General features: G+C 35.6%; 1 protein-coding gene across 5 annotated transcripts; it reads left to right on the top strand.

The window, feature by feature from the left end:
* Positions 1-111,142: 111,142 nt before the first annotated feature.
* On the top strand, positions 111,143-242,176 carry LOC149577327 (uncharacterized). 5 transcript variants are annotated; one of them, XM_089823465.1, is made up of 10 exons: positions 111,143-111,363; positions 111,522-111,613; positions 170,903-171,106; positions 171,565-171,603; positions 171,736-171,798; positions 186,882-186,995; positions 240,533-240,658; positions 240,801-240,875; positions 241,080-241,232; positions 241,601-242,176. In XM_089823465.1, the coding sequence occupies exons 3-10, from the start codon at positions 170,915-170,917 to the stop codon at positions 241,718-241,720; spliced, it is 882 nt and encodes a 293-aa protein (XP_089679591.1). In that variant the 5' UTR covers positions 111,143-111,363; positions 111,522-111,613; positions 170,903-170,914; the 3' UTR covers positions 241,721-242,176. The 5 variants fall into 5 exon arrangements, with proteins under 5 accessions (XP_089679591.1, XP_089679590.1, XP_089679594.1 ...); XM_089823464.1 differs by having other exon boundaries at positions 111,227-111,363; positions 111,522-111,617; XM_089823468.1 differs by having other exon boundaries at positions 111,271-111,390.
* The last annotated feature ends 46,182 nt before the right edge of the window (positions 242,177-288,358 follow it).

Genomic DNA, 288,358 nt, shown 5'->3' with positions numbered 1-288,358 from the left:
TAAATTTCATTTTACATCCATTTGTCCATCTCCATCCCAATATTAGCTCTATCTTTGGCTTTATTCAGAAATTCCAGAGCTTTATCATCACCCTTTAAATATTGGACACCCTTAGAATCATCAGTCTCTTGAGGCTTTTCCTTAATGTCCTAGGTTTGGGTCTTTGACTCATTATCTATACCAAGATTAGTATCTTCATGAGCACATTTGGCCAGAGAATCAGCAGCGGCCACTAGATCAAAGGAAAGGGTAGTTCTTAGCACGCTCCAAGTCCAGTGTCTGGGTAATCAAGTTGATTAACCCATCTTTGTCATTAGTATTGGTCTCCTTCCTAATTTTTTTATCATGTAAGAAATCCTTATTCACCATCTTTCCACTATCCTCTTTGATGATAACACCCTTGTTCTTAAGACTAGAATTGTTTCTTTTTATTCTTTTACGCTTTAAGGAAGGGATATTATCCATAATTTTACCCTTATTAGAAGAGTGCTTACCTCACTTGCTGACATTACTAGGGGAAGAAAGCAGAGAATCATGGGCCAAGATATAATCCAAGTTGAGAGCGAAATCCTTGTTCTTAGAGGAATAATCATCACTCGCAGTTTGGGCCATGTCATCATCCAAGGGAGCATTGACAACCTCCAAATCTTTGAAGCTCTGATTAGAGTATGTTTCCATCACCAGAGCCCACTTGCTGCTACTTCTATTTTTCATCAAAGAGTCACCAACATTTTCCTTTCTATTGGGTGTGCCTTCCACTTCCCTTTTCTATTTACTGCTAGAAACAAAGTGAGCAGGGGTACTATCTTGAAAAAATGCAGTGATAAGCAGCATGAGATCCTCATGGATGATAGGTCTAGAATCCATATGCTCATGGGATTTAAGCCCAGTTAGGAGAGGATTCACCAAGTAGTAAGGGAAGGAGATTCTTTTCTTATAACAAAAATGATTCGAAAAAACAAAGTGGTATTAATGAACCCTGGAAACCCTACCATCTAGAATGAAATACAACCGCATACAGGTGATAACCTCCTACTAGATGTCCTTAATTTGAGCAAGATCATAGAAGTTACTGACCTTCACTAGTCTTGCATCCTCCTGGTCATTTTTGGGAAAGTTCTTGACTGCCTCTTTCGAAGCTTTTTTCTGCTTTAAAAATCTAGTACCTTCATTCGACAGCCTGGTAACCTCAGCAATGAAATTAGCATTAAGGGTAAACTGTCTACCATAGAGTGTAACCTTGTCACCATCCTAGGCTTTATAGAAACTATCTATCACATGAGATTTGTAACCATGAAGTTTTTCAATGTAACTAGTCACCTTCCCTTTCTTGAGCTAATGCCAAGCTTCCTTCTTATTTTTCAAGTAGTGGTACTTCTCAGGTTCCAACTTTTTTCTCTTCCCCACCCATATTCATAAAAAGAACACCACTTTTCAAAATGTGATTGAAAAGGCTCAGAGAAGAACCCCAAGAAATGATCAGTGTATTACATCTTGAAAACCCAAAAAATACCCACAATATGTGTGAAGTATTGACAAACATGCATGCATGGAAACCATTCTATTTAAAACAATAAATAGAAGCATTGATGATTTGATAAGTAGAGGCTATGAGCATATCAAATTTTGATTTTCCATTCTCCCGGTATGTTTCTTTCATAATTACATTTATCTTTTAGATCGTCATCCATGCTTAGCTGGTCATTCCATGTGACGATGTCATTGCTTTGAACTGTCGGGTTGGTCTTCCAATCAACCAATGTGTTTGTCTCACAACAATTATCAGAAATGAACACTTTCTGATAAAAAAATAGGTCTTCTTTACTTTCGCAAAGAAGGTTAGAAATATTCCATGCATGGTAATGTTTATTATTAAGGATATTGATAATATTTTTTTAGTCCCCTTCCAACTAGAGGCTCCTACAACTAGTGTCCTTAGACAACTTGATCATATAAGACATCCCAACTTTATGGCTAGAAATAATTCCAAGAGGAATAGCCTAAGCCCTAATGATATTGCAATTACAATCCCTTATGACTCCCCCACAACCAGCCTTTCCAGGGTTCCCTTTGGAAGCCCTATCAAAATTTGTTTTAATCCATCCATTGGGAGGAGATAACCAAATAGAATTCTCCCTCAAATTATCCTTTTTAACGTTACAATTTTTACCAGGATGCTCCAAGTTGAGATTTGTTGAGGAGCCAAAATGTGATATAAATTTATCTTTTGTGTTTCTAATAATTCTTTTACTAATAACATTAAACAACTTGTTAATAATGGTATTATTCATATAACATGTCATAATGGGTTATTTTTCACCCATGATTCTTTTACTAACATTTAAGTCTCTATTATCTTGCTCCATAGTTTGTAACATTATCAGCCTATCCTTTGGGGGCTCGTTGTCTTACATAGAGTGATCAACCCTTGTAAGTAGCATAATAGGTCTTATTTATCCTTATCCTTGTCTCCATACATGGAGGGAATGGGTGTTGTATCAAACTCTCTCATCCTCTCTAAGGATCCACTTTTTCCTTAGTTAGGCAACATTTGTCTATTATATGATATTGAATATTACATGGATATGTTGTTTTTAATTAAGGATTCTCTTTCATACAATGGATACACATTCTTCATCATAACATCTTCATTATTTGTAACTAGTTCTCCATGGTAAATAAATGTCTTATCTTGGAGACTAAAAGCGTGTCATTCTTTAAAGAAACTCATTTCCTAACAAAAGAGATGGAGTCAACTCTTCCCTTTGTATTCATCCCATCTTTCTAAAATCCTTCAAAAGGATCCCTTTTACACTCCTTGCATGGTATCTCTTTTCATTCATCCCTTCCTAAGTGGTCTCATAGGAGTTGTGACCTCTTTGTCTTGGATTGGATTTTCCTTGTGGATATTTTCTTGGTTTTAAAAGTTCTTTAACCTTGTTTGTATTTTCCTTAAGATGTCAAAATAGTAGTTATTTTCCATCTTAAGTGGTGAGGTATGCACAGTCTCCTTATTGCATATATATATATTTTCTTTAAGCATGTCAAGTAGAGTACAGTAGCATAACACAAATTTCTAGGGCTGGATCACTCTCCTTTTCACATTTTTTAGGATTGGTTTACTAGCATAATACTATATTCTATACCATTTGACCCATCCTTCCTTTACATGGGTTAACTAGTGTGACACAATTGGATAGATCATTTAGTCCCTAATTTGCATTAATATTTATGACTTGACTAGTACATGTTGGACCATAATCTCTCTTACACTCTCTTTGATGGGCAGATGTAGTAAAATAGAAATTTCTAGACCTCTCTCTCTATGTGTGTGTGTGTGTGTGTGTGTGTGTGTGTGTGTGTGTGTATCATATATTTCCTAATGCAACATAAATTACTAGCCTGTGTCATTCTTGATTATCTTTTTCTCTCCATGATTTTATAAAATAACACACTTTCTTATTTGGATAGATCATGGAGTCCTATCTTATCTTTTATGTGTACTCTTTATATTTTTAGGTGAATTTTGGTGCTCTTGCAATATCTTTATGAGTATGGTACTAGTGTTGGACTATAATCTCTCTTACACTCTCTTTGATGGGTGGAACCAATAAAATAAAAATTGCTAGACCTGTGTGTGTGTGTGTGTGTGTGTGTGTGTGTGTATCATAGATCACCTAATGCAACATAAGTTACTAGCCTATGTCATTCTTGATTATCTTTTCATCTCCTCCATGATTTCATAAAATAACACGTTTTCTTATTTGGATAGATCATGGAGTCTTATCTTATCTTTTATGTGTACTCTTTCTCTTTTTAGGTGAAGTTTGGTGCTCTTGCAATATCTTTATGAGTATGGTACTAGTGCATGAGCTATTTTCTCTAGCAAGGTCTCTTCAACTAGTTGACATGGAATCTTAGTAAGATCTAGGATTTTGCTATTATTTTTTGTATCCTTGCATATGGATTTACAAGTTAATATCCTTAGTTTGGGGGCTTATGTAATTAATTAAACTTAAAAATATCTTATCTCATTGTAGTTTCCCCATAACTCTCTCTCTCTCTCTCTCTCTCTCTCTCTCTCTCTCTCTCTCTCTCTCTCTCTCTCTCTCTCTCTCTCTCTCTCTCTCTCTCTACTTTACTTTGAGCATGAGGATAACCCACACTACCACTAAATGTATCATTTTAAAGAGTAATCACCCTTCTTATGTGCTCATTTTAGCCCCATTTTAGTATGCATGGGTTCCCACATTGGTTTCACATTATTTTAGTGATTCTTGGACCTTTTATTAGTTTAAATTAATATCTAAATTAGTATTATGCACCCCCCTTTATTTAGTAAAATTAATAATACGGGCCCTTCTTTATTAATTTAAATTACATTAATATTAGATCAATTTTCTCAAAACTCAAAGCTAGCCCTTATTTTTAAGAATGGTCCTTTATTTCTCCTCCAATAAAATAGTTTGTTTCATCTCATTGGACTTTTATAAATTTAAATTAATATTTTGTGTCCTCTCTTAAGGGGAGTATTTTTATTTCCTTAGTTCTACATCAAAAACCCCATGAAAATGGGCATGAGGGGAAACCTTTGAGGAGCAGATAGAAGATATATCAAGAGAAGGTGAAGATTGTCATAGAAAAATTACTCGAGTCTAGTTCTATGAAACCCATCGATTCCCATTTCTCTCATCTCTACAAATGATTTATTTCACTTCATGGAATGTAAGGGGTTTGAACAATAGCTCTAGAAAAAGGTGTTAAGTTTTAATTAGTTCTCATTAACCTAAGTTTGTCTTCATTCAAGAAGCTAAATTATCAATAGAGGATATGGAAAGTATAGTTTTTAGGGTTTTTCCACATAGATCTTGTCAATATGGTGAGGCTCATGGTGGTTCTCAGGGAATGACTTCTTATGGGACCAAAGAAAGGTTATCTCTCATTGGTGCATTATAGGTTGATCTCTTATTAGTCCCTGCCTATTTATAGGCAGGGTACTAATGTTTTTTTTTACCCCCCTCCCTATTAATTTTTTACAACAATTACTCTATTTCTAAAGTTATTCTTAAAGTTCAACAAACTTTCTATTTTAAAATTAATTTATGTTGATTTATTACCTTTTTCTAATTGGTCCATTACATTTTTGGTGGGGTTTATTTTATTTTTCCATTTCAAAAAATACAATATTTTCTAACATGCATTAATGAATTCATTAATTGCACTCTATCTTTTACATATTTGTGACAACTTCATTATTAATTACAACTTTATCTTTTGTATATTTGTCACAAGTTCATTATAGTCATAAAATAATTAAAACTTTATCTTTTTAATATTTGTCACAAGTTGATTAGATTTATTAATAAAAAATCATGTTTTTATCTTTCACAACAAAAATAATGTTATATCAATATTAATATCACAATTTTTAGTTTTGAATATAGTATTTAAAAATGTTAATATATTTTATATTATTTTAAAAAATTGGTTTTATATAAATCAATAATTACTAAATTTAATTTTTTATTAAAATATATTATTGCTATTAAGAATTGTATTTCTTTATATATATAAACTTTACTATATATCAATTAAAAAAATTAAAAATAATTAATCTCGAAATTTAACTTATGTAATAAAATTTTTTAAATCTTAAATTTCTTAGTTAAAACTCTATTCATTCAAATCTCGCAATTTTACAATGCATTACATTATGTTGTATATTTTTAGACAATTGGTAGTCGCCACATTATTCTATAAAATTTGAATTTAAAATATTAACTAAAAATCTAAAGTAAATTTGCTAAAATTTATAACTTCTCTTTTCAAAACCATAATTTTAACAAATATTACGTCCAATTTATTTCCCTAGAGGTAGGGACTCCATCTGTCAAAGAGTTCTTGTTTATATGGTAGTCTTTTATTTAGATTCAAGTGAAACTTTTCTTTTTTCCAATGTTTATGCTCCTATGATTCATTTTGGAAAATCACAAATTTGGAACCATATTAGATATTTATTTTCTCTACACCCATTTCTCTCTTTTATTTTGGTTTGAGGCTTCAATTTAGTTTGCAACTTGGAGGAGAAAAGATGAGGTTTGGGTAGGCTACATTTGTAACACCCTGTAAGGGAACCCAAGAGAAATTAACCTAAACATGTTACTATGTTTACTGAAAAAAAAATATCCTTAAAATTTTATAAATTTAAAATTATAATAATACAGAGGCACTACAATGAAATATAATCCATACACATGAATTAAAAAAAAATATTACATTTCTCAAGGGCTCCATAACATCACAAATGTAATAATGTATTATAGAACTAATCAAGTAAAACATCACAAGTATGTATGAATACATAAATACAATTGATACCATCATAGGTATCTACAATGAAATAACATCCATTGCACAATATATAGTGTATTTAATAATAATCCTAGTATGAAATAAAATACAATATATCATAAGCATCACAACTGATACAATGATATGTGATATTGTATGCCACATAAGAGAGATACGAGAAAATCTTCAATAATGATGAACAATAAGGTACAATTGCTACATGGATCACCTAGCATTACTACATGTACATCATAATATAAAATGGTAATATAATCACTACCACCCAACCATGTGGAACCAAAGGTCCACTCCCACTGTGTTGAGGAGATAACATCAAGTCCCACTCAGATATCAGAACACAAAATGATAACATAAACTTGAGTAGGGAATCCTGAAAGCTCTCTACCACATGGGTAATACATATACAACAAAGGGGGCCATACAACTAATGTCAAAGGAAACCTCAAATGCATATGGGGAAGTGTCATTGTATGAGAAAACTCTAGAGTTGTCCTAGCAATCTCTCTAGATATTAATGCCCTAGTAGCTCTATGCGGCATCAATATCCTCTCATATTAACAAGGATACTAACTATGCAAGACCTTAATCAAGAATATTATCTCATTCTTATCCTATTCTATACTAGCACTCAAGGCATAGGCGAGAAACACATTTATATTATTACTTCATTTTAAAATCCCATTTAGTGTATTGTATTATCACTTATTATCTAACTTGCAATGAGTTACCATGGTGTCCACTTTAGGGCCCTGAATCCCATTGCAAGTCACTTCCCCTCTACATGTCTAAATAACCTAATGTAAGTTCTTAAGTCAAAATACATCTCAAAAAATCATAATGATCACATTAAATTCCATTGAAGATATCTTGAATTCATATACTGGTCCTCAAACCAAAAACATCATAAATTCATTCTCAAGTATCCACATTAACATGAATAAATCAACTAGTTTAGTAAGAATGATCAGAATAATATCCACACCATAAATTATCATAATAAAATACACAACACATCATATAAATCACATCCTGGCCCCCTGGTTTACATTTTCTAAAGGTCAAACTAATACCCCCAAGCAAACATGTACTAACACAAAAAAAATAAAGTAACATATCAACATATCATAAAACAACCATTTAAAAAAAGAACATTTTCCTAAATAAGGACTCCTATTGATTTTAAAAGTACATCAAATTTGAGACACATTTTCTCATGTATGTTTATATTGTATGCCTAAAGTTCCATGCATATGTGTATACAAAAATTGTATAATAACTACATGAATAGATATACATATAAATTATGCAACTTAAATCCATATATACATGTATTTACAACTAAATATATTCACTAAATTAATTACTATTAATATTAGTTTATTAATGAACAAATGTTTCAAAATGCATCTTTGTTTATTGTGGGCACTGATAGAAAATAATGGAGTAAAGAAAATCTCCAGTCTTGTTCAGGACTCAAATATCCAACTAAAGTAATTTGCAAAGCTCACCTTTGTCATGCAAGTGATGTATAAAAAGGAAATGACACCATTTACAGATTGAGTTTTAGTTACAAATTCTTCGCTTACTAAATAAGATTCATATTATACATGGATCCTCAATCAAGCTTGCATTAATATAGCTCGATTGTTAAAAGCATGGATCCATTTTTATAGTATTTATAAAATAGTAACATATTCCAATACAATTAGTTCACAAGGAAAAAATTTCTCTCTAAACCGCTAATACATCTCTTCGCCATCTAGCTAAATCCATGAATCCTAGATGTCTCCTCACATCCCACATCAATTATTCTCACCTTACAAAATTGTCCTTCAAACTTAGCACAATAACTAACTAGATGGTGTGGTTAATTTACCTTTGCCTCCTTTATCATCACTTTTAATCTTCATTATAAAATAAGGGGAAGGAAACCCAACTATTATTTAATATTAATATTTATTAACTAAACTTTATTTTAGTTTTTAAAACTAAAAAAAATTAATATAAAAAAGAATGTAAAAGGCAAAGGGGTGGGGGTGGGGGTGGGGGTTTTGTGGGGTCATAGCTCACAACTCCTCGAAAGCCACTTACAACAAGTTGTTGCAGTATGTGCGACAGTGAGTATCATACGTGTGGCTACTGCAAGTTTGCAACATGGGTGGGTGGGGGATGGTGACCCAACACACCACTAATATTTTTGTTTTATTAGTATATTTTTATAAAAATGAAAAATAATTAATTTAATTTTTAACTCACTTAAATAATTGCTTGCACAACTATATCCATAATAATAATTTAATTACCAATTAATATTTATAATATACTAATTATATGCAAAATTAATAATTAATTATTATTATATTAATTTTCATTTAACTTAAAATTTGGAGTTAATATTAAATGAAATTCCATAATTAAACTTTTTGATTAATTAAAACTATTTAAGTATTCAAACTAATTAAATAACCTAATATTTAACATTTTAATATTCCAATAGAATTATAATTAATTCATTATTAAAATGAGTCTTATTTAATTCCTTAGCTATTTAATACCAGAACCTACATCAATTCACATGAAATATGAGCAAGCAAACTAACTAAATCCTAAAATGTAAAAGCATGCTCAAGGGAAGGGTTCACAAATTCATGACACCTTGACAAATTTGGATGGGTAGTCAATTAGACACTTGTCTACTATTTCAAGACAAATGATGGCTTAGGTTGAGATTTAGACTTGGACATTATCTCTAGTCTCTTACCATTGAGATATCGCGATAAGGCACACTCATCTTGGAAATTCAAGGAAATCGATGCTCAATATTTGTAATCCTACAAAAAATATTAGCATGTACATATGCATACATACATATATACATACATACACATGCATATATACATGCACGCGCACACACACACACACATACATATATACATCTATATATATACACACATACTTAGAGACATATATATACATATATTAAAGACAACAGTGAGGATTGATACATCATGTAGATCCCACAAGTCAAGGACTACAACTTTATCCCTTAACCAAATTAGACATGTCAAATAGAAAAGTAAAACATACACATGCTAACCATACACATGCAATTATGGGGTCAATAACTAGTAAGTCCATAAACATACATAACATCATAAGATATAGATTACAATCATAAAAATAACCATAATCATCAGTTAAAAGTACATAATGTATCATGAAAATAATAATAATCGCCAACTGAAAGCACATAATATCTCAACTAACCAATGACTTATGATACATAAATCAAATCATAATGTAATGACATACATCCATATCCTCAAGTATCACTGAAATAACCAACACACACATGAAAAATGGTCTAAAAGAGTTTGGCAATATGAATTGAAATGAAAACTACGGGTGGGCACTACATCCACCCCCAAGAATTAGGCTTACTCCTAGAAGCCTTTAAATAAATAGGGATACAAACCTTGTAATATTTATGCATCCTCCTTTGTCATTGATGAATTATCAATGGGATCCCATTAGACCCTTACATACTCAATTGTGTGAATCCTAAGGATCAAATCTTATTGCTAAAGTTTGCAAATGGACTCCAAAGCTAATTTCACATCCTCTACCTATAATGCATTACAATCAAGAAGACATGTCACATTTTTTGTATGAGTACTGAAACAAGGAAAATATCATGAATATGAGCTAAGATGTGCAGTAATGCAAGATGGTAGGAAACTAGACCTATCCTCTCTAGAATCTCAAATGAGCCAACAAATTGAAGAGCTATCTTTAAACCCTTTTCCATAATGGATCAAACTATTTTACAAATGCATTCTCAAAAAGACCTTATCTCCAACTACAAACTATTTATCAAAACTACGAGAATTTCCCCACTTCTTATGTCTATCTTGAGTTGTGGTTAGATGCTCTCAAACATGCTCAACTTGTTTCTTTATATCTCAAAGCATATCAATACCCAATAGAATATAGTCCTCTAACCTATCCTAGCTTATAGGTATGCAACAATGATGATCATACAATGTCTGAAAATGTGACATATCAATTGAGCTATCATAGCCATTATTACAACTAGACTCAACCAGATACAATAGTCCTCCAAGTAAGACCACCTATCTATGAAAAACATCCTCAACATATTATAAAAAACCTAAGTAACCCACTATATTTGACCATCAATCTTCAGATGATATTCTAAATTGAAATTTAGTTTAGCTCTAAGGTTATGTTGTAAATAACTACAAAACTTAGAACAAAATATATGACATATTTCAAAGATAATCTTGTGTGGAATACCATGTAGTCTCACTATGTCCTACATAAAGACTTTAGCTATTGAAGTTGTTGTATAGAGTGATCTCATAGGAGAAAAGGGTACCACCTTAGTCAACTGATCAATATTGATTGTGATAGCATGATGCCTACAAGGAGTCCTACAAACACACTATGAAATCCATAGAGATGATATCCCATTTTCATGCCTAAATAACATTAGGTTGCAAAAGTTTGTTGGATGTTTGTACTTTTTTTAACCCTCTAATACTCTACATACCTTGCTATAAAATCAACGATGTCACATCTCATACTATACCAATAATCTACTTGTCAAGGATTTGTGTGCATCTTCTAAACACTTGGATGTGTCGAATAAGGTGCATGACAAACCTCAAATAAAACTAATATATGGATTGCATCTTATCATTATACATATTCTAGCTCATATAATGAAAAATAATATCTGACTCCAAACATAACCTAAAAATATTTCCTCCTAAGATATACCTAACTTAATCTCTACAATCACCTCATAGTACCAAGTATTTGCAAGAAGTATCTGGAGTATACTCTATAAATCCACACTAACAATCAAAGTTTATATCTCATATCTCATGCAACTCAAAGTGTTACCTACCATATTTTTCTTACCTTGAGTGTATTTGACCTCAAAGTCATACTCACAAATACATTTCATCCATTGCTTCTGTCTAGCATTCAAATTAGGTTGGGTGAAGAAATACTGGAAACTACAGTGAGCATTATGAAGCTCAAATTGATTTCCCAATAGAAAGCGTATTTACTAGACCACATGAGAAGATGCTACTAACTGAAGATCATGTGTAAGATAATTTAGTTTGTGATCCTTGAGGTTGTTAGATTCATAATAAATCACGTGTCCTTACTACATAAGGACTATCCCAATTCCTTCCAAAGAAACATCTCTACACACCATGCTAAAAACCCTTGTTAAAAAGAGTTTGTTGTCATACATGTTGTAGATCTTGAATTTTATATGAAGGATGTAGGATATCTCCACAATTCCAATAGATCTACCATAACCACGTCATGGAACCATGGATATAAATGTGCATTAATGATGAATACAATGAATTCCACAATTTAGATATCCTCCCTTGATGGCCAATAATAATGCTAGATTTTGAAGAGTAAATGCCCACAAAGAATCCTTCAATGCATGAAGAAGAATTTTCTTGAATGCTTGAACTCCTTGAGCTCTAGAATGTCTTGAGTTCTTGATGATTTGTGAATGTTTATTGTGAACATGAAGCCTACAAGCCTCCTTTTATATAGTTTTCTAGTGGGAAAATAATTAAGGTCAACTTAGGAAGCGAAGAGTTAACTTCAAACTGATTGTTAAGTAAAGAGTTAATTTCAGGATGATTGTTAAGTGGAGAGTTAACTTCAGACCGCTTGTTAAGTGGAGAATTAACTTCAAGCCAACAAGGGAGAGAAATAAATCAATTGGTAAACTCGAGGCCTTTCAAGTCCCAAAACTCACAGTCATCAAGGACAAGGTCAACCTGGGTCAACCTTGACCCAAAAGAATGAGGAAAAGGGCCTTATAAAGGACTAGGTTGACCTAGTCTTGGACCAAGTCAACTAGGGTTGACCTAGACCTAGAGAGTGGATAAAATAGGCCCTAAAAAGGACAAGAAGGATGCACAAATGAAACTAGAAGATATGGTGTAGGATAGAAGAAAAATAACACTGATTAGAAATCCATCCTTGGTTCATGAAGTCAATAAAGGGCAGGTGCTAAAAGGTCTTATAAGGCAAGTGCATCCATTTAAAGATGGTGTAACCTTGATAGTCTCTAGTCTACTTTGAGATTTCTTCCTCTAGGGGTCTTAGATATTTGTCTCTCCTCATTCCAAAATGTTGAGACTCATCCTTCTTAGCTCTATAATGCACAAGTAAATGTTCTAGAATAGCTTGAAGCAATCGCCTAGTGTATGTAAAGCCCCACTTTGGAATCCTTGGAAACAAGGATCAATCAGAGACCAACATTTTTTTTTGTTAAAAGATAGTATTATCCAACGTATAAACATAAATAAAAAAGAAGACTAACACACCACCAAAGATTCCCACTCCAAAAAACTATGAACCAATTATCAATTGCCAACTAAGTGATTAATAAATAGGTTTCATCTAATTACTAAGTTAACAATTCATTCAAGATTTATTTTAAACCTAAAATGAAAATTCCTTTGTCATTAATCATGCAAGTTCATTTTTTGAATTAAAACACAGAGTTGAAAAAGAAGTTGCATCTAGCTACCCTAACGGCTATGGATGTCCAATATGTTATAAATTAGAAAGATGCATCTTCTAAAAGTGTATTTGAATATCTGTATTGCATTTTCCAATCTTTCACTAAGGTTCCCTCTATCTAAGATATGAAGATCTACTACAAAAAAAAGTATGGAAAAACCCCTTTAGGCAAATAACAAAATGCATTTCCTATGATTAAATACACTAAGCCATATGATGAAATAATCTTGTATAATGAAATGCCTAAAGACCATATGATGAAATGTATTCATGTATGATAAAACCCTAAGATCCATAAAATGAAATGCACTTTTGTATGATAAAATATTTTAACATACAAACTAGAAAGATTGTGTTTTGAGGAACAAGTTGGAAATGCAAGGGCAACATGAAATATTCCACATTAGGGAATACAAAAAAACTAGAAAATCAAGGAGACCATTACTCAAACACTTCATGAACATAGAGTGAATTAATAAAAGCATATAGATCATCTATCATTCATAATTGTGTATTCAAATTGACTATCAGTAAAACTATATCAAAAAGTGCAATTGCAATAAATAAGAGGACAAGAGAGATAGAGAAGGTCTAGCAAGGTTTTGCATCTGGACGAGAAGACTCCCTATTCTCTAATCCCCAATAGTGGTATAGGTAGCAATGCCTCCCAATCACATGGATCCCATAGGCCATTGTGTCATGCTCATAGAGATAATGACCTAACCATGGTTACAAAGATAAAAATACCTAAATACTTACATACACACCAAATATTGCTTGACACAAGGACACATATGATCATGAATGCAATGTAGCATTTTGGGTCACTAGTTAGAACACTCTATAGGATAACTATTTAGGGACTCTAGTAGAGTGTAATTACATGGTTCATATTAGCCTAACTTATATAGTGGAATGCCAACTCAATTCCCCTAAGGGGTCTCATATCATGCCCTCGCACCAACTTCTACAGAAGGTTGACTACCATATGGACACACCACCCTCAAACCAATTGTTAGATAACTAAGAGGAGGGTGAATGAGTTATAACCAACTATCCTACAAGCCTTAAAAACACTTTCCACAACCTAATCCAACATCAAAATATAAACTAATATAAACTTTGTAATAAATTGTTAACTTAATATAATGAGTATCAATGTTATCTTCCAACTTATACTGAGCTGCAACAATAAATAGTAAATATGAAATAAACTTGCAACATTACAAGCATTCACATAATTTGACACAAGTATTTAACATGAAAACCCTATAAAAGGAAAAACCACCTAGGAACTAAAAACCCAAAATTTTCACTCTTTGGAAGTGAGCTCTATTAGGAGCCAACCTTGTTAAAGGTTACATACACATTGTTAATATGACCTTGTTAGAGGATTTTCACCAAAGATCATCCAAACCTTGTTTGTGTTGGCTCTTGATTTGACAATGATTTTAACTACATTTTGAGAGTGTAGAGAAAACCTAAGAATTAGCTAAATACCATGACAAACATTCTTCAGCAAGCCAAAAGGATCAACTGAAAAGATGTTACAATCTTCTCCCCTTTGAACTCTGCAAGATTTAGATGGGTATACCTAGGAATTTTTTAGTATTTCCTCTTATAACACTATTCATTGCAAATTCCTTTTTAGAAAATTTTTCCTTGAATTCTTCTAACTTAGAGACTATAGGAAGGATGGAATTCAACTATTATTTCATACCTTAGACATTTTCTCTAAATCAAGCATATGTTATCATTCTAGATCTATAACCAAAATATAAGATCTATTTGATTTTGATTTATGAATTTTATTACTGTGCATTCTCACAAGATCTATCTATTACCAACCTATGATGAGTACTTTATTCATTTGGGCAATTCCATTCACAGAGCTAGAAATTATTCCAATGGATCTACTTCTCTCACTTTGTAAAAGAAAAATCAATACCCATTTCTATATCCTATACTCATAAGATCTCCTTATGATATTTCCAATTCCCTTAAATCATATCAAGCATTTACATAATCATTTTGATTATTAGCAAAACATAAACTAAGGTACGACAATAAATGGATCATAACTGGAGTTCAGAATACTTGTTCTTAAACCTCATAAAATATGAAATAACATGAGAAGAGACAAGATCAAAACTAGACATTCAAAATACTTCTTCCTTTATATTCATTTAACTTGAAAATAATACATTCTTTATGTTGAAACCTAGTAAATATCAACTCAAACATGGATATGCAATTTTTTTTTCACTATAAAACTACATAATAAACTAGATTGATTTTGAGAAAATATAGAGATTCTATTCTCTTCAAAATCCTTAGACCCTCAATCTCAATCTTGGGAATCCTTTTATAGAAAAGGATTTCAAAAGGCTTGAGACTTGGGAGAATAATAGACACATGTCATCCAATAATAGGATACAAAACATATTTTTCACAAGAGACAAAGTGTCATTATCAACAACTTTTACAAAATAGTTAAAAAGGCATACAACTAGTCATTTACATGTTTTGAAGATAGTTTCATATTTTGTCATGTAGGTATATCCATAGTGGAGGAACCACAAAAGTAAGATATCTTATTTGAATAACCACTTCTTTCTCTTTTGGTGATTATTGCCCACATGCATTTCAACTATCCTTTATCTCTGGTGGGATAACAATCTCTTCAACTTTCTTCTGATTTTATTCATCAACCGCTAACTATAGGTTTTCTTCTTTTGTCTTTTCTGATGCGTTTTCTTCAACTGTTGATTCATTATCTTTATCCACATCAGATACAACCTATCTAGTTGGTTTTATAACATCTTTTATTTCAAGAACATTCTCTTTAACATGTTATGGAGAAACCTCTTCAATAGGTTCATAAGTGACCTTTTAGCATCAAACATAATTTTTTTTTATAAAAAATCTTTTCTCTACCATTTTCTCTATAGTCTCAGCAATCAAATCATTATCATCATTGTTGATTATGTTATTCATCTTGTTGCTAATCAAGATATATAAATCTTCATCCCACTCTTCAAAAGTTTTGAAACTGAGATCCTTATTGAAAATAGAAGGAAAAAGGTCAAAATTCTTATTCTTATATTTGGAGAGATAAAATTTTACCTTCCTTTGTATCAATTCTATGCTTATATCAAACTCTACCAAACTCGTGACATAATCACATGTTTTCTCAATTGCATCATCAATGTGGGCTTTGTCTATGATATTTGTACATATAATTACCATGTATTTTTTCTCGATCAATACACTTGTGCAAAGTTTTCTTTATCATATCTTTATTTTCATTGAAGGATTTCTCTATATCCAAGAGCTTTGATATCTCATGATGAAGGAATCTGGTGTCAATTCTTGATGCTAGATGCAAAATAGTACTCCTCACCTTATCCTCATATCTATTCACTGCTTCCAATTGAGCAACTTTTAGTTTACTCTTCTCTTCTTCAATTTCTTCATTTGACAACTCTTCATAATGTAGTGGGGTCCAGGGAAGTTCAATGATTGATCTAGTAGAGGGAGGGGAAGCTGGTGATGATGCAATCATCATCTGAGAAGATTCACCCACTGCCTTCTACTTCCCTTGGTGCTTCTCAAACATTGCAATAATCTTGGCCATTTTACTTATTTTTCTCCCTCTTTCATCATATGCTTCTAGTACCCTTTTATACTTGGTGTTTAAATCAATAAACTTTTGGTTCATGAGAGCTAACTGTTCATTGTCAGTATTTGCCACTCTAAACACCATTAAACTTCACATTTGGCTTCTATCAGAGGCTTCTTGAATCCTTGACTTATCTCTCTTTTGCAACGACCACATTACCAAAGCTTCATGGTCTTCACTATACTTTATTCCTTTGTGAGCCTCCTTGGCCTCTTCTTCAGTTCTGTATTTTGTATCTTTTTCTTTTCTAATGGTATCAAATACCATAACATTGGAAATATCCCAATTAGAGAGAATCAACACACTAGATTCCTTTAACATTTATCTCCCTACTTCTGGAGTAATTAATGTTGGCAGTGGGTCAACATCCCTCATAGAATTTGTGACATGGCTTAACCACCTCATGTGGTTCTATAAGACTATTGGTTGTATCGAGCATTAATAGGTTGATCTTTTGGTGCAATGACAACTCTAGTCTTTCTAACAATTGGTATTAGAGCTTGGTCATAGGTTCGAATCCTATTGGCCATGATGAGTGACACTAGAAGGGGGATTGTTGGAAATGGACCAGTGTCCCTTGCAGGATTCATGACATGGCTTAACTACCTCCTATTGTTATATAAGACTATTTGTTGTATCGGGCATTAACAGGTCGATCTTTTGGTGCAACGACAACTTTGGCCTTTCTAACATTTCTATTGAAGCTTTGCATCAATTCCTCTTTTATTTCTTCTCCTATAATAGAGTCATCTTTCTCAGGTTTCTCTATGTTCATCTTTTTACATTTTGCTTCAAAATTTGATATACTTGATCTCCATAAAAATTTAACAAAAGCCCTTGATTTAACAAAATAATCATAAGAGATAAATTGTTTGCAAGTTTTCTCTATCATAGGGTCCAACTCTTTCCCCTTAAAATCCTCTACTGTAAGATCCCACACTAGCATTATGGGCTATTGTAGTATCCCTTCCCCCAACTCTATAGTTGTTACCAAAACATCATCATGACCTCCCATTTGCTTCAAATGTTTAGCCATTGCTTGTTCATTATCAAAATACATGGGGTTCTAGGAAGGTGAACATTCTTCAACCTTTGATGATGTTCCTTCCTTCAATTTCTGCCTTTTTGCAGAGGGCTTTGCAAGGGGGATCTCAGAGTATTGCCTCTTATAGATTGGGGCTGGATGAATATATGTGTTCCTTACAAAAACATACCCAGCCTTCCTTTGAAGAGTGTATCTTCTTGGGTTAATTTCAAATACATTTGAGAGTCTCTTCATCACCTCATTCTCCTTGTCTAGATATGCATTTATTAAGAAATTCTTCTTTTCATTTAAAACTTGAAAAATCTTAGCAAAATGTGTCATTAGCTTATTCAACTTGTCATCCCATTTCTTTTCATCTCTTAATGGGTCATAATCTTTATCAATAGCATTAATGAAATCCATAATCTTTCTATGCACCCTCCACTTCTCCTTCTTTACTTCTTGCTCTTAAAGGGAGAATTCATTTCTAATGACATCCTTAGGGTAATAGAACTTATATGTATGGTCTTTTGCCTTAGTTTTTAATCTAAACATTTCATAGAAGCCTTCAGGGTCTATGAATCTTGCATGAGATTGTGTCATATTGTATTTCTCTAATAATTTTCCCAAATGCTTCCACCCATCTTTGGTTATGACAAACTGATGTGTTATGGTGAGGCTAGGGCAAATCATTCCACTTGACCTACCTATTAGCTCCTCCTCTTCCTGTCTTCCAATTTTCCATAGAAATTCTACAACACCTACCTTGAGACGAACTTGTAAGGGTAATATATGGGGTTTTCCATGAAAAACATAAATTCTAAAAATCGTGGACATTGGATATGGGATGATATCTCCCCAATTGTGACTCACTTTCAAACCAATAGCATATTCCTTAGTTATGATCAATTCTAACAGGACCTTGGGAATCTGGGGGTTATCTAAAGATAACAATGCCCTCATCTTTGAAGCAAAATATCTATCAAACTTTATAAAGCTAGCATCTATCACTTACCAAGACATATTAGCACTCCACAATTGTACTGGTAACTTCTCCCCTTCATGCTCTTTCTCTATCTTCATCTCTTTCTCAAATACAAACACTCCTTTGAAGAGGCCCATGTAATAAGAAAAGAGTACCACCCAAAGGGCTTATCAACTCTTCCCTCTCTTATCCCAATTAGTCCATTATGAATTTCTTCAGCTAGATATGAGGCAAAATAAAAAATTGAATCCATCCCATATTGCAAAATTTTAACCATCATGTACACTAGTGGAATAGGTATGGAATCATGCTTGTCCATGCCAAAAACTTTACAAAATGACATGTACATAGCTTGAGCTTAGGGATTAAAATACTTTTTCAACATTGGCTCTAGTGTGGATGAGAAAACCAAGGTTAGGTTTTTGACCTTCATAAAATGCTCTTGTAGAGGCCCACTCGTAAGGTAAACCCTTTGAGCTTCATAATTTGATTGCAATTTCTCAAAATCAATTCTTTCATGGAGGGTGGAGTGAGGGTTTAACACAAAAACTTCACTGATTACCTTTGTTGTGACTTTGAAAAGGCTACCTCCAAAATGATTTCTCACTAGACGGAGGACTGGGTCATATCCCTTAGCAATTAGGGTTAACAAGTCAACATCCATGAACACCCCTGAGACAACCAACTTTCCCAAATCAAAGTTCCATACATTACTATGAGGGGAATCATGGTTTCTCTTAGAGAACCAACTCTTGAAATGATCAAAAGCTCTTATAGATGTATGTGCATCCCTGAGCAAATTTTCCTTGTCATATAAACCCTCATCAATTTTTAGCCTAGAGGACTTGGGAATTAATGCTTTACCCTTGTCTGAATCATTTGTTGATGAATTCAACTATTCGAAAAAATCATTATGGACACACATGTCCATATAGTTTACTTTTCCACTAAATTTTTTCTGAGGAAGTATCTTGGAAAATATAAAAACATCACACACAAATGACTTTTCTCAAATTTTCATGTGAAGAATAAACAATTTTAAACATGATGAATGACTTACCCTTCAGCTTTTGATCTATGTGAATTTCCACACAAATGATTATTGGCTTTCTCACAATTTCTTGCAGTGATGAAGGTCTCTTTTCTTTTTACAATTAATCAATAAAACAAACACTTTATCAAATATGCAGTGCAAGCGTCATTTTTAGAATTTATGTCTCTCATACAAATTTGAGATAAATTTGTTGTTTATTTTTTGCATGCAATCGGTGCAAAATATCAAAAAGGGTGGAAATACAATTCGTTGATTCAAAATAATCAAATGATCCTACTTTAATCCACATGTTGAGTCATTGTTTAAGAGATGACGAGACAGTCAAACCAATCAAACAATACCAACTGTAAGCCAACCTGTACCTTGTGGATCCCTGTCTGGCACCTTGAAAGCTCATGGACACGTGTCAATCTGTCACATTATCACTTATAGTAAAAGTCTTGCACCTCCTTTTGGCAAATATGTGATGACCATTGATTTACTTTGATCCAATGGTACCTAAACTTGGGTAAAACAGTGAGACTTTGGGACACATGTTGATCAATCACTTTCTTGCATTTGCTGAAAACCTTGCACTTTAAGGATGTGAGAAAATGAAAACCCTAGATCTTTCCTTAATCTTATGGATAGGGATTTGTGTATTTTTCAGCATGCTTTTCTGTTAGACTAGGCTCCACATGGACACATGTCATTCAGTTGTATTATCACTTTCACTAAAGACTTTACATGTTCATTTTGTGAGAATGCGATGACCTTCAATGTTCCTATATCTGACAGTTAAAAATCGTAGGCCTTTTACTCTGCAATCTGACTCACCATAGACGCATGTCAAACGGTCACATTCTCACTTTTGATAAAATCATCGCACCTTCATTTTGCAAGAACACAAAAAACATCAATCTCATTTCATCTAACGGTTGGAAACAATGTGACAAAATTTAGTTGATTAAAGTATGAATTTTCCCCACAAGACATGTGTCAAATAGTCTCTTTCTCACATTTGATAAGCACCTTGGAACTTCATTATGCGAGCAAGTGACAATCGTAGATATGCTTCAATCCAATGGTTGAAAATGAAGTGACATTTTTCTTGCCTTAGGCTCACCATGGACATGTGTCATGTAATCACATTATCACTTATGGTAAAACCCTCACATCCCCATGATGCAAACAAGTGACATCCATTGATTTGCATCACACCTGACAACTCCAAAGTGAAGTATGTATGTAAAGACTTTTATGATTTGGCTGGCCCCCCAGACATGCATCAAGTTCTCACATTTTTGCAAAAGTTAAGAGCCTTGCATCTCTTCAATGCAACTATCAAACAACCGTAGATTTTTCCATGATTTGACGGTTGGGAATAAGGTAATTATGCAGTTCATTTTGCTCAGCGGGGTAAACACTTAGCAAATAGAAACATGCCATGTGGAGATAATCAGACATTTCAAGATACAAAACTGCCAAAATGCATACATTTTACCAAATAGGAGAAAAGTCATGAAATACAACTTTTAGTAAAATATTTAGTCAGATGAAAAGCCAACCTAGAAGAACAAAGAACTTAAAAGGGGTTTTTAGGGTTTCTTACCTAGGACTTCTTCTAAAATTTTTAAATGGAAACTGAAAGGTTATAACAATATCAAAAAATTTAACCCAAGATCATGATGAAACTTCAAATAAAATGTAACCCTAAAAAACATGACTAACAGTTCATTCTTTGAGACTTCTAAAGAGTGGTCTTCTCTAAAGGACTTACAAAATACTCAAAAGAATGTTACCATATAGGACTTCAAAAGATTGTTAGGTCCATTTGGTTAAGAGATTTTTCTACTACAATGATTAGAGAGTAATGCTGAAACCATCTATTAGGTTTAGCACTGCCTTGCTTGTTTAGATCTTTGTGTTGCTTAATCTTTGTCTTTTGATCTCTTATTGGTTGATTCATGCATCAACTTAACTCTTCCTTTGCTTGATCTTCACAATAGAATTTTGCTCTGTTCTCCTTATTCTTTAACTTCTTTGGCATCAACTTAATCAATGTAATCAGGATCGATCAACAATAATAAACAATTTATTCATCCTTTAAATAGAAAACATTTATCATTCCTCTAGAATATTCTAGGTTTTGTTTCTTAATCATAATCATTATATCTTCATTAGGATCATGTTCATTGAATCTAGATGCTCAAGGAATATACTTTCACCTTGAACTTTGTGTTCCATTTTCAATTGTTAAATCTCCTTCATTAGATCTTCTTTGAATTCCTCCAGTCATTTATCTTATAACCAAAATTAATCCTTATCTTTGAAACTTCTCGAATAATATTTATTTTCATCAAATTTTGGGCTCAAATTAAATATTTTCTTAAATTATTCTTCCTTTTCATGTATAGTTAACATTGCATCTTACTCGACCAACACTAGACTCGGTTAACACTAAAATTGCTTAGTTGATGCTACACTTTCTTCATTTCTTCTTTAGGTGCTTGATGACAACTATAGTAGCTCGGTTAATACTATGTTCCTACATTCACCAAACAAAATATCTTGTTTATACATGATTTTAACACTCAATAAAATCATGTAAAATAATCAAACCAACATTATACTGTTAGAGCCTAACTCATTTAAGCGCCCATTGAATACCATACACCTACATTATCATACTTTCTTCAAATCCTTTTCATCAATCAAATGATATGGAACTCTACTAAATTAGAAAAATGTCTAACCAACTGAGGCTTGACATCAATGACAACATAACAACTGAGATGAATCTTTCACATACATTAATAACATTATCAGTTGGGGATAAAAATATCCCATTGGGAATTAATAGAAACACATAAACACATAAGATATCACATTACATAAAATTAAATTATGAAAAAATGAACATCAAATTCAACTCTCTGACTTCATTCAAGTTCTTTGCAATAGGTTCAACATCAGGCTCTTTAGTTCCACATTTTCTAACCCTTTGGGTGTACTCCTCTATTCAACAACATCTTCAATCAACTATGCAATTACCCCCCCAGGATATCATCTTTAATAGTTCTGACTCTCCCCTTTGACAACAATCTTGTAGCCATTGATTCATAATCATGCTTCCAATCACTCCTAATCACTCACCCTTTGAAAACAATGCCAAAGGTAACTATAAGTTTCAATGAGAAACCTATAAAACCATTTAGTAATTCCTTGTACCTTGCATGTACTTCTTTTATCAACTTCATTACAATCCTTTTTACAAGTTTAGGAAATAATCCCTAAAGAGTGAAATCTTACATCAACTCCACAAAGATATTATGATAATCTATGAATTGATACAAAATGCATCTTCTCCTAGTAAATCTTGGATAGGGGAAGAACCCCTAACTTACCTCTTGGATACTCAAAAGCATCCTTAGGAAAATATTTTGTGAATATATCTGCAATTTTCTCCTTAGACTCACATACTCCAGTCTCACTTGTTTCTCTTAAACTTACTCCCTCAAGTAATGATACTTGATAGATATGTGTTTGGGTTTTGCATGCATCACTGGATTCTTTAATATGTCTATAGTACTTTAGCTGTCACAATAGATGGTAATAGGTTTGGTGACTTCTTCTTGCATACCTTCCAATAGTTTCTTAATCCATACAATATTTGAACAATAAATAGTAGTAGCAACGTACTCAACTTCAGCAAAAGATTGGGCTATACAACTTTGTTTCTTGTTGAATCATGTAATCAGTCTTTCTCCTAAAATGAAATCTCCACCACCAGAAATCTTTGTGTCATCAATATTTCCTACCCAATCAACATCAATATAAACTCAAAGCTCAAAGTCATGTTCTTGTTTGTAGCATAGTTCACAACCTTCTATTCCTTTCAGATATATGAATAACCTCTTAACTGCATCCGTATGTGGCTCCTTAGATTAGATGAAAATCTCACAACTATTCCAACTGCATGTGCAATATCAAGTATGTTGTTTCTAATATATTGCAATGTTTGAATCATTGATCTGTATTGTGTCTCATTCACTTCAGCAGTATTGTCTTCTTTAGATTATTTGCGTCGAGTGACCATAGGTGTTCCAACTGGCCTTGACTCATCCATACCAAATGTCTTCAATATCTCCTTTGTGTAATTAGATTGGGTCACATATATATCACCTTGTGTTTGATGAACTTATAAGCTAATGAAAATTTTGATCTCACCAAACATAGACATCTCAAATTCTTTGCTCATTTGATCAGCAAATGATTTGCACAATAAATCATTACCACCAAATATTATATCATCAACAAATATCTTAGCTTTTAGAACCTTATTTTTAGCTTCACTTCTCAAGTACAAGTTACTATTTCCACTTCTTCAAACAAATCTAATCTTGATTAGATATCAATTCAACCTTTCATGCCATGCTCTTGGTACTTGCTTCAATCCATACAGTTCTTTGTCAAGTTTGCATACCGTGTGATTTTTAGTTGGCTCCATAAATCCTTTAGGTTATTCAATGTAGACCTCTTCTTCTAGTACTCCATTTAGAAATGTAGACTTAACATTCATTTGATATACTTTGAATCTCTTTTAAGTTGCATAACCTGATAGTGTTTTGACTCCTTCCAATCTAGCAACAAGTGCAAAGGTTTCACTATAATCAATACCTTCTTCTTGGGCATAACCTTTACAAACTAATATGGCTTTATTCCTCACAACTTTACCTTTCTCATTCAATTTGTTCATGAATACCCACTCGATTCCAATTACATTCTTATCTTTGGATCTTGGTACAAGTGTCCATGTATTGTTCTTCTCAAATTGATCTATTTCCTCATTCATAACATTGATCCATTCATTATTCTCAAGTGCAAATTTTACAATTATTGGTTCAAATTCAACAATCAGACATGTATTGTATTTCACCTTACTTATTCTCATAATTCTAGTACTCTTCTCTCCAATTATTTGATCTTGTGAATGATTTCCCCTCACATACTTTGCTAAGACAACTTCAGATCTGTGATCTCCACCATTATCTTCACTCAGTTGGGACTCAACATTTTGCTTGGGTTGTTCTATCTATGGCTCAATTAATGCAGTTTGTTACTTAGTAGCTCTTTTTTGTTTCTCGGTGTACTATTATGATGACTTAGTTTGGTGCTCAGGTACAATAACATATGTATCATCATAGACATACATAAAAATATTGTTGTAATCCTTAGGTTCCTTTTTTCTCTCCTTGTCATTCTTATCTGCAAACTCATCAATTCTAACATTTTCACTTTCAATCATTATGTTAGTCACTTTGTCTAAACATTTGTAAGCCTTTCTCCTAGTATAGTAACCTAGGAATATAACTTTATCATCTTTTGAATCAAACTTCCCATTCCTTTCATCTTTATGAATATAACACCTACTTCAAATATTTTGAAATGACTTACATTCGTTGTATGACCATACTAGAGCTCATATGATGTCTTGTTTGTTCATTTCTTAAACTAAACTTAGTTGTTGGTGTAAACAATGGTACTTCCAACCTCTCTCCAAAATATTTGTGTAACTCCCTTTTCAATCAATAGGGTTCTATCACAATAAAACAATGGATCTATTTCTTCTCTCTATAATCCCATTTTGTTGTGGTGTCCTCGGTGGAGATAGCTATCTCTTCATTCCATGCTCAACACAAAAGTTAGCTCTTAGATCTCATATGTTTTAATTATTTACTGCTTTATTTTTCAACTCTTGACTTAGACCACTTGGACATTTGGAAAGCATAAGATTTCAACTTCAAAACATACTTGACATCATTGTAGAATAATCATAAACAAATAGTATGAAATTTATATCTCCATAGTAACTCTCAACTTTCATAGGTCCACACAAATCGGTATGTACCAACTCCAGAATGTCATTAGATGAATGTGTCTTACTTGAAAAACTAGACTTAGTCATCTTACCGAGTTGACATTGCTTACACATAACATTTTAAGGTTTATACAGGTTCGATAAGCCTCTTACTTTCTTCTTTTTGCTCACTTTGATCATATTCTGAAAATTTACATGACCGTTCTCTTATGCCACAACCATACATCTTCAATTTTAGCAAATAGGCATGTACTAATAGAAGGATATAGGTAAAATAGGTTACCTCTAATTTTCTCTCCAGTACCAATCAAGTTTCCATCATCATCATAGATTTTTACCTTGTTATGAAATTCCAACTTGTGACATGTATTATTCAATTGTACAACACTCAACAAATTGTATTCTAATCCTTCAACCCAATAAGCTTCATTACATCTGATTTTACCAATTAGCATAAATGATCCTCTACCTTTCCCAAGACATGGAACATCATTTCCAAGTTTAACAGTTCCACCTTTATATTCTTCTAACATATTAAACTTACATATGTCACTAGTCATGTGATGTGAACATCCAATGTCAATAATCCATGTATCACTTTTACTAACACGAGAGATATGGTCTTTTTCTTCCTCATACCTTTCCTCTTCCGGGTCTTTTTTCACAACAACATATACCACTTCTTCACTTTCATTCTCATCAACAGTATTTGACTCAATGTGCTCCTCCTTAGCAATATAGCATGGATTCTATCATTTGTCATTATAGTCCTTGTGATCCTTGATCTTTCTATATTGTTTTATCCTTCTTTTCATTCTTTTCTATCATGTTCTTTTTAGGACATCTAGCAGCAATATAATGAACTTCATTGTATTTAAAACATATACGAGGAAGTTTACCTTCAAATCTTCCTTTACCTCTCAATAACATCCTTGCCAATAGTGCTTCAAACTCATCCATCTCATCAACATCTAAATATGAATCACTCTCATCCTTGCTACTCTTTTCCTTCTTTGAACTTCCAATGTTTAGTGATGTCTTAAAAACATTTTCAACCTTAGGCACACTATTTTTAAAGTTACTTAACTCAAACACAATCAATCTACCAACCAAACCATCAAGAGAAAGATCAATACTAGGCATAGCTCTGAATTCCTGAATAGAAGATACTCTTATAACATAAATAAGAAATAATGTTCTCAGAATCATACTCACAACTTCTAATTTATTTTTGATGACTCCAACAACTTTTATGGCACTTGCAACTTTCTTGATTTGGTTGACATATTAAACAATGTTTTATCCTTCCTTCATCTGTATCTCATCATATTTGCCTCTTAGACATTCTTCTTTGGCTCTCAATACATTCTGATATCCACTGTGCACAAGTATCAACTCATCCCACATCTATTTAGCAGTAGCACAATTTTTGACATCATCAAACTAAGCATCATTAGACTATTGTGTTCTTTCTTCGAGTTAATCTCATCAACTATCATAGGAGGGTTAGGAGGGGTGTGAGTTGGTTTTCTAGATAATAAAGTGCATTATCTCCTATCCTAAATAGATAAAGCCTCGTCCTACTTTTCCATGAGGACAAGTTGTCCTTGTTTAGCTTTAGTACATCTCTCTTATACATCTTTAGATATTTAGCTTAAGTCCCTTCAAACTTTTCCTTCAATTACTCATCTTCGATACCAATTGTTAGATAATTAAGAGAGGGCGGGGGTGAATCAACCAATTATCCTACAGGCCTTAAAAACACTTTTTAACAGTTCAAAACACTTTAATCTTTCAAATCATTAACTTGTTAACCTGATCTAATATCAAAATATAAACTGATATAAACTTTGTAATAAACTTTGTAATAAAATGTCAACTTAATATATCAAGTATTAGATTTATCTTCCATTTTATATTGAGTTGTAGCAATAAATAGTAAACATGAAATAAACTTGCAACATTATAAGCATTCACATAGTTTGACACAAGTATTTAACGTGGAAACCCTGTAAAGGGAAAAACCACCTAGGAACTAACAACCCAAAATTTTCACTCTTCTGAAGTGAGCTCTATTAGGAGACAACCTTGTTAAAGGTTACATAGACATTGTTAATGTGACCTTGATAGAGGATTTTCACCAAAGATCATCTTGACCTTGTTCATTCTTTGAAACTTCTAAATAATGGTCTACTCTAGAGGACTTACAAAACACTCAAAAGAATGTTACCATATAGGAATTCAAAAGACTATTAAGTCTACTTGGTTAAGAGGTTTTACTACTACAATGATTAGAGAGTAACAATGAAATGATCTGTTAGGTTTAGTACTATCTTACTTGTTTAGATCTCTGTGTCACTTAATCTCTATCTTCTGATCTCTTACTAGCTGATTCATACACTTCACACATCAACTTAGTACTTCCTTTGCTTGATCTTCACAACATTTTTCTTCTCACTTCTCCTTATTTCTTCAACTTCTTCGGCATTAACTTATCAACATAATTAGATTAATCAACAACAATAAACATTGTGTTCATCCTTTAAATAGAAAACTCTTGTCATTCCTCTAGAATCTTCTAGGGTTTTCTGTTTAATCACAATAATTAGATCTTCATGAGGTTCATGTTCATTGAATCTAGATACTTGGTAAATATACTTCCACCTTAAACTTTGTTTTCCATTTCCAATTATTAAATCTCCTTCATCAAATCTTCTTTGAATTCCTCCAGTCATTGATCTTATAGAAACATTTATCCTTATCTTCAAAACTTCTCAAATAATCTTTATTATCATCAAATGTTGGCATAAGATTACATCTTTTCTTAAAATTTTCTTCTTTTTCATGCTCAGTTAAAATTACATTTGCTTGGTCGATACTGGACTTGGTTAACACTGAAATTGCTCGGTTGACACTACACTTTCTTCATTTCTTCTTCAGGTGCTCAGTGATAACTATAGTAGCTCAGTTAATATTGTGTTCCTTCATTCACTAACCAAATTGCCTTTCTTATACATGATTCCAACACTTAAGAAAATCATGTAAAACAATCACTTATCAACACTTACATCATCATACTTTCTTCAAATCCTCTTCATCAATAAAATGATATGGCACTCTATTGAATTAGCATAATTTCTAATCAACTAAGGCTTGACATTAATGACAACATAACAATTGATATGAATCTTTCACACATATTAACAACATTATTAGTTGGGGCTAACACCATCTCCTCTAGGAAAAGTGACTACCATCTAAAAGGGATGATATCCATAGGGACGATGAAGAATCCTACTACAAATCCAATGAGCCCATCCTCATGTTGATATGATGATCCAATCTCTCACAATGAACAAAATAAGAAATTCTCCAAAGAGGGTTTTGGAGCAATTTTTCAAATTCTCAATTTCAACAAAAGAAGAGTAAGTATAATAACTCACTTTTGCCTAAAATAAGAACTTTATTAAAGTATCTTGTAAATAATAATATTAAATCATTTAATAGATTAATAGTCCCTTTTCCCAAATTAAATAAAACAATTCTAGACATTTGGGATTCAACTACGAAAATTAGCTAGTAAATAAATTTAAATTAATTAATTAATTAAAATCCCCCAACATTCAATTTAATAAATATTTTTTGTGACAACTACATAACCGTAAATGCACAAACATGCTCACTAGTCTAATCACATAATGCATTATTAATCTAGATTTACCGCAATAATTGAAGGATTAACAATGATAACAATATTATGAATATGCTGCCTATACATGACATTGATTACCTTCATGGAACTAGAGAGGACATTGATTTTGGCTCGAATATTTTTTCACAAATTTGGGCACTTGATATTTGAAGATGAACATTGCATCAAATGTAATAAATGGTATGATACCAAGGGGTATATTTTCCCTCTTCCAAATCCCCTTTTCCCAAATTAAATAAAACAATTCTAGACATTTGGGATTCAACTACGAAAATTAGCTAGTAAATAAATTTAAATTAATTAATTAATTAAAATCCCCCAACATTCAATTTAATAAATATTTTTTGTGACAACTACATAACTGTAAATGCACAAACATGCTCACTAGTCTAATCACATAATGCATTATTAATCTAGATTTACCGCAATAATTGAAGGATTAACAATGATAACAATATTATGAATACGCTGACTATACATGACATTGATTACCTTCATGGAACTAGAGAGGACATTGATTTTGGCTCGAATATTTTTTCACAAATTTGGGCACTTGATATTTGAAGATGAACATTGCATCAAATGTAATAAATGGTATGATACCAAGGGGTATATTTTCCCTCTTCCAAATCCCCACTTAGAAAATTTGAATGTTCACTAATTTGTCCACTTTCCATGTCATTAATTATCTCATTCTAGGCATACATATGTGAGGAGAACAATATTAAATAATTATGTTCACAACCTAGCTTTATTGTTACTTGTGGAAACCATCATCCCTTGTGAATGTGTTACAAATTATACATAGAAGAAATATTAAATGTTTTCCCAATTCACCTTAAGTTTTTACAAAAAATTTCAAGTATTTTTGGATCATTTTGTAGGATTCACAAATTAGATATCACCTTAATTCTAAAATTCACCCACTTCATATAATACATTGTAAATATACCCATATGAATAACAACCAAGGGAAAAAAAAACCTAATCCATCCAAGTTTCATCTAAATCCTAGCAATGCTCACATGCTCTAACAAGGTACTTGTAAAAGAAACCATTATAACAATCGCCATGCCAAAAATCCTCACATCTTCCAACACACAGCATATGGAAGAAAATAAACATTCCACGGTGAAGCATACCATATGAGACTAAAACATGCACCAATATTTACATGTGCATAAATTGTCAAATTCAAATGACAAAAAGGCTCTAAGCAATTATGTTACTCATATCACTTAGAATAGAAACCACAAAAAAAGTGAAATTCAATGAAGCTTGTATCTTTAACTAAAGTATACCATCATTAATAGAGCTTCATGCCACCAATATATCAAATTTAATTTTAATCATGTCTCCATATATCTTTATTCTAGTATTAATACAGTATACAATGTAAAATTGACCTTATATACTTGGCCAAATACAAAGTCTACATAAATAGTTGAACAATCATGACAATATGGATAATCCACATATCTCATTACAATTAAATAAGTGATCAACCCACACAAGTGCATATTTTTGTAGATCCTTGTCCAATGAAACATGCAAACTCATTATCACAATTAAAGATATAAAACAAAGATATCACAATAATATGTTGTAATACCACCCTCATCATCAATCTCCACAACTATCCCAAGTTGTTTACACTCAACCATGTCAATACAAGCTTCCATAAATAACAATACCAAAAAAAACTTGTGAATCAAATCATATCATTTCTCCTCACCAACTTGTACTAATATTTTTAAATAAGACCTCTTTCACCATCCTCACATTAAAAGGATGTAAATATCTAACATTGAGATAAAGTGAAATATGGAATAAATATATGTAAACCTCTCGTATTAAAGGTATATCAAACAAAATAATCATTTATAAATAAAGGTAATATTACCAAAGCCACAAAAATATAGGTACCTTTTTTTAATGAGTCCTTATACCTAAAATTATAGCTCAAGATCACAACAAGGAGAACAACAAAATCCCATTAAACTAGACATCTTCAATTTAACAAGTCCTCAAACTTATTATATTCAATATTTGTTATCATGAATACAAGATACAAAATAAAAAATGCATATGATAATTTGGTGTTTAATACCTCTCTAATTATTCACTTATTGACTATTGAAAGAGTGGGAAATTTGATTGTCACGAGAATATAATATTTGACAATTAAAGTTTACTATACAAGAAATTTTGTTTTTCAGTCCGTAATAGATTTACATCCATAACTAGGTGTTGGATCATTATACTTCCTACTAAACTCCTCATTAAATAGTAACCATCTAAAGCCATGATCCCAAAATATTGACAATTCTTGGTGTCACATTTGTTACCCTAGTATCCATTAGCATCCACTAATCAATGCATACCGAATTTGAATGTAACTCTAAAAAATAAACATAATGTGCCAAGATATAAAATCTCTCAAAAGAAAGATCAGCTATGTGTTAAGAATTTTTTTATTTATGTTTCTCTAGCTTAACCTTGTATTGCATGACCGTCTACAAATATAAAACCTTCAATGTTTCTCATTATCCTTAAAACCACAAGCCTTAGGGATCTATGAGCTTTCATTGCTCTATTTTGAAATTGGTAGCTTGTATTGGGTATCAAATCATATAACTTAAGGCTATCCTATCATTAGATGACTCACCCCCTTAACCAACTTGATTGATTGATAATTTCTAGCTTTATTTGCTTATGACTTTGTTTCATTATTGTTCCTATTACCTATAATCAGTTGAAGACCCTTTTTTCATATTCTTACCAACCCTCCTTGTTAAATCTTTTGTTTGACCACTTATTAGTTCCTGCCAGAGGTAAGATACTATTACATCCATTCAATTCACTTTTCTAATTAAAATGGCCAATGAAGTAATAAAATTTAAAAAGTTAAATAAAATTTCAAATGTTTATATCTTTTTTTATTTTCATGATTTTATAATTCACATTTTTCAACAATTCTATTGGCCTATGCTAATTTTGATAGGGATATAAATCAATTTCCCTCAACAAAAATACAAAATATGTCATGTTATGTCATTAATGTCACTTTATGTCATGCATTAATAATTTTATCTTTTTACAATTACCACATGTTAGATTTTTTCACAATATATAAAAAGATGTCATTTCATTAATGACAACTTTATGTCATTCATTAATAACAAATTTATGCTTTTAAAATTCATAACAAATGAGCTCTGAAACTTTTTTTCGCATTTTTCCACTCTCTTGGAGTTTGAATTTTGATGAGTGAGAATGGCTCCCCAGGGACAGACCAAATCCTTGATTCTTGCCTAGATCTGCAACTTGTTCTGACCTCGATTGGGAGTGTCCAGGGGGGAGTAGATTCTAATCATCCTGCTTGTGGGGATCCTTTGGAGTCTACTATGCTTCTTGTGGAGTGTTAGGAGAGAGTATTGAGTCCTAAACTGGCTCAAGGGTGGAAGGATGTGGTCCTTGGAGAAAAGAAGATGCATGACCCACTAGAAATCCCACAGTGATCAGTGGAGAGGAGGGAGTAGAAATTGTTATTCTGGACAATTTGGTTGACAATGTGTCTGCCAACCTAAAATTGTCCCTGATTAGCAGATTTGTGGCCTTCTGCCCATCAATTGAGATGGTTAGGAAGTGGGTAAGTCGGAAGTGGAAATTAAAAGGGACTGTGACTATTTAGGCAATGTTAGGAGGACTCTTTTGCTTCAAATTTATGGCAATGGAAGACATAATAATGGTGCTAGTGGGGTCTTGGTTCTATGGGAAACACAGCCTAACAATGGCTAAATGGCACCCGCTCTGGACCCAAAGAAAGAGTTGTATAGGATGGCTCTGATCTAGATTAGGCTCCTGGGACTCCCCTTAGAGTTTTGGGATGAAATGATCCTTAAGGCAATTGGGAACTCCTTTGGACACTTTGTTGTAGTAGACATGGTTACCCTTCAAAAATCTAGGCTGGTGTTTGCAAGGTTTAGTGTGAATGTTGTGATTGGCGCTCTGACTCCATTGTGCTAATATCTAAGTGGGGTAAGAAGATGCAACCCATTTTCTATGAGAATGCACGACTTTTCTTGCAAAATTATTCTTCATTTGGACATTTTTTTGTTGGTCACAAAAAGAATAATAAGTCTACTAGGAAGGAGGGGCCAATAGGGGATAATGAAGCTCAAGTTGTATCAGTAGATAAGGGGGAGGAAGAGTTGGGAGAGAAGGTGATTGTGGATACTTTACCTAGGGAGGGGATTAAAGAGGAGGTTGTTGTACCTCCCAGTGGAGAGAAGATAGAACTAGCGGAGGCTACTAGGAAGATCCTAGAGTCGAGTGGGTCTTTTGGTGTGTTGGACGAAGGTGAGATAGTGGATATTGATGGTGGGGATTCTTTCCCTTGTCTACAAGGTATCGAGGATCTCCTTAGAACCCCATTGAGAAATATGGTGATTGAGGATGTGTGTGGGGGTTTGGAGGATAAATGCATAGAGAATGTGGAGGATAAAGGGAAAGATTTGGATGTTGTAGAGGTGGCTAGAGTGCTTATTCGGAGTGAAAATGTTCCCCCAACCACTAAGAGGATAGAAAAAACCATTACCTCTTTATCCTTGCTTGAGGAAGAAGAGGGGAAATAGAAAACTTAGAGAAGATAGACCAGAGTTTCAAAGAAACTTAAGGGGGAGAAGGAGCTAAAGTTGGATGTGGGGAAATCTGGGAAACAGAATAGAAGAATGAAGCAGATGGCAAGGGAGGTGGATAGTGGCAGGCAACCAACCCTGGAGTCTATGACCAAGAGTAGAAGATGATTATTCTATCATGGAATATGAGGGGGTTGAATATCCCTAAAAAATAGTTTTCTCTCAAGTAGCAGTTGTCTAACACGAAAGTTGATATCCTCCTGATCCAAGAAGTTAAAATGATAATGTCTAATCTTGAAAGTATTGCTAATTATATTTGGCCAAGGTTAATTTTTGCTACAGTGAAGTGGAAGGAGCATTAGGAGGTGTGGCTACCTTCTAGAACCCAAGTGTTGGTAAGGGAATTTTATACATTGTTCTAAAAATTGTCCTTTTACTGAACATAGGAAAGATAATAAGATCTGGAATGCCATTAATGTGTATGCCTCAAACTCAAGACAAGGAAGAGGCCATCTCTAGGAGGAACTGTTTGTTTTCCTTTCCCATACCAAGAATACTTTCTATATGGGAGATTTTAACTCCCCACTATACCCCTTAGAGAAATCTGGAGGAGTAGTAGATTTTATAGATAGTATGAAGGATAAAGAAAAATGACTTGATGGACATGGAGATGCATGGTGTCAAATTTACTTGGTCAAACAATAGGAAGGGGATTGACCTTATCCAAGTAAAACTTGATAGACTTCTGGTCTCAACTGGTTGGGAGGGTCTGACTTCTTCTTCTCTCATGAGATTACCCAAGATGGTCTCAGATCATGCCCCTATCATTTTTAATTGGAAAGAGGAGATGCAAGGCAACGCAAGACCTTTCAGATATGAAATAATGTGGCAATCTCATCCTGACTTTATTGCTTAGGTGGCAGTGTGGTGGGGAATAAGAGTTGAAGGAGCTGCAATATTTAGACTCTCCGCCAAACTAGATAATATTAGAAGGAATGTTTGACCATAGCAAAAGAAGTACTTTGGTGATATCTTTAAGACAGAGAAGGAGGTAGAAAGGAAGTTAGAAGAGCTCCAAAAAATGATGGGGGAGGGCTTGGCCTCAAAAGACATGATTCTAGAAGAGGAAAATTGTAGGAGGGTGTGGAAAGATACGATGATTAGAGAGGAGACCTTCTAGAAGCGAAGATTGAGGGTTTTATGGCTCAAGCTGGGAGATATAAATACTGCATTTTTTCGTAGATTGGCCTCCATCCACAAAAGGAGAAACACCATAGATGTTGTGAGAGAAGATAATAAAGAAAAGATAACAAAAATGAAAGAGATTGGTAGCTGGGCTAGTACATATTTCAAAAATTCTTATAAGGAGGAGTATAGAACTGTCAATGAGGACGATAGACTATGGTTGATTAACTCCATGCCCACAGTGATTTTAGTGGAGGAGAATGAGGAATTGACACAGTTGACCACTGAGGAGGAAGTTCGTAGAGTTGTTTTCTCTAGAAAAGCCTATAAGTCCTTGGGTCGTGATGGTTTCTCCTCGACCTTTTTCCAACATTTCTGGGAGATGATTAAGACTAATCTGCTCAAGGCCGCACGTGATTTCTTCAAAACTGGGAAGCTTCTAAAGAGACTTAATAAAATGCTTATTGTTATGATCCAAAAAGTCAAGGACCCAAGAGCTCTCTCTAATTTTAGACAGATTAGCCTATGCAACACTACTTATAAGATTTTTTCTAAGATAATGGTGAATAGATTAAAGTCGTTGTTGCACAAATTTATTGGGAAACCCAAAAAGGGTTTGTCCCAAGTCATCAGATCCTTGATGCTACCATAACTACTCATGAGGTACTTTACTCAATGGTGAAGAGTGGTAATATTGGTATGACATTGAAGTTAGATATCTCGAAATCTTGTGATAGGATCAATTGGACTTTTTTGTATGAAATCATGGTGATAATTGTTTTTAGTCAGGGAGTTATAAAATTGGTTAAATCAATGATAGAGGCTATCAATTATTCAGTACTAGTGAATGGATCACCTTGGGGAAACTTTAGTGGGGAGAGAGGTCTAAGATAGGGGGGCCCTATTTCTCCTTATCTGTTAATTGTGGTTGCTAAAGTGTTGAGTAGAGCATTCTTGAGAAACGTGGAAAGAGGGGAGATCAAAGGTATCAAACCTGCTACCTCACTACCGATGGAGGTTATCCAACAGTTTGTGGAAGACACTTTCCTAAGTGGGGACTCCTCAGTAGCGAAAGCAAAAGCTTGGAGATTTGTCCTAGAGATATATGTTGTCAATGTGGGACAAAAAATCAATTTGGATAAAAGTAAGGTATTTTTCTTCAACACTATGCTAGATATCTAGAGGAGGATCATAAATATCATGGGATGCAATACTACCTCACTCTCTGATACATACCTGGGGCTTCCTTTGACTATGAAAGAAGTAAGTAATATTTTTTGGAATACCATTCTAGAAAAAATGAAAAAGAAGTTGATTGGGTGGAAAGGTAAAACCTTGAGTAGTACGGGTAAGCTACAACTTTTGACTTCATATCTTCAAGGAATCCAAATTTACTTCCTCTCCTTGTTCAAAATCACCTAGAGTATGACGGAGAAACTAGAGAAAATTCAAAGGGATTTCCTTTGGTCAAGGGGAGGAGAGAAGAATAGATTAAGCCTGGTGAGTTGGGAAACGGTTTGTAGACCTAAAAATAGAGGAGGTTTAGGAATTAGAAGGATTTATGATTTGAATAATGTTCTTCTTACTAAGGTTGGGTGAAAACTGATGAAGGATGAGGCTAATTGGTGTAAGATTTTAAATGCCAAGTATCTAGGAAATTTGAACTTTACTCATTGCATTTGGAGAAATGACCTCCCATTGGGATCAAGGATTTGGGATAATATACTAAAAAATAAAGTTTACTTAGGGAAGGAGTGAGGTGGTTGGTGGATGATGGCACTCAGGTTAATTTCTAGGAGGATACTTGGCTGGTTGACAAACCTCTGGTCAGATCGAAGTATGGGTTCCTCCAGGACCACCTCTAAGGTGTTCAATTTTATTGGTCCAGCGAGGAAGTGGAAAAAGTTAGAACTACAATAGAACTTCTTAGATGGCGAGCAGTTGGTTGAGGAGCTAAATGAGTAGCTCAAAGGCTGTAGAATCCCAAAAGTGGCTCAAAATGATGACTTTATTTGGAAGGCAACCACAATGACCGATTTAACAGTCAGTTCTACCTATAAATTAATTTTTGAAAAGGAATTAGAGCCTAAATACTGGGGGAAATCTAGTTTAGCCATTTGATCCCAAAAGTCAATATTTTCTGGTGGACCTCCATACATGGGAAGATCCTTACCATTGATAATCTAAGGAAAAGGGCATTCCAATTACCTAATAGATGCTACCTTAGTCAGGGAGCAGAAGAGAATATTCCTCATTTGTTCCTAGAGTGTAACTATGCTATTAACAAATGGGGTAGGTTGTTACAGAAGTTGGAAATGGTTTGGGTGTTTAAAAATGGGATTGATCAATTTGTTGAGAGTTGACAATGCCTATTCACCCACCCCCTCCTAATTCGAATGTGGAAGGTAATCCCCCCCCCCCCCAACAATGTTTGTTGGGGCATTTGGAAGGATAGAAATAAAAGGGCCTTCAGAAATGAAGATAGAAGTGAGGAGATTGTTACAGATATCATATGCAAGCTACTGATGGAAAATATGAAGTGTTGCAAGTGGAGGAAACCAATGACTTCCCCCAATTAGATGGAACAAAGGATTGCAAGAAACTAGAATCTTGAAGAAGGGTTCATGGAGATTGATAATTCCAAGCAACTTGCTAGGAAAAGGATGAGATGGAGACCCCCTAGGGAGAACTAGGTTAAACTTAATTTCGATGGAGCTATGAGGATGGAAGGATCGACTAGAGGGGGTATAGTTAGAGACAGTGAGGGCAAAATGCTTCTGGCCTATGTTGGATACTTGGGGAAAGTCTCAAATAATATTGTGAAAGCAATGGCTCTATTCTGGGCTTTGAAAATGGTAATCAGTGTAGGATGGGAGAATGTGGAGACAGAAGGTGACTCAAGAGTTATAATTGAAACTGTGAAAGGCACCATGAACGAAGGTTGGGCAATCAAAAGGGTCATCAAAGATATCATACATTTATTAATCATCTTGAAAAGATTTGATTTTCACCACATTTTTTGGGAGGGTAATGGAGTGGCAAACAAGATGTCAATGTTAGGACTGAACATGCAAGGTTTGTGGTATTGGAGAGAATTTAGAGTCTTACTGAACTTGGTAATATTTTTAGTGAACAAAGACATTAAATCATGACTAAGTTTAGTTGGGGGGATTCTTTAATTAATACTGGCAACTCGTTGTTGAGTGGGTTGATGAGGCGAGGTCATTATGGACAGATGGCAAGGTATGATGAAAGGGGTACTTAAGATAATAAATTTGCATGCTTTGAAAGGGAAAGGATATTGAAGTATGAAATGGGTGTATTTTTAATGATTTTCTTGTGCATGTCCTCATACTTGGTGCTGAGTAAAAGCTCAACTTTTAAAAGGTTTGGGTTTATTGGGAATGATGGAAAAGACTGGAGTTGGGGCAATGATAGTCGACACGTGACAACTAAGCCAAGATGTGACACTACTATTCATAACAATAAAGGCCTTTATGAATACTTAAAGCCACCCATTTTTTCACCTAAGTTTGGTTGCATTGTTAGTAATTGGCTCTAGTTTTTTTAAAATGAGTGAATTCTAGTGAAAGTTGTTGAGATGGGGGGTGATCTTCTACGCACTGAGCCTTCAATGATTGAGGACAATGCTTGTAAACCGCTGGTTTGGTATATTCTTAAAGAGGGAGGGTTTATCCCATTCATGGAGGTGTTGAATGGATATGATAAAATTTGTTCTTTGCAATTTGTTAACTCATGGGATGATAGAAAAGTTACTGTTAATGGTATCTCATTCCATATTTCTGAGGAGATAATCTCTTTGGCCACAAGACTTGTGATGAAGGGGAGAAAGTGACAAAAGGTGACTAGGGTTGCTGATGAAGCGAGCCTAAATCATGTATTTCTGGAGGGAAAATAACCCATTCTTCATAAGGGAGGGTTTATGAGGGAGAAGCTTCTGAAGCCTTGGAATGAAGTCTGCCTAGTGTTGATTAAGTATTTAATGCTTGAAGGGAGGTATGGTGTTTTATACTATTATCATTTTCCTCTTCTCAACCATTTTCGTCACCGTGATCACATTTCTATTCCATTTTCTTTGTTACATGATTTGGTTGATACGGTAATTGATGTTAAGGAGAAAATGAGAAAGGGGGTAAATAATATTATTCTCCATCAAAGGTTGATGTTCCGCCTATATAAATTCCACCTAGCTTGGTTACCCACCACGATTGTCGAGGTTGATATCCCTACTCTCCCTAACCCCCGCCCCTAATAAATCCTACTTAGAATTACTAAACCTAGATCCCCTACCCCCCAGCCTTCTCCTAGTGGGTCCCCTGTGGAGAGGAAGATTTCCCATTGGTAAAAAAGTGAAGTCGAAGAAAGGTAAAGAGAAAGAGATGGAGGAATCAAAGGATGAGGGAAGAGGTGGTAGGAGGAGGTCTGGGAGAATTGTGAAATCCAATGCAAAAAGAAAGTTGAGGTTTGGGGCCTCGCAGGAGGAGGATTCAGATTCAGAGGAGGTGGTCCGCCCTAAACAAAGAATAAAATAGAAGACTTCAAATTATGGTGGGGGGAATATGGAGGAGGAGGAGGTGGAGGTCTCAGACTCCTCAATGTCTGGCTCGGGAGGTGTGACTAAAGGTGGGAAAGAGACAACTCATGTTTCGGCTTCCATTGTGATGGGGTGCGTGGATGTTACGCTGGACAAGTTCCCTGACATGGTGGAAAGAGCTCTCTCCCCTACTACGATGTCCTCACTTGCTAGGGTTATAACCAAAGACAATGTTATCTCTAATCCACCAGTTTTGCAGGAATTCGCTAAGGATTTGGTGGATTGTAATCAGCGTGGAAAGTAGGAGGTTCCCGAGGAGGCTCAAAAACTAGCTAACAAAGAGTTATGGGAGAGAGTGTATGCCCTAAAGGAAAGGATAAGACTTTTGGCTAAATTCACAATCAAGGTGACACATGCTGCAACTACTACCTTACACCTATTGAAGGATAACTAGGAGGGAGATTTGACCAATGAAGATTCTAGAATGTTGTTCGACTTCCTGGCTGAGGACTGGGCCAACATCCTCCTTAAAGGGAGGGATGAGAAGAAGCCCAATTATGGCCTTTTCCTCTTTGTTTTCTATGTTATTTGTTTACTGGTTTATGAACTCTGTTAGTTTTAAGCCTATTGTGCCTTTGTTTATAAACTTTTAGAGTTTAAGTAGTAATGGTATAGGCAATAGTAGTATGATGTCTGGTAAAACTTTTATTTTGATCCTTTCAGGTGATGTTTTGGGGGTAATTTTGTATGGTGGTTATTTGTTGGTTGTTGACCAGTTTGACTGTTGTAAGGGCCAACCCCCTTATTTTGGCTACTTTTTTATTCAAACACAACTTTATGTTTTTACAATTGAGTTGATTAGATTTTTCAGTCCCTGCCTTATTTATAAGGGAGGGAACTAATGTTCCTCATTCCCACTTCCATTAATTTTGGCAATCAAATTAATTATGAAATTGTAAGGTTTGTGTTGTAATTATTCAATAATTATTTTTCTTGCTGATTTTATAATTTGGTGATTATAGGATGGGGATTTTCCTAGGGTTTAGGGCATTTTTAAATGAAATTAAAAAGTGAAAAAATGCACAGCTGTAGATGCCCACGTATTTAATGTACTTGGTAGACGGACAGCAAAAGGATAACAATGAGTTAAATGCACTTAGTACGACCGTGATAGAGAGAAATTATGTTTCAACTTGCTCTTTTTTCTTTGTTTGAGGGCCTTGTTACTTTTTCGCTTGTTTGAAGAACCCTATATCACCATTTTGCTTCTTTCAACACCTAAATGCCCACATAAATCCTCATTATTCATCTTAGATCTACACTAGCCTAAATTATTATGTCATGGGCATTATTCCTTTTCCAAAATTAAGACGAAAAGCCCTAAAATACAGTTTAGAATGAGTTTCATCAGAATTTTAGTTTTTTCCTAAATGCTTCAGCCACATGAAGTGTTGGTTCTATTTATTTAACTGCTACCAGGCATAAAGATGGTACAAGTATGGTATTTGAACCCCTTCACTCTAATTAGGGCATCACATATTTTTAGGGTTGAGTCTCAATCGACCCCTACAATTGAAGCCAACAGTCACATGAGAAACGACCTAAGAATTTCAGCCATATGTCACTCCAGAAATGATAGAACTATGGGAGAAATGTGGGAAATAATCAATTTTATAACACTTTGTGGGAAATAATAAGTTACAGATGAATTTATAATTAAGAAATATACATTTTTGCCAAGAGCTTAAAAACACTATTGATTGTGTAGTTCTTGTGTTTTTCAATTTTCTTCACAATTCTTCATTTGCGGTTGAAACGTTGATGATTTCTTTAAGAAATGACATAGTCGTCAATAAAAATTTGGTCTACGCTTTATTTCCAAATGGTCATCTCCTTGAAAGAAGAACAGATTAAAAGCGAATTGGTAAACACGTCTACCAATTCCATTCAGCTGCTGTTTCATAATATATATCGGTCTCCTCCTTCCAAAAGCCTGAGCAAGGTTGATTATAGATTACATGGGACTAGCCTGAGTTGTTCCCACTACGGCTGAGGAATATAGGGTTCATTGCTTCCAGATTAAGGTCTATGTCCCCAAGCAGAGCCATGGATTGGTCAAATGAAGTAGTAACATAGAAAATCTTTCAAAATTATTACTAATCTTTCTCTGGACTATGCTACTCATTGTTTGTAATGTAGCTTCCAATTGTTGTGCTAAATCTTTTGTTTCTTATTTTTGATTCTCAGTGTACTGCCAAAGATTGCATTGTTGAGTTCACATTTCTATGCAAGTTTTAGAATCTAGTTATTTTCATCACTCAACTCGACTAGAAAGTGTAATAAATTTCGTGATCAATATTAAGGTTTCTAAACTCTAAATATCTTATCAATAAAATTAATTAAAAATCATTTGAAACGATCATTTGTCATTCACTTTTACAAATTTAATGTTTAAAAAGCTAAATTATCTTCAATGGAAATTTAAATTTGTTATAGGCATAGTTCCACTTTCCGGTAACTATAGTTTTCATTATTCAACAAAGTTTAACTTTCATAATTCTTATTTAGTTAATACAAAATAAATTATATTAGTAATAATGAATAAGTTTTTTTTTTAATATAGATATTTTCAAATTTATATTAAATGGTCATACATAACTTTCTGACTTGATTTATTTTTAGAATTTATTTAAATTTTTACTTGTTAAAAATATTTCATTTTAATGATGCTATTATTGATAGGTTACGTATTGCAACAATAAGATAGTTTTTTAAAGACTTTCTCAAAACAAGCTTAATAGGTTTACTCATTTGTCATGCAAAATTATCACAATCCAACTCACACGTATTATTCAAGACATAAACTCAACAAAAATATTGAAGATGAGAGAATAATTTCAATAGTGGTGCATGTATGACTTATTTAAATAACATTTTTCTAAGAAGCCCCATCTATAGAGTTGTAGTCCAAGTGCTCACAATTTACCCCACTCAAATCATGAAGCCTTATATATTTTTGAAGATCTAAATGCATTGCACTTTTGGTAGGAACTTTGACGCTTTGTGTCACTTGTTACACAACCTTTCCTTTGACCTTGAGTCTTGGTCACTTTGTAATATGTGGGTACAATTTTTTAGCGCTCACAATGGTGTACAAATATGGGCATTTTCTTTTGGTTTTTTACTTCAACAAATTATATCCTTCCATGCAACTTTTTCTTTAGACACATGGGTTCGAGAGCTTTTTATTGATAGAGGACATCAAGTCTTGAGCATCTCTATCATAATAAATGGTATGTATTGCATCATGCTTATGTAATTAGGTAAATATGCTGACCCAGGATAAGGGTGCAAGGGAAAGACATAACCTCATTAGCAAATTTTTTGATGTCGAGTGTCATATTCCAGATTCCCAAGCCTGGCTATTATTTAGCCGATGTAGGAAACCACACATCCATGCCACTTAATGATCCATATAAAAAATGTTTGGATCAGAAAAGTTTTATCCATGAGAGAGAATGCAAATCAAAGAAAATTAACGTAAGGTTTGCTATTATATTCGATATGGTCTTCTATGTGATTACAACAATATGTTGTATTCAAGTGTTGAGTCATCACATAAATCATTTTCTAAAGATTGGTTTGTAATGTGAATTTTTATTTGGAAGTAGACTTTTCTAAAAAATTCTACAAATTATGATTTATAACATTTGCAAGTTTGCCAACCATTGTTGTCGAAAGATGCTATGTTTTTTGCATATGCCTTTTTAAGACCTAACAACGTAATCCTAAATATTGTTACATCAATGTTTATAATTTTGCACAACCAACAACTTTCATATTCCAAATATGCTTCAACCTATGTTTTTTAATTAAAAAGAAGACAAAACAAGGGGGCTAGCCCATACAACAGTCAAACTGGTGAACCACCAGCAGATTACCACCAACCAAAATTACCCCCTACCACTTTTAACACAAAAACATTGTTCAGAATCACAACAAAAAAAGTATCAATAGGCATAACACAACTACTACCTGTACTAGAACTTATAAAACTAAGAAAGCACAAAAACAAAGGCATTCTTGCCTTAAACCCAACAAAGTTCAACAACCAACAAAAAAAAAAAACATAAGAAACTGGGAGGAAAGGGCTCTAAGGTTTCTTGGCATCCTTCCTCCCCAAGAGGATTTTAGCCCAATCTTCCACAAGGAAGATGAACAACATCCTGTAGTCCTCGTTAGTCAAATCACCCTCTTGGTCCTTTAGTAGATGTAATGTGGTAGCAGCAACATGCATCACCTAGACAGTAAATTTAGTTAAGAGACATATTCTTTCCTCCAGAGCATAGATTCTCTCCAACAGTTCATTGCCAACCATCTTTCGGACCTCCTCGGTGACCTCCTGCTTGTCGCAATGGTAGTCATCCACCTACTCCTTAGTGACATCCTACATAATTGAGGGGTTACGTATAACATTATCTTTGGAAGAAACCCTTACAGGAGAGGAAATTGTAATAGGGGAGGGCACTCTGTCCACAGTATCAAGGAACTGATCCTGAGTTAAGTCCACTCATCCCAACCCAATTGTGGCTAAAACATGTGTCATCTCTTCCATCCCTTTAAATCCCATCTCCCAATCTAGACCTTGAAGAATTAGAAACCTCCACTTCCTCCTCCTCCATGTTCCCCTCATCAAAATTTGAAGCCTTCTATTTAATCCTTTGTTTAGGACGACCCATCTCCTCTGAATCTAAATCCTCCTCTTGTGAGGCCCTAGATCTTAGCATTCTTTTAGCATTGGATTTCACAATCCTCGTCAACCTCCTCCTACCACCTCTCCCCTCATCCTCTAGTTCCTTCTTTTTTCCTTTATCTGACTTCCCTTTTTTACTTGAAGGGGTGGGCTTTGACTCAACAGGGGACCCATTGGGCAAAGGTTGTGGGGTAGGGGCTCTGGGGGCTGTGATCCTAAGGAGGACTTGTTGGGGACGGGGGTTGGGGTGAGTAGGGATATCAATCTCAACAATCCTAGGGGGGACCAAAGCAAGGTGGAATTGATAAAGCTGGAACATCAACCCATGATGCAAAATGGTATAATTAACTCCCTCATTTTTTTGTAACATTAGTAACTATATCCACTACATCATGTAACAAAAAGAACATAATGGAAATAAAGTCATGGTGGTGAAAATGGTTTAGGAGAGGGAAATGATAGTAATAATAGACACCATACCTCCCTTCCAAAGTTAGATACATCATCAACATCAAACAAACTTCATTCCATGGCTCATGGGGCTTCTCCCACATAAACCCTCCTCTCTATCGAATAGGATCCTCGCCTTCTAGGAAGAAACGATTCAGACTCGCTTTGTTAGCCACCCTTGTCAATTTTGTTCCATTTCCTTCTCCTCATAGCAAGTCCCATCACCAGAGAGATGACTTCCTCTGAGATATGAAATGAGATGCCATTAATCATGACTCTTCGATCATCCCAAGAATTGACAAACTGCAGGGAACAATTCTCATCATACCCATTCAATGCCTCCATAAATGGGATGAATCATCCCTCCTTCAGCATGTACCACACCAGGGAATTCCTAGCACTTTCCTCTATCATGGAAGGCTCAATTTGCAAAAGATCTCTCCCCATCTCTGCAATTTTCCCTAAAACTCTCTCCTTCTCCCAAACCCAGAGGCAATTACTAAGAATGCAGTCACACTTAGGCACAAAAATAATGGCCCTTAAGAAAACATAAAGGCTTCAACCTATGTTATAGGCACGAGACTATAGTGTTTGAAGTTCAACAGCTCGTGCCTCCCAATTTTTTAATTCTTATTTCTTCATTTCCTCGCTCTTACTTCCTAAGGACTAGAGATGGCCAAATGGTTACAAACTTAGAACCTTTCCTCTTAGACCTCTTTATAAGTAACATGTCCCTAACATGCATATGTCCAACAAACTTAATTCTATTAAGAAATATAAATTTAAACATTTTTGATGGAACAAATTCTACTTTTAAATCTAGAAAGAAAAAGCAAACTCCCAATCTCAACTCATAGCTTGGAAGCTCCTTCATGCAAAAATGTCTATTGGGAATCGACTCAAATTCTTTGGCCCATGCCCTTCTTGTTCATTCTATAGTAATCTTGAATCACTCAAGCATTTCTTTTGGTTATCTGTCACAATAAGCTATTATAGAATGAGTTGTTTGCATCTCTACCTGTCCTTTTTCAATTTCTATGGTATTGTAAACATGCTTTTCTTGTCTCTTCAAATGCTACCAATATGATTTCCAAATCTTGTTGGCTAACTATTATTAAATACATTTGGAAGTTGAAATGTTTGGTAGTACTTTCTCACTCATTTACCCGGGCTCTAGAGATTAAAGTCCAAACCATTTGTTGCATCTTTTTAACTCAAATATCTTGGATTATCATCTCGATAAAGGATCAAGAAACTAATAACAAGGTGCTGGAAAAATATATTGTTTCTAAAATTAACCACAAATTAACAATAAACTAACCATGAGATTGAGTTGAGTTACATCTAATGGAGAACTTGGAAAGCTATTGATCATATTCTACAACACCATTAGAGCAAGATGAAATCTTGTTAAAGTTGGATATAATTCATTAAAATGTAAGATGGAATAGTTTGAATGGTGATTAGTTTCTACAACAACATTATTGTACTTATGAGATTGTTGTTGTAGAGTTGTAAAACTAGTGCTTAAAGAATACAATGAATAACCAAAGCATTCAAAACAAATAGATTTAACTCACACATACGATTGGACGAAAGAGAATTAAAGTAACAAAGTAGCCTAAGAACGTGCAAACCTCTTAAACCAAGCAATCTTCTCTTTGATGCGTAGATGTGTCCAAAAGATGGGATGTGTGCTCAAATGTTGCTCAAGCTTCAATGGAGGATAAGCTCAAAGTATAAGTGTGAATGGTTTTTTTCCCTTATAAGGGTATTTTGATAGTCCTTAGACTCTCAAAATAGCATTATAACATTAGCATAAAAGTTGATGATTTGTGAAGGGAGAGGGTTTCATTTATAGGCCAAGGGGTAGTGAGATGGAGGGTCAGGATGCAAGGAAGGGGAATTGGTTAAGGAGGGCTAGGATGCAAGGAGAAGAGAGCACATGGATTGTGCTTCTTCAAAGCTCTAGCCTTGTGACAAGTGTCACAAGGGGATTGGATAGGGAAGAGGGTCAAGATAGGTGATCAGAGGGAGTTATGAGGGAGGATAAGTGAGGATGAGTGTGGAAAATAGTTGTAAAAGGAATTAAAGGAGCCTTCAAGTCATGTAAGAGCCTTTAAGGCTCTTGGATAAGAATGCAAGAGGGATAGGTTAGAACTTTGACTTTGGTTTGGTTTAAGACCTTAACCCTTGGTTAAAGTTGTGCACATGCATAGGGAAGGGATTAAGCTTAGCTTAGGAGAGCATTAGGGTGCAAGTGGCATGTTAGAGGGATGCAAGTGGGCTAGCACTTATGAGGTAGGTTAACTAGTTGGTTAAGCAAGGTCAACATGGGTCAATGGGTTGGATTTAGCTAATGGTAGGGATTTGGGTATAGTTAGGGGTTGGGAATTGATTTGAAATTGTTTATTAGATCAAGGAGGATTTTTGGGATTAAATTAAATATTTTTATGCATTTATTTAATTTAATATGAGAATAGGGATTTAATTAATAATTCGACTTTGGATTTGTCATTTGGTTTTATCAATTGGGCTATAATTGATTAATTGAATTAATTAACTAGGGGATGAACATAGATTAATTAAATATTAAATACTTAATTAATGATGCCTTAAGAAATGACTAAATACGATTACTTAAGTGATGTAATCAGATTTAGGTGTCCACAGTTGTTTTGTACAACTCTTTTGTAATTACTATTATTTGTAATTTAATTATTTTTGTCTAATAAAAAAAATCATATTCATTTTCTTTTACAAAGTTAATAATGAGATATTTAAAAAAAATTATATTGATGACAATAGATTATGATAGGAGCCTTTTTAATGTGTCACATTGTATTGTTATATTTGAACTAGAGCATGAGTTGTGCATAAATGAGTACACACAAAGATGTGAACAGGATTTTTTTGGTAAACTATAATTTATTTTAAATATTAATTGATTTTTTTCTTTTCTTTTAAGTAACATTTTAGCATTTAAATAATTTAGTTAGAGGAAAGTAGGTCTTTACTTTGAATATAACTTAATATTGAGTATTTACTATTTGAATTTAATAATTAAATTTTTGGTTATATTATTTTTATTTTTAGAGTGGGATGGTCCAATGAAAAAGAGTTGGAAAAATCGAAATAATCCCCCGCTTATGTTTTAAAAAAAGAATAAAGATGCGAGGGACAAGTGTAGATGGATTCCACGCCCTAGTGGTTGGACCAAATTAAATTTTGATGGAGCCTCAAGAGGCAATCTTGGGAGTATTGGAATAGGATGCATCATTAATAATGATTCTCGTAATCGGATCGTTAGAAGGGCCAAATCGATAGGATCTACCACTAATAACCTGGTTGAATTAGAAGCCCTTCAAGAAGGTCTCCAAATTTGCCTAAATCTTAGTATCTCAAAACTTATTATTGAAGGAGATTCATAGATTGTCCTTAATGCCATTAGAAAAAGGGAGACCCCAAACTAGGTTTTAAATTCTAAACTAGAAGAAGTTCTAAAATTACTAGACCTCTTTGAAGATATTCAAATTCTACATATCTTCCGAAAAGGTAACAAAGCAGCGGATCAGTTAGTAAATAAGGTTGCGGACGATGAAAATATCTTAATCTATAACTATAAGTAATTTAACCAGAAATTGAATAATCTTCTTAACCAAAGCTTTTTTTTAGAACCTGTATTTGTCTGTCAGTATGATTTTCATACTCTTCGTATATTACTGGTTACGGCTTAGATTACAACTATTAGTAAAAGTTTCTTAGTTTTATACATTTCTAAATACTAAGAACTACTGATTACCCCTATAAGCCTTTTTCTTGCATATCAGTCAGTTTTTAGGCGTGTCTCAGTTAATCTCTGGTATAAATTGGGTTTTTCAGCTTTTACCCATGTAGAAGGTGGTTTTTCTTTGCTCATTTTAAGATATTCAGGATTTATTTATACTGGTTTTAGGCTTATATGAAATTTCTTGTAGTTATACATGTTTCAAGTTGGTGTTAAGCTATTATTTTCAAATCTATACTTGATGGTTGCAGGACCACCTTAACCTGGCATCTGTGCTAGTATCTATGTATGAATAATCATTATGTCATGTTCTCTTCTCTTAATTCTACTTTTAGATTGATTGGTTAGATAGGTAACTGTGTTTTGTTGGCCACCTAACTCTTGGTTGGTTCAATGTTCAGTGTTAAGAATTATGAAGTTTTCTTTTCTCTCAGTGCTAAGGTTTAGGGTTCTTCTAGTCATGCGTAAGCTAATTTAATCCAGGTGGATTATTGTTAAATTAAGTCTCCTTTGATTCACAGGGCTTAATTATTTAAAGGTCAAATCATTTTCTCACTATGTTATAAGTTATGTCTGAATGTGTATCTTTCAAAGCATTGATCAATAGCTATATAAAGTCATAAGCAACTGGTTGGGTTATCTAATCAATATTTATTCTAGTGGAACACTTTGATGCAAGTTGATTTAGAAGAATATTGTTTCTAACCCCTTCGATTTTAGTTTTAATTTTTCTAACCCAGATGGAAGCAAAAGGTTTGCTATGGTTTTGTTTGGCAATATGGTTTATGACTATTGATACGTGGCAGAGATGATCCAATGGAACATAGTAGAGGCTCAGACCATCACTATCCTTTCAACAACGATTGTCCCTAATAATGTATTTGGATCACTTGGGGGAAATGCAAAATGTAAATTTTGTAAAATATTAATATGTTGATGAGCCCAAGCTCGAGTAGATATTCTAAGTTGTAATCAATAAACTAGGGAATGCCCCTTTAAATTTTGTATAGTAAAGGACTATGTCTAGGGCAAGACTGGAGGTTTTCTTTCCTCGTTCTTTCCTACCAATGCCCGTTTGAATGGAGGACTTGTAATCTCTTTTCTTTAATAAAATATAATTCAAGGCTTTGGTCGTTTATTGATGATAATAATAATAACTTAATATTGAGTATTTATTATTTGAATGTAATAATTAAATTTTTGGTTATATTATTTTTAATTTTAAAGTTTGAAATTAATCAAACAAAAATAATTACTCTTTCAATAGTTACAAAAATCTAATTGTACCATGGTTTTGGATTTTTTAGGTTTTCTAATTAATTAAAATGGATTTTTGAAATATTTATTATATAATAGTAACCATATTTTTTGTTCAACGATTACAAAAAAAAAACTTGTACCATGGTTTTGGATTTTTTTAAGTTTTCTAATTATTTGAAATATTTATTTCACAATATAGCAATAGTATTTTCCAAGTTTAGAATGAACTTTATCCTTTTTTCTAAAAGAAATAACATATATTTGAAAATGTATTAATGTGATAAACCATAATAACTCAAAGTATAATGGTTTGAAAGTGACAAAAAAGTTAATATAAAATTAGTATAAACATAGAAAATTTATTTATTCATATATTAATTAAAGTTTCAAGAGGAAGAAAAAATTCTCAACATATTTATATACATGGTAATATTTTATGGATAATTATTTTATGTTAATATTTAGAATATTTGAATTTCTCATGTTTCTTACTTTTTATGAATAATAATTAAACTTACCCTAAGAAATAATATAAAATTGATATATTGTTGGAGAGAGAGAGAGAGAGAGAGAGAGAGAGAGGGAGGGAAGTAGAAGGAAGTAGAGAAGGAGAAGAAGAACCAAAGGAGGAGGAAGATGAAGATGATGAGGAGGAAGAGTAGAAGAAGGAGAAGGAGAAGAAAAATGAGGAGGAGAAGTAGAAAAAGAAGAATGAGAAGAAGCTAAAGAAGAAGAAAAAAGAGGAGAGTGAGGAGGAGGAGAAGAAGAAAAATATAATGAGGGGGAGATAAAGAAGGAAAAGACCGAGAAGAAAATAGGGAGGGAAGGTAGAAAGGAACAAAAAAAAAAAAAAGTAAAAGAAAAGGTAAAAGAAGAAGATAAGTGAATTTCAAAGAACAAGGTACACATTCTATCGACATAACCATTACATATTTATTACATGCAAGTGCTAGTTCATATGAGAAGGTGTTAATTTTCAACCATCTTTGATGAGATCAATGGCTAGTGTTTTTTACGCTTGCTTGATTAAAGACAACATTTGATCAAATAGTCAATGGCAGGTCATGCTTGCTAACTTATTTCTTCTCGGCAGGTCATGCTTGCTAACATTTGATCAAACTAGAATTATAACTTTACTCTTAATTATGGATGATTTTGTTAGACTAAGAATGGTTTTGACACTTGAGTGCCAACACACTTAACCACTTTCTACATTAAAGCCGAGTACACTATGTATGTCAAACCATAGGTTGTGTCGAGTGAGGAAAACTATCAGGTGCCAAGTGATCTTCAGGTGCTAAGCAGCCTTCAGGTGCCGAGTGAAGATCAAGTGCCGAGTGACTACAGGTTCCGAGTATGATACAAGTGTCAAGCAATATTTAGGTGTCGAGTCATAAACAATGCCAAGCAAGATAGGAACGATACAAGAGCCGACAGAAGGTGTCGAGCATCAAGAAGCAGTAAGTGTCGAGTAACTCAAAATCAGCATATGAGTTTATAACTTCACAAACTCAGATGTAAACCATTTTCAAGGCTGACAAATGATGAATCTCGAAGGATTTAAGTGATAAGATCAAATCATTTAAATTTCCTATGCAATCTACATGTAGCCAATAAGAAAAATGGAGAAGACATGCAACCAATGATAGAAGTATAAGGAATAAGCAGAAACAGAGATTCAATATGGATCGTAGATCCACATCTAACCCTAAGCCTTCAAATGTCTTTATAAGGAAGACTAAGTCTCATTGTATGGAGAGGGAAAAAGATATGGAAGGGAAACTATTTTCAGAGTGAAGTATAAAAAAGACTTAGAGGAAGAGATCAGCAAAAAAAAATTTAGTTAATCAGAACAAAAATAGGGGACACAAACGAATATCAGATCTCAGAGGATCAAGAGCAGAAGAAAGCAGATCAAGTGCCTATATTCAGCAATCAAGGATTGTAAGCTATCAGGTTTATTATACCTAATACTCTTTAGCCATTGTATTAGAAAGGAAATCCTATGATGATAGGTTAGCTCAACAGCTATTTTGTAGATCCTTTAAACAGGTGATAATCCTTTGACAGGGTAGCACTTCATGTAAAGTATTTATAAATCCTTTAACCAGGTCACTATTGATGCAGTCTAAAGCCTTTAAAAGGGTAGGCCTTTAACAGGGTGGACCATCAGAAGTGGTTAAACATTATTGCTGCAGTAATTTTTGTGGGTATCATCCCCACCCCAGTTTTACCTTCCTATTCCTGGAGGGTTTCTGGGTTACCAAAATCTCAAGTGTTATGTGGTGATGCATACTTATTTCTCATGATTGCTTAGTGATTCTATGCATGCATGCTCATTTCAAAGATATTCTATTAAGGATTTAAAATAGGCCAAAAGCTAGTACTTCTGATTCACCCATCGCCCCCCCTCAAAAGCATTATTTCCAATAAGATATTGCAAAAATTGGTATCAGAGCCCTTGTTCTCTCAAGAAGGAACCTAACACCTTGGAGGAAAAGATCTAAAGATGGAAGTTTTCAAACTTGGAAAGATCATTAAGAACCAGGTGATAGATGTGTATCTTGCTCTACAAAAAGTAGAGGAAGCTAGAGTGGAATTAAGAAAATCTTTGAAAAGATGAAAGGAGATAGCCATAGCTGAAAATGATATACACTACAAGGAGATTGATACAACACAAGTGTTTGCTAATGGAGACACTAAAGAATTTGATGCAGCAATAGCAGAACTGATGGAGAGAAACAAAGTTCAAGCAGAAGAGATAAGATCTCTCAAGATGGAACATGAATCACAAGCCATAATGTTATGTGAAATCACTGAACAAAAGAAAAGAGCAGTTGAGAATAGAGTCATGATGGAAGATGACAATAGAAATCTTGCAAACAGACTTGAAGAAAAATGTATTGAATTAACAAGGATGTCAAACATGCAAATGGATACACTTGCCCAAATGATGAACCTTCATCATGAATTCAATATGAAAGATATTGAGATCTCTACTCTGAAGATGCAAAATGAACAAATGGTGAATGAATTGAACAGAGAAAAAGAGGTAGCAGAGAATTTAAACAAGTCAAGCGAAGCCATAAAGTACTTTGAACAGTTGCTAAAATCCCCAAGATCCTCCCATGATACATCAGGACTTGGATACAACAGCACTGAAGTTGGTGAATCATCAAAGAGTGTTGAGCAAAGAAGTGAAAAAGGTAAGGATTCTAAATCCATTTATCATTACTGTAATAAAAAGGGACATACTGCTAATATTTGCAGGAGTAGAAGATTCAATTAGTAAAACACACCCAAAAGCAAGAGTTACTATCACAAATGCAACATGCAAGGACATATGACACAAGATTGTAGATCCAAAGTCCCAAGGACACAAAGATTTAATGGACATTGTCATAATTGCAAGAAATATGGAAATAGGGCATTTGAATGCAAATCAAAGCCTATGTGGACATCAAATCAACCAACAAAAGAGAATGAAGGTCACTACCATTGGGATTATAACACCAGGTACAGTTGTCACTATTGTCAAGAGTATGGACATATACCCCAGAATTGCATAAGAACACATTTCAAGGGTAACTATAAAAGATGGTTGAACCAGACTACTTGCTTCAGTTGCTTGAAAACTGGACATGTCAGCAAAAATTGTTCAACGAAGGCCAAGGCACCCAAGACTGAAGTAAATAAGGGCAAAGAAAAGATTGCTGTGGAATACATAAGAACAAACATGAAGAAGACATGGCAGAAAAAGGATGGATCAAGTACATCCTATGAAAGGGTCACTTCACCCATGAGGTCAAGTGATCACTTCTCATCTAACTAATCACAAGATAAGCCTATAGGGTTGATACATAAGGAAGCATCACACATCAGCCCTAAACCATGAAGAAGCACTACAAAGTATAAATTTGCATAAGACAAGATGCTAAAACTAAACTTGAAAGATGATGCCAAGTTGTCTTTGGATGCCGAGTGAAATTGCTTTGGATGCTGAGTAAGTATAGCTGCCAAGTGGATGCCGAGTTGTAAAACATTTGGAAGTCGAGTGACAGGTGCAGGTACTAAAATGCATTAAATGCAAAGTTTCTTATGTCACTTAAAAGTAAAAATCGATTCATTTTTGAGACATTCAAACGAAGAGCGATTACATTGAACATAACTGAGCAATTTTCAAGCTTGCAACCAGCGATTCAGCATCTACTCAAGCGACCTAAGCATTTCTCTAGGTACTTCTTTCTAGTGCCGAGTTTTACAGTTTGTAAAGTTCGCTTTAATCGTTAAACCCTAGTTCAGATATAAATGGTGTCTAGTTCAAAAATGACCCAAGGGATAGTAAGCCATGAGATTCAACTTGTCAGCAATGAGGTTAAGCAACCTGAGTTTAGACCTATACCAGAAGTTGCATACAAAAAATGATCCCGCTGGTGCCCTATCCGCCATCGCTAAAAAAATTGTTATGGTTTAGGATGTGGGAAAGTGTTATAACTGTAAAATAGGAGCCATAGGAGATTTAGAAATCTTTAATTCCTATGACAAACTCTATGAAAATGGTAGCCTAGAAGATGAGTTTTTTTTATAGAAAAGAAGGGTTTAACCAAAGCCCTAGTTTTCCCAATCGTATTCAAAAATTAGTGGATGCGCATAATACTCAGTAGAATCCACGATGGAGCATTTTGGTTAGAACAAGGACCAATCAAGATTACCAAGAAAATGGTTCATAGGGTTATAGGTTTTCCAACCCTAGATCAGCCAAAGACATTAAGAAGTGAAAAGAAGGAAACAATTGAGAAGAACACAGGAAAAAAGTGGAACAATAGAGGCATGACTATAGAAACCATAACTAATCCCCTTCTAGACTTTGTTGTAAGGATCATATCACATAAGTTTTATCAATCCAGTAGGTTAAATAGTGTACCCTGCATAGTAGTGGATGTGGCATATAAGCTTGTAAAGAAAGACCACACCTATGACCTTGCAGAGCTCTTGTTGCAACAGATCAATGAAAATCTTGGAGCTATTAGAGAGTCCAAGGGAGCACAGTGTAAATTTGGTTCAGTATTGGTTTGTATGTTCTTCTATGCAATGAAGGAATTCCCTTCATTTGGCAAAATTAACTGGAGTCAGAATAGAACCATTGTTGATCAAATTAATGATTTCATTGCACAAATGGGAGATAGCTTTTATGATTAAATGTCTATCTATTTTGAGAATTTCAAAAATGCAATGAAGAAAAGAATGAGAATACCAGTTTCACTGGTAGAAAAGCATGTAAATGACATATGTTTTCTTGTTGATATTGACTATACCTACATTCAAGCAGTCCTTCCTAGAACAAGATGACTTAGACCATTGGGATATGAGCTTGATGTTGACCAAGCTTCTGCAGCCATCACAACATTATTTGCAGAGGAAATGGACAAATCTGCCAAGGCATTTGGAACATTTGACACTGTCAAATCAAGAGTTGTTACAAAACTCAAGACAGCCACTACAGTCAAGAAGAAGGACAAGTTGGTAAAGCAAATAAAGAAGAAATTTGGTGTTGCAGAATCTAGTGCAGCAGGCAAAGCAGAAGAGATTAGTGAAGGAGAAGAAGAAGGTGAGCCAGAACAAGAGCCACTTGAAGAGAAAGATGAGAGTGTCGAGGAAGCAGAAACCAAGAAGGCACCCATCAAAGGTAGAGTCATCAAAAGAAAGACAAAGATACCTCCTGCTTCTCAGCCTTCACCAAAGAAAGCTATCATGCAAACGCACAAGAAGCCAACAACCAGAGCCACAACAAGGGCCCCTACCCAAAAGGTCAAAGAGGAAGACACAAAGAAGAAGAACACAAAGGCATAGGAAGAGTCAAAGAAAAGGAAAAGATATGTGGCCCAACCTGATACTGATGAATAAGATTAGACTGAAAGGGTAAGTCATCCTCCTAAATCTTTAGTTGATATATTATGTGAGAAGATTAGGAATGGAGATTTAAGTGAAATGGAAAAGATTGATTTCAATAAGTTTAGTAGAGAGGAACAAAATAGCATAGAAGAATTAGTCTATGCATTAATGGCACAGTTCAAGTATACACCTCTTGAACTAGATGGACAATTGCCAAAGGAATTGTCTAAAACTATAGAAGACAGATGGCATTTCTATCTAATGATGGAGAAAGAGATGAGGGAATCAACCCTAGCAAACCTATTGCCTGATTTAACAAAGGAATAGGTAACTCAAGCAGTCAAAAAGCATAGTAAAAGGTTTACACCTAAATATAGGGCATTCTCCATCCTGCAAAACAAAATTGAAGAAGTTGTACATAGAACTACAAGAGTTTGGAAAAACTTGTACGAGACAACTGAAGATGTCCTTAAAGAGGTATACAAAGAGGAAGTTGTTGCTAAACCTGAAGAAAGAAGGAAGAGGAGAGAAGAGAAGACAGAAGAAGAGAAAAAGGTTGAAGAAGAGGAAAACAAGAAAGAAAGGAAGGAGGAAGGAAAAGATGAAGAAAAAGGTACTAATGAACAGAAAAGTGTGCAAGACACACAACTTTCACCTCCTAGCCCGCCTCACTCTACTACCACACCTGCAGAGATCATAAAGATAAAGGATGTTGTTGACACCACATGTCAAAACATCAATCCATTAACTGCAGAGGATCTTACTAAGACCCTTGACCAAACAACTCTACAAGCACAATTATGTACAAGTCCTATATTGGTCAGTGTGGATAATCTTCAAAAGTCAGTAGACAAACTCAAATAAGCCAAGGTGTCACCACAAGAACCACCTCAAACCATTCAAACTATTGGGCTTACATTTCTACCACCTCCGTCACCACCAAGATTAGCCACTCAAGCTCAACAGGAGTCTAGTGCAACAACAGAGGTAGTCATAGGGATAATAGTTCAGACAACGAGTACACCTCCAATAGCAGTGACACAAGAAGAAGCCAAGCAAGAAGAAGAGGACAAAGAAGAAACACAAGATAAAGAGGAGTCTGCAATACAAACTTTGGTTGAATTACCAAAAATAGGAACTCCCACCAAACCCAATCATAAGTTGAGTACTGAAACAATGACCCTACATGTCAGTACACCAAGTTCAAGTTCTACTAGGGTAGCCAGGACCATTCATTATGGTATTCCCGAGCTTGATGAAGAAATTAAAATACCCTATTATGATTCAAGCACTCTAAATGAGGAAAAGATGAATGAAATCCAAAGTGCATTGGATAAGAGAAGGAGGCAAGAGGCAATGAGGAAAGACTACAAATACAAGTAGGCAATGAATGAGATAAAAGATATATTCATGGATGCTTTTAATCTTCAACCTCCAAATGCAAGCAGGCCAATACTTGAGCAACTATCTGATATAGTTGACCAAGTGAATAATGAAGACCATGATACTAATGTTAAACTAATGGAATGGTCAGAAAAGAAGTTTGTAGGCAAAGTCAACCAGAAAATAGCTAATAACATAATTTTGGGACAGGTTGACCTAGCCAAGAAATTAGAAAATGTAAAGAGTGTATTAGGGAACATATTTTCCCTTTATAGCAAATTGTGTGATTTTTCTAGGTACACACAAGAAATAAATCCAAAAATTTTGAATCTTGAGAGTAAATTAAAGCTCTCCAGCAAGCAACTACCCTCAAATCCTACACAGAGTGAAAAGCAATTTGCTCAAACACTTCACACTCAAAGGGAATTAGCTGCATTATCAGTAGAAGAGGCCACTATTGAAGAAAAGCTTATGCAAATCCAAGGCTCCATCACTCTTCACTTGGAAGTATTACACAAGGAGAAAATGTGTACAGAAATAGTTCTGAAGAAGGATCCAAACATTTCTACACGCGAAGGACTTGGTGATCTAGCAGCAGAGCTTGCAATCCAACAAAAGTCATTGGATATTGCCTTAAATAACTAGGATGCAGCTCTCCAAATACTCCTTGAGGTAAATAAGAAATTTTTGGCCAAGCATGGCATTACTATTTAGGACCCTTTGACATCCGTATAAAAAAGGGGGAGATAATTTTCTAAGGGGAAGATAATATTGTGAAGATATATTAAAGAGAACATTAGGCATAATGGCACAAGATATCAAAATTTACATGACAAGGCATGACCAACTCAGGGGAAGTTATAATAATTTTTGAGATTAGTGAACGTACTCATAAGATCAGATAAATAATTCTTAGTTAAGTGTTTTTGACACTCATGTCAAAGGGGGAGATTGTTAGGCTAAGAATGGTTTTGACACTTAATGCTTAGTTAAGTGTTTTTGACACTCATGTCAAAGGGGGAGATTGTTAGACTAAGAATGGTTTTGACACTTGAGTGCCGAAATGCTTAACCACTTTCTACATTAAAGTCGAGTACACTATGTATGCCGAGCCACAGGTTGTGCCAAGTTAGGAAAACCATTAGGTGCCGAGTGATCTTTAGGTGCCAAGTAGCCTTCAAGTGCTGAGTGAAGATCAAGCGCCGAGTGACTATAGGTGCCGAGTATGATACAAGTGTCAAGAAATATTTAGGTGCCGAGTCATAAACAATGCCAAGCAAGATAGGAACGATACAAGAGCCGAGTTATAGAAGGTTCCGAGCATCAGGAAGCAGTAAGTACCGAGTAAGTCAGAATCAGCATATGAGTTTGTAACTTCACAAACTAAAATGTAAACCATTTTCAAGGCTGACATATGACGAATCTCGAAGGATTTAAGCAATAAGATCAAATCATTTAAATTTCCTATGCAATCTACATGCAGCCAATAAGAAAAATGGAGAAGGCATGCAACTAATGATAGAAGTATAAGGAATAAGCGAAAACAAAGATTCAATATGGATCGTAGATCCACGTCTAACCCTAAGTCTTCAAATGTCTTTATAAGGAAGACTAAGTCTCATTGTATGGAGAGGGAAGAAGATATGGAAGGGAACTATTTTCAGAGTGAAGTATAAAAAAGACTTAGAGGAAGAGATCAGCAGAAAAATATTCAGTTAATCAGAACAAAAATAGGGGATACAAATGAATATCAGATCTTAGAGGATCAAGAGAAGAAGAAAGCAAATCAAGTGCCTGTATTCAGCAATCAAAGATTGTAAGCTATCAGGTTTATTATACCTAATACTCTTTAGCCATTGTATTAGAAAGGAAATCCTATGATGATAGGTTAGCTTAATAACTATTTTGTAGATCCTTTAAATAGGTGATTAAACCTTTGATAGGGTAGCACTTCATGTAAAGCATTTGTAAATCCTTTAACCAGGTCACTATTGATGCAGTGTAAAGCCTTTAACAGGGCAGGCCTTTAACAGGGCAGACCATCAGAAGTGGTTAAACATTATTGCTGCAATAATTTTTGTGGGTATCATCCACACCCCAGTTTTACCTTCTTATTCCAGGAGGGTTTCTGGGTTACCAAAATCTCAAGTGTTATGTGGTGATGCATACTTATTTCTCACGATTGCTTAATGATTCTATGCATGCATGTTCATTTCAAAGATATGCTATTAAGGATTTAAAATAGGCCAAAAGCTAGTACTTTTGATTCAACCCCCCCTTAGAAGCATTATTTCCAATAAGATATTACAATAGATTTGTGAAGGGGAGAGGGTTCAATTTATAGCTAAGGAGAGGTTGAAATTGATGATCAAGATGAAAAATTGGAAGATTTTTAAGAGTACCCAAGATGCAAGAAAAATGGAGCACATGAATTGTGATTTCTCAAATGCATAGCCTTATGACAAGTTTCACAAGGAGAATGCATGAGATGATTAGGGTTTTGGGGGGAATGTGACCATGTTGGGGGATGGGAAGGGTCTAAATGTGTAATAGGTGGATGAAATGTGTAAGAGCATTTAAGTTTTACAATAATGCATTTTTGTTGGGGAGTGGGATGATGTGACTAGAGTTGACTTGGTTGGGGCTAGGATTTCTTAATCCTCGTATTTATAGTTGTGCAAATTATTAGGGATAGAATAAGTTTCAATTAGAGGGTGATATGGATTCAAGTGGAAATGTTAGGAGAATGCAAGTGGGTCACTTAATTAACTAGCACTTGCACCAAAAGGAGGTACAATGGTTAAGCCAATATTAAAATATATATTTAATAATGTATTGGAGGAAATAAATCAAATATTTTGAAATTCAAAATTTAAAGTGGTAATAATTTAAAATATGCCTTAGTAAAAACATATAAACAACTAATTAATTTTACATTGATTTCACTTGGTTTTGATGATTGACATATGTTCTTTATTGTCATTCACCTTTCCAAGATGATGTGTTGATGATCAGCTCTACGACTGAGAAACTTGCCTTTTTCATGAGGTCAATTAGGCACTACCTTCAAATGCATCACCTCAGATGAAGCTTTAAAGAGAAACCAAGTTTCAGATTCAATACAAGGGCCACTATTTCTTGGAAAATAGTTCCACCAAAAAAGCTGTAAGGTTCCATGTTTTCTCTGTAGTGTGGGTCAACTTACTTTAAGTGTTAAAAATACCCTATATTAGTTAAATAATTATCTTAAGTTATTGGCCATGAGTTAGAATGTTAATGAATTTATACTAGGGTATGTTTCTTGTGTAAAGGCTTAAACATCACAAGCTAAGACTTGATTCCTAGACTAAAAGTGTTAAAGAGTCGAAGTTGACTTGATTTTTGGAAGCTTAATATCTTTGGTAATTGTGTGACATTTAAGGATGGTCATTTTAATGCCTCACCCAGAGATCCTTGGAACACAAGGATAGAACATGCACTAAATAATTATTTTTCTTAAGATAAGTTACTTAACAACAACATAAAGTAACCAAGTGCAAGAATGAAACATCTAAACAAGGTGATAAGAATAGGGAACCTGGCTAAAAACTCACATGTTCACCTACACTAGTGAAAGTCTTACAAAAACTTCCAAAGATCCCCAAGCACTAAACTATAACTTATGAACCAAATATCACACAAATCATGAGAATATACCAAGGGGATGTTCTTTTTAAAGCCCAAAGTAAAAGTTCCTAGCATTGTTAGACATACAAGTCCATTTCCACTAATCATAACATAATTAAGAATTACAAGAAGAGAGCAACAACGATCATGCACAAGATGAGGGCTCAAAGTTACAAGTACTCATCTATGAGACACCATGCTAAAAGATAAATGTTGAATCCTAAAATTGGCTAAGTCTTAATTCTTGAAGCCTTGAAATTTTCTAGAATCTTTATCTTAACTCGGAGAGGTCTAGAACCTATCTCAAATGAATAGTCATATTTATTAAAATATATTTTAAGTAGAAGGAATTAAATATATGCAAACGTATACCAATGAGTTGTGTAAGTTTTTCCAAAATATTTGTGCGAGACTTCATTTCACTACGGGAGGGAGTACATGCTCATAGGAGAGAATGTATGCTCACACGAGACAATATATTCTCACGTGAGTAACTACTCTTCCCATGTGAGAAAAGCTAATAGTGCATCAACAAGGCAAGAAGAAAAAACATAAAAACATGAAACCTCCACACCAAGGAGTACCAAATCCACATAATCTAAGGAATGATCACTCGAGAGCATGAAAGTAGTTCTAAGAACTTGAATGTAGATAAATTACACATTGCAATAACATACATCCATATAATCTACAAAATGATCATAAACAACATCGCAATAAAAAGGAAAGTATACACATGTGATATAACCAACTCAAGTCAACCATGCTTGTTTCCTCCCTACCATAATGGCATCATGAGACCTCACAAGCCCTAACCATACCCTTGAGCATGAATCTCAAATTTCTAGCAAAATAGTTAGAGTTGTCTCATGATATCGTTCTTACCAATAACCATCAATTAACATCATAAGAACAAGTACATCCAACATGCTAATCTACCAATAACATCACTAATCCAAAGTAGTGGTAAGAAAAATTATCTAGCAATATGATACAACATCATGATAAAGAAATGCATCAAGTAACATACTAATCATCATCTAAATATGATATCAAATGAATCCAAAATAAAACATAAATCACTAGAGAACATACTTCAAATACACCAAAGTACGAAGTGAATATCTAGCACCGACCTCAACTCGAAAGTACACCAGTCCCTAGTAGTGGTATAGGTAGCTACACCTCCTAACCATGTGGTACATGTTGTCAATCAGGATTGTGCCTATAGCGAGATGCAAAATCTAGCTATCCTATTGAAACATGGAAACTCTCTTGGGTGGTGGGTTGTCCTAAGATGAGAGATGAATCTCTGGAAGCTAGGTCAGTTCCTAAATAGTGATCACCTAAAACCTAAATTGTATGTGAGAAAAGGGATAAGAAATGAATGAGATAATGGATACTAAACCTAAATGAGGTGATACACCAATGATTTGTATGTAACTTCAATTTTATCAACACCAACTACCCAAGATACAAATGATTCACAATACCCAGACAAGCATGCAACTACAAAAGTGATTCTATGCAAGGACCTGAAATCTTTTGCTTTGAAAGGAAAATGTAGGTTTTACCAATTTTCTGCAAAAAGAATAAGGACACAAACAAAGACCTGTTATTACAAGTATCAAGATTCTAACATGCAATAAGGAATATAGCTTTAATGAAGGACGAACACAACATAAAAGTAAAGAACCCCCAATATTGCAAAAAGAATCAATGAGAAGGAACCGTTGAATCTATATAATCAATGTTGAAAAATCTCTGCTAAAAAGTGCTCTTACAATCAACTTAAATTTTTCAATGTGCAAAAAAATTGAGCTTGAAAGAAGATTCCTCATAATGAGGTGAATGTACAATAAATAGAGCTCAAAACACTAATTTGGATATCAAAAATATGTACAGAAAAAATGAGTCACAATTCATCCAAACTGTGAAGAAACCCCTGAAAACTACTATCAACCACCTGTCCAACTGATAGCCAACTGAAAAATTGCCTCTATCTCCTCAAAAGCATGCACAAAACCATAGGTCAGATTTCAATGTCAAGCTAAAAATATAACATGTCAATATCATCAATAACCATGCAAAAATGCATAAAACAGGCTCCCAAAATAATTTGCATGCAAAACTAGCCTTCATTACTCCATATTTCGCCAAAAATAGTCCCTGAACTCCTTACCCTCGCATTTAGGCATTTAAAAATTGTGATTCCCCTCATAACAACACTTTAAGCTAAAAATAGAGTAATCAACCCTTACTTTTGCCTCCCTTTATAATTTTAATCTTCCTCTTTACAACCTTTGCATTTTAATATTTATTATTTAATTAATTAATTTATAACATATCAACTTAATTAATAATAATTACACTTTATATAATTCAATAAGATTTATAATAATATAGACTTTATAAAACCAAGTCATATGTTATTACTTAAAAGAAAAAAGAAAATTACATCTCCTTAACAAATGCAAAGTTTTGGACCCTAAAATATATCAAAACAAGGTCAATTTTAACAAGGCAAAAAGGTGAAATGTGAAAGTCATTGTTTCATTTTAATTGATGAATGTTTTTGAAGGAGAAGAAGGGTTTGGTAAATCCTAGATGAGTCATGTTGGTTCTACGAGTTTTTCTGCACTTGGATCTTGCTCGGACGTCGTGATTGCTAGTTATTCTTTTAAGCCACGAATTCTCTTGATGCCCAGGGTCTTCTCTTACATGCCATGGGTTTGTGATGACTGATTTGCTTCTCCATTTCATTGTGATTTCATGGATCTGCTTCACTCCAGTTGGACGACTCTTTGTTGATGTCATGAGTCATATGTGTTCATGGGTTCTTTCCTCCATTTCATTGTTGAAACTACTCTAGATGTTGTATGTGTTCTTTGCAGTAGTCATGAGTTCTCTTATCTAACCTTTCACTATTGTAAGCTCTTAAATCTTTATTTTATTGTTTGATACATGAGACATGGTGGTAGATATTTGTGCTATGGCAACTGATACTTGTCGTAACTATTTTATTCTTCATTTCATCACTGTTTTTTCTCCATGTGAGCTCCTTCTTTGTTGTAAGTTTCTTTTATGGGTTCCTGATCTTCTCTATTTAAAATGTCATAACTCCCTTGTTGCGAGACACTTGCTGCTAATGTGATGTCGTGAGTCTGTTGTAATAAAGGATGGGTGTGCTACACAAAGATACATATTCAAATTATCCCTTTCCATTTCATTCGTATCAGGCATATTTGATAGGAGATTTTCACTTGAGGCATTCACTTCTAATCTTTCAATTGCATTAGACTTAGAGGTTGAACCATTATCTTCAGTACCCAGAAGGGGCTCTCTGTGATGATCATCTCTGATTGTAAGAAATGTGAGCTTGAGAGGAATTGGAATTGGTGCTAGAAGGAGCACAAACATTAAGCCCAAAAAATATCTTAGAGATAAAAGTTGTATATAGGGAGAAAAACATCATCTAAAATTGTAGAAGTTAGAAGATAAAATGCTGAAATAATGCTTGTAGCTTGGATAAAAGTGAAGTATCCATGCTTCTCCAAGTCTTTTATTGAAGCTATTGTGCAAGGCCTAATAAAATACATCAAAAAAAGACAAACAACATGAATACCCATGATAAGAAGAAACAAAAGCTTCACAAAATCCTTCTCAATGCCTCCAATGTAAATTTTTGTATATACTGTAGCACTTAGCCCAACATAACCTTTTAAAACACCTGCTAAAGTGCTCCTACTATAGGGAAAATTTCACATATTAGTGATAAGAATAGCAGTATTGAACCATGATGCACTATTTGTGCCAATAACTAATGCTATCCACACCTTCATTTTGTTGTAGCATAACATCTCATTACTTTAGTAATGGCACTTTTGGATTTCACTGCCATGATATTTTTTTAAGTTTTCCTCAATGTATTGTTTGTTTTATATTTTGCATACTTCCTTGGTAGCACTGTGATGGGTTCTGATAAGTATTATGTCTTTTTATTTAAAAATTATGAATGACCCATGCATTAACATGTACAATGCAAGAACATTGTTCCTATTGCTACTACAGTCCCTTGTTTATGGAGTTCTGAAACCTCCTATTTTGCACATTATTCTTGATTGTTATGATCACTAACACCCCAAATTTCATATGCATGGGAACTTATCCATATTCATTTTGCTCATACACTTTTTATCACACAACACCTTTTGTACCTACCCAGTTAGATTTCAACCAAATGTTTTACAACCTAATCTGACACTGTTGTTCCATCTTCTTTCTTTGTATCTTCCATATACCTCGTAGCTTTCACTTTTCAGCACACTTGGGGATTCATTATTGCAACCTGATATTTTCAGCCCTATTATTACTTGCTGTAACAAAAGGTTTCAAGCCTATTCAACTTGTCCCTTTAATGTTTGACTTTTCTAACATTAAAAAACAAAAGGTTTCAAAAACAATATGACTCGTCCCTTTAATGCTTTTGTTCATGATTGTCCTCTTTCTACTTCATGATTTGATTGAAAGGTTTTATACTTGTAATTGGTGTACATCCCTTTAACAATCTCCTCTAATCTTCAGTCAGCTACTTTGGTTCAACTAGAAGGTCTCATACTTGTAACATATGTATGCCCCTTCAACAGTCTCCCAAGATCTTCAGTCATCACCTCTACATGATTCAATTGAAAGGATTCATGAATGTAGCTTATGCATGATCCTTCAACACCCTCAAACTTCATACCTGTATCTGCACATGAAATAAAATTATTAGCATAAAACCTGCTTTGTTTTTAGATATTTCTCTTGCCTTTGCATCTTTTAATGCATTTATCTGAATGATCATGTTGTAAGAACACTAAGTAGTATAGAGATAATTGGAATGGTTCCCATTGCTCAGTTTGTATGAATTGACCCCCTTCTTTACATTTTACAGGGTCATTCAAAGATGAAGATGTAGGCTCAAATATTCTTCAACATTCAGATTAACGACTCTTCCATTCAGGCAATGGAGGCTTTTCCCCTTATTTCTCTGGTACTTTTCTATTTATGCAATATGTTTATTCAGATATTGTATTAGGAGCCTCAATAACTTGTGTAGTATCTAAATGCATTGTATCAAGTACTATCTAAAATTCGAACATTTTGTACCTTATCTCTGAAATATATTTCAATAAAAGTGTACTATTTTGGTACTTGTATTCAATTTGAACAAAAATGATCAATTTTTCTTGTTTATTGATATCTGTACTTCACATTCTACATCCAAACCATTATGTAACATGTATGATCAGCAACTTAAAATACATAGTACAATATATAAGCAAGCTTAACATAGCAATTTAGGAGGTAGGCTAAATTGGTAAGAGTACCCATAGGCCCACACCCACTGTGATCATGGAGATAATGATCCAACTACAACCACATGCCATATAGTCATCCAAGGCTAACACTAATGGAAAACAATACAGAGGACTAAAACCAAGATCACGAGACTTTATGGATCTACTATGTAGGGACTCTAGTGGAGAGTAGATCACTTGCCATTGTGGAGCCCAAGATAAAAATCATGTGTAAACTCTCCCTTGAGAAGCCATTACATTGTGTCCTCAAATAAAGCGTACAAACACCTGCCCTCGAATAGATCGTATAGGTACATACCCTTAGATAAACCGTACATCTATTTCACATTTTATTATCTTAGTTTTATTTCTCATAAATTCATTTAGTTATCACTTATTAGAAACTTCTTTATGTTTACCTTGTCAAGAACATCACTTGGGGTAAGTTAGAGAAAAGGTATCCCAGATGGAAAGTACTAAGAAAAAGACTGGTATTGATAGCCAGGAGGACCAGGATAACATAGAAAGCTTAAATGAAAGGAGAATTAGAAATCTTGAAAACTACAACCACAACCTGGCAAGTCAGATGATTTCTCTCCTGAGTTCAATGAATGACAACATCCAATCCCTAGCTGGTAAACTTAAGGACAGGGGCTTCCTGGTGGAGGAGGGAGGACAGAACAGGGAGAAGGCCAAGGTGGATGATGACAAGGCCACAATTAGTACATTCTCCAGTATGGATCAGGGCATGGACAAGGTCCAAGATCAAATGGCAAAGGAGCAACAAAAGATAGTCGAGGAAACTCAGACTATGCAGGAAATGGAGAAGATTACTGAAGACTAGTTTTCTTGTCTTTTGTATTTTCGTCTTTTTGGCTTTTGGCTTTTGGACTGGCTTTCTATAGTCTGTTTTTGTTTGTTTGTTTTCTGGCCTTTCTGTGGGCCTTTGTTTTGGGTAGGGCCTTTGGGCTTTTTTCAACTGTTGGACCTCTGTTTTGGCTAGGCTTCTTTTGCTTATTATTAGCCTTGTTTATTGTAAAACTTATGGGTTTCAGGATCCCTTAAAACCTGTTTATCTTATCAAAAACATCACTTGGGGTCACGAGGGAAGCCCCTCCACTTGTCTACCCTACACACCCATGCTCATCACACAATGAGTGCCCATAGGCAATACAGTTTCCCAACCTAACCCCTAATGAACATAACTCTACCGATATCAACTAAGAGTTCAAGCCTTGCAAGAACTTAACAATTGCACTCTCACATTGTCATGTGTGGGCACACCAACTATACGAAAATCATAAAAAACAAGGGTTGGATGAGAAACAATAAAAATACCAAGTATAAAGTCACTCAAACAAGCACATAGTGAGGAGTGCGGATTTGACATGAATACCAATGCAAGTAGAATACAACTATGGCTAGATTGGAATCCTCATGGATAATATGAATCCATGACCAACATCGGTGCAAAGAAACACCTAACAAAATTGGGCGGCATATAAATTGAGGCAAAGTCAAAATGCCCAAAATTCAATGTTGACGAAAATCAACAAAATTAAAACCCTTTTTACAATCTGGTATAAAAATCCCAAACGTCAAATAAAATTTGGGTTCAAAGTCTGTATGCAAAAATGACTAGCATAACAGTCTGAAAACCCAAAACCCCAAGTCAAGAGGCAATCAAATGCTCATACGCACCCAACTGGGTAGAGCCAACATATACGAATGGAGGGGAGCACTAGTTCTCTGCCTCCGAGTAAATTATTGCCCAAAATAGACTTAGAAATGAAGTTGAAATATAAAAATGGGAGAGCCCTACCTGGCAGCCAAAAGGGCAAATACAAGAATGCTTGTGATAAAATAATTGCTCCGCTAAAACTGCCAGAAGTCTCAGCAAATCAAGGTCTCCTTGAGTCAGATCCAACGAGATCAACCTCGTGTCAATCCCATGCCTGTAGCTCCCACAACGAGCAAAATAATAATTCCTCCTTAAGAGGATTTGGGATTTTTCTCTCCAAAATCAAGTTTTACAAGTGAGAATTGAGAAAGAACTCACATTTTGGGATATATATTCACTGTAAAAGTGAAATATTAAAATAGGAAAAATAATTGGCTCACTTAATTAAATCTCTTTTTATCCCAAACAAAATTGGGCAATTCCAATTAACTGGAATTCAACTATGACAAAGTTGTTGGTAATTAAAATAATAAAATCCCTCTAAGTCATTAAAAATCATTTAATTAAATAACTTCCATGACCACTATGGATTCCTAAATGCACAGACACACTCACAATTCTAGACACATGTGCATAATGAATCTAGATTTACCAATTACCAGAGGTTTAAAATAATACTAAAGATACATCACTTATATAGGAATAATATTGGCTCAACATGAAAGATCTGATCATTAACTCCATGTGCCATTGTCGGGGATATAAGTCTTGCACAATAAACACACCCAATCAAGTGTAGATGCACAATAATAATAGTGAAATCGCGTAATTTAAGCATTTAATTAATTTCATTTAAATAGTCCATTTTGCATAAATTACTGAAATGAACAAGGTAAATATTTGTAGCACATAATTCCATCAATCTAATATGGATAGCTCATTCTCTAATTAATTAAGCATTCAATAATGGAATTAATAATAATTGTTAAACAACATAAAAAGGCACTTCAACACATAAGTCCACATGGTCAAACACATGAGTAACCATTGCTACAAGAACCTAGTCAAGTGTAGCAGGATAATAGTACATAGTGCAATCTCTACACACATCTCTAGGTAATTACAGAATAACATCATGATACCACATCAATCTAGGTAACCACTAGCACAAACCTCAGTGAAATCGTCAAATACATCATAATCTCATAAATCACCCAAAAGCATAACCGACCAGCTAATGCAACAATATAAATCAAATCACCCCAAGGGTGTAGACCACTCGTGGTCCCAATCATGATCACTCACAAAGAAATTTCATCAAGGTTGTATCCATCAGGATGACTTATAGAAATAAAATGGGAGAGGCAATACAATATTAATGTCCTTGTAACAATATAAAGCCCATGGGTTCATTCAAGTGGATAAGCAAGTTGTTATATGGAAAACATGTTTTGTAATATTTTTGACCATTTTATAGGATACTGGGAAAAAAATCAAGGGCTACATAATCTCTCACTTTATAGATGCTCTTAAGCCCTTCTCACCTAAAGGTTCAAATCTAATACCTAGAGAAAAAGGACAGTTGATGATCATCCATACATTATGGTATGTGCAAGTTTTTAGCTTGCCTTGCTAGAGGTGAAGATAAGAGGAGCTCTGAGGTAGGGTGTGCATGTGGCATTTTATCTAGATCAAAGAACACAAAGGATTATAGAAATCTTGTGCACAATTTCTTTATGAAGTTTACTTTGACATTATTGAGAGATATCAAATTCACTAATCACAAAGCTCTCCCTTCTCTACATGATGCATATGAAAAATCCATTCCATTGGAAGCATGTATGCAAGGGATATTATGAGTTGTGTCAAGGCATTACACTATTATGTAGGTAAAATCATAGTACCCTCAAAAGAAGCTTTGTATTTGTGTTAGTGACCATCTAGTTGTAATTGCAGGATACCTAGAGATAAAATTCATGGATTAACATTAAAGATGAGCGAAAAATATCAATATACTTGGCACGAGCATATTGGTGTTGTAGGTCAGATAATACTATGGAATTATTCACTCTTCATGTTTTCTACAAAATTAGTCCCACTTTGGCTTCTGGGTGCACACACTCATTATGAAGCTAGTGGAATAGATTCCCTTAACAATGTTTTGCACTACACAATTGGGGAAGAAGGTGTCAATATTGATCTCTTATGTGCATATAAATCAATTGATAAAGAAAATGAATATCCTCATCTCATGCTAACAAGTGTAAATTCTTGCTTAGTAGAAATTGGAATTGGCCACCTCTTCCTTCAACATCTCCTCTCCTAAACTAATACAATTATTTCTTCCCAAGCTCTCTATAGAGCCCTAAAAAGGAAGTCTACAAGATTAACTTTTCCATAAATTAGTTTTATGAATATAATGGAGAGCAACTACAACTTGGTGTTCACTTCCAATAGAGGATCAACATTCAAGATCTTAGTGGAATCAAATATATTTGATATCAATAGAAGACTATTGGCCTTGGGAATTAAAATAAAAGAACAATTTTTTGTTAATTTTGTAAAGTTTGTTACTATTAATATGATACAAAAACAAGGTTGGAGTAAAAATATAGAAAGGATTGCATACAATACAAATTTAGCATATAATTGGATTTCTTATATAAATTGATATTACTATATCGTGGATTATTTCTCTTCAATAACTTTTTATCAAAAACCAAAGCTTAAGTTGTTGTACGTAACAATTGCAATGGATTTGATTAACCACCTTCCATGTGAAGTACAATTGGATGTCAAAATCCTTTAAAAAATGACCATATGTTGTATCTTTTCTTACTATTTTTATTATTATTTGTTGATTTGTGAGTTAGCTCAAGTTAAACCATAACACATCTATGTCATTTTCCCATAATAGTCCTTCCCAAGAAAGATACACATCCTTATATTAGCAAGTTAAGGACAACAAAATTTCCTTTGAAGTCAAAGGCACCATTCTACCGAATGGAGAAGAACTTGCAAATATTCAATTTGATGGCATTTCCATCATAATTGAAATGGTAGAAGAGAACATATGTCACCCTATATATTTTACTTTACCTCTAGTAGTGTTTTTTCTTACCTAAGCCTATCATGTTAGGTTAGGAGGAAACACCTGCTAATTGGTGTAATAGAATTTCTTTGCCCTGAGGAGGTCCTACCCATCTAAAATTTTCCAGAAGATACTCTCCTTGTACACCATTAATTATGCCTCAACATGACTATTTACTTAGGCACAATAGTATGCAAACTAAAGTTTATCTACTAGTGAAAGAAAATGACGAACGTATATTTTAAAGATTTTGAAAGACCAATACACTTAGTAATAAAAATTTAATTAATAAATATCAAAAATTTATTCATTCTTGCCAAATAGTCTCTTAGATCTACTAATAATATTGAATGGCTCTCAAATAACCTTCCAAAAATTAAGTTTTTGATGTAGAAAAGAATGAGGCTAGATTGTACACTTGCTTCCTAAGGGATGACAAAATTTATATGGCAAGTTTATTATTTCTCAAAGAAGGGGACTCCTAAAGTTTAAAAGAAAAAGAAAATCATTCTATTGTATTTTGTAAATGATGAAAACAATGCATTGAGGTTGAGTGCTCAATAGGAAACACAAAGTGACCCTATAAATAGAACTATCTAGACACATTTTTTATATGAAATTGTGATGATACACTCTCTTTATATAAGGTCTAAACAAATATTGGATATTATACTCGCTAAAAATCACTCTATAATATGTTTTCATGCTAAATAACTTTTAAAATTAATCGATATACTTATTTGAAAATCAAGATTATATTTATGTATCAATCTTAAAACTAAATATTTATATCTTAGCATTTAATTTTTAAAGATTATTTACTTATATATGTGATATCAGATTACAACAACACTATATTTTTATATCAATTCTAAAACTAAGAGTGTATATATTATTTACATTTAATTTTTAAAAAAAATTGTATAGGTATTAATATGACCTAAATTAAAATATTGAAAAATGAATCATTCAAATTTGAGATCTACCTTTGTAGTTTTAAAGATAAGTTATAGGTTTCTTAAATTTTACACGTCTTTAGGTATTTTATATTTGTTTTAAAATTTATAAGATTATTTAATTTGATCAAATGGTAGGGATTGTAGACACCTAAAAATCCTTTAAAAAATAAAGTATTTTTATTTTCTGAAAAAGTTCCTGATGACATCATCATTAATTAATTAATTAATTAATTTTTATGCCATTAAATCCCTTTATCTTAATTAAAAATATTTAATTAAGGAATCCCTCTCAAAAATGTTTAAATCTTATTTAAACATTATTTCCTTATTTATTAATTATTTAATTAATAAATTGACCAAAAATTCCAAAATAAATAATTTATTTATTTTTTCCCCAAAACTTGGCCAATTTCCTTAAGACCACTAACCTCTTCCAAAATCTTCTAATCCTTCTTTAATTTTGATTAAAGGCTAATCCCATCATTTCCTACCCCTAATCCCAACTCAAAATATTTAATTAAGATTAAATATTAATCCTTATGTTTATTAAAAATATTTTAATAAATATCTCCTCAACCCAAACTCTTGAAATAAATAAAATTTTATTTATTTCCTAAAAACCTTATTTATCCTCATCCTAGGAAGTTCTAGACTCTTCTAGAAAGTCTTCATCCGCATCCAAAGCCTAGACTCTTCTAGAAGATGTCAATCCTTATCTTTGACCCTAATCCTAATCCCCCCTAACCTTGTCACATTCCCTAAACATGGGTTAAGACTTGCTAACCCAAGCCAAAGTCAACAAATATCTCCTCCTTCACCTACCCTCATTAAATGCCATCCACTTGCCCATCTCTAACAAGCTTAATCTAATCTTAACCCAAGCCTAATCCAAGCCTTAATCATTTGCACATTCCTAAGTCAAGCTTAAGACTTTCTTAATCCAACACAAGTCAAAATATCTCAACTCTCTCACAAATATCCCAACCATAAAACTTTATGAAGCCCACAAAGCCATAAATGACTCTTACAAGCCCATTTATTGCTCTTACAAGCCATTATGAGGGTCTTTATGAGCTTTGAACCTCCTTTGTTGACCCCTCAACCCCTCTTGCTCTAACCAATGACCCTCTGACATGTGTCACTTCCTGATTGGCTATAAGAAAGCACAATCCATGTGCTCTCCTCTCATTCAATCTAAACCTTCCATAAACTTTCTCCCATTCTTGCATCCTAGCCCTTGATCCCTCAAGCCCTTTGCCTATTTAAGGAATCCTCTCCCACGCCATTTTAACACAATCACCCATAGTAACAAAGTAATGTCATTTTGATCATGAAGTAAAGCCATAATGTCATTTTTGAGATCAAATTTTTACATCAAAAATTCATCCATCCACATCCAATTTCCAAGAATCCATTGAAGCTAGTTTGAGTACCTTGAGCATACATCCTAAATCAAGAGAACAATCTCATTGAGAGAGCCCCTTAATGGCTCATATTCTCATTTGAGGGCTTCTCTTTGTCTATCTTGAGGTTTATGTTAATTTAGTTAATGTTAATGCTTTTGTTTCATTAAGTTAAGTGTTTACTTGCATACTAAATTAGTGTAAACAGGGACAAGCACATGAATTAAATCATTTTGAATTTACTTTCCTTTCGTCAAATTATTAACATGTATAAATAAATATTTTTAATAAATTTTTTGCTATAGTTTATTTTTGTTACTATAATTTTCAAAATTATAATAATAATCTTTAAAGTTATTTATATTAGCACCATAAATTACTTATATTTTTTGTTTTGATATAAGATGTAAAATATCAAGTTTACTTTTTATGAAGCTGACGACTTGAAACATTATGGAGAGGACCATATACAAACTTTTTAATATATGCAATAAAATATATCGGATCACAACCCTCCACATTTGAGAGAATTTACAATTGTATCATTATAGACTTACAATTTAAATATAAATAAAACATTCGAGTCACTCTAATCTAACATTACCAAATCTACAAATGTCACATTCTCCCTAAAACATGGATGATGAAAGCATGGATCATTTGTGAAGTGTTTTCCATTTCGTGATATCCCCACCTTGAGATAGGGTTAAATAATAAGTAAATATTAGATATTAGATAAAGAATATAATATAGTATAGTATTAAGATGGAATATAAATTATAATATGTTATCATAACAATATAGATACATAAGTATTAACTAGATAACAATATTATTTAGGTAGTTATGTCAACTATCAACACTATAATTAATAAAATTAATAAATATTAATTATATTAGAAATATTAATGGTAATCTTATTTATTAAATATAATATTGGAAATAAAGTGTGTGTGTGTGTGTGTGTGTGTGTGTGTGTGTGTGTGTGTGTGTGTGTGTGTGTGTGTGTGTGTGTGTGTGTGTGTGTGTGTGTGTGTGTGTGTGTGTGTGTGTGTGTGTGTGTGTGTGTGTGTGTGTGTGTGTGTGTATAAAGTTCATTATAACTATATGAAGAGTTGTGACATTGGGATTTATCACAAATATATAAAGGAGATATAAATTTACTTTTTAAAGGGGGATATAGAACATGAATAAAATATTTTAACAAATATATTGGAAAGTATAAACAAGGGACATTACACATTTCTTACACTCCATTAACTATCAAGCAACCATTTGAATGACCTTCCATGAATTTATCTCTGACTTGCGATAAATCCCAATAAGATGTGTGTCTTTGAAAAGCTACCCACTAAAAAATACTACCTTGACTGTAATGCTCACTCCAAATTTCCATGTAAAAATATGCATGAACTATATTGTAGTAATTTATTAGCAGAACAAAACAACTCACCCTCTTGTGCACTCTTAACAAAGCTAAGAAATAACATTTGTATATATTAGTAAAACATTGCCCTCTTGTTGACTAGACATAAAACCCTCAACAAGAATCTACATGAGTTGACCATCAATGGTCAAACTAGACATGAGGAAAAAATACATGTGTACAACTAAATAAGACAATCTCATGTAAATGAACAAAATAATCGACAAGTAGTCCAAGTGCCTCATCTATCAATTTGCGACACCAAGAAACATCCAACCTAAACAAATTTGTGTGCCTCGTCAATAGTTGATTAATCTAGCCAACCACTGACTTTTTTTCAATCATCATTTTAGTAATTGACTTTATTTTTTTGGCATATGGAATTGAAAGTCATCCATAAGTCTTCCCAATTAATATATCCTATCGACTAACTAATCTTAATTAGTTAATTAAATGGGCTTAGTATGGGTGAATGAGTTGTATTGAGTCTGAACTAGGGGGGTTAGTATTGGGTTAGGGATTAGGCTAGGGTTGAAGATTCAATAAAGGAGATTATTTAATCAAAAGGGGGTTGACAATTGAATTAAATAGGTTTGTACAAATATTTAATTTAATAGAGGAAGGGGGATTTAATTAATAATTAGATTATTGGTTATCATGTTGATTTATTAATTGGACTATAGTAAACTAATTATATTTAATTAAATGTTAAATATTTAATTAATAATGCCTTAGAAGAGAGGCGAGAGCTTATAACATAATGCTAACTTTTGAGCCTCTCATCGGCGAGGTCTTGGGTTCAAATCCACTCAAGTTAACATATAATAATAATTAATCTCAATAAATAATAATAATTAATCTAGGCTTCGACCCATCAACTATCAAAAAACAAAATAAAAAATAATACCTTAGAAGAGAACTAAATAATACTACCTCAACTCAAATACTAACAGATAGTTCATGCTAGCAACTTGCATTCATGCCTACATTTACAACTGCAATTTGTCATTGTGATCAAGTTAAGAGTTATATACTAAGGTTATTGCATGACTCTAATCCCTACCCTGCATTTTATTTATTCATTTTTTTAAATCTTTTATTTACAAGTCTTTATTCTTGGGGTTTTCAAATTATTATTTGTCTTTATTCTCTTGTCCATATTTGAAATGTTATAGTTATTTGAAATTATCTTTGGCATTACTCTAAATATAGAGTTCTAAAAACTAATTTCAATTTAGAGTTAAAAAATAGGTAATTAAGATTAGATGATAAAACTCTATCTTTTGTTACAACCCAAATTGCAAAATTTAGTTACAGTGAAACAAGCTTCCACTCTAGGAAAAGGGAAATTTGCTTCTAAGATTTTGAACTAGTTGCTAGGGTCTTCAATTGAGAGGAAGAAAGTTTGATGAGTTAGTATGCTTGATGAACACCTTATTGACTTCCATGCTAGATGTTGGGACCCCATTATTGGAGATGGTGTTAGTAGTTTTAAACTTTGGAGAAGCAATTATAATAAAGAAAACATCATGTGCCAATAAGGAATATCTGGGATTCAAATTTAGCTATTTTAATCGTCCTAATTTAATTGTGAATGTGGAAATAATGGCTGCAATAATTGACAAGTATAATCTAATTACAAAGAAAGTTTTGTCACGTAATGAAAAAAGAAGATGAAGATAATTAAAGAAAGAATTTATGAAACTTTTTGGTTGGAGATTGATAGAGAATGGGGGATATTTGACAAGAACTAGCTACAATTTTAATTTGAAAAGTACAAGGAGTTATTCAAAGACAATATCTCTCTTCATAGGTTGAAACATATGTGAGAAATAGAGAAGGCCTTGAGTCCAAAGGATGTGCCTCTACATCACATTGATTTGTCTATGCTATATATTAAAGATACTGCTTATGATTTGTTTTAATGGTGTAGAGAGGATGCAAAGAGAATTATCCCTAATTAGATTATGTTGATTTTTTTTAGATATACAAGGGACATTTACACATAGGAAATTTGATTATGTTGTTATTTATTTGAGTCAATACGTAAATCTCTAAAGACCATTAGGGAGGTGAATACTTCTAATTGTGGTTGATGATAAGATGGTGACAATTCAAGAATAGACCTAGATAAGGGATAGACATGACAAGGGTTCTTCTTATGTTTTATTTGAACATAAATGTGTGAGGAAATTAATGACCTACTTAAAGGGAGAAGTCCCATGAGAACTATTTGAAAGAGAAAAGAAAATTTTAAGGGCTAAGGATTTGCATCTCAATGCAAATTATTACTATAATTGGGCATCATGGTTCAATTACAAGGACCAGATATAGTCACAAGAGTTTTGGGAAGTACAATACCACAAGAGACATAATAAATAAGTGTACATACTATAATCACTTTCCTTGAGATCATGCAACAATTAGTCTCTACAACATTTGCAGTAAAGGGAGCCCACAAGAAAGGATCATTCTTTTCTTCCCAAGTAATAATTTGTGACCTTTTCTATTTTATAACTAAGAAGGTATTTGTAGCTATCCCAAGAAATATTAATGAGTACCACATGCCTAGGGAATCTTAGAGGTTATATGTTCTCTAAGGTTTCAGAAGGGTATGTGGTCTACCAAAAAGTGGTGATGTGAAAAAAGTGGAGTTTTAAAATGTCTAAAAGCATTTCAAAATCTGCTCTAACTTTTTTCCACCCATCCTGATACCAAGGAAAAAAGGTTAGACCAACCCTAATCGGGTATCCAATCCAGTATCGGGTACCCGATATCATATCGTGTATCTAATTTGAGATCAGATACCAAAAACTTGCGAGTAGAATGTAACGCCCCGCCAAGGGATCCAAAAGAATTAACCTAAAGTTTTACTAAGTTTGCTAAACATTTTTTTTTTTTAAAAGTAAGAATGTATAACATACACATCAAACACATAGTAGTGGAAGCAATAACATGTAATCATCAACAAACATACATAACAGGTTACATTCCTTAAGGATTCCAAGACGTTGAGTCACTTTTAAATTTAATTAATTCTAAGTCTAACAACTACCACATCCATATGAAAGAATAATAATAAAGTCCAATGTCCACAATATACATTGTTCTGAATGCCTCTTGGCAAATTAATTCGGAATGCTCAATCATCCACTGTACATGTCACAGGGTATGAAAGGCTTAAAAGAATATACATATGTAAAAATAGAAATGCATCAGCCTCCTCGAATCCATGATACAAAGTACAGTAAAAATATATGAAACCATTACCATACATGATACATCCATACATCCTTAATGATAAAACATCTATCATAAAATCTAACCATCCATCATAATAATCCAAGAACATAGTGAAGGTAAATGCTAACCAAGAAAGCTCCAGCCACGGCGACTACGGACGGATCTCAATGGTAAGAGTAAAAGAACTACCACCCGACCACGTGGAACCTAAATGGTCCACTCCCACCGCGCTGAGGAGATAGTCTCAAGTCCCAAACAAGGTATCAAAACACAAAACACAAGTACTCTCTAAGTCTGGAAAATCCTAAAAGTATACTAACTCAAAGGTTCCAACATAGATAGACATCTAGACCCAGAGGCACACAAGACACGTAGGAAACCTACTATGCAAGCGGGAAAGTGTCATCACAAAAGTCACGTTGGAAGTTACCCAAGCAATCCCTTAGGAATCTTGAGTCCCCTGTGATCCTGCGGCCACTAGTATCCTCTCGTACTGACGAGGCATACTACGAAATGCAAGGTCGTAACCAAGCGTTCTCTCTACCCCATCCTAGTCTATACTAGCACTCAAGGCATGGGAGAGAACATACAAATATCTTATTAGATTCATTTAAGTCAGTGTTTAGGTGAGATGTTTTCACTTATTAAAACAAACAACTTACAATGAGTCATGCCCAGAGCCACTTCGGGTCTCCCGTCCCTCATTGCAAGCCACTTTCCGACACTACACATAGATAACCTACCCTAGGCTCATGACAGCACAAATAAAATCACCTCAGTCCTATACAAGCGACTGAAGGCATCATAAATATAATCCACAATAATCACATCAGTTCTCCATGAGCAACTGATAAGCATCTAATAATAATCATGATGATCACAACAGGTCTCTATCAGCAACTGAAGGCATCCATGATAAATCACAATATCCAAAGGTTCTCCAACAAGTAACCAAAAAGTATCCCAATAATAAATCACAATACTGATCGAAGACTCCAAAATGGTCAAGTCGCACATGTCACAACATGACATCATCAAGAGCATAGCAATAACACTTCAGTCCCATCAAGGCGACTGGAAAGCAATCCAAGTACAACTGATCGATGACTCAAAAATGGATAAGTTAGGTAACTCAAATACATATACCATCAGCTTCTCACAAGGAAACTGGAAAGCAATAACAACTAGTAAAAACATCCATATCATAGAGCACTCCATTACATTACCATGGTTGGGTTAAGAAAGATCGAGACCAAATCATCATAACATCACATTCACAACCCCGAGCCTCTGGTAACAACCTAAACTAGTCAATACTAGAACAAACCCCAAAACCTCAAAACATAGACAACAAAATAATCTCATAGAAAAACAGAGTCATCACACAGTTGGGTCTGAACGATAATATATTGTTGAGTTAAGGTAAGGTTTATGTTCCAATTTAACACCTATTTCAAGTAACAAAGTTTTCGCAACTACCCCTTACGATTAACCCATTTCTATAATAACTTTCATTAAATCAATAATCTAAATCTACAATTTAATCAAATAATATCTATTAATAATTAACTTTAATTCAACTAATTTTAATTAAGTTAATTATTAAATATTAAACTATATCAATAATATTTAATTAATTATTAATATATATTAATAAAATTTATCAACAATATTAATAATTAATAATTTTAATTCATTATAAATTAACTTTAATAGCATTACTAATCAATTACTAAAAATAAAATACAATTTATTAATAATACTATATTTAACAAATTGTATTAATTATAATCTATTTTTAATAAATTAGAAATTAAAAATCATATTTAAAAAACTAATCCCAAAATTTCTTTTTAAAAAAAAAACTTATTATTAAAAATGTTTTAGGCCCGTTGGCCTGCAGACTGCGGTCTGCCACAGCAAGGTACTGCTGCGTCAGCAGTACCTGCTGCCATAGTAGTACTGCTGTCGCAGCAGTACTTGTTGCGACGCGGTAAACAAAGGAAGGGGGCGGTGGGGGGTGGTGGCCCCGCCTCCCCAAAACAAATAATTAATAATAATTTTTTAAAAAAATAAAATAAAATTTATACTTTAAAATATATTTACTTAAACAATTTTGTTTTTATATGTAAATTTTTTTGCTTAAAGATTAAAATTAATAAATTAAATAAAATTATATATATATATATATATATATATATATATAATTTTTTTAATTTTTTTTTTAAACATTTACAATTGTAATCTAATAGAGAAAATAATTCCAACCCTACGAATTTTCTTTTTAATCTCAAAACTCTCCCCAATCAATTCTCTCTCTACTCCATTTTAATACAATCCTAAATCCCGATTTAATTTTGTTGAAGGATGTTCTTAAACAATTTTTCAATCTAGATTTACAAATGAAAACGAATAGCAAAAGATCCAGAATGAAGAAATGATACGCTCGAGAAGACAAGATTCTTACAATCATGAAGTAGACAGAACATATTAAATTTCTTAAATCATTTAGGGGTCAAAATACCAGACCCTACCTGAACCTGATGCCAATACACAATCCCCAAGAACTGTAAGAGAACTCGCTCCTCTTCAATAACTTTCTTCTGAAAATCTTCCCTAAAATTCGCCTTCTGAAATTTGCTTCCAAAAGTTCTCCCCAAAATTCCTATCTCCCAAAATTCACCGTCCCCAAAATATGAACCCCAAAGTTGTGATAAGGAGTTTTCTCCTCAAATCGGGGCACTAATTGTGCGTTCACCCCAGAGGACTCTTTGCTCAACTGAGTTAACTCTAAAATTAACTTGTATTAATCTTTGCTTTATCTTTTTAATGCATATTAAATGAATCATTAAATAACTTTATTTAATTTTTCCACTTGACTTCTATTTTAATCTATATTACTTTTAAACCCATGCGCACTTTATGAAATTAAAACAACATTATAATTTTCTCTTATTTTATCTTTTTAATTAATTTCTTTTATATTTTCAACTCATGCTCGCATCATGCAATCTTACAACTTTTTAATAATTAATATATTTTCACTTTTTTATTTATTTTAGAAACTTGATTGATAGAATATTTAATTAACTTAAATAACAATAATATTTAACATTTATTTAAAAATGAACTCTAAATACATTATTATTAAATTAAATAAATATTATCACGTTCTAAATTTATCTTTAAACTTTTATCTCCAAATTTAATTCTTTTATTTAATTAATTTCTCAATTAATTAAATATGAAAATGTCATAATAATTTTCCATTAAATTAAATCATTAATTAATCTTTTTAATTAGACTTAATTAATAGAAACACATCAAGAACTCATAAGGCAACATACAAAAACCCATCATAGAAAAACACATACTAAATCAAACAAAAGGGTTATAATCACGAAATTACATCATTTGATGCATTCGGAGGGTACTTAACTCAAATACTTGTCCTAATTATCAATTAGGACAATTGGCTAAAGGGTTTAGGATTTGGACTTAAGAGTTTATCTCCCCTCTCTTACCATTGAGATAATGCGATAGGGTACACTCATCCTGACGATTCAGGGAAGTCGATACCCGGTACTTGCAACCTGCATAAAATCCACGCATGTACAAACACAATATTCTAAGCTAAACAAACAATGGTAGGAAGTGGTGCATCGTGTAGATCCCGACTAGCAGGTGACTACGACTCCCTTCCTTAACCACATCAGAAACACCATACATAAAGAAAACAAACACGCACACCATACACATGCAGTATGGGGTAAGTATCCATAAGAAAGCACATGTGATAATAAACCATCTAACTAATCATTATTGATAACTGAAAACATTGAATAATCATCATACATGCATGAAATATAGAGTACCAAGTAATCTCATCATTTAATAAACTAAGTGTAAAACAACATCTGCTAATCTCTAAAATAATAATACTAATCCTCAAACATAAAATTGGCCTAAAACAGTTTGGCAAGGATGACTGAAATGCGACTTAGGGGCAAGCACTACATAGAAGTTAAAATAAAATAAAATTAGAGAGCAATTAATCATTTTCCATCATTTGGCATTATTTTTTATCCCCATTTCAGGTACTTGATATGAAAATGGGTATACGATTGAGGTAAGCTAAAAAAAATAAAAAATTGATGGTTTTTAATGAATTATATTTAAAATTAGGTTTTATTTGATGGTTTTCAATTAATTATATTTAAATTAGGTTTTTTTAATAGAAATTGTTGATTTGTTTTATTTTAATTAAAAACTTAAAATGTGGTTTTGCAATTTAATAGGTATGGCTGACCTAAATGATATTGACAACACTAAGCCACAAAACAATGTTCCTCGAAACCCTTCACCAAATAATCCATAACCCCCTCAAAACCATCCACCAAACATTCCCCTACCCCCTCAAAACCCTCCTCAAATTGAAGATTTGATAAAAGAAAATCTTATCGAACTGAGGGGTTTTCAAACCACATATAACACTATACCTGCATTGGCTCCCATGTTATTTGCATTAAACACCATAGTGGATAGTATTTAGACACTTACCGATGAACAAAAAGTTGCTCTTCACGAGGATGAGAAAATGCATGCCATGTTTGATGATGGGTTGGACTATGATGAGGTTGCAAACCTAAACATAAGTAAAGATGATATAGTTAACCTTTTTGCGAACCCAAAAATCGATAAAAATATTAGACCGCACAAAGCCCAAATTATCAATTAAACGGTGCATAAATGAGGCTATGTATGTGAACTTTTGGGATTGTTGGTGGATGCTTTTTGACAAACCTCCAAACAAAAATTTAGAGGTGCCATTCTATTTCATTAGAAAATTGTATGTTGAATTTGTGTTGGGCCTCAAGGTGAACTACTAAAGCATGAGGCCCAACATGGGTGTAGGAGGAGGAGCTCCTCAAGATAGACTCTTTGTCGAGCAGAAGAAAGTTGGCACTTTTGTCCCCCCTACTAATGGCTCCCCCCTCTTTTAGTGAAACATCCTGGTATCATTGCAGAGGCTAGCTCTCAGACTATTAGAGCCATCCATAGATTGAGTAACCTATTGATATACTAGGCTAGGTCAATGTTGTCTCCTTGTGTTGATGATGTTGGCACGAGTTCATCATCGACAATCTCATCACATGTTTGTGTGCCCATACTTGCATAATGTGCAAGAATATTTGTCTAGGTCCCATTAGTGATCTTTCTAAGTATCAATTTCTATTTGAGGAGGATCATACAACATACACACCTACAGAGACTACACACCCTGACGTGAGACAGGAGGGGCATGCAAAGCCATGGGATCCTTTTGTGTCGGAAGGTGTATACATTTTTTTGTTGCGACATATGTGATTTAAAGTTAATCTTTATAATAAAATAATTTTATCCCATACTTACTTATACATGTATGTGATCTTCATTCATGATTAGTTGATGACTGAGGAGGAGCTCAGATAGGTTGATGATGTCATGCTCTCGACTATTTCATTTGGCCTTGAGACATCTACGTGGGATCCTTCTATGTTGAAAGGTGTATACATTTTTTTGTTGCGACATATGTGATTTAAAGTTAATCTTTATAATAAAATAATTTTATCCCATACTTACTTATACATGTATGTGATCTTCATTCATGTTTAGTTGATGACTGAGGAGGAGCTCAAATAGGTTGATGATGTCACACTCTCGACTATTTCATTTGGCCTTGAGACATTATGTTGTGTTCTCATTGTTTTTATATTTTATATTGGAACATACATGGTTTCTAATCTTTCCTTTCTCTTGCAGATATCACCTGTCAATGGGGGGCAGAGTGCGGGGGATGAGGCACAACCCATTGACAAGGGAAAGGTAATTAAGTGCTTTTAAAGTGATTAAATATCGACACATTATCGTAAAATGTTTGTGCTAATGAAATTTGATTATATTCTTTATTGTACAAGGCATGGCTATTGGTGATGAGTCTAGGTAGATTCAGCATCACAGACCCTCTGGCATTTCCATTCGCAACGAGAGCCCCATCATATGTATAAGTATCATTTTTTTGTCATTTTCCTTATTTTCATAAAGAAATTCAAAACAAATTTCCATGATATTAACAACTAGGATTTTGTGTCTCATAGGAAACACCTAGTGCGCAGGAGGTTGGACGTTAGAGTTTTGTATCTTTTCTCACATAGCCATTATATGCAAAGGAGGGGTCGATAGAGGTAAGTTTCAGCTTGAATTCTTGATTATATATTATAAATTTAGTATGCTATGAATTATAATGTTATAGTTTAAGTTGTAGATCCATATGACAACCTTACTTGAACATATACATGCCACAATCAATGAGGTTCAAGCATTGTCAAGGACATATGAGAGGACTCCTAACCATCGCAGGAGGTCAACAAGAGAGGTATTTATGATGAAAGTTTAAAACTATAAATCTTCATTAAAAAAAAGGATCATTATGCATTTGAATAATTCAATGTTAGATACATAGAATTATATAAATTTAGTAGTCTAACTTTGGGTTTTCCTTTTTTGTTTATGTAGGAGGCATCTGATCCACCTAGTTCAACAAAGAGGCTACATTTTGATGATCCACCAGAAGCATAGGATAGTATAGTTGTCATAATATGCGTCATGAGACATTTTGAGATGGCATATGCCAAATTGTATATAGAAACATTGATATTATACACATTTTGACGGCATGGTCACCCACATTTTGTAAATGGATCTATGTATTTTCATATATATTTGTGTAATTTGTCTATGGATACATGAACTTTGATATATATTTGTGTAATTTGTCTATGGATACATGTATTTTGACATATATTTGTCATTTATGTGCACAAGGATATACATATTAATTTAGTATAGTATTGTTCAATTTATCGCAGATCGTGTTTATTATTCATGTTTATGGAATATCATTCATTTTGATCATGTTTGTTATATTCAATTCAAATGCAATAATTTGTGAAGAAAATTTTAACAACCTTTATTATCAAATTTTGATGCAATGTTTAATTTGAAATTGTATCATATATGTTTAGTTTGAAATGATCTTTGCAATCCCTTAAGGTGTCTACAATTATCCAAATCCATGGCCAATTTGTTCTTAGGAGCCCATCTTTGGTCTTACGAGATGTTTCAGTATGTATTGTTTACAAACGTTATAGGGGCTTTGTGGTCAAGGTAGGGGTGTCACTAGTTTATTGTAGACCTTGACATGACCTTCCTGTAGCATTCCACATTTCTCTGATAGCCCCCACGAGCTTCAAGTTATGACCCTCAAAAGATCGATCTTCAAATGCACTTAGAGCATCTTAGAGACTCTTTAGTATGGGGCGGTCACAAATGTTGCAGGCTCTCCATGGCTAGAACAAGGGTGTCACTAGGGTTCACCCAACCATCCAAAGCTAATGGCATTGACGATTTGATGCTAATATCAATGGTTTTAAAGTTACATAGTAATACACCAATGAACTAAGACACACTGCAAGTTTTGGCATCGAGCGAGATCATTGTGCCAAATCCAAATGGAATGTGATGTCTCTGAAATGAGATAAGATATTATAGACCTCAATATGAACATCCTTTAGCATTCAATGTTTCACTAATATCCCCCATGAGCTCCTATTTACAACCCTCAGAAGATTGATCTCCAAATGCACTTAGAGCATCTTGGAGACTCTTTGGTACAGAGTAGTCGCAAAAGTTATAGGATCTCTATGGCCAAAAAAAGGGTGTCACTAGGGTTCACCCACCCATCCAGAGCTAATGGAATTGATGATTTGATGCAAAGATCAATAGTTTCAAAGTTGCCTAGTGATGCATTAATGAACTAAGGCACACTGCAAGTTTTGGCATTGAGCGAGATCATTGTGCCAAATCCAAACGGAATGTGATCTCTTTAAAATGAGATAGGTTATTGAAGTCCTCAAAAAAATGATCTTGTAGCATTAAATGTTTCACTAGTAGCCCCCACAAGCTCTAAGTTATGACCCTTGAAAGATCGATCTCCAAATGCACTTAGAGCATCTTGGAGACTCTTCGGTATGGGGTGGCCGCAAATGTTGCAGGCTCTCCACGACCAGAACAAGGGTGTCACTAGGGTTCACCCACCCATCCAGAATAATGGGGCCAACAATTTGATGACAAGATAAGCGGTTTCAAATTTATGCAGTGATGCACCAATGAACTGAGGCACACTACAAGTTTTGGCATCGAGCGAGATCATTATGCCAAATCCAAACGGAATGTGATCTGTCTAAAATGAGATAGGTTATTGTATACCTTGATGTGACCATCTAGTACCATTTGAAGTTTCACCAATATCCCTAATGAGCTCCGAGTTACAACCCTCAAAAGATCAATCCCTAAACACACTTAGAGCATCTCAGCGACTCTTGGGTACAAGGTGGTTGCGAACATTGTAGGCTCTTTGAAGTCGAAAAAAGGGTGTCACTAAGGTTCACCTACCCATTTGAAGCTAATGACACTAATGATTCAATTCCAAGATTAGTGGTTTCAAAGTTACATAATGATGCACCAATGAATTGAGGCACACTGCAAGTTTTGGCATTGAGCGAGATCATTGTGCCAAATCCAAACAGAATGTGATCTCTCCTAAATGAGATAGGTTATTGTAGACCTCAACATCACCATCTTGTATCATTTTATATTTCACTGATATACCCCATGAGCTCTAAGTTACGACCCTTAAAAGATTGATCTCCAAACGCACTTAGAGCATCTTTGAGACTCTTTGGTACGGGGTGGCTACGAACATTGTAGGCTCTTTGTGGATGGAACAAGGTGTCAATAGGGTTCACCTACCCATTTAGAGCTAAGGGTGCTAATGATTCAATGCCAAGATTATCATTTTCAAAGTTACGCAGTGATGCACCAATGAACTGAGGCACACTGCAAGTTTTGACATCGAGCAAGATCGATGTGCCAAATCCAAACAGAATCTGATCTCTCTGGAATAAGATAGGTTATTGTAGACATTGACATGAACATACTATATCATTCAATGTTTCACCAATATCCCCCATGATATTTTAGTTATGATCCTCAGAAGATCGATCTCCAAACGCACTTAGAGCATCTTAGAGACTCTTTGGTACGAGGTGGCTGTGAACATTATAGGCTCTCCACATACAAAACAAGGGTGTCATTGGGGTTCACCCACCCATCTAGAGCTAATGGAATTGATGATTTGATGCCAATATTAGCAATTTCACAGTTATGTAGTGATGCACCAAAGAACTGAGGCACACTACAAGTTTTGGCATCAAGCGAGATCGTTGTGTGAAATCCAAACAAAATGTGATCTCTCTGAAATGAGATAGGCTATTGTAGACCTCAATATCACCATCCTATAGCATTTTATTTTTCACTGATAGCCCCCACAAGTTCTGAGTTATGACCCTCAAAAGATCAATCTCCAAATGCACTTAGAGCATCTTAGAGACTCTCCAATACAGGGTAGCTGCGAACGTTGTAGGCTCTCCACAATTGGAACAGGGGTGTCACTAGGATTACTATTAATTAAAAAGATTATTTTTAAGCTCCCTCACATTTTTAGCATTGGGAACAATGCAAGTTTGGTGTTAGTATTAAGTAAAAACATCATTTTTTAGGTCCCTCCACATTAATTACATTAAGTTAAAACATCCTTGTTGCTTACATTAAACCAAAAAGTTTATATTTGCAATATCTCAAGTGTTTCATCAATATTACATCAATACAAAACTACCAAAAATTGTAGTGTTAAAAATCATAGTATAAAAAATAGAATAGATTTTTCTTCATTTTGCTCCTTATTTAGTTTTTATCTTCATGCACGGCTACTCTTCATGATGTACCTACATTCCAATATCATAAAAAATATCAGTAAATAATTGTATTAAACAAGATAATCATTGGTTCATCGAGTCATTATGACTAAAAGAACATAAGAAGTAAATATACCTAGTCAAGTGTTCTTGTCGGGTCCTCTCTCTGCTTTAGGGTCTCCAATAGGGCTTCATGATAAACATTAGTAATAATAAAAAGTTCCTTTGCTTTTGGTCTTCTTTGATGCTTCAAAAACTTCGCATTTGCTACTATAATATGATGTGAAATATGAGAATTGTTTTGTGCTTCTGATAGTCTTCAAATGCGGGAATTCTATTCCTTTTAGGCATGTATGTCTGCAGCCATGTTCCAACAACAACAACTGAACCAGTAGGATATGTGAATCCATCATCATTTGTAATCAGTTGTGTAAGCTTTTGTTTACCTCTCACACAATGTGCTAACCAATAATCTAATTTATCATCATCCCCTGTGGTGCAACCAATGCAAAGACATGTCCTAGCTGAAGAATATCTGATTGATGGATATGCTCAACTAGACTTTCCATGTCATCATTTCTAATAGAGGGTATGATAGACAATAGAGTAAGATAATGTGGAGCCCATGTTTCCACCCACTCACTTGACTTACAGTGATCCTAATCACATTAAAAACAACTAGGACAAAAGCAAGCTAGCTGTCATTTCCAAATGGTCCATGTACAAGAATTAGAGCTTCAGAATGAATGCATTTTTTTATAAATCTCTAACAGCAGCACAATTTGATCTATCATCTATGGACCCTTCCTCAACCAACAAAAAGAACCTGCATACTGCTGAATCAAGAGTCCCCCCTATGATAATGTTGAACTACACCAATCAACAATGCTACAAGCATCAAGAAGCTCTACTCCTAAAATCTTTAATTGCTCCTTAACTAGAGCTCTCTTTACACATGCCCCTACTCCATCATGTTCCCCTTTCCCATGGCCAGACTCAAAAAAACTTCAAATATGAGGCACCCCCCTCAATGTCTATCCATAGTGTTGGTTAACGATTTGTCTCCCTTGTCTTTTTGGTTTATACCTTGACTCTTGAACTGCTCAATGGCTTATGGAGGACAAAGAAAATTACAACAAAATGGGTCAGTGTAGTAATCTATCAAAGAACCTTGAATTGAAGGGTACAACTCCCTTTTGAATGCAAGATTTGCAATGAATTTTGTTTTTGGATTTGTGGGGTATGCTCTTAACCAGAGAGAAGAAGAGGCAAATACTAGATTGCTCAACACTTTAAACAACCTAGGCAAGTGAAAATGGGGGGAACTCACAACATGCAATCTATTATAACAATAATGCAAGGAATGAAAACATGCATAACCAACTATGACAGTAGGAGAAAAAGAAAAGATGGTAGAATGGGTAATTCCCAGATTACAAATTTAACTGATGTTTTGACAATACCTGGATTGTCTATCTCTCAGCCACTTCATCGACTAATTTTTGGCCTCCTTATGTAACGAACTACACTAAACACATGAACTATGGTGTATAGTAGAAAGAAAAAAGGGAAACTTATGCTAAAGAAAGTAAGGCATACAATCTATTGAATGAAGGGAATAAAACCTAATTCATTAGCATTCATTCAATTTTTGACCAAATCTAGTTTGTTCCAAATACTACATAATAACTAAATGAACACATAATTTAAAATTGGAATTAGAGTCACACACAGTAGTCCCAATTATAGGTGTTCGCCCAAAAGTAATTTTGTTGATCTTATTAACTTCTCAAAAAGTTACATATATAGTCCTTCTCAAAATGGTTGGTTACACTAGATGATTATTTCACAAGGCATCTCTAAATAGAATAAACTAAAAATAGGACAAGCTTGAATCATTCTTCATCATAGAGACAGAAAAAATGTGATGAATGGTTATAAAAAGAAAAAGAAGAGGGAGAATGACAGATGTCTGAAAAAGCATTAGAATATCATGCCTTCTTAGGAGTAATTGCTTTGGCTTTATAATCTTTTATGGCATTAGTTACTTTGTCTAGTTCCTCAACATCTAAACGATGATGTTGTCAGCTTGAACCATCCAATAGTCATGCATCTCAATTAATTCATCAATTCTGGCGACCCTTGACTAGAACTTCTTTGATTCTCTCCTTATGATTAAGTCTATTGCTGAGAGTTCCTAGATCTTTGACATTTGGAAGTTGAGTAGACCAACAACTTCATCCACAAATGCCAAGAACTTTGACTTCATCCTCTCATTATTCACAAGCTTACCATTAGCAGACACAAAGGACTTTGCATGCAATATCTTCAAATATTGAAATAATTTCTCAATGACCTTATACACCAGGTCATGTACATCCTTGAGCTCATTTGCGGACCTCGTAGAGCTCTTTATAACAAAATCCAAGCATTATTTCCAGTGAAACAATGAATCCTTTCTCATATTGAGGATCCCATGGGTAATAGCAACATTGGTCTTCATGTCAATAACTTCTTGAAGTAGGCCCAACTACTCTGTCAATTTGTATGTTGCTTTTTGTATGGTGGTCTAATGATTAGAAGCTGCCTCCCTTAGCTTGTGAGCATCTAACACTAGACTTCCCCAATTTTCAATTAATGGGTGACCTTGAGCCTTCATTTGGTCTACCCATATTCGGCCAACCTGCCTAAATTGCTTCTCTTGTTGTAGTTTTAGGAGTAGATTTTTGTTCTCCTCTACATTTCGGTCAAATTGGCTTGATGAGGTGCTCCCGAGTGCAGACCTAATGTACTCCATCAATTCTATGTTTGAGGCTTTTATGATTTCCTTTTCTACTCTAAGCTCTTCCAACTTATCTCCAATTTTCTTTTTGGTGGACTCCATATGTTCACTATGGAATCATGAATAGGGATACCAATATCCATCGTTCTAATCTAGAAGTTATCTTTGGAAAGCTCATGGAATTTTCCTTCCTTTTGTGGCTCGACAATCTCTACTAGCATGTGGCCAATAGTTGAATCAGTGGCCAATGCAGCAATTATTTTTTACTTCTTCATTTTCTTGGATGGATGAGAAGAGGTGGATTATGTGATCAAGTCCTTCGATGGAGCTACTTCTTCATATCTCCTCTTTTTCCTATCAATGATCTCCTCGAGCCATGACTCGATAGAGAGAACATTGATAGAAAATTGCAAGGCAATAGGATTGAATAGCTTCCTTGGTATTAGGGGAGTTTTCTTGCTCTAGGAAGCAATAGGGAAGGCAACTACCTTAGTCACCGAGAGGACTAAGGTATCCCCTTGCTGAGATGCATCTTGTTCTTGGCCATCCATGGGGTTGGTGTTGCCATCCAAATTGATGACTTGGATAGGGGAAGAGGGCTTGGCCACGAATTTCTCTTGTTCTTTCTCCTTGTCCTTGTCTCCCTCCTTCTCCCCAACTTTTTTGGTGTCTGGAAGAGATCCATCTCCGTAGGTAGGAGTTATTGGTACATTCTTCTCTAGAGGTTAGTCTCCACCTTGACCAATAGATTTTAATGGGCCTGCAAATGTTGAAGTGGTGGCTATGGTGGTGTTTGCTACAATTGATTGGGCAGCTCCAAAAGATACTCCACTCATTGAACCAATGCTCCTGGTCCTCTTCTTCCTCACTCAGGTCCACTCTACCCACTTATTTGTTCTTTTGATTATTCCATGCATTAGGACATCCATGGTGTTTATGACAGGACTTGTAGGTGGGGTAGACAAAATTGGGGTGCCTTTGATATTCTAATAGGATATGGGATGCACGTAGGCTCCATTATATGCAAGGTCATAAATGTCAACATAATCGTTATATAACTTAATCTCATCAATTGTTAGCCATGACCAAAATTTCTCCTGGGTCTATAGGTATTCGTTTAGACACCCGGCCTAGAAGTCCTCGATATCTGAAACATGCTTGTAGGCATATCCCAACTTCAAGTGATCTCTTACAAAGTTGATTGGATCATATTGAGGCCTGAGTACCTCATAGTCCACCAATTTAATCTTGTTTTCAAAGCTCTTCAACAGATTCTGAGCATCGGATCTGGAAGTATAGGAATAGGGTCCAACCACTATGGGGAAATGAATCTTGGTTATTTTCTTCACGTTTGAACATAAGGTGTTCACTTCAAGAATTTGTTGACATAATTCGACTAGAACCACCTTTTCCTTTGGGTACCTGGGCAGTCTCTTTGGAAAACCATCAAAGGCACCTATCCTCAGATATGAGAAGCTCGGATATTGGATGAATGAGCATCTAAACTGGCTAATAGACAAGATTGCTTCAAGTGAGAATCTCCTTTTAGGGCATCCTTGTAATTCCTAACATAACCTCATTGTGAAGGCATCGTTTACTACCACGTACTCTTCAAAAAAAAATTGTAGCAACAAATGTGGGTAGAACTCATATACTTTTATGTGCTCGTCATAGTTATGGATGCTAAGGAGGTTGGGCCATAAGTGGTGAATAGACAAGGCATAAATTAGATAGCAGAACATGTAAAATTGCTTGAATCCTCTGGTTGAATTCATCCATGAGGCAAGCTCATCACAAATGATCTGCACCCAATAAATTTGCATACCTTCAACACATATAGCTTGCACTAGGAAGAAATGGTGCTTGATGATCTCTAAGATCTCCTCTTTTCCTTTGAGTCTGAGTTATAGAGAAAGAATATGTATTATCTCTCTCTTCAAATTTGTGTCAAATAGGGTCTTGTGCATTTTTCTCTCCTTCAAGCGAGGAGTCTAAAACCATGATCTTTGCATGTCTTCCCATCTGAGGGTTTTCTTCTCATTAAAAATAGATGTGAAAGAGCCAAATTCAATATCACAATACTCCTCTCTTACGGGAATGTTGAATGCTGACTATATTAGTGCCTTGTTGATTAAGACGAGGATAGATTGGTCAAGAAACAAAATCTCTATTTGTTTCTCGGTCATATCTCTTGATACATTCCCTCACAAGCTCTGGTGAATGTATTGCCATTGGAAAAATAGTTGCCTCAACCAATCCACTCTCTTTAAGCTTTTGAGTGATTGGGTGAATAGGTTGAGAATTGAGTCTTCTATGAAGATCACCCAAATCGTAGAATTTGTAAGATGTATTTGTTAGCTCCTTCAATTCACTCTCTAGGCCTAGATTTTTTATCATAACCAACATCTTTGATTGTCATGTGCTATGATTTCACAAGATGCAATTCTCAATAAATAGCCATTTTAAAATACTTGGGGAAATCAATTTCTATCAATTCTAATGAAAAATCAATTTCTATAAATAGCCTTTTTTGTTACCTAGGGGCGAAAAATCCCTCTGTCAAGAACATTTCCCAGAATGAAGTAAAGCAGATAACACTCATTCCCTTATCTCAATCTGATGGCTTCAAAGCTAGATCTTGAGCATGCCCCCCACAAAACACTTCTTTTAACATCATGCTTCTAATTTTTGGATGCAAAATGCATTATATTTGGCATGATTCATGGTAACTCTGGAAACATAATAAAACACCTTCGCTTCCATCAGTGCACAACGAAAAACCCATAGACCCGTTCTTCCTTTTGAAAGTAGAATTTACCTCTACAACATGAATGATTTTCTTCCTAGCTTTAATTTTTAGCCTCATGGGTCTTTCCATCATGACCTAAGTGTATACATAGCTTGTTAATCACTGTCATGGCTTCATCCTTCAGATACACACTTGATTAAGTTCACCAAAGATGAAAACTAGTTCAACTGCTCAAAATTTGGAGAACAAAAAGGATGTTGAGGAAAGATAGTAGATAGTTAACCATAGACAACCTACTTCTCATCGGGAAGACATCCAAACATATCCCAACCATACCTAGATCACCTAGACCCCTCGCTCGCTGAAAAAATAGAAAACGTGCATAGAATGATGAGTAAATGTAATGTAAGGATACCTGAAAAATATAAAAAGTGAGTTTCTTGGGAAAGATGAGAAGTAACCTAAAGGATACTTAGAAATCACACTTTGAACATAAACTCACTTAAATACCAATGACTTTAAGCTTTACAAGGGTAGGACTAAAATTGGCAACACATAGAAACGTCATGCTCTTGTAAGAAATCAAAATAATTCTTGAAACAATATTGCACAAACTTGTGAGAGTGAGATCTATCATCACTCATGTAAAAATGGTACTCTCCAATAATCTTACGATTATCTTTCCCACTATTAGGGGCATGTCTATATGTTATGTGGACAAAAATAACAATCTGAATGGAGTTGTAATATTGAGATTGTCTCATTTTAGGGTTGCAATGTGTAGTTCTCTACAAGTCAACAACTAATATAATAGTGCCAATAGGAAATGTCTCCTTACACATTCTAAATTTCCGATCCAACCACCGAAACTTGTGACATGTCTTGAATACTTATAGAAAAGATTTGTCTTGAAATCTAGAATAAAACTAGCCACACTGATTTCTTTTGAAACCAATTCACATCTAGAGCCCTCACCTCCACTGTTCAATGTGTATTTCACCATTTCATATACCTTTTTTTTTACTATTGTCCTCCCAAGATATTTTTCACACCCCTCATGGAAACATGTGTCAAACTTGGATAAGCTACCACATCGTGAACACTTCTCATTTAAGCAAGAATTTCTATTAAAGATACAACCATAAACTCTAGGACATAAATATTGATCTAGTAATTCTCTTGATATTTTCAAAGCCCACTAGCACCATAATTCTCCAACATTTCATTACTATGAAAAGTAGAATGGATGGAGTGTAATAGTTCATGGTGCATAGAAAACTTCACATGATATTTGCAACAACATGTATATCGAATCTTAAGTGGCACACAATAAAATGGCTTCAAGGATTCAAAAGCCCTTTGTGATACATGCAATCTTGGATGACTCTCTCTAAATTATTTGAACAACATAGTTTGACTTACCTCCAAATAATGTTTGGGATGTGACGTGCGATCTCTAATGTCAATTCTCAACTTCAACATGTCTTAAGCATTGGGTAAGACTCTTGAGCTAAAGTACCAAAATTGAGTAATTTCTTGCTTCACATCATCGGTTAGCTTCTTATCAAAATGTGGAAGTCTCCCACCAAAATCCCATGTATCATTTTCAAGAGGATTGTCAATTCTCTCTTGTCTAGTAAGTGCTCTTCTCAAAGTAGTACTATTTAGGTTAAAGTCAATAAAAGTTTGCCTCATATATCTACCCTTTCTCAAATGATGACTTGCCAGAGAGTTTGTAATATCCCTTCGAGCAACTCTCTTATCCTTCTCCCTGCTATTTTTTTTCAATGTTATTGAGAGCACTGAAAATATTCTTCACAATAATGGCATCTCTTTCCATTTTCTTATTTATATGAATCTTCAATTTAGAAAGCATAGGTCTCATCTTTTGCATCTTTAATAGGTGCATAAATAGTTGACATTGCTCCACCATTCTCTTGTTGCCGAAAAACATCTTATATAGTCTGGAAGCCCATAACTGAATGGTTCTTTGTGATTTTTTTCCTTCCAAATTGCTAATAATCATTTCATCAATTTCAATTAGCCATTTTGGTGTTCTAGACCTTTATTTCAGTTATAATTAGGAGATATGTAACGTTCCCATACATTTTCATTTTCAACATGGTCAATCATGGCATTCATATTATGAACTAGTAAATTTTCATTCTCTGAATTTTCAATCCTAGCATTGTCATTATCAATTAGTACATTTTCATTCCCCAACCAAACATATTCATTTTTAAACTCTCTGATTTCACCTTCAATCAATACATCATCAACTTGATTGACATTTAACATACTTTGTCTCTTCCTTCAATGATTTACCCTATGTCTTTCCCTATATGCTACAATGTCTTCATTTGATACCCTCTTTTTATGTTTAGCCTTTTGACGACTACTACTCCGCATTTAGACAACACTAATGGACATCTAATCAAATTTTGCAGCAACCTTTTGAAATAATGTGCCCCAAGAAAAGTTATTTTTGCAAACCTGTGAAAAAAGCCAAAAAAAAAAAAAGTGATTGTCGGGTCTGCAGTAACAAAGAATATTTTGGTAAAAGTTAACCAGTAAACAGATTCAGGTGCCCAAAATTTGGAGGGAAATCAAGTGGGGATTTTGGGTACTATGATATAATATAGTAATGTATTATTATTATTATATAATATAGTATTTATAATCATATATATATATATATATATATATATATAGTTGAGAACAATTATATAAATATATAGAATTTATTTATTATATAATATTATATACATTTATTATATATTATTTTGTAATTGATCATATGGGTTGAATGGGGTCGTAGGCTAACCTACAACCCCCTTGACCCATTTAATCATGATATGGACCCCTACGGACATATGGCAATCGATCATATGGGTTGAAGGGGGTCATAAGCTAACCTACAACCCCCTTTGATCCATTTCATCGCAACATATGTCCCTAGGGGTCCCAGGAACCCCTAGGGACATATTGTAATCCATCTTAAGGGTCGAATGGGTTGTAGGCTAACCTACGACCCCCTTCGACCCATTTCATCTCGACATGTGTCCCTAGGGATTCTAGTAGGACCATATCAAAATCCATCTTAAGGGTTGAATGGGGTCATAGGCTAATCTATGACCCCCTGCGACCCATTTCATCACAACATGTGTCCCTGTGGGTCCTAGTAGGACCATATCGAAATCCATCTTAAGGGTCAAATGGGGTTATAAGCTAACCTACAACCCCCTTCAACCCATTTCATTGTGACATGTGTCCCTAGGGATCCTAGGACCCCTGGGGGCATATGGTAATCAATCATATTAGTCGAATGGGGTCGTAGGCTAACCTACAACCCCCTTCGACCCATTTAGTCCCAACATGTGTCCCTAGGGATCCTAGGACCCCTAGGGACATATCGTAATCCATCTTAAGGGTTGAATGGGGTCGTAGGCTAACCTATGACCCCCTTTGATCCATTTCATTGCGACATATGTCCCTAGGGCTCCTAGGACCCCTAGGGACATATCATAATTAATCATATGGGTCAAAGGGGTTTGTGAGCTAACCTACAACACCCTTGACCCATTTCCTCACGACATGTGTCCTTTGACCCATTTCATCATGACATATGTCCCTAGACATAACATAATTGATCATATGAGTTGAATGGGCTCATAGGCTAACCTATGACCCCCTTCGACCCATTTAACTGTGACATGTACCCCTAGGGGTCCTAAGACCCCCTTCGACCCATATAATTGATTACCATATGTCCCTAGGGGTCCTAAGACCCTTAAGGACATATCTCAATCCATCTTAAGGGTCGAATGAGGTCATAGGCTAACCTATGACCCCCTTTGACCCATTTCATTGCGATATGATAATTGATCATATGGGTCAAAGGGGGTCGTAGGTGACCCATTTATTTGTGACATGTGTCCCTAGGGGTCCTAAGACCCTAAGACCCCTAGGGACATATCGTAATCCATCTTCAGGGTTGAATGAGGTCGTAGGCTAACCTATGACCCCCTTTGACCCATTTAATTGTGACATATGTCCCTAGGGGTCTTAGGACCCCTAGGGACATATGGTAAACAATTATATGGGTTAAAGGGGGTCGTAGGCTAACCTACGAGACCCTTTAACCCATTTCATCATGACATGTGTCCTTGGGGGTCCTAAGACCCCTTAGGACATATGGTAATCAATCATATGGGTCAAAGGGGGTCATAGGCTAACCTGCAGCCCCCTTCAACCTATTTCATCACGACATGTGTCCCTAGGACCCCTAGGGACATATCGTAATCCATCTTGAGGGTTGAATGTGGTCGTAGGCTAACCTATGACCCTCTTTGACCCATTTTTATGACATGTGTCCCTAGACCCTAGGGACATATGGTAATCAATTGTATGGGTCGAATGTGGTCATAGGCTAACCTATGATCCTCTTCGACCCATTTAATCGCGACATATGACCCTTAGGGGCATATGATAATCGATCATATGGATCAAAGGGGGTCGTAGGCTAACCTATGACCCCTTTTGACCCATTTCATCACGATCCCTATCCCTAGGGATCCTAGGACCCTTAGGGACATATTGTAATTAATCATATGGGACAAAGGGGGTCGTAGGCTAACCTACAACCCCCTTTGACCCATTTAATCGTGACATGTGTCCCTAGGGGTCATTTCATAATCCATCTTAAGAGTCAAAGGTGGTCATAGGTTCAACCCATTTCATCACGAAATGTGTCCCTAGAGTTCCTAAGACCCCTAGGGACATATCTTAATCCATCTTAAGGATTGAAGGGGGTTGTAGGTTAGCCTACGATCCCTTCAACCCATTTCATCATGACATGTATCCCTAGGAGACACCCTTCAACCCATTTCATCATGACATGTGTCCCTAGGGGTCTTAGGGACATATCACGATCTATCTTAAGCGTCGAACGGGGTCATAGGCCCTTTGACCCATTTCATCATGACATGTGTCCCTAAGGGTCCTAGGACCCCCAGGGACATATTGTAATCAATCATATGGGTCGAAGGGGGTTGTATTTAATTGCGACATGTGTCCCTAGGGGTCCTACAACCCCTAGGGACATATCGTAATCCATCTTAAGGGTCAAATGGGGTCATAGGCTAACCTATGACCCCCTTTGATCCATTTCATCATGACATGTATCCCTAGGGGTCCTAGGACCCCCAGGGACATATGGTAATCAATCATATGGGTCAAATGGAATCATAGGCAAACATACAACCCCCTTCGACACATTTTATCACGACAAGTGTCCTTAGGGGTCCTAGGACCCCTAAAGACATATGGTAATCGATCATATTGTAATTTAATAAACTATATAATACTATGTTATAATATATATTATAGTAGTATATGTAATAAAATATATTATAATAATAATATTTAGATAATAAAGAATACTATATAATCATATTTAATATCATATGCGATATTATAAAAATAAATTTTATTTTATTTTATTTATCGATAAAAGGCTAAGGCCTATATATATATAACGAGCACTGGTGGGAAAGAACGGGGAAGAAAACCTCTGATATCGCACAAGATTGAAATCATTTATTTAAAAAAAATAAAAGGTGCATGCCCCAGTTGCCTAAACCTAGACTTTTTAATGATATTACAAAGTTTTAGCCCATTCAAAAGCAACCTATCAATCATTTTTTAAGTTTGAGTCTGAGAGTGATACTTGGCTAATTTTACATTTTGGAAGAGATCTGTGGGGAGAACATGATTTTCAAAACAACAAATGATCTTCAAAGTTTGATGAAATTCTGGCATTATTGCTAGAATTTGCCTCTGAGATGTTTGTTTGGGTTTGAGTTGCTTGATGAAAGAAATGTGGATCTTTCCTACAATATCATGTTAGTATCCAATAAAACATACTCAAATATTACCTTCCTGCCTTGGGTAAATGAGACTTCCCTACTTTCTTCCTTCGATTTGCAAAAATAGTACTTGGTTGTTTTCTACCTTATAGACTAATAATGAAAAGATCATTCATTATATATATAACACTACTATAAAGTCACTAGATGGTTTATACACAAGAACTTTGTTAATAGTCTAATTACAAAATAAAATTTAAAACTTTGTCTATTCCCTAACTTCAAAACAAGAGTGTATAGTCTAAGCAGAGATAAACATAGGTCTAAGTTATATCAGTGAGAGACTAACTAATTTCAGCATAGATAAACAAAGAGTTGAGCTAACTAGTTGAAATCTATGATAAGTTCCTCTCTCAAATAACAATAAAATTTATTATAAAATATATAATATATAATATATAATAATAAAATAATAAAATATTAATATTCAAATATCATTGTATTTTAAATGTAAAAACATATTTAAATATGTTTGTAAGCCTTTTGGTTTGAAATGTACAATTGGTTCCCACTATCTCAAATTTAAAAAATTACGTTTTGTTGCCACATTTTGGGTACCTGATTAGGCTTGGTATTTACCAAACCTCTTTGGTCAACTCAAAAAATGTGTTTGAGACATGTTTCCCTAAACATTCAGATTTTGATTGGCCATTTGACAATTTTTTTTCATCCAAATTCAATGAAATGAAAAGGGTTTTTTGAGAGCACTCTCAAGATTCTATTGATATAAATATTGTCAAATTATGAGTTCGATAAGTATTTATTAGTTACTTTCTAATGAAGACGTCTGTAATCTTTTGATTCACATACTGATTGAAAAATAGCTATAACTTTCAAACATTATAACATTTTTGAAATCCAAAAGTTGTGTCAAATTCTATGCTTTGCCTAGTATAAGAAAAAAGAAAGAAAAAATTAATTTTGTAAAGTTTTCAATTAGTTAAGGTGGTCAGACATAGGAGTTTTTTTAATTGTAAAAAAGTTATAGTAGAAAAAATCATATTTAATTATTTATTTGGAATAAAAATACCCAAAAATATGCATCACAACAAAGCATTAGTCTACTTTTTAAATCTATAACTATATTAAAAAATATTATCATTTGATTTTGATTAAGGTGGTCAGACATACACTTACTTTTTATTTTCGCCCTGAAACTTTTTGTAGTACTACATTAAAATCCAAAAAATTTTGACCTATCAAACAATTTTTTTTCCAAATAAGGCCTAGTATTTTGGAAACTACATTCAATTTTCTACAAATTATTTTTTAACAAATTTTTGATATAAAGTACATAATGACTTTAAAATTATGTGTCAAGTTAACATAACCCTGATTTGTTGGTTTTTCATTACCACTTAAGGGCATAGTTTGGTTGACCATTATCCCACACATACCCATAAATAACATATATTCAAGTGTTCTCCCACATAAAAAAAAAATACAATATAAGTTCGGATTAGAAATACAATTTATCATGAAGATGTTTTCAAGAGAAGGGAGAAATGGTACTAGATCCATGTTGAACAACACAAAATATAAAAGGAAGGTAACAATCCCCCTATCCATAAAGTGGCACCTACCATAGAGCTTAAAATAAGAATGTTTTCTACATATTATAAGGATGTTGACATAATTCCCATTCCTTGTAGAATAACTAAAAATCTCAAGAGCCACAAAAAGTATCTATTGAGGTAGAGTTTGAATCTCAACTTCTTCTATAGGATCCCCAATTGGGGTAGCCTCTCCACCACCAAGTCAACTCAATCATCCACACCTAAGTTTGAGCATCTAGTTGTTTCTTTTGTATCCACTTCTAAAACTTTATAGTCATGCTATCAAGGTCCATTCTCCTCCCCCCCCTCGCCACAAGAGCTTTTTATACATCCTCTTCTGAGGTACCTATTGAGGATCCTTCAGCATCAGGATCATAACCCTTAAATACTTTAGAAAAATCATTACCAACTGTGTGTTTGCAAACATTATCTCTCTATAACACATTCCTTATACTTTCTATGAGGTTTTCAATGTCCCAATTCAGCCACTCTTATCTCCTAATGAGATTAAATTCAAAAGACAATGGAGATTAAGAAGTCATTCACAAAGAAAGACCATTTCATTTTTCAAATGAGGAGGAGGTCTTACATATGATATGAGGATAGAGACCTACAATGAATTATTAAATGATGATGAGTTCATCGAGGAAGAAAGATAAATGAAACAATTCATATTTCAACAAAAGGCTAAGAGTTTGGTAAATGAAAAGAGCATTGTGTTTGAAGGTTTGATTGAGGAATAATAGATGAAGGTGAAAGATTAAGTTTTGTGGAAAGACGATGAATAATTTGTAGTTACAACCATAGAGAAAGAAAGACTAATGATTGTAGACAACAAGGTTCACTTTTTATAGGGTTGGGATATATAATCATTCATATCATTCGATAGCTATATGCAAGGAAAAATATGGATCTTTCCTTGAAGTTTTCAAATTAAGAGAAGGCCTGACAGGTTATATGAGGATAAAGTCCTAGAAGGAATTATTAAATGGTGAAGAGTTCATCAAGAAAAAAGAATTCAAACAAATGACACCTCAACAAGAGGCTGAGAGTTTGGTGAAGGAAAAGGGAATTAAGTTTGAATATTTATCTAAGAAATAATAAATGAAGGTTAAAAATGAAGTTATTCAAATATTTGAAGAATAGTTGGGAGTTATAATTCCATGGAAATAACAACATATGATTGTGAATAATGGGGTTCTCTTCTTCAAGAGGTGGGATATATCATCTTCCATTGAGTTTGATATGCATATGAGAAGGAAATATATTGATCTTTCCTTACGATTTTCAAATTAGGAGGAGGTATTACATGTGACATGAGGATAGAGGCCTGCAAGGAATTATTAAATGATGACAAGTTCATCAAGAAAAAATAATTCATACAATTCACACTTCAACATGAGACCTAGAGTTTGGTGAAGGAAAAGGGCATTAACTTTGAATATTTAAATGAAGAATAATAGATGGAGGTAAAAGATGAAGTCAGTCAGAAAGTTGAAGAATAGTTGGCAGGTATAACCCTATAGAAAGAAAGGCAAATGATTTTGGATAATGGGGTTATTCATTTAGATGGGTACGATGCATCATCTTCCATTGAATTTGAATACCATATGACAAGGAAAATGATTGATCTTTCTAATTTGACCCCAAAGCACGAACAATATGTATTTTTTGGGTCTATTTTTTTATTAGGAATTAAATGTTCTTGTTATTTGGTCTTTCCACCTTGTAGTTAAGAAATGATATTTGGTTCCTAAACATGATCAAATTTTATGGGAATGTGCTTTTCAAGAAGTCTTTTAATTTTATTTTTCAATGAGCATCTAGCTTAATGGTGAAAGTAGTTCAAATGACACACAAAGTCACAGTTAGAGAAGTAGAGAAAATGATAGCTTTAGAAGCTGAGAATGAAAATTTAGAATAGTTATAATATGTGTTGGGATTGGATATTGAGGGAGGTTTATCTAAATAATTAATGAAGTTGGCAACTAAAATTACAACATTTAATGTTTAAAATGATAGAGTAAAGCCAAGATTGATGAAGTCTAACAAAGATATTCAAACTGTAGAAATAAAATATGCAATTAATGTTGTTCAAACCCTGGTTGAGACAAGAATAAGCCTACTTACTTGAGTATTTGATCAATTATGGGTATTCATTTATAATTGTTGAACTTCTAGTTCACTTACTTGCAATGGAAAAGGTTCCTCACTTGCTCTCATTGTTGTCTTAATATATTGCTTAGGGGTCTCAAGTTTTACTCAAGAATGTTGCATCCATCCCCACTACAAGAAACAATAAGAAAAAATGAGTGGATTCTAAGTTTTTATCTCAAAAATTTACAATACATCAAGTGTATACAAAGTTCATTAAGGCAAAATTATCATATTTCTATGATTTAACTATATATTTCTATAAATTAACTAGGTATGGGATGCCTTCATTTAGTGCATATGAATAAGAATTGGACACCTTGACAAATATAGTAATGTAAAATATTAAGGTAGTTGAAGATGGATTTTCACAAACATTTGACAACAATGTAGAAGATCTGGTTGCAATGTATCAAGGATGGGCTAGATTTAGTTAGGCAAAGACAAAAATAAGTGACAAAGACTATACTTTGCATCTGCATACATTACAAAAATTCACATAGACTAGTTTAAATGATCTGTGGATGTTTTTATTTATCTAACCCTTTCCTAATATGTGTTGTAACTTTAATTCAAGAGGTAGACATTAGTGTCCCCACCAAATCTTGAAAGTTCAAAATTTTTGAGATCTTAACTCCAAATTAATTTTGGATTAATTTAGTCTTGTTTTTAGACTAATTTCCATCTTACCAAATAATATTTTAATTTTAATTAATTAGATTTGAGGAATAAATACAAGTATTTTGAAGAAAACATAACCAAGAGCTCACTACCTAATTCATGTTTGAACAATATGGGACACATCACTACCTTTTTGTCAACTTGTTCTAGATACATGAGAAAAATATCTTTGAAGATTTATGCTACAACCACTTCCATTTTGGAGAGTAAAGAATGTTAGAAAATTTTCTTAGCATGACAATATCTTATGCTTTTCTTTTAGTGGAGTAGCAGTTACATACTGCCAATAAGAGTATTCTAAAGTACTCAATGCTTGTTTTTATCCCTTGTTATATAAATGGGAATCAGGGGTCTTATTTTGTTTTTTATACTTATCAAATAGGCTAATAGTTAGCGTAGAAAATATACATTTTGTTTGTAAGTTTAGTAGATTGAGTCAAAGCATGTTCTTTGGTTTTGGACGTATATAGTTTTCATGATTCCTTATATTATATGAAAGTTCTTGTAATTATAGGAAAAAGTTATAATAAAATTCAATGATTTGTCATAGTTTCCTCTCATGTGCAAGGGGTTATGGTATGTGTGTGTTGTTTTCCTATGTTAGCAAGTGTATGAGTGGTTCTTGAGCTTTCTAAAGCAGGGATATAATAATTATTGAAACACTTGCACGAGCCTTGATAAGCAGACATATTTATTGCAAAATATACTTTTCACTTTCATAATTGATCAATATGAGATCTTGAGTTAATGTATAATTCTTTTTTTAAATTTAAATTTCATTATTTCTTAATATTATAAGTTCTTATGGCTCTTTATGCCCAAAATAAGGCACTAATATGATATGTTGTCTAAGAACCTTTGAACTTTTGTTTCAAAACTTCTATGCATCTTATCATTTCATGTATTTTTATTTTTCTTCTTCCTTGTTTTAGTGTCTTAGAATTAGAACCTCTTCATTTTTTAGGTCTCCAAAGTTTCCAAATAAAGGATATAGATAAGCTATTGTAGATCTTACATATGTTTGGTTACATAAATTGAAGACTTATCTATTGTGACAATCATCAAATAAATAATTAGGATCAAGAGAGTGTCATATAGGGTTCACCTACCTTGGTTTCACAAAATCTAAAGTGGCGAGGGTTGTAGTGAGTTACTTATCCCTAACTACACCTTGTTATGTTGGTCATTGGTCCAATCTTTGGAGATTGAAATATTGGCTATTTTAGACAAATTTTTGGATCATTAGTTGGAAACATAAAAAACAGGATCAAAACAATATATCATAAATTGATACCTTACTAAGAACTCAAATATCCTCTATGGTAAACCAAGATGATGCCACCTATAAACCACATGAATATAACCATCCATCATCAAATCGAGAATCCACAAGAATTCCAAAACTCTGCTTATGCTATGTAACAATATATCTAGGCATCACAATAATATCTCATTACTTAAGATCCTTTATGTTACTAACACGATAAAATTAGTCAACATAAGGAGTTGTCAATTAAGGAAAGACTCAAAGTACACTCTTTAGACCAAGAGGATATTATTACTTTTTTGGTAGAACCAAGTCAAACTCTCACTGTAATTTGAATGTTAAACCCAAGATATTCACATGACACCAATCACCATTGTGAAATCACTATCCTTATTCTAATCAAAGATGATTCATTGCCCATAAAAATCCTTTAAAAATTTACATATATTCTTGTGTTCCATGCTCCGTAATTCACAAGTACAATAGGGATAATTTGTATAATGTGCAAATTTTCAAGATTAAAGCACCAAGATCAACATTAGACCTAATTTTCCAAACAAGCCTAAATAGGACTAATTGTAGATTAGTATGAATCCTCAAACCTATCATCTAAACATGTATTTGTCTTTATCAAGAACAACCTTAATATAGTCTTGCCACAAATCTATGTACTATATTTCAGTTAACATGTAAACCTACAAACCACATCCATAAATCTTAAATCTACTAAAATATGAATAATTCACATCAATTATGTCACTTATTCAATGAAATAAGCACAAATATACAAACCCAATAGATAAAAACAAGAGAGACAAGTCAAAGGTAGAATGAGATAGTCTAGGAGTTCAAAACATAAAAAGTACATAAATTGTAGAAAGGTTAAAGGAATATTTTATAGTGCTCTTATGTAACCAAGGACTAAAACTATGAATCCAACATAAGAATCCATTCTAGCATGAATGACAAGTGTCTCTACTTTTGACAAGAATGTGACAAGTATGCACCTAATATGAACACCTTGTTAATGAACATGACCATGAGGTAAAGGAACAAAACCACAAAATAAGAAGATGTAAACATATTATTAAATAAGAGCTCCAAGTTATCAAAACACAAACAACTCCATAAAGATCCACAATCATGAGCTTCCAATGCCCAACACATATTAGATTGACAATGTCCATAGCTTCTAATATCACAATTTTACTAAACATAATTAACTCATAACTATCAGCCTATTTCACTTTTTGGAGTTGAATTCAAAGCCTTGACATCTACCACCCTCTATGAACCTTGATATTTAGACTGTGTGGGAAACTATAGTTCTAACTATTGATTGGAGAAAAGACTCCTAAGTGCCCATCACATGCTCTATTACCCTCATTAGTTCCAAAACATACTTAGAAATGGAAAAGAGAAGATTTGCATTCTTGAACTCTATTAGTTGTGACTAAAATCTCTACGAGGAATTTTGACATTTAATAAGGCTTTAAATAATTTAATGGTGTTAAAAAAAAATTAAAACATTTTTACCACGAGACCATGATGTATTTTTTGGTAGAGGAAAGTTATTTTGAAAGTGTTATAGTTTTAAATGAAAGGATTGGTTATGTTTTTTCTTTTTGAAGACCACATTTATGATATTGTGGCTCTCGCAAGTGCAATATTGGCGTTCCCTATAGAGTCATCCTACACTTTCCTCTTTTTTTTCATTTCTCATGTTTTTAAACCTACACCTCATCCACTTTGCTACTTCCAATTCCACTTGGCATCTCCATATTTTTTTAAGATGTACTCACACGTGTAAGTATTGTATTATCCATGGCAAGTTTCCAACTACAATTATGTTGATGTTAATATCACAATAGTGGGTTACACTTTTTTGGACATATCAATTTGTGTTGAAACAAGAAATTTTTTGTTAATTTCTTTTTTGGTTGATTTAAGCCTTGAGAGGCCCCATTTTAAGGAATTAATTAAAAAAGGTTAAATCAAAGCCTCTTAGATACAAAAATATTTGATGTAACCTCTCTATTATTCAATTATACCTGAAATAAAGTCTCCTTCACATCTATTAAAATGGTAAAGCTCTCATGGCTTACATACTCAATTAGAGAGCTCAAATGGAACATTAAAGACAAACCCATTTTCATGACAAAAGTACTTAGAACAAAATTTCTAATGGTTATAGATTTGATAAATTTGATTATATTATGCACATACTTTTTAACATCAATCAAATGTAGGTTTCTTACAAAAAACAAACTCTTGTGCTCAATGTTCATGGAAAAATAGTAAACAAGAGGGAAAAAATCTAAAAAAAACCGTACTCCTCGTATTGAAGTCTTATTTATAACATTTTTTTTTGAGGAGGACAAATACACAACAAGCTACAAGATATAAAAAGAACGTATGTCAAAATTATTATTAAGCCAACTTCAAATGGTAATAAAATATGAAATACCATGGATAAAGTCATAAAACCAATTTCGACCTCTTGATATGGATGTTACAAAACTAAATTTAGAAGATTCACCTTGATATCTATTTTAGAGAAAAAAATATTATGCTCTATGAAAAGAGTGCTAGTCTTTAAAAATGGTGTTTTCAACAATATACCAATTTTTGTGGGAGAAAGAAAAATTGATCAAAATAATTACATAAATACATAAATACAAATATTTAGAATTTACATAGAAAATGTTAAAAGATTATAATTTACTTCATGTTTCGATTGGTAACTATTTAGTAATAATATACGTTTGAAAGTATAAGTTTTTCTTTTCTTTTCAAAATGTACAGTTCAATGTCCACTAGGCAAAAAAGTGTAATCCACTATCATGGTTTTACAATTGTCACACATCCCTAACCTTATGAAACTTGTCACAAGGCTAAGCCTTCAACTGATGTTGCCTCTTATCACGCAATCCCATACCTTCGTACCACTTTACATCTTGACTCTCCATTATTCCATCAAGATTTAATAAATTGGAGCCTCCTCCCTTCATCGACCCATCACTTGTATTCATACCATGATTATATTGAAATTTCCAATATACAATCCTTGTTGTTGGGCTACTATAGAGAGCTATCTATATTCAATCCAACAAAGGAGCACATAAAGTGAATTGGATGTCTTACTTTGGATCAAGCAAGAGGACGAAATTTATATAATTTTTTATGTTTGAATTTTAGTGTTCATGTCTTTAATTGCCTGCATTTCTTCATCTCCATTTTTTTATTGTGTTGCTTTTATCTATATTCTTGTGGGTGGAATATTGATTTTGATTATTTGGCTTAATAGGCTTCTAATGTTGATCATAGTTGGAATGCCATGGAGTGGGGATATCTCTCTAGCCCACAACTCACAATTTCTTTCACTCCACCATGAATCAAGTTGATAGTTTTCTGTCTTGTTCTTTTTGCTCTTTTGTCTTTTTGTTCTCCTTTGAGGTTTTCTAAGGGCAGTTTCATAAAATTCATTTTTGGTTTTTTATTATCTAGGCTCTAAAAATAATTATTGATTGTTTGGAAACACTATTTAATTCTTTTAGTTTCAAGTTTAATACAAATTTATCTATTGTGCCTCGATTAAATAATTACATTCGTTCTTGTTATCAAAATAAACTCAAAATTAAATAATAATTAACTAATTCAAATTCACCTTGATAATATATTTTTTGACAAAAATCATTAATCTTAGCTTGTTTGTACCATAATCAAGTTATATTGAAATTAAGGAAAGCAACTTATGGACTTTGAAGCAAGGACCCCTTTACATCAACTTTAATATGAAATTTGGGTTACTGATTGTTTTAAGGTTTTTGGCATCGTATTTTTCTAGTGGGTTTGTTGTTTGTGGGTCCTATAGGTTTGTTTGGCCTCATATACATTATTAAAGTCTATCATTTCTAACAAGGTGGTGGAAAGGGCCTTAACCAATAGATGTAAAGAGTGTCTATTTTTGCACTATAAAACAAGTGAGAAAACATTTTATTATGACATATGATGCTTCTTGGGAGATTAAGAACAAAATATGTAAATATTTGAAAATTAGTTCTCAATATAGTTTGCTAGGTGAATATGATCTTGAATGTTTCCAAACTATTACATTTAAAAGATAAAGATTAGATAAATGTTTTAGTGTCCATCAAATTAAAACAAAATAAAATAAGGATATTAACTGTTCTATATTGATTCATTCGTAGGTTTCATAAGTTGTTTAATGTGATGATGTAGGGTGCTCCCCTTAATACCACAACACACAAAAGAAACAAAGACACAACACAAATTGAGAGAACAAAATATAGGCTTCTTATTTTTGGTGCATATGCGGAATTACAAAATTACAATATGCAACCCACATAGGTGCCTTCCTTACAATAGTCTGCCAGACAAATATGTGATAATCACCCAAAACTGCCCTAGATAACCTACAAGCCTTCCTTGTATAGGAATTTTTCACCGGCCAGGAAGGTTCTAGACACTAAGCCCTAACCCTTGAGTCTGACCAACCTCATATAATATTATTTTATTACACTTTATTACATATGCTTGCTTAAGATAAATTACAAACTACATTTTCGAATGGGTTCACTTCTAGAGACCATAATTAGCGACTCATTGACCTGCTGGGCTATTATAACCCCATTTTAGAATCCTCAGCTAAAGATCCACAAGGGTTGATCATGCAAGTGCTCATTAGTAAAGGTTTCATTTTGTTTCAAAGCCATTTAGGCCTTCATCGTTGGACTTGAAGTTTGGATAGCTAAAATTCATACTAAAAATCTGCAATAATTGCACTAATATATATGATATGACATTAAATCTCATTTGGTAGGGTGATATGTCCAAGATGAACCCCCACATATGATATTAGAACAATTTGAGCACATAATACCGACTTACTAAAATTAGCAAGCTCCCACAAATAACAACTCTGCATAGGAATAACCCTTATTGGAAACACAAAACTGGAAGTAGAAATATTTTCTAGGTGATGCAAGATTGCCCTTACACCCAGGATGCTCCTACATCATGTGACAAACATTATTAATTCATACTTGTTGAGCTACCCCCAAAAAACTCATAGTATGGAAAAACATTGTTGGCCTTAATTGATCTTAGAGAAAAAACTAGATAGAATAAAACAAACACATGGGCGAAGCAAAATGACAAATAAATGAAAATATAAGACATAATATACAAGAATGTCTAGATAACAATGAAGAAATAAAAAAGTTTGTCAAGGAAAAATTCAGGAATATCATATAGTTAAAAAAAATGGGCATAAAAAAACTACTATATCAAAGAATTTAACCCCACAAAGGACCATGATGAAAAAGCATACACAAAGACAAATAATAAATAGATGGTAAAATGCTTATAACTCAACTTAGGGCGAGGTAGTTAAACAAACATATCAATGATACTTAAGGAAGATTGGAAATAATAGATCAACTCAGGACTAGTTCTCACCATTCAAAATGTGAAACAAACATATAGATGATACCTAAAAAGGATTGAAAAGAAAGAATATATATATTTTTCAATATGAAAGTGATAAAGCTAGATCAACATTTATCACAAAGCAACCAACATACAATGATATCAATACTTTATAATTTGAAGAAACAAAACAAAACAACAATATTTTAAATTCTAAACACCATATTCTAAATTGTGTGCTATTTAAGAAGTTACATAGATTAGGGGGAATGACCCAGTAGTCGCCTAGGCTAACTTCACATGCCTACAATTCCTAATCCGTATGTTGAAATTTGCCGATTTTTTCAGTGAACCTTCGTAGGTGAGTGAAGAGGTTAAAGCTAATATTTCAATTTTCCTGCATCTCTATGTAGAATTCGTATAGTGCAAGGTGGTCTAAAAGTATCATTTTAAAATGTTCACCCAAAACTTGTTATGTTCACCCTCCAATAGCTGCTCACCAAAAAAAACAAAAACTTCTTGCACAAATGAACCAATCAGCAACCAAGAAAGCTAACAAATGATCAACTATTAGTACACTTGTGATTGACTATTAGCTCATGTGCTATCATTTTGGGAACTTCTCGTGAAGGTAATTAGACTTTTTGATGTTGCGGTCATTCCAACATAGGTGGCAACTACGTGTTTTCTTTACTATTAATTTTTTTAACAATAGTTAAAATTCTAAAATCATATTCCCAAGTGCGTACTGTTTAAGAAGTTGGCTGCTTGAACTTCGGGTACGCGATTAAAATTTTTTCTATTCATTCATTCAACGGCAAAATTGCTTTTTACTGATAAACAAAGAATACGTTGAAAAGCCAAAAACTTATGGGAAGCGGCAAAAATTGGGAGAGACATTCTTTAAAATTTTAAGATTTCTCAATCACACATATTTATTTCGGAGGTACAGTTTCACATCGCATGGTTTCAGGTTAAAATTTGCATATATTTTATTTGAATTAGAAAGAATGGAAAACAAGTCTTGTCGATTTGCAGAGGATTTGCTCCTACGTCGCGATAAAGTCGTTTACTCAGTTAAATTTCTGGTGGATATAATTTCAGCTTCGTAATACTTACCTGGAGTTTCTCACTCGTGGGTCGCAATAATTGGAAGTGACGTCGACTATCAAGTTTTCGTTCGGGATTTTAGATTTGTGAGTATGTTTTCATACACTCATTGGAATCCATGCCCTACGAAGTTTTTACATCTCATCTATGATTTATTCGATTACTATGTAGTAAAGCAATTGAACAAAGCCGAGGTCTCTTATTTAGTTCAGTCTAGAATAATATAGAAACTAAATCCTATTAGGTTAAACCCTGAGAATATCGCTTCTGTCCGTCTAGTGCTTTAACAGTGTAAAGTCTAAATTGTCCCCAAATAACAGTGAAACAACTAGGGAAATGCAACGGTTTGCCATTTAGCACTTCAGTTTGAGTGAATGAACTGTGTAAATCCCATCACATATAACTCCGGAAATCCCCGGAAGGACAATCAACATATATAAATCACACGAGCTTTGGAGCTCTTGTTAATGCAGTCTGAAATTAGATTAATCGCAATATCAATTTTAATGAAAAGACAGATCTAGATGGCAAGAGAACTTCATTCTCTCATCCAACAAGAAAGGTTAAAATAAACTCAAGTTGTCAACAATAATGATTGAGAGGATCTTTATGTATTCGAGTTAATCCAACCCGAAAGCGTTTGCCTTGCCTACTCTATGATCTTAAAAGGATCATATCTGAGGTTTTAGCTTCCTTTAGGACCCTTGAAGCCACTTGTTTCCCAAGTATGCTCATATCTTGTCACCAATGTGGAACTTAGCACTACCTTTGCTGATTGTGCCAGCGTTTATACTTGGTCTAAGCCTCTTCAAGTTTCTTTTGTACCTGAACACGTATTTGCTTAACTTTGTCATTGAACTTGTTAGCTTTTTCCTTTACCGAATCTTCATTTTCTAGCTCTTCTCTTGACTTTCTCAAACATACATCAAGAGGGCTAGGTGGCTATTAGCCGAAACAAGCTTTGAATGAGATAAAATTATAGATGTGTGAGTGGTTCTTGTAGAGGATTGTTATCCATGTCAAAGGGTTCCTCAGGATGTCACTGACTATACCCACCAAATAATTGTACTAAGGTTCTATTCACTACCTCTGTTTATCCATCTGTTTGTGGATGGACTGCCATAGACCCCTCATTACGTGAGGCTGCAGTAAAATGTTGAGCTAATGGAAGAAGCTTTAGAATGCGGTGGCAACAAGGTACTTGAATGATAGTTGCCATGCCCCAAAGAAGGATTGTGAGCTTCAGAATTTGAGTGCCACCATTGACAGACAGGAGGCAAAATCAAACAGAAATCAAATTGAGATTGCCTATCTCAATAGGGAGCTCCAAAACCATCCCCCTAAAGCTCCATTATGTTGGGTGGCAATTTTGTAAGTCACTGTGACCACAACTTACAAACTGTGAATATCTGGCAACCGACAATTTATAAGAATCAATTGCAAAATAGTGGTTCCAGCCACATGTAAGACACAGTCTCCCCTACTTCTCAGAGAAGGCAACAAAACACTAAATTACTTATTTTTCATCCTATTCGCTTACTTCAAAATAGATGTTACTATTGCAATGCAATTTTAAAGCACTAGTTTATTTCACTTACAAAGCATCTGTTGGAGCAATAATTCTGATAAACAGAAGAGTAGATGTAAGAATAGTCTTCAGCGTTCCAACATTTTTATGTAACCAAGAAACTCATGAAAGCTCAAAGTCTCTCCTGTTGATGTTATTAATTCTAACTCAACGTTTTAAGTGGTGAGCTCCAGTTTGAACGATGATACCGCAGTCTCCAGTCTTCTTTGCATGTTTAAACTCAAAGACAACTGGGTTAATTTTATCATAATTGCTCCTTCAAACAGTTGAGCACTAGTTTCAGATTCCTAAGTTCATGCATTGATTTGTTAAATAAAGCATGCAATAGTGTGATGATTTTTTATGGAGAATACAATGTAATCAATACATTTTTTTTATTCTTGGTAGCTCTGTATTTCTTCAGTATTTTTTCCCTGCATGTTTGTTTCAATTCCTAACTAGATCTATAGCAAAATCTTACATTTCCATGGTTCCTTATGAGATTTTGATATCAAGAATGAAGTGCATATGCAGCTCAAAGTCTCCAACATGTGTTTCACCCTATATGCACAAACGTGGAAAATGATGCAGCACAGAATCTGCAAGCTATTCCCTTCCTTGAGCATCCTATGTTAATTTCAGATTTGATAAACAACCCAGAGTGTCAAAGATCAAACCTGAAACCAAAACTCTGGATGCAATATGCAACTCAAAGTCTGCAATACTGAGTTCAAATCCCATTTGGAGAAAAATATAAAACTCACAATCAACTCAAGAAAATCTTATCACATTACAATTTGGATTGGCACAAAGTCTCAGAACAACCCTTATCTTTAATTGAAAGCAATTTAGTCACATACAAGCACAAAGTCTTAGAATGCATATACAAGTTTCATTTTCATCTTGCAACATTTGGGGAAGATCTCATAATGTTTTTAAACCAATACTCTGAAACAAAAGACCACAGAAATCTGGAAATGATTAGCAAAAACAAAGACTAAAAACAAGACACAAGTATATACAAAATCAAAAGAAAAACAATCATTCAAACCCTAGGTGTTTTTGTGACGAGAAAATGATATCTTGGCTAAATAGGCAACAAAACTTGATCAAATCCTCTCAATAATCTTATGCATTTTCAGTCCTCCATGATCTGTTGACAAATGGCAGAGTACGCAAACCGAAATGCATAAGAATAGCATTCCAAAGACTTGTTCAAACATCCAAAATGTGGTTTCAGTGTGAGATTGCAAGACAACTTGCAATATTGATAGATGCCTATAGAGAGGTAATGCACTTTGTGATCAGCAAAACAAGCTGCAAATGTTTTAGACTTGCTTGTTATGCCCAAGGACAGGCTTTCTCATCAATGCTGCTATGTGAAAATGTATTGCTCTTGCAAAAAACACTTATATTTGCTCTAGACAAGCCTTTATTTTGACATTGCAAGTGCTAAATTTTTGTTTCTATGTTATGTCCTCGATATCGCTCACCTTCGTTTGACTTGCTTGGAACGAATTAAAATAAAGTCATTTATTATATTTAATATTAATAACTAAGTGTTACTTAATCAATAATTAAGTGGGACTTATTGCCCAATAATGACTTATTAATTTATATGGCCTTTATTACATGTATACTGGCATATTCATTCGGGGAAGAATTATAATTCAAATTTTTGAATAATGTGCCATGACACTTAATGGAAAGATTTTAATTTTTATAAAGTTCATAAGGTGTACAACAAAGGCAAATATTTTATTCCAAACATTTAAAAACTTTGTCATTGCCGTGAGCTTCAGGAGTTGTGGCTTTCACTTTATGCTTTTCAGCTTGTCGCTGAAGCTCAAGAGCTGTTTTGGAAGGAAAGAGTGTAGATACTTGGAGTTTGGGTTTGGAAGGAGTCAACTTCTGCATTTGTTTTTTCTTTGGTTTTGCTAGTGCTCAAATTGCAAGGGTTTTTGCACTCATTGTAGGAGGAATGGTAATTCCTCCTGGTCATCGCACCTTGAATTGGTTGTGATTTGGCCAATGTATTGTGCTTGTAGGAGTCATTTCAGAGCAACATCAAACTAGATTGAAGGATGATTGGAATTGTTAGAAGTTAGCGATACTTCTCAGAGTTATATTGCAGAGAAAGCAAATTTGTTTTATTACAAATCATTGTCTGTTATGGAGGCTGAGTTAATGTATATTGGCTGCTGCTAATCTCATGAGAGGATGGTGTTGAACTTTGAAGTCTGCAATAGTTTGCAATACTGTGACAGGGCTAGTGACCGTATTCCAAAGTCTTATATTACATTTGAAAAGGTGACATTTACATCACATCATTCACGGTTCTAATTGGAAGCTTTACAAGCTGCTACGTTTGTTTCTGGAGAACATCCAATGGTGATTCCAGGAGTTCCAGCTTTTTAATAAATTCGAATTTAGTAGTGTTGCATAAGAGTTATTAAAATACTTCCATCTTGTAATTATCTGCATAAAAGGTTTGTTCATAGATAGAATTGTATTTTTAATTCTTATACAGTGTAAAATTTATTTCAAAAAAAAAAAAATATATATATATCTCAAAGAAATCAATTTTTTCTTTTGCAAAAATCAACAAAAAACTCTAAACACTTTCAAAGACTAGTCAACAAAGCAGTTAGAGCCTGGCAGGGGCTCTTACAATGGTATCAAAGTGGTTTTTTGCCATCTTGCAAGATAGGGCTTGTTCATGCAACTTGTAAGATCTGATCCAAACAAGTTTTATTCACGTAGGAGAACAAAGCTACCTGGATGTGAATTTTAGAGACCCCAAACATCAAAGATGGGTGATAAAAGGCATGGAAGTCCACCTAGGCACTATGTACAGGGATGACGAGAGAGAGGCTAGGGAGTAATTCAGAAACATATTTGCAGCTCAACAATAGTTGGCAGATGGTCAACAATAGGTAGCGGATGTGTGGCAGCAACTCTTTGATACATTTCAGCAGTTGACATTGACCGGGGGGCGTAACAGGGACAAAGTCCGGCATAATAGTTCAGCTAGCTCACACGGTTCACGACCTGAGCACATAGGTACTTTTGACAGGCCACCATGTCCTACCTTCTTGAGACTGGATTCAGATGAGGGCATTGGTGAGGATGAGGCTGCCTCATTTATAAATGATCTTCTTGCTTTACATGCAGAGTGGGATGCTTTACCTCTCAATGTTAAATATCATCTCAACTTTGACAAGTTAATGAGCTAGAGGAGGGAGCACTCTAGAGTGAGATTAGTTGGTAAGCAAAGGGCTAGGAATACTCCCTTGGTTGCAGGACTGATCAATGGGATGACGAGGGATTATGTACGTCATACATACTGTATGGGTACACTACTTGCAGTCTTGGACTGGATTGTTGATGCATATCTTCATTACAAGAGAATTATCATACACAGGAATTGATATTTAGAGGGACACTTTTCAGCTTTAGAGGGAGGTTATCTGACAAAGGGAGATGTATAATTCTTTGCTTGCTTATGTGGCAGTGTAACTACTAAAGATCCCTATTTGGTCAAATTGGAATCAACTATCTTATTGTGGCAATCAAAGCTGTCCCTGCTGAGATTGAGTCTCTGTTGAGAGAGAATCTCAAGCATTCTTATACATGCTGTTAATGTGTTCTTCTTTGTGAAGGAGAAGGCCGACGTGAAATCCTTTGTTAATGAGTTCTTCTGTGCGAGAAGTTCGTGGTGAAATCCCTTGTTCCATCGTCTGCTAGTCGGTATGGCAGATCCATCCTCTGTGAGTAGGCATGGTGGAAATGCATTCTTCTCTGAGATAAGTTTGAGGTGAAACCCTCGTTTCATCCTCTGCGAGTAGGTATGGTGGACCACCCTCTATGACTAGGTATGGTGGAAATGCATTCTTTTTTGGGAGAAGTCTAAGGTGAAAAACCTTGTGCCACTTTTTGCAAGTAGGTATGGTGAACCACTCTCCATGACTTTAATTTTATGCTTCTATAAAGTAACTATTGTGAATAATGTTATGCTGAGATAATGGTGTTTTTCTATGTGATATGAATTATTGACATTGTTGGTTGTAGCTATGTGTGTCTGCCATGCTAAAGATCTCTCTCCTTCGAAGAGGGAGAGTTAAAGATTGTAGTTAGGATAGAGACCTTTATCTTTAATTTTGCTATATGTTGAAACTGGGACAATACCTCTGTATTGTGTCATCAACTAAAGAAGATATTGATGATATTTTTGTAATATTAAGTGAGCACAATGTGGCATTCAACGTGTACCAGGTGTCGCATAATATGAAGAGACATGCGACATGTGAAGGGTCATGCATTTGGAAATATGGAGAGATTTTCTTTTTGAAATTGGGGAGACCTTTGGTTGTGATATGAAGAGTCTCTATATTCAATATATGTGTGTGTGTGCTTTGTGTATATGGAATCGAGTTGAAAGCATTGTACTTGAACTTCTATTATTAATAAGAGAGGTATTGTTCTGATGTGGCTAAGATTTTCCCTTCAAGTTGAAGGGTTTTCCGAGGATAAAGTAGCAGTGTCTTTTGTACCTATTTTGTACTACTATTTTTTATTGTTGTCATCTCTTAGAATATAGCTCCGAGTTAGGCCTACAGTAGCTCGAAATGAGTGAAATTCAAAAAGAAATAAGCCAAAGATGAAATCAAAACAAAAAACAAGCAAAACAATCAAGAAAAATCAATTAAGGACTTGAAGGTTACCAAAAATCGAGTACTTGGAGTTAGGGATGAAAACTCATCTTTGCAAGAAAGACAAAGAAAAACTTGATGGAAACCTTTGAAAATAACATTTGTAGGACATAAAACTAGGACAATTCAAGGGATAATTGATTGCCTTCGTAAAACATCTTTAGGAACATCTAACGTAGAGAATTTCGACTACAAATTCACGAGAAAATAGCGTAGGATTCTCCAATTTTACAAATACAAAATTGAGGACAACACTTGGCTCTAGCTGGGGAACATAACTTGTTTTTTCTTAGAATCGAGGAATGTAGAATCTAGATCTTCAAGGGTCCGTTTGGTTCGTAGAATTGTAGAAATCGAGATTTGTAGAAATCTTGATTTAGCAAAATCAAGGTTTTCCAAATCTTTGTTCCTATTTTTGGCATTTTATTTGAAGCGTTTGTTTCACTCGGAAGATGAGTGTGAAGAGACATTTTTATGCGTAAGCTTGGAGTTGTAGGCAAACTCCAAAAAATAGTCTAGTCTATTGTTTTTACACTCCTCAAAAAATATAACCAGGTTTTGATTTTCAATTGCTACTTGCTAGTAGGAAGTCTGAAAACCTGGTTTTGAGACAAAACTAGAAGTTTGGTATTCTAATTCCATTTTGCCGATTTTGAAACAAACTCAAAATTGCTCAAATCTGGATTTTGAAAAAGCCAATTTCTGTCATCTTCCACGAACCAAACGGACCCTAAGTGCCTTAGTATCCATTGGGCCATAGAGTCCAGCATCAAAGACACAAAACGACAAAAATGATGACCTGATCGACACAAAGAAAACCTAATAAAAACAAAACACAAACTTGTGCAGACACACTTATTGAAAACAAAAGCTTACCTAATTTAAACTAGCCAGCAATGAAAACTTTCAAACGAAACCATTCATCGACTCAACAAAATAGCTCCCTTTTTTCAGAAGCTTGCAATATCTTGCATATTCACAAGCAACTTTGTTAACATGAAATACATATAGCTAGAGCAATGATGCCAATGCTCGATGTAATACCTCTTGGAAGAGATGGAGAAACTCACCTTCTAGAGATGAATCATATGTCCTCCTGCCCCAAAGTAGGATGATGAATTTAAACTGTTCCTGCTGAACTGCGATTGTATATTTAGCCTCTTCCTCAATTGTAAGTTGTAACTATTAGTCAGAAGCTAAATACAAGCTTGTAGATACCTATGAGATGGTATATCTGGTTATTAGTTATCACTAATTACAACCTTTGAACACCAATTATGAATGAATGCAACATGAAGGGTTGTGATTAGTAAAAGGTTGATAATAAATAGCCACGAGTCATGACTCTTGTAATGTGGATTGTGATTGCCACTACAATATTTATAAAGACATTCATAAATCATTGAGGAGGGATCAAATTATAGGCTATAAATATATCTATTGGTTACTGTTCAGAGGGATCTGGATGAGGGGAAAGATGAGCAATTATAAACATATTTGATACTCCTCATGGAAGAGTAAGGAAGTAAATTATTTACAATGCTCACAAGTATGGTGTGACAGCAAAGTGTGCTGTAATTTATGTATGAATCAATTCTGATCTACAGAATTTTATATCTGAATGATAGTAAGTTGAGTAATATATAGATAGATATTCTCGTAATACATGAGATATTAATGTATACATGGTGTATTCCTTAATCACTCACTAACATGATCAAGAGGATAGGTTGTTTTTGTCTGGGAGAGATGGAGTAATACCTTAAAAGGTACGAGGAAACTCCCAAGATGGGGTAAGGGCATATATCACAAATCCTTGAGGGAAATGTCCCAAAATAGGTATGCAAATGTGTTCCACAAACCTTGAGGGAGCCTACTTGTAGGTTGGTTTCCAAGTGCCCATGGATAAGTAATTCCCTATCCTTTTTAAGGTAATTGATGAAGAGAGAAATAAGGAATTAGGGCTAAAGTATGAACTGTGTATCAGTAATCATTTCTTAATCTAATCAAATGTAAATGCATAGTGATGTTTGTAAATTAAAATCATTAATATTTGGCAGCCTCTTAGTAGGGACGTTGCACATTGCCATTTCCAAGCACAACCCTAACCCTGGTTCGGAATTTTAGGGTAAATCAAGTTAAAGTTCCAGTTGGGGACATTATTTTTGCTGCCTTTGTCGGAAGTTTCATAAACACCATTCTTGTCATTGCTGAGCTTTAATTCCGGAGATGCTGGACCTTTCTCCATAATCTGGGATATGATTCTATGTCAAGGCACTTGAGTACCATCTAGAGCTTGTGTGTCACTTCTGAATGCCAACGGAGTCATGGAACCATTTACAGATATTCTATCATTCTTGGACAGAATATTGAAGAGATTTCCTTCAGGTGCTATCGTATGACCAAGACATTGACATTCTTTGCTGCTGTTGAATTCTAAGACTGGTATATTAGGCGCTGCTGTTCAAAAAATAATATTCATTTTTCTGAGCATTATCAATGCCAGTCTCAGATCAGTTCTTACATATAGGTTAGCCCTTTTGTATCACCATTTCTTGCCTTTTGATGATCTTATCATTTGTAAGTGTGCAAATAGATTTCTTCATTATTCAGTCAGAGTCTATGTTCCTTCAATTGCTGAGCAAAAACCCAAAGCAAAAATAATAGCATTCAGATGCAAAACTGAAACCATACCTGCAATGACATAACCACTTAGATACTTTCCTGCACACAAACTGTTTGTTAAAATTATGTTGAAGTACATTGTAGAAATTTGGGTTGAGAATAAATGGAACACTTAGCACTCATTGGATCTAGGTGGTGCTCACAGGGGTGAAGCACCGGGACTTCCTGGGAGGTCACCCATCCCAGTACTACTCCAGCCTGAGCGCGCTTAACTATGGAGTTAAACCCAAAGCTTGCAACCCCATTTGCAAAACCTTCACCAAGTGTTGTGCCTTATGAACCATTCATTAGAAAGCCCTTTAAGCTCATCAATTGATAAGTAGGAGATAATTTCCACAACAAGTCAAATTGTGATGTGAATATCAGGATTTAACTGTGTGATTTTTGATTTTTGTGATTTTTGTGTGAATATGGGTCATCGAGTTTGACTCAAAAATCACACAGTTAAATCTTGATATTCACATCACAATTTGACTTGTTGTGGAAATTATCTCCTACTTATCAATTTGGGTTGAATCGTGTTGGGGTTATTTCAGATACAGAGGGATTTGATGGATGAGATTTTCTTCTAAAAGGATAGGGGGATGAGACCAAAAGGATCTTTTTGGGACACCCAAAAATCTTTTTTTAGGTCTACCTAAAGGGTTAAGATCTTTTTGGAGATATGGATGGATGGTATTAAATGATATTTTTTTTGGAGAAGTGGAATATATGTGATAAATACATACAAAAGTGTTTCTTTGGCCGTGCATTTTAGGGAAATGGATCATATTAGTAAATTAATTGTGCTTGGACTTTTGGAAATAATTTGTTGGATTATTTAATTAACTTTAGTGTACTAATGATATGAGAGGAAAACGGTTGAATTAAATAAATGTAATTATGAGAGGAAAAAGGTGAATAAAATAAATATAATTGATTTATTTAATTTTCTGGAATGTGCATGATTGGTTTAAATAGATTAGTCTTGATTTCTTCAATTTATGTCAGAAGAATGATTAGATCTATTAATTAAATAACTAAAATTATTTAATTAACATTAGGGGATAAATCAAGGAACTAATCAAATAAATAAGATTTAATCAGTTTAAGTATGTTGATGGGAATTGGATTGATGACATCAGAATCATTGAGAGACAATTTTTAGGTATATACAGTCACAAAACTATATTGGTCAACCATAGTGGACAATAAGTGTTCCATGTTGACCTTGCAGATCAAAAAGGTATGACTCTAACTTTTAACATGACTGTAAATTTTATTTACCAGCATTAACACAAACTCTTCAGGTACTGTAGTTCAATTTGCCAGCTTCCAAATTGCACCAAATTCTAAATATGACTGGTAACTTTGAAAGCATTATACAATAGGGAATATATGAAACTAATGCCAGCACTAAAGATGAGTCCCAAATACCTCAATCAAAGAATTTTTGGCATGACCAAGTGAGTCTACAGGTGGCACAGCAGTTGCATTTGTGGCAGCAGCTAGAAGATCAGTTTATGAGTACTTCCTGAAAATCAAATATTATGAAGCAACTATAAGATTATACAAATTTTGTGCATCTGTATTTACATTGGGGTAGTTTCTTTCATAAAGTCTAACAGGTCAAAGTCTATGAAGCACTCATAGATCAGTTTACCAAGATCTAAGAACAAGCAGAAATAAAAGAGTTGACAGGTTTACAATTTAGTACATTGTCAAGTGAAACAAAGCGAGAGACTGCTGAATTCAACATTTGATGTAGATGGCATCTTTATTGCAGTCAGTGTATATTTTGAGACTGGGATGGAATCACCTTAAGCAAAATGCGGCTTATTAACCAAACAATTTGGAGCTCTTGAAGATGGCAATGTTTATTGCTGAAAATGCAATCAATTGTTCCTTATATTTATTCTTGACAGTTGAAATGGGCTCTAACACCTTTCAAACAAATCTTACTCATGTTGCATCAGGACAACACCTTATCAATTTAAACAGCCAAATTGAATAAATAACAAACCAAATTGGCAATATTTATTTTTCTATTGTACTATGTCACTTTAATAACCTTGTTTTTTTTTTCTCGATAATTTGTATGTATTTTATAAATGAAAATTAAAGTCAGTGCATTGTTTTTTATAAAACACCTGGACAGTCCAGTGATTATCTAAAGAAAACATCCATAACCTGGCTAAACATAAGCCAAACATAGAAGTCCCCTACACACCAAATGAAATAATATTCTCTTAGGACAAGATCAGTCCCTTTGACTCTTTTCACCGCCCTTAGTCCAAGAGCAAAGTACCATGTCAAAGAATTCCCTCTTTGCTTTCTTATCTTTCTTCTTTCTAACAGTTTGCCAACCCTCCTCCCACCAAGCTGCCTCAGATTTCCATCCCAACAAATCCTCAGTGGAGAACATCTCTGTGTCAGGTGAGCAACAATCTCGCTGCATCAAAGCATCCTTATTCACCATTTCAACCTCCTTATCTCGTAACCCCACTGGCCTTTTCTTCTCCCTACCCTCCGGTGTACGGCTTCATTTTTCTCTTTTGCTCCTTTGTCCCTTCAGTATTGTGAGTATTAGCGCTCTTAACTGGAGGAGCAACTTGGCCTTCATTGTTAGGTGAACATTGGGACCCATCACCTTTCATAATGTGGGAAAAACTCTATTGCATTTCAGCCTTCTTCTCTACTGTGTAATGTTTGGTTGCTATATCCTTCCACCATGTAGCCATCTTTGTTCCTTTTGGTTTAGCACAATGATCAGCCAGATGCCCTGTTTGAAAACACCGTCTATATCTGAAAGGAAAACCTTCATATTTCAAGGGCTGCAACCAACAACCCTTGGAAGCGTTTATCTTTATCTCTTCAGGGAGCACACTAGGATACATCCATTTCCACCAAAATCTGGGCATACGTTAAGTGCAAGAGATTTGAGGAACCATCATCCACCATAAGAAATCTGCCCAGCAAGTTTTCAATTACTTAAAAACAAAATACAACCAGAAATGTAAGGGAAGATTTGGAAGTCTTACCCAAACCAGAACTTTGTCAAACCTCTCTGTGGCTGGTGAAAATGATGAATGCCAGGGCTTTAACATCAGGGAAAACTTATATTCCCAGCATCGGAAATAGTCACAGATTTTTTTTTCCTATCATGTTCTTTTTCAAACATCACAACAAGAAAGCCCCTAGCAGCAGGGTATATTTGAACATACCCATTCATAATAGGCTTTCACTGTTCTGTAATCCATTTATGGAGATCACTAAAACTGGGCCAGAGTCCCCTGAAACACCCAATTAATCCAATTTTTGAAAAAACTAAAGCATTTTGTATAACTTCCTGTTAAATCTCACCCTCTAGATCTGCAATAATGGACCCAGCAGTTGCTTGTTTGTCAGGACCTTGCTGCTCCTCATTACAAAGTGTAATGTCCCCTTCTCCGTGCTAGACCTTATGGTGCCTTGTTGGTCTATCTTCCCATCGGGGTAGGCTGACAGCACTTATTTTGAGGATGCCAGCCAGTTACAGGAGTCTTTTTGGTTTCGTTGGGGGAGATATTTAAGTGGGAACTTCCTATAGTTAAGTCACTTTATTTTATAAAGTTGATTTATAAAGTTACCTTATCATTTAAATTCACTTTATGACAAAAGCAACTTAAGTGACTAAAAGACGGAATTGGCTTTTATCCCACATTGCCTAGTTGTTTGCATCTTCCCTCACATTGAGGTTATAAAAGCAAAGGAGCTACATTGGGATTTACACCATGAATATAATATTGTTTGAAAATGACAAAAGGTTGCTTAAATGTGATTGGTCACTCTTGACGACGAAACACCTTGAGAGAGTGGAGGAGTTGGACGTAGCCCTAGCAAGTCGTTGGAGATTTTATTCAAAATCAAGTGTGGAGGTTGGAAGCCTTTATCATAGCTAAGAATCAACACTCAGAAGTAAGTATCATACGTATATACCCAAGGAGCAGATTTCTGTTGTTTTCCTAGAGGCTGTAGGTTAAGGTATCAGACAATACAGAGGATGGGAGTTAGAGGGGCCATACCATCCCTCGTGAGCTCTAGATACATCAAATCCAAGTCAGCAAGAAGGTGGTGAATAGTGCCGGGAGTTTCTAATTGGCCACAGGAAGGAGCCAAGACGTTGAAATTGTAGTGTGAGGGAAGCTGGAGTATAAAACTTACACACATCTAGCATTGCAGAAGTGACTGGAGGCAGTGGTAACTGGCAATGTTGGCAACAGACTGGATGGTATTCCGTGTTTGGACTGGTGAACAGTCACACCACCCACGACAACATCAGGATATCAAGCACATGGCAGGAGTAGTAGCAGCTAGCCGCATAGTCTTCCATGTTGCAGATGGGTTACAGTCAACTGTCCACGGCTATGATAGGTGCCAGTATTATCTGTTCTGTATTTTAATTGATATATACATTTCCAGCTTGTTGTTCATGCTAGGAATCGATGTATGAGGCATTCCCAAGTTAATTGATATTACAAACTTGTTTTAGATTGGAAACTTGAAGAAATCGAACCTTTGGCTAAAGGTAGTTTAGAGTATTCTATAATAAATGAGTTCCTTTTAAAGTATTTATATGTGATATCGTTGTGATCTTTGCCATATTGCAAAAAGTTAAAATTGGGACAAAAACCAAGTCATCACGCTCATTTTATACATTCAATTTGATTAGTCCAGACTACTGCTCTACATGGTCTCCCTCGAACCATTGTGAGTGACAGAGATAACAAATTTCTCAGCACCTTTTCGTAGGAACTATTCAAATTGGTAGGTATGGAATTGACACCCAACACTAGTTGCCACCCACAGACGGACGGGTAGATTGAGATAGTAAACAAATGGGTGGAGGGTTATCTCTGGAACTATGTCGGGGGGCAGCAGAGAGCTTGGGTTAAATGGTTATATCTAGGAGAGTACTGCTACAACTCGTCCTACCAAATTTCCATCCGGATGACTCCATTTTTAGCTCTCCATGGCAATGAACCTCTGTCGTTCGTAGATCTGACTTTCAAGGACAGAAGGGCACCACTAGTTGGAGATTGGATACAGGATCAGCAGGACATTCTCAGATCACTTCGGGAGAACATTCTTACAGGCTTAGAATCAACAGAAGATGTATGTTGATCGTTGTAGGATAGAGCAAAGTTTTGAGTCGGGTGATATGGTTTACCTTCGTCTCCAACCTTATAGGCAGAGCTCCTTGAAGAAGAGTGGGTCCGAAAACTTCAACCTAGATTCTATGGTCCCTATCGCATTACTTGGAGGGTTGGAGAGGTTGCTTATGAGCTGGACTTGCTAGATGACAGTAGAATTCATAATGTTTTCCACGTTTCTTGCCTCAAGAAAGTGATTGGTCAGCATGTAGTATCCTTCATTGGATTGCTCCCACTTGATGTGGAAGGGAAGCTAGTATTGGTCCTAGCAGAGGTGATTGAGATCAGAGAAAGGAAGCTGCATAACAGGTCCATCACGGAGTATCTAATTTGCTGGAAGGATTTGCCATATGAAGATGCCACTTGGGAGGGTGAATCAATCTTGTAGCATTCGACACTGAGATTGCTTGAGGGCAAGCAATCTCAGGAAGGGAGGACTATAATGTCTCCTTTGCGCTAGATCTAATGGCGCCTTGTTCGTCTGTCTTCCCATTTGGGTAGGCTAACGACACTTATTTTGAGGATGCTAGCCAGTCACAGGAGTCTTTTTGGTTTTGTTGGAGAAATATTTAAGTGGTAACTTCCTATAGTTAAGTCACTTTATTTTATAAAGTTACCTTATCATTTAAAGTCACTTGATGACAAAAGCAACTTAAGTGAGTAAAAGACGAAATTGATTTTTATCCCACATTGCCTAGTTGTTTGCATCTTCCCTCACATTGAGGTTATAAAAGCAAAGGAGCTACATTGGGATTTACAGCATGAATATAATATTGTTTGAAAAGGACAAAAGGTTGCTTAAATGTGACTGGTCACTCTTGACGACAAAACCTCTTGAGAGAGTGGAGGAGCTGGACGTAGCCCTAGCAAGTCGTTAGAGATTTAATCCAGATTCAAGTGTGGAGATTGGGAGCCTCTATCATAGCTAAGAATTGACACTCAGAAGTAAGTATCATATATATATACCCAAGGAGCAGATTTCTGTTGTTTTCCTAGAAGCCGTAGGTTAAGATATCAGACAATATAGAGGATGGTAGTTAGAGGGACCATACCATCCCTAGTGAGCTCTAGATACATCAAATCCAAGTCAGCAAGAAGGTGGTGAATGGTACCGGGAGTTTCTAATTGGCCACAGGAAGGAGCCAAGACGTTGAAATTGTAGTGTGAGGGAAACTGAAGTATAAGACTTACACACGTCTAGCATTGCAGAAGTGAATGGAGGTAGTGGTAACTGGCAATGTTGGCAACAGACTGGATGGTATTCCGTGTTTGGACTAGTGAACAGTCACACCACCCACGGTAGCATCAGGATATTAGGCACACGGCAAGAGCAGTAGTAGCTAGCCGCATAGTCTTCCATGTTGCGGATGGGTTATAGTCAACCGTCTACGGCTACGATAGGTGCCAGTATTATCTATAAGGCACCATAGATTAAAATTAACGAGAGTTAGTATCTAACTTACGTTTTCCTACTTGACTTATCTGATTAGAATCTACTCACCATCTGCTCCCCTATTTGCGAGGTTGTTTGCTTCTTTATTACCTTCTCTATATATATATGTTTAATAATTGTCCCTTCAAATTTACCTAGTATGATTAACGCATAGTCAATTTTTAAAACATTTAAGAGATTGTTTAGGAATGCGGTTTGCTAGTTTAATTTCTTACATAACCAATAACAACAGTTCTTGGGAAAAGGACACTTTTATAGAAAATGTTTAGAAGTTTCAGATTTTTTTTTGTCTAATGGGCATCTTGATGGTCTTTGGAAACCCATTTTGGTAAACCTGTTTGCTATTAGAATTCTCTTTTGAAGAGCAACCCAAAAGAAAATGCCTGCTTTTGGAAGACATGTCGTATCCCAACATAAGTTAAGAGGAATACCAATCTTATACCAATTTCGAGAATTGATATTCTTTTAACACCCTAATTTGACTTTGTAATTTCCATCCTTTAGAGCTCCCCATATTAGCCCAACTCTCTTATCATTACGATTTACCTGCTTGCTATTTAAGAATTGATTGAAAATAGGCTTTTCCCGAGATGAAAGAGAAGTTTCATGTGTGGATTTCCATTGCCATCTTCCATACTCATTATTGTTAATTTTAATTTTATAGTCACTTACATTTGGACCCCATTGAGTTGAGAGAGTATTTTTGATATTAATTGGCATATTAGCACTATCCGGGGAAGGAAGTCCATGCCACGAATCTTCCCAAAATAAAGCAACCTGCCTTAAACTAATATCCCAAGTTAAATTATTTGTTATTAAAGGATGACATTTCAACATAAAGTTCCAAATTTTGGATCGTTTTGGTGGGTTTATAGTTCTAAACAATGATAAAGGATCATTATTGTTTAAATATTTATGATATAAAATTTGGCCCATTTACTATTATGTTCTTTGAACATTCTTCAAATAAGTTTTGCCCCTAGAGCTTCATTTTGCCAGCTCATATTTTTTATTCCTAACCTTCCAAATTCTTTTGGCTTACAGATATTTTCCCATTTAATTAAAGCTTGTTTTTTCTTTTCTTTTGTGTCTTGCTAGAAGAAATTTTTGAGTTTTGAGTCTAATTTCCTTTTAACACCTTTAGGTAAAGGAAGACATGGCATATGATATGTGGGGATAGCTGTAAGAACTGTTTAATCATAGTCATCCTTTTGGCTTTTGTTAACCACTTTCTTTTCCAACTTCATAATTTTTTATCTACTTTCTCTAGAATCACATCCCACGTTTTTCCTTCTCTAATACCTTTTTCAAGTTGAATGCCAAGATATTTATATGGAAAGGTTCCTTTTCTATATTCCATAATTCTACAAATTTCTCTTTCTACTTCCTCTTTGGTATTAATTAAGAATATCTCTGATTTGTTAGCATTTACTTTTTGGCCTGATGCTTCCCTATAATTATTTATTATTTGCTTAAAATTATGAGCTCTTTCCACGAACTTTCTCCTGGTAAAATAGTATCATCTGCGAATTGTTGATGTGTTACTTTAGGAACTTCGTTTGTTACTATGATTCCTATAATTCTTCTTTCATTTTGAGCCTTTGTTATAGGTACACCGAAAGCCTCTGCCTTAATAATAGATAAAAAAGGCGATATAGGATCCCCTTGTCTGATGCTCCTAGATATACTGAAAAAATCTTTAGGAGTTCCACTAATGAGGAAAGAAATTTTTGGAGTTGAAATACAATTAAATATTAGATTGATCCATTGTCGTGGAAATCCAAATACTTCTTATTTTTTACATAAGAATCTCTAATCTACTTTATCATAGGCTTTTTGAATATGTAATTTTATTAGCATACAAAATTCTTTATTAATTTGCGTCGAGTTTATTAATTCTTGGATAATAATGATACCATTAATAATTGACCTATTAGTGACAAAACTTGTCTATTCCTCAGAGATTAGCTTTGGTAATACTTTTTAAGTCTATTAGCTAAGGCTTTTGAAAGAATTTTATGTATAGTGTTACATAAAGCTATGGATCTACAGTCTCTTGGTTCCATATGGTTTGTTTTCTTTGGGATTAAGGCTAGGAAAGTATTATTAATTTCAGTTCAAAGGGATCTAAAATTCCTAGTTGCCTCAATTGCCTCCCATAGGTCATGTCCCAAAATGTCCCAACATTTTTGAAAGAAAAGAGCCTGAAAACCATCAGGGCCCGAAGATTTATTAGGATTCATTTGAAAGAGGGCTTCTTTAATTTCTTCTTTGGTAAATTTTCTATTTAAGTTTTTACTATGCAATTATTAATTTCCGAATAGATCTTAACATCTTATTCTGAGCTATTAAATTTGATGATTCAAAGTTATTAGAGATATCCATGTAATAATTCACAAAAGTTTTTGCTATCTCATTTGGGTTTTCAATTACCTTTCCTATATTATCCCTGACTTTTATTATTCTATTAAATTTCTTTTATTAATAGTACTATTATGAATTCTTTTATATTTCTATGACCTTCTAACAACCACGTTTCTTTTGATTTTTGTTTCCAAAATATTTCTTCTTTTGCTAGGATATTTTCATGTTTAGCTAGAAGTACTTTTTCTTTGATAAATTTTTCATTATCCATTCCTACCCTAATGATTTCTTTTTTTAAGTTTTTCAATTCTTCATTCTCTAGTTTTTCTTTAAATATGTTATTAAAATGATCTTTATTCCATTTTTTAATTTTTTCTTTTCATGATTTCAATTTGCCTGTAAAACAAAACATCTTTGATCCTTCAAATTTCTCTTCGTGCGACCATTGATATATACTATTAAGAAATTCTTTATCTATAAACCACATTTTTTCACACTTGAATGAATTTCTTGGTGGTTTTTGTGATTCACCTATTTCTAATCTAACGGTATAGTGATCAGATACTGCATTAGGAAGAATTATCGTATTGAAAGGATGATTAAATGATATTAAATTTTCTTTAAATATAAATCTGTCCAATCTTTTTGCTATGTTGCAGAAGCTTGTTCATCTATTTTTCGATGTGAAGACCCTGTTAGATGTAGGAATGTCAATAAGGTTATCTTTTGCGAACCATGCTTTGAAATCTAACATTACCTGGTTGATAATTGTGGATTCACCTGCTTTTTCTCCTTAATCTAGAATTGCATTGAAACCTCCCCCAATGAAAACATTTTCTTGTGGATCTAACTCTAGATAATTACTAATCTCATTCAATATTTCTTTCTTATTCGTTGTTGGTGTTGGCCCATACACATTAACAAGTAGGAATTGAATTTCGCTTTTGAAGCTTTTTACTCTCCCCCTATGGTTCCCAAATAATTCCAATCCCACTTGAGGCCCCTACTAAATAAACTAGTTCTGTTTTCCAAGAACCTAGTTTTCTTCTAAATTTTTTTCCTTCTTCGTCGTTAAGTTTTGATTCTTGAATTAATATTATATCTAATTGAAATATTGTTAATTGCGTTTGAGTAAGCGGTTTTTTTTATGAGCATTTAAGCCCTTAACATTCCATGTTGTTAGCTTCATGGTTCCGTAGGAAAGAACTTCCCCATCCCTACATTCAGAAGATCGGTAATCTTTTTCTGGTTACTAGCCAGACCTATAGCTGCTCTAAGTTCAGCTAAGGATTTTCTTCCTCTTTTTTTACTTTGTTTTCCACATTTTGGATGTTCCAACCCTTGCAAATTTGTTGGGATACCAAGGTTGTCTAGATTTTTACTAGCATTCTGCACACTTGTAGCAATAGACTCATCTTCCTCTTTATTTGAGTATTCTTTATCTAATTGTTTCATAATTTTGTTACTAATTCCTTTATCATCCTTGTCCGAATCTTTGTCTACTATTTTCTTAATTTGATTATTGACTCCATTTATTTGATCTATATCTTGCTAGAATTCTTTTAATTCCTGGATCCTGAACTCTTCCCAGTTTTGGAATTTTCCTGCTTTGATTCTATCTAGATTATCTATGCCCCATTTATCTGGTATTTCTTCTTGATCTATCAATTCAGATTCCCTTGGGAATGTCTCCACCTCAATAGCAATGTATCTACAATCACCTCCTTTCTCTTTGGAAGGTGAATTAGATTTCATTTCCTTTTGATTTACATTATTATACTCTTATAATGCTAATATGTCCAATTGTTTATTTTCCCCTAGTCCTCTTGAGGTGCCTAAGTCTATTTTTTTATCTAATATTGGTTCACTGTTTTCCTTGGTTTTGTTAAATTGTGTATTTCTATATTATCCTATGAATCCTCATCTTCACATTCTTCCTTGTTCATTTCCATGATTCTTTTAACCAGCCATCTTTTTTCTATCATTACTTCTTCAATTTCTTCATCTTCTTCTTCAACGTCAAGATCTAGCTTCGCTTCATCTTGTTTTTCCATATGTTATAATTCCAAAACTGCCTTCTTGTGATAGTTAGAAGAGCTTATTTTAGTTTCCAGATTGATTGATGGAAGTTCTGTCTCTAAGTAAAGCTGTTCTGACTCCTTATCTCCTAGATTTTCTTTTGATAATCCATCAAAAATTGACTCTCTGAACTTTAGATTTTGTGTTTCCTTTGCTTCCCAATCTGCAAGGGCTTCTTTATCAAGTCCTATTGTGTGAAGTTCATTATGTTCTGAATAAGTTGCCTTCTGTTTGCTGTGTACCGACTCAGGAGAATTTGTTGCTTCTTTTGGTATGCTCGGGGATCTTACTTCTTCTCTTAGTTGGAGGGTGCTCTTGTCACACCCAACCTTTATGTGTTGATTTTGACCTTTTAAATATAGGAATCTGAATGAGCTGTTTCTTTGCTCTCAATTACCATCCTTATCCTATTGCCTACTAATCTTGTGCTGTCGTCTTCGTGGCACTCTACGTTATCTGCTGAATTACCTTCATCAAGCTGATTTGCTTCTGCTGCAGAAGTTTCTGGGTTATCCTTATTGTTGGTATGTTTTTACTTTTTTTCCAGTAAGTACCAATAGTGTAATAATTTTCTGATCTCATTTTGAGCCTTATGAATGTCTTGTAGAATGTCGATTATATATTTCATTTAAGTTTCCACTTTTTGAACTATCTTTGCATGTTCCTGATGACATTCTTATTTTAATCTCTACCCTACTTTATGGTTTTTACTTGCATTCATAAAATCATCCACGACTCTCTCCAGTATGTCATTACTTAATTTTTGAATACCTTCTTCTATATTGTTGTTTGTTATCTTTGCTTGTTCTTTTATTTTATCTTTGTCCAGTACAACCAATTTAGTATCTATTCTTGAGTTGTTGTGATAAGTATGCTCATCTATATGTTGGCGTGGAGGTAAGTCTTTTCTTATTTTTCCTTCCTCAATCTCCTGCTCAACTATTTCGTCATCCTGAGCTTCATTGTGTCTGGGTGTTGCTCCGTTATCATTTTCTCTTATCTTCCAAATTTCTCATTATTTCACTATGATTCCTTATATTCACGGGTTCTAATTCTTCAAATCTGTATTTCAAATCAGTAGTTCTTGGTTCAAGTAAACACAGAGTGTCTTGTCTGGCCTCAATCTCTTCTTTTATATAGCTCTGGATATCACTGATCTTTCCGTTATACAAAAAGCAATGAAGTTTATAGATTGAATTATTTGTGATTATTTTTAGATGGTTAGAAGTATTTACTTCTACAGGAACCCTAATCAGAAACTTGACAATTGATATATCTAGAAAAGAATCTTCGATTCCAGGTTTTTCACCAATTAAATTTCCTATTTGGTATAGAATTTTACTTTGTAGCAATTCCATTGAAAAGTTCTCAATTGCAGCCCATTTCAAAACATAATCTTTAGAGAAGGTTTTAATATTCAAATTCGGACGCCAAGGGAAGAAATTCAAACAATGTCCTTCAAAGAAGATTGGTAGACCCTTTAATAGAGAATATCTGATTTCTTTATTGCTACAATTTAAATAAATATAGTTGTTACCAAGATTAGAGATACTTATCTGTTCCCCTAGGGTTTTGATTAGCCATCGTGAGATTCTTCTCATTAAAGAAGGAGGGCTATTCCAGAGGGCATAAATTTCGTGATGTTTGTATTGGATCCAAAATCCATTAGTGAAGGATTGCTTAATATAGCCACAGTTCTTGCTGAATTCCTCTTTTGACTCTTTCCTCCTCCTTTGTAGGCTAATTGTTTATCTTTCGCGGATGATTAGGGGGTTTTCTTAAGACTTTAGGCTTGATTTCAATATTCCTTGGTTCCGACTCCCTGTTTTGTATCCTCTCTTGAAGCCTTGGGTTCCTTTTAAAATTTACAGGTTTTGTATTTCTGATTTCTTTAGACTGACTGGAAGAGGGCTTGAGAAATTTTATTGGGTTATCTTTGTTTCGTTTCCCAATTCTGATCCACCCTTCCTCATCTTTCGATAAACCTTCCTATGAATCCCACCATGGTGGTTTATATGTTCTTGTTTGCAGTTGGGATTTTGTCTGCAACTGTTGCTGGTCTTTATTGTAAATTGTTGGATTGTTAGCCATAATATCAAATTGCTGAAGAAGATTAGCCCATAGTGTGCAGGAAGATTAGTTCTTCCATACTTGGTTTTGATGAAGAAAGCCACTTGACTTGCATATTTAACTTCATTCGTGTGAACACAATCTTGGTTTAATTTATTCACATAGTTCACAAAATTCACATTCTCGGTGCTTTTTCTGTGCAGAGTGCCATTTTATAAATTTTCTTATCTTATTATATGCAAGCGTGGGCATTAGAAAAACAGTCTATAACCTGGGATTCCGTGCTGAAGAATGTTGGGTCATGTGACAGAGTGCTCGTTGCTTGCTCGGGTTGGAGGGGCCGATTTGGAGCTCACAATAAATCCAAGCTTGGTATACAAAAAATTAGATTGGGAGTCAATGCTTTGTTAGATGTTGTGCGTGGAGATCTCAACGCGCCTATGGACTGTGATCAAACTCCACTAATTTGGATTGTCTTTAAACTCCACTTTGAGGCCTGATTTTTGCTCTTCTCAGTAGATCTGTCTTATCTCTTCGTATTCCTTAATCGTTCGCTTGTAGAATGTTGATGGTCTTGTGTGGTTTCGGGTTAGTATACTTGGCAAGAAAAATAAATGCAAAACCCTTGTTGAAGGCTTCAAATGTATTGATGCTTGGTTGATGAATCATATGCAAATGCTATTCAGCCTGTATCCGTTGTTCGCAACTTTCTCTTTCCAGGAAAACTGATTTCGCAAATTATTTTTGATTTCACCATTGATTTTACTTTTGCCTAATTTGTCAATGGTTGCTTCTTTTGACTATTCACTACTAATTCGCTGCTTCTTTGATTATTCACGTGCATAGCTCAAAGCAACATTTTTTTTATGGTTGCATGATTTATCAGAGCTTTCTTGCATACAATAAAAGATGATTTTTACAATGAGGGGGGGCACTTCTTATATAGGAAAAAGGAGTGGAAAAAAGGAGAAAAAGGTTGGAGCAACTCAACCATCTTGACTTAGTAAAAGTAAGAAAGAAGAGTTATTGGACTTCATGTACTGAGGGTTTGTGTAATCAAATTAAATGCAATTGCGATTACATGTAATCTATCTTTTGCATCTACAAAGCTGAAAACCACTTGAAGAAAATGTCAAAGTTGTTGATTTTGAATGAATCAATTGTGTAGATTATCAACAAAGGCCTTATACTTGATGGTGCAATTGTGGATGATCACCGAACCGGGAGTTTTTGTATTTTGCATCATCGGATTCTCTTTGTTGAATTGCCAGTTGTTGTATGAAAACTTGATGTAATCAAGCTTTCCCTTATTCCTCAGTTGTTGTGAATTCTTCTTTGTCAAATTCACACAATCTGGAGTTTCTAACACTTCGAAAACCTTCTCAATGATGTCCAGATGTTAACCCGAAACAACTTTCCCATTAGCATCTTTAACTGATTTTTTTTTCCATTAGATCAAAATGCTTGGCGCATTCATAGATGAGCTCAGGTTACAAGGCTGCCATTGGGAAAGTGGAGACCACATGAATAATTGCTTCTTGAGAATCAAAGCATGTCTTATCGACAAGATGTCTTTGTTCTTTGAAGAAGTTTCGACATATCTTGAAGAGTGCGCCATAACATGAAGATGAAAACATCTTTCAATGAGATTGGATCAATGAAAATTTTGGGATTTGAGTTACAATGACGGATCCATGAGGGATGGGTGTTCAAAGTATGTAATAAATACTTATTAAACACTTTGGAAGGGTGGAAATGTTTAGGAAAACTTGTATTTTGGACAAAAATGGCCAAAATCGGGTTTAAAGTGGTGGACCGCATGTGGGCAAAATGAGGCTTTTGCTTTGGGTGATAAAGAATGCAAGTTGGAAGCCTATGGTATGTGCAAAATGAGAGTTTTGACATTTTAAAATGTGAGTTTTCACCCAAATTGAGTTCTCTAGATGTCATTGCATGTGGTGAAAACTTCTTATTATACATTGTAAAATATGCAATCGGGTGTGGAGAGTGCAATTAGATGTATGGGAAAGTGGAGAACAAGCAAGGTTGCACTGGGACAAGGGTACTTGGGGTACTTTGGGTACCAGTACTTGTACAGGTACAACTATTTTTCAAGATAGGGGATGGGGGTTACTTGGGTATGTCAAACTTCATTTCTAATTATACTTTTATATTTATAGAAAATCTGAAATTATGACAACAGTTTTTTCAAAACAAGAGCAGTGATAAAGTTTGCAAATGTAATGTATTGTTTTCAGCTTAGATTTGCTATATGTTTGTAATAATAATATATGATAAATGTTTAGATGCATAATAGAGAAGGCAAACTTTAAACATGAACAAGAAGATCATTAATCATATGACAATGATATATTGCAAATGATAAACTTCTGACTTGAACAGTGATAAAGTTTATTGTTAATCAATATTGTATCAAAGTTTCAAACTGATTAGGTATTGAATTAAGCTTGATAAACAACAAGCTGATACGCAAACAAAAAACCCCCAAAAAAACATCAGAACTTAATTAAGGTGCTTAGCTATTGTGCTCTCCACTAAGTACCCGGTACTTGGGATACGTGTACCCAGTACTTGGGTACGTGGGTACGTGTACCAGTGGTGTGGGTAGGAGTACCCATGCAACCTTGAAAATAAGTGAGTTTGGAAAATGGATGAAGTGTGGGAGATGGAAACATGGAAATGCACTTGCATTCTTGGGTGAAATTTTTTAACTTTTCTCAAAAACAAACTAAAAACAAGCTACAAACAAGAAAAAAAAACAAAAACAAAAACAAAAACTTATCTCTTTCTTTTGATGTAAACTTGTCAAACTTCAAAACGTCTCTTTACATACAATTTCATTTTTGGAGTTCGAAGGAGTTTGCATTTGCAATGAGAGGATTTCAAACTCATTTAAAGACAAAATGCAAAAGACGGGCTGCATTTGAACAAATAGACAAAAATGAGCCAAAGAAGGCGCTAATATAGCAAAACAAGTAAGAAATGCAGACATGGTTGAATCCTTCTACTTACTTTCAATGAGCCAAAAATTGAGGAAAGAGGAGTTTGGATGAACAAGTCTTCTCCAAAATCAGGTTTTCCAAGTGCAAACGCATGCAACAACTTAGAGCCTTTAACAATTTCAAACTCTGTAAATCGTGATCTCCATGGTCAAATGCATGAGCATTTTTGTTTGTAGATGCTAAAATTGTGATCTCCAAACTCCTTTAAATACAAAACGTTTTTGGAAAATGCATGTTCTTGGGCATTTTTGATAAAGATGTGCCTTAGATATGCAAATGCATGTGCCATTTTTGCATGGAATGGTGAAAAATGTGGTCTCTCAAAGCATTTACACGTCTCCATGAACCAAAATGCCTTTTTGGATGCAAACACATGGGCTGGAAGTGCATATATTTGTCAGTTTTAGTGCGAGACGCACATTTGAGGAACCATTACATGTAACACTCAGCATGTGGATGAAGATATATGCCTTTGAAATGCAAATGCATGGGCCATTTTAGCATATAAGATGCTAATCACAACCCTTGAGACCTCAATTCATATTTAAATAGCATGGAAATAACTTGTTTTAGTGTAAATCGCACCCTTGGAAGCCAAACGCATGAAACAAATGCATAAAAAATGAGTTTGTAGTGCAAATCACACTCTAGAAGGGCATTTGCATGTGACGCCTTGGCTACAAATGCATTTTCTCATGCAAATTAGAGTCTTAGGGTGTAAATGCATGTTTTTTAATTGGCATGCAAAATGAGTTTGAAGTGCAAATTGCACTCTTAAGGAGTCATTACATGTAACACCCAACATGTAAAAGACACTTTTTATGCAAATCACACTGTAAGAAGGGCATTACATATTCAAAGTGACTTGACAATTACATGTTTTAGCTCAATTGTACTCTACAAGGCTATTTGCATGTGCCTTTTTGCATCTAAAAGACATTTCTCGTGCAAATTAGAGCCTAAGTCAATCATTTCCCTTGATGTGCAAAATTGCACTCTCCAAGAGCATTTGCATGTTTTTTTTTGGCCTCAAGTGCAAATCGCACTCTCCAAGTGCATTTGCATTTGTTGAAAATATGCTTTGACTTTACATGCATTTGGGTTTGCAAGACAAAATTGCACTCTATGGATGCATTTGCATATTTTGGTTGTTTGCATTTGCGTGCAAGAACAAAATCACATTTTCTAGATGCATTTGCATATAATATATTTTTGCAAAAAGATATGTTATATAGTTTAACTTTACATATTGTGTAAATATTTATTTAAAAGCAACATTTACTTAGATGTTTTAAATAAAACATTAAAGTAAATTTCAACATTAAATTAGACTATATAGTGAACTATAGTCACTTTAGTGAAAAATAAAAAAGCAACTCAACATGAAATTATAACATAAAGTGCACTATAGTCACTTAAATCACTTAAGTGATAAATCAAAGTGATAAAGTACCTTAAAAACATAACATTAAGTCATTTTAAGTTATATTTTTATTGGCTAGTTAGATGGTTGGTCCATCCGAGGGAGTTACATGGTCGCGACAGTTCGCCTTGCGACCCCTTGGACACTATATGTACACATTATTTTCTTTAATTGGGACATGTTGGGATGGAGTACATTAGTGTACGGTGATCATTTAATGAATATAATATTATTGTTCTCTCTTTCCATTCCTTGTTGAGTACTTCACTTCTTGTATGCAACTAGTCTCTGTTACCCCACGAGGGTAAACATTTGGTGCTGTTGCCGATTTTGAATCTAGGAGCACGATATGAACAATGGCATGCGACGAGTGAAATAAATGGGAATACCTCTCGAGGAGAATGTGAGAACTAACAAAAATGGAATAATTGAGCTATATGAATGCGAGAATGAACTGATGACAAACTTTCATATTTTGTTCCGCACGAGCATTGAAACCTTCGTACAGAGAAACTGTATGTGAAGGGGTTCCAGAGGACACGGTTTGGGACTCACTGAACGTGAGACTCACAGCGAACCGCTTGTTGCACCAATTTCCTTGATTGTTTGCACAAGCATTTCTGGTGCAAACAAGACAACTAGAGGAAATTGAGCAAGAACAACACATGCAGCAAACCCTTCGAAACTTCCTGGAACGCAACTGTTGGGAATTTGAGGAACGTGATGAAAACTAACAGAGCTCTAACCCATGAGCCCTAGGCCATGGGAATGTGAGGAAACTATGAGTGAAAAAGAGCACTAAACTCTGTAACGGTCGCACATTCGACCCATAAATAAAAGTGTTCTTGCTAATTATAATGTTTTTTGAGGATTGATGCCAAATCAGTTGAACAAAAAAAAAAATAGAAATGAACAAAATAATGATGATATTCACGTTGCACAACGAGCTTTGATCCTCGCACGAGTCGAGTGACGACAAAGGCTCAGGCAACTTACTGACGGGTATGACCGTGAGGTCAGGGAGGGTGACCTCGTGGTCGAGGGAGGTGCACTAAACAAAGAGTAGGGTTCACCTAACCGTCTGTGATTGAGAAGTATTGAGGACTTACTCGAAGAGACATGACCAAGGTTGAATTTGGTTGAGGAGACGAGGGAGGAGTTTCTAAACTTGCATACACCACGATTGGGGAACCTGAACAAAAGTAAATAGGGAACCAATGTGGCTCAAGGTGCCGAAGGAGCATGACCACACGGTGATTACTTTGTCCCGGATACACCGTACGAGTGAGTACAGTTTGATAGTTGACCACACCTCTTCTCAGAACCTACCACAACGTAGTGCACATAGGCACAAGTTCGCACACAGAGACAAACTTTGTACGGGGTGCAACAACAACAACTGTTACAGACAACATAACCACTTGTAACAACACAATGTCCGCTAGTTGCGGCAGGTCCGAAAAATAAACTACCCAAGTTTACTGGTGATGGGAAGGAAGATCTTGTCAGACATTGACGTATGTGCGAAACTGTTTGGGTGGAAAATGGGGTTATCGATAAAGACAAATGGGCTCAACAGTTTTGTGCAACTCTACAGGGTGTTGCTATCGACTGTTATTTAGACATGGACAAAACGAAAATAGGTTCATGGGACGAATTCAGGAAAGAATTCCAAGTAGAATTGAAACTGTTTCGAGACAATAATGAGATCGTCACAAAGATCTATAGTGCTAAACAAGGGAAGAAGGAAACTGTCCAAGCCTATAATAGAGGAAGAGATTGTTTGTTGACAGGTTGAACGCATCTTTGAGAAGAAAAATGAGGATTGTACCACCGACGTTGTATAATGGTGTGTATCATAGAGCTATGAATTTGGAAAGCGGAAGCAAAACATTAAAGAAGAAGAAAATTAAGTCATCATCCGAGAGTGATGAATCATGAGATGAGTGCAGTAGTAGCGATGAGGAATCCAACAAAAAGTTGCAAGCATTACAAAAGGTCATGGAACGCATGATGCGGAAGTTCAAAATGATGAAAGGAGGCATAGGGTAGAGCAATGAAGGAGAATTGTGGGTCACAGAGTGCAAAGAAAGTAGACACACAAAAGGAGCGTGTTCGAAAAAGTCATTATGTGACATCTACTAGGTGATGGGTCATTCCACCAAGGACTGCCCGTATAACTTAAAGACGAGAGGGCTACAAGTGCTTTTGACCCAGGAACAACCATCTACCCTCAGGGTAGCCACCACCAACTAGTAAACAAACAATGCGTCATTTGATAGGTTTCGAAATAACCAGTGAGGAGGAAGAGGAGGTAATGAGAACAGAAGTAGGATACAATACGATTCAAAGGGCCGATTGATGACTTAGTGTTAGGCATACAGCTAGTGGGGCCACTTCGTCCGAGACTACGAGAAAAATGACACACTGTAGAAGTTGTGTTGATGGTGTGGTCCTGGAGATCGTGAAGAAGCCAATTGCCTGAAGCCTCGGGTGAATCTACTCAACATTTTAGAGGAAGAAGTATTGGCAGTCACTCGTAATTAGGTGAAACAGACCATGTACCTTGATCGTCGTACAAAGAAGCAGATAGTACAGGAGGCAAAAGAGGAAATAGATAAGGCAATGAAAGCTAGGGGGGATTCACTTGTGGCTACAAGTACCTTCGGACGAACAGAGGCCGAGAATAACATACTAGGGATATTGCAAATGGAGGTTCCAAACAAAATACAAGACCTCCTCCACACCTTACCCTAGTTGAAGACGACATTACTAATTACCTGCACTATACAACCAAATACCAACACCACACGACAACCAACCATTTCAAGAGGATCAGTTGTAGACCCTATGTTACTTGCGTTGAACAATGGACAGTAGCCTACGGTCGTTTAGGGTATCCTCGGGACAATCCTTACCAATACCATAGTTGATGGTGGGTCAAGGTAAGTGTGCTTTCGACGGAGACATGGAAGAAATTGGGGAACCCTACCCTATGGGCCCCCACCTTCAACTTACTCAGTGCAAACTAGCATGGAATCAAACCTCTGGGAACATTTGTGGCTCAGCCAGTAACCATTGGAACCTGACCATTGAAAAAGGATACCATTCTCGGAAGGGGATGGCTAGTAGCAGCAAGGGCAAACCACAATTGGAAGAAAAACACGCTTTCATTGGAGAATGGCAGAAGGATGTTCGTTATCCACCTTTGTACACAAAGTGTGAGTGAGGAGATGACTTCAAAATTTGAATCCGATGTAGAGTTTGGGGGAAGGGACGAGAGAAGAGATCGGGTGGAGCCGAATGATGAAGGCGTGCTGGAACTCGAAAGATGTTCGGAAGATGACTTGGATTCCTTGAACGGACTCTTCCATTGGCAAATGGAAGATTGCGAGTTATTTTCGGGTTGCAATATGCTAGGAGTGGAAGGAATGGATGAAGAAGAGGAGGAGGTGTTTCCGCCAGGGTTCGGGGAGTACAAAGAAGTTCGGGTGGATGAAATTCTTGTTCACAACTTTGACACATTGAGACCAATCAAGTACGAAGAGCCATCCGTACGGGTCACGAATCTCGGGAATGAAGAGAATCCGCACAACATACTGGTTGGCGATGAAGAGAATCCGTACAATATCTTCATGGAGTACAAACATGTGTTTGCGTGGAGTTACAAGGACCTGAAGGGTGTACCACTAGAGTTGTACGTACATCGTATACCCCTAGTACCTAGCACAGTACCTGTGTAGAAGAGATCATACAGGATGAACAAGAATTATGTAGCTAGGGTTGATGAAGAGATCCAACACATGCTGGAGGCAGGAATCATATTAAGAGTTGAGACAAGCGAATGGGTCTCACCCATTGTGATATTGTTAAAAAAGGAGGCGAAGTAGATTAGGATTTGTGTCGATTTTCGTTGCTTGAATGTTGTCACTATAAAGGACCCCTTCCCTATCCTGCTCACGGATACAATACTTGAAGTTGTTGGACACGAAATGTACTCATTTATGGACAAGTTCTCTGGTTATAACTAGATATCAATTGTGGAGGAGGATAAGTTGAATACCACTTTTGTGGTAGAGGATGGCGTTTATGCATATAACAGGTTGCCCTTCGGTTTGTGCAATGTGCCAACAACCTTTCAAAGAATAACTTTTCATATCTTTGATAAAATGTCCATAGGAAACTTTCGCGCATTCTTGGATGATTAGTCCATCTTCAGTGGACAAGACACGCATTTGGCAACACTAGGGGAGTGCATGGAATGGTGTCGTCGAGCCAAGCTAGCGCTGAACTCGAAGAAGTGTAGATTTATGGTACCTCAGGGTAAGTTGTTTGGGCACATTGTATGTAAGACAAGACTCAAAACTGATCGAGACAAGATACACGTGATAGTCAAGATGGAAGTGCCGACCGACGTTAGTGGAGTCAAATCCTTTCTAGGACACACTGGATATTACAGAAGGTTTCATAATGTAATGTCCCCGTTTTGGAGGTAAGTTGATTTAATTAATTTAATTAATTAAGTTGTCCAAAATAATGAATGTCAGTCGACTGGATGGTCCCGACGGTGTTTCTGTAGCCGACGGAATGATTGTCGTCAGTGTTTTGTATTCTATAGCCGACGGAATGATTGTCGTCGGTGTTTTGTATTTTGTAGCCGACGGGTAAATAGTTTGTAGAGAACATAATGTTTGTGGCCGACGGACTCCTTTGGGAAGGTTCGGCGAATAGTATTTATATCCCGTCTGGGATCATTGTAAATCATCAATCATCTACTATTACGAATATTATGAAGCCTAATGTATGTTCTGGCATATGCGAATATAATTCTGCTATTCTGTTCCATTGTCTGTATGCGTTGATTTCTTTACCAGTATGGTAAACATTTGGCGCTGTTGCCTTATGAATCTGGAAGGTGGGAGGAATGAAGATTAATGCCAAATAAGCTTAATAAGGATCAAAATAAGGTCAAGGGAAAAGATGGAATCCGTACTGCGCAAGAGAATTTAATTCTGGCACAGCAAGTCGAACGTCGACGGAGATTTCAAAAGAGTGCCGATGGAAACAGGAGTGCGGAGGAATTGTTGGAGGAGACTCGGTAGCGGGTGGAATTGGTGGAAGAAGCACGGGAGGAGTTCTTGAATTTGTGTTTGCCGAGGGAAGAAAATTCAGACGGAAGAGCATCAATTCGCACGGCTCACAGTGCCGAAAGAGCACGAGCGTGGAGTGACCTCTTCGTTTGGAATAGACTTTCGCGGAAACAACTGCAGAAGATCCTTCTTCTTCACCAAGGTTCGCAGCTGTCGACACCTCCGGTGTGGGAGTGCAGACCGCCGGTGTGGGAGTGCAGACCTCCGGTGTGGGAGTGCAGACCACCGGTGCGGGAGTGTAGACCTCCGGTGTGACAGTACAGACCTCCAGTATTGTGATGGCGGGACCCAAAGAAAAGTTGCCGAAGTTTGAAGGCGATGGTACTACCGATGCCATCCGACATTGTAAGACATGTGAGACAATCTGGCAGGCAAATGGAATCACAAATGCCAACGAATGGGTCAGGCAATTTCCGGCAACCCTACGGGGTGTGGCGATTGATTGGTTTTCGGATACGGATCCACAAAAGCTGAATACCTGGGATAACATTAAAAAGTAGTTCCTGGCGGAATTTAAACTCTTGCGGGATGATAATGAAATTGTAGCGGAGATTTTCAATACCAAACAGGGGAAGCACGAAACTGTTCGCGTCTACGCCAGGAGATTAAAAGACTTAATAAACAAAATGGAAAGTAAGCCGGCGGACGGATTGCAGAAAAGATGGTTCGTGGACGGCCTACAATCGGAATTGCAGAGGAAAATGAAAATTGTGCCACCATCATCATATGTGGACGCGTATAACAGAGCACTGGACCTTGAAAGTGAGCAGAAAACAAAGAAGAAGAAAACTAGCTCCTTTGATTCTGATGACGACGAGCCTGCCGAGGATGATAGCAGTGACGACGAAAGTAGCAGCAAAAAGGTTCGTGCCCTACAAAAGGACATGGTTCGTATGATGAAGGAGTTTAAAAACATGCAGAAGGAGCCAAAAGGCAGTGAACTGTGGTGCACGGAGTGTAAGACCGACGGTCATACTAAAGGATCGTGTCCAAAGAACCAATTTTGTGACATTTGTCAGATCATGGGCCATTCAACAAAAGAGTGCCCTTTTAACATGAAGACAAGAGGATCTCTGCAGGTGTTTCTCACACAGGAGGCCTCCCTGTCGGGTAGTAGTGGAAACACGAATACTGCCGGTTGCTACATCCGGAGAATACAGGAATAATAGCAGAGGGCAAAATAACAACAATACAAATAATAACAATAATAATGGGAGCCGAAGTCGAACTCAGTATGATGTAAATGGACGGTTGATCGTTCAGTGCCGAGCATGTAATTTGTGGGGTCATTTTGCGTAGGATTGTACAGCAGCAAACACATTGAAATTATTATGCAGATGGTGCGGACCCGGCGATCACGAAGATTCCAAGTGTCCAAAGTCTGGAGTAAACTTGATCACTATCGGCACGAATGTAGAGGAGGTTCTAGCAATTACACGGAGGCAAGCGAAGGAAAAGAGAAAAGTGGGGGAAGCGTAGGCGGAAATTGCAAAGGCATCGTCCGTGGGGACATCTCAGTTGAAGGACATCATCGGCACCTTGGCAAGGAACTTCACAGAACAAAACATTGTACGACAGATCTTACAAACGGAGATATCGGTCAAGATAAGTTACCTCCTTCTCACAATGCCCGAATTACGGATGGCCATTCTGAATCATACATCGTTTCTGAAAGCACCGGAGGACACAGGAAGGGATAGTAGGGAAGTGATGACAACAGACCCAATGCTGTTGGCACTCACATTCGGACGGCATCCGACGGTCGTCGAGATGGGGATTTTGGGAAATGTTTTGACAGACACAATTGTCGACGGAGGGTCCGGCGTGAATGTGTTGTCGGAGGATACTTGGAAGAAGTTGGGAAAGCGGACATTGTGACCACCTGCATTTCAGTTGCTCATGGCAGACCAACATGGAATCAAACCGTTGGGAATCTTGAAAGCACAACCGGTAACAATTGGTACGCAACCATTTTTATTGGATTTTGTGGTCATTCCATTAAAAAGAAAAGGATATGATGCTATTTTGGGACGAGATTGGTTGGTCCAAGCAAAAGTAAAACATGATTGGAAACAAAATACCCTATCAATGGAGCGCGGAGGCAAAAGATTCACAATTGACCTGCATACACAAATAGTCAGTGAGGAGGCAACATCATTAGATTTAGAAAGTAACGTCGAAAGTGACGACGAAAGAAAGAGGAGAATGGAACCAGACGAAGGAATATTGAGACTAGATGGAGGATCGAATGACAACGACCTGGACTCGGTGAATGGCCTGTTCCACTGGCAGATAGAAGACCACGAATTGTTTCCGAGTTGCAATATGTTAACGGTCGACGAACGTGACAAAGCACAGGAAAATGAATGTCCAGAGGAATGCAGGGAAGCGACAGAAGGAAAAGCTGCCATACAGTCTGAACACAGAAAAACGAAAGATCCCACTGTCCGGTACATGGTGAATGGATTGCGCGGAAAGAAAAGGTTACACCGCAGCATAAAATTAGTGGAAGGGCACCGACAGCAAGGAAATAATCTAGTTGCGCGATGATCGTAGGCACAGTGGGCGACGGAGGTGGTACAGAACAGATGTAAGGCGTACGACAGTCGGAATGAAATCAAAGTGAAAAAGTTTAAGGCCAGATGGGTTGGACCATATCAGATTCGGAAGGTCAGCGTCAATGGAGCGATCAGATTATCAACTTTGGACGGGTAGAAGGTACCTCTGGCCGTCAACGGATTCAAATTCAAAATATATGGTGCTAGGAAGACTCTGTCGTTGTTGCAGAAGGGGACTCCCTCGTCGTTGCAGAATGGCGACGCCTGGAGGCAAAATTAAGGTGCTGTCTTTTAATTTTATTTTATTTTTGTCAAGAAAAAAAAAAAAATTGAAGCAATTTAAAAAAAGAAAAAAAAGAAGCAGGCCGCGGGAGAGCCCGCGGGGAAGCTGAGGCTGCTGGCGGGCATCTCTCCGTGGGAGAGTCCCACGGGCACATGTCCGAGGGCAACTCTCCGTGGGAGAGCCCCGCGGGCACATGTCCACGGGCAACTCTCTGCGGGAGAGTCCCGAGGCACATGTCCGTGGGCAACTCTCCGCGGGAGAGTCCTGTGGGCACATGTCCGCAGGTAACTCTTCGTCGGAGATGGCTCGCGGGCACTTCTCCGTGGGAGTTTGCCCCGTGGTCGACTACCTGCCGCCTATCTTGTTTGCGGAAGCAACCCGCGAGGTTGTTTTAAAATCATGAAATTTACAGTTTCTTTCAGCGCCACAGACCTTTGGTGTATTTCGATTTTCTTAGCCATCCATAATGACATGGGCTTGGGGAAGGATCAACAACAGTAGGAGTTGCGAAAGTTCTTGGTAAGAATTCCTTCCCACGAAGAGGTGTTGGAGAAATCCGACGTGCAGAGTTCTTCTGTCCACCTATATATGTATAAGCAACAGAAGCTCAAGGTTTTGTGAGGAGCAAGAAAGTGGAAGCAGTAAAAAAAAAAAAAAAAAAACGACAGATTCAAGTTGTTCAGAATGAGTAACAGATGATGCCAAAGGGAAGGGAAAGCAGCAGTGGTTACCAGAAAGAGTTTGGAATTGGCAGAAAATGGCAAAAACAGTGTGTTCCGTGCATTTCTATGTGGGTTATGGAGTGTTAATTTGGTCTTGGCGGCAAGGGGCGCTGCCCCTCGACCTTGCCCTGTACTGCAACAGGGAGTGCACCTGGGGCAGGACCCCACGGGGGCGCTGTCCCTCGACCCTGCCCCTCGACCCTGTCGGGGGCGTTGCCCCCTGGACCCCCAGTCATTGTGGATATTAGTCGTGGGAGTTTGACCAGTTGAGAAGAGTTGAAGTTGTTGCAAGGATGGACTTTTTGTGTACCAGAGGCACTGGGAGTAGGTGTTGGCCGAGAGGCTGTCTTGGTGGATGCGTAGAGAGCTCGGGAGGAGCTAATCATCCAGTTGGAGGCAGTGCAGTGACACTTGGCTCAGGGTACCATGGAATTGAAAACAGAGAAAGCAGAACAGGTGGCTATCAAGGTCAGCTTGAGGAGATAGTATTGTGTTAGCAGAGGCTATAGGCACGAGACGAAGTGAAGTGATGTGACAGAAACAGATTTTTCTTTTTGTAGTCACTTTGATAATGTATTTTGTTTGTTAATTTGTCTCAGATATTTTGTAATTGTCGTCCGGAGACGACTTTTCTTTTTGGGGGGATGGTGTCAGCCGACTGGATGGTCTCGGTGGTGTTTCTATAGCCGACGGGATGATTGTCCTCAATGTTTTGTATTTTGTAGCCGACGGAATGATTGTTGTCGGTGTTTTGTATTTTGTAGCCGACGGGTAAATAGTTTGTAATGAACATAATGTTTGTGGCCGACGGACTCCTCTTGGAAGGTTCGGCGGATAGTATTTATATCCTGTCTGGGATCATTGTAAATCATCAATCATCTACTATTACAAATATTATGAAGCCTAATGTATGTTCTGGCATATGCGAATATAATTCTGCTATTCTGTTCCATTGTCTGTATGCGTTGATTTCTTTACCAGTACGGTAAACAATGAATATTTTATGAGGATGACTAATTAATTATTTTAATTAAATAAATAAGTGGTATTAAGTTAATTATTTATAAAGTTATCAAATAAATAAATATTAAAAGGTAACTTTATATTTAATTAATTTAATAAAGTGACTTAAATAAAATAATATATCATAAAGTCACTTAATAAAAATAAAATAATTTCTAGAAGCTTTTGGATTTTGGGCCAACCTGTTGAGGAAAAAGTATAAATAGACATCATGGGCCTCATTCTCATCATCCAGGAATTGATGATTTTTTGATGTGATTATTTGGTGGAGAAGCCAGCTAGGGTTTCAGCCATTAGAGGATCTTTGGGGATGAAAACCCTCATTGGTTATGCAATTTTGAGGCTGTGAGATACCAGCTGAATTATTGCTGATTGTGGGCTTTACTTGAGAAGTCCAATCTTGTGCTTCACGATGGAGATTATTTGAGTACAATAGTTGATGTATTATTGTATTTGCAATAGCTGATGTATTGTTGCATTTGATGGAGAAGTTACTTTAGCAGCTGATGTATTGCTGATATTGATTATGTTATTGAGCAGGATCATTACAGACTTTCATAATCTGCTGTCATGGAGGTTGATCAGCCTATGTGAGTCTCATGTTTTTGCTCATACCTTTTCGATTGAGGAGGCCAATCATTTTGGGTATTTTTGCATTCAATTCCTATCGTCGAGACAATCGTTTTAGGGGCAAATTGGAAGGCGTTTGGTGCTGCAATTAATTATCTAAACTTTTGCCAGGCAAGAACAGGGGCAGCGACTTGAGTATTTCGATTTGAGCTTGGAAGGTGCCTATCACATTGGATTTTTATTGTTTCTTCATCAACAACATTGGGCGTCATCATTACCAGGTTCTTCTTGCATTCACTAAGTAGTTTGCATTGTCATCATAGGCATTTTAATTGCTGCTATAAGTGAATACTCAGAAAATCAAATTTGGCACTATTGTCAAACAATTGTAAGCTAAGAGTCTTGACCAATTCATAGCATCATTGTAGTAGACATTTTATTGCAAAGAAGGAGATATAAGTTGTTGGTCAACTACTATTGTAATTGAATATGTTATTGCCATTCATGATCAACTTATTAGTTTGCATGCCAATTGTTTGTCAAAATGTCAATTGGCTGTAGGTTCTTTTTTTGGCATAAATAATGTTATAATTATGCATACCAAATGTTTGTTAAAATACCACTTGGCTGTAAGTGCATAAATGTCATCTTAGGTTGCATCCAAAGTGTGTGTCATAATTACTAGTTGCTGTAGCTGCATATTGCAAGTAGTTTCAGTCACATATATGCATTGAATACTGTCGAAATAAGTTGCATATTCATGTTAGGTCATTGTTTATTCAATTTTGAGTCATTTGTAAACATTCTCATTGATGCTAGTTGAAGAAAAGAGTCATTAAAGCAAACTGAAATGTTATATCAGTCATATGACCCTTGTATGTGAAGTGTTTGACGAAATTTTTTGAGCCTTCAATGAGCATTTTAAGGTTAGATTTGAGTAGGGTCATTACACATAAAGAACTTTGCTCAAGTTTCATGCCCCCTCGACAGGTTGACAAGAAAAGGGAAACCTCCTTTAAGGAATTGAAGACAAGATTGCTAGGGGCACCAATTCTAGCAATACCCAAATTGGTATAGAGTTTCACATGCACGTGGGCACTTCTAACTTCTCAATTGGCGTAACACCTGGCCTGGATCATCTTATCTACTTTGCTAGTAGATTGTTGTCAAAGGCAGAGAACTACAACACAATAGAGCAAGAGGCTCTAGGAATGGTGTACACTAGACAAAAGTTTAGACATTATCTATTGGCAACGCCTTTCACATTCTACGTAGACCACCAGGCGTTGATGTACTTAGTAAACAAACCCATCATTCGATTGAGGGTGAGCAGATGGTTGTTGCTACTCCAGGAGTTTACATTCACCATCGTGGTGCGACCAAGGAAGAGCCACGTTATAGCCGATCAACTATCTCGGATCAGGCTGGGGAGTTGTCGTGAGTGGTACAAAAGCATATAGCCATCCTTCTGGAGTGGTACAAAAGCATCGACGAATATCTATCCACTTCACAATTCCTCAGGAAAAGGCCACCAGGCGAACGACGAAAGTTTCGTTGATTAATGGTTTGTTGTATAAAATGGGGCCAAACCAAGTATTGAGAAGATGCGTTGTAGAGGAGGAAGTACAAAGTGTCCTTCGCGAAGCCCATGAAGGCCCAATAGGAGGGCATATGGCACTAGACACGATGGCAAGGAAAGTACTCCTGGCAGGGCTATGGTGGCTTATGCTATACAATGATGCCAGAGAGTGGGTGGTCAGCTATGACACTTGTTAGCGCGAAGGTAAACCCTTGAAATGAGATTTTATGCCGCTCAATTGATCACATGCCCAAGAGTTGTTTGAACAGTGGGGTTTAGATTTAATGGGGCCCTTCAAGCCAAGTAGGGCTTGGAGATGTCATTACGTTGTGGTAGCAATTGAGTATCCAACGAAGTGAGTGGAGGCATGAGCGTTGCCCGATAACTCGGCCATAAGTACGACAAAGATTATTTATGAGCAGATCATCACGCATTATGGCATCTCGATCGAGTTGACTAGTGACAGGGGAGGTCACTTTGTCAATCATGTGATTCGATTGCTTATGACCGAATTAAAAAATTTTCACTTCTTGACGAGCCTGTATTATCCGAGGGCCAATGGCTAAGCGGAGACAACAAACAAAATCCTAGTGTTGGTCATCTTTAAGTCATGCGGGGTAGAGCAAGCCGATTGGGAAAAGAAACTGCAATCAACACTTTGGGCATATTGCACAACGTACAAAGTCACAACAGGACAAACAACATTCCAATTAATGTTTGGGCAAGAAATGGTAGTGCTAACAAAATTTATGGTTCCAAGCCTTCAAATGGCGATTGAAAATAGACTTGGTGATATGGAAAATCTTCGAGAGAGATTGTTGTTACTCAATTTTCACGCATGTTCAAATGGAGCAAAGTATGCATGTTTATCACTTTCAAGTTATACTCAGAATTGCCAAAAAGAAGCATTTTTTATTCATATTGAAATAATATACAATGTCTTTGTATTATTCATCATGATGGTACAATTGATATTTACAAGCGTGAATAAAGATGCTGAAAATAAATCTCTCACAAAAAATGATTGCAAGAGTAGTCCCTTTGGTGATATACATTGCTACTATATAAAAAATTGCATAACATGAAAGAAGAAAATAGAGAAGAGGAAAGGTCAGGGGCACCAGTCATTGCCTATAATGACTGGTAATGCTACATCCATTTGATTCTGCCCATTTGCTGCCTCGCACCGTGTCTTCTCCAAGCTTTCCAACCCTGCGTTCAAAAGAAAGATATGTTAGATCCAATGGATATAAGCAATGCTAGTGTCTCACTTCATCTCAACTTTCATACTCCTATCATGCTACCGAATTCAAAATTTTTCACTTCTTGACGAGCCCATATTAATCGAGGGCCAATGGTCAGGCAAAGACAACAAACAAAATCCTAGTGTCGGTCATCTACAAGTCATGTGGGGTAGAGCAAGCCGATTGGGAAAAGAAACTGCCATCAACACTTTGAGTATACTGCACAACGTACAAAGTCACAACAGGATAAACACCATTCCAATTAATGTTCGGGCAAGAAGCGGTAGTGCCGACAAAATTTATGGTTCCAAGCCTTCGAATGGCGATTGAAAATAGACTTGGCGATATGGAAAATCTTCGAGAGAGATTGTTGTTACTCAATTTTCACGCATGTTCAAATGGAGCAAAGTATGCATGTTTATCGTTTTCAAGTTATACTCAGAATTGCAAAAAAGAAGCATTTTTTATTCATATTGAAATAATGTACAATGTCTTTGTATTATTCATCATGATGGTACAATTGATATTTACAAGCGTGAATAAAGATGCTGAAAATAAATATCTCTCACACAAAATGACCGCAAGAGTAGTCCCTTTGGTGATATACATTGCTACTCTATAAAAAATTGCATAACATGAAAGAAGAAGATAGAGCAGAGGAAAGGTCATGGGCACCAGTCATTGCCTGTAATGACTGCTAACGTTACATCCATTTGATTCCATCCATTCGCTGCCTCGCATCGCGTCTTCTCCAAGCTTTCCAACCTTGTGTTCAAAAGAAAGATATGTTAGATCCAATGGATATAAGCAATGCTGGTGTCTCACTTCATCTCAACTTTCATACTCCTATCATGCTACATATTTTTTCATAAAACAAGAATATCTACCAGCAAAAGGAAAACAATCATGACATATGTTTTACTATTAACATGCTCGTTTCATATGCAACACAATCACTACAAAAAGAGGGATTTAAGGGACATTAATTTATGAAATGTTTTCCTTCCATGACAGAGAAAACATTTATTTCAACTTGTGTTCAAAATCAGAATAAGAAAAATAAAACATTAAAGGGACAAATCAATTTTTGAAACCTTTTGTTTTAGGAAAATGTATGTTTCAGCTGGAGGTATTCAGCAAATACAAGACAGCAGCAAAGATAGATCCCCACAAGAGTGAACACGGTGATGTAAAGTGAAAAAAAAAATACAAGCTACAGCGGATGTATGGCAGAATAGTGCAGATTGAGGAGATAAATAAAGCTATAAAAACATTGACATACTATAAAAAATGCTCATGTGCTATGAATTGAAACTGTTTTTAGCTGTTTACCTGATGGTGTAAATCTTACAAATTTTGAATATGAAAAGTGATGCAACCAAACTTTCAGTAAAGATTACATTAAGATGGTTGATATACAGAATTTTTGAAGTGGAATCTATAGAATCAAATTTTAAATGTTACAAGTTTTAAAGCAAGGGGAACATCAGTAATGAAAGGAAAATCAATAAAAGTTTTAGAACAGCAAGTTGGTTCCATTTAAGACATCAACAAACTGAGTATGAGCATGCTACATGGAGAACAGAGAAACTTTCAGATTCGTAAATGATCAAGAAAATCAAAGATTTTTGTTATATAATCTGCTGTAGCAGCAATCAGATCAACAAAACTATATGCTGAAACTTTTCAAATATTGATAAGACTGGAAGAAACAAATGCATTTGAATCCATGATAAAAAGAAATATTCAGAACTGTCAAAATTTCCAAGGTCAAGATAATTATTACTATAACTGCCAACGAGAAAATATGCCAAAAACCCAGTCATAAGCAGCAAGGAGAAAGATAGAAGTAATGACTCACGGTATGGAGTGATCAGCTGTAGCCAGCAACAACCAGAGCACTAGCAGTCATGCCATAACCATAGAGCTGTGAAAACTCCATGCAATAATGGCTGTATAGCTGGACAAGCTCCCACGAAATGGAGAAGAAAGCAGTCATGACAGGTACAACAGAATGCAGCCATAAAACAAAGAACACAACAACAAGGCATTCGCGTTATGGAGATGGAGAAACCCAGAGCTACAAAATGAACATAAAGAAGCTCAGTCATGGCTTACCCAACAGTCATGGCTCACGGCTATAAGCAGAACCAAATAGCTGATCATCAAATCTCAAACAATCAAAAACCCGGATCTGAAGTAATGAATGGCTCACGGCAAACAACGCAGTAAAGAAATGAGCCACGAAATGGAGATGGAGAGTCACGATATTCACAAGTTGGGCCATACCAGCAGAAAATATCATCCAAATAACAAACCCACGTGTAAATCACCATGACTCACGGCATCAGAGACTTCCATCCAAGACTAGCAAAAGCAAAATGGAGAGTCACGACACTTAATGGAGACAACACTCATGTCAACCAGCCCATCAGAAAATGAATAAAGTAACAGCTCAAATAGCCATGAACCGCAACAACAGACAAAAAAGCCATGAAGCAACGTGAAAGAAGACCCATAAATCTGTAGCCAGCCAGGCATGGTGTCTGAGCAAAGAAACCCAACATAGATATTAGCATAATTTAGAATGGTGTGGCTAGGGTTTTCCCAACTCAAATCTCCCTCTTATTTCCAAGTCTATTGAATGGCAAAAGCAACCATTGTTTTTGGGTTTTATTTTGTCTTCAATAAAATTGCATGATATTTCGGGTCCGCCCATATGAATTTAGAGGAGAATATAATATTTATTAACATAAGTTATATAACTTTGCTCGTTGAGAGTTATATGTTATGTTAATAAATAGTTTTTTCATTTTGTTCTAAATTTGGAATATGAAATTGTTATTATATTAATTGATATATTTTTATCAATTAATTAATAATAATTTTTATTTGAACAAATAATTGATTTATTATTATTTGCATCAGAAATAGGTAATTAATATTAATAAGTTTATAATAATAAACCAATTTGTTAATGTTAAGTGCAATAATAATAAAAAGGAGCTTAAGTCATTGAGCGAGATGTTCAGTTGCTATTTTTGAACTCGCAGATCAAACTTATGACTTTAGTGTCAATTGTGGTGCGGTTTTTGGCATTTTTAGACTCTTCTTGGACTTGTTTACATGCATGTGTGGTCAAGGCACAGTTTGGAGTGTATGTGGCATGTTTTTTGAGCTGTTAGGCTATTTTTATAAACAATTTTCTTTAGATTTTGACCCTCTCTTCCTAATTTTGTGGGAAGGTGGTGTTGTTTCGATATTGTTATATACTCCTCTTGTTTATAGAGAAGGTGTTCAGATTTTGAGAGGAGAGAGATGTGCATGTGATATTTTGTCCTTGGCATCTTTTTCTCGATTTTTTTGAGCTATTATGCAAATATATTGTTATTTGGGCCTTTGATCATAATACAGTTTTTATTGGATTTTTGTTTTTGAGTAAAGGATTTGGTTGTATGCGTTGTGGTGATTGATGTTATTCAGTTGTGTTTTATTGATTAACCTTTTGGGTAATGTCTCGTTTTGCATTTTCCATGTTTGATATGTATTTATCATAGGTTTTGGGTTGTGTTTTCCTTATTGATATATTTGATTGCGATTGATTTCCTTTCGTATATTCATATTTTAACTTTATCTTAAAATATTGATATGAATTAACAGTTCTTTCAAGCTTTGTTTTTGTGATTATCTGTTGAAATTGTTCATTGTGTTACAAGTATAATAGTAATTTGCATATCAATTCTAGTGTATCACCTTAGTTTTCATCATTTATGTCTTTCCATTTTCAAGTTTACATCTTTATCATTTTCCATACAAATTTCACAACTTCATTAGCATGGGTGAGATATCAGATATATCAGATAGGAACCGGCCTAGAATCCAGAGGTTCAATCAGGTCATAGGTTACCCACAACCTCTGGTTGATCCAATGTTTCTCCAAAATCGCTGAGGGTTTCGGCACTTAAAGCAATTAGGGTGCAGATTTTGGAGAGAACAGTTTTTGGCACGCCCGGTGGGACACTTGCCTTAATTTTTATGGAAGTGACTGTTGTTTTTGATTTTAAAACAACAGGGTTTAATTATTGTTTGCTCAAGGAGTTTAAAATCTGCGTATGTGGCGACTCTGTGGGAAAGAAATGTATAGATTAGTGCTGTTAATGAAAAAAGTACAGACTAGAAGCTCAAATACATTTGAATATGTGCAGCTTGAGACACCTAAAAGGTGTGGGAGAACTCTTGCTAGGACAAAACCAGCAAAGACGAATCAACAACCAGCACCAGATACTCAAGTTTATCAAAGGAAAAGTCATGTAGGTTAAAGAAATAATAGGCATTCAACAAGTCCAACTTGTAGAACTGAGCCTTTTAAATCAGAAATTTTAGTTACTTTCACCAATACAACAGCAAACTCAAGTTCCACAACAAATTTGTTTTCAAAACCAGCTATAGTTTCAATACACCAACATTAGATCAGTTATTAGCCACCATTGATGGCATTATCAAGAGCTTTTGCTTTTGTGCCTTTTAATCAAGGGAGTTCTTTAAATCTTCAACAGCATGATGACATCCCTTTGGAAGCCCTAAAAGGGGTACCATATTTCACTGAAGAGGGCCAAACCACAGCTTTTGAGCATGTTAGAGATGTAGCAACGCTCTGCATTGTTCATCATGTGACACAAGAAAATGTAGTAGTCAGATTATTGGCAGCTTCATTCAAAGGAAAAGCGTTGGAATGGTTCAGAAGCTTACTGGTGGCTTCAATAAGCACATGAGATGAATTGGGTGATGCATTCACAAAGTTTTTTGAAGATAAATTTGATCACTTGTCATTGGTAGAGAAGTTGACAATTATAAAAAGGGTTCCACAAGAGCAGATGACTCATTTTAACACAAGTGCTGATTACGCATTATTTCATTATTTAAAGAGTTTGAACAACGATATTTCTGTCATGATTCAATCTATAGGAGGTACTACATTGCCACAATAATTTGCTATATTAGTAAGGGCAGAAAACAACCTTATTCAGGCAAGTAAAATTGCTCCTAGGCCTTCTATGTCTATTTTTCCGAATATATAGCCTAATATGCCTTTGGAAATGCCATCATTCAATCCATTGCTAGCTATTTCCAGCCAAGAAATAGTGGTTGTAGGACCTCCTCAGGAGCTGCAAGAGATTAAACAAAGTCTGCAAAAGATCGAAAGCTTAATGCAAACATTTGGCAATGAATTGGTCAACCTCAAAAAGCAGCAGTTCCAGCCAAGGCGGCCTTTTCAAGCACAAAATTTTGCTGCAAATCAAGGATATCAGCAGCAGAATCAAGGTTATTAGTAGTAGAATCAAGGATTTCAGCAACAAAACCAAGGTCAATCGCAGAATAGGCCAAATATTCAAGGGTATAATGCTGGAAATAGACAAAATATAAATCAGAGGCCATACAGACCTTAAAATCTAGCACCCCTTAATGTTCCAAATCCGGTAAAGGATATAGTACCTATGCAAAACAATATGGCTGCCGAATACGAGTGGTGTTTTCCATGCAATCAGCCCCATAGTCAAGCTACGTGTTCCAATGGTGTAATTAATCAAACTTCGATGGTGCAAAATGCTACGAGTATGCAACATGCACTTGAGGCTGAAATAGAGCAACAACAAGATATACCTCCTGTGGATGCTTCATTCTTAAACTGGCAAGGGGATGAGTTCTTGGTCTAAATGGTGATGATTCTAAGATTGCTGTTTATTCCAGAAATAAAAAGAGAGCTCTTGACAACCAAAATATCAACAATGATAGTAATACAAGTAATGTAGCTGTTGTTGGATCATCTAAGCCAACAAACCAGCAAGTTCCACTAGCAACTCTTCCAAATACTAGTACGGAGCAACAACAAGAAGCACAACCTGCTGTTATAAAATTGCAGCCTAAGGCACATACAACTATTCCTTTTAATTTTGTTGAAAATATGAAGAAAATGAATGTATCTATCAGTATGTGAGATTCTTTGGCGATTCTTGGTCAAGTTGATATTTTGCAATTTGAATTGTCAAAGAGGGGTAGTGTTGGTGAAATTATAGCAAGTGCTGTATTTACAAATAATGATGAAAATAACAACAAACCAGCGATTTCAACTGTCAACCTCCTCCCTTTTATGTGTCATTGATTATAGGTGATAATTTGGTTCATAATTGCATGATTGACAGTGGGGCTACAAGCTTAGTCATGCCTAAAGAGGTAGTAAGTCATGCCTAAAAAGGTAGTAGACCAGCTAGGGCTGAAATATCAACCTTTGAAGAAAGGATTAGTACAGCTAGATGGATCATCTATTTGTACAATAGGTGTCATTAAGGATGCTAGTCTAACTTTACATGCATGTCCAAATTTCTCAATGCCTCAGGATGTTAACGTCATAGATCTTCCGCCATACTTTGCATTATGTTTATTTAGGGATTTCATAGTAAAGATTGGTGGTTACTTTTGATTAGATTGGTCTTCTATGCTCTTTAGGTCAAGATATGGTACTAAAATCACAATCAAGTCTGATATAATGATCTCTATTGGGTTTGATCAGAAATGTTGAATTTTGACTAACGAGAATTTTGTCAAACAATTGTTATGCAAACAAGGATCTTATGCAAAGTACTATTGTCTTACCATTTTACTGTTTGCCAATATAAATGTTGTGAAATATTTATATTAATCACTATAACCGTGACTCCAAGCAAGTGTAATAATGATTTAATCATGACAGTGAACCAACCACAGTATACAATATATTGATGACAAAACTCCAATTACATGTAAAAATGAACCAACATACAATAATTCAAATGTAGATTGGGTAAATATCGTACTGACCCGCTATCAATGGTGAGTGTTGCTATGGGGTCCGACTGAGCTATGAATGCCTGCCCAACGTCCACCTCCAGATACCTAGTCTTCTATGTCATTTGTCACCTGGGACTGCTAAACCCGACTGCAAACATATTCCCCTCTGCACTCTATAGGATTCATTGCAACATGCATATCCTGGCGTATGGGCTTGTGGAATGGTGAGGGTGTCTCCTTCAATGCTGAGTTGCTGCTTCCCGAATCACTGCCAGGGATACTTGACATCCTTGTAGACCCTCCAATCTCTGCATGCTATTCTTGATACTAATCCCATCCTGTCACTGTTGGGGTGAAGGAATTTACGTGTGGGATTCAATATGGAGAGAGACTGAGCTGCCATCCAGTTACTCCTATTTGTCACGTATTTAGCTGTTGTAGCTTGATGCTAGGAAAACGCTGATACAACCTAATTGAATAATGGGAATGGTACTTACGTAGGTGATTTCTCTTTTGCTGTGGGATGATTGACCTATCTGCTTGCTGTCCAAGCACCAGTTTGTTGAATAACAACCAGTACATGCCAATACTAATTTTAGAGGCCCATACTTCCTTCTAACGTGAGCTCTAACTTCTTGTAGCTTATTGTATCAATTCGAATCTTAGTCTTGAAAATGCAATGTGAGAACTAAGTTTTGCATCCAGCCTCACTTTTCCTTTAGGGGTTTCGTCCTTAGGAAATATCCAGTCGCATTTAACCAACCTTTAGGATTTGAGAAAATTACATATATTCATGGTGACAATCCCAATGCAACCGCTTTCTTATATAACGTTGAAGTGAGGGGAGATGCGTACCACTTAGCAATGTGGGATAAAAGACTATTTTGTCTTTTAGTCACTTAAGTCATTTTATCATAAAGTGACTTTCAATAATAAATTACTTAATAAAACAACTTAATAAAGCAATGTGACTTTAACCTTAGCATTTCTTGCTTAAATATCTCCTCTACTGAAACCAAAAGACTTCTGTGACTTGTTGGCATCCTATAACAAATGCCGTTAGCCTATCCGGATGGAAAGATTGACCAACTAGGCGCCAATAGGTCTAGCGCGGAGAAGGGGACATTACATCTGAAAAGTTAGCTAAGGACCATATAGAACCTTATGTCCTTGTTGCCATTAATGCAAATCTGATGTCATTTGATAGTGATGAACTTGATGTAATAGATCCCAAAACATGTCTCAATGGTATTCCAAACATTTTACTTGATGAATAGGCTGCTGAAAATGCTTTTAACAGTCAAAACAATGTTATTCATGACGCTGGTTTTGGTAATTATATGATACTGGATCAAAATTCAGAAATCCCAAATTTGGTCAAGGACACAAATTAGATTAACGAACAACAAAAACAAGAATGGAAGATATATTTTGATGGTTCACGAAGTAAAAATGGTGCTAGTGGAGGTGTGATGCTATTATCACCTCATGATGATAAGTATTTTGCTGCTTTTTGTTTTTCGTTTGCTTGTTCTAACAATGTTGTTGAGTATGAAGGTCTGATTCAAGGCTTGGAATGGGTGAGGAAGCGGAAAATAACGTGCTTACAAGTTTTTGGGGACAACGAGCTCATTGTGAACCAGGTTAGAGGTTTGATTTCTGTCAAAAATGATACCTTAAAGCTGTATAAAAATAGGGTATGGGATATTATCGAAGAATTTGAAGCTTTTAATATAATATCCATACCTAGAGCAAAAAATCAGTTTGCTGATAGACTTGTAGTAGTAGGTGCATAATTCGATATTATTGTGAATATCACAAAAGAGAATGAACAACATCATGTGAAGATAGTAGTTAGACCTTCAATACCGGATAATAATGTAAATTGGTAGGTTTTTGATTCAGATGAGCAGATATTGAATTTCTTATTGCAAGAGGATGTGTTTTTAGTTTCTAATCAAGATAGATTCAATCAGCAATATGGTGATCAGGTTATACAGCTGAAAACAAACAAGTTACCAAAAGGTTTGGTTACCTTAGAAACTATTTTTAATCCGGAAGACCAGGTAAAGAAGGATAAAACCAATTTACTAGTGAAGGAAGAACATTACAAAGAGCTAGAAATTTGTGAAGGGAAACGACTAAAGGTTGGTAAGATAAACTCACAGCAAGAAAAATTGTCTTTTATTGAATTATTTAAGGAATTTAAAGATGTTTTTGCATGGGATTATTCTGAGCTGATATGTTTTGACCCTAAGTTAACCCAACATACTATAGAGCTTGAGCCTAACGCTAAACCCATAAGACAAAAGCAGAGACTTGTGAATCCTAAGCTGGAACCTTTAATGCTGAAAGAGTTGAATAAGCTTTTAGAAGGGGGTATTGTTTTTCCTATTAAGCATACTTCTTGGGTTTCTAATCTAGTTCCCATAAGGAAGAAAAATGGAGAGATATGCTTGTGTATTGATTTTAGGGACTTGAACAGGGCTTCACGGAAAGATAGGCACCTCTTACTCTCTATGGAGCAGATTTTATAGTATGTTTCAGGTTCTAAAAGGTTTTATTTGTTAGATGGATATTTTGGTTACAATCAGATGTTGGTAAAGGACGAGGATCAGTTTAAAACAACATTCACTACAAAATGGGGAACTATGGCTTATAGAAGGATGCCTTTTGGATTATCTAATGCTGGAGCTACGTTTCAGAAAGCTATGGATATGGCTTTTGGAAACTTAATGTATAAGATTGTATTGGTATATTTAGATGATATTACTGTTTTCAGCAAGGAGGATAAAGACCATATTTTTCATCTCAAACAAGTGCTGGAAAGATGCAGAGAATTCGGTATTTCCCTCAATCCTAAAAAATCTGTATTTGCTATTCATGAAGGAAGACTTCTCGGATATATTGTTTCAAAACATGGCACCACTATAGATCCTGAGAGAGTACAAACAATTTTAGAGTTACCATTGCCTAGCGATAAAAAGGGGCTGCAAAGTTTCATTGGTAGGATCAATTTTGTGGGGCATTTCATAACTGATATTGCAAATCTTTTGAAGCCTTTAGCTGCAATGTTAAAGAAAAATATTGTTTTTAGTTGGACCAAAGAAGGGAAATGTTGTTTTGAAGCAATTAAAGAGGCCTTGTCCGCTGCCCCTGCTTTGGTTAATCCAGATTTTACCAAAGATTTTATTTTATATGCTTATGGCGGGTTTGACACCATTTCAACAATGCTGGTACAGAAGAATGTTGAAGGATTTGAGCAACCTATTGCATTTTTCAGCAAAGGTTTTCAAGATTATGAACAAAGGTACAACTTTGTTGAAAAGCACGTTCTTGCTGTTATTAAAAGTTTGAAAAAAGTTTAAACACTTGGTTTCTAACAACAAGATTCATTTAATGGTAGCCCATCTGAGTGTGAAATAATTGTTATTAGGTAGAGATTTAAATGAAAAGAGAGCAGGCTAGATAACTCGTGTCATGGAATATGACGTTGATATTCATATCACAAAACTTGTCAGAGGTAAAGGTTTGTGTGAACAATTGGCTGATGACACCGTTTAGGAGGTAGAAAACAACTCAAATTTGTTGTTGGTTAATAATAATCAAGCTGGAAATGATCAATCAATGTGCTGGTTGACTGAGATGACTCATTATTTCCCTTTGAGGTTGGATAGAGCGAAACATAGGTATTTCAAACTTCTGTCTATTCCTTATGTTTTGGTTGATGATGTTTTGTTCAGGAAAGACTATAGTGGCATGTTATTGCGTTGTATAAATGCTGATCAGACCAACAAGATCTTTTAACAGTTCCATGATGAAGGGGGTCACTTTTTCCCCAAAGACAACAACCTATAAAGTATTAAGGGCAAGATTTTATTGGCTTGATCTGTTCAAAGATGCCCATACTTGGGCAAGAAAATGTCAAAAATGCGCACTATTTGCCGACAAGGAAAGGTTGGCAGCTTTACCTTTGCAACCAATCTTGGTTGATCAGTCGTTTATGAAATGGGGAATTGATTTTGTGGGCCCCATCAATCCAAGTTCTAGTGCAGGTCATAAATGGATTCTTACAACTACTGATTACTTTACATGTTGGACTGAAGCAGTGTTGCTGAGAGAGGCTAATGAATCAGCTGTATTAAATTTTTATGATGATTTAATAACAAGGTTTAGGATTCCTAATTCAATTATTTCTGATAATGCATTAGCTTTTGTGGGAGCTAGAGTGTTTGAATGGGCACTAAAGAAGGGTATATATCTCAATACCTCATCAAATTATTGCCCTCAAGGTAATGGTTTAGCGGAAAGCATGAATAAGAATCTGTTAAGGATCATTAAAAGGACACTAGAGGAATACCAACATGATTGGCATTCAAAGTTAAAATTTGCTTTATGTTTGGATAGGATCACCCCTAAACGAATCATTGGAACATCCCTTTATGTTTTGGTATATGTCAAAGAGGCTAAATTGCCTATTACTACTGAGTTTCCTTGCCTACAACATGCTAATCAGCTGATATTATTTGAAGAACAGGATCCTCTCAAGCTAACGTATGCAAAATTGTTGGAGTTAGAAGAAGAAAGGAGTTAACTGTTACGGAAAATGGAATATCAGCAGTAATAGATGAAGAAGACATTTGATAAAAAGGCAAAGGATCATCATTTTAAGGAAGGAGGTATGGTGCTGAATTGGGATGTCCTCAAAACAAGACCAAGGCAGCATGCTAAATTTGATCATTTTTGGGCAGGCCCTTTTTAGATAATTGAATGCAAAGAACACAATGCGTTTTAGCTTGCGACTCTTGAAGGAGATGTTCTACCAATCTCTGTGAACAAGATACACCTCAAGACTTGCTTTGAGGTATGATCTATCTTTTACTTGTTGTAGGATTAAGTTTCATGCTTTCAATAAATGCATCTGCATATTAGTTTAAGTTTTCCCTAAGTGCTGTCCAAGTGCATGTCAGTTTGTTTTCTTTCCTAGGATATATATATATATATATATATTTTTTTTTTCCCTTAAGTTTTTTAGTTTTGTCAAGTTGCTGGTTTGGGTTGTTTAAATATCATTTCATGCCTACCCACCTCATTCATACATATCAATGCATGGGTTGAATGCATTCACCTAATCAGCAAACACATGCATATGCATATGTCTAGTGTCATAGCCATTTCATGTCATACTGTCAGTCTCATACTCCCATACATGGCTGTCAACCCTAGCCATATGCATATAGATACGTCTACTAATTACTTGCATCCATCTAATTCATACATTGACATGCATGTTGAAGATGGATAACTATGAAAATTTTGACCTCTAAAGTTGATACTTAGGTTTGATCATGCATGTCAATCAGTCCAGAGTTTTTAGGTCTCATTAGACTCATTCGCATACATCCCAAACCCAATCAGCAACTTTAGAAGTCGTGTAAGGTCTGGTCTTGGTCCAAGGAATGCATAAAGTTCAGACTCTCATGCCCAATGGATATTAAAGGCAACTGGTCAAGTGTCTAGCAAGCAAACAATCAACAAAGGTCGCCAAAAATGTTACTCAATTTTCACGCATGATCAAATTGACTAAAGAATGCATGTTTATCAATTCTGGTGTATCACCTTATTTTTCATCATTTATGTCTTTACATTTTCAAGTTTACATCTTTATTGTTTTCCATAGAAATTTCATGACTTCATTAGCATAGGTGAGATATCAAATATATGAGATAGGAACTGGCCTAGAATTCAGAGGTTCAATCAGGTCATAGGTTACCCACAACGTATGGTTGATCCAATGTTTCTCCAAAATAGCTGAGGATTTCAGGATTTAAAGCAATTGGGGTGCAGATTTTGGAGATAACAATTATATAGGTTGAACCAGCTGGAAGAATGAAGGCTAATGGTGCAATGGGCAACAGCGGTAGCACAAACTCATTGTAAAGCGTGGCATGATAAACATTGGAAGCGGACAAGATTTCAGCTTGGACAGTTGGTGCTAAAGTACAATGGGCGTAATGAGATTAAATTTGGGAAGTTCAAGGTGAAATGGTTAGGACCCACAAAATACAAGAAGGTTGCGACAATGGAGCCATTAAGTTGTGGACTTTCGACAGGCAGGATATTGCAGATGCAGTCAACGTTCGAAATTGAAAATTTATCATTAGAGGAACGAGGGTCGTAGAGTTAATACTGGTCGCCTAGACGAAGGGAATAATTAAAAAAAATAAAAAAATAAAAAAGATGTCCCTGCGGAAACAAAGAGTCTGGTAGATACATCCCACGGACAATACCAAAGTCCGCGGAGGGAAGAATGTAACCGCATGGGCAAAGATTATCTTCAGATGTCCCTGCGGAAATAGAAACTACGCACAAAACAAACCCTCGTGGAGACTATAAGAGATCATATAAGGGGACATTGCAACACGACAGGCCGCGAAGAGCAATGGACACCACGGGGAAAAGGGAAAAGGCTGCAGAGAGCAGTGGACACAAGAGGGAAAAGTGAAAAGGCCGCAGAGAATCAGTAGATGCCACGGGGTAAGGAAGAAGGGTTGTGGAGAGCATAGGACTAGTTACGCATAGCACATGTGGAGGACATACACAACACACCGCTGATATGCATAGTAGCCATCTCTGCGAACATAAGCCAAAGCCGCAGGCAATAAAGGAACCACGTGGATAGAAGATACAGCATAAAAGCGCATTGTAGACATATCTGCATGCCAAAGCCCTAAGCCGTAGAACGAATATGCATTACAGACAAGCAGTTCACGGATTCAGAGTCACTACATAAATAAAAAGTGTCCACGGTCATTGATAAAACCAAACAATATAAATTGAACAACTAGCATCCGCTGACACTTACAGTTGGCAACCTGGTAATCTAATCGTTTTTGGCATAAGACCAAAACACGAAGTAGTTAGACGATGCATTCCACAAGCAAATGGAGACAGTGGAAGGATAAGATGAAAGCAAACAGTTCTAGCATGGACAAGACAACAAGAGTCTTGGCTTCAGGCGTTCGTGTTACCTGCCAAGGAGCCACGCCCAGTAGTAAGAAGCAAAAAATTCGTCCCAAGGTGCAACAAGCTTCCCAGAAAGAAGTCATTTCCCACCGCACAGTTTAGTTTGAGGACTTGAACGACATTGAATGTCGGCGATGGTGGCAAGAGACAGTAGACACATAGTCAAGAAGATATTCGTACAAGCTCAGGTGCATTGGGCAATTCAAATGCCCATGTTTTCCATCCTACTTTTTGAGCATGTATTGCGAATCATGATATGACAGGTATAGTTGGAGAAGTTCATTCGAATACAAAAAAACCCTATTATTGTCTCGTTCAAAGCTCATGATTTTACTAGAGTTTTTGGTATTCTAGGACATGGAGGATGCAAGGTGGCGATACAAAATCACAAGCTTCCATAGGAGCAGAAAGAACAGTGAGTTAAACTGGTTGGTCGCGGCCTCACATCTGAGGAATTTGATTTTGTAGTGAAAGGCACAAGGAGTACATGGATGAGACGAGAGTTTGTTAGGGAAGGGCTTTGGCGTTGTATCCTGGATGTCATGAAAAGTTGGCTCTTCGGATATTGCTCTACCGCAAATTGTTTTTATGAACGAAATCATGAACGGAGTAGTGTATGATTGGGTATCCCTCCCGAGAGATCGAATGGAGGAGTTTGAGTTTGCAATACCACACTTTTTACATGCCCCACCATGCCATCAGATTATTTTTGGAGGTTGCACTTCACCAGATCCTTGTCAATGTGTTGGAAGTGCTGCCGAAAGGCAAGATGCCACTGGGCGAGCCTCCCATATTTTATTGGCGACACTGAGATACAAGTGGCATGATGGATAGCCAGAAGAGGGTGATGCAGGAGTTGGGCGCCCTTGGTGACACAGATAGCGGCCAAGAGTATACCACAGAGAGTGGTGGGACTGCTTCGGAGGGAGACAACACTCTGGCTGAGGACGAGGATGACGACACCGATACGCTATCCCCACATAGGTCATTCTTTGCAGCTCTGTTACCGATGCAGTGTCCACACTTGGGACCCACCACTTATCCTACCATTCGGCCAAATGAGAGTATTGATTGTTATGACACTGCCCTCAACGATGATTGAGACCGAAGCAAAGTTGACTGTGCAGGCAATAGTGGAGAGGGAGGTAATCTTCCTAGAGATGATGGTAACAGAGATTGTAGAATTGCCATCCCAGGTAGCCTCCGTTGAGGAGAATCAAATAGCGAAAGTTGCCTAGGATCAGACTGACCCAGATGTAGTGTTTGCAGTTTCAATAGAAGATGTTAGTAGATCACCAGAGCCCCAGGTCAGGCTAGAGGTGATTGGCACAGAGGCTGTCGTCACCATTGCTTCCACCTTGTTGGCCAACCCAGTGAGGATGGCACAGTCGACACACCTAGAGGTAGAGGATGTTTGGGTGATGGACCACACTAGTATGTTTTTGCAACAATAGTTTTGACTCACTCTTGTAGACATTGGGTTCTCCATTCAGTCCCCTAGACGGGAAGAGGTTTTGGCTAGAGTACCACCCATCACAGCACCACAGGAGAGGGGGATTCCACCGTTCGAGGATGCGGCAAGAGATGAGGGGGTTGCATCGGAGGTTGAAGTTGTTGCCACAGGAGGAATGGATATACATACAAATCCATAGGTTGAGCAGGATGACGAGGATGAGGATGGGATAGACTACGGGTCGGACGTTGAGAGAACAATGGCTTACATTAAGTATCTGGAGGATGTGTTGGAGAGAGGTTGGGTACTTGGACAATATGCCATGACCAGAACACAAGAATTGCAGTTAATCCAAGCCTATATAAGGAGGAGTTGCCCGAAATGTTTCCCCTCTTGCTTTTAGGCAAGAGGGTGGCCAGTAGTAGAGACGCCAAAGATGACGGCAGACTGGGCTGCAAAACCGGAGTTGGGATCGAGCAACAACACCATGGAGAAGCTTGCACATGAGGTAGTAGTGGTGTATAAAGACACCTGCTATGCTCCGGTGTGCGGAGGTTGACAGAGTTGCAACTGAAAGGTCCAGAGAGGTATAGGTGAAGGCTTAGGAGGAGTTAGCCAATCAATTGGTTAGCCAACTGGCAGCTTGGGCAGTAGAGTGAGCAATGCTCTTGCAGGATAAGGAAAAGGCCAAAAAGGGGCTAGAGGAGGCTAAAGCATTATGTGCACAGAAGGAAGCATAGGCCATGGAGGCAATACTTTTACTAAAGGATGTTGTGGAGGTCAACACGAGGACATCGAAGGATTTGTGCATTCGCATGGATCAGGTCTACAAGCTGCGCCGGATACTGGACACTCCAGGGATGCAACCTCCCCCTTAGTCTCTGTTTTTGATGTATTTAGCTAGTTGTCCTCAATTTTGTAAGTTGTAAGTCGTCAGGAGATGATCTTTTCTTTTGGGGGGGAATGAAGTTGCCAGGTTATTGGGTAGTTAGATGGTTGGTCCATCCGAGGGAGTTAGACAATTGCGATGGTTTGCCTTGCGACCTCTCAGACACTATATGTATGCATTATTTCCTTTAATTGGGACATGTTGGGATGAAGTACATTTGTGTACGATGATCAATTAATGAATATAATATTATTGTTCCTCTTTCTATTCCCTGTCGAGTACTTTACTTCCTATATGCAACTAGTCTATGTTACCCCACAAGGGTAAACAACAGAGTCCACTTTTTGGGCACTGAAATGGTCATATCTTTGACTAATAAGTCTGATTAAGCCCTAAGATATACCGAATCGAGGGGAAAACCGAAAGCAAGAGATTGATTGTAACAAAAGACTAAAGTAAACTAAACAAGTACTCAAAAATGCAAATGAGGACTTTGTAAGCTTCAAAAATCAAGCATAGGCTAATAAAATGAAAAAAGGAAAAGGACTTGACTAAAGCCTTTAGTAAAAATATTCACCATGCGAATTGGGAACGATTGGTTGATCAATGTTGGCCAATTTAATACCGAATTATCTCAGAGATATGTGAAACTTAGTTGAAATTGGAGGGCAACAAAGGGATAAATGAATTATTTTGTAATTTCATTTTAAGATGTTAAAAACAATAAAAGGAAGTCAAGGGCGCTCATTGTGAATATGCTGTTAATTAATACTGCTATGTTATTGGATTGAATCTAAGAGTAATCCCAGTTTGATTTGAGAGCAGAAACCCTCTTGAGAATTTCAGTTTCCAATTTGTGAGATGATCCCTAGCTAGATTAGGTGTGGTTTCATTCAAGAATCACCATTGTGCAGATTGAATTTTCAGTTTGTTGCTTCCATCCGTGGTGGTTTTTGATGTTTTTAGAGAGGAAATGTTAGAGACTTGTTTTCAGTTTTGTAGAGATTTCTTGAGGCTTTGTGACGATTTTTTATTGGAGTACTTGTTGTGGAAACTTGGGTGATTGAAGAAATACCTTGGCAGGTAGTGCGATTGCACTTTTTCAGGTCCTACTATCTCGGATTGGGTTGCTATTATTGTGGATGATCCTTTTCCTTGGTTGCTGATTGGAACCAATCACCGCTGTCAATGCTAGGTGCAGGCTGTATTGATGTTAGAAAGAGCGGATTGTTATTGGGTCGCACTAGAACTAATGCTATGCTATGCACTGCTGTATGATTTTGGAATCTGTCTTTGAAGCACTAACATTGGGGGTTCAAATATTTTGTTTGAGATTGACTTGACGCCGTGCTAATATAAATGATAATTGGAGGTGGCGAAGTTGATATACAGTGTAATACACTGCTGGTCATGAGCACAACCTGCGATATGTGCTACCATTTCCTTATTTTAGACCTACACTCCTTTTTTCCTAAATCAATTAACATTGGAGTCAATTCTAATGCATCAGTAGAGAGTTTGGGAAGTACACTTTCAGTCATTGGCATTTGGACGTGATTATATGTTGCCATATGTGTTACTTGTGTATGTACATGCATGACAGTTTGATTTGATACTGCAACAACAATAGGTGTAGCAGATTTGCATCAGCTCATAACTGCTCAATCACACAAGGTATAATATTACTGTTATTGATATTATTACTATTATTGATAAGCTTAAGGGGCTTTCTAATGAAAGGTTTATAAGGCACAACACTTGCTGAAGGTTTTGCAAACAGGGTTGCAAGCAGAATGGGTTTAACCATGGAGGCAACCCCATAGTTAAGCATACTCGGACGGATTGGTACTGGATGGGTGACCTCCCTAGAAGTCCCGGGGCTTGACCTCTGTGAGCATCACCTAGATGCAATGAGCGCTAAGTGTTCTATTCATTTTCATGAGATATTGGTTCATGTGAACCAGTACTCATGAAACATGACTCAATGTCAAATGAGTTTTGACTCAAAAAACTACACAGTTGAATTTTGATAGCAGTATCACAATTACTGTTATTTCCACTTTTGGGTGAACTATCTTTAATATTTGGCACAACTTGGGGTCTGTTATTACCAGTTGTTTGAACATTTATATTGTGAAGTGGATGGTTGTACCACCAGTAAGTTCATTTTGATTTTTGTTGGTAGTTACCCCAAAGTGGTATATTGTATTCACACATTATTGGATGAATGGAAAAAGCTTCTTGTTTATTTTCAGTTGTAGGCCATTCCATTTGAAAAGTGGTTGTGCCATTCTTATTCCCATTCAAGTAGTGGATATTTTCTTTTCTGTATTGCATGCATCCCACTGAATATGTGGTTTGGCTGGCCTTCCAGCTGATACCATTCTTTCAGCACTTTTTCTTTGTAATCTGGAACGCTGCTCTCACCTTGCCGTTTATGGGACCTGGGTGATCAGAAAGTTGAAGGGAGTTGTTATACATTTCATTTCCGTTGAAAGCTAACATATTTTGGAAAACGATTGAGGGTGATTTTTACAAAACTTCAGGTTGAGTTCTGAACGGTACAACAAATACAAAATCTGCTTGAAAACAGTATAAAATGTAAATTTAAAACACTCACTGTTGGTTTTTGTTTTTGATAAGATGCTGACTCTCTTTTATCTGAATACCCATGATGAACTAGAATGCAAGAACTCTTTTCTATTTGTCATTATTAAATTCTACTTACAGGGAGCAGTCTGGCGCCTATGCTACAGTGTATGGGTATCTTATCTATTATGTTGATGTAGGGCTTGCACATTGCCTCATCTATTGGATGAGTCTTGTGCCAAACTAGATGTGGTAATTTACTTGATTTCAACGCTCAGTTGCTTCAATTTCAGCTGTCAATATTTGTACGCATTAGCATATATTGTCTCCTGGAGATTTGACTCTGGTCTCTATTTTAAAAGCCTCGATGACTAATGGCTGGCGTGCATCCCATTTTGACATGTTGACATCTATTGCATCACCTTAATCTTTGCGAAATCGGGAAGAGTTATGCAAATTAATAATTCTTTTCCTCAAGCTGAACAACATTTAGCCACAAAAGAATGGTTATTGTTAACACACAAAATTTGATGTTTCCCTCTTTGATAAATCTTTGTGATTCTTCAAATTTATCCTGCACAAATGATGTCATTGATTTCTGTACATTTAAATCATTGGAAAAGAATATTATTGCTGCTGCTCAAGGCATGATCACTATGAGATGGAGGTTAGATGTTCAAATTTGGAGGTAGGTAGGGTTTATACTTTAAAGTAATAGAACATAAATGAAAGAAAGCAGTTTCTTTGTGGATTGCTTGCAAAAGGGTGGTCCAGTCAACCACATTGGTGTCTTGGTTGACAGTAACCCAAAAAATCCTTTAACATTTACCTTAGATAAGAGGCAGGAGTTTTCTCCTATCCAATATACTTTAACTGATGTGAATTGTCCGAGTCACACAACTCTTGTTTCTTGGCAGGCTTTTGAGACGATGTCAGGGAATGTAGATGATGCTTCGTCAATACTTGATACATCAAAGGCAGAACGTTCGGTATGGCTTATGAAATGTCCTCAGGCTGTTGCTCGAGCTTGGAAAGAATATGGTGATGCAGGTCAACCGTTAGCCAAAATAACTGTTTCTGTTGATCCATTAAGAACAAATGATCACCCAGCTGATATAAAGGTTTGCCATTGAATTTCAAATAATATTGTTTTACATTTGCTTAAACATTTTCATTTCTTGCATGTATTTAATGTAGACACTTCTATTCCTCACAAAAATGCAAAGGTGTTTAGAATTTAGGTTCATATTACACCCGTTTCTATAAAAATCTTGATGACATAGTTTTTGTAGTATTCCTATTTATAGAAGTGTTGTTGCAGTTTATGGTCAGTGTCCTGGAATAAGAATAAATAGGTAGTACCTCGAGGAAAATATATTTCCAGGAATCTTCTCCTTACATTTAATATTTTGGAGGTCTTGCCCTTTTTTTGTGGATGATTTTTTTCCTTTTTCTATCAGCAGATTAAAATGTCATCACTGGCTTAAAGAAATTTTTTATTGTGAGAGTGATATAAATTTATATCCCTCTAAACATGTCACAATTTTCTGAATGAGGGTTTCCAATTTTTGTTTTTCAGTTTGTAGATCCAGCAGCACCTGCTTCTGCTAATAAAAAGGTAATACTAATAATTCATTACAAAACAATGTGCAAGTTAATTCTCATCTTCAAACCAATCCGACTACATCTGTATTAGAGGAAAATGCTTATTCAACTTTTAAAAGCCATATCTATCATATTCTGGTTGCAGGCTGAAGTGAATGAGACATCTTCTGCTAACCAAAGGAAGCCAACGCAACGCAATAAATCAGAGGTATGATTCCATTGCAGGAGATATATTTAAAGTGGCCCTGAATTACTTTTTCCATATTTGTGCATAAAATTTGTAGTGTTTTTCTCAACAGATTTTTAATAAGATACTATTGGGGGATGTGTTTCCCACCCAAACCCTGCATGCATGTGTCTTAAATTACCTTTTTCCTCTGGCAATCACCCATTGCCAAGAGTGTTGGAGACGTGTCTCAGAAACTGCCATTTGGAGTTGCTATATGGCTGGGGACATGCATGGTGTCTCTTTACTGTCCAAGGAATGTCCAGATGCTACAAATTTTGTTTTGGGAGAGATTGGTGAGGAAGAGGTGTAGCAGGAATTGGTTGGGCTCTCACTGGAAAATTCAGAATTTGATGTAGAGAGCGACTTTGAGTTAGAGGTCAATTTTGATATTGATAGCCTTGACAAGGCACTGCTCTAAGAGGTCTGGATGTTGACGGTTGTGTATTTTTATATCCATAATCTTATTGCTACGCTTGTTGGTGGACATATTGTCTTTTTAGAGCCTTGGGCCTTTTGTCATAAGGTAAACAATGAATTTGAGTGTTGTATTCCTCCTATAATTGAAACAACAAACATTGAACTTAAACTTGTAAGATTCTCCCTGTTTATAGTTTGTTTTAGCTTTGACATATCCAAAAAAAAACCTCTAGGGTTGCTGTTCTTGAAACATGTTTGACTGCTCGTGCCATGCCCATGGAACATTGGAAATGACAGTTATTTGTCCTAGATTGCTCAGTTTATTGTAAGATAATCACAATCATTGTTCTAGAAAAGGATTAAAAAGAGTTATGTAGTGTGTTCCTTAGCTACAGACAGAATATAACCTTGATGTATTGTTTGTGAACACACATCGATATCTGAAGATTGCCACTATGCATTTTGCACATACACCATTTTATTTGAGAAGCTTTATAACCTGTCATTTGATAGCTTGCCAGGCAAGTTAATTGCCCTATCAATTGAGAGCATTGCCAAATAGTAATCTTTGATGTACATTATGCTTGGCAGCTTCAGCAGTAATGCTTTTGACTCTTTGAATGCTTCCAATTCAGTTTAATGTAGATCATAGTTCGCAAACTCTGCAAGTACTCTTCGAGTTGGTGAGAACTATCTGTTTTTTTGTTTTGTAAGCTTTCACAAGTTTAACTTGAGATTTTTTATAGATATAGGAAGAACATGGGTAACAACACTGACATGGATAAAGCTTTGGGTAAAATACGTTTTTCGTCTGCATTTTCTCTTTCAAGATATTATTTTTTGTAATTGCATTTTGCAAAAAATAATGTTTTTTCGAGAAATTTCAAATTTTTACTACTATCTAAGTTTCAGAGTTTTTAGTTATTTTTTGTCAAGTCAAAAGTTCTGGGCTTGCCAAATACTACCCCAATCCAAGTATGTGAACTATGATGTTGATATTCTAAATGGTTTAGAAGCTATATTGTAATAGAGATTTTGAACCTGGTTAAACAAATTATACCTTTACTATGCAAAGTGACCTTTTGTATGGAACGGGATAAAGGAATATTGTGTGTCTGTGTGAAGAAATCTTTTATGAAAGGGAGATAAAACATTATAATTAGACATTGCTGTAATAGATTATTGTTATGAATGAATACACTGAGAATGCAATTCTATGGAAGATATTATAAACAAGTGATGCAAAGTGTCATAGTTCCTGCTTTAAATGTAGGTAAAGGTAATGGAGATTTGAAGAGGAAAAAAAGATTGAGATGAAAGACATAAAGAGGTGGATAGGGAAATAAAGATACAAATGAAGTTTTAGATTAAGAGATCTACACAGGGATAAATATGGAAAATTATTTAATGCAAATAACTAAAACTAAAATGTACCTTGAAATAAATTTTAATTAAGATTATTATAGAAAGCAATTAATCAAAACATTTTTATCTATATCTAATAATTTTGTTGCATTTAAAAAAGAATTAGTTTATAAAAATATTAAACCCTTGAATTACATAATTATACAATTAAAAAAATCTCTAAAATACCAATTTAACTTATTAATGGAATTTGATTTTAACGCTATTTATAAAAATATATTTTGCTTAAATTAATGACAAATATTCTAATTAAGTACAATTCAAAGTTTAATGAGAGTGAAAATTATATACAACTTTTATTCTCTATGAAAAAAATTCTACTGAAAAATTGCATCACTCCCACTTTAACTCTAGTATCTTATTATTTCTCCAGAGCTCATCAAAATTAATTGCGTGTTTTTAATTAAACTATCAAACTTTGTTGAACTATTTAGAAGTGTGAGATACATTGATGATGGAATATACCTATACCACTTCTTTTTCGTAAGTAAGAGGGTAGACATAATAGAGTTGTATGAAAGTGGACCCAGTGAGGCTACGTGTCTTATTAATGCTATGCATTTTACACACCTGTTTAATATCGGATAGATGGCAGGAAATAGAAGAATTGAAAGTTTAGAAGTAAATGGGGACTTTCTTTATGTGAACGTAGCACATTTTTGTTGACAAAATCAGAGCCTTGTGCCTTCCTTGTTCCAGACACATGACAAATCCAATAGCATTAACCCTTATTATTTTACTTAGAAACAGTGAAAGTTGAGATAAGATTTTGTACATTTGTTTCCAGATGCTTTCAGGTAGAGATGACTCTTTAGAGAAAACCCTGTATGTATTTCTATTCATTACAAAATACTTTTGTACAATGTTTTTTGAAATGTATGATACAGTGCTATGAAAGCTTTTGTGTTGCATTTCTCTTGTTTTAGGTCCTCCAGCATGCTTGTCATTCATACGCACTAAAATTAAATGTGAAGTGCAAATCTTCTAATACCAACATCTAATGAACCCCACAAATTGTTTGAAGTTCGCATACATAGAGTTGAAGAAAATGAACTGCATCACAAGTGGCTGCAATCTCCCCAACAGTGCAACTGGAGGAAAAGAAACAAACTGCAGAGTAATGATGTCAGTATGTTGAAAACAAGGAAGACAGGGTATAAAAATCCCTCTAGATGATACTGCGTTGTTCAAAAACTAAGAGCAGATGACAAACTTCTCTACAAGTTACTGGACTGTCAAACATAATATCAACAAAAGAAGGGACTTATAAATTGGTACGTTGATTTTACCATAATTGTACCGGCATCTGTTATAGCCCTTGATGTTGGTAGCTCCCCTGCTAGAAACCAGTTATGAAAAAGTTTATTGGGCTAAGTCTAATCAATCAAAGGTGGAAAAATATACTTGATTACTACTTTATTGCAGCATCCTTCCCTGGAAAAATGGTAATGAGGTTCTGATGTACAAAATGTGAGATGAGCTTTTTAAGCTTCAATTTATCTTATTTTCTTTGCTCGAGATGGATTAGGAACTTTCTATTTTAAGGTTTACAGCTATGTACTTTTCATTAGTATCGTTAGCTATAGCTAATTGCTAAGTGACACGATAGCAGAAACTGCCCGTATTTAAGAAATCAGATAAAATGTCTTAGGTGTTTAAAAAAGGGTGATTCCAGATACTCTACAAACCATTAAGATAGAGCTTCAATTTTTTTAGGATAAATAAATAAGCATGTAGAAAAGGGCAAAAAGTAAATAAAATAAGAAATTGTTTCAGATTGTATAAACACTGGTTGTCAGTTTGTTGCTTCCAAATAGTACTGTCCAAGAGCTGTATTAAGAAGCTCCGAAGCCATTCCAATAGAAGCTAGAATACCCGGATTTTAAGTCTAATGAAGTCTAGATTGATGCAATTTCAATTACCTATTTAATAATGCAAATGGGCGACTTATCTCACAGACTTGGTGCACAACGGTAGTTAGAAGCACTGGCAGAGACAACCTGGCCAAGAAAAAGAGAAGTGAAACAAAAATAGCAGAGACGAGGGGATTTATTGTAGCATAAAAATGAATCGCGGAGCACAATCAAAATTACCTGCTCCAGTAACCAGTAATTAGCCGAAAATATGGTTTAGCTTGAGACAGTGAAACAAAATGCAGAGACAGAGATAAATGAAAGTAAAAGAATAACAATGGTAACTGCAAAGCTACTCAGCACCTAATGTCAAAAGATATACTGAAACATCTTTTTTAATCCATTTCCATAGATGAGTCCCACACAGAATTGTCTAGTGGGTTTTAGAAACTTTCCACAAATTGCTTTCAGAAATAAGAAACTTCCAGAAATTGCTTTCGAAATCTAGAAACTTCCAGCTTTCGGAAATTAGAAACTTCCAGAAATTGCTATTGGAAAGCAATGTTACAAAGAATTATTTAATTTATTTTTATTGTTATCGCTATAATGTTCATAATTTTGTATTTTTGTCTACCAAAAAATATTTTTCTGCTTGCTATAACGAATGAAAATTAAGAAAAACTGGATTTTAAAATTATAGAAAATAAAAATTAATAAATAGTTCTAATGTTCCTGTTTAATAAAATTTAATAATTGATTCTGATTGGCTGCTTGACCAAGTCAAATTGAAAAATAGGCATCTCAACAAATACATTAGTTTACCTGCCGTAGGCAGGAACTAATAAGGCATTGTACTTGAGAATAGGCATTGGGATCCTTTTGGTTGAGATTGTGAGGTAAGTAGAGGGTATCAAATGTATGTGATGTAGTAGCATTTGCCTTCATAAGCCATCCCGTGTCACTAAACACAATATCAGGGTATGTTTCAAGTAAATATTTTGTTGGAAGGTTTTCTCTGTCAAACTATAATGTCCCCTTTTGTGAGAACTTATGAAATTTGGACAATTAACTTGCAAAATCAATTGCAAGAGACTTCTCTCCACCAAGTCTCAATTACACTATGAAAAATGATCTATGCTACCACATATAAATGTTTAGATTATGCAATTCATAAGATAAGTATGATAATATCATCGCTTTCTCTACTTTGGCAATTGGGTATATGCAAGGTGATTAGGTCTATAGATAGATAGATAGATAATGCTAAGATTATCTTGGTAATATGTATAATCTGCAAATAATAATAACTGGATTGGATATTAGATCACTGCTTTATATGATATAACTTTAGGAATTATGCAATGTTAAGACATTTCAATCTTATTGAAACCCAAACTAAGAAGATAGTGATCAATTCTCTCATACCAGGCATGGGGAGCTTGCTTAGAATCATATAGAGCCTTCTTCAATTTGTGAATGTAAGACTCCTGTCATGTATTACAAAACCTTCTGGTTGCTCAATGTAAACTTCTTCTTCAATCACTCCGCTCAAAAAAAGTGTTTTTACATACATTTAGTAAAGTGTCGAGCCCTTTTGTGCTCCAATAGCGATGATTGTTCTTATGGTAGAGTAGTGAGCAACAGGTGCGAAAGTCTCTATATAGTCTATCCGTTCTTTTTGACAAAAACCTCTAGCAACAAATCTGGCTTTATATTTCTATATACTAACATCAACAACATGTTTAATCTTAAATAACCATTTTGAAGGGACTACATATTTATATTCTGGTCTTGGAACAATATCCCAAACATCATTTTTAATGATTGACTGATATTCTTCCATCATAGTTTTTTTCCAAACTTGCTGATTAGAAGCTTCTTCAACACTGGAAGGTTCAGAGACAATAATATGGCTCATCAATGCTACATAACCTGCATACTTATGAGTCCTTTTACTTTCCTTGAATGTGCCACATGGGGTTGCAAATGGTTCAGCATCTTCCACAATGTTCTTGGCCCACAAAGGCCTCTTCTTGTTAACTGAAAAAATACTGAGACTTGCTGAAGCCACAATAGGATGTATAGGATCGGCTGAGTCATTTAAATTTGAAATCTCCCTTTGAACCTCATGGGGTGAATATGGATCAGCCATTACTGAATCTTGTGGATGCTCATCATTTTCTTTATCACTCTGAATGTTAGACTCATTGGAAATCTTTCAAGCTACACTTTCGTCAAAAGTTACATCCCTACTTAATTCAATCTATTTTTGTCTTGGAATGTAAATCCTTAAAGCTTTTGAAGAATCTCTAGAAGTTATAATGCATATTCTAGGTATAGAATATCTTATAAATTCTTATACAATTGAATTTTAGTAATTAGAAGGCTTCTATCAGCATTGTCACTCTCTATATGTCACTCGTTATTTCCCCTAGACTCTATACCTATCTCTAACCATATGACTCTTTCTCTACCCCCTATCTACCTTTCTCTATCTCACTCTCTCCTCTCTCTCCTAAGATCTCTCTCTCTCTCTCTCTCTCACACACACACACACACACAAATCCCTAACAAGGTACCATCCTCAACCTCGCTTTGGTGTTACTCCCAAACCCCCATCAAATTATAAGTCTAAGCAAGTAATAGGCCAATGTTGAATCATGATCAAAATATATCCTCTGTTGCAAGTCTCTACATGTTCGTAGTGATGGATATATAGCTTCGAGAGATATCTGTCTCCTAATTCGAAATATATAAATAATCTATTCTTTTATTAAAGTCCTCGAAGTGTTCTCAATTTGAAGGGACAAGAAATTGAAGAGTCAAGAGTCAAGACAATGTTTTATTTCATGTTGTAGGGCATGTGTTTCATACCGTGAAGGTATGTGGGGTTCTAAGTAAGAACAGTGTCCTCCTGTGAGTGCATACTTGCCAGAAGAGCAGAGATCGATACTCACTCTCTTGTGTACCTGGCTGCAAACAAAAACATCTGACTTCTCTTATTAAACATATATGTATATAATATTTTTATGCTTGCAAACGATAATGTCCAATGTTTAAATTTAATTTGTGTACATTCATTTTAATAATGTTTATTCCATATTTTTTGTGTATTTTAATCTCTCTTATATTTGAAGAATGATGAGCATTTTTATGTCATTACTTCGTTTAAAATAAAGATGCTATTGTTCTAATAATTAAAATACTTAAGTCATCATTACTAATGATATTTAATAAGATCTAGGTTAAAAGAGGAATTACACCTTGACTTAGCTTGGAGCTGCCAAATTAGGAGAAAACAGTGTGGGTTGGGTGAAGAATTAATTAGTAAACTTGGAGAAGAGATGTACAAGATTCAAATCTGCCAGGGGATCTTAAATTATAGACTACAACAACCTTCTAAAAGAGTCATTGACATCTGTATTTTCTTAGTTCAGTATTCAAGTTATGTATAAAAAAGATTTACTCTTTAATATTGAATGGTTAAAGACTAATGGCCTTATATTGTTTTGATCATTAAGAGGCCGAAGCCAAGATTAATTATTATTGTGTTGATTAATTATTATTATTTATTGAACTCGAGTGAATTCGAACCCAAGAGCTTGCAGATAAGAGGCTCACAATTTACCGTTGTGTTATAGGCTCTTGCCTATAAATACTAGTTGTCTTATTAATTAATGATATACATGGTATTATATGCATGTTTAATGTAGTCTTTCTTTTATGATTTTGGCCAAGTGTGTATTAAACAATATCGTTATATAATGAGAACTATAAAATTATTTATTAAATTGTTAGGTTTTAGACATTAGAGTAGTAGTATTTTATTATTTTGTTAATATTGTAAATCAAATTGGTGCTTTGTTTTGAAAGAGCACAATTCATACTTAATGTGTAGCTATTGAAGATGTTTGGGTATTTTCTGAAGATGTTAGTTGCTAGCTGTGGTGCTATTCAAGGTTGAATCACTGTTTCAGCTTTGCAGATGGAAGCTAGGGCTCATCAATAGAGACTTTGGATATTCCTTTGCATGATTTTTTGGCAAGAATTTAGAGACAATGGGCTTGTGTATGGATTTGATTGCAATCTATGGGTTCTTTCTTTACATTGAGCAAAACATGTCAGTATATTACCTAGTTTGGGTGTGCAAATACTCTACAATGATTCTTCCTTCATATTGGGTTAGAAGTGCAGACGAAGCTTGAGCTATAGATGGAGAGTGCCACACCGTCCTTTGTAGAAGATCAACAAGCTTGTGAAGCTATGCGGTTTCAAAAGCTCCTTGTTTGGTCAAACATTGGAGCCAAGTATAATTTATTGTGATAATCAAAGTTGTGTGAAGCTCTCTATTCTAGTGTGAGAATGTTGCCCTTGCTAAGAGGGAGTACCAGCATCAATTGTTCTTATTATGTGCTAAAATTCATCTTTGTTTGAGACGGAGAAATATGAAGTGAAAGCCCTTGAAGAAATGTTGCCCTTATAATCTGTATTTCTTTGTGAGTGAGAATATGAGGTGAAAGCTCTTGTAGAGTATATTTCCTAGTGAAAGAGAAATATGAGTTGAAAGCCCTTGTAATGCATATTTCTTCGAGATGGTGAAATATGAGATTTAAGCCCTTGAGAGATGTTGCTTTTCATGCATGGGAGTAATCATGGACGTCATGTTGAAATATTCCATGATGACATCACGTTGAGAGATTATGTGATAGGCTCTTATGCATATTCTTCTTTCCACACATGGGAGTCGCCAAGGTGGATGTCATGTTGAGAGAGATTCCATGACATCACGTCGAGTAATTCCGTGATGTGAGCTTGCTTATATGTTTCTTCTCACACATGGGAGTTGCCATGGTGGACGTCATGTTGAGTGATTACATAATGTTATCATGTTGAGAGATTTTGTGATAAAAATATTTTGCACAAATGGGTGTAACCATTGTAGTGTCATGTTGAGAGATTCCATGACATGTATATTTGGAAAGATATCTCTCTAGCAAAGAGGGAGTGTTGGAGATATCGCTTTGAGAGTTATCTTTCTCCCAATTTGAAATATATAAATAATCTATTTTTTGTAGAGGTCATCGAAGAGTCCTCGATTTGAAGGGACAAGGCATTGATGAGTCAAGAGTCAAGACAATGAAGGTTCAAGACAACAAAAGGTCTTCACTCTGTAACGACAAGAAAATGAATGGTCAAGTCAATTTTTTCTTTTCTATAGGAAGTAATTTGCTGATAGATTTTTTGACACTCTTTGTTGAGTGATTGTATAAAATGGATATTTCATTTATTATTTGCAGATCACAGGGATGATGATCATTGCTTCGTTTTTGGCCTAGTTTTGGGCATTTTGCAAATCTGTCCATTTCCCTTTCATTAATAAATAGATTCTTCTGTGGTGGCGTGTTTTCCCCTCAAGTTGGAGGGTTTTCCTAGGATAAATTGCTATGCTTTGAGTTCATTATTTTTTCTTGTATTTATCTTATTTCTGCTCATGAAATGCAACATGTAGTCAAAGCCACAATCAAGGATTATCTTGTTTCATACATTGGACAACTTGTTTATGTTAATTTTTGAATTAGAAATACAATAAATGTGCGACAATCAAAAAGACACCAGAGATTGTTGAGTAACATGAATTGTTTTCAGTAAATGTACTAACATTGCCATTGTAATTGATATCTTCCAAATGTAGATGTAACGTCCCCTTCTCCGCGCTAGGTCTTACTGACACCTTGTTGGTCTATCTTCCCATCTAGATAGGTTAACGACATTGATCATGAGGATGCCAACCAGTCATATGAGTTTATTTGGTTTCGTTGGGGAAATATTTAAGTGGAGGAGCTTTTCTATAGTTAAGTCACTTAATTTTATAAAGTGGATTTATAGAGTTACTTTATGACTTAAAGTCATTTTATAACCAAAGTAACTTAAGTGACTAGAAGACAAAAATGACTTTTATTCCGCATTGCCTAGTTGTTTGTATTTTCCCTCATATCGAGGTTATAAAAGCAATGAGCTCCTTGGAAATTGTCACCATGAAATATACTATTATGCAAATGAAAAGGGTTGCTTAAATGTGATTGGTTACTCTTCAGGACGAAAACCCTCGACATGTTTGAGAAGTTGGACGTAGCCCCAACATCTCATTGAAAGTTGTGCTTAGAATCAGGCAAGAAGTTGGTAAGAGAAATTGGGCTCAGTTGGTTCCATTTTCAGAAGTAAGTCTACTAACATTTCTAAGCATTTGGAAGTCTTGATTATAACTGGAAGGTAATCACATTAGTTGTTTGCACAATACGTTGGACACCAAGGATCGGAGGGCATTCAGTCTGAATCACTAAGACGTAAAGGGAGATCATATCCATTGCTGCTACTGTAGCATTACAGAGTTGTTAATAGAAATCGCAGGGTCAGGAAGGCGGCATTTGGGAGTATACACATTTGTTATATTAATACCCGTTTTGAATCAAAATCTCCATCGACAACAAACAACCCTCTTCCTTCAACGTGGACACGCTAATTTGTTGAGAGAGGCATGTGATAGTGACTGCAGGAGGCATTGACTCTCTGTTAGCTTCCGGCAGTGTAACCGAGCTGTATGTTGATTGGCAACTAATTGCGGAGTGCGATTAGAGGCCTTGACAATGGTATACAGGGACCACGTATTAGCTGAGGGATAGAACACACCCATCTGGGAAGGTCGGGTTAGCTATTGGTGTAAGGGCAGACGGGACATGGGTCATCGAAAAGGAGTCAAGCGGTCAACAGACTTTCTCATGCACAAAATCTAGGATTCACAAGCTAGACACCTACCTGACACTTAAGCCCATGTCGGAGATAGAAGCCATTAGATTTGCCACATTGCATTTGGAGGGAGCAGCCTATGATTGGTGGCATCATAGACTGGTCACCTAGGATCATAGTCTCATTACATCTTACGAGACTTTTATCACCCGTTTTGATAGGAAGGACATTGAGGTCTACTATAGGGATTTGGTGAAGTTGTGATAGGGTGGATCTCTAGATGACTTCGTTGATGAGTTTTAGTGGATCTCGGTGATGGTTCCGGATATGACAAAACAACATAATGTAATGTTGTTCACTGAGGGCTTACAGGATAGATTTAGAGGTTTGGTCAAGATTCTTAAACCAAACATGTTGGATGATGCTATTAAGATCACACATGATCTAGACTCACCTTCTTCGATACTACAACCTCCTAAGAAATCTTATAAGAGGTCTACTTCGTTCCATTTGAACAAAAATCAACATACGACTTGCCCTCCTAGATCGGACTTTGAGATGCGCTGGGTTTGAAAGAGAAAGTTACCGGTTGACGACATACCCGAGTTTGAAGTTAGAGTGGCAGGAGGTAATAGATTGAGGTGCACAGGGAAAGTACTAGGGCTTTCGATTCACTTTAATGACTTTCTTCTAGAGGCAGATTTTTATGTTGTTGATTTGGATGGATTAGACGCCATGCTGGGAAGACAGTGGTTGCAAACTATCGGCAGGTACACAATTGATCATGGTAAGATGCAGCTAGAATTCTTACAGGATGGCTGATAGGTGATTCTCAAGGCCATGCCAGAGAGTGAACCCAGGTTGATTTCAGCTCACAGGATGGAGGCTATTATGAGAGATGATAGCATGGAGTGGGTAGGACATTGCTTCATTTCCTCTAAGGCTTCATTTGGTTGAGGACAACAACTTCATGTAGACATTCAACCGGTGCTTGATAAGCACAAGAGGGTTTTTGAAGACATACCACCAAGTATTCCCCCAGATAGAGGGTTTCAGCATATCATTGAGTTAGAGTAGGGCACCAAACCCATCATTACCACTCCTTAATGTCACCCCAGACACTATAAAGAGGAAATAGAAAAGACGATTAAGGAACTCTTAGACATGGGACACATCAGACCCAGCTCCAGCCCTTTTGCTTCTTCGATAGTTTTGGCGAAGAAGGATTGCACTCTTCGAATGTGTATTGATTACCATGCCCTCAAAAAGAGGACCATTAAGAACAAGTACTCGATTCCCCTCGTTGATGAGTTACTAGATGAATTACATGGGGCAATCTATTTCTCGAAGATAGATCTTAGATCTGGATAACATCAGATATGGGTGCATGAGGAGGATGTGCATAAGACAGCTTTCCGATGCCATTATTGGACACTGAGTTCTTGGTTTTGCCATTTGGGCTCACTAATGCGCCGGCCACATTTCAGTCATGTATGATACATATTTTTAGAAAACAGTTGCGCAAGAGCATGTTGGTATTCGTTGATGACATCCTTGTTTTCAACAGAACTTGGGAGGAGCATTTGCAGCACCTAGATGAGGTACTTAGCATTATGGAGGAGTATTCATTGTTTGCTAAGGAATCAAAGTGTAAGTTCAAATTGATTGAGATTCTTTACCTTGGACATGTGATTGGCGTAGATGGGGTGAAGGTACATCAGGAAAAGATACAAGCGATCCTAGATTTGCCATCTTCGAGGAACATATCAAATTTGAGGGGCTTCCTCAGTCTTTTCTCTTATTACAGGAGGTTTGCTGGAGGTTTCTCTTAGCCATCAGCTCCCCTCACTGATCTCACACGGAAAGGGGCATTCAGGTGGACAAATGATGCAGAGGTGACCTCTGATAAGCTCAAGAAGGTGATGAGCACATGCCTGATTTTGAAACTTTCTGACTTCTCTCGCCCTTTTGTCTTAGAGTGTGATGCTTCAGGGAGCAGAATTGGCGTAGTTATGATACAAGATAGGCATCTGATAGCTTATGAGAGCTGGAAGCTCAATGACAGTGAGAGATTGTACTCCACCTATGACAAGGAAATGCTAGCCATTATGCACGCTTTAGCCAAGTTTTGATAGTACTTGGTGGGTGGCAAATTCACGGTTAAGATTGACCACAACAATTTGCCATATTTCTTAAAACAGAAGGATCTCAATGAAAGGTAGCAAAAGTGGGTCAGCAAGATTTAGGCATATGATTTTGACGTCGAGTATGTTAAGGCTAAGAACAATATAGTTGCCGATGTGCTTTCCAAGAAACCTTCAATAGTCGAGTGTTGTGCTATTTCAAAGATATCGACAGATTGGAAGTCCCAGTTACTGGTTGAGTATTCTAAGAATAGTTAAGAATAGTTAAGCTTGTCAGATCATGGATGGGCAGCTCTAGGGCAATAGGTACAAGGTAATTGATGTGATTGTTTATAAGGATAGGATCTATCTTGTGCCAGAGTCTAAGCTCAAGGAAAAATTATGGAGACTCTTCATGATGCACCATCAGCCGGACACCCAGGTTTTTTCAAAACCTATAGGCAGGTCAGAGAAAGGTTTTCTTGGAAGGGCCTCAAGGACGATGTCCTTCAACATGTTAGAGAATGCCGTACTTGTCAGCAGAACAAGTTGGAGCACGATTTCCCAGCCGAATTATTATAGCCTCTCTCTATTCCAACACAGAAATGGGAGAGTATCTCCATGGATTTCATTGCAGGATTGCGAAGAGTGCAAAACAAAGACACTCCATTTTTGTGGTTGTTGACTATTGACTAAATTTGCACATTTCTACGCTATAGTAGCGGATTGGTCAGCCTCTCAGGTGGCCGAGTTATTTTTTCGTCTACATGGTCTACTTCAGACCATAATGAGTGACAGAGAGTAGAATTCTCAGCATTTTTTGGCAGCAATTATTTAGATTGGCATGTATGGTGTTAACACGTAGCACGAGTTACCACCCACAAACAGATGGGCAGACTGAGATAGTAAACAAATGTGTGGAGGGTTATCTCTGAAACTATGTAGTGGGGCAACAGAGAGCTTGGGTTAAATGGTTATATTTAGGGGAGTATTGCTACAACTCCTACCACATGTCCATTTGGATGACACCATTTCGGGCCCTCTATGGTAGCGAACCTTTATCATTCATAGATCTAGCCTTACAGGACAACAGAGCACCATCAGCTGGAGATTGGATATAGGATCAACAGGACATCCTCCAGTCTCTTTGGGAGAATATCCTACAGGCTCAATATCAACAGAAGATGTATGCTGATCGCCATCAGATAGAGCGGAGTTTTGAGTTGGGCGACATGGTTTACCTTTGTCTCCAACCTTACAGGCAGAGTTCCTTGTAGAAGAGTGGATCCAAGAAACTTCGGCCTAGATTTTATGGTCCCTATCACTTTGTGTTCACGCTCCTTTCTTGTGTGAGTTTTGAGGGTCTTTGCTTTAATGGAATGGACCTCCAATCATAGAAGATACTGCCTTGATCTCTTCTTTTTCCTTTGATGGCACCCGCTCGTTCCATGCCTATCCCTCTTAGTTCTAGGACATACAATGTGATTTGCGTTGGTGGGTTTTCAAGGCTCTTGGGTGTTTTAAAAGAAGCTTTCTCAATCTTGTTTTATAAATGGAAGTTAGTAATAGTCCTGTTTCGTATTTGTGGCTTTGATACCTATTATCACAATATGTTGGCATTTGTGCATAACTTGAAAGCTTCTGTAGTGCTGCTTATTGCCCATGTTGAAGTCTTCATTGTCTCCATGATAATATAAGAGGCTCAATTATGGTATTTGACATATTAGATTTCAAATTAACATCATGACACATCTCAGATGATGTGCAAAGCTGGCCTTCTGTCTGCAATCAGAACTTCCAAAGTTCCAGGGACCTTTCATAAGATATAGAGGGGATATGGTATATGGTTCAAAAGTTTTATAGTCTTCATGCTTAGGATAGCTTAGGTAGATGGAACTGGGAAATTCCAGCAGTCTTATCAGTGCTGTCGGGTCCTTTTGTATTTTGTTGACTTTATCGAGTCAACTATCAAACACCCTATTGGAGCTTTTGAATGAGGATCATAGCAGTCTTATTGTAATTGAATTTCCTATGGTAGGCTGCAGTTAAAAACATGCCAACCTTAAGTTTTTCAAAAAAATTATTGTTGCTCATTATTCCGATTGCAAATTCTAATCATTTGGCATCTGGAAAACCAAACAATCTATAAATTCCATTCAAGAGCTAAATTTCATAAACCCCCAAAACGGTCTCCATGTGAACAACATGCCACAATGATGGCAATTTCTGGCTTTTTAAGTGAAATATGTCATATCTGTTGATATAGGGGTTCCATAAATTGCATATATGAGCAATGAAGTCAGCACTTTGTTTTGTAATTTTCTTCATTGTGTGTTTTGGTAAGAACGTATAGTTGTTAATAATCTAATATAAGTCTGTTGATTTGTTGGAAGTTGAAGCCAATAAATCAAATTAATGCATATTGAATCTTTTGTAACTAGTGTTTTCTCCATTTTTTGACATAAATCATTGTGGTGTGTCAAATTGTTTATGGATGCAGTTTATGATGGAGTTGATGGCCAATGGATCTGTAGGTGCACCGAAGAGCTATTCCTTGAACATGTCTGCTGATATTGTTCCCATGTGTGTTTTGTTAGAGACAAGTCAAGGCAAGGTTTATATCTCATTCTAAAAAATAATTTATTTTCAACTTTATTTGCTAAAGAATTTCTGGTGTTGATATAATTGTAGATAGGAATGGTTTAAAAACTCATTGAAAACTTGGTGGGTCAATTTTGTCTGATTTGGGATGTAACAAAAGTCCATCCTATACAAAATTCAGAAAACTGTAATAAACTTATAGATGACAAGAAAACTGGTGTTAAAAGTATAAGAAATGAATCTAATTCTTGCATAAACTGGAAAATTGTTGGAAATGTTGTTCTCTGTTGGCTGGAGAGTACTTAAAGCAAATTTAGTGAGGATTCACCAATAGCTGGGCAACGTGTTATTGAACAACTAAATGAACTAAGACATTTTTTTAAAGGAAATCCATAGGACATTTGACTGTTAGATAATTGTCACTGGTGTCAAAGCTTGATGCGTGCAAAAAGATATAAAGAAACTTCTGTTAGAAAAAAACATCATGCTGCTAGAAAGAACATGATCTTGTGTTTAAAAGAAATTGTTAGTGTTTGATATTGCTTAAAGAAGGTAAGCATTGCCAAGAAAATGAAGGAAATCAAATCACCTAAATCTGGCAGTCACTTTTCTAAGAAAGCAAGAAAAAAATGTTTCAGGATATGATAAGATAAACCAAATCTGGTTTATGTCATAAAATGGAAAACTGAATTTGTTAAGAAAAAGATTTAATGTGACAGAAAAAGAAAGATTTAATGTGTCATAAAAAGGAAATTCAGTGTGATATAAAAATAAAGATTTTATGTAGATATAAAAGCAGATTTGATAAGTTTTCATGATCAGATTTGGGTGTGCAAGAGATTTTAAAATCTTCTAAGAGCAGCGCCATTTTTAGTAGTTTTGTACTTGAAGAGTTTAATGGATATTTAAGAAATAAAAAGAAAAATTCTGGTTATTTTTAATTTTAAGTGATTTAAAAATCAAAGATAAAGAATATAAAAAAGTTTTGCTCAAGCAGAATACAGAGAATTATTTTGAGGAGAGTATAGAGATATTTTTTCAAGCAAAGTTTATTGTAGGTCAGCGTCTCATACTGAGTCGGTGCTTGTAGTGAATTGGAGGTCACTGTCATGTCCCCTTTTCTAGCTAGTAGGTTTTGTTGCGCTATTAGCCTGTAATGTCCCCACTTTAGCAGTCGACCAAGTGTGTGTGCATTAGCCTAGTTCTACATGGTCCCGAGGGCTAACGAAGGGTTTAAAGGGATCTTAGAGTGTTTTGGCCTAGTCATCTCCAGTTTGGGCCAAAATGGAGTTGATTTACTCAGTGTCACGCATACTTAAGATTTTTAGTAAGTCAACAGGGCACAGGGGAGGCTAGTTTTGGTGATTGAAATTGATACTCTTCGGCGAGAGCTTTTCGACGAGCTATCACTCGTGTTGTTCGGAGTCCGATAGCTAATATATTTTTATGCCTGAAGTATTATTAAAGTAACATTTAATTTAGTTGTAAAATATTAAAGTGTTACTTTAATATTAAATTTTATGGGAATGTGTGCAAATCAAAGGGGGCGCCTAAGGGAGACATAATTGATTGTTTTAATATGTTTTATATTGCACATCTTTTGTCCCACATTGCTCATGTAAGTTGAACCAACCCTTGGAGAAAGAATAAAAGGGAGCATTATTGGCTTCATTCGGCAGGTGGAATATGAGAAGAAAATTGATGTGCGAGTTACAGATTTGTTCTTGGCATTAGAGGACGTCTATCCTCTTTTGTGACATTCTAGACGTCATTCCCTTGGGGTTTGAACTTTGGAATTCATTGCTATCAGCTTCATTAATAGGCAGATTGGGCACATTTCTAGCTACAGGTGGATTGGGTGTTTTCTCATATCATTCTCACTTCTAGTCCGATGCTTATGCCATTGTGAAGGGATGATTTTATGAGGGTCTTGGAAGGCAGATTTTATTGTAGCAGCACTGTAGCACGCCACTATTCATATTACTCTAGCAGCAAGATGGGAAGTCATTACTGGAATATTATGTTATAATGCTGAAGTAGTTAGTGAGTTGAAAAGTCTGCTATGTATTTGATTTTATTAGTTTGAAAATTAATATTATCTCAGCAGTAGTTCAATATTCAATTTGCATATTATTATAAATTCTTTTTTGTTCATGTTATGTGGTTTCAAATCTATGCATAGACATAAAAACAAACAAACATTTTATTTCTGGAGCAATAAGGGGTTTAAACATTTAATGGAGAAATTAAGAGTTGGATGCAAATTATTTGACTAAATTCCTATCAGTAGTTGGTTCAGTTTTTGGTCATTTCTAGGGTGCCAACTACAATGGTATCAGAGCTTTATGTCTTGCCATCATGTGGAGGCCTTACAGGGAATTTGGAATAGTTGGATAGAGGGAAAAGTGTTTGACAAAATGTCAAAATACTAAAATCAGAAATAAAATAGGTTAAGAATGTATATTTGACCATGTGACAGAGGCCATTTACTTTTGCCATACCAGAGCAAGACAACAAAGATTCGGACTCACAGAGCGAGCAATCTAGTTCATACGTGCAGGTGGACATAGAATCCAGTCATATAGACACAGAGGAGATTTTTTTGAACAAGACAGTAGTATGGGTGATCGAAATGACAGGAATACAGGACTAGGCGGAGGTAGGAATGCTGGTCCAGATCAGGAGGTCATGTTCAGATGGTTACTGGGTACGTTAGAGGAGGGCCATCGTATGCAATAGGAGCAGAATAGGTGAATGGATATGATGTTGCAGCTTATGGCTAGACAGATGGGCGTCAATATTAATCCAGGTGATGCAAACAATAATAATGGAGGCCGAGGCAACAACAATGGTCCTGAGAATAACCTTAATGGTAATAATAATGGACATGGCAACAATGGGAATGAGGTTGATAACTTTAGACAAGTTGTACGCCCAACTCGGACAACGAGCTCGAGACCTCTTCTCCCAACCTTTACACCCAGAGATCCAATTCAACCAGTAAACAAACTGCAGATTACCGAGTTACAGGATCAGTTCAAGAGGCATTGGGAGGCTAGTGGACAAGAGTTTCAGGCGGATATTTCCCTCAGAGATTATATGGATGTGAGGATGAGACACATGCCTAGAGAAGGAGGGGGGAATCAAAACTTTGAGTTGAGAAAGAAAGTTGGAAAACTTTCTTTACCTTATTATGATGCGTTAGGGAAGATGATTGCACGAGCTTGGATGCAGAAGGTAGATACATACTTCCAGCTGAATCCTATGCCTAAGGAGGAGGCTATCAAGTATGTGGCTACTCATTTGGATGGCCCAACGCATGAGTGGTGGCTCCATGACATGGTAACCTTGGGGCATAATTAGATCACATCTTACGAGGAGTTCACTGAGAGACTCATAGAGAGATTCGATACCAAAGATCCTGAGTTACAGTTGAAGGAGTTGGCACAGCTCAAGCAGCGGGGATCAGTTGAGACATACATCAGTAAATTTCAGAGGTTAGCTGTGTTGGTTACAGGTATTTCAGAGAGGAGATTAGTAGTGCTATTTATGGATGGACTCTCAGATCCCTTGAGGGGTTGGGTCAAAGGGCATGATGTGACTACATTAGAGGAGGCCACTAAGAAGGCTCGTGACTTAGCACCTTCTTTTAAGAGCAGATTTCAGCCTAGGGATTTACATATGAAGAAGGATAAGGATAAGGACAAAAAACCTTTTTACCAAGATGCATAGCCAAAAGGGGATAATAGGAAGTTGGCTAATGACACCTTGAATGAGTTGAGGAGGAAGAAGTTGTGTTGTCATTGTAGAGAGCCTTGGGACTTATCTCATAAGTGCCCTCTCAAGGTTAAGGCAAATCAAATGTTGTATTTTTCAGCGGAGGAGTCCCAGTCAGAGGGGGAGGATCAACACTCTGATTTGGATGAGGGTAGCACTCCAGAGGAGAATATCATTCCTAAGGATGATAGGTCGTTGGTACGATTGACAGGGGCTCAAAAGACAATCACATTTAGGGTCAAGGGTACTATCCAGGGGTAGAAAGTGATCTCTCTCATTGACACTGGGGCTACACATAACTTCATAGATGCACGATTGGTAGCCACGAGAGGTTTTCAGACTGAGAAACATGTTGGGTTTGGAGTCATGGTAGCTAACGGTGACAAATTATTATGCACTCAGAAGATATCTAATCTTTACATCAGGTTTGGAGATGGCTATGAGTTAGAGGATGGGGTGATGCGCATGTGCATCAATTATAGGGCACTGAATAAGAAAACAATAAAAAACAGGTATCCCATTCCTAGGATTGATGAGTTGCATGGTGTACGCTTCTTCACCAAAATCAATTTACGATCCGGATACCACCAAATCAGGATGAGAGCAGAGGACATCGAGAAGACAACCTTTCGATGTCACTATGGCCACATCGAGTTTATGGTTATGCCATTTGGGCTAACCAATGCACCTGCCACATTTCAAAGCTGTATGAGCAGGTGTTCAAGGGGCAATTGAGGAGATTCGTCTTGATTTTCTTTGATGACATCTTGGTCTTTAACAAGACTTGGGAGGAGCACTTGTAGCATCTAGAGGAGGTGTTACCTATTTTGGATAGAGAGTCATTGTATGCCAAGGAATCGAAATGTGAGTTTGGCATGATCGAGCTCCTTTACCTTGGGCATATCATTAGTGCCGATGGTGTTCGGGTTGATCCTGAAAAGATTAGAGCTATTGTAGATTGGCCTACTCCCACAAACCTCACATAGCTTTAGGGGTTTTTTGGTTTATGTGGTTTTTATAGGAGGTTCGTTAGGGGATTCTCATAGATTGCGGCACCTTTGATAAATCTTACCAAGAAAGGAGCCTTTACATGGACAGAGGCAGCGCATAGATGTTTTGACCACTTCAAACAAGTGATGTCATCTTGTTCGGTTCTAGCTCTACCTGATTTCACGAAGCCATTTGAGCTTCAATGTGATGCTTTAGGAGACATGATAGGAGTAGTATTGATATAGGAGAGACACCCCATTGCATTTGAGAGTAGGAAGCTCTGAGGAGTTGAGAGGAGTTATTCTATCTACGATAGGGAAATGTTGGCCATAATGCATGCATTGACCAAATTTCGATCATTTTTGGTAGGTGGGCATTTTGTAAATAAAACTGATCACAATAGTATTAAATACTTCATGAGCCAGCGTGATCTTAATGACAGGCACTAGAAATGGGTTACTAAATTGCAGGCTTATGACTTTCAGGACAGGGTTTATTTGATCCCTACATCACAGTTTAGAGAGGAGATTTTGAGGGCATTTCATGATGCACCTACAGCTGGGGATCTAGGGGTCTTCAAGACCTATAGGTAGATCTAAGAGTGGTTCTGATGGAGAGGGCTCAAGGATGATGTTCAGAGGTATGTTAGGGAGTGTGCAGTTTGTCAACAGAATAAGGGAGAGCACACGTTTCCTGCAGGTTTACTACAGCCCTGTCTCATTTTGGACAGGAAATGGGAAAGTATTTCTTTGGACTTCATCATTGGTTTACCACGAGTGCAAGGAAGAGATTGTATTTATGTGGTGGTAGACAGATTGACAAAATTTGCTCACTTCTTTGCTATTCCTTCCACTTATACAGCAACTTAGGTGGCAGATTTATTCTTCAGAAAGGTTTTCAGGTTGCATGGGATATCAAGATTTATTGTTAGTGACAGGGATAGCAAGTTCATGAGCGCCTTTTGGTAGGAGTTGTTCAGGTTGTGTGGTTCAGATCTTACACCTAGTATGAGTTACCACCCTCAGACAGATGGGCAGATGAAGATAGTAAATAAATGGGTGGAAGGCTATTTGCAGAACTAAGTGACTGTGCAGCAGAGAGTGTGGGTCAAGTGGTTATACATAGGGGAATATTGTTACAATACCACATATCACATGACCATCAGGATGACTCCATTTATGGCATTGTATGGGTATGAAGCACCCAGTTTCATGGGTTTAGTTTTTGGGGAATAGCCGAGTGCCCAAAGCCAAAGACCTGTTGCAGGATAGTCAAGATATCGTAAGAGCGCTCAAGGAGAACACACAACATGCTCAAAATCAGCAGAAGTTGTATGTTGATCAGCATAGGGTAGAGCGCAGTTTCGAGATAGGAGATATGGTGTATTTGAGGCTACAGCAATATAGGCAGTCATCGCTCAAGACGAGCGGAGCAGAGAAGTTGAAGCCTAAATTTTATGGTCCCTATAGGGTGATTTGCAGATTGGGTGAAGTCACCTATGAGCTTGAGCTTCCAGATGGCAGTCGGGTACATAATGTATTTCATGTGTTGAGGCTTAAGAAAGCCATTGGTCAGAGTGTAGTTCCTTCTATAGATTTACCCCCTTTGGATGAGGAGGGGAAGCTCGTGTTAGTGCCTGAGGCTATTTTGGACCCCTGAGAGAGGAAACTCAGAACCAGGGTAGTGAAGGAGTATTTGGTCAGATGGAAAGACTTGCCGGAAGAGGATGCTACATGGGAGAGTGAGTAGGTTATTTAATAGGATGGACTGAGATTGCTTGAGGACAAGCAATTTCAAGGGGGGCGGACTGTAATGTCCCCACTTTAGCAATCGACCAAGTTTGTTTGCATCAGCCTAGTTCTACATGGTCCCAAAGGCTAACGAAGGGTTTAAAAGGATCTTAGAGTGTTTTGGCCTAGTCATCTCCAGTTTGGGCCAAAACGGAGTTGATTTAGTAAGTTTCAAGCATACTTACTATTTTTAGTAAGTCAACAGGACACAGGGGAGGCTAGTTTTGGTGGTTGAAATTGATACTCCTCGGCGAGAACTTTCCGATGAGCTATCACTTGTTTTGTTTGGAGTCCGATAGCTAATATATTTTTATGCTCGAAGTATTATTAAAGTAACATTTAATTTAGTTGTAAAATATTAAAATGTTACTTTAATATTAAATTTTATGGGAATATGTGCAAATCAAAGGGGGTGCCTAAGGGAGACATAAGTGATTATTTTAATATGTTTTATATTGCACATCTTTTATCCCACATTGCTCATGTGAGTTGAATCGACCCTTGGAAAAAGAATAAAAGGGTGCATTAGTGACTTCATTCGGCAGGTGGAATATGAGAAGAAAATTGATGTGCGAGTTGCATATCCGTTCTTGGCATTAGAGGACGTCTATCCTCTGTTGCGACATTCTAGATGTCATTCCCTTGGGGTTTGGCTTTTGGAATTCATTGCTATGAGCTTCATTAATAGGCAGATTGGGCGCATTTCTAGCTGCAGGCAGATTGGATGTTTGCTCATATCATTCTCATTTCTTGTCCGATGCTTATGCCATTGTGAAAGGATGATTTTACGAGGGTCTTGGACTGATTGAAGGCAGATTTTACTGTAGCAGCACTATTCATATTACTATAGCAGCAAGATGGGAAGTCATTACTGGAATATTATGTTATAATGTTGGAGTAATTAGTGAGTTGAAAAGTCTGCTATTTATTTGATTTTATCAGTTTGAAAATTAATATTATTTCAACAGTAGTTCAATATTCAAATATTCAGTTTGCATATTATTATAAATTCCTTCTTGTTCATGTTATGTGGTTTCAAATCTATGCAAAGATGTAAAAACAAACAAACATTTTATTTTCGGAGCCATAAAGGGGTTTAAACATTTAACGGAGAAATTAAGAGTTGTATGCAAATTATTTGACTAAATTCCTATCAGCAGTTGGTTCAGTTTTTGGGCATTTCTAGGGTGCCCACTACATAGTGTCGTTGGTAGAAATTGTGTATTAGCCGACAGGTCCCTTCGGAAAGGAAATTGTGTATCAGTCGACGGGTCCCTTCGGAAAGGAAATTGTGTATCAGTCGACGGGTCCCTTCGGAAAGGTTCTTGTTATGTAGTCGACGGGTAAATAGTTTGTAGCGACATGTTGTATGTGGCCGACGAACTCTTTCAGGAAAAGTTCGGCAGTATTATTTATATCCCATCTGGGATCATTGTAAATCATCATCTACTATTAATGAGATCATGAAAGCATAATGTAATGTTCTGGCATATGTGAATAATAATAAGAAGAGTTATGCTGTTCGTGTTCATGTTCATTGTCTGTGTGCAATTCTTAATTAACCTATGTAGTAAACATTTGGCGCCGTTGCCCGATGGACTTGGTACGCAGGCAGGCGGATATGAATTAAATGCCAAATCAATTGAACAAGAATAAGAATAAGTTGAAGGAAAAGGATGACATACGCATTGCGTAGGAAAATTTAATTTTGGCTCAGCAGACAGAGCGTCGAAGGAGATTTCAGAAGATTGCCGATGGAAACAAGAGCGCAAAAGGATTGTTGAAGGCGATTCGATTGCGGCTCGTTTTGGTGGAAGAAGCGAGGGAGGAGTTTTTGAACTTGCATACGCAATGGGAAGAGAATCCTGACGGAAGGAGATCGACTCACACGGCTCAAAGTGCCGAAGGAGCACGAGCGTGGAGTGACCTTTTCGTTCGAGATATACTTCTGGAACGAACGGCTTAGGTTGATGAACCCTCTTCACCAAATAGCACGGAAGCCGAAAACAGCGTGGACGCCGAAAACAATGCGGGTGTAGAAAACAGCGCGGGTGTTGGAAATAGCGCGGGTGTGCAGAACAGCGCGGGAGCTTAGAACAGCGCGGGTGCTCAAAACAGCGCGGGAGTGCAAAACAGTGCAAGTACACAACAAAACCCTCAACATACAGTGATAATGGCAGGTCCGAAAGAAAAGTTGCCTAAATTTGATGGTGATGAAGCAGCTGATCCCATTCGACATTGTAAAACATGTGAAACGATCTGGAGGGCAAATGGCATAACAGATACAAATGAATGGATCCGACAATTTTTCGCTACTTTACGGGGTGTTGCGATTGATTGGTTTACTGATACTGATCCACAAAAGTTAAACAGTTGGGATAACATTAAGAAGGAGTTCATCGTAGAATTTCAACTTCTGTGCGATGATAATGAAATTGTAGTGGAGATATTCAATACCAAACAAAAGAAGAATGAAACTGTACGGGTCTTCGTGAGGAGGTTGAAGGACTTAATCAGTAAAATGGAGAATAAGCTGGCAGATGGGCTCCAAAAAAGATGGTTCATTGAAGGCCTTCACCCGAAGCTACGGAAAAAGATGAAGATCGTGCCACCATCGACATATACTGAAGCATACAATCGGGCATTGAACCTCGAAAGTGAACAGAAGACAAAGAAGAAGAAGAAGACCAGCTCATCCGATTCAGATGACGATGAGCCTTCAGGAGAAGATAGCAGCGACTATGAAGGCAGTAGCAAGAAAGTCCGTTCTCTTCAGAAGGACATGCTTCGGATGATGAAAGAGTTCAAAAACATGAACAGGGAGACTAAGGGCAATGACCTATGGTGCACAGAGTGTAAGAAAGAAGGCCATACGAAGGGATCATGCCCGAAAGATCAATTTTGTGAGATTTTCCAGATTATGGGACACTCGGTAAAGGAATGCCCTTTCAATTTGAAAACAAGAACACCGCAGCAAGTGTTCCTGACACAGGAGGCATCCCCGTCAGGAGTGAATGGGAACACCAGTACGGAAGGTGCCACATCGGGCAGATACAAAAACAATCGACACGGTCAAAACAACAACAATAGCAGCAACAACAATACAGGCGAAAGGAGTCGAATTCAGCATGATGCAAATAGTCGGCCGATAGTTCAATGCCGTGCATGCAATCTGTGGGGTCACTTTGCCCGAGAGTGCACAACGGCGAACACACCGAAGTTGCTATACCGATGGTGTGGACCTAGCGATCATGACGATGCTAAGTGCTCGAAGTCTAGAGTAAACTTGATTACTGTCGGGACAGACGAGGAAGAAGTTCTGGCAATCACTCGGAAGCAGGCAAAGCTATACCCTGATCCGACGGAGGAGAAAAAGAGATTGGAGGAAGCACAGGCAGAGATCCAGAGAGCAACGCTGATAGAAACGACACACCTGAAAGACACGTCGAGTACCTTCGTACGAAACTACGCAGAACATAACATTGTACGAAAAATACTGCAAGCCGAGATACTCGTTAGGATAAGTGATTTGTTGCTCACTATGCCTCAGCTTTGATCGGCACTCACAAACATCGTTCCCGCTGCTCAACTACCGGGAGAACATGGAAGGAAGTAGGAAAGTGGAGCAAGTATAGTGGACAAAAAGGAGAAAGAAAGTGGCGCAAGTGTAGAAGATCCGATGCTGTTAGCTCTTTCATCCGGATGCTATCCGACGATTGTTGAAATGGGCATTCTTGGGACTGTGCTAACGGACACGATCGTGGACGAAGTGTCTGGTGTCAATGTGCTGCCAGAGGATACCTGGAAAAAGTTTGGGACAGCCAACATTGTGGCCACCTACCTTCCAGTTGTTAATAGCTGATCAACATGGAATCAAGCCATTGGGAGTACCCACAACACAACCAGTGACGATTGGAACACAACCGTTCCTGTTGGACTTTGTCGTGATCCCACTGAAGCAGAGAGGATATGATGCCATTCTGGGCCGGGGCTGGTTGATACAAGCCAAGGCAAAACACGATTGGAAGAAAAATACTTTATCACTTGAAAGCAAAGGCAACAAGTATGTCATCGATCTACACACTCAGATGGTTGGAGAAGAAGCTCTATCGTTGGATTTTGAAGGAGAAGACGATGAGAGGAGGCAGACTATGGAACCCGATCAGGAGGGAGTCCTACGATTGGAAGGAGATGACGATCTGGATTCAGTAAATGGTCTTTACCACTGGCAGATAGAGGATTACGAGCTCTTTCCAAGTTGTAATATGCTAAAGATCGACGAAGGTAAGAAAGAAGAAGGAAATGAATGTTTGAAGGACCATAGAGAAGCTAAAGGAGGAAATGAATGTCCGAAGGAACACAGAGAAGCCGAAAGAGGAAATGAATGTCCGAAGGAACACAGAGAAGCCGACGGAGGAAATGAATGTCTGAAGGAACATGGAGAAGCCAAAGGAGGAAATGAATGTTCGAAGCAACACAGAGAAGCCGAAGAAAGAAACGCGGATATGACTGAAGCTGAAGGACAGAACATACAGTACAAACCCAAAAGGATAGATTCTACTGTACGACTGTGCAGGAAGAAAGTATTATGTCGAACCACAAATATAGCAGAAAGGTACCAGCAGCAAGGAAGACACATGATACGGTCTGCACAGGCAACAAAGAGGAAGGGTTCAATAAAAGTTGTAGCAGTACAAAGTGAATGTGTTATTGACAGACAGAAGGGGCAGCTGATGGAGTCCATGGTAGCGAACTTCGGGAACAAATTGGGCGATATGGAGATGACATAGAACAGGTGTAGCAGGTTTCAACTCGGACAGTGGAATGAGATCAAACCAGGCAAGTTCAAAGTTAAGTGGGTTGGGCCGTATCAGATTCGGGAAATAGGGGACAATGGAGCAATAGAATTATGGACTTTGGATGGACAGGAAGTGCCTCAGGCGGTGAATGGCTCGAAACTGAAGGTATACCACGGCCAAAAGACTTCTGCATTAGAGAATGGCCTTCGGGCGACCCCTTCGTTGTTGCAAACCAACGATGCCGACGGGCAAAGGGAAAATTAACTTTGCTATTGAAAAAACTATTTAAAAAAGAAAAGAAAAAGAAAAAGTGTGAGAAGTCACCGTACGGATGTCTCAGGTAACCGTACGACTTTCCTAAAGTCATTGTACGGCTTGTAATTGCTCACCATACGAATTTTCTATTGAAGATGCAGTGTACAGATTTTAATAGGCTACCGTACGATGTTTAGCAGGCAGGCTATGTACGGGTTTTATGCAGTCACTGTACGACTTTTGAGTCCCTGTCACCATACGGACTTTTTAGATGTAGTGTAGCTGTACGGATTTCCTAGATGCAGTCAGATAGGCACCGTACGGATTTGGAATTTCTTTGCAAGGCTGCGCACGGATTTGGGAGCCAGTCATTGTATGGATTCCAGGAGCCAGTCACCGTATGGATTTTGGAGGTTGAGTTACTGTACGGCTTTGTTAAAAAGCTTGCCGTACGGATTTTCTCATATATATGTTATTTGCTGTACGGAATTCCGGAGTCTCAATGCGGATTTTTTAAACAACCATCGTACGAATTTTCTGAATTAGCCAATGTACGGATTTTCAGTATAATATGGTGTACGGGTTTGCATAAATGATAAATATGGCGTATGGCTTCTACCTGTTATTGCATTCAGATTTTGAATGGCATTCCAGGTTATTGCATAAGGAATTGGCGTAACATGGCAGAGGGTGGCAGGAGGTTTTCTAAAAAAAAAGAAAAAGTTGACAAATCAAGAATGCTTAGAATGAGTATCAGATGATGCCACAGGGTGGAGGAAGAACCAATGATTGCCAGAAAGAGTGTAGAATCGGCAGAAAATGACATAAATGGTGTGTTCCGTGCAGTTTTGTGTAGGTTTCAGAGTGCTAATTTGGTCTTGGCTGCCGTAGGACCCCGCGAGGGGCGCTGCCCCTCGACCCCCAGTCGTTGTGGATATCAGTTGTGGGAGTCTGACCAGTTGAGAAGACTTAGAGTTGCTGCAGGCATGGAGTGTCTGTGTACCAGAGGCACTAAGAGTAGGTGTTGGCCGTGAGGCTGTCTTGGTGGATGCGTAGAGAGCTCGGGAGGAGCTGATCATCCAGTTGGAGGCAGTGCAGCGACACTTGGTTCAGTGTACTCGGAATTGGAAGGCAGAAAGCGACACAGGTGGCTATCAGGGTCAGATGTCAGATTGGCTAAGGTGACAGTGTTGAAGACCAGTTAGTCAGTCAATGTATTTTGGTTGTTGATTTGTCTCAGAGATTTTGTAATAGTCGTTAGGAGACGACTTTTGTTTTTGGGGGGGATGATGTCGTCGGTATAAATTGTGTATTAGTCGACGGGTCCCTTCGGAAAGGAAATTGTGTATCAGCCGATGGGTCCCTTCGGAAAGGAAATTGTGTATCAGCGGACGGGTCCCTTCGGAAAGGTTCTTGTTATGTGGCCGACGGGTAAATAGTTTGTAGCGACATGTTGTATGTGGCTGACGGACTCCTTTGGGAAAAGTTCGGTAGTAGTATTTATATCCCGTCTGGGATCATTGTAAATCATCATCTACTATTAATGAGATCATGAAAGCGTAATGTAATATTTTGGCATATGTGAATAATAATAAGAAGAGTTATGCTGTTCGTGTTCGTGTTCATTGTCTGTGTGCAATTCTTAATTAACCTATGCGGTAAACACATAGCCCGTTTTGCCTTGATCTCATGGGTAAACCAGGTTTTCTATATGATCAGAGCAACTTTTGGCCTATGCGATTTCAGTTGCGAGCTAATCAAATTTGCTTTGGTGGGGTTACTAGACACTTACTATTTTTAGTAACTGAACAAGCTCAACATTCTTGGCATTGCAGGGTTGGACTAGGAGTGTCTTGTCGAGACCTCTCCGATGAGCTATCACATATGCATATCAGAGTCCGTCCAGTTAGGGATTTTAATGCCTAAAGATTTAGCGGATTTATTATAAAGTGACTTTATAACTTTAAGTTCATGTTGTTAACGTCACTTTATTATCCATGGACGCTTTATTTGGTTAAGTGAGGGAAAAGTATTATTTTAAAAAGGAATTAAAGAAACATAATTGGGAATGCGAAGAGTCACCTGATTGTGCTTAAAAGAGGAAGAGGGAGCTCATTTCAGCAGACTTGGTTTTGTGAGTTGAATTTCACTTTTCTCTCTTGAAGAGTTATTCTCGAAAGCTTCAGCTTTCAGTAGGTGAGAGGACAAAAACCCTCAAGCTTGGGCAGTGGACGAAACCCCATTGTTCGTTGGAGACATGGGTAACTGTTTCACATTGTATTCGAGGTTCATCTTTTTTATGATCTAATATTGTTGTAGTTTAGGTATCTACGATTGGATTTCTGGCTTATTTTACTGAAGAACTTCAATGAAATGTTAATTCCGAAATGTATTTCTGTTGAACATTTAATGCACTAATATTTTGGGACTTCGTTTATCTGGTTGTTATTGGAGTTTTGCTTGTAAAATCTGAAATGCATTGCAATACATATTTGTTTTATTTTTTTGAGATTCATTCAAGGGTTTTGAGAAAATATCCGATTAGGAATATTACAGTGGTATCAAAGCATCAAACTCTCCATCTTGTTGGGTAGATTTAGTGTTTTGCATTTGTGAACAACTAAGCAAGAGTACTGTAAATTCTGAAAAGTCAAGGTTTTTTCTGATAATTTATTTGGGGCTTGATTTAATGTAATTATACTGAAATCAGCAGCATAATTTCTAGGAGCAAGAATTATATATTTTAGTTCATTTGCTGTGATTGGAATCATTGGATATCGGGTTTCAATATTATTTTAGTGGCTTTCATTATTTTCGCTCAACTGATAAATATATTCTGTAATATAACCACATGGGCTTGGCAGAATATAAATTTGCAGAAAAATGTCGCAGGGAATATTAATACCGATGCATGTTGGAATTTATTTAAGACTGTGCATGAGTTTTTTGAATAGTTTGCCTAGGGAATTTATAGTTCCCCATGAATCGCTTCTAAACAAACTTTTATCTTCAGGGTGATTATAAATAATTTGTGTGGTCCACCATTTGTTGTGAGCGCACCATCATATTTGGCTAGACTAAAGTCAGTGTGAACATTATTAGTAAATTTTAGACGAGATACATTTGAAAGGTGTTGAGATTATTATTTTTATTTCGTCAGGTTGCCTTTTTACAAGAATCCAATCCATAGTCTGGGTGGAATTTTTCTTAAGTTCACGATACAATAATTGATGTTATTTATTAAAATTGCTCACGGGAAAATGATTCATAACTATAGTCGTACCAAAATTTTTATTTGGTGTCAAATATGTAAGGTGCGATTACATTTATTTTGGTAGAATGTCATATGAGCATTTCAACCCAAACATTATATTCATAGCTTATAGTGGTGCAAATAATACGATAGTGCTATTGGTGCACAATTCTATGGATTAATAAGCTTTAGATGTTGGGTATATGAACAAGATTTCCATAGTTAAAATCAACTATTTCCACAACAATACTGTAGAAAGAATATAGTTTGTTACGCAATTTGCAGACAAGTTAGTTTCTTTGTGGTGTGAGTATTATTAGCAATGACATTCAATGTCTCAGAGGCGACGTTAATGATTTAGAGAATCTGCGATACCAGTAAACGAGCTTGTTTTTTAATCCAAATGCACACAATACTTATCTAGTGTCCATGATAGAGGAATGTCATTTCGAGTTGGCAGGGATATTAGTTATGGTGGGCAAGTTAGGTGCTGTCTGCTGAGAAAGGAAATCATGACAGTTCTCCATTTGTTTGGAAGAAGCAATTGGCTGCTCCTGTAGTGAAGGTGTTACAGCAGTAATTATTCAAGCCTCCCATTTTTTGTACAAAAGCTGGAGTGTATGGCAGACTGAGATTTTGGGTGATCCAAGGGTTTAGGTTTGCAACAATTTCAATACAGTCAAGGATATCAAATTGGAGTTTTCTAACCATTAATTTAATCAATTTGGGCAGATATTTCTGAAGTATATTGGAAGCCACATCATTTAAGTAATTCTATATCAAACCTGGTCAACAATATAAAGCAAGAAGAAGAAACTAGCAGTGGTTGCAGAGTATTGCCGTGGAATATTTGTGATATCATGGATAGCCTCCAGCATCTAGTCACTTTCGGATTGAGCCAAGGCAGTGATCTTCATTTCTCAGGTGCAAGAATCTATGCATTGTCATTTCATGCCATGTATTTCTGGTTGTTATTAGAAACCATGGTAGTCAAGTTATTGAACTCCTGTAACTGCATGTACAAATTATGTCATAACTTATTCTATATGTGTAAATATCCCAAGACAATGCTCAAATGGTAATCATTCTGATTAGTGCAAGTTTTGTATTCAAACTATCTAATTCATATCGAAACAGTGCCTTGGCATTTACAAATTTGTGCTCAAATATACACAGCAACAATTTGCATAATAGGAAATGGTTATGAATATTATTGTGCGCCTGTTATGTATCATTTGTTTTGAGCTTTAAATATAGTGAGGAGGGGTTTTCTTGGAACTTGCCACATATTGGGGGAGAGACTAGTTGTATCTTGTCACGAGGAAGTTTTACGGTTTGGAATAAGTCAGGAAATGTCTTGTTAAGATATAACACCAGCCAGCCCAGGATTTTCAACCCGATACAAAAACGGAAATGCTCAGCCTATATGATGAGTATAACAAACTTCCTCCACAGCTTCAAAGCGACTTACCATTTATTGATTATATGGACTTTCATCCAAAACTTCAAAACAAGACTGATATGACAAAAAATAAATATTATGAATTGGCCCAGGGTCTCCTTGCGAAAGACTAGTGTAGAAATTTATATGAGGACGATAATCTGCTTACTGGTGGTTTTGAAAAAGAAGAGCGGCCAAGTACCACAAATTCACAACCTTCTCATGATCATGTAGAAGATGTCAAACATGGTACAAATTAATTCGTTGGTAGTATAGTGTTAGAGGTTTCTTGCGGGGCTGCTGACACTAGTGCTCTTGATGGGCATGTTGATAAAATTTGGAGAAGATTGTCCAATCAGCCAATGATAAGGACTCGACATCTTTTCTGAGTATAAAAGACGACATTGATTATATGGATATGTATGTTCAAACGCTTTCTCCCACCTCATATGCATTTGACTTATTTCATACACCTACTAACTCACATTATTTGAAGAGTCAAATGAAAGTAACTAAACATAAGATTATTGCAGCTTTATCATGCTTTGATGACATTTATGGAATGTTTAAAAACACCTTTGAAAGCAACAAATGGAGGGGAGACAAAGGGGAGTTAAAGAGGAATTTCCACAGCTATTAATAATACAAGAAGGGCTGAAAACTATGAAAGCAGATTACGTACACCTTCTTTTAGATCGTGATCATCTCTTTGAGCTTGCACAAATTTGCTTGTAAGCATTGAGAAAGAAATAAGCATAAGTAGATGTATGTACATATGAGCTCATGAATACCAAGGACACCCTCAAGGCTACTTTAGTGGCATTTCATGAAGTAGAAAATCAGATTGTTTAGTTAAATCGGGAATTAGATGTGGCGCGCCCTAATTCAGCCCAACTTACACAGTAGTGTGAGGGCTGATCAGGTTGAGCACGACTCATCCACTTCTAGTGGGCAGATTGTATTTATGAACAACCATTAACAGAGGTTGAGGTTATGCAATGTGACTATATAATGAGGAGTGTTGATCACTTTTCATTTGATCCACATGTGGAGGACTTGATGAGGCAAAGATATGGATTGACTCGGTATCATCTATTGTCCGAGGGTGGTTTGCCATCACTACAAGATGGGATTAGAGGTTGCAAGTATCCAGAGAAGTTGGTGATGGGAGATTACTTATAGGGGCACTAGTTAGTTTTTCACTATAACGATATGTATCTGATTGTACTTATGAACAACCATTAACAGAGGTTGAGGTTATGCAGTTTGAGTATATAATGAGGAGTGTTGATCACTTTTCATTTGATCCACATGTGGAGGACTTGATGAGGCAGAGATATGTATTGACTTAGTTGGTATTATCTGTTGTCGAATGGTGGTTTGCCATCACTACAAGATGGATTAGAGGTTGCAAGTATGCAGAGAAGGTGGTGATGGGAGATTACTTAGAGGGGCACTAGTTAGTTTTTCACTATAGCAATATGTATCTGATTGGGTTTCTTAGATCTATTTCACAAAGGTCTCATGTGGATACAAGTTTACTGGGTGGTTATGGTATTAGTTGCTACCAACTAGATTATGTGTAGAGTTAGCACATTCGTTGGAGTCTTGTAGAGGTTGGATGCAGTTGTGAGATTGCAGATTCCTTTAGTGGTTTGTATCTCCTTACAATCAATGGATGCGAGAGCAGCTTCCTTTGGGACTTGAGTATTGACAGAGTTAGCAGTATAGCTTGGTTGGGTTCCACTGATTGGCTTTACTATCCTGGTATGGTGAAGATGAGGTCAAAGTTGTGCGACAAGATTTTGATGATCTTTTTGGATATGTTTTGATTTTGACGGATTCCTCTTGTATGTGGAATTTAGATGGTGTGGTGTATGTCCTTACACAGTTGAGGGAGGCAAGATAGGTTGTCTTTTTGAGTCGCTCTCTTTTGAGATGTTTATTCTTGCTACTATTGGATTACTCCGCGATTTCCTGCAGGGTGCTATTGTTAATGAGGTAGTTTGGCAGATATTATCCTCTTCATGGGCACAAGTATTACATAAGTTATTTGGTTTTATCGTTGACATCACACAGGTTTTCACTTGCGATCCACGTGGAACTTTTATAGAGATGCTTACAGATTAGGTAATTGGGAGGACTGATTTGTTGCATTCCATTCCGATGGATATTAGTATATTGTTGAGCTCCTGCCACCTCAAAATATCGAAGGTGTGTGCAATTACAACTGGAGTGAGGTACTTAGCTGGGTAGCAAACACTTCCTTTTATTATATTAGCGCATGACATGATGTTCGGATTGAATATACACATGAGATGTTTTGGATGTCAGTTTTTCAGTTGCTTTGTGTTCAGTTTCATGCTTAATTGTTTTACGACTCTAGTGTTAGAGATGTTTACACCAGTGTAGCGCAACAATTGGACATAGTAGGCAGATCTGGGATCCAGACGTTTGGTTTCATCTAACAGATGCATATTGCTTGGGGGCAAGCAATATTTGGGAAGGGAGGACTACCATATCCCCTTTTCTAGCCAGTGAGTTTTGTTGTGCCATTAGCATGTTTTGCCTTGGTCTCTTGGGCAAACCAGGTTTTCTATGTGATCGGAGTAGTTTTTGGCCTAGGCAATTTCAGTTGTGGGCTAATCAGGGTTGCTTCAATGGGGTTTCTAAACACTTGTAACATTTTTGCATTGCAGAGTTGGATTAGGAGCATCTTGTTGAGACCTTTCCAATGAGCTATCACACATGCATATTTGAGTCTGTCCGGTTAGAGATTTTAATGCCTAAAGATTTAACGGATTTATTATAGAGTGACTTTATAACTTAAGTTCATATTGTTAACGTCACTTTATTATCCATGGGCACTTTATTTCCTTAAGTGGGGGAAAAGTATTATTTTAAAAAGGAAATAAAGAAACAGAAATGGGAATGCAAAGAGACACTTGTTTGTGCTTAAAAGAGGAAGAGGGAATTTATTTTAGCAGACTTGGTATTGTGATATGGATTTCACTTTTCTCTCTTGGAGAGTTATTCTTGAAAGCTTAAGCTTTCAATAGGTGAGATGATGAAAACCCTCAAGCTTGGGCAATGGACGAAACCCCATTGTCGGTTGGGGGCATTGCGTAGGTGTTTCACATTGTATTCCAGGTTCATTCTTTTTATGGTCCAATCTTCTTTTAGTTTTTGTATCTATGATTGGATTTCTGTGATATTTTACTAAAGAACTTCAATGAAATGTTAATTCTGAAATGTATTTCTGTTGAAGATTTAATGTAATAATGTTTTGGGACTTCTTTATCTAGTTGTTTATTGGAGTTTTGCTGGTAAAATCTGAAATGCATTGTAATACATATTTGTTTAAAAATTTCTAAGATTCATTCGAGGGTTTTGAGAAAATATCCGGTTAGGGATATTACACTCACATTTGGGAGATAGGTGTCATGTTGTTTGTTGCCTATTGTTTGGAAGAAGATAATAAAAACAATACTTTGCAATGGGTTTTTCCCTTAGTGGTTTTCCATGCAATTTTTGCATTCTTGCATGTTTCGTTTGCTTGATGTTTTTGACGTTATATTTTCCGATTTGAAATAAATATTAAAATGTCCTACTAGAAATGAACCGCACTCTTAGTATTAGCGTGTGCCCTTCAATTATTATCACCACAGTTCCTTTAGAAAAGAGCCTTTAGAAGTGCATAGTGGCCACGACTTTTCCACTATTTGGGCTCCTTTATTTGACGAAGCAAATAATGCTTTCTGGAGGATAATAATGGAGACATATTTAAGTGCGCTTGGACTCCTAACGATCAACAATTGATTGTTACTCAACTCCAGCAATTGATCCAAATGATGCTTCTTCTAAAAAGGTTAGTCATGGTTTTGCTAGGGCCAGGAATGCCATTCTTTATAGGCTATTTGAATCTGAATTTCTCAAAGTAATGCATTGTAAATCTGCAAAAGAGAGGTGTGAAAAATTAAAAATTGTTTACAGAGGAGATGAAAACTTTAAGAAGGCAAAGCTTCAAACTTACAGAGCATAGTTTGAGAGCCTCAAAATGGAAGAAGAAACTATTGCTTGATACCTACTTTCTGTGCATGAGGTATCCAACACTATTAAAGGCCTTGGTGAAGAGATGATGAATCAAAAGTTATTGAAAAAAATTTAAATATCACACCCCTTGTGATTTCATGCAAAGGGTTCAGCAATTGTCATATTCCCATTTTAAGATAGAATTTTAATAATAATTAGATAATACAATGTTATTAAATAAATAATAATAAAGTAATATTAAAACTAATACTAAAATATTAAACTAGGAAATAATAATTATTCAATCTATATTATTAATGAAATAATATTTAGTATGATATTTTAAATAATAAAAAAATAATAAAATTTCAATGAGTAAATAAAGAAATAAAATTAAATAAAAGAGACAATATTGTAGAAAGTATGATAACTTTCTAAATAGAATTTATTATTAAATAATAATAAACACAAATAAGTAAGTAAATAAATAATATAACATAGAATAATATAAATTAACTAAATCTAATAAAAAGTCAAGAGATGTTTAATAAATAGACAGGACTCCTTAAAATTAAGCTATAAAAAGGAGGAGAGTTTATTTTAAAGAGAAGAAAAAAGAGGAGAAGAGAGGAGTTCAAAAAGGAAAAAATGGAAGAGGAAAGTAATATGAAAAAAATAAGGAAGTGACTTTCTAAAAAGGTATCAATGATATTGAAAAGATGTGAACCTTTGAAAGTGTCATAATTATGAATAGTTGTGACTCTTCAAAAATATTTTGATTATAAAGTAATGGGCCTTTTCCAAAGAATTTTAGTTATGAAGTGTTTTGACTTTCCGAAAGGAATATAATTATGAAGTGTTGGGACTTTTCAAAGAATATGTATTATGAAAGGTTGTGACTCTTGGAAAATAAGAAACAAAAAATGTATATTTTGTCCTTTCCTTATAATTAGAAAAAGAAGAATTTTAGAAAGTAAATATAGAGTTCAAATAATCTAGAAGGAATAATTCATTGAAGGGCCAACTAAGGATAGAGCCACATGGACCAAGAAAAGAAATTAAGAAAGGTATGTTTATGGATTATATTTGTTTAATTATATTTATGAATTTATTTATATTAATGAATCATACTTGTGGATAATCTTGTGTTAGCTCATGGGATTAACACCATGAAGATTAATGAGACTCGAAGCATGGAGCATGTGAGATATTAAGATCTCTATTGTCTGCCATGGCCGAGAATCAATGTGCCAGAATATTTAGAGGATGTCAACATATGCATATGTGATTGGCCTTGGATAGAGGATGTTTGTGCAAGAAGAATCTTAAGGGGTGCGCTCTCGAGAAGACGGTGAGGTAACTATGAGCTAGGAAGCTCGATCTGGAGACGTCCTTAAGACTGGGGTTAAATTAGAGGCTAGAATAATATAGTTAGTTTTGTTATTGTTGTGATTCTAACCATTATTTTGCAGGTATTATTTGTCCCAAACTAACCCTAATAGTGGGGACAATACAACATTAGAAGAGATGCAAGATATTAGAAATCTAACTAAAGATGTGTTGCATTATATTTTAACTATATATGATATGAGAACTGTTGGTCAAATATCCAAAAAGGTGGTTGCATTCAATGTTTCACGGGAAAAAAAGAAAAGAAATATGAATCGAGTGAATAGTGATTCAGATAACAAAGAAGCTAACTTCATGAGAAGAATGAAGAAAGGTTTGGGGAAGTACAAAGGGAAGCTACCCTTCAACTGTTTTAATTGTGGAAAGGTGTGACATTTTCCACTCAAATGTCCCGATGCAAAGAAAGAAGGCAACGTGAGTGAAGAAAAATCAAAGTACAATTAAAAAGGTTGTCAAGAGATGAGGAGGAATTTAAAAACATCTAAAATGAGTCTTTATTCTAAAGATTACATGAGTTCATTAGAAGAATGTCATATTATACATCTAATACACAACGCTACAAATGGTGTTCAAAGACTCGTGATGATTTAAATCAATAAAGACATGAGCTGATACAAATTTTGATGTTAATTATCGATAATCTTAACACATAACAACAAGGGGATATAATACAAATTCTGTTGAAAAATTGTCATTGATGTCAAAACTGATGGCAATATTGAAGGTGTTGTTAAATAAATTTGACTAAGTAAAAGGTTTAGTGAAGAATGATGATCATATGATGATAGTTCACATATATAGAACGAGACTAGTGAAAGCTTATGGATATTATGAGGATCAAACTTTCTTATGTTCTTGATAGTAGTAATGAAGCTGAAGATGGAATTCATTTGTCCGACACATACAACGTTTTCTGAAGATGTCAACAACCACATGTATTCAAACGGCATAGAAGTCTGCAATACATGTTGGACGGACTTCATAGGCCTCTGTAACAGACGTGTTTTTGGCAATCATAAGTGGTAATATTAAAGTCTTAGTAAAACAACGATTATATATTGTTCATACAGTCAGCATGAAATACCACATATCTCAGGAATATCATAGACATCTCTGGCACATAACTGATCCAAGAATATGTTTCCAGTCCTAAATCTGAGCCATGTTAAATTGAAGTTTATCAGTATGAAAAGAAAGTGAGTAGGAAGACTCAAAAAGTGGATCGAAAGGCAAAAGGAGTAACGACAAGTTATAGCAACTTCAGGACTATGACAAAGCCCAATAAATCTGAAAGGCCCGATAAGATGGAGGAAGAACTCTTCTATCATTCGCGGCAGGAGAAAGCCATGATAATAAAGCCACCATGACAGATTTTGAAAAAGACAGATATATTATTGAATGGTAAGACTTGATACGTAAACCACACCGATGGAATTAAAAACAAAAGAGTTTCAAGGCAGCGGCACATATAAATGAACAAAAATTGATCATAAATACAGTCAGCAATCAGTTTATAAATACATATTGATTTACTCTAAATAAGGCAAGAACGACGGTGTTGGTAAACATGTGTTCGAGAAACTTCAGATTATGTTCAGGACAGAATGGTGGTTATGTTAATACATTATACTGTGCCCATTAATGAGGAAAACCTGTAGTCTGAGAAGTAAAGAAATGGAAGATAGTCAGAAGAGTCTACGATTATGGCCAGCACTAGATACAAATGAATAAAAACTTCTGCCTTGGCATACAAAACAAATAACAATGGAGCAAGACCGAGGAACAAGGATGAATCGACCAACGACAAGAATCAATCGATGTGAATATTGTTTGATGCAGCAAGTATGATGTCAAGAGTCTACATAAAGCCCGACAGTTTTAATTAAGCCTTGAGTATGCTTTGAAATACATTTAGGCCACGATTTGATGTGTATAGTAAGTACGACTGAGTATCACCGATAAAAGACAATATGGAGCTCACGCGAAAGAAGCAAGCAAACGCTTCGGTGGAATTAGTAAAAATCTATACTGGGAACAGGGTGTAATAAGTTATTAAAAAGGTTACATTTGAATGGATGAAAATTACACATCCAAGTCTTCATGAATTGACGACAAGTTTGATTTAATGATTGCTAAAATGATATAAAGATTATCAGTGATAAAGAGAAACTGCAAACTCCTAATTAAGTTACCAAAGGTCATGACTTTTAATTTTGAAAATTCACATCTTGGAATTTTATATATATATATATATATAGATAGATATATATAGAGTCTAGTTTGTAATAAAAATAAGTCAGCAGAGAATAGAGCAGAAGAAGAATAAATTAAGAAATTTATATTTAGATTTTTAATCTGATATATACATATTTATCAGAGCTAAGAGGTAGAGAGGTATAAAAGAAAATTTAATCCTACAAAGTTGATGGCTGACAGAAAGGGGGAAAGTATATTTTCAGAATTAAGAGCAAATTAAATCCATCACCAGGTTGAGCAAGTAATCAATTAAAAGGTGGAATTTCAGATTTCATATCAGTAGTGGGAATAGGTGCTTCTAGTGGGTTGAAGCCTGCGAACTGTGTGAGTTGTAGCTTCTAGCGGGTTGGTGCTCATAAAATTGAGGTTGGAGCCTCTTGTACAATTTTGTATAAGATCATATACATATATATATGCAATTATTTTGCTGTGGTTTTTTTCCCGCATTGGGTTTTCACATACATCCTTGTGTTATTGTGTTCAATTGCATAATTGTTAATTTCATTACTTGAACTTATTAAAAGTAATTGTTTGGATGCAAAGTTAAATTGGAAAATTTGTTAAAATACTGATTCACTCCCCCCTCAGTATTTTCATGTGCTCTTCGATTTCATGATGCAATTGTTCAACTATTTCACAAGGATATAATATTTTACAATGTAGCAATTGTATTTGTTATGAAGAGGAATGATGAAAGATACATTTCTTGCTGCCAAAAGATGCAACCACTTAACTCTTCAGGGTATATGTTGGGATTCAATACTGTTCCCTGAAGGCCAAAGCAAAATAAAGAAGGAAGACAAAGAGCATCAATAAAATAAATATTTACTTTAGTTCACCCTTATAACTAGCCATCAATATTAATGCATTTATATAAATAAATACATTCAGTTGCATCTATTGTGAGCTACACCTTGTGTATATACAACACTAAGTGTTGCCTGTGTCAATTCAATATTAAAACTTTGGCGCACAACTTAATTTACACTAACATGCTCATATTACATACCGTGATGTGTTTCAAGGTTAAACATGTCATTATTTATAATTATAGTACGATTGATACATTGTTGATTATTTACATATCATATATTTAATATAAGGACATATTGAATTGATAGATTAATATATATTTTTATTTCTAAATATCATAAATTTGTTATGACGAGAAAGTGAGGATTCCCATTCTAGGGAAATGGTGATGAGGTCACTTTCTAAGTACACTCTGTATAGTGATTAAGGAGTCTGATGGGGCCAAAGGGGGACAAGGTGGTTTTTTTTTTGGGCTTAGGAAGGACAAACTTTTGGGACACCCTGTTATGAAGAACCCCTAGAATCTCCATCATGGGAAGTGGACCTTTCTGTATAGTGATTAAGGAGTTTGACGGGGCCAGAGGGGGACAAGGTGCCTTTGGCCTTTGGAAGGATAGACTTTCGAGACACCTTGTTATGAAGAACCCCCGCAATCTCCATCATGGGAAGTGAACCTTTCAACTAGGGAAGACAAGTTTAGGATGGCTAGATGGAGGAAAACATTGATAGTTTCCTACACTAAATAGCCCACATTATATGCACAGTGAGGGCCATGTGAGGCCAAGGAGGAACACAGTATCTAGTCTTGGGCCTAGGGTAGGAGGTTTTGAGTACACCTTATTAAACCCTCCCATCTTATTATGTCTATGGTTGAATCACATTCTAGCAACCTTTTGATCCCACTGACATTCCTTATATGTATTTATTTCTAATTAAAAGACAATGGCACCAGGATTGTAAATGAATACCAACAATATTACAGGATTATAAATTATAAATTACATCATTGAAGAAAACTCTATACATTGTAAACCCTAACCCTAATCTTATGCAATTGTAATGCCCCTCTCCAAAAAAAAGATTTATAAAATAAATGATAATATTAATAATAAATCAAATATAAATAAATAGGCTAATAATGATAAGTCTATTATTAATATGATATATTATTACAATTTAATATCATATTAACGATATATAGCTAAAGAAAAATTAATATAATAGTAACATTATATTATTACATTAATAAATAACCATTAAATAATGAATTTCAATATAACTCCAAAATATATTGTCATATAACACAAATATATTTCTAAGATTGCATATTGAACAAATATTATCAAAACTTTAATAAACATTCTTAATCAACATTAACGATATCATTAAGTAATATTATTTACAGCATTTTTAATCAAAACAATTATTGTTAATCAGTATTAATTAATCCATACAGTATTAATGGATATATAATTAATCATTAAATTTCAATCAATAATATTGATATTATTAATATTATTAGTCATTGTAATAATTATAATAATCAAGTTAATCGATGATGATTGTTAAAAATAATCATTAGTATTAATATGAAAGAAAACATTTGTAGTCCAGCAATACTCTAGCAATGACATATTTGGAGAGGGACAGGAGAATCCAGATAGCATCAGACTCAGAAGTAATAAGTGGTGATCTGTAAAACATAAACTCTATTGGCATTAAATATTTTCTTTTCATTATTTTCGTTCACATTTAGGGATATATAATCATATTAGCAAGGAGGAAAAAATAATATTCACCGGAGATTGCTGGAATAGAGATGGTGATTTAATATTCCTCCATTTCAAGTGAGTATCACAGTTGCATCTAATTCATTACATGAGTAACAAAGGACAAAAATATCAAAAGTAATATTATAAGAGATCAGCATTAACATCAGAAAACAAGAGAAGAAAATCAATGATAAGACAGCCACATCAGTCTTAAAATGTATCAGCTTGGTAGCAGAACAAAAGGAAAAAGCGATCAGAGGAACCATTGTTGACTATTCTAATCTCTGCAAGAATAACAGAGCTCCCAAATACAACATTAGAATAAGGTTGCAAAGTTATATATCTCCATCTAAGACGGTAACACTTATCGCTGTTGTAGCCAAACTCATGCCCAACATTGTAAATAGTTATCTCCATATCTAAGGCATCAATATTATTTTTATAAGCAACAAGTTATTCATTATTGCATAAATAGAACTCCACAAGAGATTGAAACAGTTATAAGATATATATTTATCACATTACAGATCAGATGGAGGACGTAAGAGCCCTGCTGGGTCACTCTGTAGTTATGCTGAAGAATATGTTTTTTTTTCAAATTTTTGCCATTTTTGTTTTCGTTTTTGCAAAATATAGTTTTTGTATTTTCATATATATATATATATATGAAATGCTGAAATGCATATCAAGTAACAATCTCTAACAATGCCAGTATAGAATTAATGACTTGCAACTATAATACTTGCAATTTATTAAACATAGTTCTCAGGACAAACAAAAATTGAACAAGGAACCTTATTGTAGTTGTTGTCCAAGTATATTACAAAAGATCCAATCACTGAACTCCACGACAACCTCTAAATTCCCATCTCACGTTGCTTCCAGTTGCAACGTTACCCCAGCAGGTTCGAATGCAGCCTATAACGTTCAAACACGTTGACCACCCAGAACATATATGCATTTGCAGGTATTGCACGTGAATTTGCAGCCCTGTTATGTGCCTTCTAGTAACACAGACAACAGTATTGAATGCAAGGAATATATGGCGTCCAAACAGTAACTAATCGCAGTCCTGAGAATTCTCGACAGCAGCTATAAAACGGCCTCCAAAGCTACAGCAACTCTTACAGAAATGAAGGCAATGCTTGTCCTCAGAACTTTGATCAATTTGAAGCCAAATTATGGATAATTCGGTCTACAACAGCACCAAATCTCCAATCAGAATAAACATAATTAAAATTCAACAATTCAGAGCACAATTTACAATGTCTTTCAATGGTTCAAAGTGCAAACAAGAAGAGGAATCAGTCCTCACAAACTCTTGATGAAACCTTCAGCCAAAACTCACAAGAAATAAAAAGCAATAGCCAAGAATGAATCGATCATCTCCAAGAGGCATCTTTTATAACACAAAATGAAGTGTCTTCTTCCTCACACTTTTCTATTTAGACGCTTCTTGCACACACTTTCGAATTATAACGTTAAAATGATAAGGTTATTTATTAAGATAGACTTAATAAAAAACTTATAATATGAAGCTCCATTAATTGATCCAACCAGACTCTGATGATTCCAAACACCAGGTGCCTCCACTGCATTGCTAAAAATAGTAATCCCCCAAATTTGACTTACCGTAAATAGCAAGTCCATCAACAGAGACCCTCAAATCAAGCTGTCAGCTCATGAGGGTTGCAATGATGACCACGCCCAACTACTGTAACCTGCTAAAATGGGGACGTTACAGAGGATGGGATGAATCATCATTTACATTACAGAGAATTCCCTTGATTACTAACATGGAGCATCAAACATTTTCCTTATTCTCTTTTCTATCCATATCTACACCACTCAAGTTGAATTAATATGTGCTCAGCATAAGATTACAGATCAGCATCATCATCAATTGTAAAAACCCTTGCCGGTTATAGCTTAAACAAACACCAATTTACTCCACCAACCAGTTGTTTGAGATTTTGTCAAACACTTTGCATGCAAAACCTTTATCTGCTGTTCTTTGTTTCAATTTGTATTGTGTTGAATTCATATGCTGTGGTTTCCTAACAATGTCTGATCCGTAGTAGATTGTATAACATCTTCATGTCCTTGGTACTCCTAAAACCCTCACAGCAGCAGCAGGAACCCAAATTGCAGACTTAGACACCTGATTTATTTTGCAGATGGTAATGACACCTTTCAGCAGTAGTTTCAATTCCCAAGCTGCAAAGCAATGTCCTTTCCACCAAATGCTGAATGTAGATATCTATGTGCAGAATTCAAACCTCTTTGGTGGGAATTAAATTCACCACAAATTCTCAGCTCAATGACTTCTTCGCAGCCACAGTGAACATAGTAAAGGAAGATGCTAACAAACTCACAAAAAAAAAACTCACTGCTCGACCAAAGTGTGAAATAGTAGAGAAGTCACAATGTCAAACCCAATCCATTATACATCAGCAATGGATGGAAACTCAGAAATCAAAAACCCTCACAAGAAATAATTAAAAGCAAAATAGACAATTGGATGATCTATTTGCTTCATGAAGTCACCTTTTATAATGCACTTGGCTTCTCCAACACACCATTAATTAGAATCTTCCATTAAATTCTTTTGATTAAATAACTTTATTAGCACATGCCTTCATAAAGACGCTTTTCACTTAAGAGGCATCAACTTTTAAATATAATAACACATTGCTCTTTTATATTTAATACTTGACTTAGGCTTATAATTAATTAATAAATGGCCCCTTCCAATTATGACTCGACCCTCAACTTAAGTGAAATTATAAAGTTAAATTATAACTTTATAATAAGCCATTTAATGATTTAATAATAATTGGGCCACCAAAATAATAATAACTCCCAAAATACTTATCCTTTAAATATGTCATCTAAAACAGTAGTCACTCCTATAATTTCCCAATGTGACCAAATGCACTTTCGAAAAATAGAAAGGGTCCCTCTCTATCATCACTCGACATGCCATAAATAGTAGGTGCATGAAACTAAGCCCAAACAAAGTCCAATCTTACTCAAACGAATACCAAACTGGAACATATTGAATCGTGAAGAAGACAAGATCCTCCCATAGCCAAGCCTCTGCCTCAAAAGACCCTCTATCCACAATAATTAACCTACGAGGATCACAATAATAGGCTAAGCCCTCAAACTCTGATGGTGGTGAGAATGGGGACATTACAGTCTGGCCTTCTCGAGATTGCTTGTCCTCAAGCAATCACTAGAACAAAAGGCACATATCAATCCACTCGAATTGCAAGGAAAAGCACATGCAATGTTGCTGGCATCATTTGCAAACTTTTGTGGTAATAACTCTATCTATAAACCTATCTTGAGTATAGTGTCACCATACCAATGATGGCGTCTCAACCAATCCGTAGTGCTAAACATGTCTCCACGTTGATCCTTGTAGAACTGTAACTTATTCCCATCCATAACAAAGAGAACTAAATATCCAATATCATCTGCTAGATCAAAACTTACTACACACCCTACCAAACTGACATGAGTATGAAGCCCATCTATGTGACAGGAATTAGCACCCCCAAAACTATCCGTGCCATAACACTAATATCCATCCAACATGAAATTGTCGTGGATATGCTGACTCTGCAAGTAGCCCGCTACTAACTTGGAACTACCAATCCAATCAACTGCAGATGGTGCAAACCCATCCCATAGAAGATGGTATGGAAATGGAACTAACCTACATCTGGGTGAAACCAAATCCTCTACCTCTGGGTCAAAAGTAAAATGATGAGCACTCCTTACTGTGTAATGTTGGTAAAAAGCTCCAATCTTTGCCGGTGGCTCATCTGTACAAAATCGGGAATCGAAAGATGACTCCAATCTCTAACTTTGAACTATTGGTCAGGCAAGATCTTGGGCAACCCTCTCAGCAAACCCAACCACAAAATTCTTATTGGGAAGCATTGTAGCCAAGGTCTCTACAATCTTCCACACCAATCGACGTATAGCATGAGAGCCTTGAATGAGAATACCCTCAGATACTTTGTATGGATGCCTCCGTAATTCCGAACTCTCAAGCAAATACTCCATAAATGACTTAGTACAGTAGAAATTATATGTGGAAGCATCAACCTACTGCCCCGCAATCCACAGTTGATCGCTCTAAAAATGTGGCACAACAGAAATCACACTACAATCCTCAACTGATGCACTCACGTCTTCTGTAGCTACCTCAGCCATGTCCCGGGAAGATGTGACTACCACATCATTACGCCCCTCATTTCCAACCATAGAAGAAAGCTCACCACCAACTACGATATGTAGCTAAACAGGGTGTGAGGCTGGTGTCGACTGTACTCGCTCCAACTCCACGGTAACCTCATCCAACTGTGACTGTGATTCCAAAAGAGCCAACTGAGTACACTGAAGAGAGTCTTGAGTTACCACAAGCTTCCAAGTTAGCTCAACAACCTCCTCTTTCCCTAACAATGCCTCATAACAGGTCCTACGCCACTCTAGAAGGTAATCCCTGCCAACAACTAACTGTGAATAATTATGCTTCAAGATTTTGAGAGCCTGTCGAAGTGCGTGAGCTTCTACTAGGGAAAGACTACTATCATTGTGCTCATTTGACATAGGAGCACCCCAACCAGCTGTGGCTAGCATCTGACAGATAACATCATAATGCTCAAGAGTTGACAAGAGCTGAAGACATGTCACTCTCTTTCACCTTCAACTAATTGGTCACATGATGCCTCTGTAACCCCTGTCTCGTATGCAAGTTCTCTATCTAATTAACTGCACTGTGATAGGAAACCAAATCAGAACCGCTCACCACAAGATCGCTCACTGCATGTGTGCTATCGTCCTCGCACACCTCTGGAATCGAGGTACAACTATTCGATACCTTAATTGACACCTCTTCTGAAGAAGCCGAAGGGTTTGTTGTATCGCACTCCTCGCATGAGTCTACTTCCGCCTCAACAGAAAGTCCCTATAATTTTGAACTTGGGACCTGTCCAAAACCTCCTCGGAGTCATCATCCAATATTTGACAAGGAATATCATACCCTGTGCAACTCATAGCATCCTCAAATGGATCATCAGAGGTGCTCATACTATTTGCATCCACATCATCTAATAAAGCCTCAACTGCTGACACCTGACTCTGCACACATGACTTAACGTCAAGTTGTAAATCAATAATGCTAGAGCATGAACCCACTTCTACTGATTGCGCTGTAACACCCAAATCACCACCATCACAGTTGGGTGACTCCATGCATACATTGGTCCCACTTGAGGAAGCAATTGCTTCCTGTACTGGAGCAACTCCACGACAACTCACATATGAATCTCCAATAATAATCCCTTGCTCGAGAGAGCTTGAAGTATCAGTGGTTACAAATACATCAACTGTCTCTGCACTAACTGCAAGAACAACTCTGGGAGCCTCAACTTGTTGAAGCTTAGCATCACTATCTTCTGCTACCAGTGACACAACCACATGTCCCTGTGAAATAACTCCATCATCACTACTGAAGATAGGACTAGTTGGTGCTCTGCTAAATATGGGTACATCTACATCGTGGACACCTTTTGGAGAAAACTCAAGCTTCTTTCCTTGCAACTTTGGTGCTGACCTTCTAAAGACGGAAACCATATGCCTCGCTGCTCTATCAACTGTCACTGGATCTGACAATCTCTCCGCCTACCTTTGCTGGTTAAGCTTAAGTATCTCCACACTCTCCCTCGAAGCATTTATTTTCTCACTATCTTCCAGATTGCTCAGCCAGCTCCTGGAACTACTGGTTCTCTTGTGTCTATCCATAACTGGAAATGATAGGGTGTTGGTCATTCGAAATACAATAGAAAATCTGAATTAATAAATATTTTTCTACCCCATAGGATGGCAAGAAATCGCTTTGATGCCACTATAAAAACCCTTTCCAGTTATAGCTTAAACAAACACCAATTTACTCCACTAACCAGTTGTTTGACATTTTGTCAAACACTTTTCATGCAAAGACTCTATCTGCTTATCTTTGTTTCAATTTGTATTGTGTTGAATTCATATGATGTGGTCTCCTAACAATGTCTGATCTATAGTAGATTGTACAATGTCTTCATGCCCTGGTACTCCTAAAACCCTCGCAGCAGCAAGCCAAATCGCAGACATAGGCACCTGATTTTTTTTGCAGATGGGTAATGACACCTTTCAGCAGTAGTTTCAATTCCCAAGCTGCAAAGCAATATCCTTGCCACCAAATGCTGAATGTAGAGCTCTATGTGCAGAATTCAAACCTAATTGGTAGCAATTAAATTCACCACAAATTCTCAGCTCAATAACTTCTTCCCACAGCCAACACATTAAAGGAAGATGCTAACAAACTCACAATAAAACAACTCACTTCTCGGCCACAATGTGAAACAATAGAGAAGTCACAATCTCAAACGCAATCCATTATACATTAGCAATGGATGGAAAAGCAGAAATCAGAACCCTCACAAGAAATAATCAAAAACAAAATAGACAATTGGATGATCTATTTGCTTCATGAATCCACCTTTTATAATGCACTTGGCTTCTCCAACACACCATTAATTAAAAGCTTCCATTAAATTCTTTTATTAAATAACTTCATTAGCACATGGCTTCATGAAGACGCTTTTCACTTAAGAGGCTTCAACTTTTAAATATAATAACTAGTTGCACTTTTATATTTAATACTTGATTTAGGCTTATAATTAATTAACAAATTGCCCCTTCCAATGATGACTCAACCCTCAACTTAAGTGAAATTATAACTTTATAATAAGCCATTTAATGATTTAATAATAATTGGGCCACTAAAATAATAATAACTCCCAAAATAACTTTATAATAAACCATTTAATGATTTAATAATAATTGGGCCAATAAAATAATAATAACTCTCAAAATACTTATCCTTTAAATATGAGGTCTGAAACAAGAGTCACTCCTATCATTTCCCCATGTGACCAAATGCAGTTTTTAAAAATAGAACGGGCCCCTTTCAATCATCACCAGACTTGCCATAAATAGTAGGTGCATTAAACTAAGCCCAAACAAAGTCCAATCTGAGTCAAACGAAGACCAAAATGGAACATACCAAATTGTGAAGAAGACAAGATCCTCCCATAGCCAAGCCTTTGCCTCAAAAGACCCTCTATCCACAATAATTAGTTTACGAGGATCACAATAATAGGCTAATCCCTCAAACTCTGATGGTGCCAAGAATGGGGACAATGCATCAATTGATAACACAACATTAGTAAGGATGTTGATAGGAGAGAAAATAGATGATTCTAGACATAAATGAAAAGGAGGAGACGACATCTCATAGGAGGAAGATCTAACAAAACAGAACCAATCAGAGTTTAGAGGAAGTTACAGTCAGCATCATTGAAAAGTAAAAAACATCAACAGCCATAAACAAAGGTTTCTGCATGCCAAATAATATCTTTCCCATTAAAGAAAGAACTTGAGGAGAATATAAATTAGTAAGGAAGAAGACATTCACAAATTATTTTGGAGGACCTAAGATAAACAGTTATACCATCATCAAATTAGATTGCAGAAGTCGGATAGGAGGATTATATCAGAATAAAAGTCTAGCAATATTATTCCTTGCTGAACAACATATGGGATGTTGAACAAATTAAGATAGCAAAGTAATTTCATCTATAAGAATTTAGTTTAAAATCTAAAACATTGCATAAGGTGACAGTACAAGTGGTTCAACTTGATAGTTATACATCATAATTATAACAGGGGACATCACAGCACTTATGATTTTCGGGCAAACTGGAAATAGGAAATTACAAAGACAGTGATGAAGGTGCTTCTAGTGAAAGTGAAGAAATACTTTTCATGGGTATGGAAGAGAACAATGATCTGAAAGAAGATTTTCGAATTAAGACCAATGAAGATGATAGAGTAGATCTCGAAGAAAAACTATTCTTTCCCTATGACGAGATTGGAAAGCTTAAGACGATAAATTATAAATTGGAGGTGTAGCTTTAAAATGACAAGGAATCATTAGATAAAATATCACAAGCTTTTGATGAAGCTGAAAGAAGATTATAGATGTGAAAATTCAGATTGAAGAAGCTTAGGAAATTGAAGAAGAAATGACATGAAGATGAAATAAGAAAACTATAAAAAACTTGAGACTCAAATTGTTTCTTTTAGGAAGATGTTAGTAGCATATTCCGTTGCATGAAAAGCTCGAACTGTTAATGCCTGATACAAATGCCCAGATTTATCCGGATCCACGGCATGAATCTCCAAGGAGGTGCTGACCACCAAGTCAATACTCTTTAACAATCTCCCCCTCAACACCGACTGAGCCTTCAGCACCCACTGAAGACAGACTGGAACCCGTGACCCAAGGTGCTGAAACCACTTGTTAGTAGCATTTTCCGTTGCACCAAAAGCTCAAATTGTCAATGCCTGATACAAATGCCCAGATTTACTTGGATCCACGACATGAATCTCGAAGGAGGTGCTGACCACCAAGTCAACACTCTCAATAGAAATAACTAGATAAAGCAATAGGTTTAGAAAATATAAATTGAAGAGTACAAAAGCCTTCTTTTGACAAAGTGGTCTTGGATTTGTAGAAGTCCAAAGTTTTAAAGCACCTAGAATGTTCAAGAAATTAAATGAAGAAAAACAAACTACATATGCCGAAAGTCTTGAAAATGGTGGAAATAAAGAAAAAGTCAGTTAGAAGAGTAGTACCTATCATAGAGTTAGAAAATGGTGGAAATAAAGAAAAAGTCAGTTAGAAGAGTAGTACCTATTATAGAGTTAGAAATGAAGGTTTAAGAAAACCTCTTCCTACCATGCAAGCAGAAATAACAGTGTTTAATAACTCCTGTTATTTATTGTTTTTTCGTGTAGTCAATTTGGTCATAGGGCCATGGATTGCAAAGTCCATGAAGGAAATAATTTCAGTCATAGAGCTAGGAATTATGGAGCGTATTATCAAAATATTCATGCATGGAATATGAATCAAAGTTAAGGTTTGAGTAGGATTTCTTTTTCTCCTTTAATGGATTTCAAAGTAATGTACTAGAAGTGCTATAATATTTTGGTCCTATTGTAAAAGTTTGTAGACATAATTTTGCAGAACCCCCTAGACAATGTGAGAAGAGAAAATGGTTTGTAGAAAGAAGATAGTTTCTTACGATTGGTGAAAAAAGTAAGTTTCTTACTTTGAAGAAAATAAATGATGGTATAGTAAGGTTTGGTGTTAATGCTTCAGCCAGAATTTTAGGAGAAGGCACTCCTTTTCTCGATGATGGAAAAAAAGAAAATGTATTACTTTTTGAAGGATTGAAACACAATCTTTTGAGTGTGAGTCAGAAGTGTTACCAAGGACACACTCTTACCTTTCCATTTTGAAGGGTGTGAAACAAGCAAAGAAGGCAGATCTATTGCTGAGGCCAGTAGAGAAAGCAATAATCTTAATATTCTTAATAACACAAAAAATGAAAAGTGCTGCGTGTTACAATAAAATGAAAGCTGGTTATGGCATAAGAGGTTGGGGCATCTAAATTTTGACAATCTTGACAAATCAGCTGCAAAGAAGCAGTGAGAGGTTTTCCAAAGTCTCTCAAAACCTTCAAACATAATCTGTAAGAAATGGCAGATGGAAAAGGAAACTAGAGGATGCGTCAAATCTAGGAGTATTCTACTACAAAGCCTCTAGAGTTTATTAATATGCATACATGTGGGCTAAGGCGATCAAGGAGCAAGCAAGGTGAAATTTTTTTTATGCTTTTAATTGATGATTTTACAAGAATGACTTGGGTTGCTTTGTCAAAGGAAAAACTCGAAGTTCTTGACAAATTTAATGCATTTAAAGTCTTAGTGGAGGATGAGATTGATAAGAAGATTTAATGTCCTCGATTAGACAAAGGAGGAGAATTTACTTTAAGTGATTTGCAAGATTCCTTCGGAAAGCTTGGAATAAAAAGACAATTTTCAGCTCCTAGAACACCATAGCAAACTAGAATTGTGGAAAGGAAAAATAGGACGGTTCAAGGGATAGTCCGAAGCATGCTATATGTTTCCAAATCCCTTGTTTCTTTTTGGAAAGAAGCATTTCATACTGCTTTTAATATTCAAGATATTACTTGGCATTAAATTACTTTCTGTTACTATCTATTTTGTATATGTTAAACTTCTCTTCTGAAGCAGTAAACGCCCACCTCCTTTTGTGACACATCCATATTGATTCATTTTTTTTCCATTCTACATCTTAAGAAGATTCTTCTTTATTAAGTAGAGCCAACAAAAAGCATCTTTGAAACAATGTGGAACAACCTTGACATGTCTATTTTGAATCATATGAATATCAAGCCTATGAGTGCATTTTGAAAGCCACCCTACTTTAATAATTGTGTGCAAAATTTAGGAGAGCCATGTAATTTGATGCAATGAATTGCTTATAATAAAGGTTTGTATTGTGCTTGTTTGATGTATGCCATGTTAAGGCCATGTTGAGCAAGCATATTTTTTCAACATTTGAAAGGCGTATAAATAAAAGAGAGAATAATTTTTCTATACCGCTTCACGTAACAAGTTTAGTACATACTAAATAAATAGCATGTAAAGTAATATAATGCAACACAACACAGTATCAGAGAACTTGCCTAGTTCTTTATTAACTCAGGAAATGCTTACATTCATATATTCAAACTCATAGTGACAACATTTTTCATTCACAATCATGATGATGATCGGATACATGTACATAGAATATAAAGTGTCGAAGGGTTTCAACTATGAACTGTCACAACCAAATATCCGAACTACCTACCCCTTCGAACACACTAATCACATGTTAACAACTAGTCTTACCCACATCATCCCCCCCAAAACGAAAGTCGTCTTCGGATAACATAAACAAAATTTTGACACAACTATATGTTGGGAGTGGGCCTACGTCCCTTGCGGGGTTCGCAACATGGCTTAGCTGCCTCCTGTGGTTCTATAAGACTATTGGTTGTATCGGGCATTGCCATGTTGATCTTTTGGTGCAACAACAAGCTTGTCCATTCTAACAAATGGTATCAAGCTAAGCTTGGTCATAGGTTCAAATCCAGGTAGACTACGGCGAGTGACGCTGGGAGGGGGATTCTTGGCAGTGGGCCAGCATCCGTTGCAAGGTTTGCGACATGGATCAACTACTTCCTGTGGTTCTATAAGACTCTTGGTTGTATCAGGCATTGCCACATCAATCTTTTGGTGCAATGGCAACCCTAAGCATTCTAACACCATATATACAAGAAAGACATTAAAAAGGGCTAAAGATACATCCCTAAAGAATGATTTAGTGTAGAAGCCGCCACTTGCCCCTTGAGGTTATACACTAGTTTTTTCATGTATTTCAGATTGCTCTTTTGGTACCATATGATGCTCCCTAGTTGGCTTCACCATATACATTGCCTCCAGAATCTCCTTGCCCTTCTTATATACCAGCTCCATAGCTGTGGCGAGACTAGCCTCCAATGATGCTTGCTCGACTCTCTCCTCCACCAACTAAGCCTCTCTCTACCGACCTGGCCTCCCTCCCTCCACGTTTTTTGCATTGTCATAACTCATCCTTTACCTCTTGTAATGGTTTGGCTAGTTCCTTCCAAGATGTAACTTCGACTAGTCGTTGTGCTTCAACCCCTGAGGCTACATCACGAGTCCGCCTCCACTGTTAATACCACTTGAGAAAGATTGACTTGACTCTCAGTAAGGAGGTCTAGGTATGACTCTCCCATGGACTCATGCAGACCCCAATCCTCTAGCATCTTAAGGGTTTTAGTGTTAGGCTACTCTCGAGACTTGAAACACCTAGTAAACTCCTATGTACAACCTCTGCTAACAAATGTTAGTAGTTGCTCCACCTGCTGGTCTATCTCCTCACGAGCACATAATTGCACTGAAGCCACTGCCCTTTAGGCATATGTGGCCATGTCTGCTGAGTACTGGTCTAGGTTCAGGTCACCAGACTCTCCTTGTGCCTTCTCCTGAAAAGATGTGGGAGCGGTGTCTCTCCTACATCCACAACTCTTGCCTCTCTATCCACAACAACAAGAGCCCGCTTCGTCTCAAGGTCTTTGATAAACGAAGATCTAGCCTCCAAATCTACAATGTCAGTGGGTGGGGGCATCCATTGGCGTGGTGAACATACCATAGGCATCATAGGTCCCAATAGGAACAAGGTGAGACTGATTGAGCCAACTATCCATGTTCTACAGGTGTGCTCATGCTTACCGACATCCTCACTTGACCAAATACTTGTATGGGCAATGTGGTCATCAATCTTGTAGTGGTGGTCGTTGGAGGAGTCAAGTTGGCCTTTGAGAGTAGTGGTGGAGCAAAAAGAACAGGGCCTCCGCGAACTCCAACACCAACCCTACTGCCAACTCCAATGCCAACTCCATCGCCAACTGGTGCAGATGCGGCTGTCAAATCCACCACCTTTGCCTGCATGGCCTCATTGTCACCTGACCGCCCAAAGCTCACATTGGTCTCCTCTCGACCACTATCAATGTCTCCCTCTGATTTCGAGTCAGAAACTACCTGGCGCTTTCGCTTTTGTCCAGCGGGTGCATTGCCAACTTCCAAATGTCTCCAATTAAATATCAAAGGATTGCTAGGTGCCAAGGTACCCTTCTACTTCCAACTCGCTAGGCAGAATTTGCACTTGCATAGCATTCAAGAATAAGCCAATAGCATAATGCGACATATAAAAGGTCCTTTGTTGAAGGGTAAGAAATTACATCCGCACTGCCAGTAGGGACAACCAATCATACACCAGGCCATTGCAGATATTGTTCATGAGAAGAATTTGTGGGAGGGTAATATCCAAGGCTCGATTAGAACTAGTAAGCTTGCTCTTCACCATGTCCTTATGACAACACCATTGTCCTTTTGCAATAAATGACTTCTTCATCCCTTGACTCTTGGAGGCACTTGCTACTGAATCCATATTGGTTTTACTTCTAAGTCTAACTCTTGAAGGTAAAACTTTAGCTTCTTTGTTCATGTCGGAAGAAATACTTGATGTTGATTGTAACTGTTATTTGCATTCTTTCTTCTTGCTTGGGTCCATCAATAACTGTCCTTCACTTGTCGTTTTGTGCAATATGGAAAAAATAAGTTAGGGATGCTTGTAGACTTCTCCCTTCATATCTGACTTTAAGAACGATCCCTTTTAATTGCTTCCACAATTGTACTCGTACTGAGTGTCCATGCAGCCCTTCGCTTTTCCGTCTATAGTATTGTGCTAAATGTTGCGGTATTTGCAATACGAATATGCGAATGTCTTTTGTGTGTGTGGGTATAGCAGCGCTGGGTATTCAATGAGCGACGTCGTCCCTAAGAGGTTCCTTCTATTGTGTGCCTTGCTTGGATATTAGCCATGGTGAATCAGATAGACTCCTTCGTGGTTACCGCTTTTAGTTATGCGTAATATTGTCCTTTGTCCGTATTTGTGTAGTGATGCCAGTTCTCCAGAACTATACTTCCTTAAGGAGTAGGTTGCGTCCCACTCTACCTATGGGTTGCCAATCCCTTGCTTGGAAGTTTTTCAAGCCCTACTACCATATGTTTTTTAAGCCCATCATTGATGTTATTGTAATTTGGGTCATTGGGGGCACTCCTTTACATGCTGCAATTTGTCACTCCCAACCTCAATATGTGCTTTTGACACTTTAGACATGAGCCTTATTCGCTTCCATTAGGGCCTCTTAACCTTTTTTTGGCATTTTAGTCACCATAGGCACAATTCTATTGTTGTATGGTACAACTATATCCTCTATGTAGGCTTCACCAAGTATTGTTCAATGTGCATTGTAGGCTGTAGTCATTTAATTTGTTCTTTTGTCAAGGCACTTGTCAATTCATTCTAGTCACCATTTAGTTCCACCCTAGACCTTGTATGCATGATTCCCTACATCGTAGGAACTTTGCTTTAATTGTAGGAGTTCTTACACTTGTTACTGTGGCATTATCCTCCCTCACCAACCTTTGTCTCACAACCTTCATGGCTGGTTCCACATTACGGTGCTTTTCCACCATCAAATTGTTTTCACGGTGCAATGATCCGTATCGGGTTGCACCATACAGTACCACCACCCCTATGATGTTTCACAGTATGGTCACAAGTTATTAGTATTTTAATTTTTAATTAATTATTTAATTTTTTAAAATAATAATTTTGAAGTTTACCTTATGTGGCGTGGCGTCTTCTACTGACTCGGGTCACCCTTCCTATGCCCTTTGCCTTTCATGTTAGGGCTTCAACTTGGACCTGTGAAATGCATCTGGGATCTCCCGTTGATCAAGTATTTATAACTTAATAGCACCATTTTCTCTGATTTCACTTATATTGTATGGTTTAGGCCACCTGACCTTGAACTTTCCCAGTTTAATTTCATTCCTCCCATAATATTTCAGTATGAGTTTCTCTAGAGTGAAGCATACCCACCTCAATTGTTTGTCTTGCCACACCTTCTCAGTTGGGCTACCTCTGTTGCCCATTGCACCGTCATCCGTTTCTCATACAATTTATTCAAGGTATATAACCTTTCTCGAAGGCTTTCCATATCCCCCAATGTATTCTCAATTGTAATCCTTGTGCTTAGAACCATTAATTCCACGAGGACTACGATTTCTTGTTTGTACATCAGCTGAAGTGGTGTTTGTCTAGTAGTTACTTTGTACATCGTGTAGTAGGCCCACAATACCAATGGTAGCTTATCCTTCCAATCTTTTTGCACCGTTTCACATGGTTTGTAGATCACTGACACCAATATTTTGTTCTTGACTTTGGCCTAACCATTCACTTGTGGGTAATATGGACTTGACAAAGAATGAAAGATCTTGAACTCTGTGGTGAGAAATTGGATGACATGATTTATGAAGTGGTCTCCTTGGTCAGCTATATTGGAATCTCGTACCTTGTGATAATTTGTTCATAAACGAAGTTGGGTGTACTCAGTGCGGTGTTGTCTTGTAGGAACCACACCTCTACCCACTTGGTAAGGTACTTCATTGTCACTATGATGAATCTAAATCTCCGCTCTACTAGCCATCAGTGGCACGATGAAGTCAAGTCCCCACCTTTCAAATAGCTTCTGTGCCTGGGAGGGATTCAAAGGCATGAAGTCCCCTGCTTCAATGGTTTTTTGATCCGTTCATATATGTAACAACCTACAACTTGTGCCTTGGCGTTGTTCTATAGCGTGGGCCACCACAATCCTACAAGTAGCATCTTCCTTGCCATTGTATCAGGTCCCATGTGTCCACCAAACAGACCTTCATGTGCCTCTCGAAGGACACTCAAGACTTATTCTTCCGCTACACACATTTGTAGTACCTAATCCGACCCCATCTTGTACAACAATCCATTGATCCACTGGAATGTCCTACTCCTTAGGACTAACTTCCTTCTCGCTCCCGCCGACATATCCATACTACCTGTCTTCAACTCCTAGAATGTTGTTTCTGGTGCTATCCCGTAGATGTACGGTTCTCCCTTCTATGTCAATTTGTCTAGTTGGCATGATACTTGAGCAATTTTTTTTTTAATCTTCTGGTAGTACCCTTTGTGCATCAAGATAGATTTCACCTTTGTGTAGATGGTCGAGTCATCCAAAAAGGCTATTTAAATTTTATGACAATTGTTTTATCAAATACATACAAGGTTAGCTTCTAGAACATTGCTAGCACATTATAAAGGTCAAAGGGCATCCTATTATATGCACAGACACTGGCCTCCACCACATACATAGTCTTTAGCTTATCCTCATCAGCTATATATATCTAATTGTATTCTGAGAATCCATCCATGAACGAATAGATCTCATGTCCTGTGGCCTCTTCTAAGATGTTGTGCATGAAGGGGATTGGAAAGGTGTCTTTGATGGTGATTGCATTGAGGCATCTAAGATCTATACATATGCAAATTTGGTTCGCCTCCTTCAATGATATATCTATGGGAGGTACCCATTCACTTGTATCCTGAAAATAGTACCCGCATCAAAGATATGTTCTATCTCCTCATAAACTCGTGTAACAAAGCTCTTATTCATCCTATATGTTCTTCTCCATACCGGTACAACATCAGGTACCAACAAAATGCGGTGCACACATAGCTCTGGAGGTACTCCCTTTAAATCTTTATACGTCCATGAAAACACATCTTTATATTCTACAAAATTTTTGAATGTCATCGCATTCCAGATAGGGTTCTAGTCATGATCTACAAGGATGTTTCTTAGCTTAGCCTCATCGCTGAGGTTTCTAACTTTTAATGAATGTTCCTTGTATTGAATTGGCTTTATATGTCAAACTAGTGTGTCAGTGTCTCATTTACTCCCACCCCCCCCACCCTTCACTGTACTCTTCAAACATTGGAGGAAACTAGTCCTTTGGCCCTTCATCCACCTGAAGCATTTTGCAGTGGAATAGTTCATAATCTTCCATTTGTCAATAGAAGAGGCCATTGAGTCTAGGTCGTCCTCTGAGCAACCCTCTAATCCTAGGATACCTCCTCATTGGGTTGCATCCACTGCTTCCCCTCATCTCTAAGTTCTGTAGCCCCTTTGGATTAGTCTTTGATGAGAAAGCCAGGTTCTTGCTTACCATATGTGTTTTGAGTTTGTTGATGAACTTTCTTTCGCTTTTCTCCATGGATAGAGTGTTTCGTTTCCAATTGTGGTTTACCTTTTCTGCCATTAGCCAGCCTCTCTCGAGGATCGTGTCATACCCCTTCTTCTCGAGTGGGATCACCACAAGCACAAACAATTGAGTGCCAACCATTACTCTTTGTGCCATTAGCATACCAATTGACTTGATGTTGTGTTGGTCCGCTCAATGCAAGTGGAAAGTTGGTAGCCACAGTGTAGGTTTCCCCAACTTCTTCCATCTGTCCTTAGGAATCACATTAACACTAGACCCTTTGTCTATGATCGTGTCTTTTAGAATGGTGCCTAGGATACCCGTCTCCACCATCGTAGGATGTCTACTAGTGTTGACTGCCAACAACATTGGATTTGTGGAAGGGTTAATGGAATCCTCTATCTGGTTTGAACTGTGCATTGTACGGTTCAGAATTGGTACAATGTTTAGAAGTGTCGTGTGTAGTTATCATAGTCTTTAGGTGGCCTTTGCATTTGACGAGAACTTCTATCTGCATCATTTGTCGTAAAATGTGTAGGTTGGCCTCCCTCTATAGTGAATTGCTCGTCATTCATGTGCCTCCTTCCTTTTGTCCATGATTTCTTTTTCTGTGTTGGCCTTGGCATCTCGTACTTTCTTCTCAATATGGCGGTCGAGGTATATGGCCATCTTTGTTTGCGCATGGGTGACTGCCAACACCCCTTCTTTTGTGCCCACCTTCTCAATATTTAAGAGGTTAACATCAGATTTTAGACAACTAGCCTCTTCATGGCCTCCCGATCTATACCATTTGCATACGAGTTGTGTTTCTTCCATGTGCAGTCACATGCAAAATGTCCCCACTGGTTGCAATACGGCTTCGACTATTATTGTTATTGTTATGATTATTATTGTCCTTATGCATTAGTATTGAGTAAATGGTGAATGTTATGCAAATTGATGTTCAGGAGGCCATTACACAGAGTACTTGGTGAATATCATGCGACTTGATGTTCAGGAGGCCATTAATCATTGTGCTTGGTGAATATCTTGCATCTTGACATTTTGGAGGCCATTACTAAAAGAGTATTTGGTGAATATCATATCTTGATATTCTGGAGGTGAATACTCATGATATCAAAATGGTGAATATCATATGTTGATATTTTGTAGATCATTTATCTTATTGAGTACATGATGAACATCAAGTTTTAATATTCTAGAGACCATTACTCAGAGTATTTGGTGAATATCATATGTTGATATTTTGGAGGCCAATGCTCTGGATATCAAATGTGATCTCAAAACAATGGAAATCTTTTGATCAAAGATTTCCTTAATGTGTAATTTCTAAATATTGCCAATGGTGTAATATTTATTTGTGTATCGTTCTAAACTAAGAGGGAATGTTAGTGTATAGTTTAGTCAGATAAGATAAGATATTATTGAAAATATGCGTATTGATAAAATTGAAAATAAGTTGATATATATATATATATATGTGATATGTATTTATTATTTTTATTATATATATATTGTCATTTAATATTGTACAAGTAAGGTTTATATATATATATATATATATATATATATATATATATATATAAAATTATAAATTGATTATATTCTAAATTACATGTACTATACAAAAACAAATAAAAATAGTAATATATCCTATCTTACATGGTTGACTGTCTAATTGACAATGTAAGTCGAACTATATTATAAAGTGATATTGAGTAATGTTTTGTTTTTCTTATGTCTTACTGGGAGCCACATACCTGATGGGACGTGACTCCACGGCGGTGTTAGTCCCAACGAACGTGACTCCCCTTCCATATAACATTCAAATAATCCATCGACCTGCAGATTGAAAGGTAATAATTGAAAACAATAAATATTTCAGTCTTAAACAGTCTATCACAGGTCAACAATTTTTCTTTGCACCGGCAAAATCATATCATTGGGATCTCCTTGATAGTATATAATTTGTCTTGCATAACACATACAATTTGCTATAGCAGAGAACACATATAAAAGATAAAAAATGGAAGTGTTATTTGAAGTGTCACATACACTAATATATAAAAAGATTTAAGAACCCTTGTGCATAATTTAGTGAAGCAAGTTGGATAAATCTGATTACCAAATTCAACATACAACATGAATCTTCATCCTCATTTCTGCTCGTACTGGCCTTCATGGATTTTAATTCCTACATCATCCTTAACATATCCTTTTGAAGGGCTTGTACTTTCTTACTTGATTCCTTATCACTGCTCTATGTAGAGGAATTGCTATCCTTGGATGATGACCCATGCTTCTTTTTCTTGGCCGTCTTGCTCTCATACTCCAAGTCCATTGTTCTATTGCACACATTTGTGTACGATGGCATGGGCACAATTTTCATCTTCTTCAGTTAGGTTCTCAACTCTTCGATGAACCACCGCTTTTACAGGCCATCAGTTGGTTGGCTGTCCGTCTTTCCCAACAATTCCTTCAAGCTTCGACCATATGCTTAGATGGTTTCATATTTGACCTGTTTGGTACTGTAAATTTTTGCTACAATTTTGTTGTCGTCTTGCACCAGTCGGATCCCGATCAAGAATTCCATCTTCAAATCTGTCCATAAAGTGACTTTAGTTTTGTCCACGTCCGTGTACCAGCCTATCACCACTCCCCTCAATGTGGTTGAGAATTGCTTAGCCCACTCATCTTGGTTTGTTATCTTGTTGGCAAACCGGATGGTTTCAGAGGTTCTACAATGGTGCATAAGGTCTTCCTTCTTAGCACCTGTGAATTTCGACAATTTCAGTTTTTGAAAACAACATGACAACAATTTGGATTACTGTTGGTGTAGAGTGGGTTCTAGAACCGGATGTGTTAGAGCCAAATACATTGCTTTGGCTACCGTGTCCCTGTGTCCCTATGACATTTGTGGTTATACAAGTATCCCTTGCACCACCATTCTCGGCCTCTTCTTCTCTCCCTTGGACCTTGCTTGCTTCCTCCCTCGATGTGAGAGTGAGGTTTCCCAAAATGCTTCTAGCGTCTTCTAATAGTTAGTCATGGTTTATTTCTTCACCGTTTACTTCATCACCCATCATATAAGCATCTGTAACTACATATGTCACATCTATATCTACACAACTCATAGCTATACCTAATTATTCCTTCCACTCTATATTCTTGCAACCTACCTCTACAACAATGTTTGAAAAGAGAAACATGTTGACATCAATGACAACACATCTCTCAAATATGTGAAGGAAAATATTTTCTCAACATACTCTTTGTTGTCATCCCCAATCTCAAATGAATATGGACTTGATTAAGAAAAAAAATGAATTTAAAAAAAATAAAAATTGAACCAGTATTCTCTATCTTTGGCTACTAGATTGTAGGTCTTTCAAAAGATAGTCTTCATACAATATTTACCATACAAGTGCATTGATTTTTAATAAACCAATTCAATTACATCGATAAGAGTTTTTTTGGTCAAACAACAAGGAGAATACAAAAAACACATGTTGATAGGGGGTCTTAGTGTACCATGAGTAAACATAAATGGAGGCTTGATCTTATAGATTGTTTACCGTATGGGTAAAATAAATGAACGCATACAAACAATGGAACAAAATAGCAGAATTATATTTGCATATGCCAAACATACATAATGCTTGATACAATCAATGATAGAAGATGAATTACAATGATCCTAGACGGGATATAAATACTATCCGCCGAACCTTCCCGAAGGAGTCCGTTGGCCACAACCATTATGTCCGCTACAAACTATTTACCCGTTGGCTACAGAATACAGAAACACCGACGACAATCACTCCGTCGGCTACAGAAACACTGACGACACTCACTCCGTTGGCTACAGAAACACCGACGACAATCCAGTCGGCTGACATAGATCAAAGATTATAGGGTATATCTTTAGCAACCAAATGAATCTTTAAAACTTTGCAAGGTAATAAACCATAATCTTTATAATCAAACACAACATTGTTAGATTTGTCCCTAAACAAAACTACAAATGGAAAGGACTCCCACTTTGTGATCTACTTCCTTTTCTTTTTCCAATGGAGCTAGCGAGTCCATTTGTGTTTAAGACCATTTGGAAAGCTTAAGAGTTTGTAAGACACCTTGTTGGACATAATATCATTATTAGCCATAACAACACTTTATATGGCAAAAGGTGTCATATGTAACTACGGGACCCGAGAAAAATTAATCTAAACATGTAACTAAGTTCACCGAACTCTTTTTTATAAAAAATTTAAAACAACATAAATGACAACATTGCAAAAACAAATATACTAAAAACATATATCTTACATAGATGGAATACAAACACATTACATCTCTTAAGGGTTCCATAATGTAGAATAACATGCATATTAATTAATAAAGTAGATTAATATTAAATACAATCTCCCACAACCATAAATGAACATAATATATATCATCTTGTAAATGAAAACATACATACAACTGATGCCATAAGGTGTACTCAATAACATAACATCCACTACACAAGCAGTAGGGTATGTAATAATAATCTAAGTAAAATATAGTACAATATGATATGAGGATCTCAAATAATTCAAGGCACATAATAAAATTGACATCACCTCAGAGTAAGAAATTCTCCAAGTATGATAAACAAGAATAGTACAATTGCAACAAGGATCATCCAACGCTGGTTCAAGTTTGTCAGAATCTCAAATTGTAATAGGATCACTACCACACGACTACTTGGAACCAAAAAACCACTCCTACCATGTTGAGGATCAAGTGCTACTCTAATTTCAAACCACAAATCAAACATAGGAACTAGGTGAGGGATCATGAAAACTCTCTATCACATGGGTACCACATGTACAATAAAACTGATACAAGTGATCACATAAACGACCAACACCTATAGAAAACAATATATGCATATAAGGAGGTGTTATCACATACGTCTAAGCCCTCAATTATTTTGGCATTCCCTCTAGACCTTGACACCCAAGTGACCATATGTGGCTTAGTAAATCTCTCAAATTAACAAAGTTACCAAATATGACATATCCAGTACCCATGAGATGGAAAGCTTCTTTCACCCCATTCTAGATTATACTAGCATTCAAGGTATGGGTGAGGTACACAATTATCTTATTAATTCATTTTAATATGTAGAGTTATCAATTAATTAAGTCGCTTTTAATAAGTTATCCTGGCAGGCATTTGCGGATCCATACATCTATTGCAAGTTAGTCCCCATCTATACACTCAAATAACCTACCCTAAGATCATACTAGAAATCCCTCCTTCAATAATGTACTCCGCATCTCCGATTTGTTCACTTGTCATGACCCCTACCTGGTTCCCTCTAGGCAACCTTTCCTCTAGCCTTCCTTCCGCTAGTCTCCTCAATCGTCTTCAGTGCTTTGCTTGTTACTCAAGTCTTTGAGCACTCTGAATAGCCTCAAAATCGTCTATATATTCTTTCTGACTTTTGTCTTTATTTAGCAAATTTGGCATTAATTCCTCCTTTCCTCCTTTATAAAGGGGTGCCTTGTCATTTGCAAGCTCTTGTCCCTTTCTTCTATCCCCCTTTGCCTATTCGCCTCAAACCTTTGAAGCATCTTCTGGCATCTATTCTCTCAATTGACTTCCTCATGGGATTTCTGCAGTGCCAAGGTTGTTAGTGCTAATTGTTGTGGGAGCTTGCTCATCAATCGATCCACAACAGTGTTTGCTCCGAAAGAGTGCCACACTACACTTTTGGGAGCCTGTTTCTCCACAACCTCTCTTTGCATGTGGGTTTCTATTGACACATGCAACAATGAGATGAAGTTCGATGCCAATGCTCTTTCTCCCTTGAACAACTTGTCATAGATCCCTAATGATGTATACACAAATTTTTATACATTTGATTTAACTTATTTTGTGGTTTGTTGAAATATAATTGTTATTAAAATATAGTTATTATTATATCAATTAAATATAATCTTCATTAAAATATAATTGTTTTGATGAAATACACACAAATACATTTGATCTAACTTGTTAAAATAGAATAGAATTGTTATTATACTCAATCAATTAGATATAATTAATATTATGCATAATTGTTTTGGTGAAAATATATTTATGGTTAATTATTAATTGATTACTAATAATATCTCCATCAATATAAATATATTGAATCCAAATAATAATTAACCACTAAATAGGGCAAGATCCCAAATCATTGTTAAGCCTATAACAAATCGATGTATCTGTTAAAGACACGGGTAGAAGACATGACTCTTCACCACGCAAAGGGAGAACCCAAGTCAACCATGGGCATTGAACTGGATTGCCATTGAATATAAAAACAACAAGCAACATCTGATCAGGAGATAAAGTAAACAACAGTGTTAAAGAAATAAAAGTAAACAACAGTGTTAAAGAAATAATAAATTTTTTTTTTTTGGAACCCCGATTTGCAAGCGGATTTGGTGCCGAAGCCCTTCAAATCACGATTGGGTCAAACTCAAACATTACCACCCGATAACCATAAAGGGAGCACAATGTTTAAACATAAAACATAAGGGGTGGGACTGAGCCCAAACGAAAGGTAAACCTCCTAATCAATAGAAAGTGATGATTTATTATTATTTTTTTGGTCAGTAATAAGTTTAATTTTATTAATATATTAATAATAATTACATCAAGATTATAAGGTCCTTAATTCTCTCTATAGGACCATCCTTTACAAAATGATAGATCTCCTATACATTCTAAATACAAAAAGCCTCTGCTAGGCCGATTTGCTTCAATGCAATCCTTCCTTTCTAAAAAAGGCATGTCCTAGGTCATCGTCCAAATTATCCTTGATGCTCCCAAAAACATAAACATTGAGTCGCTTTCCAAAAAGCACCTTGTTTGGTAGTTACTTGTTCGTCTTCAAACTTCCATTTCAGAGCCAAAATGGCCTATGTTGCATGAACTTCCTTCCTTCAGGTCTCCTGCTCATCAAAAACAGCATATCGTTATCGCTTCAACCAGCAAAGTTCTGCTATCTTCTTCCAATGTCTTCCATCAAAACCACTGATGTTATTGCCCTTTCAAAAATTAACATCACCCTCCTATACTTCACGCACGACGACCATTCCTTGCTGATCGTTTTCCTTTAGGGAAGTCTTGTGGGAAAGTGGCCCCCTTCTTTTGATCATTGTGGGCCAAGATTGCACATTTGAGCGCATTCCATGCATGGCGTTGCTCATTTGTGTAGGCTTCTTTATCTATCTGCCCACGCGGTCAGTTTACAAAGGGAAAAATCTCTTTTTCAACACCTTCTTCCTCATTTGCATAACCCTCACTAAAATCAAACGCCCATCTTGGATGCACCCATTTCAGTAACGCCTCCAAATTTGGAATTAGAGCTTCCTCAAAAAGCTCCCTCATTACCCATGCCACAACTTGCTCATGCTCTCCGACATGCAAGCCCCATGCCATTATCATCACTGCTATATCCACCTGAACCTTCCAACGGTGGTCAACTTCATGGATAAACGGCCCTAATGTCTCTTGCATGGCTTGAATCACTGCCTTCGAAGGACATTTCACCATTTTCTTTAACCGGTGATCCACCACACTCCCAAACAACGCTGATGATTTATTATTAATTAAACATAACCTTGTCGATATAGTGGGATAACCTTTATTTATGAAAAAATATTATTAAAATTTAATATAATCATTATCATGAATAGTTTGCTAAGTAAATTTGTGAGACCTCTTGTGATAATATGTGATGGATAGGGAGTGTGCATAGGGGGAGGAGTAAATTGCTCACGTTGGGGCAAGAGAACCACGCGTAGATCGTGTCCGAACTTGAGCAGCTGTAAATCTACGATCCATTATGATATCTGATGCATGAGGGTTTATAGATGTTACGCCAAATTATTAATAATACAAGGTTATGATATTTATAAGTTGTTTAATAAGATCAAGAAATAAATAGTAAAAGTCTTCATTTACATTGTAGGACCAATTTGTCTCCACCTAATAGAAGGGATCATCATAGAACTCCTGAAATATGTAGCCTTCGTTGTATGTACTTCCTTCGTTTATGGGTTGGCCCATATGCGTCCTTAGCCATATACCTACACCGTCACTCCCAAATTCTTTGAAGGCAACAATGCTAAAACGTTTACTGCTTAGGGTAACAAGTTTAGTAGATACAAAATAAATAGTAAGGAAAGTAGTATAATGCAACACAACATAGTATCAAAGGACTCACCAACTTATTTATTAATCTTAGGAAATGCGTACATTCGTATATTCAGACCCACAATGACAACCTTACTTCCTCATTTACAATCATGATGATGATCAGATACAAGTACATAGAATATAAAATGCTGAAAGGTTGCGACTACGAACCGTCATGAGCAACCATCCGAACTGCCTACCCCTTCGGACACACTAATCACTTGTTAACAACTAGTTTTAGCGACAACAATTTTTAGTAGATACAAAATAAATAGTAAGGAAAGTAGTATAATGCAACACAACATAGTATCAAAGGACTCACCAACTTATTTATTAATCTTAGGAAATGCATACATTCGTATATTCAGACCCACAATGACAACCTTACTTCCTCATTTACAATCATGATGATGATCAGATACAAGTACATAGAATATAAAATGCTGAAAGGTTGCGACTACGAACTATCACGAGCAACCATCCGAACTGCCTACCCCTTCGGACGCACTAATCACATGTTAACAACTAGTTTTAGCAACAACAATTTTTAGTTGAAGTAAGGACCTTTCAAAGGAAGAATTCTGTTTGAATTTGAGGTGCAGATTGTGCTTCATGGGCATATGATATTTCTATGACAAAAATACTTTTTAAAATAAGATATATTCTATGCTCATGAATCAAATAGGCAATGAAAGGTAACTAAAACATGTATAGGTATGTTAGGGGATGATTAGCTGTTCTTGGGACAAATGGGAGCTATCTGAATATCCCTCGGCCATTCTCTAATGTACTTAAGCATACCTTGCTAATCTTTCATGTCCCGAGGACATTTTCAATTTTTTTTAAAGAAAATGGGATGTGGTGGGGATGTTTCCAACCCATCTCTACATCCTTGAAATGATCCTTACAGAGTATGGGGTCATTTTGTTCACAAATAGGATATATCTATTGCATATTCCATGATGTGTGTTGCAATCGTTTTTCTATGCTGATATACTCGTGATAAAATTACATGCATTTTGCTTGTAGTTTTACAAAGTTTGTTCTCTTTGGATTTGTTTTTAACCCAAGAGCTAGGTCACTAGGAACTTTTAAGTTGAGTAAGTGCAAGAAACTCAAGTTCGCCATGCTTTTCAAGTTGGCTCTACAAGTTTTCACAGATTTGCTTGGTGAAAAAATGTGTTGTAGGTCTAGTAGAACTTACCTGGTTTTTTGGTTTTTTTTTGTTATTCTGTCTTTAGTGGTTAGGTTCTCAGTGATGTGAAATGGTTGTTGAGCAATTGAAAGTATTTATTTATGATTGGTTAAAAATTTAAAGTTTAAAAATAATAAAATCGTGAATGGCAAGTGTCTTGATTGCCTTAATCAATGTATAGTGGCGGAAGCTCTACCTCTAGACCCTGAGTGGGGATTGTGCTAGGGGCACTGCCCCCCTGATCCTGTTGGGGGCTGTTGTCCCCAAAGTATGACCTCCCTGGTTTTAAAAAGGAAACATAAAAGTTGTTTTGAGCTTTTCTCTATTTGGCTTTGGAAACATAAAAGTTGTTTATGACCTCGCAGAGTTTTTCTCTATTTGGCTTTGGATAACAAAAATAGCGTTTACCCCTATTTAATGAAAGTTTCCAGCCATTAGTCTTCCCATTAAATCTTGAGTTATTGAATTACTTTTGTACTTTTGTTTTGCTTAGCCAACCCCAATGTCACTATGGTCAAAATGGATTAATGTGTTCGTAAGTTCATTTTAATTTTTTTAATATCTCAGACTCTTATGCTTGGGTCCCATTTTTCAAACTATGGTGATTGTATTTAATGTATACTCTGATTAATGGTTTTTAATTCAGTGCATTAAATTCAAAGCCCAAGATATTAGACAATCTGTTTAGAGAAACTTGCTCTTGTCAAGCTTAACTGTTCTAAAGACTATGGGAGATCATGTTTTTACAGATGGGATCGGATCAAATGTTGTGTAATTTTCTCTGTATATGCTTAAGCATTTTCATTAGCATATGCATTAACAGGAAAGGTGGCTGTTGATGGGAAAGTTGAACACAAGTTTGACATGAAGCCCCACAATCAAAACATTCAAGATTATCACAAGTTGTGTCGTGAGAGAACAAACAAATCTAACACCAAGACCAGACAAATTCAGGTGTGTAGCTTTTTTCTTTGTTTTTTTATGAAATGAACTTGCAATGTGGATCTTTATTACAGCAATTCGGCGAATTGTGGAATTAGTACTTTGCGTGTAATTTGGCTATTGAAATTCCTTTGTCCTGCTTTTTCTCCTTAAGATGATAGACAGTGACCGTGGAGGGGGCTACAATCCAATGCAAGGGATGATGGATTTTTCATCATTTAACTCGAGGGTATGAACATACGAACCTTTTTCAGTATTTCTCAAATTATAATATCAAGGACATTAGCACTAGTTGCGTTTATTGCAATTTATGTCTGCCTGTTGGCTGGAACTTGTATGTGTAGCCAGAAAGGCCAATGCAAGCTTAACGGTACTTTTATGCCCATGGTATAGCAAACTGACTTGGACCGTCACTTCTGTCATGTGAGTGCAGGATAAAAAGGGTGCTGCTGCAACAGTTAAAACCCAAGAAATGAAAAGAACTAGAATGGACCGAAATGAGCTTGAGAACATACTATTCAAGCTATTTGAGCGGCAATCTAACTGGACGATGAAACAACTTATAACAGAAACAGATCAGCCTCAGGTGACCATCTACTCATCACTTTCCAGAAGGTTTTTGGTATTGCTTAAGTTCAAAGAGTCAGTCATGAAAAATAAGATTGCCTTAAATGCTTTTGTTGGTGAAGTAGAAAATTGTTACCTTGTTTTAAGCTTGTCATTAAGATCACTGACCTTCCAACTTTAATTCAAAATAATAGATAACCTAGATGCTTCTCATTGACATTAGAGTTCAGTGAACTTTTAATCTCTGTATGACTTCCTCAGCAAAATGTTGCTTTTTTTTTTACACATTTTTCTCTTGTTGTACTTTAGACTATTTTATTAGGCAGTATTTTGTTCTACTTCTAAATGTATTGACATTTCCTACATATGTTTTGATCTTCGCAACAGCAATTTATAAAGGAGATACTAACGGATCTTGGCAATTACAACAAAAGGGGTGCAAATCAAGGAACTTATGAGCTAAAACCTGAATATAAGAAATCTGCTGAGGAGATGGAGGTGGATTAGTTTATTGGCATCTTTAAAATGAGATTTTACATGTATAATTGCAAAGTTGTTTGCATGGGCCATCAAAATTCAAAATTAAGCATGTGAAAAGGCTACTTAAATTTAGCTAACATAAATTACATGTAAAGGTAATTGTTCCATGGAACTAGGAAGCTTGAGGCATGGTAATGTTAATGATCTCCTCGTCCTTGATCGCAGAAAGAAACAAAAGTTGTAAATGTAAATATTTAAATTGCTATTCTACATCAAGTGGTTGAATGTTTTCTCATTGTATATGTTAGATGTTGTCATGAGAATTAGAATAAGCCATTGCTTTAACTCTTGGTGAAGTTGTGATATATATCCTTAGGGAATGGAGGTGAAGGCTGCATATTGTTCTTTCTGTTAAGCAAAGGCACATTGAATATTTTATTTATTTTTTAAAATTAATTTTGTTTCCCTCTGCTGGTTTTACAATGTTGTGTTATTGTTGCATTTTTTTCATGGCATGTTCTTTAACTTGTTGGGCCGAAGTTTTGTTTTGGTTGGTTAGATACATTTTCATTAGTTATAAGGTTGGCACACTTATCCTTTTTAACAAAACACTTGTCAATTTGGTCTTAACATCATTTTGATAGTTTGCTGGAGTACCCCTTCATTGTTTTAGTGTTATTCACAATTGCCCCGTTAACAGGGCATTATTGTTACTTAGCTAAATACAGTTTTGTGCGTTTTTTAACCAACTAAAAGTAAGAGGGGACCATTCTTTACTAATTAAACACAGTTTCTAGGTCTGCTTAACCAAGTCAAAACAACAAGGGATCTCAGTTAAACACAGTTTCTACTTGTGTTTAAGTAAACATTATCCTTCTTGATGGAGTAATCAAGAAAAAAATGTCAACGAAATGGATAACTCCTCAAGAAGTGTTCGTAAAGCTAGGTTTTAATGGAGCTGCCTTGGGCAACTTGGGTCCAATGATTGCAAGGGTGACCATTTGATCTCCTCTAGGATTCTTCATAAAGTAAGGCTTGTTTTTCCTTTCTAATTCATATGATGAAGCTAAGGTCTTAGCACTTCTAGAATGCTTGAAACTAGCCAAGCCTCTCAACCGTAAAGTTTTGAAGATTGAGGTAATTCTCAATTCATTGTTAATGGATAATTTGAAAGGTTAGAATTTGAAAAAACATCGTCGAAGAAGTGAAGTTTGTAGGTGACAACTTTTAATGGATAAGGTTAGATACAACTTCAAAAAGGGCCAAAGGATGGTAGATTGCTCAGCAAATGTAGCTGATTCACAATATCTTTTCACAACAAATAGTGTTTCATCCTAGCGAATGTCACAATGGTCTTATTTCTAATTTTTGGTCACTGTCATCTTGAAATCCACTGATTTATTTGAGAATGTGATTAATCTTTGGTTGTAATAAGAATCTTCGATTTTTTTTTTCACGTGTAACATTTAAACTATGTAATCTCAAAATTCAATGATTTATTTGAGAATGTGATTAATCTATGGTTGTTATAAGAGTCTTTGAATTTTTTTCACATGTAGCATTCAAACTACGTCATCTTAAAATCCCACGATTTATTAGAGAATGTTATTAATCTTTGGTTGTCATAATAACCTTTGAAATTTTTTCACTTGTAGCATTCAAACTAATTATAAATACTTAATGGGGGATTCACACAAAAGACCAATTGGTAAAGATGACTTTGATATTGCCTATCGCTTGCTGACTTTTATTGGAGTTTTCCTTGTTTCTCTTCATTGCTAGGCTTGAGTTGGGTGTTTGTAAAGTATCGATAGAATGCCTAATGAGAGGAGAGGATGAGATAAATTGTACAAGGGGGTTGTGTTAGATATCAAGTTTAAGCACACTTGATTAAGGGAGTTAGCCTCCAACTTTCATAAGCCATTCTTGGCACAAATGTTTTAGCAATGGTGTGGTGTGTGATAGGATGCCAATCATATAAGTTGTATCAAAGTTTAAGGATCATCAATATGGTAGTGAGAGAATGAGTTCGTGCCCTCTTCCTTTGTTGGAGGAAATATTGCAAAGGTGACCTTGTGGGAGCCACCATTGGGTTTGAGTGATGCTTGAGTGAGCTTCATGTAGCTCCTTAACGTTTCCATGGATTTTTCTAATAATTAGTTTGAAGACGTTGCCATCTTTTGTTAAGAGATTGTTTTTTAATGTAGATTATCTTAGGACCACTTATAGGAATGACAAATTGGATATTTACAACTTTTATTGACCCTTTTATTTTGAAAAATAATGTTATTAGGGCAGCAAGAATATGAATTTGCAGACCCTAGTGCTATGATCGTTGCAAATGATGGTGAAGTTGGAATTTTATATGGTCAGGTGTATAGGCTTTGTGCTATTGTTTTTTAAATGTATTTTTTGTGCTTATGTGAGGGTGGTTTACAACTATTATTTATATGTTTAGCTTACATTGAATTTTAGCTTTCATGCAAATGTTCTATTTCAATTGTTGTGAACCTTTATATTATTCCCTGTGGAAATATGAATCTAAATAAGATGGAAATAATGTGAAGTAAAATCTACATTAACTCAATAATGCTCAAGGTCTATGTATAAATCATTGATAAACAAGAGCTCTAGTTGAGTTGGAGTCTCTGCCTTATGTGAGAATAGGAAAGTGATAAAATAGATAGAAGTTTTTATTTTATATTTTATATTATTAAGAAGTACAGACAGTTGAAGTCTAAATATTTGATAATAATATTAAAATATTAAATTACATTTAGTATAGAATAATAATTTTATTATTTTATTATTAGAGAAATCTTAGAATTATGTTTAGATTTACTATTGAAAGTTATAATACCTCTTTACATTTAAATAATAAAATCATTTATTTATATAAATCTAAATAGAAAACGAAAACATTAGGCATGGAAATTATAAAGTTAGCCATAAGTATTGTAAGTCATTTCTAGTAGACAACCTAAATTATTGTAGTCATTGTTTGCATTGAAAATATGAAATAATATTTAATAGTGGAAAGCTAATACAAAAAATAAAGTATTAGTCACAAACAATTGAATTTTTTTTAAAGTGATGAAACTAGATTAGATTGTGAATATAACTTTTTAAAATGTCTAAATATATTTTTTAATTACATAATTATTGATCAATTTGATTTAATATTTATATTCATACTGTAGAATTATGTGTGAGTATTCAAGTATTCGAACAATTTCACAAATTTTTGATTGTGAAAGGGAACATGTAAGCACTTTTGACTATTTGGAACTTATGATTTCATTTTTGACACGTGTTATCTATATTACAATTTTTTTGAACAATGAATATCTGATGTAAAAAATATTACATAAATGTTTTTGAACAATGAATGAATATTTGATGTAAAAAATATTACATAATTTAATTGAGAAGAAACAATTTCTTGTTGGCTAAAATTATATTAAATTTGATTTAATAGTTTGTATCGATAAACAATAATTTAAAATTTTCCAAATAGTCAAACTTTTAAAAACATATACATATGAAATAGTTCACGCTTACAAATCTTGTTCAAATCAATAAAGAATATCTGCTAGAAAAAATAATACTAATAGTTTATGGTGCTTGTGAGACCATGTCATTAAATGCCCAAAAGAGAATGCATGATATCTTAAAATAATATCATCTCTTTTCAAGATTCTACTTTATGGATAAACTAAAAGGTGGTTCGCTAAGTTTGGAGTTACACACAAAGTAGACCAGTCAATTTGTATTTGGCACACTCAGGCACCATACATTAACACGATGATGAGTACACGATTGTCCAGAAAAGCTAGCAGTCAGAATTTTCAGATAGTATCGTGTTGTTGGCAATTGTCACTTTTTTGGCGATGGTTAAATTGAAAGTATTAAAATTGATTGCACTTATTTTTTATTTTTATTAATTGCTACTACATTTGCCAATGCCATTGTGGATCGTTATAAGCTGACATATCCGACAATCTAATAAACACATATTTATCTTTTCATCTTTTTTTAGCTATTTCTGTATTTAAAAAGAAAAATAACCCTAGGAAAATTGTTTCCAACCAATAAGAAATAAGAAATAAGAAATAATGCATTATAAATAGATTTTTAAAATAATCTTGTCAAAACCTTTGATTTTTAGAATCTGTTGGTGATATAAATTAATTAAAAGTGGTGAAATGAAAACATTAGTTAGGACTAATAAAATATCGTAGCAAATAATTGTTTCATTGTTATTTGTTATTCACTTGAATTTGAGGGCTCGATGCTTTAATAATGAATGATGATAGAGATAGCTTGATTGATAGATGTATGCTTGATAATTGATAATTGCATAAGATATTTGAACATAAGAGTGCTACCTAGAAAAGATAAATGAGTGCTTGTTTGTATGTCACCTAGCATTTCATAAATGGTAGAGACTAATAAGAATGGTTAACTGATAAAATATGAGAGATCATTAGCACGTGGAATGATCAATTGGAAGGACAAAGAATGTGTTTTCAATAATAATAATAAAAAAAGGTTGTTCAAGTTGATTAGATCTATTGCAGAATATGTATATCTTTTAATTTTCTATTTCTTGCACAATATCTATATTGACTAATGACTTGTTGCAGATTACAATCAGAATGTGAATGCAATAATATTTCACAACATAAACATTTTTTTATATGACAACCCTTATGTTATTTAATATTAACATCTATCAAAAAATATAAATTGAATGCTATTTCACTTATGGATTTCGACACTTGTTATTAGTTGATCTGCATTGGATATTTATATATGTTTGAAAAGATGTATTGGTGGATATACATGTCTCTCCACATGGAGAGACATGTCTCTTGACCAATAATAATATCCTTTCATTATCAGTGATAACATATGCACTGTTTCAAACAAATAACAAATACTCTCATGCTCAATAGTTATGGACAATACAACAATGCGAAATCAGTTTCGAATGTGATTCTTAATCAATGCCATATTTCTCTTTATTGATTTGGCATCAAAATTGGTATATGACAATGACAACGCTTAATATGGATCATAATGCAGATTGAAAATGCAGATTATACTTGGAATAATATAAATGTCAATTCTATCATTTAAGGATGATAATTAGATTTACAAATATGATCAATATAGTGATATTTGATTAAACATTTAATATGTATGTATATATATCAATGTATATATGTCTATATTGATATATACATACATTCTTCATAACTCAAAAGTCCACATTATGTTATGTGCACCGACATCAAGTCTCATGATGTCTACCATATGGATGATAAGTCATGGTATCTCCATGGATACAATATCCACCATGATTATCTCGTAAAGATCATTATGATCCACTAAATGATATGAAATCTCATGATATCTATTAAAATGTCTAAGATACATTAAATATCATGACATGTCCATGAGTATCAAGTCACATGATATCCATCATGATAGTGAAGCAAATCATTGTAAAGTTGTCACCTTACAATGTCAAATACAAGTGTTCATTATTTGAAAACTCACTACCTTTCAATAATGTCCACAAGCGTTTATACAATCATGGAATCTCATACATGACAAGAAAAGTGTTTACACATTAAACATTTTATTTATTTATTAGTATAAATAAAGAATATTTGAGACTCAATCTTAAGTTTGACTTACATTTTCAACCATACCAAGATTACTCTGAGAGTATTCAACTTTTACCCTAGAGAGAGGTTTGGTGAGAATGTTAGTTGTCTAATCACTTGTACTAATACACTTCAACTGAATCACATTCCTTTCTATCGTGTCTCTAACACAACGATAAGGAATCTTGATGTGTTCTGATTTATTGTGGAACACTGGATTAATTGAAAGCTTGATGCCACTCTGATTATCATAGTGGATAATAGTAGGTGTAGTGCCTGCCCCTAAGTCGCATTTATGTCATCCTTGCCAAACTCTTTTAGGCCAATGTTATGTTTGATGATTAGTATTATTATTTTAGAGATTATCAGATGTTGTTTTACGCTCAGTTTATTATATGATGAGATTACTTGGTACTCTATATTTCATGCATGTATGATGATTATTCAATGTTTTCAATTATCGATGATGATTAGTTAAATGGTTTATTATCACATGTGCTTTCTTATGGATACTTACCCCATACTGCATGTGTATGGTGTGCGTGTTTGTTTTCTTTATGTATGGTGTTTCTGATGTGGTTAAGGAAGGGAGTCGTAGTCACCTGCTAGTTAGGATCTACACGATGCACCACTTCCTGCCATTGTCTGTTTAGCTTAGAATATTGTGTTTGTACATGCGTGAATTTTATGCAGGTTGCAGGTACCGAGTATCGACTTCCCTGAATTGCCAGGATGAGCGTACCCTATCGCATTATCTCAATGGTAAGAGAGGGGAGATAAAATCTTAAGTCCAAATCCTAAACCCTTTAGCCATTTGTCCTAATTGATAATTAGGACAAGTATCCGAGTTGAGTACCCTCCGAATACGTCAGATGACGTTAATTCGTGATTATAACCCTTTGTTTTATTTAGTATGTGTCTTTCTATGATGGGTTTTCGTATGTTGCTTTATGAGTCATTGGTGTATTTTCTATTAATTAAGTCTAATTAAAAAGGTTAATTAATGATTTAATTTAATAGAAAATTATTATGATATTTTAATATTTAATTATATTTAATTAATTAAGAAATTAATTAAATAAAAAGAATTAAATTTGGAGATAAAAGTTTAAAGATAAATTTAGAACGTGATAATATTTATTCAATTTAATAATAATATATATTTAGAGTTCATTTTTAAATAAATGCTAAATATTATTTTTATTTAAGTTAATTAAATATTCTATCAATTAAGTTTCTAAAATAAATTAAAAAGTGAAAATATATTAAATTATTAAAGTTTCTAGATCGCATGATGTGAGCTTGAGTTGAAAATAAAAGAAATAAATTAAAAGATAAAATAAGTGGAAATAATAATGTTATTTTAATTTCATAAAGTGCACATGAGATTAAAGTAATAAATTAATTTAAAATAGAAGTCAAGTGAAATATTAAATAAAGTCATTTAATAATTCATTTAAGGTGCATTAAAAGATAAAGCAAAGAATTTAATAACAGTTAATTTTGAGTTAACTCAGTTGAGCAAAGAGTCCTCTTGGGTGAACGCACAATTAGTGCCCCGATTTGAGGAGAAAACTCCTTATCACAACTTTGGGGTTCATTTTTGAGGGATGGTGAATTTTGGAGATAGGAATTTTGGGAGACAAATTTGGAAGCGTAATTCAGAAGGAGAATTCTAGGACAGATTTTCAGATAAAGGTTCTTGAAGAGCGAATTCTCTCACAGTTTTCGGGGATTGCATATTAGCATCAGGCTCAGGTAGGGTCTTGTGTTTTGATCACTGATTAATTATGCAAATATCCTTTCCTGTCTTCTTCGTGTCTGTGGATTGTAAATCCGAACTCTCTACGATTAAAGTTTAAACATTTCAATATTGTGAATTATTAGATGCTTGTCAATTAACTTTTGTATACGTAGGGATTAGAAAAGAAATCGGAAAACCCTTATTTTTTTTAAATTTAAAAAAAAAAAGGATTTAATCGGGAAGGGGTTGAATCTAAAGATGGAATTCTAAATTTGGATGGTTGATAATATTTTCTCCATCAGACTATAGATGAAATCAATTTCAAAAAAAGAAAAAGTATGTTTTTATTTAAAAATGAGAATTTGCTTAATTTAAAATTTAAAATTTCATAAAATTAATTAATTAAAAACGAGTTAAGATATTAATAATAATAAATTGTTTGTTTTTAACAAAAAAAAAAATTATATTTAAATTGTAATGGGGTTATTGTTTTATAAAAATAAAAATTGAATAAATTAAATTATAAAATGCATAATATATATGTTAGAAATTTTAATCAAAAATAATAAAAATAGTAATTATTATGGAGGGGGATTCAAAAGTTTAAATCAATATAAAATTAAAAAAAATAAAACAATATTAAACTTACCCTCGTACCTCCTTACTGTCGGCAGCCGACCTATACCTTTTTTGTACACTGCATACGCAATGTACCTGCGTTGGGAACAAGGGCCGCACGATTCTTTATATGGAGGCCGACGACTTAAATAGCCTGCAGCGATTTTAAATCGCTTGCATTGGTTTGTCCTTTACATATTATAAAGTCTTAATTTTATAAAGTTTTTATAATAGTTTTTATTTAATAATATATTTATATTTATTAATTAATATTAATAAATATTTTATGTTATTTAAAATATATTAATATTAATGTATTATAATTTGTTATTATATTAACAATGTTAAATATGAATTTTTAATTAATAATAATTTGTTAATTATTATTAATAAGAAAGGAGTTATTAATGTAAATGTTTAATTGATATTCATTAATTAATTTAGTTAAAAATAAATAAATAAAAATTAGTTCCATTAAATTTAATTAATGATGAATTTGGCTTATTAACAAGATTTGTTATATAATTGTTGATTAGCTTAATTAAATATAATTTTAATTAAGATTAATTAGTTAACGGAGTTATATAATTATTGACTTATTAATGATTTTGTTTTTTATTATTAAAGTGATAGTTATTTTATTTAAATTCAATAAAGATTATTTTAAATAAATAATTATCCTTGGAATACTTTAAGGAAATGGACTTAAATCAAAGGGGTAATTGGACTTTATAATTGAATATAAGAATGGGGTAAATTATGGGGGTAAACGATGAATCTCATCTACTTGAAGACTTACATTGAAAACGAAGACTAAAACCTTACATTAATTCAACAATATATTATTATTCAAACTCAACTGTGAGATTATGATGTTCTCTATGTACTGTTTATGCTTTAAGGTGTTGGGGGTTGTTTTAGCATTGACCAGTTTTAGGTTGTTACCAGAGGCTCGGGGTTTGTGACTGTGATGATATGATGACTTGGTCTCGATCTTTCTTAACTTGACCATGGTAATGTTATAGAGTGCTCTATGATATGTTGTATTTACTAGTTGTTATTGTTGTCCAGTTTCCTTGTGTGAAGCCAAGGTGTTTTAAGTGATTTTTCTCTTGATGATGTCATCTTTTGACATGTTTGACTCGACCATTTTGGAGTCTTCAATCAGTATTGTGTTTTATTTTGGGATAGTCTTTCCGGTTTCTTGCTAAGAACCGATGGATATTGTGACTTGTCATGGATGCCTTCAATTGCTGATAGAGAACTGTTGTGATCATTATGATTATTATTGGATGCTTTCCAGTTTCTCGTGAAGAACTGTTGTGACTATTGTGGTTTATCTTTTGATGCTTTCCAGTCACTTGTATAGGACTGAGGTGATTTTGTGTTTTGTGATTTCATGAGCCTAGGGTAGGTTATCTATGTGTAGTGTCGAGAAGTGGCTTGCAGTGAGGGACGGGAGACCCGAAGTGGCTCTGGGCATGACTCATTGTAAGTTGTTTGTTTTAATAAGTGAAAACATCTCACCTAAATATTGACTTAAATGAACCTAATAAGATAACTGTATGTTCTCTCCCATGCCTTAAGTGCTAGTACAGACTAGGATGGGGTAGAGAGAACGCTTGGTTACGACCTTGCATTCCTTAGTATGCCTCGTCAGTATGAGAGGGTACTAGTGGCCGTAGGATCACAGGGGACCCGGGATTCCTAAGGGATTGCTCGGGTAACTTCCAACGTGACTTTTGCGATGACACTTTCCCGCTTGCATAGCAGGTTTCCTACGTGTCTTTGTGGTGCCTCTAGGTCTAGATGTCTATCTATGTTGGAACCTTTGAGTTAGTGTACTTTTAGGATTTCCCAGACTTAGAGAGTACTTGTGTTTTGTGTTTTGATACCTTGTTTGGGACTTGAGACTATCTCCTCAGCGCGGTGGGAGTGGACCATTTAGGTTCCACGCGGTCGGGTGGTAGTGCTTTTTACTCTTACCATTGAGATCCATCCGTAGTCACCGTGGCTAGAGCTTTCTTGGTTGGCATTTACCTTCACTATGTTCTTGGATTATTATGATGGATGGTTATATTTTATGATAGATGTTTTATCATTATGGATGTATGGATGTATCATGTATGGTGAATGGTTTCATTTATTTTACTGTACTTTGTATCATGGATTTGAGGATGATGTAACTTTATCTTTACATATGAATATTCTTTTAAGACTTTCATACCCTGTGACATGTACAGTGGATGATTGAGCATTCCGAATTAATTTGCCAAGAGGCATTCAGAACAAATGTATATTATGGACATTGGACTTTCTGATTATTCTTTCATATGTATGTGGTAGTTGTTAGACTTAGAATTAATTAAATTTAAAAGTGACTCAACATCTTGGGATCCTTAAGGAATGTAACCTATTATGTATGATTATTGATGATTACATGTTATTGCTTCCGCTACTATGTGTTTGATGTGTATGTTATACATTCTTACTTTAAAAAAAAAATGTTTAACAAACTTAGTAAAACTTTAGGTTAATTCTTTTGGATCTCTTGGCGGGGCGTTACAGTAGGATTCAGAGGCTCACGAAATAACCCCATAATAAATTTCACAAGCCATATTGCTTCTCTTTCTCCCATAGAGATTGCAATATACTCAAGGTTTGTAGAGCTTTGTGCAACTGAGAATTGTTTCCTACTGATCCATGAGATTATTGCCATTCCTAAATTGAAGCAACATTTTGATGTGCTTTTTCAATCAATTACACTTCCAGCCTAATTTAAGTCAAAGTATCCATGTAGATATAGGTCTATATGTTTGTATTTTAGACTATATCCAATTGTACCTCGAAAGTATCTCAGAAAATGTCTCTGAATAGTAAGATGCATTTCATTTAGTTTACACATAAACTGACTAAGAACATTCACTACATCACACACACACACGGCCTTGCGTTGACTAAATACATTAGGGATCCAATTATATGTCTATATAGAGTGGGATTTGAAAATTATGAGCATTGCTTCTTCCTTCAATTTGTGCAAATTAGTTTCCATGGGTCTAGACATGGGTCTACATTCCAAATCTTCAAAATGTCAATAGTATACTTTCCTTGATTAAGAGTGATGCCATCTGATTTTTGTTAAACTTCTAATCCAAGAAAGTAATGTAAAATGCCCAACTCCTTCAAGTCAAATTCTGCTGCTAGATCCCGCTTACATTGAAAGATTAGTTGATCTTCTCATGTGATAAGAAGGCCGTCAACATGTAAAATAGGTATTAACGTATAACCTTTAATTACCTTAAAATAGAGGTTTGGATCAACATCATTCTTAGAAAACACTAGTCCCACAAGATGGTGATTAATCATTTCATACCAAGCTCTAGGGGTTTGTTTAAGTTCACATAAGACCTCTAATTTAGATACATGTGATTCAACATTATGTATGACAAAACATTTAGGTTGCACTAAATAGAGTTCCTCTTCAATTGTCCCATTCAGGAATGCAATCTTCACATCCATTTGATGAATCTTTCCTCCTTTAGATGTTGCAATAGTAATTACTACACTGACTGAAGTGAATCAGGAAACAAGAGGAAAAGCCTCTTTATAATCAATACCCTCTTTCTGAGAGAAACCTTAGGTTACAAACTAAGCTTTATGTTTCTCAATACTGTCATTTGCAACATGTTTGATCTTGATGATCCACTTTGATGAAACAACTGATTCCCCTTTCGGTCTTGGTACCATGTTGCATACATCATTTCTAACAATGGTTTGATACTCTTTTGACACAACATCTTTCGATACTTGATGTTTGGGAGCTTAATCAACACAGGTTGGTTATGATTTTTTGATCTCATTCATCAATTCACATTACTAGAGAATTTGTGGGGTCTCTTACTTTATTTGAAAGTTCCTTTCATGCTGCATAATTTTTAGCTTCTTCAATCATTTGTTTGGCCTAAAGTGGTCTCTTTTTTTAATTGTTGGGTTTATCTAATTGAGGAATTTTGTTTTCATTTATAGTCTTTTTAGGAAACTACCTTTGAACCTTAAGAACATGATCCTCTTCCATATCTTTTAGAGTATCTTAAACTTCCATCTCATGAGTTTTTTTGGATCTCCTAAAAGAAATGTCTACAAACATGGGTCCACATAAATTAAAATGAACTAGTTCTAGTACATTTTAAATTTTACTAATAGTCTTTTGAAAAGTTCCCTCTGTATTCTTTTCTATAGCACACCCATTTCTTGCTCCTTCATGAGTTTGATTTAGTTTGGGAAACCCAATTACCATTTTCTCTATTGAAGATAGGGAACAGAAGTGAAGATGCACTAGTTTTTTGTGCTGAATCTCATTTGAGTTAGAAGTTTCATGAATTAAGGTTTGATTTGAATTTGTGTAAAGTTTGTAAAAATATTAATGTCTTATTCATATAGTGTGTGCTTTCTTGATAGCGGAATTCTTTGGCCATGCTAGAGCTTTACCATTTGTAAAGGTTATTTTGTACCTTTTGTCTTCAAGTGTAGAAATGAAGACAAAATTTCTTTTTATCCCTGCTACAAATAATACACTTTGAGTTGAAGAGATATGCACGATTTCAAATCTATGGTGCAGGTTCTAATCCCCTTTACTGGATAGTTAGAATCATCCCCAATAGTCACTTCTTCATCAGAATTCTCCACCAAAGTGTCCAGATGTTATTTGAACCCTGTAATATGTCATGAGGATCCACTATCAATCACCTAAGTTTTGAGTTTATTTGAAACTTGACTTGATAAGGTTGAATATAAAATTGATTTTCCTGAATCATTTTTTATCTTAGCTTTTCCAACTTCAGCAAAGGAGGATTTTTGTTTTGTTCTATCTTGACACTTTATGGCATAATGTCCATATTGATCACATCTAAACCAATGTATTTCAGATATGTCCTTCCTCTTCTTGGAAGAGCCTTTTCCATCTGTAGGTTTCTTCTTTTTGAACTTATTCTTCTTTCATTTCTTATAAGAGTTAGTGTTTAATACACAAATATCTTCATTTGTGGCATTTTGATTGTTCCCTCTAGAATCTTCTTGTAAGTAATCCATTTTTAACATGCCAAATTTAGGAAGTTTTGACCATGCACTTTTTCCCTAAAAAAATGATTCCCATGATGTTGGGAGGTCACCTAGAGCCATTAGTGTTAACCTTATTGTCAATTTGTTGACTGATTTTTGAAAGTTGATCTCTTAATTCAATGATACTCATAAATTATGTTGTGATAATTTCTCCCTTATTCATCTTCACATGATGAAGTTGTCTTTTCAATGTGAGGGTTCTATTAGTGTTGTTTATTTCATATGTATTTTCAAGAGATTTGAACATGTGGTATGCGATATCACATTTAGATGTAATTGGAACTATATGGTCCCTAATTGCATACACAATTATTTTCATAGCCTTTTCATTGTTCTTGATCCATTGAATTTTCTCAAGATCATTATATGGTTCATATGTGTTTTATTTTACAAATGAATCTAGTTTATTTTCTTTGAACATTAGCATAACTCTAAACTTATAAGATACAAAGTTGGATGCTCCTTGAAAATGACCTTTAAACCTGATTATACTTGTCATTATGAACAATGGAATGTGATTACTCTTTCAAGAGAAAATTTATATTTTAGAATACATATATCTATTGTAGTTTAGAATACATATATCTTTTTGTTTTCTATTTCTTGCCCAATATATTTATTGACTAATTATTTGTTGTGGATTACAATCAAAATGAAAATGCAATAATATTTCACAACATAAATATTCTTGATTTGATAATGCTTAGTTATTTCAGACAGAGGAACAAGTTTCTGAATATATAAATCGAATGCTTATGACTTGTACTTATGGATTTTGGTAGCCACCTATAGTTTATGAAGTCAGATTCCCCCACCCTATATTTTAGTGGGTAGAGTTCTACGAGGCAACCACTATCTCAAAAAATGGATAATATATAAATTCAAAATCCAATTCTTCTTCTTCTTCTTCTTCTCCTTCTTCATTTTTGTCACTTATGTGGGTTGAGGGATTGGGATGGCATTCAATACGGTTCTTCTGGTCGAAGACAGATGGGCAACCCTACTATTTGCCAAGGCGTAGGGGCCTTACCTTACCTTACCCTATGACTTGTACTTATGGATTTTGGTACTTGTCATCATTCAATATGCATTGGAATATTTACATATATTTTGGAAAGATGTATTGGTGGATAGAGATGTCTCTCTAAGTGGAGAGATGTGTCTCTCCACATATAATAATATCTTTTCCTTGTTAGTGATAACATATACACCATTTTAAGCATATATCAAATACTCTCATGCCCGATAATTATTGATAGTATAAGAATGCTTAATCAGTTTATAATCCGATACTTAAATCAATGCTATATTTTTCCTTATCAATTTTGCATTTATAGGTATATATGGAAATGAAAATGCTTAATCAATATTAATCACAATGCAGATCAAAAACCCAGATTATACTTGGAAAAATATAAATGATAATTCGATCATTCATGGATGATAATTAGATTAAAAAAAAAATCAATATAATGATATATGATTAAACATTTAATATATATGTATATATATATCAATATACATAATGTATATTGATATATCTACATAGATATAATTATATAATTCTATTGATAATTATCATCCATAATTATCTGGCTCAAGCTATCATTCAAAATAGATTTTAAGGGGGCACGAAACCCCTTACAACAAATAAAAATAAATTGACATTAAGTCCCAAGATAAAACTACGTTGGAAAAACCAGTAACACAACTAAGAAAACAAAGAGCTACACAATTCAAGACCAAATGAGACTAACACAATAGAAGAAAAATTAGTAAGCCCACTCAGGCCAGAGGGAAAGAAACCAAGAACCCTCATCCAACACAAAATAAGGAAAAACAAAAGGATTTTCCTTTAAAGCCCTTCTTCTAAGAGCATAGAGTCATGCCAAAGTAGGGAGATGACTTCTTATGGTGTTTTTCAATAACCGAGATCCACCCCTCCTCAACCACATAAGCCTTCTATGAATCTTGTGGAAGCAAGACTTGAGATCCCAAAAAGGAAGCATGAGAAGAACCAACCACAATAAAACTGACAAGATAATTTTGGATAAACCCAACAATAGAGGAAACATCATCATTAATGGATCCAACACTAGAAGCTATCTTAACACATCCTCCCTGCGTTAGAAAAAGGGAGACATTAGATTGAAAATTACCAGCTATGTCAGAAAAAGTAGCAAGAAAACCAAAATTTTTGTTTGAAGACTATAAATCAACAGTGGAAAAAAATCCACTTGAAGATTTACTAGTAGACCTAGTAGAGATAAAACCAACTCTAAAGTTATTAGCACCATCAAATATTCCAACATCAACACTACAAGAAGCATCACTAGTAGCCTTAAGCACATAACCAGTAGGAGAGACTTCTACAGAACCAACAAGCCTAATATCAATATAAGGGGAATCCTATGTAACAATCTGGAAAAAGATCTTCTTAGCAATAGTGTAATATTTAGAAGAGGCACCCTTCTACCAAGAAGTAGATTTTTTTGTCTTAACCCTCTATAAACCGCACTGGGCTACCAAATGACCCATTTTAAAGAACTTCCTACATACAAAGGGATCCTTTCATAGTCCAAAGTTTGAATTCAAAATCCTTTAGGATTCTCTAAATTAATCATTTCAAGCTACCCCTTAGAGATGCCCATCTCCACCAAGATCCTTGCATAAGTAGAATGCACAATATCTAATGACTCGTCATCCACCATCAAGAAATCACTAATAACATCTCCGACAATTTCAACTAAGGAACCAACCCAAAGATGAAGATGAAGGAAAGGAAGCCTCACCCATATAGAAAACTTGGAAAATGATTCAGAAGAAGGGGAAGAGTAAGGGTGCCATGGTTTCATCATCAATGAATAATGATGATTCTACCAAGCAAAATCTTGACCACATAAGATCAACTTTCTATCCAGTTTTTTTTCAAACTTAGCAATAAAAAATCCCTTGGCAATATTGAAAATGTGAACTATACTTGATAAAATAGGTTCCCACAAGGAGGATATCTGCTCATACAAATCATAAAGACTCAACCATAAACCTTGAAAATGAAAAATCACAACATGATCAGAGAAAATGGAGGAAGCATCCTTAATGTCTTTCACCACATCCTCCTCCAAAGTGATTTAGACAGGGTTAGAAACATGGAAACAACCATTTGCATTCGAACGTGAGACACCATCACTCAGTCCCATGGGGGAGAGGAACTAAATAGATAACATATACCGTTTAGTCTAAGATGCCCCAATAGTCGTCAAGGACCCAACAAACTGAAAAACACTAGTAAATGAAAAAATCCCATCAGAAGACAAAATCCCAACAAATGACAAAACTCCAAAAGATAGTAGAACCCCAGCCTTGATACAATAGATGCCATACCTCCATCCACAGATGGCATAACCCTATCCTTAGTTCTAGTAGATGATAAACCCTCATCTGGAGGTGAAAACACTCCAGCTAAAGCTAACATAACCCCAATAGATGACAAAGCTACAACATGAAACAAGACTCTAGCTAGAGAGTCCATAGATGACAAAAACCCATCAACTAACAACATAACCCCATATGAAACTAACAAACATCTGACATCCTGCAAAGCTTCAGTGGAATTGCTAGAACTAGCACTAGCACCAACGAAAATCCCTAGCAAAAACTCTAGCATTAGAAGCAACACTAGCACTAGCAAAAAACTTATCAAGCACTAGAAATACCATCTCTAGAAAAAGAAACAAACCCTAGCACCAACCCCAACACCAACACAAGAACCAACACTAGTACTAGCAGAAACCCTAGTGGGAACACCAACACAAGCAGAAGGCAAAATGTTAGCACCAACTCTTGCACTGACACCAACCACAACTGCCATTCTCTTTGACAAGGATGAAGAATGTGTTAGTGCATATAGGAAATAAATAAAACATTTATGCTATTTTTGGAAGAAGAGTTGTCCTTTAATTTTTTATTTATTTAACGTGTTACCTCTTTTTTAGAACTTTTTAATTATAGTAGATTGGCATATGAATTAAATACTCCTTGCTAATCCAATAAAAAATATATAATTCAATTAATTAATAGTGGATAAAAATTGATATATTAATTGCAGAAAAAATATTTTTATGATAAGCCGCAACAATATGATTAGACAAGAATGGATGGATGAATGGATGTACCTTAGAGAGATTGTTCAAGAATATGTATATTTCAATCAAACTCTATACAATAGGGATGTGTGTGCTTAATATATGTAGATGCAAGTAGGTGTATTATATGCAAATTAGGTCATTGATGAAATGTAAGATGAAACATATAAATAAGCAACGAGATATAAAAATAAATGCATAAAATGAGAGTCTGTGGTGATGAAAGGATATACAACAGGGCATGCAAATCAAATTGATATGCCTTTTGTTATTATTTGTTATATTTTGTAACATCATTTAGTATCTTATGAAGTAAAAAATATATAAGGAATGTGACCAAGATAAAATATCAAAGGTCAATGTGGAAGATAAAATTATAATGCAATGACAATGCCTATTTTTTTACTCTACACGATGATATCAAGATTGCGGCTTCTACAAGCTTCTTTGGAATAAGTGAAAAGAAAAGATCAAGATATATACTGAAGCAGAGATCATGTCTAATTTCCTATTGCAACACGATATATGTTGAACACATTATGATGTTAGGGGGTTTGAATTAGTATTTACTAAAATTAGTCAATCCAATTATAACTTATAATTAAATTTATGTTAGACCTTCCATAGAGAAATAAAATAGTAACTTTAACTTCAAATTACATTTGCAACATAACAAAAGAAATACTTAATACCATTGCAAACACAGACACAACATCTACTTGGAAATACTAGCTAGAGAAAAACTCTCATGATCAAGTTGCTTGTATCTTGTAATACCCCTCTATATTGGCTAGTGTAAGTAGATTTTGGAGATAATATAAATACACTGGGACTATTTTGGAAGATAAGATTATTCATTATACACCTTGATTTCATATCTCGACATACACAAGTATAGGAAACACTATAAGAACCTTCAAACACTCACTAACTCAGTGATACTTGTCTACCAAAGAATCTTCCGAGGATAAATTAATTTACTAGACTCTTATATGTTAAGAAGGTTTAAGAAACATTTCTATCCTTACATATCCTTGTGAAACTACTTAAAGCCTTCTTATGATGTTAGATATTGCTTTGAACTAATTATTTGATTATGTTCTATATAATGTCTTTAGAAGATTTGTATCATACTTTATATGCTATTTAGAATTCTAAATTTAGTATTTTTCTTTCAATACATTGTTATACCATTTTGATTCTAATTTTCTTTTAAGCTAACCCAACTAACCCATTGTGCCTTATACATATGTGTTTTTACTTTGTCTGGCATGCCTTTAGGATGGGGAGAGGTAGTCGTAGTCACTTATTTGAGAGATCTACATGATGTTGCACTCCTTCCTTGCCTGTCATTGTATATTTCTAACTAGTGATGCATGTACCAAACATCAAATCCACCTGGCTACACATATTTGAGCATGCCTCAAAATCCTTACGCTAGTTGTTAAAAGGGAGATGAAACCATGATCCATATAGGCACCCTCAACTTAGAATTCTTGATTAGAGAGTCATCTACCATTTGGAGGATGTTTTGGGATTTTACCTCTAATTTGGTAGTGTAACATTTGACTTTTACATTGAAAGTTTTTATTCATAGTTGTGATCTTGAAATAGTACTTTAATACTTTGATATGTGAGTTATGTGATCTTGATTTCATGATTCCTATGTGCATTAATTAGGTGTATTTATTTGAGTATATATGGATGCATACACTTATGTATGAATAAATATACACTTTCTATTTATTAAATGTGTTAATTTGATTTAGAAACACTATGTGTCTAGTTTAATTGTGTAGTTTTGTAAATAAATAAAGCAAAAAAAAGATAATTAAGAAAAAATGAAAGATAATAATAAATAGAAACCTACACTAAAACCCCCTAGGAAACTTGAACTCGTGACCTACCACCTTCTAAGCACAACAATTACAATCTCACTTAATATACTCTTGAAGAACCATAAAGTAGGTGATGGATAATAACTTGGCAGTGGAAACAAGTTAGTATTAAGAGTAGAAAAGTGCACAAGAGCTAAGATCTTGACCGCTAATGTGAGATTATAGAGACTTGACCATTGAACCATGTGAATGCTTTGAATAGGAGGTTCATGACAACATAGAAAACCCATAAACTAGTTGGTCATTTAAATAAATAAAAAATGATTCCTACTCCTTATAAATCAGGATCCTTCCCTAGAATGAAAGACAATGAAAATATTTTGACAAAAATATAGGATTTTTTTTCACAAAAAAAATAGTAAAAAATTTCCATTGGTGGGAATTCTGCATTAAGGAAACTTCAAAATCTAGGAGGAATGAGAGAATCAAGAAAGCCTGGAAATGTCGGAGTGCTTCCTACAGATATTAGGAAGCTTGGATACACCTGCAACCTTTGTTGTGATGTGAAGCCTAATCAGACTTGGAGGTTTATTCGACACAGTTTTCTCCCCCTATTATTTCTACGGGGGTTTGGGGGCAAGGCCCCCAAGACGGGGTCCTAGGGCAGTGCCCCAGGTACACTCCCTGTCATAGTATAGGGTGGGGTCGAGGGGCAACGCCCCCATAGGGGTTTTCGGGGGTAGCACCCCCAAAAACAAAAATGACCTTATATCGTAAAAGTTGTCAGTTGCTATTTTCCTATTGGATGTCTTAATCTATCCCTAATTGTGTAAGCGGTAAAAAATTTGAATAAAAAGGCTTAGGGTTAGGGATTTCATAATGTAATGGTCATATTGTAGCTTCTTGCTGTGGTATTGAGCTGTAAGGGATTGCGGATTGTAATCACTGGATAATAATAATATTCGACTTTCTATTGGTGGACGTAGCTCAAGGATTGGGTGAACCATGTTAAATCTTTGTGTCTTGTGTTCTCTTTTGTGTGATCTATTATTTTCTGATATTGGTTATATTTGCATGCAACTGTTATTTCTATTTGAGGTTAATCCTAACAACCTTCTTAGGAAAACAAGTAGGTCAAAAATTCCAATTCTCCTCCTCTCTCTCTCCCCCTCTCCCTCTCTCTATCTCTCTATGCATCTTGATAATATTATTAAAACAATAATGAAAATAAATCGATTAATGCATAATATAGGAAATGATTTTTTTTTGTTTGGTACTGGCTGTATAAATCTATGTGTTTTATTTCTATGTGAATTGTAATGTCTTGTTGTTTATTTTAACTTTACATTTGATCATGAATATTTTACTATGGTTTGAATTTCTCAAGATTGGTTATTGGTAGGGTTTTTATCCTAATGATTCAACCCAAGAGTATGTATGGAAAAATCTCCTATATCCCCAAAAAATGGAAATACAACTCATACCATTCCTTATGTTTTTATGAGTTCTTTGGAATAAATGTGTAGGTATATTGTACATATGCATAGCAAGATTACACATATGCACAACCCTATGCTTGTCTAGTTGGTTAGTCCATCGGTCACTTTTGTAGAAATACACTGGTATATATAAAATGCATAGTTATAGAAAAGAAAAGCACAACAATAGGATGTAGATGCACAACTATATTACATGGAAGTGCATCACTTAAGAAATGCACAATTTTAAAAAATGCACAAAAGCACAGGTATATTGCATGGATGCACATTTATAATGATTGAAAGTGAAACTATATTGAATAAATGTCTAGGAGTAGTAGACAAATACACACGAGGAATGAATAGATGTGAAACAATAATGTTAGCTTAGCCAATTAGGTAAATTTTGTCCCGTGGTGTCTGATTTCAGTGTCAGGGTATAACATAAAATGAACATTTAAGTATAAGACATAAAATTAATTTTCTTTCTTATACTTTAAGTTATATTTTATGTTATACATCTTGCACCTTTTGAGATCGATTTTAGCCTCATAAGAGTTAAAGTAAAGATTTTAGATTTCTGAGGTTCTGATGAAATTTTAGACTTAGCCAGATTTTAGGAATCAAAGAATCAATTTGTCCTTTTCTATTTTGTTATCTTATATGTGCATTTGAGGCATTTCACTGTCTAGAGATGTGATATTCTTTCTTAAAAAGTGTTTGATATATGTTTGTTTCATTTTGTTGCTTATGTGATGAATTAGCATTTAGTGGATTGACCTAGGGGTATGTGACCCTAGAAATGTGCCCTAAACCAATTTTCCCTCTTAATTGATTGATTGGGATTTTGAATTGAATTTGTTTTGGTCGCCAAAGGAAATTATGTTTTTTTTCAGTCTTTTTTGAAGATAAATTTTCCTACATTATTGTGATTTCATGGTGTTGCTTCATAATAATATGCTTTGACATATGAGCTAGGGTTTGGGGACTAGGGGTATGAGACCTTAGGTTATTATTCCTTAAAACTCTTTACGCTTTTGGATTCTTTTGGTGAGTAGGGTAGAGACCTTAGGTGAGTGTAATGTCCCCTTCTAAAATGAAATTTTACAATAATAATAATAATATAAGATTAAATGGTATTTTTAAAAATAATTATATTATTATTATTAAATATTTTAGTTTATTAAAATGATTAATAATGAAAGAGAATATTCATATTACAAATAAATAATAATATTATAATATAAATATTATTACATATAAAATTGCAATTCAAAGATACATATTGATAATACTAAATTAGTGATACACGCCACTACATTCTAGAAATGATAGTGATAACAAATGAGTCCCTAAAACTAGTCTAAAGAATTTCAAAGTTATGTCACCACTTACATTAATATTTGGAGAGTTGTCAGGTATGAAGAGTTGCATGGTGTACCTTTACCAATCAACTCTTCGTTTGGGTAAGATAATATAAAATGTCAATCCTCTTCACTTCTTAAGGCATTGAACAAGATCATTGAATGCAATCTATCTCTGACACCAAGAGGAAACAAGCGACTCATGGAACAAAAATCTGGACAATAGACTGCCAACGTGGACTAAGAGTGGCGAGTCCAAACAATATCAGACATAACCATGTTTTCCCTCATGGAGTACTATGATGAGAGAGACACCCATAATACTCTAGTCAATTTGAATAAGGAGTAGTTCATAAGAGAATGTTAGAAGGAAAATAATAGACACTTAACAACTGCAAAGGGGGAGACATCAATGTTCGGTAGTAAATAGAAAAATTATAACTAGAGATAAAAGGAAAGGATATATGTGGTCAACAAGTAAGACATAAAGAGACAAGGAGAGGTGACAACTTGGTAGTTCCAGTCAACAAACATAAAAGCTTATAGATAGAACAAAGAAAAAGAACATTTAGATCATATATCACAAATAATTCCAAACACAATAGGTGGGAGACCTAACTATTCAGTAATGATTAACATTGGATTTAGAACTCAAAATCAAACAAGGGAAAAGAAATACACATGCAACCATTACAATTAAATAATAAAAAAATCTAAGTGGAAAAGGACAGTGACAAGACCTTATATTTTGATTACAAGTTGGAAGATAAAAAAGACCCTTTTTGAAGGAAACAAATTTCTAGTAATCACCTTTACTAGTAGTATAAGTTAGTCATTGATACATAGATCTTGATAGTATTTGATCAAGCCAAAATTAACTATATCAAATAAAATACTGACTCTTTTCATCTCACAAATCTCAGACCAATAGATAGGCCAGTTTCGAACAAATAAACTTTCTGCCTATTTAGATTTACCTTTTTTGCCTTAGTTTACTATTCATAATCATTTGGAATATAAATCTATCTTAGATAATTCTAGAGGAAGAAGTTTCTTGTAATAAAAATTATTAAGATAGTCCTCTAAATCCTAAGAGATGGACAAGGGGACATTACAATGAGTGGCTCACCATAGGTGTTGGGGCTTTGAAGTGGCTTTCAGTCGATCATATGCTTAGAGACCAGTGCCATGTGTAGGCTAGCTGTATATGTGAGTTATGTAATGTCCCCATCTTTTTAGCATATCAATGGAGTTCTTAGCCTCTACATTCTCCAAAGGCTAAGTCGAGAAATAAGAAGAAATTGATTAAATTAATTTCTTATAAAGTCAAAAGTCAAAAAAAAAAGTGACTTTATATTTAATTAATTTAATGCATTAATTATTGGAAGGGGGAAGTTTCTAGTAATTTTATTTTTCTAGAAGCACAATTAATTATTGTATTGCGAAGGAGAAGCTTCTAGCAACTGCATTAATTATTGGAAGGGGGAAACTTCTAGAGAATGCAATTATTAAATATTTAATTTAATTATTGTATTGCAAGTGAGAAGCTTCTAGCAAGTGCATTAATTATTGGAAGGGAGAAACTTCTTAGAGAGTGCAATTATTAAATATTTTATTTCTTTCTATGAGGGTCAAGGAAAAGTTTAAATAGAGGTGAGAGCTTCATTGTTTATCATCTCATTTTGTGAATTGCATTTGATATCAAGTTGGGAGAAGAAACTCCATTGGAGAACATCGACTCTTTAGTGTTGCAACCATTTGAGGTGGTGAAATATTCGTTGAATTTGGTATTTAGGAGAGCTTCAATTTAGGAGTTCTATTTGTTCTTAATTGGAGTAAAGATTTTGATTGCTACAGTATGTATGCATGATGCTGCGCTACAGTGTTTATGTTTGATTCATTTCCATTCTCGGGCATCACTATTATCATTGTACTTCATCAGCATATGATCTTGCTGTGATAATTCATAATCAAAATTTTGGCATTACTGTAGTCATTATTTGCATCTTGTTTCCATGTATTTGCACTGATAATACCAAAATAATTGCATTTGAATATTAGTTCCTTGTAAGAGGATATTACATTGGTATCAGAGCTTGCTTGCAAAGTGTTTTATGAAATGTTGAACAATTGAACTAGAGAAGTTTTTAGTGTTTGAAGAAGTTATAACCAGTTGGGGTTACTACATTGGTATCAGAGCTATTGACATGCCATCCTGTTGGGTAGATTGGACATTGAATCAATTAGTTAATCATGTTTACTTCAAGCACCCAGAAGCAGTGAGACAAGGATATGAAGAAGCTTAAACAAAATTTGAAAAGGTTGGATGAAAATTAGAAAAGGATGAATGAATCGATGGTTTCCATTTTTAAGAAGACTACACCAAAAAACAAAGAGAAAGAGGAACAAGAGGTCTCTATATATAGTATCTAGAAGCCTCTATGATGAATTACCAGTAGTTAGTGACCATCATATAGTTGACCTGATGGAGAGCAAAAATCAGACCATAGAAAATGAATCAAAAAATTCATTTGATGACAATGAATACCAAGATCATGATGTGGATGGACATGCAGCCACCTTGGAAGTGGAAGTGCTTGAAGATACTATTATATCAGCAACGTCTACCTTGCCAGTTGAGCCATCCTATGAGGTGCATAGCAACAAAACCCTGGATATTGAGGTGTGCATAGATGATAGCATACACAATGTTGCTTATCATATGGTGAGTGACATTGATTCAACCCCATATCACAGTGTAGATGACAAATTGGAAGATTTGTGTGGAAATGTTTCATCATAAGGGGATCATCATCTAGCAAGCCAATTGAAGGTTAATGAAAAGATGGTTGTCACAACCATTGAGCATTTTGATGTTTCTCGTCAAATGTTGGCCACCTATGGTTGGAGTACTCTTTTGACAAATGAGCACACTGATAGTATTTTTTCCCTTGCAGAGATACATGCACTCTAAGAAGTGATTGGAATGATGAAACAAAATTACCTACAACTACTTGCAGATAGAGGTTTTCTTCTCAAGTAGGACTGCATTTGTTATGTTGCTTTGTAGGAAAAGGAGGAGAAGGTTGATAAGCTCACTCATGAGCTTGAAGTGACTATGGACTTGTTGTAGAGTGCCCAGCTGGCCCTTCAAGAGTCACAATTACAGATTGAGGAGCTTACAGAGGAGTTGATTTTGGCACAGTCTCCACCAATTGTACATATAATACAGTTACATACAAAGGCAATTGATAAGGATCTTATATCCATGAGTTTTAGTGGGGATGTGGTTACATCTATCACAAATATAGGTACAAAGGCTTAAGTTGGGATGAGTACCTTGGTTGTATCGAGTTCTCCTAAGGTTAGCACAGTGACAGTTGATACAAGACAATTTACTGCTAGCTCTTGTGTCACAATGGTGGATTCTCCTGAGAGTTGTGTGGTTGTACATGATGCTACTCCATCATCCACACAGGGCATTCATAGAGTGTCATCTAGTTGGGAGTATGACTCTCATGTTGATTTGTTTCCATCTCCTGGAAGAAAATCTGTCACTTCATTCCATGCAGTTGATTATGGATGCTAGCTTGTTGTTTCTCAGAGTTAGAGGGATTAGTTGTTTGATTCAAGTGTTGTTAGTGATGAGCCATTGATAGAGGTTGATGCATTTTATCGTGAATATACAGTGAGGAGTGCCCATCACTTTTCTTTTGACCCATGCATGGAGGACTTGATGATGCATTGAGATGGATTGGTTCAAGAATTATACCACCCTTTGTGGGATGGATATTCACCATCTTCGAAAGATGGGATTAGTAGCTGCAAGCGTCTGACTCAACTATTTCTGGGGGATTACTTGTAGGGACAACTATTAGTTATACATCATGTTGATATGTATCCAACAAGGTTTGCTACTCCTATGTCACAAAATTTTCTTATGGGTACATGGTTACAGGACAACTATGGTGTCAATTGGGATGATGGTTTGGTTAGTTATCACATCCATGGGAGTTTAGTGGGAGTTGTAGGGAGATGTTGTATTATAGACACTCTCAGATATTTTTATTGCTATATGGCGAATGGATGTGGGGTTCAGTTGTTTTGGGATCCAAGTGGTGATAGGTTTGACACAATGTATTGGATGGGTCCCATTAGTTTGCTTCACCACTTCTGGCATGGTGAAGATGAGGTCAGAGTAGCACAGAGGAAGTCAGAGGGGATTGGGGCAATGCTTATGTAGGAGAAACACCCTATTGCTTATGAGAGCAAGAAATTAAGAGGGCCAGAGCAGAGCTTCAACATATATGATAAGGAGATGTTATCCATTATGCATGCTTTGGCTAAATTCAGGCAATATTTGGTAGGTAGAAAATTTTGTATCAAAACCAACCATAATAGCCTAAAACACTTTTGTGGGTAGCAAGATCTCAATGATAGGCAACAAAAATGGGTTAGCAAGTTATAGTCCTATGACTTTGATATTACATATTTTAAAGGGACACAAAATGTAGTTGCTGATGCTTTATCATGTAGACCCCATTTGAGCCTATTGACAAATATATCAGAGGATTGGAGACACTTGATCCCTAAAGAGTATGCAAAGGATGCATGGACTGTTGAATTCATATATGGAACTATTCAGGACAAAAAATATGCCCTTGTGAATGAGCTCATAATTTACAAAGGGTGGATATTTTTGGTTCTAGGTTCAATAGTGAGGAGGATGGTTCTGAAATCTTTTCATTATTCACTTATTGCAAGACATCCTGGTTTCTACAAGACATACCAACAAATTAGAGAGCCCTTCACATGGAAAGGGCTCAAAGCAGAAGTACTTCAGTCTATTTGGAAGTGTCCCACCTGCTAATAGAATAAGTAGGAACATTCCTATCCAGGCGGTTTACTTCAGCCATTTCCAATTCCTGATAGAAAGTGGGAGTGTTTATCTATGGACTTCATCACAGGACTGCCTAGAGCCCAAGGTAGGGACTACATATATGTGGTTGTGGATCGCCTTATGAAGTTTGCACACTTCTTTCTAATCATTGCTACATACACTGCTACACAGGTGGTAGAGTTATTCTTCAAGGAGATATTCAGACTACATGGCTTACCTTGGAGCATTGTGAGTGATAGAGACAATAGGTTTATGAGTCATTTTTGGTAGGAGTTATTCAGGTTATGTGTGATAAAGCTCACTCTGAGTACTAGCTACCAACCTTAGACATATGGTCAGACATAGATAGTGAATAAATGGGTGGAGAGATATCTCATAAATTATATAGCAGGGCAATAGAAGGTATGGATAAAGTGGATTTATCTCTGTGATTTTTTACAGGAGAGTCAAGACATTGTTAAGACTCTTAAGGATAATATAACCAAGGCACACAATCAACAGAAGCAGTATGCAGACTAGAAGAGGACATATCAGAATTTTGAGGTTGGAGATATGGTGTATCTTATGTTGTAGCCTTACTGTCAATCCACTCTCAAGAAGAGTAGTGCTGAGAAACTTAAACCACGATACTATGGTCCATTTAGGATTATTAGGAAAGTGGGAGAGGTGGCTTATGAGTTAGATTTACCAATCAAGACCAAGGTACACAACATTTTTCATGTGTCATGCCTCAAGAAGGAACTAGGACATCATATTGTTCCTTCTACAGTACTTCCACCCTTGGATGATGAGGGAAAATTGATATTGGTGCCAAAGGCAATCATTGATTTCAGGGAAAGGAACTTGAGGCGGTGCACTATAAAGGAGTATTTGGTGAAATGGAAGGACCTGCCAGTTGAGGATGTGACATGGGAGAATGAGGAGATTTTGCAGCATCCAGACTTAAAGTTGCTTGAGGAAAAACAATTTTAGGGAGGGCGAATTGTAATGTCCCCATCTTTTTAGCATATCAGTGGAGTTCTTAGCCTTTACATTCTTCGAAGGCTAAGTGGAGAAATAAGGAGAAATTGATTAAATTAATTTCTTATAAAGTCAAAAGTCAAAAAAAAAAGTGACTTTATATTTAATTAATTTAATGCATTAATTATTGGAAGGGGGAAGCTTCTAGTAATTTTATTGTTCTAGAAGCACAATTAATTATTGTATTGCAAGGGAGAAGCTTCTAGCAAGTGCATTAATTATTGGAAGGGGGAAACTTCTAGAGAATGCAATTATTAAATATTTTATTTAATTATTGTATTGCAAGTGAGAAGCTTCTAGCAAGTGCATTAATTATTGGAAGGGAGAAACTTCTAGAGAGTGCAATTATTAAATATTTTATTTCCTTCTATGAGGGTTAAGGAAAAGTTTAAACAGAGGTGAGAGCTTCATTGTTTATCATCTGATTTTGTGAATTGCATTTGATATCAAGTTGGGAGAAGAAACTAAGATTTTCACATTGGAGAATGTCAAATCTTCAATGTTGCAACTATTTGAGGTAGTGAAATATCCATTGAATTTGGTATTTAGGAGAGCTTCAATTCAGGAGTTCTATTTGTGCTTAATTGGAGTAAAGATTTTGATTTCTACAGTACACATGCACGATGTCGTACTACAGTGTCTATGTTTGATTCATTTCCATTCTCAGGCATCACTATTATCATTGTAATTCATCAGCATATGATCTTGCTGTGATAATTTAGAATCAAAATTTTGGCATTACTGTAGTCATTGTTTGCATCTCGTTTCCATGTATTTGCACTGATAATACAAAAGATTTGCATTTGAATATTAATTCCTTATAAGAGGATATTACATTGGTATTAGAGCTTTCTTGCAAAGTGTTTGACAAAATGCCGAACAAGAAGAAGTTATAACCAGTTGGGGTTACTACAAGTTGGTTAATAAGTGATAACATAATTAAAATACATGGGTAGGGTTTTGGACTTATCACACTGAATAAGATTGAGAAGTAATGTTGGATTACTCAAACATGGGACATCCTATGCATATTATTGGTCCCTAACTCAGATAAATGATCCTAACACAACCAATTCATACATGTCCTATTGTAGTTCTTAGGGAGAAGACATTCTGTGCAACGGGATGATCTTTGGATCATTTGAATGATCTCAACAATATGAGAATGTACGATGATACTCACCTAGGTGCGGTTGAACCCTTAACTCTGTTTTTGCCTTTGGTTGTCCATTTTATTTGTGATTTCATTTTGGGCATTATGCTGTGGTGTGGCCTTATGTCACCTTTGTACTTGATTTTGGGTATAAGCCTTAGTTTACCTTAACACCTATGTGGATCATGGGCTTATCTTCTAGCTCAAGGGAGTGGATTATTTATGGCTCCACGTGGTTGGGTGGTAAAATATTTTTGAGGTACTATTAGAGTGTTCAAGGATGGATTTATATGAATCCTTGTGGAGTAGCAGTTGAAGATTATTTCTTGAAGTATATATGCTGCATTTTCTTGGAAGAAATCTATGTAGTATTGTAATGTAAACCCTTTGAAGAATGTAAAAGTTCATATGTATATGTATCATGAATTGAAAATCTATGTAAAAGGGTAGAGGGTATCTCTAGGAGAAATGAAGGGATATGTAAATATTTATTTCAAAAGATGAATGATGTTATGATGATGCCATCCCATTGTATATTTCCTTGTATTTAGATGAATGCATGATGAGTAAAAGAACAATTTAATCTTCATAATGTTATCAAATGAACAATCCAAGTAATTAGTGAATAGAAGATGATTTGGTTTACATGTATGGTTGATGGTTTAAATCTATTTCATATATCTTTATTGCATGTTAAGTAGATACATTGATTATAAGGATTAGGAAATTAGTTCCTAATTTGGAAATGGATATTAGGATGGATAATGTATCAAAACATAAGTAGACATAAAACTAATAGATGGATTAACTTAAGTAGTAAGAATGAAATGCTAGAAAGGAAATGAAGTAAGAAACAAATAAGGAATACTTGTTGAGTTGATTGGAAGACAAAAACAAATTCTTAAATTTGGAAATTAAGTAATATTGTTTAAGGGTCACATTAGGGAACCTATTAGGACTCTTACATTTATAATTAAGTGAAATTAGCTAGAACAAGATATTAAAAAAAGTAAAAAAAATTCACTTAACTTAGTAACATTTAGTCTTATCCTTTCAGGTTCCTTGGCAAGGCATTACATAGCTTGTAATGTCCCCACTTTCCAATTAGGTTCGAATGCTATGACTTCTACCTCTCTGGTTTGGTATTCCTCTTAATAGTATCACTCTATCTATGGCCTCTTCTTATTAAGAATTTATAAGTCTGCACTATATCTCTGTTACAACCTTTACTGATTTAGTATTCCCTCTATTGATCTATATTTTAATTCTTATCCTCTTGTGTGTGTGTATGTATATATATTCCATTGCATATGTTATTCAAGACATAACTATTTTTTAGGGATCACTGACTTAATAAACTCAAGCGTCTTATACTGCTAGGTAACTTGTTATTTCTTTAGATTAATCATCCAATGTCTCACTATTATCTCAGTACTAAAATTTTATAAATGTCCTATCAATGTCCTCTTTTCCTATGTGCTCTCAACATGTCTTATGCAAAGTTCAACATGTAAATAACATAATCCCTTCCATATCGAATATGATAATCTTCCCTCCACTATAGTGATTATCTTCTTCTAATACACTTATTTATTCATTTGTCATTTTCTTTACATCAGCTTTGGCTGGTCAACATTTATGTAACTACAGATGATGGTTTTGATTACCATATTTATAATATGTGGTTGGTTGTTCTTTTGAGTTCAAAAGGATTCAATGGTGAAGAATCGAGGAAGCTCCAAAACTCTCATTGGCTATACCAATTAATGTTTGCCTTGTTGCTTCCTCCAACCACTCACGATGCTATTCTGTTGACTATGCTGGCAGATTAGATATGACTATTATATCTCTTCTCTAATTCCCTAGGTGCATACATAGAGTTTACTCATTCTCTTCTATTCCCCATTTGGTTCTTGGTAATAGATTGTGTTTACTTTGTGGCTCTTGTATGGGTTGTCTTTCCTTGTCACATGATTCCTTTCCTTTCTCCTCACACTGTTTGTGTTGAATACATTTTATCCATTTGTCCAGCTACGATTGGTTTCCTCTTACCGTCAATACCAAACATGCCTCTTTTAGTGGTGATCATATTTATCTTTGGTTATTTACTATTCATGTCCTCCTATTCGCAATTGATCGGTCATGCATCTTAATGTATTTGTAGTCTGCGTTGATTGTGCTTCAACGTTTCTCACCTTCGGTCTAAGGAGCTTATCCCATTACTTGATGATCAATTATCTTTTCAACATGTTTATTGATTCTCATGTCTATTTTCTTATAAACTTCTTCAAAGTATATCCTTCCAATTCTCTTATTCAATTTCTGTACATCTTTTTCCCATGGCAGCTATGTCTTTTCATGCTTCTCCCTTCCTTCCAAAAGTTCCACTAATGTTTTATATAACTTTCCTGAATAGTCGTGACTGCTCTTTAAGTTACAAATAATATAGATTAATTATTAATTAATATAACTATACTATAACATGTAAATATATTGATTATTAATTAATATTATGTTTATTTATTGATAATATTATTTAATAACATGTTTTCTTTTATAATAATAACTTAGAAATAATTATATATTTAATGTTCTTATTAGTGTAATATATTATAATATTATAATAATATAATATATAATGAATTATATAATAATATTTTATATCTTATATTTTATTCTTATTATTTTAATTATATAATTTATTACTTATATTATTTTATCAATTTATTTATTAAATTCTACTATAAGAAATTAGGGGACATGACAATCCACCCTTCCTCAAATTGCTTGTTTTCAAGCAATTCAATATTCTCTCCTTATAATTTGATCGACAGTCCTGCAATAACAATTTCAATTTGGGATTAGATAGTTAAAAATATAAATTTAAATATTGCACAATTAAATTTAAATTACTAAGAATGATTTAAAGAAGAAACTTATTTTGTGATCGCCTTTGCTAAGTGTTGCTTTCTTCCTGGATGAGTAAATCTTCAGAGATATAGAGTCTTGTCTTAATTCATTTCTAAGAATTTCAACATTCATTAGAATGTCCCCTTAACTTTAACACTTGAGAATGCCCTTGATTCAATCTTGACAAAATGTCGTTAATCTTCACACTTTCTAAAAATGTTCATGATGCTCAATACTCCTTAAGAATGTCCTTGTGACACTCATTGAGAATGTCCCTAATCCTTGGCACTCACTAAGAAACATATACTAGGATATATAGAAACATAAGCATGCACAAAATATATAATTACTGTATGAAGACATGATGCAGACACGAAGTATACACATTGATGCATGAAGACATGATGTAGACACGATGCATACACATGTTAAAAGGCTTTGGTAGATTCCTTCCTCTAAAAATCATTTTCATGTTATTGGAGTTAGTGGTGACTAACTCCTTGACAAATAGACCTGCATCATATGTTAGTACTCCAAAAACCATGATAAGAATATTATTCAAGCTTGTAAGTCATTAACTTATAAGATCCTAATTCCCAATTTAAATCCTTCTTAAGGAGAAGTTGTGATCAGATGCTTAGCTCCTGGCGGAGTGCTTCCTAGGGCTTTAATGAATAGAACAACTCTCCACTAAGCACCATCTTCTCATGATGCTTCTCTTTAAGACCTTATGGATAATCAATCTTGATATATCCATCCTTCCTAGGAGGAAGTTCTTCCTCATCCTAGGCCTTATGGATACCCACTCTGGGTGTATCCATCCTTACATATGCATATGATTTTCCTTAATAGTATGTACTGTCTTTTAGAGAATACTTGATTCCCTGCCTTACTTCCTTAAGAGTATTCAACTATAGAATATCTTGTGAAGTCATTCAAAAAGGTTAGCTCTCTACATTAATTCCTTTGTAGGAATTATTATGCTTTTTTTTAATTTTATTAGTGGTTACTTAGAGTAGTCTATTTCTTCTTTCTCTTGATCTCAACAAATTCAATATTCTGCATGATGATAAGAACATGTCATCTCTGATTTGATATGAGACTAATGTTATTTGTTTAGATGATGATCAATCCCAAATGAGTAATGTGTTGATGGACCTCATATTATTATTTGCCAAAGGACTAGTGTTCACTTCTTCTTTCACAATTTTGTTAAAAGGTTATCCACCATTTTGCTATAATGTTTTGTATAATTCAATCATATGTCTATCACAAAGCATCCACAATCTTTTCACACACTTCACCTTCACTGATGATTCTTTGTTCTTATATGCTGATTTTAAGACTCATCCTACAGGATGGCAAGATCATGCTCTAATACCATTGTAATGTCCCCACTTTCCAGTTAGGTTCAAATGCTATGACTTCTAGCTCTCTGGTACGTTATTCCTCTTAATAGTATCACTCTATCTATGGCCTCTTCTTATTAAGAATTTATAAGTGTGCACTATATCTCTATTACAACCTTTACTGATTTAGTATTCCCTTTGTTGATCTATATTTTAATTCTTATCCTCTTGTCTATATATATATATATATATATATATATATTCCACTGCATATGTTATTCAAGACATAACTATTCTTTAGGGATCACTGACTTATAGACTCAAGCCTCTTATACTGCTAGGTAGCTTGTTATTTCTTGAGATTAATCATTCAATATCTCACTATTATCTCTGTACTAAATTGTTATAGATGTCCTATCAATGTCCTCTTTTCCTATGTGCTCTTAACATGTCTTATGCAAAGTTCAACATGTAAATAACATACTCCCTTCCATATCAAATTTGAGAATCTTCCCTCCACTATAGTGATTATCTTCTTCTTATACACTTATTTATTCATTTGTCATTTTCTTCACATCAACCCTGGCTGGTCAACATTTATGTAACTACAGATGACAGTTTTGATAACCAAATTTATAATATGTGGTTCATTGTTCTTTTGAGTTCAATAGGATTCAATGGTGAATAATCGATGAAGCTCCAAAACTCTCATTGGCTATACCACTTAATGTTGAGAATACTATGTTTGTCTTGTTGCTTCCTCCAATCACTCATGATGTTATTTTGTTGATTATGCTGGCAGATTAGATATGACTATTATATCTCTTCTCTATTTCCCTAGGTCCATATGTGGAGTTCTCTATTCCCCATTTGCTTCTTGGTAGTAGATTGCGTTTGCTTCGTGGCTCTTGTATGGGTTGTCTTTCCTTATCATAGAATCCCTTTCCTTTCTCATCACACTGTTTGTATTGAATACATTTTATCCATTCATCCAACTACGATTGGTTTCCTCTTACCGTCGATACCAAACATGCCTCTTTCAGTGGTGATCATACTTATCTTTGGTTATTTCCTTTGTCACTATACTATTTGTGTCCTCTTATTCCAACTGATCGGTCACACATCTTAATGTATTTGTAGTCTGCGTTGATTGTGCTTCAACATTTCTCACCTTCCATCTGAGGAGATTATCCCATTACTTGATGATCAATTGTCTCTTCAACACGTTTATCGATTCTCATGTCTATTTTCTTATATAATTCTTCAAAGTATATCCTTCCAATTCTCTTATTTGATTTTTGTACATCTTTTTCCCATGGCAGCTATGTCTTTTCATGCTTTTCCCTTCCTGCCAAAAGTTCCACTAATGTTTTATATAACTTTCCTGAATAGTCGTGACTGTTCTTTAAGTTACAAATAATATAGATTAATTATTAATTAATATAACTATACTATAACATGTAAATACCTTGATTATTAATTAATATTATGTTTATTTATTAATAATATTATTATGTTTCTTTTATAATAATAACTTAGAAATAATCATATATTTAATGTTCTTATTAGTGTAATATATTATATTTTTATAATAATATAATATATAATTACTTATATACTAATATTTTATATCTTATCTTTTTTTCTTATTATTTTAATTATATAATTTATTACTTATATTATTTTATCAATTTGTTTATTGAATTCTACTATAAGAAATTAGGGGACATGACAGAGCTATTGTTCAAATCTAACCTTAAAGTGAAATAAGACTTCATTATATTTAATGTGCTACAATAATGTAAAAAAAAATCTATTACAAGAAGGATTGAAGCTATTTCTTTTAAAGCTTGAAATAATTGGTGAGCCATCTCACTTTCCTCTCAAAGAGCTTTGCAGTTTGGACCCACAAACATTATTAAAACTATATTGCACCAAAGATGGTGACATAGGATTTTTTTTTTTACATGACACATTGGAAAAATTCTTCAAGTACACAAATGTAGATGATGCAAACATCACACAATAAGGCTTGAGTCCTAGGTTAAAAGTGTTAAATAGTCAAAGTTAACTTACTTTTTCCAAGTTTAATTTTTTCCTTAGTGTTTGATGTTTCAGGATGGCCACATGAATGGTCTTCTCTTTTGGAATGAGCTGATTTGATAAGTGGTAACTTTAAAGGTGGAAGCATTGCAAAAAGAATTGGGTCCTTCCTTTTTATCAAAGGCATTTTGTGTTAAACATGTGTTCTCCTAGCATACTCTTAAAGCTCATTCCAAATTGAGATCCTCATCGACAATCCAGTGCTTGATGTATCTATTTTTGTTAAAATTGGAAAAGGCATTTCTTTGTAAGGGGAAAAGGTGCATATATCATTTTATGGATTCTTGGATCTATTCTTCCTAGACTTAGTAAGCATTAATGCTCCTTACTTGTTTGGTTAGCTCTAATATCTCTAGACCTAGTTCTTTAGAATTGGAATTGAAAGGATTCTTTTCCTTGACTTCCCTCCATCTATTATCTATATATGTGTGTGTGGTTATATGAAAAAACTAGGCTCCTATCCTTGATTCACGTATCCAACACCACATTTATTGGTGAACCCAACATACAACATTTCCACTTTTGATTTGGTGTTAGATGTCTTATCGGTTTATCTTTACATTCTCTTGTATTATCTCATGGACTATCTTTGTGTACTTTATATATTTCTTTACATTACATTAGATTTGAGTTCATATCATAAGGTTAGATTGCTTTTTGTCTTTTTTCCCTATTTTATTTATGAGCTTTACTACTTTTAGTCCTACTTATAGCATTCATGTTAGGAGAAGTCATATGTACTCATGACTCTCTTTGATCTATATTTCACTTCTCCTGATGTTGGAAACCTTAGTGACCCTATGGTTTGTCATGATCCTTAATATGCTATGGAGCATGAATATTCCCACTCATCTCATGATGAGGATGAGGATTTAAGGTTTCCTCATGAACAAGTTGACAAACTTGCTACTGAGATGGATAAAATGCATGATTGGTTTCTACAAGAAAATCACAATACTGAGACTATTGGTTCTTTTGATGCTCTTAAGAAAGTGATCCATAATGATGAACATCATGTTAATATCTTTCATGGTATTACTCACCTTGTCCATACTTCTGTTAAGCCTTTAACTCATTTTGCTTCTGAAGTAGGGATGGCTCTACCTGTTTCTACTCTTGAGCCTATTTTTACTATTTCCATATGTATCTCTAGCATTTATACTTATGTTTCTCCTATTATGACTACGTTCATTTAGGTTTCTAATCCTCTTAGTAGTCTTCCTATTCCTTCTTTTCCTATGAGTGTTCTACCTATTTTGTGCCCACTTTACAACCTTCATTTAATAGTGTTCCTTTCACTTATCTTATTTTGTTTACTATGGTTCCTAGTATTCCACCCATAGTTTCTCCTATTCGAGCTAATTCATACACTCTTCTTAGTGTGTTGAATGTTCCTATGCCACTTGTTTCTTCTAATTATTCCACTATCCTTATTCTTTCTAAGAATGTTTCTTCTTTACAACAATAACTTGCTTCCTTTACTCAATCTAAGTTTAATGTCCCTACATGTGATATGGGTAGTCCTTTATCTTTTGATGTTATCTATACTGCTACTCCTCAATAAGCTAACATGTCTCGCCTTGACACTTATAATGGTAAATGTGATATTTTGACACATCTTAAGACTTTCCAAGTTCTATATAGTGACTATGCATATGACCATAGGATTTTAGCTAAGTTGTTTTCTCGCACATTCCATGACAAAGCTTTGTAATGGTATTTCTCTTGGTCACCTTACTTTATTGATTCTTTTCATAAAATTTCTAATGCCTTTATACAAAAATTTCAAAATAATATTGGTCATTTTTCTTTGATTGATTTGATGCATTGTAAACAAGGTCCTATGGAGAAAGTGACTAATTTTATTGGTAGATTTAAGAATTTTCAGCTAAATTTTCTTATCTTGTACCTGATCTTGATATTCAACATATGTTTATTGTGAATCTATAAAAAGACATTAGACATAAGACTTTGCTTACTAAGTTTACCTCTTTTTCATAACTTTGTGCATCACTTCATCATTATCAATTACAAGTGAGTCAGTTTTAGAGCACCACTCTAGTGGCTCCTATACCTATTGATAAGAGTGATCTCACACCTAATCATAACCAATTTTATAAACCTAACAACTATGTCAAGATTAACAAAGCCAAGAAAAGAAAAGTAAACTAGGTCTTGCCCCAGGAACATCCCAGCGGCCTTGTTGACGTGCCCCCCAGCCCCACCTAGCCCAATTCGCCTCAGGAGGTTCCCATTTTTCCCTCAGAGGAGATGATTGAAATCATGGTTGAAAAAGGGGGGCAAGTTATCAGAAAGAATAAGAGGAGGGCCTGGAGGAACTTCTATGGGGAAAAAGCCAGTTTGGGTATTGTTAGAGAACCTGCCAAAATCCAGGTGCTGGAGGACCTTGACAAAAGCACCCAATACGACAAGCTCATTGATCCTGCTCTTTTGGTTCTCTCCAACAATGTTCATGAAACTGGCTTCAACTTCTTGAATAATGCAAAGAATACTCTGATTGACAACTTTCGTTCCATCAAGTGGCTTTTTCAAGAAATTGAGGCTCTGAAGGACAGGAGCAACCAATCCAACAACTAGGGAACTGACAAGGACCAGGATGCCAAAGGAAGAAATGACTAAGTGGGAAGCCAGGAGAAAGACAAAGGTCAGGTCTCCAGAGACCATCATGATGATAGTCTCACCCAGCTTGAGCAAAAGGTCCAAAGGCTAGATTCTGTCCACCGGATAATCACCAAATAGATAGTGGACACCCTTCACACCTTGAATGAGAACATTGTCAATTTGGTGGACTATCTGACTACCACAAGCCTTGAAATGGATGTAGATCAAAACACAGAGCAAGGTTTCAATTGAGATGTTCTTCAAAAAGAGGCCAGCAACCAGGCGAATCAGGGGAACCAGATGAACACTCCTACCAGGATTCAGAAGGGTGTGGCCAGTCAGAAGGACAATGATGTTGTAGATATCTTGCAGGCCATGGACATGAACAACTACTAGTCTACTCACCTATCCTTTCCTCTCTGGCCTTTGGTCACTGGCTATGGGCCTTATTTTGTCTCTGGCCTTTTGAGGCAATTTTTTATTTTTTTAGACTATTTTATTTAGCTCTTTTTGCTATAAAACTTTGGGTTTCAGGATCCCTATAAAACCTATTTTACCTAATAAAAAACAAATCCATGAATACAATAGATGATAAGGTAGGCACTACATCTCAAGGTGCCACTACTTATTCCTTTTTTTTGGATGAATCCTAAGTTTAGTCTTCTTTCAGAGATCTTACATTATATTATGAGTAGATTGTTAGTGCTAATATGTTTACACTTCCTCCTATTAAACTACTTCTTCCTTTTATTACATCAAGTCCACACTTTAATCCTAAAGCCTTCTGTCAATTTCATCACCATCCTTGATATGATATTGAGGCCTATTATTCTTTGAAACATAATATTCAAGATTTGATTGATTCTATGCATTCTATGTTGATAGTCATGATAATGGGAATAAATATGTGGTACATCCTAATCAAAATCATCAAATCTACACTAATCCTTTACGTCAACATACTACCAATATTATTGTTCAACATCCTCCTCATCCTTCTCCTCCTAAAGTGAATGTTTCTTATGATACCTTATGACGAGACAATTATAATATTGCTAATATTGTGGAACATGTAGTTCAACTTCCACCTCTACCTAAGAAAGATGTTCCCTTTACATCTAATGATCAACCTAAGCCTAAAAAAAATCGTAAGCATCCTAAAGCTCATTTTATCTCATTTACTAATGCTGATATGTTCAAGGTGCCTGATGGTCCTCTTTATATTACTACTCAAATTTCTAAATACCCTTCCTATGGGTATCTTTTTAATCCTAATTCCATGGTTACTATCATTACTGAGGAACATTTATATGCTAAGCATAAACACCATGATTTCTATGAATCAGCTGATTCTTGGATTCAAACTTGTAATGGTTTTTTTAATCATCTTCAAGGTTCCATTTCTTTTCCTATTGAGCTATGTGGTAAAGTGGTGAATAGTAACTTTTTTGTTATTCCTACTTCTAATCAATTCCAAGTGAAGCTTGGTCTACCTTGGTTAAGTGCCATGCAAGACATTTCTTCCCCTATTCATCAGTGCATCAAATTCCCTTATGATGGAGATATTAAGTTGATCAATCATAGTATTTATCATCCTTCTAGACCTCAACATTGTGCTACTCTTGATTTAATTTGGACTTTTATTCGTACTACACCTCCTACTCATCCGAATAACATTTTCCCTACTTATCAAGATCATAAATGTCAAAAACATTGTTGAGTTAATTATACCTAGGGATATTTCTCGTGTTCTTTTACCCACACTTTCTACAATTATTTCTTATGATTCTTTTATTTCTAATGGTCAACCACCTCTTTCATATACTAATCATTATAGTGTGGTTCCCTCTTCTTCTATGGATCCTTCTTCTACTATGGTTCTTTCTTCTAGTGTGGTTCCTTTTGCTAGTTTTCAACCTCTTCTTGTTCCTCCTCTTGTGCCATAAAGAGTAAGGAACCTATGGTTTTTGATTCTCATTCTCAAGTCTCTAATAAAAAAAAGTGTAACTAACATGCTCATGAACCTCAAAAGAACTATCGGGCTCATGCTAAAGCATATATAAATTCTTCTCATTAGTCCATGCCTATTGAGGAAGTTAATCATACCAATAAGATGTATATTCCTATTTTTTATTCTATTTCTATTAACTTAGATGAAGAAGATACTTTAGATGATGATGAGCATGAGATTGTCGATCTTGATGTTGATTTGCCTAACATTCTTTCTATGTAGCTTATGCTTACATTACACCTAAGCATAGTGATTCTCTAGAGCATCTGTCTTTGGACTTAGCTATTATTCCTATTGTGTTGGATATATCTCCTCTTTCAAGTTATCCACCTTCTCTTATTATTATTGATTGAGATAGGGGAGGAGGGACACATGCTTGAAGTGAGTGCTCTAGCATAGTATCTTTTTATGTGTTTTCTTGTTGTTATGACTTCCCTTGTACTATGTTGGCTTCATGTTTGTTTAGATTTCTTTAGATGACCCTTGGTTCTCTATTGGTGTAAGGTGGTAAATGAATCAAACACTTTGTATCATTCATATTTTTGTATCTTGCCTCTTTTAGTTTTTGTTATATGTTACGTTGTACATGTGTTATTGTTCATACTTGTATCTTTGTGTTGTTTTCTTGGATTTGTGCTATGGTAGCATCAATTCTTTTTGGTCTCCATGGTGGTGGTCCTAAAAGACTCTTCTTTGTAACTCTTATGTGTTTTTCTTCCATTATGTTTTAGTTCTAATTTCTTTGGGTGGTGATTATATTTCATATTGGATAAAATATTTACACATCATCATATGATCATACTGAACCTGAAGTTAGTAGATCCCATTTGTGATCTTTCATGTTGAACATCTCCTTTTCCTTGATTTGTTTTCCTCTAGGGTCATCTCATAGTGGAAACATCTTTCAATAATAGTAAGTATACTCTGTTAAATCCATCACTCTTATTTAAGTGCTCAGAATTAATTTAACAAGGGGACATACACTCTGCTCATTTTTGCATTCTAGTTATGGGGTAGTGAATACAAATTCTGAGTATAGCCTAGGGTAATTAATCCCTAGATGCTTGGTATGGTTCCTTAGTTATCCTCAAATATACAAATACTACACCTCACTCTTCAATACACACATCTTGTGAATCCCTTTATGGATTATACACAATCCTAAAGAATGGGTTCTCGATGCATACAATCAATACATGGAGTGAGCATCCTTGACATTGGGTCACTATTTCCTTTACATGCACATATACTAAATCTCATTTATGGGTAATGCATAATAATTTTCTAAGTCCTATACATGGGTAACACAATTTTATTAGAAATTTCTATGGTGATACGAAGAACATTGATCTATGGGTACTTCTAATGGGTTGACTAGCTGGTTACCACCTTGTTAGACTTTTTCAATACCATATTTTACATCTCTTTCATTTATTCCCACTAGGATGGACACTCTATTGGGCAGTATAATCATTCCTCTCTTCTTTCATCTCACTTAGTTATTTCTCTCTTATTATGATTTGGGAGTTAGCAAAGTCTCAATCTCTTGGGAGCTTGATGGATTCTTTGGCTCCTTTCTTTTAATAAGAGTATCTTATGCTTTGTGTTTTACTTTACCAAGAGTTTGGATCGAGTCCATACTCTCGCTCAAGTGGGGGGATAAATGTATCATCTTAAATTGGATGCACTCAAATTCAATGAAGGTTTGACACCTATTTAATGTGAGATCATCAATCTCCTTACACCTTCTATTCCTTCTTCCCTTTTTTATCCTTCCTCCTAGGTGGAATTGGGGAAAAACCTAATATTTCCTCTTTAAAGCTCCTAATTTCATGGCATTAATCTTGAGGTGGAATCTATCCTCCTAGGTCCTCCCTTACCTTTACCTATCCACTTAGAATCCTCTCTTCACACTATAATGACTATAGCTTAGATTATGTACCTAATTTGGGAGATCTGGGACCTATTTTGGGATCCCCTATGTTCCAAGACCTAGTTGTCGAGGGTGTAGTGTGCCCTCGATGAGCCAATCAAGGCCACAATGTGCCCCTAATTGGGCTCTATTTTGGGTCCCATGTTCAAGTATCTTTGGAGTGTTAATTCTTAGGCAAGTTAGCTTGTAGGAGTTAGTCAATTATGAGCTCTATATAAACCCTTTTATTTTCTCCATTTTCCATCCATGATTCATATCTCCAAGCACTCTAGCACTCAAGCTCTCAAGCATTCAAGTTTTCAAGAATTCCTCCATTGGAGATCAAGGATTCAAGCAATTGAAGGAGTTTATATTTAAAATCTTTTTCAGTCCATTCAAGATTCTTTGTTGCATCTTCTATACCCATTCATCTTCATCTTCTTGATCCAAATCAATTGGTGGAGTAAGCATATTGCATTTGATTTGAGATATCCAACTATTGTAAGGTAAATTCATACATTTACTTTAAGTTAATTTCTAAATCGAGGTTTGACCAAGGAAAACCCCCCATCAACAAAAAAAACCCTTTTTTTGAAAATTACATGTATCAAATAGACAAACATGTTGAAGATCCAAGTACCCTTTTTGACTCTCTTTGAAACTACAAAATTAGAATCAATGTCGCATATAGTCAATCAAGGGTGTAGTGTACCCCTTATTAGAATCTGAAAAGATTAATAACCCAAAAAACTAGTGCAAAGAGTAAATATCTAAACTATGAATGCAAATGATACAAAATCAAAATAGCATCATAGAGTTAGTCTCCAAGAGAGTAATGCAAATGCTGGAAGCAAAATAGCATTAAGAGGATGCAAAAACAAGAGATACAAATACAAGCCAGGTAGCATGCTTATATAGGCAAGGAAGAGAGAGGAGGTGGCAACACCAACCAATGAGGAGCAACCATCTATCGGACTAAAGATAGCAAAGTATCTTCCCAAGATAGCTAATGGATGCTCACATGTAGGAAGGTGACACCTCACAACCATTCACCTAATAAGACATGCTTTATTAACCTAAGCGAGATTATTAAAAGTGTAAGAAAAACTTAGCAAAATAGGAAAAAATAAAAAACTACACTAACACCCCCCCATAAGCGAAGCTTAGGTGGATGTAGAAATGGGTCCCGGCAACGAGGCCATGTTAGGTACCCAAGTACAATGCAAGAAGATACAACCTCTGAAAGTGGGGAAAGAGAGAAAACGACAAGGGAAAAAACCTCCCCCAAAAAGAGGTAAGAACCTAGTGAAGAACTGAAGAAGTCTCCCGCTAGGAAAATTGTCCCCTAAAATAGGAACAAGGAGTGATCATGAACAAGCAACATTACTGAAGCATGAAGAACCGCAAAACTCTGTCAAAATACTGATCTGTAGAACCCCCATGGAAATAGAAGGCACAAACCATCAACCAAAGGAGTATAGAACAACAATATAACCTCCCCTTAAGGTAGGTGAGGTGACAGGCAGCTGAAAAGATGGGCCAAAAATCTCCTACAACACAGGAGCCAAACTCATCGAGAGTGAGGTACAAACACAAATAAAGGCATGTGTCATCGACACTGCATGAGGAATTAGAGAAAGAGAGCCTATAAGTGGCAAACGACTATCCCCCCCATGACACTTTATATAATAGTGCGAGTACAATGAATCACAATGATGAAAAGGATCCCAAAACGCAAGAGTGGCACTTTATCTCAGTGCGTTGCATAAAGATGCTTACAGTGAATATCAACAATGATAAAAAAAAACATAAGGCTGAAACAACAGAAGGTAAAGCCCAAAACGAAGCAATTGAAGCAACAAAATCGATCTCCGGACCTGAAACAAACATAATATCCACCAGAATGCTAAAATGCAAAAGACTGAATAGGATGTGTCTGGAACAGAATCTGGAACAACAACTAGCATCACTGGAAAGAGCACAGAAAGAGCTTTCCAGCGATATAAAGAAGTCCAAAATCGGAGATCGGAAGCTCAAGATACGCCTCCTGGAGTGCAAAATAGAACATTCGGCTTTGACTGCCATAATAGGCAACCAAACTGCACCAAAACTCAAAAATACCTATACCAACATCTCTGTCTCAGAACCAGCTTTCTGACGCTTCTTTTGGATCAGAAAAATACCTCCGTATGCAAAAGTTATGGCCAAAAAATGAAAGGTAGGTCTAAAACCAAATCAGGAGAGGTGCATGCAAGGATGGATGATGCAAGGATGACATCATGCTGACGTCAGCAATCGAGTCGATTAAATTTGACGATTTCTAGGCCGTCGCCACAAAAAAGGATGCCACGTGGCAGTACAGATGACGTGGCAGGTGATGTGGCAGAGTCCATGTGGCAAAGTGCCATGTGGCACCCAGGCCACGTGTCACCCCCACAGCTGCTGACGCGGCGCTGAGTGTGTAGACCGGTGGCGAGCAGAGCGGCCGGAGGCGGAGGCAGCGGACGGAGAAGAGCAACCAGCGGAGGAGACGTGCAGAGGGAGGCGCCGCCCAGCCGTGGCGGCCGATGGGTGGCTCGCCGACGGCGGTCGGCGGGGAGGAGAAAATAGGAGGCGCCGCTGGATGAGCGGACCGCGGGCGGCCCCGCGGTGGCGCGCGAGCGCTGCTGCAGTGGTGCGGCCCGAAAATATTTTTTTTAAATTTTTTTTGATGCCGAAATCGTCCGTACGATCCGTACGGAAGCCCTGCAACCAAAAAAAATTTGCCTCCCGAAGCTCTGTCTCCAAAATCGAAAAGCTTTATATGAATCCTGACTGCAAATGGCCTTCCGAATCCAATGGTGATGTCCGTTTGGGCTGAAAGTGCTCCGAAAATTTGCTGACCCCCTGATTTGAAGAAAAATTACATTCAAATCTGTGACTGCCAACGGAGAGGAGTATGGTTGTAGCTTTGCATGCTCGATTCTGAAAAATATACAACTTGCATGCAAAATCTAAAAGATACCCAGATAGTTTTTCGGGGCTGCGAACAAAACCCATAAAGTGTTTTTTTGTCAAAACTTTTCTGATTCTCAGGATCATCCAAAGATGCAAGAGAAGAGCATACTTCGTTTTTCAAAAAACTACAATAAAGTTTATTTGCCCCCCCCGAATCTCTCAAATAAGAAAACTAAAATTGATTTAATGAGCCATCCGCAGTTTCACAGTCTGAAATAGTTCATACTTAGACATGCATGGCTTAATCTTTGAGACAAGCATATGACTACTGGCAGGAGACTGCACGACTGTCGAGCGGAGGACTGGGCGGAGGTGGCCGCAGGGCGGCAGAAGCAGGTTGCGCCACTGGTGGAGGTGGCCGCAAGGCGGCGAAAGTGAGGCGGCCGGGCCGCGGTGGAGCCCGGGCGGCGTTGCCTGCTGCGGCCGCTGCGGGCTGCGCGCGGGTGGCGCGGTGGCGGCGTGCCCGAAATTTTTTTTTTTTTTTTTTAAAGCCCTGCGTCCGTACGATCTGTATGGCAGCGACCCTGGAGGCTTCAAAAAAAAAAAAAGTTTTTTCGGGCGCGCCGCCGCAGCACCATCACGGGGCCGCCACCGCGCCACCCGCGCGCAGCCCGCAGCGGCCGCAGCAGGCAACGCCGCCCGGGCTCCACTGCGGCCCGGCCGCCTCACTTTCGCTGCCCTGCGGCCACCTCCACCAGTGGCGCAACCTGCTTCCGCCGCCCTACGGCCACCTCCGCCCAGTCCTCCGCTCGACAGTCGTGCAGTCTCCTGCCAGTAGTCATATGCTTGTCTCAAAGATTAAGCCATGCATGTCTAAGTATGAACTATTTCAGACTGTGAAACTGCGGATGGCTCATTAAATCAATTTTAGTTTACTTATTTGAGAGATTCGGGGGGGGCAAATAAACTTTATTGTAGTTTTTTGAAAAACGAAGTATGCTCTTCTCTTGCATCTTTGTATGATCCTGAGAATCAGAAAAGTTTTGACAAAAAAACACTTTCTGATTCTCAGGATCATCCAAAGATGCAAGAGAAGAGCATACTTCGTTTTTCAAAAAACTACACTAACACCCCCCCATAAGCGAAGCTTAGGTGGATGTAGAAATGGGTCCTGGCAATGAGGCCATGTTAGGTACCCAAGTACAATGCAAATGATACAAAATCAAAATAGCATCATAGAGTTAGTCTCCAAGAGAGTAATGCAAATGCTGAAAGCAAAATAGCATTAAGAGGATGCAAAAACAAGAGATACAAATACAAGCCAGGTAGCATGCTTATATAGGCAAGGAAGAGAGAGGAGGTGGCAACACCAACCAATGAGGAGCAACCATCTATCAGACTAAAGATAGAAAAGTATCTTCCCAAGATAGCTAATGGATGCTCACATGTAGGAAGGTGACACCTCACAACCATTCACCTAATAAGACATGCTTTATTAACCTAAGCGAGATTATTAAAAGTGTAGGAAAAACCTAGCAAAATAGGAAAAAATAAAAAACTACACTAACACCGCTAATGCTCCCTTGATTATCTAGTTCACCCCTGATAGATCACTGAAATATTTTTGGGTTTTGTCTATTGCACAGTTTTAGGCCCTAATATGAGGATTTTCGTTCATTCAGATTAGAACATCAAGCATAAAATAGATTCTAAAGGTGTGTAATTTACCTTCTTTATCATTTCAACATATTTAGTTATATCTAGC

Source organism: Cupressus sempervirens, chromosome 1, assembly GCF_028749045.1.
Source record: "Cupressus sempervirens isolate cs-2001-9-10 chromosome 1, ASM2874904v1, whole genome shotgun sequence".
NCBI classification, from domain to species: domain Eukaryota; kingdom Viridiplantae; phylum Streptophyta; class Pinopsida; order Cupressales; family Cupressaceae; genus Cupressus; species Cupressus sempervirens.
This window is presented reverse-complemented; position numbering and strand designations above follow the sequence as displayed.

Excerpts from the sequence above, each read along its gene's own strand:
- LOC149577327 (XM_089823465.1), top strand. The coding sequence starts at position 170,915 with ATGTCAGGGAATGTAGATGATGCTTCGTCAATACTTGATACATCAAAG. Across the intron at positions 171,604-171,735 it reads CTGCTTCTGCTAATAAAAAG|GCTGAAGTGAATGAGACATC; the intron begins GTAATACTAATA and ends TTCTGGTTGCAG. Across the intron at positions 241,233-241,600 it reads CAGAAACAGATCAGCCTCAG|CAATTTATAAAGGAGATACT; the intron begins GTGACCATCTAC and ends TCTTCGCAACAG.